This window comes from Atractosteus spatula, chromosome 13 (genome assembly GCF_055471065.1).
Source record: "Atractosteus spatula isolate fAtrSpa1 chromosome 13, fAtrSpa1.hap1, whole genome shotgun sequence".
Taxonomy (NCBI): domain Eukaryota; kingdom Metazoa; phylum Chordata; class Actinopteri; order Semionotiformes; family Lepisosteidae; genus Atractosteus; species Atractosteus spatula.
In genome coordinates this window covers 40,621,593-40,907,926 of record NC_142718.1, presented here as the reverse complement: position 1 = coordinate 40,907,926, position 286,334 = coordinate 40,621,593, and the positions used below count along the sequence as shown (strand labels likewise).

The 286,334-nt window shown below is 44.1% G+C and overlaps 11 protein-coding genes across 29 annotated transcripts in view; 3 read left to right on the top strand and 8 right to left on the bottom strand.

Moving 5' to 3' along the window:
- The window catches only part of rnd3b (Rho family GTPase 3b), a 12,553-nt gene extending 310 nt beyond the window's left edge, over positions 1–12,243 (bottom strand). Inside the window, exons 1-5 of the mRNA XM_088931101.1 lie at positions 11,944–12,243; positions 11,416–11,503; positions 4,019–4,128; positions 2,173–2,307; positions 1–1,694 (exon numbers count right to left, since the gene is read on the bottom strand). The exon at positions 1–1,694 is cut by the window's left edge and continues 310 nt beyond it. Coding sequence (XP_088787227.1) covers positions 1,446–1,694; positions 2,173–2,307; positions 4,019–4,128; positions 11,416–11,503; positions 11,944–12,093 — 732 coding nt within the window. The 5' untranslated portion in view covers positions 12,094–12,243 and the 3' untranslated portion in view covers positions 1–1,445. The remainder of the gene's footprint in view (positions 1,695–2,172; positions 2,308–4,018; positions 4,129–11,415; positions 11,504–11,943) is intronic.
- Positions 12,244–80,956: 68,713 nt separating this feature from the next.
- On the bottom strand, positions 80,957–85,207 carry LOC148822441 (RNA-binding protein 43-like). The gene is made up of 4 exons (XM_088930383.1): positions 84,984–85,207; positions 84,588–84,788; positions 83,901–83,992; positions 80,957–83,817 (listed from the first exon to the last, which is right to left on the bottom strand). The coding sequence occupies exons 2-4, from the start codon at positions 84,775–84,777 to the stop codon at positions 83,029–83,031; spliced, it is 1,071 nt and encodes a 356-aa protein (XP_088786509.1). The 5' UTR covers positions 84,778–84,788; positions 84,984–85,207; the 3' UTR covers positions 80,957–83,028.
- A 949-nt stretch (positions 85,208–86,156) lies between these two features.
- nmi (N-myc (and STAT) interactor) lies at positions 86,157–92,589 on the bottom strand. Its single transcript, XM_088929881.1, has 10 exons — positions 92,428–92,589; positions 92,039–92,094; positions 90,552–90,632; positions 89,878–90,036; positions 89,325–89,441; positions 88,877–89,030; positions 88,281–88,387; positions 87,915–88,101; positions 87,297–87,403; positions 86,157–86,983 (listed from the first exon to the last, which is right to left on the bottom strand). Exons 2-10 carry the CDS (start codon positions 92,081–92,083, stop codon positions 86,783–86,785), a joined length of 1,158 nt encoding a protein of 385 aa, XP_088786007.1. The 5' UTR covers positions 92,084–92,094; positions 92,428–92,589; the 3' UTR covers positions 86,157–86,782.
- A 550-nt stretch (positions 92,590–93,139) lies between these two features.
- On the top strand, positions 93,140–112,342 carry parp14rs3 (poly(ADP-ribose) polymerase family member 14-related sequence 3). Its single transcript, XM_088929877.1, has 26 exons — positions 93,140–93,462; positions 93,622–93,815; positions 94,363–94,402; positions 95,855–96,001; positions 97,006–97,248; positions 98,120–98,356; positions 98,664–100,750; positions 101,805–101,907; positions 102,324–102,440; positions 103,367–103,429; positions 103,963–104,139; positions 104,504–104,688; positions 105,179–105,242; positions 105,632–105,775; positions 106,074–106,136; positions 106,472–106,648; positions 106,735–106,907; positions 107,110–107,170; positions 107,262–107,396; positions 107,560–107,622; positions 107,757–107,933; positions 108,547–108,735; positions 109,188–109,805; positions 110,133–110,296; positions 110,516–110,690; positions 111,331–112,342. Exons 1-26 carry the CDS (start codon positions 93,285–93,287, stop codon positions 111,624–111,626), a joined length of 6,270 nt encoding a protein of 2,089 aa, XP_088786003.1. The 5' UTR covers positions 93,140–93,284; the 3' UTR covers positions 111,627–112,342.
- A 227-nt stretch (positions 112,343–112,569) lies between these two features.
- On the bottom strand, positions 112,570–121,195 carry ubxn4 (UBX domain protein 4). 2 transcript variants are annotated; one of them, XM_088929878.1, is made up of 13 exons: positions 121,013–121,195; positions 119,878–119,980; positions 119,528–119,556; positions 119,271–119,389; positions 118,353–118,515; positions 118,080–118,212; positions 117,483–117,537; positions 117,068–117,232; positions 115,568–115,695; positions 115,042–115,144; positions 114,327–114,458; positions 113,585–113,781; positions 112,570–113,253 (listed from the first exon to the last, which is right to left on the bottom strand). In XM_088929878.1, the coding sequence occupies exons 1-13, from the start codon at positions 121,092–121,094 to the stop codon at positions 113,115–113,117; spliced, it is 1,548 nt and encodes a 515-aa protein (XP_088786004.1). In that variant the 5' UTR covers positions 121,095–121,195; the 3' UTR covers positions 112,570–113,114. The 2 variants fall into 2 exon arrangements, with proteins under 2 accessions (XP_088786004.1, XP_088786006.1); XM_088929880.1 differs by having other exon boundaries at positions 113,585–113,778.
- A 3,902-nt stretch (positions 121,196–125,097) lies between these two features.
- Positions 125,098–175,028, bottom strand: r3hdm1 (R3H domain containing 1). 17 transcript variants are annotated; one of them, XM_088931388.1, is made up of 27 exons: positions 174,965–175,028; positions 155,959–156,138; positions 153,357–153,566; positions 151,429–151,470; positions 150,836–150,925; positions 149,272–149,404; positions 149,106–149,184; positions 148,257–148,316; positions 148,025–148,165; positions 147,543–147,651; positions 147,353–147,460; positions 146,929–146,966; positions 146,774–146,827; positions 146,359–146,585; positions 144,498–144,755; positions 142,600–142,760; positions 141,713–141,814; positions 139,629–139,871; positions 139,249–139,381; positions 136,908–137,065; positions 135,693–135,844; positions 134,526–134,614; positions 131,542–131,711; positions 130,947–131,091; positions 130,628–130,725; positions 128,482–128,566; positions 125,098–126,780 (listed from the first exon to the last, which is right to left on the bottom strand). In XM_088931388.1, the coding sequence occupies exons 3-27, from the start codon at positions 153,525–153,527 to the stop codon at positions 126,443–126,445; spliced, it is 3,384 nt and encodes a 1,127-aa protein (XP_088787514.1). In that variant the 5' UTR covers positions 153,528–153,566; positions 155,959–156,138; positions 174,965–175,028; the 3' UTR covers positions 125,098–126,442. The 17 variants fall into 17 exon arrangements, with proteins under 17 accessions (XP_088787514.1, XP_088787516.1, XP_088787515.1 ...); XM_088931390.1 differs by having other exon boundaries at positions 155,959–156,135; positions 174,965–175,024; XM_088931389.1 differs by lacking the exon at positions 174,965–175,028 and adding an exon at positions 173,509–173,640.
- Positions 175,029–175,083: 55 nt separating this feature from the next.
- On the top strand, positions 175,084–218,801 carry zranb3 (zinc finger, RAN-binding domain containing 3). Its single transcript, XM_088931114.1, has 21 exons — positions 175,084–175,173; positions 176,204–176,355; positions 186,323–186,341; positions 186,737–186,915; positions 188,423–188,654; positions 189,902–189,987; positions 190,963–191,134; positions 192,834–192,968; positions 196,371–196,490; positions 199,491–199,610; positions 200,151–200,330; positions 201,241–201,405; positions 203,440–203,815; positions 206,755–206,928; positions 208,260–208,357; positions 210,669–210,770; positions 211,364–211,506; positions 212,038–212,166; positions 213,504–213,873; positions 217,753–217,884; positions 217,977–218,801. The coding sequence occupies exons 2-21, from the start codon at positions 176,210–176,212 to the stop codon at positions 218,073–218,075; spliced, it is 3,177 nt and encodes a 1,058-aa protein (XP_088787240.1). The 5' UTR covers positions 175,084–175,173; positions 176,204–176,209; the 3' UTR covers positions 218,076–218,801.
- A 1,548-nt stretch (positions 218,802–220,349) lies between these two features.
- rab3gap1 (RAB3 GTPase activating protein subunit 1) lies at positions 220,350–246,650 on the bottom strand. The gene is made up of 24 exons (XM_088930128.1): positions 246,597–246,650; positions 246,393–246,448; positions 244,360–244,435; positions 243,399–243,531; positions 243,092–243,170; positions 242,301–242,420; positions 240,728–240,893; positions 240,402–240,501; positions 239,711–239,792; positions 239,340–239,408; positions 238,903–238,976; positions 238,298–238,390; positions 235,609–235,778; positions 235,359–235,460; positions 234,932–235,104; positions 233,741–233,795; positions 233,072–233,407; positions 231,327–231,464; positions 228,174–228,401; positions 225,742–225,838; positions 225,541–225,644; positions 225,330–225,445; positions 223,029–223,131; positions 220,350–221,718 (listed from the first exon to the last, which is right to left on the bottom strand). The coding sequence occupies exons 1-24, from the start codon at positions 246,648–246,650 to the stop codon at positions 221,488–221,490; spliced, it is 2,955 nt and encodes a 984-aa protein (XP_088786254.1). The 3' UTR covers positions 220,350–221,487.
- Positions 246,651–248,113: 1,463 nt separating this feature from the next.
- Positions 248,114–261,834, top strand: map3k19 (mitogen-activated protein kinase kinase kinase 19). The gene is made up of 13 exons (XM_088930003.1): positions 248,114–248,143; positions 249,193–249,372; positions 251,024–251,184; positions 251,975–252,078; positions 252,718–252,824; positions 253,491–253,548; positions 255,116–255,203; positions 255,718–255,926; positions 256,659–256,702; positions 256,823–258,988; positions 259,557–259,673; positions 260,098–260,795; positions 261,433–261,834. The coding sequence occupies exons 1-13, from the start codon at positions 248,114–248,116 to the stop codon at positions 261,506–261,508; spliced, it is 4,038 nt and encodes a 1,345-aa protein (XP_088786129.1). The 3' UTR covers positions 261,509–261,834.
- Positions 261,835–262,149: 315 nt separating this feature from the next.
- Positions 262,150–271,540, bottom strand: ccnt2a (cyclin T2a). Of its 2 annotated transcripts, XM_088930508.1 has the most exons (10): positions 271,283–271,540; positions 270,246–270,327; positions 269,324–269,452; positions 268,816–268,876; positions 268,300–268,362; positions 267,982–268,027; positions 265,591–265,754; positions 265,172–265,242; positions 263,682–264,858; positions 262,150–263,583 (listed from the first exon to the last, which is right to left on the bottom strand). In XM_088930508.1, the coding sequence occupies exons 1-10, from the start codon at positions 271,438–271,440 to the stop codon at positions 263,516–263,518; spliced, it is 2,019 nt and encodes a 672-aa protein (XP_088786634.1). In that variant the 5' UTR covers positions 271,441–271,540; the 3' UTR covers positions 262,150–263,515. The 2 variants fall into 2 exon arrangements, with proteins under 2 accessions (XP_088786634.1, XP_088786633.1); XM_088930507.1 differs by having other exon boundaries at positions 262,150–264,858.
- A 696-nt stretch (positions 271,541–272,236) lies between these two features.
- acmsd (aminocarboxymuconate semialdehyde decarboxylase) lies at positions 272,237–282,123 on the bottom strand. Its single transcript, XM_088930543.1, has 10 exons — positions 282,051–282,123; positions 280,124–280,168; positions 277,556–277,652; positions 277,163–277,212; positions 276,172–276,408; positions 275,409–275,502; positions 274,708–274,803; positions 274,290–274,462; positions 273,965–274,063; positions 272,237–272,584 (listed from the first exon to the last, which is right to left on the bottom strand). The coding sequence occupies exons 1-10, from the start codon at positions 282,105–282,107 to the stop codon at positions 272,522–272,524; spliced, it is 1,011 nt and encodes a 336-aa protein (XP_088786669.1). The 5' UTR covers positions 282,108–282,123; the 3' UTR covers positions 272,237–272,521.
- Between the last annotated feature and the right edge of the window lie 4,211 nt (positions 282,124–286,334).

Here is a 286,334-nt window from a genome sequence, read left to right as displayed (position 1 = left end):
AAAACAAAGTGCAACTTTACGCTTATGACTGCAGAATGTTTTTAGCACTTTCAATCCCCAAAACCTCCTCCCAGCCCAAAATGCTTCCAAAAATTGAAGCATTTACTGAAACAGTCTGATTTTTTTTGTTCAACAGATGTTGAAAACTAACCACAATACTGATGTGTCCTTCAACCAAAAACAAACAAAAAATCCTTTGTTTGATTTTCAGACCAGGGCCAAAGAAATGCATGTATTGCATAGCTGAGGACATCCTTGCAAAGAAACAAATATTCTGGTTCCAAAAGCCTTTCAAAGGCCTTTACACAGTTAGAGGGAAAAATGTTTTATAATAAACTGCATCAGACAGGATATACATTTATTGTCCTAAAAATAAAATATTTTTTCAGATTTCCAAAGGAAAACTCAACATTTCAAAATCATTTAGTCAGGCACTGGTGTCTAGGCTAGCGACAGCTCTTCTGCTTGATCCCAGCAATGGGAAATGGATATGTCTGCAACCAGACGTGCATAACCTACATTATACCCTGTATTTCATCATCGGAACAACAAGACTCTCACTGCTGCGAAGAATTACAAGTTAAAAAAAAATCATGTGCTCTATGGTTATGGGACAAGTACTGGGATTTCAACATACTGCCAAATTTCTTTGGTTAAAAACCTGTCAGAATGAAAGTTGACATTAGTACAGCACATAAATAGATGAAAATGCACGGAACACTAAAAAAAGCTTTGTTGTTATTGTGGAAATCCTTCCAGACTCGGGTGCTGCATTCCAGATTTATAACTGTGTGGAACACATGGCCTGCCATTTTCCTCTGACATTTCTTAAAACAGGCAGTCATAAAATGAGGGCACACAAAAAAAAACTGGGTTGAACCACAGTGATTGACTGTCATGCTTTACTTCTGCTGCCCCTTTGTCTTTTGACACAAGGCGCAGGGGCCAGTGCAAGAACAGCTTTCAGTCGAAGAGCACAGCAGCACTCGGACCTGAGGAGCGTGGTTTCCGACAGGAATCTCAGACAGCGGTTTTCACATTTGCTTCAGGAAGCGCTTCACAACGCAGTTCCTCTGCCGCCACCCCCCCCCCCCCCCCCAAAGAGGTGGGCAGCCTTGACGGTTTCCTGCCGAAGGCTGGAAAGGCTGCAATGTCACTTCCAGGGGCCAGAACCAAACGAAATCGTCTCCTCCAGCAGCAGGAAATGAATTCATGGGACACCGGATGTCAAGCGAAGGTCGGGCTCGAAACTTCCTCTCGGGTGTGGAAACGAAAAGAGTCAGATCTACGTCAGGCGTTTGCGCCCATCCGAACCGAGACCGGCGACGCTGCTCCTCCTTCACTGGCACCTCCTATTCCAGCTCTCTCGGGGCTGCGGAGCCTTTAAAGTGCACGCAGAGCCCTCAGCTCCCCTGCGGGAGGGGGGGCGCCCGCCCGGAGGGCCCTCACATCACCGTGCAGCTCTTGGCCTTGTCCTTCCGCAGGTCGGACGCCACGGCCGCCAGGTCCGGCCGGCCGGGCATGTGCGAGATCCTCTTCGGCGCCCGGGCCGACTTGTGGCGCTTGACGTTCTTGCTGCTCTTGTTGACGCAGGCCAGCGTGGCCACGTGGAAGATGTCCCTCACGCTGTTCTCCGACTGCACTGCCGAGCACTCGATGTACGGCGCCCCCATCTGCTTGGCCATGTTCGACCCCTGGGGGGAACGGAAAAGAGACATACAGACATTTTCTTTCGACCGTTTGAGAGAGGGTGAGAAATCCTAATTCCTGCCATAAAAAAAAGAGAGGCTCCAATATCCTTCAGTTCTGCACTGGAAAAGGAACCACACATTTAAATCATTACAGTCGAGGATCAATACTGAAAATCCCAAGAACGTCCTTTCACATCTAAAAACTCTTTGCCTTCAGAGAACACCGCTGTTATATCAATAACAGTACAGGTGCAATGTACTGTAAAATGTCAGGCCTAGACCAAAGTGGGTCACAGATTGTGTGTGTGAACTACATGCTCAGTTAACAATATTCCTGAACACTGAAGCCAATCAAATCTTGACATGGATTTCTGTCTGTTTCATATATTATCAATTCTTTAAAATCATGTCAATTTAAATGGGGGATAAATGCACCAGGTTTAATGCATCACAGAATAGTTCTGTCAGACTAGAACGTTACCTGATCATAGGACACAGGGGTCTGTCTGTGATTGGACAGCTCCACCAAGGTGCTGAGGTCCGTACGGAGATCAGACTTGCAGCCGACCAGCAACATTTTTGTATTGGGACAAAACTCCTGGATCTCACCTTTCCACTACAAAACATGTAAAAGATATTGATAATGAGTAATGCTTCAACATACACCAATACAAACAGCACACTTAAAAGAGATTTTGCACCAAGAATTTCTGCCTACATTTCAGTGAAACCATTGGACACTTGTTTGTTTACCACTATCCTGTTAGGTGGGCAGTCCCCCATCCCCCAAGATAAATTTAATTCAAAGTTCTCCAGATCATTAATGGACTGTAGCAGCAAATCAAGGTAAATTGACAATTTCAATGCAGAAGGAAAAAGTACAGATTTGGTGTCCTGTGCAATTTAATAACAGGGTGAGTAATGCTTATTTAATAATGAATAACAAATTCTGCACGTCTGTCAGCAGATTCTAACAGAACACCACATTTTTACAGCCCTGACAATAGATTCAATTTAGTACAATTACACCTTCAAAAACCTTAATCATTCATCTATCATGAATATCGGGATCTATGGAGATTTGTTTGCTCAAACAAAACAGGGTGCAAACTAGCATGCACATTTTTATTTTACGTTGAGGTTTTTTTTCCACACCAAAAATGGACCAGAAGTCTGAGCTCCTCCGCAAAATGGTCACATTAAGTCTCAGTTCACCTTTTCTACTAAACTGAACACTTGATCACTCTTGAGAAGCTATTGCTTAAATTTGTGTATTGCCGACTAAATAGACTAAAACATTTTTGTTTTGAAAACCATCTGCAATCATGGAAAGTGCTGGGCGATAATTCGATAACGATAATTATCGCGATATAATTTTCCGCGATATATTTTTAAAATATATATATAGTTATATAAATATATATATAGTTCAATAAATGTTCGATATATATGTTTATGCTTTGCGCAAAATACTGTACGAGTACGCGCGTGCGTGTTGCAGACCGGGCAGCTAACGTGGTGTTGTTTACCCACACGGTGGTGGCTGACAGGATTGTAGTTACAGTGGAGGAATGAGCGACACTGAAGCAAATGTAGTGCTGCCAACAACCAGCTCGAAGGACGATGACGTCGTCGACAGAAAAGGTCATTCAACTTTGGTAATTTGGAGATATGTTGGCTTTTTACGATCAGACATAAAACAGAGCACTTTAAACATTGCAGTCTGTCTGAGCCATCTTCTATGTGTGTTTTATCACACTGCAGTATTTAATTTTCCTATTAAGATATTTGTTTTGTAAATTTTACTCATGCATATTTTGACATAAAAAAAGACTTGAATACTCTCTACCTCAGATTTGTTTAATGTTTCTGCTGTTTGGCAAGTGTTTGTTGTGTTCTTAAAGAGTTGTTTAATTTACCAATTAACTGTCTGGTTTCTTCAACTTTCACTCAGGAGAAAAAAATCTGCCTTTAAACTTGAAAGAAATAATGATCTGACATTTATCGTGATAATTATCGATATCGACTGATATGAAAATTTTTATCGTGATAATGTTTTTGGCCATATCGCCCAGCCCTAATCATGGATACACAATTTGTTAGGCCCCTTTAATTACAATAAAGCATGGAATGATTTTTTCCCCAAAGTCACCTGACCCATCTCCAACACAAAGCAAAGCCTTTCAGGAGACGAGCCACGGGACTCTTCAAATACCACTTACAGAGCCAGACATGCAATTTCTTGTTACACAACACCTGAAAAAAAATGTTAACAGAAGCTCATGAGTACTCAGCGTGGTGTCTAACAAATTATCCTCAATACTCACTTTCTTTAATACACTGTCCAGGGTTTCTGGCCTGCTGATGTCAAAGCAGATGAGAACTGCATCCGAGTCGGGGTAGGAAAGGGGACGCACATTGTCATAATAAGGCGATCCTGAAACACAAATAATACCCAATTTACTTCCAAGAATTAAAACAGTTTTTAAAAAAAAAAAAAAGAGTCAGGAACATTACCCAGATCCTCTTACGAGGAGATCAAAAGACATTTCAAACACTGAACTCTTCGAAACCTGGTTGATAAACCCGAAGATGGCTTGGAGGTGTACAACACCCTTACAGGATAAACCCTGGCATTCTATTGTACCGAGAGCGGAGGATTATGGTTTTTTGCACACATGCCTGAATACGTGATAAGGTACTAAACCGGCATTTTGTTTCTCCGAAAGAAGATGTCTGAAAATGGCAAGTTAGAGTTAAAATACGTCATTTCTGGAAGTGCATAAAGATGTTTTGGGATAAGAGTGGTGCTGTAAAATTCCTAGAAAACACCTCGGCCACTCAAAATAGAACTCCTCTGGTACCGCTGGAATTGAAAACAAATGTTCCAAGAACTTCACTTTTTCTAGCAAGTTACATTTCTCTTTTCATGGTATAATCTTCAAATATAAAACAATGTATTATTCTTCAATATATGCAATCCCTTCAGGTCTCTTATAAATATTAATTTTACAGAAATCATTTAAGACATCCTTCCCTAGAGCTCTTTCACAGTGGAGGGAAAAATGAAGCAGTGTTGTATAATTAACTTTTAGACACTGGATGGCTTAAAAAGGCTTTATCTGAAGAAGCTAAGATTTCCATTTCTTTGAAGGTTGCACTTTTCGGAAATTATGAATATGCAATTATGTTTAATCTGCAACAGCTGCAATCTCAGTTTAGAAGGGACTGTGTAATCTGACATTTTAACCCAGCTCTAAAAAGTTTAAGATACCAATACAACCCAGTTCACTCTAGTCATCAGGTTCAAATTATATATATATCTCCTTTTCATTCTTTTTTGTGAGCTGTGACAATATTATGAATTTTTTAAAAAATGTGTTCCATTTAAATAGAAAATATAAAAAGAGGCTATTTGTTAAATTCTAAATCTCCCCAATAAACAGAATCCTTCAGACTTGGTGAGCATGTATTTTCAGTTCAGCCACGAGTTTCTCCCCTGCAGTGAAGCTAGATGTGTTATGCTGTAATCGAGACAAAAACAAGACAAAGCTTTGAAAGCAAGCTTTCATATTTACAAACTTAAAAAAAATATATAAGATTAAAATTTTGTTCAAAACTTTTTGCTGGTTCAAAAATTAATTCATTCAACCATACAAATGACTACAAAGTGGAGATTGTAAAAATTTAATGAATAAAAATGTTGTACATTAACTGATGAAATAATTAACAATTTAATATATTAATTTATGCTTTTGAACAGCCCGAGTCCACCAAAACTAAACGCATTGTTCAGGCCACTGAAGCGCCGCAATGCCACACAATGATAAATCCGTTTGAGACCTGAAGCCTTTTTGGCGAAACCCCAGCCTGCTGTAACAAGCATTATAACACTGCTTCAAGGTGAGGCGGAAACGGTCTCCGTGGATACGCAGCTTCTCACATTTACTGGCGTGGCCAGGAATGACAGGAATTCTGTGTTCCATGCATTAAGTAACCCCTGGGACTATAAATCAAAGAAACTGTGGAATTCTGAATTCCAGTGTGCAAGATTAATCCAAACTGTCTAGGATTAATGGGGGAGTGGTATTTAAGAACACTGCATTGTCTGGGCATGCCTCTCGCTTATGGAAACCGACAGTGTAAATACTTCAGTTATCTTTTAGAGCAAAAAAAAAAAAAGTCCCCTCTAAAACTGTTACAAGCCCCTTCTCTCTAGAACTGATATTTTATTGAGAAATCTGACCGGTCTCATCTTGACACTCCCCCCTCCCCCCCCCCCCCCCCCCAAAGAGCTTACATTGACCATAATAAACAAAAAGATACATCTTTAACTTGCTGAATTTGAGTGCTCTAAAACTACTTCACATTCAAATGGTCCTTACAAAAGGCTCATGTCCACAACACTGCAATTCTGACATCCTTTTACAACACAGTGGACACATCTATAAAACTGGAAGTCTAAATAGTTTTCTTGAAAATAAAATCAAGAAAATGGAGTGGCAGCGATGGGCAAGTCATCTTGACTTTCTCTGACCAGATCAAGAGCTACAGATTAATGGGAGAAAAGCAAATACTGTACTTGAAACCGCCTGCCTGAAAACCAGCAGCCGGTCTGAAGATCTAGTCTAACAGAAAAATACTGTACCAAAGTAACACATTCCTATCAACCTCTTATTCAAAGACATGAAGGAAATAGAGAGATGGAAATGAAAACTGGCAGCTATGCATCATTTAACTTGTAAGGGATGAGAGAGGTCTCCAATGGAAGCTGTTCTCCCAGTGCTATAGAGGGGGGAAAGGACTCATGACTGGTTAAGCACACTGCACCTGGCTTCTTCTTCACAGCCTAACATCCTGCCTGGAAAAGGAAAGGAGTTCTGGAAAAGGGACCACAGCTGAATAAAGTATTGCAACCGCCTGGTAAAATGCCATGTTGTTTTCAAACAGTTGAAGACGTTTGGGGAGCCATTCCAGAAGCTGAAATCCGACTACAGTGAACATGGCGTCTGCTAGGACAAGGGAGAAGTGGTGGGGGTGTCACTCGTGTTGAGAGACGAGAAAGAAGCCCACTACCGCTGAAGCCTCACTGGTGTAGCGGGGCAACTACAGCACAAAAAGGTGTGCTCTCATGTGGCAGGCAGCATGACTGTAGGAGGTTACAGACCATTATGGGGATTCCTCCAGGCACTCTCCACTGAATAGCCCAATAAAAGCCAATAAGGAAAGCGACGTGCTTCAATTTGTGTCTTTCTGGTAAAGGGGATGTCAGATTGTAAATTATCTTTAATTGGTCAAAACTGTATTAAGCGAAAAACCGCAAAGCGCCAAAAAGAAAATCATGATGTACTACAATCTTCAATACTTAATGTACAACGATGTCTTTAGGCACTTTACACCCCGTGTTGTAGGAGTCTGGAACAAGCTACGTAACCATTTAAGGCAATACCACCGATTTTCAAGAAGCAGCTGGATGAGATCCTGAAGTGTGTTAGTTGTGCGCGATTGAATGGGCTGGATAGGCCGAATGAACCCCTCTCGTTGGGGAAGGTAGCGTTATTAGGCAGCATAACCTCGGATTATAACAAGTGATAAACAAGTTTATCGCTGGTTTACAGTTCCCAGCTCATGAAAGGAAAAGCCGAGATACATTTCTAACCTACTTTAGTTCAGCTTTTGAACAGCCCCCCGATATGCCCCAACAATAGGCCCATTGTACCGAGAAGTTCTAACTTTTGGTCTCCGGAATGTTAGAAATGCAGCTCCAATTCACATAGCAAAGAAACACGATCACTGTAACAGCTAAAAAGTTTCAAAGAAGATTACAGTGCTTGTAACAAATGCATTTGTTTTTCCTGAGGTATGAGAAGTGTAGATCTCTACTCCATGAACTGCTCTGTATTCAGAGTAGCAAGGCAGAGGTCAAGCATTTTGCAAGAAAAAATACAGTTCAGAAAAACACAAAGGCTACAGATAAGAAGGGCATTTGGCTGAATCCAGCTTCCTTGGTTTTTAGTAGCAAATGGATCCAAGATCTCACCCAGCCATTTTTTTAAAAAGAAATCAGGATATCAACTTCAACAAAGCTGGGCAAGCTTCTTCCAGACTCCCCTAGAAACAGGAGGCACTCCGATACACTTAAAAGCCCTGCTCCTTAGCTCCTCTTTCGTGTTGCATCACTGCAAGAGAAAAGCAATCTTGTGCAAGAATCTGGTTCACAGAGTCCCTGTCGTGACTGTGGCATAAAAGAACAGTTTGACAAATGACTTCCAGAGAAATGCAATTGCAAGAGCCACACAGGAGATACCGTGAAGGGCAATACTTCAGCTGGATTGGTCTCAGGCAGAAACAGCTGTACCGGAATATCAGAGCAGCTACAGCACTTCTCTCAAAAAACATCAGTCATTAATTGCTCTCTATCTAAAAACAAACCTCAATCCAAGCAGGCTGAAACTAATTCAGATTCCCCCCCCCCCCCCCAATGCCTTTGCTAAGCAATGATCTCCCATGAACAGTGCAGATCCACGAGACACCCCCGATAAAAGACAAGAAAGCAGTGCTGTCTGCAGGGGGGTCAGCTGCCTCTCCAGATGAGCTGCAGTGCTTGTCCCTTTGTCTCATCCCTGGCTGCCTGGTGATAAGCAGCAGCCATTATTGATTGATTAGGCTGGGTGTGAGATGGAGAACCTTCAAAGAGGGCCAGTCTTCCAGCTGCTCTCCTGACAGCCCAGCCTTCCTGCGCCACGGAACCAGTCAGAACGAGGCGAAAACAGCCATATGCTTTACATTGACCCACATGGTAGGAGTACGTGCAAAAACACCACAACAACTTTTTCTAGTACTAGAAAATTACAATTAATTAGACAATTATCTGAAATAAACGGGAATGCCCAGAACCTGGGGAAGCAGCCGCCTCACCCTTCATACTAGCCTGGAAAGTCCAGTCACGCTGGGCTGGGCATCTCGTTTACTGTTGCATTATCCCAAGCAAACAGCTCCAGGACATGTAAGCAAAGGGAAAAAGGGACACCTGCCGAGTCCCGTAAAATGGTGAATCTTTGTACTCTTCTGCACAAGAATAAAAGAAGGATACATTTGTATTTAAAGTGAGAATGCCTCTGAGCAACAACTCGTGAATTACCATTAATAGTGTTAAGCGCAGTGAGCCAAGTCCAATCATAAGGCTAACAGTTTCACATCCACTCTTTATTTTTTGCATCCCGGCTTTCCAATGGTCCACGGAATACACGTTGAAGGACAAAGTCTTCAAAAATTGATTTAAAAAAAATGCCTTCAAGAAAGCCGAGCACTAACACTTTGAGCAAGACAAAAAAAAAAACACAGTTTTCCTACTGAAAACACTTCAACGACAACTGTGAAACATTGTACAGATTCCAATTCCACAAAAAGGTTCAGCAATCAAGGCTTTAAGCAGCTGGGTGATTGACGGAACCCTATAAATAAATCACCACTTCTACTGGATATTCAGGACCCTGTGAATGATTGATTAGCCAATAGATTTGGTGACACCCCTATCTGTTCCAGATCTAATGATTAACAGAAACCGAATACCAGCTGTTTCAAGGCGCAGCCAACTCAAAAGCACACTTAACAGACCCAGGATAATAAATGAAATTGCTGCTCCATGACGTACTGTATATGCATTGAATGTTTAGCAAAGTCACTTATCAGATTTCAGGTTTTTTTTTTAAGAAGGTTCCCTTTACAAGATCTAAACCGAGACACTTCTGCTGCACTTCGAATAATTTCACATTGCCAGTAAACCCTCAGGATTGTCTTAATTTATTAGATGCCCATCTTACCAATGGGTTAGAGGTTAGCTGGTAAATGGCTTCTGCTCTCCAGAAATCTTTCAGCATGCAAAGATATCTATATGTAAAAAACATTCTAAAGAATTCAGGATGGTTCCCAGTAATCTATATTGGGAAAAAAAAGTCTTCAAATAGGGCAAATAAGAAAAAACCTTACAAAGGCAGCTAAGAAGCAGAGGTGTCCAGGCTGCTGACGTACCTAATCCATATACCCCTGGACTCAAACAGATTAGCAGCCAGCACCAGAATTTTGACCAATTACAGTGAGCAGAAAGGAATTTGGCAATACCACGTAATTATTTCCAGACATAGTCTGAAAAACCTGGATGGGATTTTTGTTCTATAGATGGACAAAAAAAAGCATCGCTGTGTCTGCGATAGACTGGTAACCCATCCAGGGTGCAGCCCTGCCTTATCCCCTGCGCTTCTGGGCTAGAATCCAGGTTCCCGCGGGAACCGATAGAGGACAGAGGTCTATGCTTGTGCACATGATTAATACTAAACAAAAAAAGCACCGACATGATAACTTCGATGGCACACATCTCCCATCTGTCTCCTCTGGCTTAGTCAGAACAAAAAAAAAATTAAGTTCTAAATACAAGACTAAAAAGCAGAAATATTTCAAAGCTGTGCACTACTGTATAGCACAAATTTAAAATCAAGGTTGAATAGTCTTGGACCATGGAATAAGTGTACATTTGTACCTGGATGGAATTGTATGTATACAATTTTAAATTCCTTAGATCCCTACACCTGAAGACAAAACCTCGATCACATTTCAGGGTCTCTTTGGGAATGGGCAATATTATTCCAACTCAACGGCACGGATCTGCAGCCTCTTATTTCCATACAGGAAAAAAAAGACAGGAAAGGAGGAACACAATGAAAGATTTAAACTCTTGTCGGACTGTAGCTCATCATTCCGCGCATACCGATATCCCAGCGTCACATTCCGCCTTCATCTGGAACCGGGCAGATCACAGACGTCAAGGAAAGAGCTGCAACGCCTGAAGAATGTTGAGCTCACCTCCTCCGACAGATTTCATCTGCGCCAGACCCACCTCTGAGCTCCAGCCGCATTTTGCACTTCGCTCGCAAAATACAGAACTTCGCACAAGCAGGGCCGTAACCACAATACGCACACAGGCAAAAAATACGAGAAGCAGGGACACAGAACCACTTCACAGAAGCGATGGGAAAACGTTCTGGAGTCAGCCCAGAGGAGTTAAGAAACCCGAGGTAGTTACGAGCCAGTTTTCCGCGAACTAGCAAACCCTTAAAAGTACCAGGTCCGTGGCTAAGTCGCTGTACAAGCAACTTGCCGAGCTCAGTTCGACCGGAAAATTTTCCGTAGAATGTCCTATCAGTGTTCACTTTTCTTACATGCCTTAAAAAATGAAAAGACCTTCAAGGTTTTTGAAGAATGGCACGAACAAAAGACAATGCTTCACGGTGCAGCAAAACTATCTCCAGCAACGCGACTGGTGGTTGCGCCGCTCACACGTTCACACCAGAGATGAAAATAAGGTTTTAAAGTGTTCAAATAAAAAGTAATGCACCTCAACCATTTATTAAAGTCATTAAAATAGTCTTGCAGCGTGAATTAATGATGTTCTTTAACTGCTTTTGTTACAAAATACAGTAAAATAAAACTGGAAAATCGTGCAAGAACTAGCAAGACAAGGAATACTTTGGGGGTGAATCTGAAAGATAGTATCCGATGTAACTATTGCAAAATCTCACATTTATCAGGAGAAAGCAAAAAAGGGGATATTACATCTAGTCTTGGAAACGAATAGACGCTAAATCACTATTTTAAAAAAGCGCTCAAGAACATCATCTTCTCCACATGCAGGCGGTGCGATCCACGGTCGGGATATTAAAGCGCTTACCTGAAGTGTCCCAGAGACTGAGTTCAATCCTCTGCGTGTCGATTTCGAAACTGGCCGTGTAATTCTCAAACACTGTAGGGACGTAGTTCTAAACGGAAAGGAGAGCACATTTCAGCCTTTTCATCCTTGGGTATAAGGAGGACAGACGCAGGAGGTACACTCAACACTCAAAATGTGTAACGCATGGCTAAAAGAAAAAAAAAGACCCGAGTGCAATGTTCTAATAACATCGCAGGACAGGAGTTGTTTCCCCCAAATCCAATACAAAAGTAAGAAAATAACTCATAGACAATAAACCCGATTTCACCGAGATGAAATGAGCACGCCGCATCTCACTTCAGCGGAAAATGAATGCAGAGCCGAACCAGGGGCAACTGAAGTAAGTCCCAGAATATGGAATGAAACAAACGGCTGAGTGGCGTGAGAACACGCGTGGGAAGGGCACAGCACGGCTCCACAGACGGGCACGAGTTGAGTTTCAAGTTAGGATTCCGGGGGATTCAGCCCGAGAGCCCCCGCAACACGTACCTCGGGAAAGCAGTCCTTGGCGAACACATGGAGCAATGCCGTTTTCCCACACTGACTGTCCCCCACCACCACTATTTTACACTTCACACTCTGGTTGGGATCCATCCCGGATTTACTGGAGAGCTTCTGACCGGGTCTTCTCTCCCTCATTGATTTCGTTTCGTTTCTTCGTATCTTACGCCGTCCTCGCAAATCAAATCCCCCAGGAACAGAAAAGCTAGCCAGCGAGCATGCAAGAAATCCACCCCCCCCAGGTCGAGCGAGGAACTCCTCTACCGGTCGCACCCAGCCTGTCACAGTAACTGCTCTCTGCTACACACTTGCCGGTTTATATACGAGACTCGGAGCCAATCGGTTTCGCTCGCAGCGCCGAGCAGTGAGCCTCCCCTTTCCCCAGCGCACAGGAACAAAGAGACTCCGGACTCCGGGAGGACAGCTACACAAGCCGAGCTACAGGGGGAAAGCGCCCTCTAACATGCTGAGGAGCACAGTTCTCGGAGAAAAGGCCCTATATCCTGAAGTTAGTGACATCATCTGTTGTTTCAGCTACATCTTCCGTAACGTGCTTAGAGTTTTTTTTAATACTGTTGTTGAACTGCTGTTCAATAGTTATTAGTGTTGTTGTTGTTGTTGTTGTTGTTGTTGTTGTTGTTGTTGTCGTTGAAGACCATCCTTTTTAACCTGCAAATATTCATGATGCAGAAGTGGTACGACCATGTAATTAAAACCAAGACAACTGTAAGCAACAAACTTCAGATCATCTGATTAAGATAATAAGAAAATGCAGCAAAGTCTCTATGAACTTTTCATCTCGTATCCCGGAAGCTGGACTTCTGAAAATGCCATTTCTGTACCTATATTCTCTCAATTGCAGCTTATGTTCAGTCTTTAATATACAATGGGATTTTTGGAATACCTGTAAAATGTTAATTATTATCATTTTTCATGTTTCATTTTATCTTTAACTCTTAGACCATAAATACACTACGTCATGCACCGGTCATTAGAGGGTTCTACATCCAAGATGGCTTTACCTGTTACAATCGACAGTGACAGCGAGCCGTGGTTTGTGTATAACAGGGCTGGTATTACGGCTCATTATAACTTTGTATCCATTAATTATTATGCATATCAAGCTCTTTTCAAGTTCTTTTTGGATCCGGTTTCAAGTGTTATTGGTGCTGTGTTATTAAGCTACGAGTCTCGGCGGCCTCAGGACAGATGTGCAACAGCAGCAGGCCAGTTCGACAAGAACACGATCAAAGACATCCTGGGTAATTAGAGCGGAGATCTGTGCCTGTTCTCGTCGCTTGTGCTTAAAGTTTGTTGAAACAGCGGAGGAAAGACGAACAAATTCCGTCTGAGGTGAAAACACACGCTCACATGTGCCTTGTTGGGTGTTATTATCCTTAATAACGATACCTTACCGGTAAGGAAAAAAAAGGCTACTTTCATCCCGAGTGAAGCACATATTGTAAATGACGCTAGCTTACAGCCGGTGTCGGCTGTGAATTCAAGCTATCAGTGCGGGTGACAGTTGTTATCATGGAGATTTATATATGTATAAATGTGTGTGTGTGTGTAACTGTATGTAGAGCAGCTACACATAACATCTGTAAACTGACGCCGTACACCTGAGGCTACAGTACGCGGTAGACCTCATTTCCTGCGGCCCCCGGGGGACGAACAGAGCCCAGGTACGGCGCTGCATCAGAAACACCTCGTGAAGGTGGGTCTGCCTCAATCCTGCACAGACTCTCCACGCAAACACAGCCACAGCACCCCAGGCAGCAGATAATGATCTAAATAAAATTAAAATTATCTTTGGAAGCGTCTTGTGAAAAGGTTCTCCTTGCTCAGGGGCATACCAACAAAGTTTAAAAACGAACATAGCTTTTGCTAGTTTTGATATCAAGGTTGTAGGTCTTTTCTTTGTTGTTTTAAAGAAATAATATCTTTCAGTTATAGATGGGGGAAATGAGGATCTATTTGAATTGAATCTGAATGGTGTTGGGTTGCAGTCATGTTGCAATAAATATGTATATACTGTAACATCACCGTAGTGAGAGAAGTGTTATTCGGATGAGTGTTATTTAATAAAAAAGAAGTGTATATTTTGCTATGGCTCTTTTACTCTGCTTCACAGAAATGTCTGGTCTGCAACAAAGGAAATCAATACCTTTCTTCCCTCATGAGACAAGCATGTTATGATACTCCTGTGTGGTTGAAACATATGTGGGCCCAAATTAAAAAGAGTTACATTGTGACACTGAAAGACCATATATGAAATTGCCTGATTGCCTTTTGTTACATTCATATAAGAAAATCCTGCTCTGTGACTGAAATAAATTGGTGTCACTTTGAAAACACATTTTAAGCTTTGAGACGATACCTCTAAAGGTGCTATATAAAATATTTATATTTTTATTTTTTATCTGTGAGACAGATTTTAAAAAAGATCTACAAAGTATTGTGATATTAGGCGAGAGTAATATATTTAATGCACATATATTTTGTATGTATGCGCATTTTAAGAAATTGTATTAATTTGCTTCTGGCAATTCAGTATGTTTTTTGAGGTCATGTGCAAAAGAATTAATTAAATTATAAAACTAACATTAAATATAGGTACAAACGTAAGTTACTTGTACATATTGCCATATATTTGACTTGTAAGTAAGTTACTTATCTGTAGAATTGGCCATTTTAAACTGGGCCCCTGGGGATGAGTGAAGGATTTGAATTGAAATGAATAATACGAATTCGAGTAGGTAGTTGTGTCAGCATATACAGGCTCCAAAGGAACAAGTAAAGGTTTATTCTGTAGCCAAGAAGCTAACGAAGGCCTTGGACTGGTCAGCACTGGGACTGGAGTCTGCTGCTGCAAGAGGTGTTGGTGGACCAGTAGGGGGCGCTGTTCTAAGGCAGTGCCCCAGTGTGGCCCCAGTGTGGAGACCAGTAACTCTGTGCTGTATGAGGTGTTGACCTCTGGGTGACATGTTAAACTGAGGTCCTGTCTAAATGGTGATTAATGATCCCGTGACACTTGAGATTCCATGAAAGATTAGGGGTGTTAGCCCTGGTTTCCTGGCTAAATTCCACTCATGCTTTGTACAATCTGACCTCCCCCCCCCCTCCAAAGACTGATTGGTGTATAGTGTCCTGGTTCTGTTCTCCCCCTTTCATGAAATGGTGTTAGATCTGCAGTCTTCCTGGCCCCTGTATTATAAAATTAAGATTTTACAAACAGATATGGTAATATATCAATGCTGTCGTTTTAGAAACAAATCAACAAGATCAAAGCATGAGTGAAGAAACCCCTATAATGTTGACAGTCCTTTCTTGTTCTGTTGCTACAACAGATCTCTTCTTTCTGTATGACACTAATGATGTCTTTTTAAAGTCTGAAAAACAATCTTGTGATAAGATATAGAGATGAATAGGTATAATAAGCATTTAGGGAGCTACTTTGTTTTTATACACAATTGAAATGCTGACAAGTTTATTAGAAAATGCAGGAGAGAGTACCGACTAAGGAACCAAAGACATCATTTTAAAGTATTTGTACTGGTTTAATGACATACTGTATGTAGGAGAGAGAGGATAGTACATCATAGTTTCATCAAGTCAGGAGGGTGATTCACCCTGTAATCACACTCTGGAAAATCATGTCCTGATGGCAAGGTATTGAGATTTCTCCAGCTCTGCCCATCAGCAGTTTCTCACATGACATGCTTAATAACAGGGGGAATGAAAAAATATATCTTTTTGTACCTCACGAAGGAAAGCAATTCATTTGCAGCTATGCCAAAGGCCTCACATTTAAAGCCCTTTCACAAAATTCAAATGGGTTGATAATGGTAATTTGCCACATCTCCTGGAAATCCTGATTCTTTGTCATCTCCTGCATTCTTACTGTATATATGCTAAAGACACGGCTCTGACAAATCTGCAGAGAGCAATGAAAAACACTTTAAAATGAATGTCTTAAAAATTAGAAGGATGCGTTTACTATGTAAGCCATTAAGCATTGTATTTATATTGTTGGAAAAAAATATAATCCTGACAAAATCTTAGTAACCCACAGAACAATTGCACCACATTAGCGCCGATCACAATTACAGCTATTTTTCCAGTTAGCCTTATCCCTGCCAAATGTACTTGATTTTGTGCTGCACAAAGAATGAGAAAATCAACACTGAAATATGCTCTTCTTCGAATGTGCAGACGTGTGAGACGGATGCTGGTAGTCAGAGTGCTTCTCTTTAGTGGAATGGGGCAGGCAGCTGACTGTGACAATTACAATGTGCAAAACTATTTCATTTACATTTGCATTGCATTGCAGATCTATTCCTGTTTGTGTTTTCTTCCTTACTGAGCAAAATCTGCAAATTATCTCATTTAATCTGTATATAAACTACGAGCTTTTCACTCTGACGTCAGATTAATGTATACAGAACACACAAGAGCATAGAAGGAGGGCTTTGTTAGGGTTTCTACAGATGTGCTGATGACTGGTGGCTTTCACTTTCTGTCCATTTATTGTATGTCCTGCTGAACCTTAGTACTTCCTTTGATGCTGCTGATTATACCATCTTCCTGAAAATGTTTGAGAAGGGTTGGTATGACTGGAGACTGATTTGACTGACTGGCGTCCCACAAGGCTCTGTTCTTGGTGCAAATTCGTTTCAGTATCTGTATCTTACCACTGGATCCGATTCTTTGTACATATGGATTCAGTCTTAATTTCTGTGCTAGTGACTCCCACACGTGCTGTATGTCAGCATGGATACTGGTGTTAATCAAACACTCTCTTTTCAGTTTGCTTAGATTATTTTTAAAAGAGGGTGCAACAAAACTTTTTCCCTCTGAATTCTGACAAGATCGATTGACTGACTCTCCTTATCGGCTCAGCAGATGTGTCTGCCTTAGTTCGTTGGTACTGGAATTTGTGCAAGTCCTCACCTGGTGAATCCTGGAGATGTTTTTGAACTGAGCCTTGCGTTTAAATCTCGTGTTGACAGTGTTGTGTTTTGTTATTTCCATAACATCACACATATTCATTCACATCTCTCTCAGTCTGATGGAGAAGACCTAACGTCTGCTTGATTTAAACCACTGATGCTTCCAGGCTCGATTATTGTAATTCAGTGCTTTCTGGTGTATCTAAACATGTTCTTAACAAGTTGCTGCATGTTCACAGCCCAACCACTTAGACTTTAACCAGAACTAAAACAGATGGGCATATATAATCTGTTTAAGCTTCCTTCTACTGACTTCCTGTGAATTTCAGAGTAAAAACCCAAAATATTGCAGCTCATCTCTAAGGGCAAGAATAGTTTGGCTCATAAATTGCCCCCTCTTGGGGATAAATAAAGTATTTTGAATTGAATGACTGCATCAGTGAACTGTTAACCTTATACATGCCTAGAGGTATAATCGAGTTTGCACTCGATAGACTCTGGCCATCTTCTAGTTATACATGATTCCGAGCACAAGGAGACCATTGCTTTCTGCTCTGGAACTCCAGGACAATAGAGTAATTTTTCAAGCCAGAAACAGGTCTTGCAAGACAATCGACACTTTAAAAACCTGTCTAAGAATGCACATCTGTACTGTAGTTTTAATTCATTTTTAATTTAATTTAATTTTTTTGCCTTTGGTATATTGTCTTGATGTGATATAATGACATACAGTAATGATATGATTACTGTATAATAAAGGTTATTTAATAATTATAACAGCATCACAAAATAAACAGAAGTATCAACACCATTAGGGCATTTCACCTATATACTGAGCACTTTGACTCTGAAGCCTCTCACCCTTTGCTTTACTGATTTATGACAGCAATTAGGTTTTTTTTTCAAAATCATATTTTGGCAAAGGCACCATCATTTCTATCAGCAACACCACCTCACGTTAATAAATGCAAACAGAAGGACCCCAAATGTACAGGAAGGATTAATCTTGAAATGGTACATTGACTGTAGTCTTTCAGCTTCGCTTCGTTATAAGGGCTGTAAACCCTTATAACGGGGAGCCTCCGGTCCCAAGTCTGGCAGAAGGGGGAGGGTTGCTGGGACACTATTCACTACCCACAGTTCAACACAGGAGGAAGGCGTGGAGAAGAAAACCTGCGACAACAAGGACAGAGGCTGCAGCAGGAACTGCACGAGAGAGAAGGACGATTTGGAATCCCTCAAGAGATGGTGATCAAGGTAGTTCAAGCGGTGGTCCTGACAATCCCCCTAGAGGACGACAGAGGGTGATTGGTGGCCTGAGTGATTGTGGGGTTTTTTTTGGTTGTCACGCCTCATGCTAACAATTTGAATCACGCCTAATGCGTTATTACAGCTTAAGCGCCAAGTTTCCAGCCTTGTTACATTAAACATCTCGCCTTGTCAGCTCCGAGGCACGTCAGAGGCTCCCTGGGAGCTATGGGTTGGGGCCCGGCCTGGGTTGTCATGGCGATTCAGCATGACTCGTGCCGACGGGCCACGCACCCTGGGCCCGAGCAGAGGTGTGAACATCTGGGGATTAGTGTCCATCGGCCCTCCGAGGGGCCGTGCCTGCGTGTGGCTAATTAAGCGCAATCAGCAGGCCTCAGTGGGTTTCAATCCCCCGCCCCCTGCCTTTCGCATCCACATGGAGACTCTCATCAGGGCGTGCTAATTGACTGCCCCCTGAGCAAATGTTGGTGTCACAGTGAAGATGCCGCATTGAGCTAAAGGCACTTGGGCAGACAGGAGTGGGAGCGCCACAACGGTTGAAGTCATCACTTCAAAGACTCCGAAACCGCTGCAGTCTAAAGTGTAGCCCCAGGAGGTCTCTAAGACAGGCATTTGGGTAAAATCTGGCCTGTCTGTGGTCCCGGGTCCTTCCGAGTCACTGTGAAACAGATAGCAATGAGGGTAGTGTTGCATCACCGCTGATACTAAATCAGCATCTCTTCTGAAAACAAGGGCATTATAACCAAAATGGGGATCAATTATATTAAATCATTATCTCGGTACTTCACTTGATGACCAAAGATTCATGCGTGTGATGTGTCACATTTTCTTATGAACTATTTATTGTTGGAAAGGTAGTGTCTGCTACACCTTTAACTGCATCTTAAATATTCACGTTAATGATTACTGTTAGTGTGAAAAAACATTACTTGGATTAACATTACAGCTGCTGCCCCAGAATGTGACAGATTGTTGCCTTTCAAGTCCACAGGGTGTCTTCCTGTACTGTACAGTACGTGTTTCTGGTGTCATCGCCAGTACAGTTTATCTTTTGTGAATCAATTCTTACTTTTTCCAAAAGCAATAAAATACGACATGAAAATAAAAACAACAGTTCACCCCACGCAAAAGGAAACCTGCAGCTGCTTGTCAAACACATCGCTGCTCAGTAAGACTTAAGATTACAGAAAACTGGCATTTCCTGTCTTAGACCAGTAACCATGGTGACTGGTTTCTAATTCCTGTGTAAATGGTTTATGGGAAGGTGAGCCCAGACTGTTTTTTCTCAGTGTGATTTAAACATAGCTTCTCTCCCATGTAAAGAATGTATTTTTCCATTATAAAGCTACTTGCTCATATTTGTCATATTTATATTCTTTGAATAGACAATCTTGGGAGCTAAAAATGCCTTAGTCATAATTGTTTTTACTAGACTTTCACATTTCAGTGAAATACTGAGCCACTTTTGTTCCCAAAGGATAATGGATAAGTTAATTATCTAAGATACAATATTTACTCTAAATTCCCACTTTTAACATCACAAAATGACAGCTTTTGTGTTTTCAATGATTTCCACACAGGTGGACTTGTATTGTACAAATTGTAGCAGTGATGAGGGTAGGTTAGGCAAAGGATTACTTTCAGGTTAGTGTGATGTTAGGGTTGCTAAATTGGTTGTGAACAGAATATTTAACATTTTCCTTTAGTAGGTATATTTAATAGAAAATGTTACCCACACTGTATGTACAGTACTTCACAATGCAGTTCCTTTAAAATGTGAGTCTCAACACAGAGATGTTATACACAGAGATGTTATAATTTTGTGCAAACATATTAAAGGTTTAATGTAATATACTATAAGTAAATGTAATCATATAAAACACACATTTTTACAATCGATTATATGGTTTAATTAACAATTTAGTAACTGTTTAATGTTTTGTGGATTTGAATCTGAATAATGAAATTGAAACTTGACTAAAAAATATCTGTATTGCTTTTACTTGTAAGAACATTTAACACTTTTCAGTAGCAACAACAACTCATGTCCTATCAGTTCTATGGCGTTTTAAGGAGAGAATAAGAGAGAAGACTGCTTTGAGCATGTCTCTCTGCCTTCTGCTTCGGAGAAATCATGTCCTTCTGTAAGACTCTAAAGTCCTTGCTAAACCAAGAAACGGCTGCCATTAACAGACCAAACTATTGCTGAATAAGTCCTCTTTGTGGTCATTATTAACTGGTTAGACTGTGATACTTCAAAGCGAATTGCAGGAATCACATATCAATAATTTTACAATAAAGATCATGATTCCAGACACTGCTGGACATCACCATACAGGATATTGCTTTTCCCACCATGCAATAGAACACAGACGACTCTCATACGTGCTCATTCTAATTTGACCCGCTGCCGACCAGAGGAGGACAGGCTCCGCCTTTCGAACCTTGGCTCCTCTCAAGGTTTCTTCCTACTTCGGTCTTAGGGAGTTTTTCCTTGCCGCTGTCGCCTCAGGCTTGCTCACTGGGGGTTCAGGCCCGGACGTCTGTAAAGCTGCTTTGTGACAATGTCCATTGTAAAAAGCGCTATACAGATAAAACTGAATTGAATGGAATGGAATGATGCCCAGAGTCTGTAAAGTGCTGTGTATTGAAATTCTTTCAGATTGACTGCGGGGGGAGGCAAGGTGGCAGAGTGGTCAGTGTTGGTGCCTCCCAGTGCTGGGGCCCCGTGTCCAGTTCCTGGGGTGCTGTCTGTGTGGAGTGTGTATGCTCTCCCCGTGTTCATGTGTGTTTCCTCTGGGTGCTCCGGTTTCCTCCCACAGTCCAAAGACATACTGCTGGGTCATTTGGCTTCTGGGAAAACTAGCTCTGGTGTGTGTGTGTGTGTGTGCGTGTGTGTGTGTGTGTGTGTGTGATTGTGTCTGTCTGCCCTGTGATGGAGTGGCGTCCTATCCATCCCTGAGCTGGAACATGCTGTTAGAAAATGCGTGGATGGGTGTCACTATCCACTGCCCTCATGAAAATGTAACAAACCAGCAAAATCTAGCGGAATACAGTATATAACTTGACGAGGTTCCAGCTTATTGTGCCATGGCATTGTGTGAGCATGTCTGACTCACACGGTTCCTTGATTTTAAAATATTCAAGGATGTCAGAGAATTTATGAGAATCCCTTCTTTCCATAATTCAAACTTTTGAGCCAGTTTTAACAGCAGTACTGTAGTAGCTTGTACATGGCGCGCTCGACAGAATAGACTTGCTGCTTTTTCTCAAATGTAAACACAGTGTAGAAACCCACAGAGGCAGATGGATATTCCAGCCACAGGGGGAATCAGTTTCACAGTGAAATGTAACACCTGTGGTTCCGATAATATACAATGCATCAGAGGCCTTTGTTCCATCTGCTTCCTTCAGGAAATCAGAATGAGAGTGACTATTGTTTTAAACATCCTTACCTCTTTGGGTTCTGGATAACAGTGTTCATTGATCATATTTAACACACCTGTCAGACCGTATTCATGCCATCCTAAATATGGATATCCCCAATGTCAAATACAAATAGGCAGAAACAATAACTGCTAGGCATATTTCATGTAATTCATGCAATGATCTCCAAAAGATATTCATACTGCCTCCCGTGAAAACAAGTTCAAATACAACAGTGGCCCTGCAATTTCAAGAACGAATTACTGGTTACCGTATTCTAGTCAAACCCTAATTGTCATATATTGTTAGCAAATACTAGCTCCATTCTACTTCACTTCCATTATATCTGAAAATAGTTCTATAGGAAAATGAAACATAGAGTAGATTGATTAGGAAATCTCAGCTTCATATTTCTTAGTATCAAAATAGCCAAAAAGCATATGATTAAATGACATAATGTATCATTCTGTATTTTTTCTATCCTTTATATTTACACTTTTTACACCCTTTATGCTTTTAATAATGTCATGAAGAAGCACTACAACCAGTTCAAGCTTTTGTTAATTTGTAAGCATATCAGAGGTCAGACATGGTCAACCGTTTTAATAGTCTGAACTGAAACTATGAGCCCTATTATTAAAGAGTAAAATGAATTAAACTAACTTCATTGGCATTGCATGTTTTAGATCATAATGTTGTGTATTTATAAAGATGTGACTTGACAGCTACATTCCACCCCTTACTTTATCATAAAATGGCACTTTAGTCCTATTACTTGTTTAGAAACCACTGTCAAAGATGTGCACACTGTCAAACAGTGAGTCGAAGCTTTCTGTTATTGCAGCAGTCCTTATCTGTCTTTGTCTAAATACAAAGCATGAATTATAGTCGCATGGGCTTCTCAGAAACTGTGAAACTGCTTCAGAAGAAACTGTGATGCACCTGTTGTGTCTGTGGCGACTATACGTTGGTGTTGATTACAAGGTGACAATGCTGAGAATACCCACAGTATTGTAGAGCTATACTGTACCTCAATCTTCAACACCCCCCTTCCTGTCCTGTTGTGTTACATGCAAAGGAGGCCAAAATGTTTAACCTCTGAGGACAAACTGTGAGAGCAGAGATTAATAACCTCTTCAGGAAAGAATCTACGAATGAAAAAAGGGAAAAGCTGTATAGATACAGAAAAAAATGTTAAGTAAATACAGTTCTCAAATGGTACTTTAAACATTCTTATGGATCAATCTGCTCCACTTTGATACTGATTCGCCAGCAGCTATATCTCCCTGCAGCTCACACCTAGCAGTCTACTGAAGCCCAGCAGTGTGAGCCTGGTCAGTACCTGGATGGGAGACCTGGGAAAAACTAAGGCTGCTGCTGGAAGAGGTGTTAGTGGGGCCAGTAGGGGGCACTCACCCTGCTGTCTGTGTGGGTTCTAATGGGAACACTATACTGTCTAAAAGCGCCTGCCTTCAGATGAGATGTAAATCCAAGGTCTTGACTCTCTGTGGTCATTAACAATCCCCAGGCATTTCTCAAAAAGAGTAGGGGTGTTACCCTGGTGTCCTGGCCAAAGTTCCCCCTGGCCTTTACCAATCATGGCCTCCTAATAATCTCCATCTCTGAGCTGAGTGACTGAGTGACATCACTCTGTCCTCCTCCCCACTGAGAGCTGGTGTGTGGGGAGCGGACTGGCACATCATCCAGGTGGGGCTGCACACTGGTAGGGGTGGAGGGGATCCCCATTAACTGTAAAGTGCTTTGAGTGGAGTGTCCAGAAAAGAGTTATATTAGTATGATGAATTATTAAAGATCCTGAGGTTTTTTTTTTAGTTTTACTAATTCCAGTATAATTTGAATTTATGACTCAGATATTTGGAAGTAAGATGGATTTTTTTAAGTAATATGGAGACAACATCAATATCAAATCCATTTTTAAGTCTGTTAAGTATTAATGCCACTGTGATGTCAGTAGTCTGCTATAATTTTAATGAGAAGACGGTATCCAGAGTATTAAGTTATTTCTCCCTCTTTCTCCAAGTTATTAAGTCGCTGGCGGCTGCTTGAAAGTCGCACACATTTTAAATCCCTTTCAAGATGTTGCTTCAGTAATGGAAGCTAAACAACAATAAGCACTTCAATGAACTCCCAAAGGAAAGGCAGCAATTATACTTTCATTTCTTTCAAAGGTAAGAGGGCCTGAAAATGTAAATGCAAAAGGAAAATTGCTTAGAACACTTCTGATACCTCAAGTTTAAAACACCATTAGTACATTTAAATAATGTATAAGCCCTCTGCATGACAGTGATCTGTCAACCATGATATTGAAAGCTGGCACTTAATGCCCTGGTGTTTAGTTATTTCTGATCTTTGTTTTTTTTGTTCTGAAATAATTCTGATCAAACACACAAGATTAAAAAATATAAAAAACATTTTTACTGAAAAGTAACTCCTATGGCTTTGGTGTTATGCTTTCAAGCGGTTTTCCCAAGTGAATGAGTACACACACAGTCCCGCAATACTAATGAAAATTAAGTCAGATTAATTGTTCTGTGATGAAAAACAGAGTAAAAAAAACGATGTCTCGCATTAAATAATATATGTATCAAAGTTTATACATTGTTCCTTATTTCTGCCTTTCCTAGAGATTCTAAATTTAATTAGAATAAACTATTTCAAGGACATTTGAGATGTCAAGAATGGATGAAAACAGTTTAGATCAAGAAACCCGACCTTTTCAAGAAAAAACCCTTGAGGATCAATGTCTTTTTAAATATGTGTATAAACAAATGTCAGCTCATCCAATTGTATTAAACTATATCTTCTCTCATCTTCTGTACGATTGTAGAATTTTCATTCATCTGTAGCGAAAGTTCCCCTAAAACAGATTATGAGCACTAGGGAAGTGCACATCACATCAGCTCTGCAAACTTTCCTCCAAGATCCAAGGCCATACCTCTGAAATGAAGTATTGAGTAATCACTTTCCGCGTCTCCACAATTCCTCAGTTCCACGCTACGGTTCGTGCGACTCTCTTCTGTTTGATGTACTGTATTACGCTGCGGTTTAAGAAAAAGGAAACTAAGAAAATAGGAACATTTACAAATGAGAGAGTGGGTCACTTGACTCGTCCAGCTCGTTAGGTAAAGTTTGCCTCTTGCAGTCGGCCGGACCACCAGGCGAGGCAAAGCGCCGAGAGACTCGCGTCCCCTCTCCTTGACTCTTCTCCTGTGACACGCCGGGGCTCCGAAGAGACGTTTCTACAAATCACCGCAAAAACAACAAGAGAAAATGATGAGATGTTGTTTTAGTGGTACTGGCAAGGGAAAGTTAAATATTGTTGAGTGGTGAGATTTAAAAAGCAATTTTTTCTTTGATTTCGTTTTTTTTTACAGAATCTAAAGCTTCAGGCAGCTGGAACGTCAAAAAAATGAAGAACAATTCATCCTCTCAGATCTTACATCCCGATAGTGTCAAGGAAGCAATTTTATACTTCAAGAAAAATATCTTACATCTGTTAAATATGCAATTTGATTTATTATTCTTTAAATTATCTGAGTCCTCGAACAACTTTGTTTTACAAACACTGTCGAACCAGTACAGAATAAATCAAAGTTTTGTTAATTATTCTCACATAATCTCTGCTGTACAGTGAATATACTGTATTTGCATGAAGAAGAGTCTCTGGGCTGAGTACAGAGGAAAATCCTACGATTTTCCATAAAATAGTACAAGCCTGTAATATTAAATTTATATTTAAGTTGATCAACATCACAATAATGTGAGGAAGTCTCATGCAAGTGGGTAGTTAAAGGGGACCCCAGCGAAAATAATTAATGAACGCAATTCCATTAAAAAAATAATTGTGTATTGAACTTCAGCATACATCTAGCTGCACTCAAAAACACCGTATATAATATACCGCATTTGTTCATTTTATTCAAAAATAAGTAATAACAAGCTGATGGAAGTAGGTGTCAGAAAAAGAAGACTTTTGGTACCAGACTTTCAATGTCTCCTTTCTGCATTCTGGCTGCATTCCAGCTCGATCTGTAGAGGAAGAGTTACCACATTGTAAAACTCATCAAAAGGAACTCTGCTGGATACTTAAATACATACAGTATGCAACTAATCATACAGTTAAACCGTGTGCTGTGCTTTTGGTGCGTAGCAGTTTTTTTTATATTCAGATGTGAATATACCTACAGGTACTACTAATAATAAAAGCAATAACAATAATTATTGTAATATAAGAGCTACACACATATTGTACTGTACTGTACGCATATTTCTAATCTGTGAAAATTGTGCCCAGTTGTATGTTCTGAGGTTGATGACAAGTACGATGCAGAAATTTAGTAGACTTTCTGCAACCGATGTGACCGAAATAAACATGTCCAGGAAGAGAACTGATGGATGAACAAGGTTAAGGCTGATTCCAGCTAATTTCAATTTAAAAGCTTCTTCATTTTGTCCCTCATTACATGCCAGTTATAATCAAACTAGGCACAGTATGTTAATGACTTAGCTGAGAGCCTCAAAGAAAAACAGTGTGTGTATCACCAAAAATGCACCTATTAAAAAAAAGTCTTAGGCATTTATGTCGATACAATTTTCAAATCGATTAGATGTAAAGTTAAAATTATATAACACTCCAGTAAAGCCTCATATAGAATGTTGTGTATTTTAGTCACCATGTTATAGACAAGAAATCGCTGCTCTGGAATCTGTCCAAAGAAGAACAACTGGATATATTCCAGGACTTATTCCTGCTCTGACCAACCAAAGGAACTGAAGCATTTTAATCCTGAGCAGAGAAGACTACGAGGGGACCTGATAGTCCTATTCAAAATCCTTGAGGACACAGGCAGAGTCAACACAGCAGACTGGCTCAGAATGAACAGTAAATCACAAACCAGTGCCTACAAGTGGGAACTGCATGCAAGCAGTTGCTGAAATTCTGAAAAAGGAGCAGGACATAGCAGAACACAACTGTGATTGTACTGTTTGCTGATTAGTGATTAAACAGGGATTATTTCCAATATTTGCTTTAGTACAGGGGTATCCAATCCTGGTCTAGGATAGTCACAGTGTCTGCAGATCTCTTTAAACTAGCAGCTCCTGAAGAGCTGGGAGAAGCTGTTAATTTTGTCCACTTAAGCCAGTGAATAAATAATTTAGCTCATTAGGACCCAAGCTGGCCCTCTAGGAACAGGACTGGCCAGTTGCTTTAGAAGAAAGGACATTTCAGTTTAACCATTAAGCACAGTAGCCTAACCGTTGTGTTTCTGGACACTGTAGCTCTGCTCCCATTCCTGATGGGGTGGGTATGGGGGCTAGCACTGCTGGTTCACAGCTCTTAAGACCCATTGTTGATTCTGTGTGGAGTCTGTACTGCATGTTCTCCCCATGTTCACGTGGGATTTCACACTGGCACTCCAGTGTTCCCCTACTGTCCAAAGATACGATGTCTACATTTGATTGGTTGCTCTAAACCGTCTCCTTCTCTGTGCCCCTGCCAGGGACTTGAATTCTGTCCAGGGTGAGGTCAGGATTGTGCTCTCAGTCTCACCCTGTGCACTGTGCTTTGGGATACGTTCCAGATTGCCTTGAACCTTTCAGGAATAAGCAGCTTTGCCGTAATAAAATGATCATGTAATGGGTTTGCTGGACGGATGTTTCTTCTGGGGTATTTCTAGGGTGCACTGTATGAAACCATTGGAACCATTTGACGTTACGTATTGTACACTCAAATATTGTTATTTGAGTGTCTGTATTTTTGAGGGGAGATGAGGTGTGTGTCTGCAGTTTCTTTAATACACTACAATAAACTTCTTTCAGAAACCAAGGAAATATTCAATGGTGGTAATTTTGTTCAGTGTGATCTGTACTAACAGACTCCTGGTTGTAAAATGAAAGAAAGAACAAGTAAAAAGAAACTCTCCTGTTCGAAAATTCCTAGTCCTATGCCTTATGAGAAAAAAACCTAAATGATTTCAGTTTCATGAAAAACCCACTACACTTGCAGATTCTGCGCAGGCTCAAGCTTTGGGGAAAACACCCCTGGTAAGAAACAAATCTCTGCGCTACTTCAGTTCTGAAAATTAATGATGCAGAGCTGGAACACTAGACATAATCTTAGAACAAGCCAAAGGATTTTTATACCTCATATAAATATTATTCAACCGGTAAACTTTAATTAAGGGTCATTTTATATTACCAGCATTAAGAGTCAAATACAATACAAGTTAAAGAACAAACATGCATCGTGGTCTTTCTGGTTTTCTCTTTACCTGTGGGAGAAACTTGTCTCTACCAGCCAATTCTGTCGTTGTTGTTTAGTGCCATCCTCTGTGCAGAAGGCTGACAGTCTGCTGAAAGCCCTTCCAGTCACCTTTATATTGGGCTCTTCACACAGCTTTGTTGAAAACCTGATTTGCTGGTTTGTCTTCAATCCGTCTCTTGCGTTGCTTTTCTGTCAATCCGGATCCAGACCTATATCCATTTTTTAAAACTGTTTCCCTTCTTGAACAGTTTTGTTTCTGCACACATTAGCGTCTAGTGTCCTTAATGCATATAATATGTTGGTTCTTACGTTTCCTCCAGGTTATCTGTAACAGATGTCTATGGCACCGCATCTCAAAAGAGCTGGTATCAACTACTATAAAAGTTTTTACTACAAAGTAAATATCTTAAGAGTGCTTTAATAAAAAAGGAACCTTTTACTAATGAGGTTGCTGCTTTTGATAGTAAGTAGAAGGCAGTACATTAGTGTCTGCTCCATCTGTTAGGGTTAAGCCAAGATCATTACATTCACAATGTAAATGGATTCTATGCAAATTCTTTTATAGATTCTGCTGTAACACTTTTATGTGTGGGAAGGTGATAAAAAAGGCCAATAATCCTGCAGCAGGTTCAGTTTTGGACAGTTTCAGGGAAGCAGAGGCGAAGCTCATTGTAAGTTCAAAATAATGTTTTTATTAAAAATAAATAAATATATTGGAGAATAATTCCAGCATACGTTCTGTAAATTCAGCATAAGCATCAATTTCTCCACCATAGAATCTCTCTCTGTTTCCATGCTGAGTGGAGCTGACCTTGTGCAGGTTTTGTAGCTGGAGGTGGGTTCCCAGGAGTCTAGACTGTAAAAAGGAGCCGTCCTTCAGATGAACTGGCTTCATCGCTCTGCTCTCCTCCCCACTGAGAGCTGGTATGTGAGAGAGGACTGGTGCATCATCCAGGGGGGGCTGCACACTGGTGGTGGTGGAGTGTCCAGAAAAGCACTATGTAAGTGTAAGTAATTATTATTATTATGATGATGATGATGATGATGTACTCTCCAGCTCAGCTGTGCCCTGGCCTGCACAGATACCTCAGGGCTGCAGCAGGGAAGGCCCGAACTCAAGAGGTGGCACTTTAGAGGTACCACTACCGAGCAGCTGATGAACAAGAAGCAGTGTAGGGGGAGCAGAAAAGACTGTCCACTCAGAAGATGGCTGGGAAGGTTTCAGTCCCAGGCGGGTCACTGCTGTTGTACCCCTGAGAAGTGTCACGATCCGGTTCTTTCCGGGCCCTATGCGGACGACACGATCCAGAATTGTAAAGACACAAGGGGAAAAATGGTCATGCAGGAGAAGGGTCTGGAGACGGGGGGCATGGGGAGTGCCCGGGGAGTGCTGGTGACCCGGGGAGGTGTGGCCGAGGCAAACAATCCATGTAAAGTCCAAACGGGGAATCCAACACAAAAGCAAGAGTCCTTAACCAGGCGATCCATCCGGGGGTTAAAACCATGAACCGGGTCGAGACCGGCAAAGGGAGGGGAATCAGGAACTGAAGGTTAAAAACATAACGGAGCCAGACGCAGCAGGACCCGGGCTCTCACGATGCGGAAATCAATGAGAAGCCCCGGATGACGCCTGCATCTGGCTTATAAGGTGGAACAGAAGAGGGGCTGGAATAAAGAACAGGTGTGGGTAATGGGACAGAACGAGGAAGGGCTGGAGCGCCCTTAAGAGGAGGAGTAACGATCGTGACAAGAAGGTGCTTTGCTCAGATTGTTCCAGGAATGTGATCGATGGATTCACAGTGTACCTTGGCTAGAAGCATGAACCAGATTAATAATAAAACTAGGGTCTGAGCAGCAGCCTTTGCATAAACAGCTCTTTTCTTGTACAACACAATCAAATGTAAATGCTTGTAAAAAACCTAAGAGCAGGACCACATCAGTAGTTTTGTCAGAAATCCTGCCTTCATCATATGCCAAGGTGAGCAACTAGAAATTCTGATCTCTAAACAAAGAGACTAGTCTTGTTACTGACTTTAAAGGCTTAAAAATAACCTGGCGCCATCATACTGTAGATCTCTGACCTCCTCCATGCTTACACTCCTTCCCATAGGCTCTGGTCAGTTGAGGCTGGTCATTTCACAGGGGAAAAAGCACTATTGAATCAGCCATCCACAAACAGGGAGACAAAACCGAAGCTGGAGAATGATATTTATTATTATTATTTATTAACCATAGCTAGTAATTATATATAATTAAGATGTATTTATATTATATGTAATATTGTTGAATTACTAATTAATGCAGAATTAATAAATGTGCAGTGTAATTGTATTTTTGTTTTTGCAAAATGTATAATTAAATGCTACCATACTGAGAGGAGCTTTGAGAAAGGTGTCTTGGAAATATTACAGACTTCTACAACTGGACTGTGAAATTTCCACTGCCCGTGCACAATCCTTTCACGAAAAATATAGAACTGAAAAGAAATTAATTAACTTTGGATCCTTCCTAGCTCAATATCTGGCTCTGTTTGTGGCAACTGTTCAACATCTCTGAGCATCTTGTGGAAAAGATGCAAAGTAGCACCATTCCAAGCCTTAAGGCACTTGTGAACCGCCTCTTATAATATGCGGAAGGAAACAGATAATTACAGCATGTCACATTGTGAGAAGGGCACTGTATGACAGATGTCATCATCAGGCGTGTGTGGGCCAGCCTACAGCCCCATTATTTAAACTTCAGAAAGCATGAGCATCTTCCAATCGTTATTGTCTGGTGCCAAGCCTAGGACTCTTCTGTAGCAGCTCTCCTGTGCCCCTCTGTATGCCTACACCCTGCTCAGACCACACGTCACTAAAATCACAAGGTCGAGTTTAACTGGCAAATGTTTCCATATAGAGTATAATACTGGGTGCTTCTGAGCTGTCATCGCATCACTGTCGATACGTTAACTGATGCCTTTGAGTGCTACCAAAGTGGATTTTTATATCTGACAAAAACAATGGAGTGCTGATTGCTTACACCTGCTGTGAAATATGTTCAGAAAAAAAAAGTGCCTGTTGTTTTGTTCAACTGCTGGACAGAGCGGTTTCGCCAGCTTGAAAGAAGGTGGAGTTTATAAGTGACAGGTTGAAACCCAATCTGACATGGAGAATTTAATCTGTCCCTTTTTTAAAATTAAAAAAAGAGTTGAGAAGAACCGAGGAAGTTAAAGCCGTTGTCCTATTCATTAAAAATACTGTTCCATGCTCCACAGCTATTGATGGGTGACATTGAAACTCTGTTATATAAAATGTAATCCAGTAATACTTTAGAATGGGAATTATCTCTATGTAATCTGTCCTATTTTAATGACATTCCAGCACTAACACATGATGGACAATCAAGACATAAAGGCTGGCTAGGAACTTATTATCTTTCATCACTAATAAATACCTAATAAAGTACATAATTAATGATTACCATTTTTCAAGCTATTCTGACGTGTTTTGAAATTTTAAAACTCTTATGTAGTTTTGATGAATTGCATAGTTAAGACTATGCAAGGTGAAATCAATGTTTGTTATACAGTAGCCGTGTATATTGTAATTATCCGAGGTCAGATGCGATATATAAAATTCATGATGCTTCAAGATAGCTGATATTTTGCATCTTTTACTGTTCACATCGCCAATATAAACAGGTCTGCTGCTCAAAAATGCCAAAAACATTTCTTCTGCATAATTTGAGAAAGGAGATTGCAATTACACAGCTATTAAAACCAGACATACCTTAAAATAACCTGCTCAGAAATCCAGTTTCACATTCACGGTTGGTATTTGTTTATTTTGACAAATAACTCACTAAGACAATACAAGGTTTTTGCCTTGTCACATCATGTTCAGAATAAAGATTGCGGATTTACATACTGACATTGCTTTGTTCATGTTTGCTTTTCTTAGCTCATCAGTACGTAAAGCTGTGAACTTGTGTTTGAGAAAAACTGCTGTCAATGTTTCATGACAATTAGAAAGGTAATTAGAGTTTTTTGTCAAAAGTATGCTTCTAATGCCAGAAATACATAACACTTTTCAATTATTATTGTCAAATATACAAAGGTAAGGTATAGAAATATACCATAATATAGTACTAACTGGGTAAGAGCAAACTGCTTCTCCTGAACAGTTCCTTGAAATCTCATTCACATTTCAAACAATACGGTGTGTAATTCACCATATCTGTCTTAAATTTTCTGTGCTTGCATTTTGAGCTTGAATTTTTGTGTTTCTAATTTGTTGGGAGCTTTTGTAGGCTATGTTCACATTCCCTCCCTTCCTGAATTCCCACAGGGATTTCTGTGTGCAGTGGATTGAGCAACTCGAGGAGTGCTGGGGCTCTTTTCATTGGTTCAAAATGTCTCCTTAAGTTACCCTCCGGATGATTCATGAGGCAGAAGAGGTGGCTGAAACAGCACGCCCTGACCGGAGCAGTCACGGCAGAGAAACTTCTTTGAGCTGTACGTCCACCCTGTTACTCCTCTGGGCTTCACGTTCAGTTGTGATTGTTTGTCAAGGCAAGAGGCTTTTGACCAGACTTTATTTAATTGTCTGAACAGCGTAAAGGAGTTTTTAAAGAAAGTTCGAGAGGGAAGACAGCATCCTCCTTCACTGCTGCTACTCGAACTCGTAATTCTCCATGATGTCACTTCCTGAAAAGCTATAAAGACCATACTGAGCCCCCCTCTCTTGCTCACATTCGTCTCTGGTGAACATTGGTTCGAGTTTCTCGGCATGGGGGTCCTCAGTCCCTTGTCCTAAGGCCAGGTGATCGGCCCTCAGCCAATCAGGCTAAGCCAAAGATCTTATGATGGACTCCTCACTAAGCATTCCTAAATGCATTTTCTTACTGGGTGATGTTATTCCTCGTGAATTTAAACTTATGTTTGCTATATTATGTGTTAAAACTATGTACTATATGCTGAAATGTAATGTGAGAGTTTTTTCATTGTCTTTTAAGATCTCTGTGATATTGTATGCCTTCCTCTTTATTCTTTTGAGAAGAGTAGTAGAAAATCCTGTCCTTGTACTACGCAAATGTGACTGTATATTTCCAACAAAAGCAGTTTTGTTACAGTACCACGCATAGAGCAGCATTTCTTTCAATACACTTTCTCCCCATGTAACCTAACTCTTACTGTGAAAACCACTTAGGCTTATGCTCTTGAGTTGAGTGATGTTTGCCACTCTGAGAGCTTTGGTTAAGGGGTTAGAAATACTATCCAACAGCTTACACAAAAAATGAAGATGAATTAACTTTAACTTTCTCATGAATTTGTTTTCTAAGGAAATTACAAGCATTTACTCTGTGCTCAACAAGACCTATCCTATAGTTGGTAGTATGACTTGCAGATTAAATTATGTCTGTAGATGTCCTTTTTAGGAAAAATAAGAAAATAGCAACCAAGATAACTGGTTCCTTGCACTGTAACTGGCTGTTTCTATTAAAGTTCTTTGAACAAGTTAGCTGAACTGAAGTGTGTCCTTTCTCTTTCTGTGGTTACTAAGTATTCCTTGTGGTTTATGGTCTGGGAGCAGCCTTTACCCACAAAGTGAGCGTGGAGTCTTGACAAGCTACAGGTCAATAGACAGTTGTCCTTAGGGTGTAGAGGAGGAGCAGGCTGGTCCAGTGGGTGGATTCAACAGGCTCTTTCACTAATTGCTTCTTTGCCCACAGTGATCTCTGTCTGAATATATTTAGTCAGGAAATCAGTGACATTTATTGTCAGACAAAACACGCAGCAAAATTCATTTTTATTATTTCGACTGTCCGTTTCTAGTTTGAAGGAAAGGAAGATTTGCCCTCTGATAATCAAGATTCCCTTCAAGGAATGTGAGTAGCACAAAAGCTTGTTGCAAGATGAACAGTTTAATGGACCACAGTTATCGGTAAAGTAAAGTAAAGTAGTGATACTGAAAATATATGGGACACGCACTATAGAATGAGACAATTTTGAATTTAACAATACAGTTTGTTTTGGTGAGCAGATTTCTGAACAGTATTTGAATTTCAGCTACTAGACCTTTCTACCTGGTGTTCATGTTATATTGTGCTTTTCAAGCTGAGAAGGGAAAAACAACCTTCACAGCTGAAAACACAGAGGTGACTTCCAAGCTGAAAAGTATAAAGGAAAAAACCACACAGCTGAAAACACAGAGGTGACTTCCAAGCTGAAAAGTATAAAGGAAAAAACCACAAAGAGGCTGTGAAGCCTTCTTGTGTGGAGAGGATCCACAGACGAAATGTTTTTTCGATTTCTTTTTACTCTAACTTTCCTTCGTGGCTCACACATTGGCACAGCTCCTCACTCCACCTTATTCAGATGATGAAGCTCACAATGAGGAAGATGATGATATATTGCTTGAGGGTACTAACCCATGAATACAGAACACGGGGAGACAGGAAAAAACAGTAAAACAAATGTTCTGGACTGCTCATTTCCAGCATTTACACCGCCCGTAGAAATTAAAACAGGCAGGAGGCTGAGCATTTCCAAGCACGGTCTTCATAAGAGTGTTCTGGCCAAGAGGCCCGACAGAGGAATCATTAGAGATCATAAAGGGACAGCTGAGCGGAAACACTATATGGCAAGAATTGAAACACATGTACTTAGAAGGGGAGGCCAGTAGAGCAGTAGTGTCTTCAGTTCTGAGCTAAACAAGGAGGGAGTGAACGATATGTACACTCCAGTATACATTGCATAGGAGTTCACTCTTGGAATTTCCCATGAACCTCCCAGCGGACCATGAGCTCATTCAGCATGCATCCTCGACAGCTCTGTTAATCCCCAGATCTGAGGCCGGACAAAATTGGGACTTCTGCTTACTAGGCGTCAGGTTGCTGATGTTATTTCAAACCAGCTAGGGCACTGTGCCTTTCATCAGAGAAAAGGGCTAATAGGAGGGATAAAGGTATCAGCCAATCTAACAGTGGTGTTGCAGAATAGTGACTATTTTACAAGGAATTATTGCTTCTATTGCCTACTATTTTATTTTAAGTATGAACCGATGAAATATTAAGTAATTCCTAATTATGCATACTAAATGATTTCACACTGACATCAGATCATTCTATTTCTTGATGTATATTAAAAGAAGAACTACCATAAGCAATATAAAGTAGACCACAGCTGAGCCGGGTGTGCTGAGCCACGATGCATGCTAAACAAACATCCATCACGCTGACTAGTCGGGGGTCCTCGCTGTCGCTTTCATTTACATTCCAGTGCTTCAGAACGATGGTTGAATCAAGGCAGTATCTACCTAGAGTGCGGATTTTTGCAAGAGAGGCTGGATCATGGAAAATCTGTGGCCTTGTACTGGACCATCCTTGTGACGTTCTGCTTATAAACAGCAGCTGTCAGACGGCTCTGCTGCCATTTCATTCTGTTCTGGAAGCTCACCTTGGATCCATTTCCTCACAGGATTCTCTCCCCCTTGGTTTGAGCCCCCAGCTCTGCTGTTTAATTGACCCCTAATGGCAGGGACAGATGTCAGCAGAGGGACCTGAGAGACCAGGCAATGGTGGTGAGAATCCCTCAAAACCGAGGTCCCTCCATGCAGTATCATTAACCTTGGAGAGCCCTTAGGGAGCTCTGCCACTCTCCGCTTGCCTCCTCCTGTTAAGGAACTGCTTGTGTGTTTTCAGCGAGTCACCTCAGTGCAGCAGCCGCAGTGCTGGGGAAGGGGAATCGCCCCGCTGCAGCTCGTGGCTCTTGCACAGGGGCCGCGCCTGTCCAGCCGGCTGCTGGCTGCTCTTACAGCTCGGTTCGCTTCTTTTCGAAAATAGAGCTTTAGCAACGCAGGAGGCTGCGTGCTGGTTAGTAAACCACCTCTCAGCTGTGCACTCCAGAAATAAATACACTGAATCTGAAATCCTGGTTACTTCATTCTCTCAGAGAGGTCACGCGATCTGGGAAAATGACTTCAGGATTTTCTTTCAGGGCATGCGGCAGATTTCCAGCATCCTTTTCTCCATGCCTCCCCATCAGCCTTGCAGTGGGGTCTCGGCTCTGTCTGTCTGGGGAGGGGAGAGAGCCTGTTGTTCCCCTGACCAGACAGATTAGAGCTAAATCTGTACCTCAAATTGCCCAGGCACTAAACCACTAGGGTGAGGCCAAAGCTCTTGAAAAGATCTTTGAGAAAGAGAGGCTTTTAAACACAGCGGGTATCAGGGGAGACAGCCCTCTTATCAGCTCATTAAAACGATTTATAACAAAACAGGTCTGAACCACAGCACAATTAGTTTATCTTCTCTGTAGGACAATTGCTGCTAATGAATTTCCATTGTAACAGAGGCCAAGGCCTTTAGAACAACCCAGGCTGAGAGCCTAATCTGATATCTGAACTGAGCAGAGCCTGCTTTCCCCTCTGAAGGAATATGCCCAGGAGTGATACTCTCCTAGTGCAATCTGCTTTCAGATAACATCTGCTTTATTCAACTGTTTTCCTCAGCTGTCATGTTTCATTTTTAGCACTCTGTACTTATTTTGTTAAATATTTAAACTGGCAATCTTCACTTCTGGTCCCAAAGAGGGGATTCTGGTATTTTATTCCACCTGAATTGTGTATGACTGTCAAGTCAGAATTTTGTATTTTTTTTAACTTTACTGATCTTCATCACAACTGTTTCCAGGTTGTTAGCTGTTGAGCAGTTTTAAGTTCACTATAAAACCTGAATGTTTATGACACTCCAGGATCAGGGTTGGGGCTCACAGCTCTACACAAACTTTCTTTTGCATTTAGAATATTTTGTGTTTTTAAGTAACTTTTGTGTTTTTCCTCTGAATTCTGGATTGGGCTATAACCGTGTTTTGGTGTGTACACTCGTTGCATGGAATGATCAGTAAAAATTATTGAGTAAAAATTGGGATAGTTAATTCAAAGCTGTAGTTCTTTCACAGCTTATTAATAAAAGATTATGGAGGAAAGGGAGTTACGAAATATGCTAGCAAGGAGATGGGCATGTGGTGATATTTGTGGACATGTGAACATTAAGCTGCACTGCAGTGCTTAATACGACTGTAATGGAACCTGTTGTTCCACAGAGCTGTAAGTCCAACAGTGTAGAAGGACTAAGAACACAGATCTGAGAAGGCGTCCCAGGACAGAGACTGACCCTCATTCACTAAAGGTCCGCTGGGGGTCCGTGCACTCACCAAGCCATTAGGGCTGTCTGATCGCTGCACGCCCACACAAGCCCGCTGTTTCTGGTCAAGGCCTCCAGGACTCTGTGTGCATCACTGTATATCTGCAAAGTGCTTGGAGACACAGAACTCAATTAAGCGCACTTCAGTCATGCACATATACATTACACACAAATGCACATACACCTACACATATACACTTGATGGATAAATAGATAGCCAGGCAGATAGACGATAAACACATTAATTTTAATTATTTAAACCTTGTGAACAACATAAAAACCTCCTTTTCTCATTCACTTATTCATCTGTACAAAACAGTTCAACCTGCTCTGCACACATACTGAGTGTACGTAGCAGGGAAACAGGACACAGCCAGTAATCAGCCCACTGCTAACCTTGACAAAGAGAACCTGCAGCCTGGAAAGGCTCTGTGACTCGGACTGATGTCTCACCCTGTGCTGAGGTGACCTCTCATGCTATAAAATCAAAGAACGCCTCAGGCCAGGGACACCGTTGGTCAACTTGCTCCTTGCAACAATATTGTTTTGCAGCTAGTTCAGATCATTTGGAATGCACAAGTTGTAGGACAATAAATACACACGTTTACTGCCCCTTCCAAAATTGATGACACCCATCATGTGAAATGCCATTCAAGCCAGTCTGTTTTAGACTTTTTTTAGACTTGATTTCTAGTACTTAAACAAAAAATTAAAAGAAGAAGACCAATTGTAATAAAAAGAATATGTTCAAGACGTCACAGATTTAAATACGAGATAGACTATATTGAACTGTTGTCATGGAGAAATAAAACCTTTTGCCTTTTTCTGAAAAAAAAATCTAGCCTCCATAGTGAGAATATTCTGGATTTCTGAGAAATTATCTAATTCAAAACAAAATTAAAACGCTTTTAAAATTAATATTCTTTTTAACATTTCAGCATGGAATTATTTCTGTTTGCTCCTTTGCAGATTGCCCACAGATTGCAATTGGAATTCATGTCACCAACTGCACCAAGAAAAAAAAAGGAGTGTAGATTTAAGAGTGCATATAGAACGACTGTAATAATTTTACCTTGTGTATATAATATATATATATACTGTATGTTCCTGTTTATTCCAAAAGCCCCCAAAATATTTCATATAAAAGAGCAGCCCCACCTGGCTGACACCCAGCTGTCCCACTACACAGCGGGTTGGGGAGGAGTGGGAAATTCCTTCAGCTGGTGAATAAAGGGGGAAATTTAGGCAGGACAGATTGTGCCGGCCCAGACACCGAGGTTAATACCCCGACTCTTACGAGCAGTGCCATGGGATCTAGATTAACCAAATAATCAGGAATTCAGTTTAACAGAAGGGGGGCACCTTCTACAGCACGGTAGGACCTGAGCCCTGAGCCCATGGCTTTGGAATTCTGATATAGAGGGAGTAGCACCCCCTAGTGGTCCACCAACTCCACTTACTGCAGCAACCTGGATCTCCTGGGAGGTCTCCTATCCCAAAACTGAGCAGGTCCAGCCTTGCTTAGCTTCTGATATCTCAATATAGAGCAGCAACGAAGCCAGTTAGCTATGTTGTGAGGACTTTAAAAATCGGAGCATAATCAAAAATGGTCATTTCAAGTTTTCCCTTTAAATGCAGATTCATAAGTAATTTATAATTTATCGAAGTGCTCTGTTCAAAAGGATTTACATGCACTCCAATGTATTTAGCTTAGGGAATCTCCACATCTTTGCCAATTCAATCCACATGATAACATAACAGGCACAGAGATCAATATTTTGCTGGCAGCCTAGGTGAGATTATTGTGCATAATCATTATTTTAGTGAGTGGATTGATTTTCTTTAAGTGGTTGTTCTGTTAATTAAAAGCCAGTTAGAAGGAGGTGTCAATTAGCTTTCATTGTGTGACTCATTTAGTGAATCGTGATTCTCTATTAAATTATTCACTTTTGAAATAGCTGAAGATATATCAGTATTGTTTAAATTATGAATGCAATGATTCATGACTGTTAAAAAGGTTCTTATTCAGGGGGCACAGAGCTACTTAAAAAGAACCCCTTATTACAACAAACGGATGATGAACGAAGACCCAGGTCTGCACAAGTTCCGAAATTAACTGGCACTTTTCCATTTTCACTCTGGTAGGGTGTCATGTTTCAGGTTCAAGTGAACATTGGCTATTCTCCACAGGGGCATGCAGAAAGGCACAAGTGAATTCCTAAGAAGTACACCATTAAAAAATCCAGGAAGGCACATTTAAAGAGACTATGGCCCTGTGGCTTCATCTCAAGACTCATTTATAAGGTTAATTTGATCACTTATCAAAACCTGATATGAAAACATAAAAAAAAACTGCAGTCTATAAAGGGAGAAGTTGCATTTGAGAAGAGTAAAGGGAATTTTCCCATTTTACAAATCCAGTACTTAAAGATCTTTCTAGCACACGTCACATGAGTTCTTTTGAGAACAATTGGTTGACTGAAATGTATAGTTCTATGTGGGAAATGTAAATGCATGCATTTTTAAAACCATTTAGAAAATTGATTTCTTTTAGTGAAGCCACATTAGATGGATATGAATAATCTCCTTAAATGACTTGAGATATGAAGCAGATCTTCCTGTACATTCAAGGAAAGGCGTTGCGCCGTCTTCACACAGCCTCATAATGACAGCTTTAAAAACCTTTAACAGCCCTTAGGGTTACTGTTATTACCCAACAGGGTCCAATAGGATTAACCTAAGAGATCATTAAAGAACTCTCAATTCTTTTACACGGCTTCGAAATCCTATCAAGTTCCCAGCAAGGTGGCAAAAACTGCGCCTGGCTGACAGCAAAAGTGACTCCAAAGCACAAAGCAAAAATACTTTCTGTTTTTTCTTCAGTTTCACCTTAATAATAGTATTCTAAATACGCATTCAATCTCAGCCTGTGACAGATACGTACAGTACAAGATGTCGGGAATCTAACTCAGTAAAAGATAACATGTTAACTTCTGTTAACAACAACAGCAATAATAATAATAATAATTCCACAAATAGGCCCGTCAAACCACATCTGTGATTCTTTAAGGGTAAGATTATGAAACTCGATACATTTTACAAAACACAGGGAGTTATACAAACTTTCTGAGCCCGGTAATAAAACCTTCAAATTCCCTTAATGCAAGTAAAATAAACTCACAGCACACTAACAACAATGTATAGCCATATGTCCTGTGCTATTTAGTTATTATTTGGTTCAGTAAAAATTCTTTTTGGTCAAAGAAAGATTTATGTGCTAGAGATTGCCTGCTCTCTGTCTAGCTTTCATCCTGCTACACTAAATACACAGGGCACATGTCTATGAAATGAGAACAGTAAAATTTTACAAGAATTGCCTCGATATTGTTTATCAAGCTTATCTAGTTTATTTAGTTGATATTTATAGGCTGTATAACCAAAACGTACGTTTTCTTCAGTTTCTTAATATGAAAGCTACCATTCAATTTTACATCACTTAGCTCAGAATAATGTTAATTTATTTTTTTAGTCAAGTTTTTTACAAGATTTTTTTTAATTTAATTTTGCAGAATACTGAAGCAATGTTATCCTGCTTTTGCGGGCCTGTTTGGGTATCTGCTAGCAAGGCATATTTTAACATTTTAAAAAAAGCTTGTTTTCTTTCTTTCACAGAATTAAAAAATATATATGTTTCAAAAATACTGCCATCATGGCCAGACGCTTATGCTTATTCAGATACTGGATGCTTAATTAAAGAGATCTCATTTTCAGTTCCGGCAGTGCAAAAACTGCAATCAGGTCACATTACAGGCATCTGATCTTTGCAGGAGGGGCAGGAGATCAGTCGGGATTTCTGCCGCTCAGTTCAGTTCAGTCTGCAGCCAGCTTGGACTCCTTCCACAGTCCCACAGAGCTCAGAGCGGATGAGCAGCTTCTGCCAGGTCTCAGGCTGGGTGGTGGGGGAGCTCTGGCTCCATGGCCAGCCCCAGTGTATGACTCAACACTGATCTCAGCCCTAAATAGTCAGACTCGCAGTCAACAGCGTAAAGATCTTGGACCGTTGAGAATTCATTAAAATTTATGGGCTTAAGCGTAAAAAACAGTTTGAGGAAGAAAAAATAATTTAGTCTCCTTCTTGTGAAGAAGTGGGAGAAGTTTGCTCTGTTTTAAAAAAAACAAATTAAGAAAGATACCAGTTTCTTGGCACAGCATGGCTTTTATTTAGGAGCGATTCAAAGTTACTTGTATTGCATGTATCACATTCTCCCGAAAATGCTTGATACATGTGCAGTACCTCAAACCTGTTTTAAAAAAAACAGTATGGAATCAAGACACTTGGAAAAGAGATCTTTGTCATTGCACAGCCACAAACCCTAGAGAGCAGGACAGACACAATGGAGGAGTGTCTACAATGATATAAAAAATGATCTGCACTAACTGACGTAGATTAATTAATTAATGAACAGAAGTCTCTTCCTGATCATTTGATTCTCCATTCCTTTTCTAGGAAATTGTCGACCCTGCATCCATTTCCCTTTTCTGGAAGGTTTGATTCCCTGCAGGCCATTTGCAAGTCTTGTGAAATCTTGTGGTAAAAATAATCCTGATTCTAGAGGAAATGAAATTGATCAGTTCTACAGCTACAAAGCCACACGTTCAGTGGGTCTGCATGCTTAAATTGTCCAGAGGGCCCAATCCACTGTACCACAACGAAAGCCCTTGGAAATTCCAACACTAGCTGCAGATTTATAGGAATTTAAAACAACAAAAAGGGTACAAATTACTTAGCACGCACCTGAAACATCCTCAACAGCTGAGAGTGAGTGAGGAGGTGAACTGAGCAGTGACTGCAGACGGACTGCCCCTTGCAGTGATTAACTGCCTGTTCCCTCAGCTCACCCCAGAGGAATGTGGCCATTCAGATGCTGACACACACTGCAAGCCTGTGAGCTCTGTTTGTGCAGCAGTGTTGCAGGAATCTGTTTAACTAGGCACTTCTCGAGAAGTTAAGTCACTCTTAGCCTTTGCTAACAATCAGTGTAAACACACACAATGTTCATCTGACCAACCAGGGCCTATCTCCTGGCCATGCTGATCATGAAAGTCCCTGGACTAATTTCTAACCAGGGGTATCCCAGATTCTCCTGTTTCTCCGCTAGCCTTGTTCTTTAGTATGATATAAATCCCTATTAAAATAGCAAGCATTACAATGGAATTGGAAAAGAAGGTAATCATTTGTAGATATTTTATTGGTATCATGATGTAATTTATGGAGAACTGCAGGTTCCTGTGCTCTCTGAGAGAGGTGCTTTACAAAAACTGATGATTTCCTAGCATTTTTTATGTGTGTTCAAATCCTTATATTTAATTTGATGAGATTCCATCCCATGAAGGAGAAATCATAATAATGACGACCATTTAGAAAATTGATTTCTTTTAGTGAAGCCACATTAGAAGGATATGAATGATCTCCTTAAATGACTTGAGATACAGTATGAAGCAGATCTTCCTGTACATTCAAGGAAAGGCGTTGCGCCGTCTTCACACAGCCTCATAATGACAGCTTTAAAAACCTTTAACAGCCCTTAGGGTTGCTGTTATTACCCAACAGGGTCCAATAGGATTAACCTAAGAGATCATTAAAGAACTCTCAATTCTTTTACATGGCTTCGAAATCCTATCAAGTTCCCAGCAAGGTGACAAAAACTAAGTAGGGAGTAGGGAGTATACAGCAGGCTGCAAAAGAACAGGCAAAGCTTTAGTCCATGCTGAAAAGAAAAGAGTCACCATTTCGTCACACACCTGAAGAAGGCCACACAGCTGAACAGGTGTGTCTCTTTTCTTTTCAGCAGGGAATAAACCTTTAGCTGTTCTATTGGTGAGACTACGGTATGAACCTTTACAGTAAAAGGTATTAACGCAGTAATGGTTACTTGTTAATGTCATTGGTTTTCTAACTCCTCAGTGTGCTTGAACAGTGATTGATGGCAACTATTGAATTTTTAAAAATGCTTGGAAAAGCCATCAAACACATATTAGCTGTCACACATATATATAATGTTATATATATATATAACCTATAACCAAAGCCTATATCTCAACTCATATCGTAAATGACTCCAGGAGCTCATATGTTAAAATGAATCCCCTGAACATAACTAGTATTAACATTTTCAGGGTTTATTGTGTTTGGTCTTTTGATTACCTAGTGCCAAATGCATGACAGAACCTTTCTCACAGTAAAGTCTGTCTTGCGAAAGGAAAAATATTTTTTTAAGAGATTGAGAAATCCAATTCACAACCCTCAGGAGCAATCAATACATTAAGAATTAAAAGTAATTTTTTCAATGTAAGGAAAATGAAAAGACTATTTTCAGACAAAATAAATCTGCTGTGTCATACTGTCACCATACTATGAATGTGTAACACCTTCTTTTATGTTGAATTGAGGAAATTGTGCCTTCTAGGTAAAGAAAAGAGAGAGCAGAGGTGTGAGGTGGTAAAGAGGTTAGTAAAATTTGCCGTTGGGCACAGGAATGCGTTCTTGAGTTTTCTAACCTTCAACATCATGGAGTTTGTTTTCAGGACATCATAGATAACCATGGTAACAGACGTTTCACAGGAGTATCAGTATGGTGAACAAGTTCTCTCCGGCCTACCACACAAAACATGCTCACTGACCTCAGACTGCTTGGAGGCTTGACACAGAGCCCAGCCTCTAACATGAGTGCTTATTATGGCCCCTCTATAATGCACTAGAGCTGTTTAATGTGGTGGAGAAAAACTTCACTTCATAACCAACAGAACTTAAATTACACCGAGGAGGTGGGACAGTTTACATAAAAGAAATGTAATGTCCTGCAGACATTTCATGTAAAACTAGAAGGAGCTATGTGGTAGTTCCTTCACTGCTTAGGAGAAGCACAAAGACCTGCCATTCAGCAGAGCTCATGAAAAACGCAATTCTTTTGGCCCCCTTTAAAAAAAAAAGCTCCTGAAAGTCACTTCATCACATCCATCAAGTTACATTTGATAACCTTTTAAGAAAAGACAAAGACAATAGTAACATGAATAAAAATGATTTGCATTATTTTGTGGGATTATTATTTATTTTGTCTATCTTGCTTGATAGGCCATTGTAAAGCTTTTTAAAATTTAAAATTTAAAATGATTTTAACCAGAGTTCGACAGACACATACAATATTTGATTAAATTAGTAGGTCTGTGTGCCATTTAAGAAGAAACTTATTCTTAGGAATTCTTTTGTTGACTATGGGGTATAACCTTTACTAAGGCACTAAGTCATCCAACACTAAGGCATACTACACTAAGGTATCCAAATAAACAGGTCTCTGCTTCATTGTGAGGCAAATATAAAGCTATTTTAGTGTTCTTAACCATAGCATAATTGTTAGTCCACAATTCAAATCTTTCCAGGTTTTTGCTGTATCACTAATGTTTTTTTAGACTGGGCAGACTCCAAAAGCCTCTTGGCTACAAGTCAAGAGACGAACTGTGCTCATGTTCAGCATTTATAACAGGAGATTGTCAGACATACTGTATCTCTCGGATGCGGTTTTGGAAAGCGTACAACTGGATTTTTTCCCTAACTTTTGTTAAATCACACCTAATTTAATGTCAGCAATTTATCAATCAGAACTGAAAGAGCTGTCAAGCAAGAGATATACAGGACTATTGCAACTGTTTTTTTAAATGCCTGGTCGGAATTTTCTCTTTGTTTAAATCTATTTTCTTATCAGTTGGTAAAGATTTACAGTATTATTCTGTGTCTATCATTACTTTTTGATTTGCCAAAGAAAAATCATTGAAATAATTAATGACAAGTCAATAATCCCAGAGTATAAAGTCTGGGACCTGGGTGCCCTTAATTGCTTTTATTTGTATATGATCATTTCAGTGTCATGCAATGGCCAGGTCTCCCATCCAGGGTGTATCCTGCCTAGCGCCCATTTCTCAGAAAGTTAGAAAATGGATGGATGATTGTTTTAACTTAATAGCACAATGAGCAAATAGTAACCTACATATTTCAATAAAACACCTTCATTCCTATTCAGGCAATCTGCAATAATTTTAGGTCACACAGCTCTGTCAGTACAGACCTAGCTGGGTGGAATTTAGTGTGTTTTTTATCTGGAAACACTGTGCCATTTAATCAGCTTTGAAGAACAAGATACGAAGTAGCATGTTCTTTCGTATCTAAATCAGCGGCTTGTGTGTGATTGTCAAGGGCTCTAGAATGTCTGGTGATGCGGGAGCCAGTGTTTACAACCCCTCCAGCGTCGGTCACGTCACATTGATTTTTTTATTGGTATTGAAGAAAAGTACAGAGCATTCTTCTGACTAAATTCATTTTAATAGCATTCTTTGAATAAATCGGGAAGATAATGCATTACAGTTATTAAATATTTTTTCTCTTTATTGGATTACTGAGCTTGACATTGTACGTCTGGAACTATGAAGTAAATATGTCAGCATGCCAGAGAGATGCATAGATTCTGGTCCAAAGTAAATTGACAAAGAACAGAGGATGAATGCACTGTAAAGTCTTGTTCAGTGTTAAAATAGACAGAATTATATAAAGTCTCCGCATCGAGCCTTCAAACAAAGAAACTTTTATTAATTACCTACAGCAAATGCTCTGCCCTTAGGTATCCACATTTAGACATCGTGGGTATTGAAATGTTAACTTTGTATTCATTCTGAATGGAACAATCAGAAAGCGCTAAATATAAAATCCGTTCTACAGCCTGTTCATAATCTGCTTCGATTGTCCCGCTGAATATCAAGAAATTAAAAAATCATTATAGGACTCATAACATTTCATGTTAGAACTGTTTCGTCTTTATCAAGTATATTACCTGATTTACTGTCTGTGAATATATTTGTTGAATTTACAGTACTTACGGAGATTAAAAACATACAAGTGATTAGAAAGGAGAGGAGGTCATTCAGCCTATGTAGAACATAGGACATGTAGAACATGTATGCCAGGATATTAGCTTCATCAGCATGGCTGGGTAGCTTGTTCCATACTCCCCACAACCCTTTGTGTAAAGATGTCTGTCCTGTTCTCTTTATGTTTCATAGTTTCACTTGGCTCTTTCACATTCCTCCAGAAATGTTCCACTAAGAATCGTTCAGATTCGGAAAGCAGAGTGGGATATTGTTATTATTATGGGGTGAGTGAGAACGATCAAAGGAGACTAACTGGAGCCTTGTGTGTGAGCGTAAACTGCTTTGTGCTTTTGTGGTCAGAGTGATAAGGCCTCCTCTGTGGAGCCGGGGTGATTGCGCAGTGTACGAAGGACTGAAACAAGCAGATTGTGACATTGCAGCCAGCTGCTGCAGTTCAAACACATTCCAGCGTTATGTGTTCTTGTCACCTTGAATTACTTCTGAGGCAAATTCAGGACCTGCTGTCTCGGGATACTGACATTTTCTTTAATTACCCTCTGCATGAAAGAACTTTGTATTTCACACAACTTGTTCCTTATTGTTTTCATGGCGAGGGCTTGGAATTTGCTGCCCTGAGCGCGCTACTTCATGTCAGCATGCTGAGGATCCGCAGCTCTGCTTCCTGTCAACAACTGGCAGAAAGCTGTTTTTCCCCCAGCAAATTAAGCATTTTTATGAGAAACTTGGCCAACGAAAAGTCATTTGTCATGAGAAGCTGACTGGGAGAGCACACGCAGAGCACTTTTACTCCACAGCACATACCTGAGAGGCCAGATGCAAGGGGGTCCCACTTTGATTTGTTCCCTTATTGCTTTAATTGTTTGCACATTTCAATCTCCTGCGCTGTTCCTGATTCATCTGCTTCGCTTGGGAGGAATGCTTGAAAGTTCACTTGAAAGGCCTCTGGTCTGACCAGCTCTGGTCTAAATCCTAAGAAAAGGAGCACTTTTGGAAAAATAGCTCAGTGGGAAACTGTCCCAGCTCAAAATGGCTCCCCTTTCAGGTGAAGAAGTTGAAACAGAAAGAAACTGTTTGTCTTATACAGCTTCCAATTGATTATTTATTGAAACTGTATGATATACAAAGCCCCACGACTGAGGCACAATGTGAAAATAATAAACAAGCCCAGAAAATGTCTACATAAATTTTTAGCTATTCTGAGCCCCATAGCCTGTAATAATCCATGGTAAATATTGTTTAAATTGTCCTACAAGCATTACTTTCTTTTGTAAAAAAAACTTAGGATAAAAGTCTTCTTTGAATGCTGATAGTAATAGTTCAGACATGAACTGTGTTTGCACAGGCATTTCTCAATTTTTGTTTCTTGATTCTTCTTGCAACGAATTTTAGCGGGTTTAACGGCAGCTGTTTATTATTGAACGTGAGTGATTAACCTGTAGCCCATCGCTCATGGCAGCCAGTACATTAACCTCTGACCATCAGCAGTTCCCCGGGGCCACTGTGAAGATATCAAGCTGCCTTAACTGTGTTGAATATACTGATGCACTGTATACTTGTAAAATCTGTTGTAAACAGAGCCATAACAGCAATGCCCTTTTCTGTAAAATCCAGGAAATCTGTTACTGTAAATAGGAGCAGTAGAAAGTTTTATTCTGCCATCTTGTGCACACAAGATTTACCAAAAAGTTAAGATATTATAATAAGGTATCTACAATATGGGAACTGATGAGTTAAGTAACTTGACCCTTACCATGAGTGTTCATGTCAGACTGCGTCAGCATGCGCAGGCTGCAAAGGAACAAGTAAGAGGTTTATTCCTGCTGAAAAGAGAAGAAAAGAAACACAATGTTTCGGCTGTGGAGCCTTCTTCAGGAGTTTCCACACCCAAAGAAGGTTCCACAGCTGAAATGTTGCGTTTCTTTTCTTCTCTTTTCGGCAGGAATAAACCTGTACTTGTTCCCATGTATTATTAGAAGCAGGTCCATGTGTTCAAGACAGTCTAAAAATCTACTTGTTCATTCACATAAATGCAAATATATAAAATCTGTTTTTAAAATTCCAGTCAAAATGAGAAACAAAATGGAAATAAGAGCCATCTGGGATTGAAATTAATTACTTCAGCTCTGTGAGGGAACAAAGAGGGCATCATGTTTATTCAGCAGGTAGGTTTGAGAGGTAGCAGGCACAGCAAGAGAGGCTGATGACAATATAGTCATCTGAAATGCTAACCTAGAGCCTATGTTCCTCACAAGAGCCTAGGGAAACACCTGAGCATATCGATCTAGTGTCAGGCAGGGAACACTTGACACAAAATGAACCAACAGAGGTCTTGCAGAGTTCTCCAGGCAGGTAAGATTAATAGTATCAAAAGAAGCACAAAAATTAACAACACATAATCAGCATCCCACAGAAGATCACACTTGACCTAAGACACTACATGGGCCAGGAGGGGGCTATGCTCCTGATTTTAAAAGCATAGTTGTTTGCAGCAAAGTAAAAGTCATTATTTTAATTTTTGTTATATTATTATTTGACTATTCAGAAAGTCAGCCTGGTCTAGTATAAAATGTCAGATTGTCTTTGCTAACAATAACTTTGAGCCCAAGATCCACCTACGATCTCACAGCAGTAGTAGAAGCATGACAAGTCTCTCATGGACCTATAGTGTAATAGAATATTCAGAAAACAAGCCCCATTTCTGCGATGTGAAAAGCATAAAAATACACCTGAAACACAGCCGAAACTTTTTCTTTTCTTTATCTTTTCGTGTGGAATGAATCTTACCTGTTTCCTTGCTGCCCACGCGCACTGACACAGCTCCCTTCTTGAACCTTTTCAATAAAACTTGTCTGCAGCTCAGCCTGTACTACTCTGACACATTGAAAAACCTTGTTGGGATGCATCGGGCTTTGCACATCCTGTCAAAACAGACCAGAATTACTTGACTTTAAAGTTTAAACATGTTTCAATATATTCTCTGGTTTTCACAAAAGTTAAAAATGAAACAATGGATTCTGATTCTTTAAGACTTACTAAAAAAACTGTTTGATTAAGCTCATAGTTCTTAAATTTTTTAATATTAATGCAAACTTTCCACCTCTCTAAAATACTATGCAAATAAGATCACCTAAGTGTTGAAGCACAAAGTAATGAAAAAATGGACAGTAACCTTTCAGTGATTAAATAGGAAATTCTCTGCCACTAGTGACTAATGATCAATATCCTGCAGATTATATAAAATCCGAGAATTTTAAAAAGGATGTGTGTCTGGAAGCAGCCTTTTTCTTGAGGCAGCCAATTACTTGAAAATCTAGTTGCAATTATGAACATAAGAGAGAGTAATTAGCATGCGGAGAGTGTTGCACATTAAATGTGTAGGAGGGAAACACAAGATAACACAGAAGTTTTGAACAAAACCAAATTGCATTGAAAGCAACTTTATTTGGGCTTCTTCTACACATCATTTATATATTTAAAATAAATATTTAAAACTGACAACATGAGGCACATCTTTATACAAAGGGTTCTTGGAGTCTGGAACAAGGTGCACTGCCATGTTGTTGAAGCTTCTGAAGGCTACGTTCATGGAACAGCTGGAAGAGGACATTTGATGAATTACTTCCTAACTACTAAAATGTCTAGATGGCCCTATGGCCAACTCACATTTGTAACTGTTCTTATGTTCCTGTAAGTGCATTTTAAGCAGTGAACAGGAGGCACATATCTTTACCAAAATGTCGTATTAAAACTATTAGTAGGTGTGGAGTTGTTGTGAAAAACATTATGTTGACAATTGTGTTGTTCAAGCCAAATGCAGAAGAGGTGAAAACGTGCCGATGTCGGGGGTTCCTCCTTTAACACAGGAATGTCTTTGATGCAGATGGAAGGCAGCCCTACTACTTAGCAATACATGAACAAAGCTGATATTTCTGCAAGCCAATGCAGAAGTGTCTGTTTCCCAAACCTTCAGGAGAACACTGTCAAGGTCTCATTGTGACCAGCCTTTTCTCCAGACCTGAACCCAGACAAGAACTTGCTAGTCCTGTCAACAGGTGGAAAACCTTGGCCATCTGCCTGCAGCTGCACAGGAAGAGTGGCACAATGTCCCACAGCCGTCTGGCCAGAGGCAGATCAGGTCCATGCTTCAACACTGCAAGGCTTGTGTTAATCCTCAGGAAGGTCACTCCTGATCACTCTGATAGTGTGTAACATCACAGTGATCATGTATGTAGCAATGTGTAACATTTCATACTGAAAATGGATAATGAAAAGGGCACTTTTTTTTAACTTAATAGTGTCACGAAAGACCTTTCATCCCCATACACCAGTAGTGTAATTTTGAAGTTATTCATTGCTCATTGCTTCTTCTACAAATACCTCTGAAGGCAAAACTCTCTGTCTTTAGACCTCAGCCTCTGACAACCCTAACAGCACAGCAGAAATGTTGCAATTACAGGACTAGTGTCTCTGGCTAGCACACTTTACTTTCATCTACAGTAGAAACATTGCTGACACATGGGCTTCAATCCACACAGCCTACTATCTGGCTCCTGGTGTTATTGTCACTATTGTCACCAAATAATGGGTCTTTAAATTTTCTTAGCAATTGTGTTCAGTGGGGTGAAACAGATTTACACTGAGCTGGTGAGAATGATAGATGGTTTTTATTATTATTCTGAGCTCTGAAATCATATCTAAGTTCAAGTCCCAGGTGAGACACTGCTGTTGTGCCCGTGAGAAAGGTATTTCTCTCAGTCTGCTCCAGAAAAATTAAAGTTGTTTTGGAAAAAAAAAGTGATTTAAAACGTTTTAAAATGGAATTGCTTGATACATTTCTATATTGGCAGGTGGACACAAATCTCTCCATAGAGGATGGTTAATTTTAAGGGTTGTGGGAGTCTGGTACAAGCTGCTCAGCCATGCTGTTGAAGCCAGTACTCTGCTTTCTTTCAAGAAACAGCTGACCGCGAGCCTCGGATCAGGTAGGAGCTAACCACCCAACGGGCTGGATCAGCCACATGGCCTCTTGTTTGTAACCTTTCTTGAATTCTTCTATTTTCCTGTATTTACTTCGGAAAGTTTCATATCCGTTAAAACTGACTAAACCCGTTTCTGAATTTATCTGGGAGCAACCTCAATTCATTCACAGTCAAGAGGCAGGCAGCTGTTAGTCATAACGTTTAACCTATATGAAAAAGATTGTTGTAGGTTCTGAGATATAAGAAATATTCTGATTTACGGGACTGGTGGAATATTGCCCTAGATACAGTGTGCCCTAGATGTGGGACAAAACAGGTTACAGACAGGGGTTTTCTATTGCTTCATCACCTGCTGTGTCAGGAATCCCATTTTCCACTTCCAGTGAAAACCACATCCTTTGCTTTTCCATATGTCACTTCTTCAGTACTGATAGAATGGTCCTGGATGTGTGCTGTAGAACGGAACACAGCTTTACTGCAATCTATTTTTAATACACAGACAAGAGGCTCTCTCGTAAAAGGGCTTTGGTTTGAGCAGGCGGGTCTTTAGATAGCTGCTTCCTGTGGCGTGGTAAGTGAAGCCCTGCCAAAACCACGTTTTCCATTTCTTTCTCAAGACACTACAGTAAACACCCTGGAAGAAAAGGTGCTTAACATTTGACACGCAGATGGTCGTGGCCTATATTAATCAGAGGAAGTTATTTAAGATCAAACACATTTCATCAGAAATTGCTTTTAAGCTGTGAAAGCAGAAGTCAGCCTTCCTGTTATACCCTAAATAAGAGACACCTATAACACATATAATGCAATTGATCATCTGTGTTTAACAGGATTTAGGCTTTCATAATTAATGTGTACACAATGAAAAACAAGCTTTGGACTAGACAAGGAATAATGTTCCGAAAATGAAACAGACATAAGACCTGAACTGAAAAATATCCGTCGGTCCTAGTTTTGTGCAAAAACACAAAACATAAAGTAAAACTACAGTTTCAATTTTCGACATCTATTTATAGAAGATCAAGGACCAATGCATGGACATCTTTGTTTTTTCTACAGCTGCTCATTGCAAACTTTGAAACTACTGGAGGTTCATGGTGAAAATTGAGCCGACATTGAGGAAACACCCCACAGGCATGCAGCAGATGGACACATTTGTGTCCACCTTTCCTTTGTTCAGGTTCATATCTATCCATTTTAATCAATTCCCTGAGAAAATCCATGTTGACAAAACTAATTACTGTGAAAATATAATCGTGTCGGTCGAGGAACAGACTTATGATGTGTGAAAGTTACAGGAGGGTGAGAATGTTGTGTGCACATTTAAAATATTTTTTACAATTGTATTTCATCCTGCATTCCTCCCTCAAGGGCATCTGCCATCACACACCTCAGTGGGTATTACACTTCAGATACACAGGATTGTACACCAAACCGAGACTACTGAGAGGCTTCCTGGGGAAAACCGTGATGGAGTTTGCAAACATTTGTGTGCTGCTGATTTCCGTTTTGGACCAGATGATGTTTTTGGACTCCTAAACTCTGTAGAGCAATCCCGATGCACACAGCAGGCCGCTTGCCTTACACAAGCTTGGAGTGACCTCTGCCTGACCAGCACATCAGTGAGCTTTGGGAGCGTATACTCCAGTACATCGCTATAAGAGCAGAGCAGCTGTAAACATGACCCCACCAGCGCAGAAACAGCCAGAGCTGCCGGACGAGGGAGAGCGCAGGCCAAGCCTGTGTCGCAGGCCCAGGAGGAATCTCAAACCTCAAGTATTCAACAAGGCTCCCTTCCAAAGATGTCAGTTGTTGTTTACACAAACGGCATCCAGCAACATTCCAGTGGAGTCAGGAATCTCTGCTGTACTTTTATACCCATCAATTATTTTCTGCCTTGTCCTGCCAGCTGTCTTTTCTTGCTTAGGGAAGGAAAAAGCGGCCTGCAGTTAGAGAAGAGCAGAACTGTTTATAAATGTAAACGTGAAGCTATTTAAGACAAAGTTAAAATATCAGTAATGGGCATTTTTAACATGCATAAAACTGAACAAATTGAAAGATTATCTTTTATCTTATCCTTGACTGATACAAGTAATTAGTTTAAATCCTTATATCGGTCACAGATAAGAGCCCTTGCTTCTCACACGCAAATGAGAAAACTTTCCCAAGATATTATCTTTCTGGTATGGTCTTCAGGCTCTGGGCTAAGAGCCCTGAGAATAACAAAGTCTCTAAATTGTGCTCAGGGGTGTGCCCTGTCCCTTCTCATGTCCTGTGCTTCCAGGATGGGCTCCAGGCCACCAGGAAGAACTGGCTAAATGGCGCCGCCCCTGCAGGAATTCAGTCCTGGTCGCTGGTGGGTTCAGTGTGGACTCCTGCCAGCGGAGAACCCGGCACTGCCCAGGCGTCAAGGATAGAGAAGCCTCTTGTATAACACACTCACCACACCCAGCCCTGTGACAGAAGAAGCAAGGCAAACACGAGGATAACACCACACTTGTATTTTTTACTTTTTTTTGTACCCTTTCATCATTTTATTGTTTTATGTAAGTAACTGCCTACAAGAATAACTTTCAGGGTATAGATTAGGAAATTAGGGTTTAGAACTTCAGAAATTATTGGGACCTGTTTTAAAGCTAAATTACTTTTTTAAATATTCACGTGTATTCATACTGTATCACTCCACCCATTGAGGGGAAAGGATAATGATAAGCACAGCTGTTGAATAAGGGCATCAATACAGATCTGGTCCTGAATGTGGTGCTGGTGTTCCTTACTGGGGTAGTCTCCAAGCTGAGATATGTATTTAATTCTTGCTGTTTATTTTTTAAACGTTTATATCATGTGTATTACTGTCACAGCCTCAAAGAAGATCATAAGCAAAGTGGAATGTCTTCTTCATTTTTGGCACTTTCAGCTGTGTCAGTCCATACAACAGCGTTAGGTAAATAAAACACATACAAACTTTTTAAAATTGCAATCATCCATTATTTTTTAACTTATAGACCCACCCATATTGGAATTGCCAGTTGCTTTTCCAGGCTGGGATCTCCTGCAATGACTCCTGCCCCCTGGGCAAGAAAAGGACAGGTGGACGAGCCCCACTGACAACCCCAAATCAGGGATATACTCTACCTGATGCGACCACCAGACTATTGATGCCACTTCTCTCACAGCTTTTCAGTCTTTTATAATACGTCCTGTGTGCAGTTTAACCTGGGACCTCTTCCCTTTGTGTCCTTTTAACAATGTAAACAGGAGATGGATCCAAGATACCTGAACAAAAACATCATTTAAAGGAACATAATCCCCATGATAATGAATGACCTCATACAGATTATCCAAAGAACCCCAAAACAGAGTCTTGGGTATGACTGGGATTGTTTGCTTCTTCAAAAGTACTTCCTCCTAGGTCTGAGAGCTGTAAAAAGCTATATAATCCCTATTAATCTGACAACCTCTTCTTCAGCTTTGTCTTCAGGCTACTGTTTATGTGTCTGATTGGTACTAAGAGTTGCTGAAGAAACATAGTCATTAAGGTTTCAAAATCTCAAAGTTCAATCCCATTAACCTCAAGCAAACTAACATATGAGGTTTTTAGATCTGCACATCTACTAGCAGATAGTGCAGAATCTGACATTCTAAGGCTTTTTCATCCATCAGACAGACAAATATAAGACAGCAGCATTATTGAAACACTTTGAACTGAATATATACAACACTGACATGAGGAAAAGTGGAGTAATAGATTACAAATTACAGAATTGAAGCATAAATTTAAAAACGTCATTTCAAAATTCAAAAGGACTAATGAGATTTTTACATTTTGACATACAAAGGATCATTTTAATACATCACAGAGCTTCATAGGCTGTACTGTACTGCAATCACTTTAGGTCAAGGATACTATGTTTTGCTCAAAACAATTATATTTCTCTGAACCACATTTTGTCGTGTTTTTCTTAGGAGAAAAACTTTTTTTCAGCAATTATTACTATCCTGCTCGAAGAAGCCTCAACAGCGAAATGTTGTGTTTCTCTTTTCTATTTTTCAGCTTGGAATTAACGTTTACTTGTTGCTTATGAACTGACCAGTGTTGTCTTTTGTTGGGTGGGGCGTCGCTTGGTTTACAGAGCACTCGATTTGTAATTACCACTCTTTCTGCTATTACAACAATTCAGCTCCTAGCACAGAGAACGTTCACATGGTAAGTAACACGATAGCAAAACAAAATTATAAAACAACAATAAATTAATTTCTCTATTATACCTGACAATGTCAATAACTGTATGATCTAAAATTTGCATCAGTCTGTTGTACTGAACTAATATGTGGCTTTTATTCCAGTTGGCTTGTTTTCCAGCATGTGCTTTTGTAAGAGCAGGATATTAAAATACATATCATATTAGCACTTGCCTCGTATTGCCTTTTCTTCACGTTTCTCAATGAGGGAGGGTATTTTTACTCTGATGGAGCCATTACTGTGTGTTCTTTTAAAAAAGAGCTCAGGACATTATGTCCTGCCTCTGGCCACAGCTTTGTACTCTCCATTTTCCAGCAGTAATTTTAGTCATAATTACTTCTGATTTGTCCACTTAGACATCCTTTTTACGGAACTTTCCGGGGAAGCCGGTTACCAGGATTCCCTGTGCCAGAATGCCGTAAGTACAGAGTAATGATGGAAAAAAACAACTTTGACCACACGCCTTCATGTCAGCTGCAGGAGTGCCGTGGCTGTCTGACATGATGCTGGAGGAGGTTAGAAATACATCATTATTGATGATGTGTTTGGTTCGGATTGCGATCCCAGGGGATGATGCCAAACTTTAATCTTGAGCCTACTTTTCCGTCCTTCTTCAGTCTGCTGGTGACAGTTTCAGCTGATCTTATTTTTATTTGTTTAAAGATGTTCGGAAGCTTTATATACAGTATAGTTCAGGTGGGCAGCTGCGTCAGCATGCATAGGCTGCAAAGGAACAAGTAATAGGTTTATTCCATGCTGAAAAGAGAGAAAGAAAACACAATGTTTCGGCTGTGGAGCCACATTACTTGTTCCCTTTTATACAGTATGTCTGCAGCATGTGGAGTATCTGACCTGCACAGTCATACACTGTGTATTAGCAGGCACGTTAAAAACAACCAGCCAGCAAAACAATCACAGTACGGTTGTTCTGAGTGTCGGAGTTGGGATGGAAGAGAGCGGATGCCTCTAGCCCAGTGCTGATGAAGTGAAGGCTTGTTTGGCATTGTCTGGCCATACACCTGCTCTGTGTTCGGACCATGCTTTGGAAACGTCAGTCATGTCAATGAAGGGTTAAAAAGTGCAAACACTGAAGACCCTTGCCCCTCCAGGAAACCATTGAATGAAAGACAGGGTAAGAGTTTCTGAAAACAGTGATGTGTCCTCTTCCTACCCCGACACCCTGTGGACTGTGGTCCCTAGGATATAATCCACGTTTCACTAATGTTGCTTTAAATAATATCACTTCTTAAACCAGCATCAATGTCAGTACAATGGTCTTTTTCCATCTTTAAACTTCATTTTTTGTTACCTGGCCTTTTTGTTAAGCAACTAGTGATAGTCATATTAAAAAAAGCACTTGCTGAAGGCAAGAAATATTACCTGTTATTGCGCCCATTGTACAACGTGCGCAAATTGCCTCATTAGAAATAGGGATTTCTGTATCGGCTGAATCCTTAAATCACCCAGTACCACCCCATCTCACTTTGTTACCTTCAGAGGAGCGCTCTCGATACGATAGTCAGTGCTGACACAAATCCTCCTCCGTGTCTCCCAGGAGTCTGAAGGCGGGTATAGTGCTGTGATAAAGTATTCTGTCGAGGACTCCAGACTCACTCTCACTGTCCTCTCTGTCCCCATTGGCGTGACGCCTTCCTGACCCAGGAAACCCTTCTGTCACGCTCTCCTTCAACACATCTTGACTGCTCTCTGCTTTGTGATGCAAATGCGCAGCCTGAAACAGGAGCTGTCCCGTCTCGGGATCCATTCAGAAGCGCATTCCATCAAGGAATAAAGGGGCTCAGATCCACGAGGATGTGGTGAAAGCCAGCTGTCACAAAAGAGACAAGTAGGTCACCTTGTGACACTTCCCTGATGGAAGTCCTACAGGCATGTCTTGCAAGTCATATGTTATTAGTCTAATGAAATTAACACAACGGCTTTCCTTTTCTCATCTCTTTTGTTCAACAGGAGTCATTATTAAAAGCTAAGACTCTAAATAAAAGACACGTTTTCCTCTCTTTTTCTTTTATATTCTTCTTTCTTATGAAAGGAAAAAGGGTACAAACGATGACAATCTGTATATGAAATTAGCAGCTCTCAAGATACATCCTCTCAAAGCTCTTTACAATAAAACAATTAAACAAAAGAGACAGGCACACACAAATTAATATAGTAAATTTAATAGAATTACAAATTAATGTATAAAAGTGAGTTTTAAGGCAGGATCTAAAAGTCATGACTGACTGAAAGATCTGATGTGGGCTGAGAGATCATTCACAGTCCTGATAGTACTGTGTATATGATTAATCACAACTTTTATGAAGACTAGGATAAACAGTGAGCAAACTCACTACCTAAAATAGGTCAGACCTTGGTATTCTTGGCAGTTTGTTACTATGGACTCCTTATCAAGGATATTCACTGTCCCTATATCTGTACCAAAACTTATTCACAAAGTAATATGGTAGGGCAAAAAAATCGAATACCCTTGCTTAAGGGCATAAATACCCTTACCCTTGCTATACCACATCTTTTAATTCACTTAATTAATGGATGTGACTAAGCAGATTTAAAATAGTCTGGTATTCACTTACCTCAGAAGCAACAGAGGTTCTTTACTTACATATATTTACGGTCAAGAGTTTCGCAAAGTTTGAAAAGGAAGCAAAGCCTGTGTAGTTTATATGTGTCGTTTAACAGCACATTACAGGTTCAAAACCCCAAATTCTGTTTTCTATCATCAGTATAATGAAAATGCCGACCTATTGACTTTCAGAGTCACTTATTTTCAGCTGCAGGAGAGGAGCTGCATACTTTCACTCGGTGTTGCTCAGCAGTGTGAGTGTGCCATGCCATTCGTTCGCCATTATTTCAGAAGGAAATTCGAGGGGAAGGGGGTCATCTGTTAATAATCATCCAGGTCTTACCATAACAGCTTAAAAGCACAACCATTTTAAAAGAACCCTTTTAAATAAAGACCTGAAATTGTAACATACTGTATATTTCATGCATAGAAGAGATTTGTTACAAACTTACATAGTGCATAAAAGCCTCTTTTATCATAGTCAGACAGTAATACACAGAGGTGAAAAGGGTCTATGTCTTTCTCGCAAAGCACTATGGTTATAAATCACTGACTACCTTGATTGAAAGATCAATCCGTAATGCTGTGCTTTAAGGGCAGATGCAGTGTGCCGCCCGTGTCCCCGAATAAAACAATGTAGGAGCCTGGCGTGTGTCTTGAGTCGTGAAGCGGACGTGCTGCAGTGTACCTTCGCCCTCCACCAGCTGCGGGAGCGAGGCCAGCGGATCGGATTATCTGGAGCAGGGAAACCAATTTTCCTATAAATGATCAGGAAAATGAAGTTTAAAGCCTGCCCTTGGGCTACCTCTCAAATCACCTTGGACTGCGGATTCTTTTACATGGTCCAAGCCAGACTTTTATTTATACAGAGTCATATTTCCACTTTGAAACGATCAACAGTAAAACTGGAAACACTTTATATGTTATATCCGTGACGAGAGCTCGCAGAAATGTCCTCCATCCTCGATATCTCAAGCGTTCTGGCGGTCTGTCTGCTCGGAGCCTTTGTGATTGGTCTGTGGCCCTGGCTTGATGAAAACCTGTGCTCTCGTCCCTATTTGTTATCCCCCATCCCTGCCTGAACTGCACACCAGGCTGTGTACAGCACGTCTGGGCCAGGCCATTACTAAAACTCCCTTATACGTCACTCACCTCATTAAAGACATTCCCTCTTTTATCCACAAGCTGTGAAACCTCACATTTCCATACAGATTTTTTTTAGCGCAAGTCACCAAAGCCATCGCTGACAGATTAACAAGATGAAACTGAAGCCCTTTCCCCGACGTGCTGTTTGCACCTGTCAGCAGGGATGTTAAGAAGATCAGCACCTCATGGTGATGAAATCTTATCTCCCATAATGTGGACCCTGGTTAGAGATGTGGCAAAATGCCCCATTTGCATGTGAAGCACTGGGAACTGGAGACGTCAAAATGTTTGCATGATAAGTACACCTGAGAGAAAATCGGGGTCAAAGTTCAGTGTTTAATTGGAAGCTTACAATGCATTGGGACATTCCCCTGTTCTGGCAACTTTCGATGAAACCTTTCAGGGCAAACCCCCAGGGGAATTTGAGAGCTGTCTGCAATATCGTGCAAAGCAAATGAAAGCAATCAGCTCTTACAAAAAGAAAATTAAAGGGAACAAAAAGGCCAAGGACGGTTTCCCCTTCTGTGGGTTTTCACAACACTGATCACTGTAACAGACCATGAGAATGGGCTCTGAACACAATCATGAGCTGTGTTTTTCACCTGTGTTTCAGTTCTGAACCTCCAGGGGTCCCGTCAGGCAGCCGCGTTCCACTAATCGAAACAACAATCATCTAATCAATCCCCCATTACAAAATGCTCCTCAAATTACGAGTCCTGGCTATCAAATCAGTTGACGCACATAATGGAAATCTCAGAGAATCAGAATCTGATTCTATCTACAATAACTAATACAACGAGATTAAAACTGATATCGATATCTTTGGGCGACAACACACAGGAAATGTCTGCTGGGCTTGGATATAAACGGTGCTACATAATACAATTTTGGGAGGAGGTCAATTGTGATCCTGCAAGTCCACTCCCCTACATACGAGTCCTGGGCTGCCCACTTTTCAACACCCCTCTCTCCACCCAGCTGCACCCCTGTAGCTCCTCCCTGGCTCATTCCTCTAAGAGAGCGGGGCTGTGACAGCACTGATCTTCAGCCCGAGCTGGCATTTTCTCAGCCAGGTGAGTTGACACCAAAGCGTTAAGTACACCATCCCGTTATATCCATCCATTTGTGTGTTTTATTAGAGTTTGACTCAGTTACTGAACTTATTTTGCCCAAACCTCAATGGACCCTAAGAGAACACAATAATACACCAACCTTTAATGTACAAAAACACACAAGAAACAAAGGCACAGTTTTGAGACATCATCTTATGTCTAAAAGGCAGGGATATTCAGGAATATTGATATGATCATATATGCAGTCTGACAGAGGCATCTGTCTCTGCCCAGTTTCCTCAGGAAAATTAGACATGATTTCCTTGTTAAAGATAAGGAAATGGAGGGAGATCTTTGGTCAATGTCAACAATGTCGCCAACAGGACCTCAGAAAAAAGGATGTGCTTTCTGAACATTCTCATTAACCAACTAATTAACTAACTAATTAATAAACAAGTAGCTCTTTTCATCCCAATGGACTCACATACAGTATAAGAGAGGTATCCACAGGGACCCTTGGGAAGTGAACTGAGGATGTCAGGTCAGTGACAAAGAGTTCCAAGTCAGTCACAATTTATTCATAAAAAGTAGGAATAAAACTGTTCAGTCAACAGTTTGCCATGAGATTGTTCAGGAGAAAAACAAATATTACTTACAGTTTCATTATTGTTCAAAGGACCAATCCATTGCAATCACAAGGAGGAGAATGCTTCAGGGTGTTGCTTGTTGGTATTTTATTTTTCTGAGTAAAAAGGAATAATCGCCTGCAGCCATGTGGGAAGACATAGCAAAGAAACAACACATGAAGCACACTACAGGTACTGGACCACATGAAGCACACTACAGGTACTGGACCGCAGGGCATCATAACCAAGACGGAAGCTTGTCACATGGCTTTCAAGAGGAGCAAAATATCAGCGACATGTGACACTGTTCATATCCCCCTAACACATGGGTGGCCACCCAAGTCCCAGAGCAGAGAACAGGTACCTCTGGGGGTTTTTACTCCAGCCTAGCTCCTAGTGAGCCAAACCAGCTTGTTACTGGGGTTAACAGGACAGATTTACCAGCTGCCCCCAGCTCTGCAGGTACTGCTGTGTTAAACAGACCTGGAACACCAGCAGACACAGCCCCCCTCCCCCCCAGCTCCAGGACTGGACACCCCTGATGTACCATCATCTGCAGAAGTGGGTGATCCTGCCCGACCCAGCTCCAGCCTTATTCACTTTGACTCTGGCCTGTGTAGCACACATTCCGGAGTCTGCCTTTTGACCTCCTGTTTGCTTGGATCTGCAGTTTCCTCTCCCCTCTCAAAGACATACGGGTTGGGACCAAGTGGCTGCTCTGATCCGTCCTCTGCTCTGTGCCCCTGCTACACCCTGGTGTCCCATCCGGGGCAGAGCAGTTGTCTGATCTTAGGCCCGTCTTGCAACCTGTGCTTGTGACTTCTGGACCTCTGGACCAGGTTCTGGCCAGGGGCCCCATCAGGAAAAAAGGGCTTCCTGGCTAGGAATGGACAGATCACCTGCAAAAATAATCATTTGGTCCTCAAATGGTCATTATTCTTGGAACTACTCTCTAGTAAGCAATATCTTGGCAAGGGCAAACTAGTTACAGCTGTTAAAATCCTCAGAAAATACAATTACACAAGTATAAACAAATTTTAAAAAAGGCACCCAGCTGAAAGCAGCATTTTAAACATTACCCAAAGGGTCAAATTACACAACAGTCTCGTAACCTTTATTTTACGAAGAAGGATAACAGAAATATGGCAGATGCCTAAATTAAATACCAGCTGTTGCAGACAAGGACATAAACATAACTAACAGGGGCTCCTTAGGCAAATGTTTAGTTTGCTATTATGATCCTAATTTCATCAATCTAATTTTGAAAAGGCACACTTTTTGTAAAAGTCATTTATCAAATGTTCCAAATGCATCATATTGTCTGAACAGAGTAGTAAAGGAGTCATTGCCAGAAATGTAAATTATATTACCCCTACAACAGTACTGGTACCTATTAATTAAATAAATCTCCTCTTCTTTTGACATACCATGGGCTGAGATTCAACTATCAGGGAAATTAAATATGCCCTTTTAATTTTTGGAAATGGTTAGAGAAACAGGAGATTAATTAACAAACATAATTTTTATCTCAAAATTGAGCTGACACACAATTCAAAGGACAAACAATTCTGCACAAGATGGTGTATTTGCATTCCTGTTCTACTGTGGATGTCTGCAGCTATGCAGAGCGCAGTTAATTCATCTGCAAATGTCTTGCTTTGTGGTAATGGGAGAACCAATTGACATGACTGAAGGACACAATGGAATGATTGCTTAGTGATTATTCTTGGTGTGGCTTGACGCAAGGCTATATCGGCCACAACGTTGTGTTTTCTCTCTTCTCTCTTCAGCATGGAATAAACCTGTTACTTGTGCCTTTGCAGACTACGCATACTGACACAGCTGCCCAGCGGAACTATATCGGCCTGTGGAGACTGGGCAAAGCACAGCCATAAGCATAGTGAATGCAGGAATCTGTGCTTTCCCTTCACTGACAGCAGTTTTCCCTGGATGAGACGTGGCTCTTGACTCAATGGGAAGAGCAGAATTGTGGCATATTAATTGGTCAACAGGGATTTCTTTATGTAAAGCAGCCCCATGGACCTGTGTGATGACCAAACTGTAATTCTCCTTGACCTTTCCACCACGGCACACATTTCCAGGACAGAATTTATACTACTTAGCTTAGCAGTGGCACTGTGGCTAAGGATCTGTGCCTGTGGCTGGAAGGTTGCTGGTTCAAATCCAGTGGCTGGAAGAGGAATCCTTTTCCGTTGGGCCCTTAACCCCAGCTGCTCCAGGGGGCGCTCCTACTCTGTCCTGTCCCTAGTTTCCTGTGCTTTGCTGTCCTTCCGGTGTCTCTCTCTCTGGGGCTATATATTTCCAGGTCACTGATTCACCTTTGCTCAGCATTGACGTTCGAAAGTCCTGTAACCCACCTAGCACCAGGTTGCCCCATGTCCGCTACCTGAGGGCATAGGTTTCTATACCGCATTTCCTGAACAGCTGAGCCCGGGCTAACCCCCTTCTCGTCACTACGTATAGGGTCTTTTTCCGCTCTCCTGTCATTCCACGGTTCGTCCCTTCCGACATCCGTGACAGGGGTGCTGTATAAATGGCTGACCCTGTGCTCTGACCCCAAGCTTCTCTCCCTGCCTGTGTGTCTCATGGAGAGCAAGCTGGGGTATGAGAAAAGACAAAATCCTAATGCAAGAAATGGCTAATAAAGTGTGGTATAATGATAATGTTTCTTTATTAGCCCTATACAATTTCTAGCATTAGGAATTCATCTTTTCGCATACTCCAGCTTTTCTCCATGAGACACAGACAGGGAGAAAAGCTTGGGGTCAGAGCACAGGGTCAGCCATTGTACAGCACCCCTGGAGCAGCTGGGGTTAGGGGCCTTGCTCAGGGGCCCAACAGAGTAGGATTCCTCTGCCAGCCACAGGATTTGAACCAGCAACCTTCCAGCCACAGGTGCAGATCCTTAGCCACAGAGCCACCATATGGCTAATAAAGTGATTTTAAAACAAGTTACCTGCTGAAAGATGCACCTACAGAATGTTGCATTAACCTTGAACACCTATCAGCAGCGTTAAATGTGTTTTAAATTCCATTTTAATCTTATCCTTCCAAATTACCTAAATTCAATTCAACTTTATTGTCATTAAACTTACACAGGTGCATAGTATAATGAAAAGTGTTTCTCATTAGTCACTCAGGTGCATTATATAAATAGGACAGAAGATAAGACAATAGACAGTAACACAATAGCAATAACAGTAACATGTAATAACATAACATAAATAACATGTAAATTAACAAGAGGCAAGGAAAACAATTGCTGAATCTAACAGCACAGATTTTCCAAAACCGCTACCTATATTCTTTTAATGTTTGGTGTTCAATGTTCATAAGCATTTTATGGTTTAACTTTTAAGCACTTTACAGGTGCACACTAACTGTTTGTAAGTGGTCAGGGCGTAGGACAGGATACAGTTTCTTCCCATGTTATTCCAGCCGGGATCTCAATTACTCACAGCAATTACTCACCTAAATCAAACCAGCTCATCTGGTTTGTACCTTCATGAATATGTTCAGCACAGAGACTGAGTAGGTATTCCAGAGATGGCAAGTGTATGAAATGAATCTGGGAATTTACAGCAGGCTTAAACCCAGGAAATTGTGGTGATGGAAATAGTGATGGAGGAGTAAAACAGGGATCTGTGTTAGGTTCTTTCTAAGTAGAAAAGATTCCTGCAAAAGAGCAAATTAATGTTAATAAACTTCACACTGAACAGAAGAAAGGTGTCATGTGGAGAAGACATTGTCCTTTTTCTATCTACTTTCAGCATGGAATTAGCCTTTACTTGTTCCATTCCTCAGGCATGCTCTTTAAGATAACTCCTTGACTTTCAAAAAGTGGTTGAACGAGACTCCTGAATTAATAAAGACTACCAGAGAAATGGGCAAGATAGGTTTGAAGACTACCTTTCTGCATTGGTTTGCCTACAACTACCACAATAAGGCTCAGTGATAAGTAAGATTAAGTATTTATCATTTGAACTAAATGTATTTGCTACTGACAAACTCAATTAAATGAGCCCCATACAATTAATGCATCTTTGCTATGCAGAAATTATTAAACTGAGAGCAACACAAAGGCTCTAAATGGGCAATGGAATTGTTTCTCAGTTTATCTGTAGGCTGTATACATTTATTAGAATTTATTATGAAATCCAATACACTGCACAGAAAATCTGATGATGACTCATGATGTTCAGAAAAAAAGAACTGCCATGAACTCTTTGTATTCTCTGCCGTGCATTTAGGATTAACTAAGGGCAAGATTCATTAAGCAATATCATAACAGCAAATGAGTAAGACAGCTTATTTTCAAAACACTTTTCCTACAAAGTCCATGTTTTATGTATGAACTTCTGTTCTTTCCAAAGCTGTTTACAGTCACTCTAGAGCTGTGCATTTAGGAAGATGGCAGGGAGAGAAATTAGCCAACAGACATTCATTCTATTCCTTAAAAAATTATTCTAAGTGGAACTAGCACCCAGAGACATAGACAATAATAAAACACTTTGCACATTTGTCATTGAACATTATATCCAAAACCAGAAAATCTCTCCTGGATATAAAGTAAATTATAGACATACTCTGGATCTGCTAATCAGTACATAAAAGCAATATGTGTTTTGTTCATCATGTTATTCTTAGTACTAGTGCAAAACAAATATTTTTTTCTTGCAGTTCATGCTCTTTATTGTGCAAATAGAAAGGTTAAGAAAGAGCCACACCTACAGATGCCCCTTCCATTCACACGACCAAAGGGTTCATTTTAATGACAAGCAATGACCATTGGCTGGATAAGTGCTGCCCTTAAGAAAATAAATGTCCTGAGAAATGACTCCCAGCTAGAGTTATTAGTTTTAAGCAGGTTTCAGGAAGCCCGACCTCCTGTGCATTAACCATACGTTGGGCTGACAATCTGTTTAGTCTACAGTGAAAATGAGTAATGAGGGCTTTTAGCCTTGGACAAGTATCACATGGATATTAATCCGCATTATAATCTGATCCATAATTCATTGGAGGCAGATATGGTTTGTGTAATGTTTTTGCGAAAGGCATGGAGAAATTCAGAAAATCACAACCGAGCACTGAACAGGGAGATCAGAGAACACTCTAGACTTCAATCTGAAAGCAATTACATTGTAGCCAGCCTTGGGCACATGAGTCTCCATGCGTGGTTGGAGAAGAATCCGTCTGTTTATTTACATGTAGAAAGTGAGGTTCCCCTTGTGATTCTCATTTTAGCTGTCAATAACAATCTTTTTTTATAATAATGGCTAATGAGCAGTGGAGGGAAATTCCTGAGCTAACAGAGCCAGCTTTCTCTAGGACTTTTCACCCCAGGTGACTTTTTACACTTACATTTCCTTTTGTTTAAAATGAGCAACACAGGTCTATTGTGTGTTTGTGTGCTGGGGGGTGGGGTGGGGGGGGTGAATGCTGAATTCCACAGCCCAGAGCAATTCTGTCAATAATGTCACCTTAAGTGATCAAAATCCTGGATTTTCCACTCAGACATAGGTCAAACCCTACTGCCAAGCAACAGGCCTGACAGAGATGGATTATACAACAGAATTAAAGACAGAAGTTCAGAATGTCATTAGTGCTATTATTCTTTAAAAGAAAAATATTGCTTTTTAGTTCAGAAAATTTAAAAGTATAGATTTTTCTTTATTCACACTTATACATTAAATATTTATTTTCCTTTAAGATATAATTTATAGGTAATATCTACATATCCATTTGTTCATGTAAAATCTGTGCTGGTCTGGTTTTGATTATTATTGCCGTTTGTCATTGGTGGTTTTTACAAAGAGACAATGTTATTTGTAGTAGTTCCGGTGGGCAGCCGCGTCAGCATGCGTAGTCCGCAAAGGCACAAGTAACAGGTTTATTCCATGCTGAAGAGAGAAGAGAGAAAACGCAACGTTGTGGCCGATATAGCCTTGCGTCAAGCCACACCAAGCAAAATCACTGAGCAATCTATGTTATTTGTAATGCTACAGAATACCTATACAAAACAGTAACATATTTGGAATAAACTTGCATGTAAGAGGAGAGGAGAGAAGAGGAAACTTCTTTCACGGTTAGTGTAGGAAAGTCTAATTTTCCGCTTTCTCTGTGCCTAGTTTTAAAGTCTGATTATGTTTGAAATGTTTGGGTAGCTTAAATGAAAGATTACTCCTTTTTCGTTAATTCAGTGAAGTCACTGTTAGCCTAAATCCCCCCATGCTAAATGAAATAAGTGATGGCTAAATTAAACAGCACAAGATACTATCGTATATGAGATCACTAATAGCTACGCCCAAATTGCAAAATACTCTCCCTGGGCCATATATTTTTTGCAGCTCTAATGAGATACAGCCTGCAAGAATGAAAAGTGTTGATATACTTATAAAAGCTGCACGTCGGGAAGGACCCAGTATAAAATTGGATTTAATTAGATGATTATTTCAAAGTGCTTGATCAAGGCTGTGTTCCTATGAAAAGCCACTTCACAATGATAACAGTATTTTGGCCCAAATATGACAAAGCAGTTATTGTTTAAAAAAAATCCAAACTGCTTTATCGTTAACTTGGCTTTTAAAACTCCCATAAAATAAGTGTCTCTACTCTTCTCCATCATGCATGAGCTCAGTGCCTGAGCCATACGTACTGTATGTCTAGGGCTGTCCTGATGTTTTTAATAAATGTTTTTGCTCATTTTGTCCTGTAATGTATTTGGTGAATGATATTGAACTGGCCTGGAAGACGGCTGATCTATCTGTCTGCTCCCAGCTGCTTTGTAGAAAAAAAACCCTGCTCTAGTCTTACAAATTAGAGTGTTTTTCTGGGTTGAAATCCAAAATAAATTATTGAAAGTCAACAAAAATAACAACAACAACAACAACAACAATAATAATACATAATAATACATTATGATATATTAAAGAAAGTCTTTATTCATATAATAGCAGGATTGGCAAAGATTGATTAATTTTAATGAAACCCTCTATTTGATTTCTTGGTACAGCTTAATTGCCTGGATACAGCAATTGGCTTCAGCAAATTATTTTGTACTGCAGCCCCATGAAAGTAATATTGTAAAAATAATTGAGCTTTTCTGGGGCCAATTTGTTATTAAATAAAAACACTTACAGTTCTGGTGTATTGTGTCCATATATTCTTTTAGAACATTGTGTTTTCCAGCAAATTCCCTTACAGCTAGTTGCTCAGAAGACCTGCCAAAGACTTTAGCTCGTCCAATAAAAAGAGAGAAATGTTGTTCATTTTTAAATCTTGTGTGGTCTGGATATTGAAATTCACATAATTCGCGTGACACCCATGCCAACATCTTAGTGTTTCAGTTCCTAAAGTACAGTCATCTACATGTGTACTCTAATTAGAGTTCGAATAATTTGAATCTGCAGTGCAGACCTAAAAAATACATTAGACATAAAAAATTAAAACATTACCATGAACTTTCAGATGCCTACAATGACAGCACACATCTTTAAACAACAATCAGTCGCAAGAGAAGAATATCTGCCAAGCAAAATGAGCTTAAACTTACAAAAAGAGAGACCATTTTAAAAAGCCTCCAACAATTATATATTGCTCGCAGACGTCTGGGAGTGATGATTCTCTCTGTGCTGTTCTTTCAGTTCACAGTTTTTGTGCTTGACAGCAAGGCCGAGCGTGTGGGGAGCCCTCAGACTGCGTAGTCAGGCTCAAGGCCTCACTGTGTAGAAGACATTGTCTGGTTCACGGAGCAGAAGCCATAGCAACCGCAGCTGAGTAAAAGACTGTACAAGCTCCAAGGTCGTTTTTCTAAGTAGAGTTACAATGCATACAATAAATCTTTAAGAAGACCCTGATGTGTCCAAATTGAGACCAAAATTGTTTTCCACACATCTGAGGAATCATTCTTGTGCTGAAAGCACACAGCACTGTGCCACTCTGTGTCTGATTGTACGTTGTTTTTTTTTTGTACTTGCACTGTATAACAGAGGGCCCATAATCATAAGAGGTAAATTGCCCATTCCAGTTTTCTGTTTTTCTATATATTTTTTTATTGCATACACTATTACACGCCCTCCTCATGCGGAATCCTGGAATGCCAATAATGTCTTTCGGTCTCAGCTCAGGGCAACGCCACCCCTGTGCAGACATGGGGAGAATGAGGAACTGCAGACGGACTCCTCCTACGCCTTTTGATATGTCACAGGCTCCGTATCAGCGAATAGGAGATTCAGCACCAACTGGAGGAGAGCTGTGTCCCTCACTGACATCACTGTGAGCCCGCAGGCTCCTGGAGTCACTGTTTCACTAGGTAGCCGCTAGAGTCTGACAGACTCGTCCCAGCCCTGGGAGTCCTGAGCCAGTTGTACCCCTGGGGAATCCCACCACCCCAGCATTCTGGAAAGACAAGGACAGGAAACCCAATGGGAGTTGTATGTAGAGTGACAAGAAAGATTGAATGCTGTCGCTCCCTACTGAAGTACAAGGTACAAGAGATTTCAAGGGAACTCTCAGTCTATTCATTTGTATTTTTATGTAATAACCTACCTTCATAGCAAAACATCATGCTAATAACACCACTTAATGCAAATGTAGACTGTGAAGTGTGGAGATGCGCTCAGTACATATTTCAACCTTCTGGTCTAGACTCATGCTGACTCTTAAACCTACCCTTTATTATGAACAATAACCTCTCCTCAAGGCCTCCTTAAGATTAGCTCCAAAACAAGGCCTCTCCCAAACCAGTGCTAAACCCTCAATCCTAGCCCAATGCATAAATGCTAACACTATATAATGATGTCTGATTAACACTATAGAAAACAGGACGATCACTAGCCTGTGTGGCTCAGATATGGAAACTAACTTTGTCTGTAGCAAATAGGACATTTACTGCTCTCAGAGTGCACAGAACATCTCACTGAGTACCAGCGTTCAGATGGAAAGCTAATGTCGACTGCAACACAGTACCTGTCAGGAATCCAGCAGTTTAAGGAGAAATTAAATGACCATTTTGTCACAGTCTCCTTGAAGAGTTTAGAGGTGTAGATAGAATGTAACAATAACAATGGCACAGCCACAATTGCAAAGACGTGCAATGGTCTTTATTACGAGGAACTGTGTTCCCAAAGTCCACACCCCAAAAAACAAAGTGAAAAACACAAACTAACCAGGGAAAAAAAACCAACGCAAAGCTATTGTAACGCTTACGGCCGACAGGTACTGTGTAAGAGCTGGCTTACCAGAGCAGGTGACGTCACCGCCCTTCCCAGTAATAGTAGGACCACAGCCCCTGGGCTGTGGAGAGATCTCTCTTTAGCTCACCGGGCTGGGTCCCTGCTGAGTGATGCAGGAGTCCCGGGTTCGAGCCCCCGACGGTAGGGGGCTGACCTAATGCGGCAAGGGCGCCCACCATGAGCCCCCGTTGCGTTACACTATAGTATAATAATATATACATTAATTGCTGTAAAAAAAATAGATTGTTGGAGGCACCTCCTATTCCAACCCACACCCAACTTGCTCCTACTGTGTATCTCCCCTCCTATCTTGAAGAGCTCCTTTTCTAGGTTAAACTCCTCCCCCTAGAATATTCCACTATAAAGCAAAAAATAATTTTCCTAAATAATAACCAGAATTCTGATATACACAACTCTCCATTAAGTACACAACTAACCAATGAACATATTATTACCAAAAATAAAATATCATACTCATACTCCTTTCATGTACATAAATATTGTTTAAGAAAATACGACCCCCTCTTAATGGAATCTTCTTACAAATCAACCCACGCATGCGCAACCCTGAAACAGGCACTACTAAGCCAGCCCCTGTTGCCATGCCAAAGTTTGGGTCCTACAGGTTGTGGGAGAAACCATTTCATTTTGCCGGTGAGAAATCCAAACAACTTGTTTATTTGAAACACGTGAGTTGATCACCCATTTGGTTAATTTCACTTCTGAAACAAAGGAAAACAGGTGTTTGGTTTGAGTTCATGTTTAATTTTAATAATACGGGAACAACCTTACTTTACTCTGTGTGTGCACCCACAGAGCAAGCAAAGCTATCCGCGGAATTCAAGACTAGTTTGTTGACGTTGGAAACTAGTGTTATCGCCTTTGTTTAGATAGTGAAATGTTTGCATATGTGTGTGTATGTGTACATGTGGATACCCCACGAGTGCCAGGTGATCTGGAAACGGAGTCTCCAGTCATACATCTGTTCATACAGTTAGTTATGGTGTCTTTTTCTTGTACAGTTACCAGTGCTTTCTGAACTATAAGTACACCTTTAGTCCATCACAGCAATCAAAAGTCTAAGCTGAAGGGACAGGATATTATTTCAAACATATTAATGAGGTTAAATGTAAAATAGAACCTAATATAAGTTGTACTGTAGGTAGTAAATCTAGTGTTTAAATGCATTTTAATAAGAATCACTGCAATGGTTTGCTTTTTAAAACTTTGCTATAAGAAATTCAAAAAACTTTATAATTATTACGTTCTTTAATTTGAAGACAGACTAATAATTCAGGATTGATTTGGAAGCTGTGCTAAAGCTACCATATGATGAGTTTTATATTAACTGGAATAGATTACATACATGGTTGGATGAAGATTGCGTGATATATAAATTAAAGATTCATTAAATATAATTTGGGTTGCATAATTGTGTGAACTTAAATTGAGGATCTACACACTAAAAATAGAGCTGCCATTCTTTTCCTTTAACTATTAATACACTTGCAGCAATTGAGAAGCATCTGAAGGCACTGCGATAGACTAGCAATGCGATAGACTAGCTCCATTTCCTTTCAGAGCTGCTACTGAGCTCAATCAGTACTGTCAGGGATTATTCTTCTCTAAGAAAGCTGATGACATCTGACCACAGTAATTGCAGGATATCGGTTCCTAAATACATAAAGACAAGAATGATTATTTTTGCCAGTGTTCCTGGAGGTAAGATCTTTCCATTGAGAGTGCTCCATGCCTGTTAGCACAAAAACACTGAGCACCCATCCCCTCTGAGTGAAATATCGGGATGGCGTGCTGATGACTTTCATCTTCTTTCTCCCGATAAGGAGCATTCATCCTGCAGTTTTCACTCTTGCCATTCATGTCACATATTTTACTGCAATGAGCTTCTTACTTTACGATGGTTAGCCGGGAGGATAGGGTCATTAATTTACAATTTAAAAGAAAAGAAAAACACCCATGTATTTAAAAAGTCCATCAGACTTGTATTTAAAAAGCTCCAGACATTAAAGCTTCTGTTCTATTACTATGCTCACTGGATTTGGTTGAAAAGGTTGTGCTAACTCGTCAGTGCATATAAATGCTGTTTAAGGCAGGACATGCATGATTATAAATGGAAACATATTTTCAGAGCCTGTCTGTATTTCATTGGCAAAATATTGCACTGTACACATTGTAACTAATAACCTTAGAAAACCCAAGCAGGTAACTTGGAAGTTTAAAAGGCTGCTTTGGGCCAAACCTTCTCTTTGACAGCCTTTTGTGATGGGAATATCGGGTGCAAACTGCAAGGCTGAAGCAGCAGCAATGCTTGTGAACTTCCAAATTGCTACTATCCTCCTATTTCAGTTTTATGTAGGAACTTTAATGTATGACATTTAAATGTGAAAAATGACCTTTGTGCCAAGCCAGCCGCCATGTCACCCTGCAGCTCTTAACTGGCAGCCCATTGGAGCTCAGCAGGGTTGAACCTGGTCTGTACCTGGAGGAAAGATCTCCTGGGAAGCTATGGTTGCTTCTGGAAGTGGTGTTAGTGGGACCAGCTGGGGGGAGCCACCCTGTGGTCTGTGTGGGTCCTACTGTCCCAGTATAGTGGCGGGGACACTATACTGTAGTGGGCGCCATCTTTCGGATGAGACGTTAAAGCGAGGTCCTGACTCTCAGGCGTCACTAAAGATCCCTGGGCATTTCTCGATAAGAGTAGGGAGTTATCCCGGTGTCCGAGCCAAATTTCCCCCCTCGGCCTTTACTGTGGCCTCCAAATTGTCCCCCTGACTGACTTGCACTTGCCCTGCGATGGACTGGCGCCCTGTCCAGGGTGTACCCTGCCTTGCGCTCGTTGCTTGCCGGGTAGGCTCTGGCTTCCTGCGACACCGTATGGTATAAAGCGGTTTGGTAAATGACATGACCTTTGTGTCATACCAGTTATTCAAAATCCAGGAGCAGGAGGCACTTTTTTACATACAGCATAATGTGAGTGTGGATAAAGCTGCCCAGCCACGCTGTTGAAGCTGATACCCTGGTTTCTTTCAAGAAGATTCTCAAATCAATCGGCTACTAACTACCAAATGAGCTGGACAGCTCTGATGACCTCTTCTCATTTGTAACCTGAGGCTCCTTCAGACTTCCCCAGTATTGTCCCAGTGAGGGGATGCAGACAAAAGTAAGGAGAAAGAGCAGCAGAGACAGCAGGTCAAGGAAGTGGAGAACGGCCTGTGCAGTCTGACCTGAGTTTCCCAATAAAGGCTGAGTGTTTTTAGAGTAGACATATTGTATGAAAGTTATCATAGAAATGTTCTTTAAATGGTCTTTCAAGGTGCGTTAGAAAAATCTTTGATGTTTTATCACAAAGAGTCCATTATAATTAGCAAATGGAAAATGTGAATGATCTGAAATGGGTATCTATGTGTTTCTAATATCTGTAGGCATCTTAGATCTTTAAGGCTGAAATGAGGCAGGACAGGTCAAGATCCTTGGGTGAATAACTGCTGATTATCAAAGGGCTGGGTAGGCTGAATGGTCCATTCTTGTTTGTTCTAACACAAAAAACCCTGTTGCTTGTCTTAAACATGTCCATAAGACACAAAGTCAGGATTTAGGTTTGTAGCCAATAATGCAGTTTTTATTTCCTGCTAGAATAACAAGGATGGATACCGACTTGTTAGCAAACGATAAAGTGTTATCCATCAGACAGATCAAACCATCTGAAAGGAAGACACAAGGGCTACAACTTGCTTTCTTATCCCGGTGTGATACCTCAGTAAATATGGGGACTTAGAAAGCAAGGGAAAAAATGAACCTGCATAGCTTTGTGTTGATTGTACAGTGAATGACATCAGAGCCGGGTGTATACACTATAGATTTTTCAATCGGTTTAAGAACAGACGTATCATTCAAAAGTGAGCTCAAGTAGGTCATGTAATAAGATATGAGTGAGACCATCAAGAATGACAATTGAGTTTCCTGTCTTTTCTGTTTTGACCCTCATTGTGTGTTGCAGTTGATGCCAATTTGAGCGATTCCATGAAAGCTTTCTATAGGAAGTCCAATGCACAGATGATCTATTGTGTAGCTCAGCTATGTAAGAAGCATGTGTAGATCTGAGTCAATACATATCTTCATACGATTCTTAATTTTACAACTGCTGATGATGTATATTTGTATTTTCTTTTTGAATGCGGCTTACCGAGCAACTTCCCGAATGGCCTTCCACACAAGACCTGGGGGTGGGATTCAAAACAGTGGACTGGACCGGCGTGTCAAGTCCCAGTGATTCCGCAAAAATCATCGGTCAGCTTCGTCTTTTCAACTGGGACAAGTTTTCAACTGGGACAAGAAGCCCTGTTAACACTCAGAATGATCATTGTTAGGAAAATGCATGGCAGTCTTAAAACTCCTACTGCATTAGTATAGATAGAACCAGCATAGGCTCTTTAACAATAACAGGTAATAAACAGAAGACAGAACATAAGTGTCTTCACCTTGCTACAGATCTGCACACTGCTACTTGAATCCACATCCCTGGGAACTGTATGGCTGTGTCTGTTACCATAGCAACCTGGTTTCTAAGAAGCATTTGCAGGAGGGAGCTTTATGGGTAATGATATTTAATCTTTAGATGACCAAATATGTGCTGAGCGCTGTCACACATGCGCCTGCGGGTCTTTATGTTATCGATGTTTCATGCATCTGTGAGACTGTGTGATAGTAAATAAAATGTTATTTTCTTAATTTTTGATCTGTTTTCTATTTTTTGCCCTGTATATTTCTTTCTTGGCATCTTCATAGAAAACATACTGTGAAAACTGGGTCGTTGGTACTCTGCGCTGGTGGCGTGTGGAAGACTCCATTCTGATCAATTGTAATCTCCCTGAGCATTACTGTGAGTGTCTGGAACCCGAAACTGAAGCACCAAGCATCTGATCTGATCCTCCCTGCTGAGGCATAATGAGAAACTATAAAAGCACATCGCCAAACAATTGTCCGTCTCGTCATCTTGGATTTTATGTCTCAGTTCTCCCAGTAGACGGTAAAAATGCAAATGTATAAATTATTTTGATTTTATTCATTTAAAGCATAGTCATAATCTCTCAGTTCCTGTTGATAAATCACACAACCCAAAAGTAGTTTCCAATTTGAATTGGAAACAACTGGTTTTATGTGTATGGCTGGAAATCAAGGGTGAATTTTTAAGCCAGCCTTTATTTCAATAAATCATTCAGTAGGGAAGGCATAAGTCCTATCTTTCTGTGATTGAAAGAAGGCTAAATAATTCATATTTTAATATTTTAGTCTCTTTAGTAGGCTACATTTCTGTAAATATATTAGTACTAATACCTTGTAAGAGGGCTATTTGAAAAAAAAAAAACTGTCTTCATATATGTAATCCAGTCACATGCCACACTGCCAGAGCTGGATCATTATCATCAACAGAGATTCCTCATTTAACCTGTCTTTCTGATGGTCTCTTTGTCTTCTTTACCTCACTGTCATATTTACTGTAAATATATATGACAAATAAAATTAAGGCAGGCAAAACAGAAATCATTGAGCTTTTTGTCTTTTGGCAAAAGGACAGAACCAACACTGGCCAGACACTACAGATGAAAAATAGTTTTGGGAAAAATTCTAATACATCAGCAAAGTCTGCTGTTCTAGTATTGAAATATGTTCAATATAGTGGCTTGTGCATAGCTCCAAGACCTCAGATAACATTAAAACCAGAAAGGTACAATGTAGAATCTCTCCAGAGTGTTCCTGACTGGTGAGCTGCAGAGTTCCTGCTTCCCAGATGGAACTATGATCCTGATAAGAGACCAGTGAGCAGGCAACATGTATAATCCAAACTGCAAAATGCACAGACACCTTAGATATTAGTCACACTAATTAACTAGTGGCTACAGAGTAGCATTTGCATTTAATTCAGTAGCAGATCCCTAACTTACTTAAATGGCATTGAACACTGTACGTGTTTGTCAGAGTATTGAGCAATCATTGCTTTCTGTTCTATTTATTTATTTAAGTACTGTGCTTGCCTTATGACATTAAATGATCACACTGCATCGCTGATCTCTCCTGGCAATAGACTATGCTCTCGTGAGAAAGCCTGCAGTGTTGTACTGACTCCTATTGCACAGGGTTGCCGGACAGGAGCAGGCCTCTAACCTGCTCCCGACTGGTTCTGCACACCCCTCCGAATCGCACGTCTCGATGGAACCTTGTTTTATTCCCCATCTGCCACGTGTCGAGCCCACAGGGAGCCATGAGGAATAAGTTTCTGCCCGCATGCCAGCTGAACCCGCCCGTCGCCGACTGCCGTTGTGTGCTGAGAATGCCAGGAGACCAGAGCACCATCCCAGCTTGTAACACATTGGAATGCAATAGCGGCTACCTCTCCTCCGCCGACCCAGGCTCTCGGGATGAGTCGTGCCGTTTTCTTTCTCTCACTCTGGCCCCAGTGACCCGAGCTGGTTTTCAAAACTCAATTCCCCCCCCCCCAAAGAATCCAATGCCTTACACATCCACAAAGGCTCACTCCAAGGCCAGTTTGAGCAGCTGAAGCAGTTTTTTTTTTTGCAATCGATCCGGCTTCAGAGATAAAGCAATTTGGGAATTCACTTTTTTTTTAATTAAATGTTATCTTACATCCTGTCAAAAGCTAAAATAACAATATCTCTGCCATGTACCAGAATTCATCATTTTAAATGTATGCCAGTAAGTCCAGCTGAAAGAAATCCGGTACTTCAGAATGAAAGTGATATTTTTGCGTTAACTGTTCTTCCTTGTTCCTTTCTAATGATCCTAGATGCTTTCCTGGCTTGTGGGGGGTCTAGCATTCAGCCTAATGGCTGACAAGACGTTAAACTGCAGAATCCTGGAGATGTGCACTTTTTGTCAGCAGCAATCGCTAGTGATGACAGTAAATGGTGGAATCGCAAAGTAAAAGCCTAGTGTGCTGATACGGCGTATTAATCATCTGTCATTGCCAAACCCTTTGCAGTGAGTAAGTGTGGAATTCTTTTAATAACAGAGGCTTTAGCAGTAGAGCATCCATTACATTTCAAGACAGGACAATTGATGCTCCAGATCCCGAAAAAGCAAACCAGGAAAAGGGATTCATCTGGAGTCTTTTCACAAGACCCACTTTCCGTGTGATATCACAACGCAATTGCAGAATAATAAAAAAAAATAGAACTCTTTGTATCACGAGTTCCTGCAGGAGATGTACTCTTTCCCCAGAGCAAATCTCGTCACACATTCCTTATAATCTTCGGAATGCTGTGGTGTGACACCAGTGGATTTCGTCAGATCATGAGCTAATGGCCTCATGTGGTCAATCCTTGAGGGCTCTCTGAGGCCGTGGTCACACTTGCCAGCAAGTAATAAGTACATCCGCTGTAAATGATATACCGGTTGTAGCAGTATAATGGCTGACATTACAATGTTAACAAAAAAAAATCTCTGCCAAGCACTTACAAAAACAGATCCTCCAATCCCTTTCAGTAGAACAGAACTGTATTTCAACATTACTGTGCAAAGCAAATGAAACAGGATTGTCGTACTTGTTAAACAAATCTCAGACATCTCATACTGTATGAATACACTGCATCACAGCTGTGTGATCGTGTCAGCACAGTGCTGACTACAAACAGATCAAAATGCGCCTAACTTGTTTCTGCTGGATGTGTCGGTGCCTTGAGAGGAGTCTGCATCTCGGGAATGAAGGAAGACACTACTGGGTCCCTGTCTGAATGCAGTACTAGACTGAGAATCTGTCTGTCTCACGCTCACTTGCTGAGCCCTTTGGTCCAGTTTGTTTAAAACGAGAGACAAATTATCAGTTCCTTAGCAATAAAGAAAAACGGGGTGACGAGCCTTTCAGGTCTCCCACAGTCAGAGTGAAGACGAAGCATTTACTCGTTTTGCATTTGCCCCGTCGTCAAAATCCATTTGTCTGGCGGCACCTACAGCCCACTCCGCCGACAGAGGAAGGGCACGGAGACGTGACCCCTGGAGCAGCCGTGCAGCCGGAGAGCAGGGAGCCCCCCCCCAGGGCGAGCCGAGCTCCACGCGGGAGAAGCAGGGATTCAGGCTCCCGACGAGCCGCTCATTTGGATCATAATAGAGGGACATTGATCAGGTTCAAAAGGCTTGAAGCTGCTGATGGAGCTCTTTATCTACTCGCTGTGGGAGCACTCCCGATTAGCTGAGGCACCTCAGCGGGGACTCCCAGCCACTGACTGCAGTTTTGCAATCTTCCATCTGCCATCAATTTGTATAGGAAATCACCAGAGATGGGAAGGATCAAGCACTGTATATCGTAAACATACTGTTTTTACACTTTTGTTAACATCGCGAAAATAAAAAACCCATTGCACTTCTTTTTAACACGTTAGCATGCCCATGCGCTCGATCGTGTTAGCCTTCTGGCTCTGCTTGTAGTCGGCAGAGAAAAGCACTTCAAGCGGACCCTGAGGGTGTCCCTCCAGAGCTTCACCAGAGATCCTGAGTCACGGGGAGCCTCTCACAGGATCGTCCACACTAGTGCTGCTCAGTTCGGGAAGAGGGGGGTCGGAGAGGCTGGGAGGAAGAGTCCTGTGTCACAGCCTGAACCAGGCAGAGCCAGGCCTCACCGGCCGCTGGCACGCTCGCTGCCATCATCACCCCTGGGAAAGGCAACACCATTGTCATCTTCGCTTCCAACGGGAGAACAACTGAACACACATTAGCTTCAAGAAAAAAAGCCATTTGTGAACTTCAGGTTTGCTCGGAAAAAACAAAATTCTGACTTGGAGTCATGGTTAATTCATTTTGACAACAAAAAGTCTTTTTCTTTCATCTACTAATGACATATTCAGTGAAGCGCTAATTATGGAATCCTTTTTTTCTAATTAATTAATGCATTCATTCATTATGGACCTAATCTGAAAATTATTTTAGACTGCTATCATCACAGCGCAATTAATTACCACTGCAGGAAAAAATAATCAGCTGCAACAAAACATCAGCAGCCTGAAGCCTGTAGAAGCTCGAAGAAGGTGGACAACATTTACTCTGCTCTCTGGTATTGTTCATACCAACTGACAAAGCCTTGCTGGGCTCATCCAGTGAGCTGCAAGTGCCACTGACAGCAAGGCCATCGTGTGACATCATGAGGATTTCTGGTGGCATGTTTTGTTTATGAAGATTCTCGATTATCCTGAGGAAATGCTTGTTTGCCCAGTTGTTAAAAACCAGAGGATGTTAAGTTACTCATTCTCACAGGGCGATGCGTTTTTGCGGTGATGTACAGTGTCTACCACATGAGGCCGTCCAGTCACAGGGGCTGCACACATCACCTTCAGACACAAAGGCAATCACAGCCCCTCGCCTGGATACAGCAATCAGGCTGCAGCCCCTGCTTCTTCTATAGTAACTGTCTGGCCTCTAACAGCACATGAAAAGCCCCGCTGTGGCCCTCTCGGCCTTTTCACAAGCCACAGACACGACACGACACCAAGCGCGATGTTTTCGAACTGCAGGCGTTCCAGCGCTGCTCGTGTGCAATCATCCTCCATCACGGACCTTCAGCCTTAACACATGCTTATGCTTCGCAACATGAATACCAGCACCCTGAGCAGCACTATTTAGAGAAGTGTTAAGAACGGGATTGAGGGATGGATCAGTCACTTTCACTCCAGGGACCCAGTAAATGTTTTCCCTTCTGTGCACAGAAAAAAATGAGTTTATTACTGTTAATGGATAATTATAGAATAAAATATACAATATTGTACTGCTGTAATTTATCTATATATCACAAAATACTGTTTTACTAATTAGGTTTGGCTGTTCATAACTTATTTATGCCAGAGTGTTACATTATAGGAAGTATGGTACCAATTACAACCAACACCTGGCCCAAACGCCTACTGACAAACTGTGTGACCCATACCAACTCACACCATCCACAACCGCCCAGTCATTACAAAACACAGACTGGCTTTGCTATCCTTCTCATATTCTTTTAAGAAAACATGAGGAATGAATTTTACCTGAACACAGTGCAATATATTCCTCTTTTGATAGTTTTAATAAAGCTTATTTCAACTTTCTAATCCTTAAGATATATCTGGAACTGCTCTCTGTGTTTGATAAACAGTACAGCTCAAACGATAAATGTATTATGCAGTTTTTATACAAGTATATAACAATTCTCTGACCTTGAAGAATTAAAAGAAATGTATGCATGTTTGAGAGACGCTGTATTATTTTTATTTACCCCTCAGAAGTCACTGCACTTTTTCCTTTTTTTAACTGCTGCTATCATAACCAAATTCTGGTTGGTAAAGGTTTACTTCAGCTTAAAACAAAAACGGACCAAGGAAATCGCCGCTCTGCAACACCAACAAAGAAAACACAAAAGCTAAATGAAAAACACTGCCATCCAGTGGTTGAAACTCTTGAGTGAAACAGACAGGACAAAACCAAGATGTTCGTTTTTCACAGCTAATCTTCACTCACCCTGCTCGACAGGGCTCTGAATATGAGCAGGCCCTCTGGAGAGCTCCCCACTACGCAGCTCCACGTGCAGCTGGAGGAGAAACATCATCATCATCATGTCTTTACTTTGCTTTTTCAACCCATATTTACAGTGCAACAACAGGATTACTCCATGCTGAAAAGAGAAGAGAGAAAACCAACGTTTCGGCCGTGGAGCCTTCTTCAGGTGTGAGGCAGGCGGTGCAGTCATATTTACAGTGCTGCCTTTGTTGCAGCCTGCACCCCTTTGGTTCCCAAAATGTGCTCTCGCACCCTGGATCAAAAACTGCTGAAGCAGTTTCAAAAACAGATCTGGCCTACACACCTCGCACCCCCAGAAAGGGAACCCGGCACCCCCAAAGGTGTGTGCACCTCAAGTTTAGAACCACTGTATTCAGTTAATAACCTGCGAATCAGTACTCTAGTATGAAAGTGTGACTGTGAACCTTAAAAACATTCTCAGGGAAACTGATTATCCAACCACAAATAAAGAATAAATTTAACGTGAAACATAAACACAACTTCAGAGACAATATATTATTCTCGTGTTTATTTATGTCTACTGTCCATATGTGGTGTCAATTAAAATATTAAGACACGGGTGCTGATAATATATTTGTAAAGCTTTGCTGTTTCACAGACCACACAATTATTTTTTATGAAAATCTACATTTTATAAAGTGTGTTGATACGTGAAAATACCAGATTACCTGAAAGCAATGGATCCATCTGACTTTTGAGTGGTTTTATTTGAAAACAACCAAAGAACCAAGGATAGAAAGGATAGAAGGATAGTTTCTGAGCCACAGAAACAAACCTCACTTAAAAAAAACATTAATATTCAGAAACATTCTGGAAATTATGCAGTGGCAAAGCTACAAAACTAGAAAATAATCAGTAGAGATGGCTTTTTAAAAATATTTCCATGCAGTCAGTCAGGCATCTGGGTGAGATTAGGTCTAGAGGCAAAAGGCGACAGGGTTTCAAGGTTTAAATTTAAAATCTGGCATAAGTGATTGCACTCCAGTTTTTACAAAAATATGTGGTTTGCCTCCTAATCAATCCATCTATAGTCTGGCTGTCAGATCTAAATGTCTGGAGTCGCTTGGATAAGCATGACAGATTCCAGGCCTGCACTGATTGTGAAGGATCACTCAGCTCAACTGTTTTTTCTAGTCTAGAGCTCCCTCTGGTGTCACTTTCAATTACATCAACTACAGCTTGCGGTCCAGATAAACCGTATTCACTACGCACACATTCGACATTAACAGTTTTACCTCTACAGTTCATCTGTTTCATACAGGAAAGAAAAACAATTGAATTGAACAAAGTATTGGAATACTGATAACAGAACTATGACTCTTTTTTAAACCAACCACTAGTATAAGATGTATACATTTAAAATAAGCCAGAAGTCAAAGTTCGATAATGGTGCACGTTATTAATCATTATCATAAAAACAATAAATTAATTTTCAGTAAAGTGTTTTATTGCAAAACAGAATATTGGAATGATTTATTTTGTCTTATTAATAATAAGTAGTACTAAGACTCTGCAGGATTGTATAATTTATAGCTTTCAAAAACTCAGTAATAAAAATGCAAAGTCTCAAATTGATTCTTTTCATGCAAGAGCATTACGACAGCATTTAATTTAAGTACTTTAATGAATGCATTAATTACTATGTGTTGAACCAAGAGAGAAGTAAAAGAGAATAAATCCTACTGTGCATGCTGTAGCTTGAGAAACGTACACATCAGACTTCTGCACTTCTAACCAATCAAAAAAAAACTTGTGGTCTTAAAGCCTTTTTCATTGAAAAACTCATCAAAATAAAAACCACACAGGCTTTACATTTAAAAGCATACATTTATAAGAAACAGTAAATAGGTTATGTTGTAAGAAGCCCTTCATTTCATGCATGAACGCAAGAATGAGGCAAGCAATGTTAGGATAACCAGACAAATGCAGAACTTAAATCAGGTGCTGCTGCTTTAAAATTGTACAGTGCAATAGAAAGACCCTATTTAGAATACTTTGAACACTTTTTGGTTCACATTACAACATATACAGTATAACTGCAGTGGAATCAGTGCAGTACAGAGCAGCCAGTATCCTACACTGACAGACACCTGAGAGCTGTCGACAGGGCAAGCCGATGCTTTTTTTCTTCAGAATCAACGCTGAAACATGAACCACAGGACACAACTGGAGACTCAGGGGAAGGGAACGGAAAAACTCAGAGCAGGAGGTACACAAAGGGCCGTGGGTGTCTGGAACAAGCCACCCTGCCTGCTTATTGAACCTGATGTACAGGGGTCTTTCACAAGACTGCTACTCAAGATCCTCGGACCAATCAGCTACTAACAGCCAAACAAGCTGCAGTACATGGGCCCAATGCCTCTGCTCGTTTGCAAACATTCTTATTTTCACATATGCAGTATATTCTGCAGCTCTTCATGTTTAAACTATTTTGTAGTTATTGTGACAAGCACAGACCCCGTCCTACATTTGTTCAATACATCCTGTGAAATTTCAGACAACAGGTTAAGCAAGGTCTGAATGTCCCAGTCTTTGCCAAGTGTGCTGCTGCTGGGCTGTCACCTCTGTGGAGCAGCTCCCTGTCTCACCCCACTGTGGGGGAGATGTGGGTCCCCTGTTCCCCCTCTGCTGTAGCGGCTGGACCCGACTGTTGGGCCCACGTCCGAGTCGGTGGTCACGGGCAAACGTTTCCTCTTCTCTTCAACCAGCTGACAGAACAAGAGGCAGTCGGAAGGGGGGCCCGTGACCTCGATATGGGGGACGAGAGGAGCCACAAGAACTCTGCCGCAGAGGAGCTTTGCTTCCTCACAGACCTCCGCTAGCTCCTCCCTTTCAGCCTCGTCCCCTCTCCCGTACTGGATGATCTGAGTGCGTAACGGACGCTGCAGGTCCGCTAGCAGCTCCTGGAGCTCCAGGTGGGCCCTTCTGAGCTGAGAAGGCCCTCTGGCGCTCTTGGTCAGGATTATGCTGGTAAGCTCTCCTTGCACCTCTGTTGTGCGCTCCACGGAATACTTACGCGAAATGCGCTCAAGGTCCTCTTTGTGATAATGCTGAACGTACCGGAACACGTTCGAGTCCAGCCACACCGAGCACTCCCCGGCGCCCGCTCCGGGAGCCTGCTTCATGGGGGACTTCACGGGCCCCTCTCCACCCAGCCTCACGAGCTGCTTGGAAAGCTCCTCTCTCAGCTCCCTGACAGCCGTGAAGGGCCCTTCCACCAGAGCCCACCGGTGTGGCGGCGCCACCGTGACCCTGACCGACCTGCGTGTGGACTGCAGGCCCCGGAGCACGTTTCCACCATCACTGAAGAGCGACAGGTCCACCTCCGCACGGGCATAGCAAAACACCTAGAAACAGCACACCCCTTTCACACACGGGTACGCAGAAACACGCAGAAACACGGACAGCGGGCTACCACTGACACACTTACGTCCTGAGAGAATGGGTAAACGGTCAGAGGATATTCTTCAAGCAGTTCTGGGTCTTGCAGGGTCTGTTTCATCTGAAGCACCCGGTCTGCATCTGTAAAAGCCCGTCGGAATCACGTTACACAGACGTCACGGGGAATGGCGACGCCCAATCATAACACGTGTTGGAAATGTTCGTGTGAAAATGCCTGGCCGTACGATGGGGACCCCCCCTGCAGAGGACCCCATAACCAAGGGGTTATTATCACCTGTTGGGTTCGTTTCAGTCGAGCTACACAGCTGAACCCTTAAGGGACTCAATAGCAGGACTAATCTGTGCTCATTCACTTCTTTTAATACCCTACACAAGAGGGAGGTTGCATTTAAACTATTGCATTTCGTCACTGGCCTCATTAAAATCCCCAACCTTTGGGTAGGAAAAAAAAAATCTGCAAATATCCCAGCCAAGCAGCCTGTTAGCCCGGTTCAGGCATTAATGAGAATGTCCAACTAGGCTGCAGTGCAAACCCAGGAGCTGCTTAGGTGACAGAGAAACAAACTCCATCAATTAACAACCCGGACTGCCGGGTGCCGAGCGGGAGACGGGTACTCGCAGGTGAGACCAGATGTAATATCACTGACGGCGCAGCCAGGAGATCGACCCCTACGCAGAGAAAAGAAGAGCTGCCGTATTCTGGGAACCAGCCTACCCCTCTGCTCCTCAAACGTAATGAAGGCAACGCCCTTGAAAGCTGTCGGGTAGCGGATCGTCGCCACATCGCCTCCGCCGCTCCTCGCCCTCTGAAAGTGAATGACCAGCTTGTCCGCCATCCTGCCGCGGTCCAGCGCATCGTCCGGGACACCCGCCACCACAATCGTCCGCGCTTCCTCCGCGTCCATCCTGCGCCAGCCTGTGAGCAAGAATGACTGTCCATCACCATCATCATCATCATCATCACCATCATCATCATCATCATCTCCATCAGCGGGCCGGCAACGGAGCGCAAGTACCCCTGCTACGCAGCGTTTATTATTAATCATTTATTTTACCAGTTAAAGCAACGGAGACGAAAATTTGACTTTGCTACGACGACCTGTGGGTTTACCTGTTACCGCTCCAGACACCGCTCCCAGACTTGCCCAGACTTTGGAGACGCCGTTTACGGAATAACGCTCTGTCCCGACAAACCTGAGGACGAGAGGGAGCCGATCTCGGCTATTAAATTGACGGATTAAAACGCATCCATCAAGTGCAAAAGAATATTGTCTGAAACAACTGTTTCGTGGCACTAACTTTTCTCCAGTTAATGCTAAAACAAAACCTAGGTAACCGATTTCTATCGTCTATGGGTATTGTAGTTTATTTAAGTACCATATTTATGCGCAGAGCGCTGTATAGAACTACAAATCCCAAAATGCAATGCACAATTCGTTAACGACGGTCCGTACCCGTCGTGTTAGGGACTGTCAGTGTGTTGGACGCTTGAAGAAAAGCGTTCAATAACGGCTTTAAAATGTAAACTAGACATTTATTACAACGGAGGTTAAGGTTGGCCGTGTTTTTCAGACGAGCATTAACAGCGTGGAAAAGGCGATAACGCAGTTAAAGAAACGGTTCACATTACTCAGATTGCTCCAGCCCATTCCCAGCTGTACATATACTGTAAATGCGTCTCCGGGTTTGGTGAATGCGAATTTGTTCTCAAAATCGACCTACCCGGTCAAAAGAAGGATTACATTGAAAATAAAAAGCGTGAGCTCACCACTACAAGGCGCTTGTGCCCAGATACGAGGAGCGAACACTCGAGACGGAAAATGTGCTCAGTGGGGCTACACGTCTGTGGGGGTGAACTGGTTTTGTTCCCAGGTCATCTGTCAATAATATGTCAGAGCACCTGCCACAAAAATGACGAACTTTGTGTCTTATAACTTCCCGATTTTGTTGCGGTTATAAGATATGCTTTTTATGGTCAGTATATAGTACATTTACTAGCATTTGTGCAGATTTATGAGGTGTAAATTTCAGCCGGTTTTCTTCTTAGAAGTGCATTTACAACCGAGGACTGGAGGCGCTCCTCCGTGCAAGGGATTTGTGGGAATGTGGGACAAGCTACTGAGCCATGTGACTTTCAAGTAACAGCTGGATGAGATCCAGGATCAATTAACTACTGTATTCTAAGGTTTATTTTGTTTATGCTTATGTTCTGTATGCAGTGACTGAGAGTGGATCTCCGTTCTGTATGAAATTGATTTTTCGTCACAGAAAAGACGAGGACACGTTAAAGAAATAAAGGCACAGTTTGAGCTTTATTAATAATACGGATTTCAGAACATCAAGGAACATAATGAACATTAAAGTTGAAAGATTTTTAAGGAGACATGTTTCAGTTCCAAGTCTATTTATGGGTATAAAGAATTTTTATGTATCCAAAATCAATAAGGTTTCTATCCCAAAAATTATCCAACCTTTAAAATACAGAAAAATATCCCAAAGAGGCATGAAACATAAACAACAACTTCAAAAATGTGAATGTCTTCGTATTTGTTTAAGGCTTCAGTTTTTAATGTTGGCTTAGCGGGAACCTCACGCGTGAAGGACAAGAGTGTCAGCAGTTCACCGCAATTGCTCGTCACTTCGATGGACCATAAATGGACTAAAGAAAACAATAGCTACATTCCCAGGTTTAGCTTTTATCATCCAAACTTAAACACACATCTTCATTTTAAAAGAGTCTCCTGCTGCCTCTGTAAACCAAATTTCCTTTTAAGTGACGTTAGAAGGCCATGATGTACAAGTCCGTTGAGAAGTTACTTATAAAGCCATACAGGTAAGGAATACGCGAACGATATACTTCATGATAACAGGACAAAGACGATGAAGGATTTCCTCTCGAGTCCTACAGCGCTATTCGGCCTCGGCGGTGTCCTCGACGAAATACGCCTCCAGGCTGCGGCCCTGGCGGACGTACTTGATGCTCTCCACCTCGCCGCCGTAGTTGCTGGGCTTCTGGAAGTGGATCTCCAGGTTGTCCTGCAGGTCCTCCTCCTCCAGCTCGTCCCGCAGGCCGCTCAGCAGCACCGTGCGCCTCGAGACGCCGCAGAACGTCTGGGCAGAAGGCACGCGGAGCCGTCAGGGACACACGCACACGCACACGCACACGCACACCGTCCTGAGCGGAATATAGCTTCGCTGCTGACGAAATGGGTACATTTATATATATATAAAATATTACTGCCTTTTCAGAACTGTATCAAGGTCTGACGATCTGACCATCCCGCAACACCTCTCTGAATAGTTTAAAAATATTGCAACAATGACGCATGTGAACCAATGATCCATTCTCATTCAGATTCGTGGGGAAAATGCATACAGTACGTCACAGCTACAGCCCATGGCTCTAACGGAGGTTCTGACTTACCTGAAATTTCATTAACTCGTACTCGAAGCACGGCTGGACACGGCTCTCAAGCACCTTGACACCTGTGTCTACGGTGTGTTTTTTCTTCAGGGCCAAATGTTCAGCGACTGCCGGAGTTGGGGGGAAAAATGAAACGGTGGCATTAGATCTTTCGTGTTTTCTCAGACGAAAGCAGTGACTCGCCTGACCGATACTGGAAAATAAAACCTCCTGTACATTAACAGTACTCCAGCTACCAGTGTTGTGCAGTCCCGTTCGAGGGTGTAATGACAAGAGCTCGCCACCAGAGGCCGCCCTTGCAACGGCCTGAAGGCCTTGGTCACTTTCAATCCTTGTTGGACTGACGGCCCACCCGTCTACGTCTCCAATTGATCGACTCGAATGCGGACGTTTCTGCATGTTTGTCGCTGCACACGCAGAGATGGTGTGCCTTAGAGACCACATCCTGTCACAGAGCAGGCGTGTCTCCTCACCACAGAGCTCAAATCTGCTTCCCACAATGACTGATTTCTATCTTCCTCACAGGCAAGGAATGCCTCACGCTTGGTCTGAATCAATTTCAGATTTTCACCGTGCGCAACAAAGGCTGCTCGCTTCCAGAGGCGTCTAAATACAAACCTCCGCTGTTGAGGAACGTCAGGAGCCCAGTTCCTGATCTGCCATTGTAATCCACACTCTCCACCTCCCCTCCTCCCTTGCTCGGCTTGGAGAAGCTTATCTCCAGCTTGTCTCTCATCGTCTCTTCTGGCACGACGGGTGGAATATTGGAAACTCTGACCTTCCTCTTCGAAACTCGGATGTGCAGCTGCCGCACAACAAGGGGCAGAGTTGAGCATTGTTCCCAAATTAAAGCAGAAGAAGTCGTGTATCAAAATACTAATGGAGTCAAATCATTTCATAACTTCACTGGACGTAAGCAGATGCACACTGGCACGACCACTTGTTTCGAACAACCTTAGTTGAGAATGGAGAATGGCTATGTACCTCAAATTTTACTGAAGGGTCCATCGTCACACACAGGGGCTTCACATCCATCTTCGTGTTGTCAAACTCCACGTGGCATTTGGCTAGTTTTAAGATTCTGCTTGCAACTTGAAAACAGAAAGAAAAGGTTATGGAAATTAACATTTTAATATTCTATTTCTCTTGCATCTTAGGCTTCCCTTTAGTGGCAGTAACAGCTCCACCCATTTTCTAAGTGCTTTATCCAGTACAGAGTCACGGGGGAGCCGGAGCCTATCCCAGCAAGCTGTGGGCGTGAGGCAGGGTACACCCTGGACGGGACACCAGTCCATCGCAGGTCACACACACAGGGCCAGTTTTCCCAGGATCTCATTAACCCACCAGCATGTCTTTGGGCTGTGGGAGAAAACCAGAGCACCTGGAGGAAACCCACAGGAACACGGGGAGAACATACAGACTCCACACAGAAGGCTCCCCAGGAACTGAACCCAGCAATCTAACCACTGCGCCACCATGCCACCCAACTGACAGTAACCAGTAACAACAGAACTGAACCCGGGACCCAAGCGCTGTGAGGGACAAGTGCTAACCCACAGGAGAAGATTGTTCTACTGTACCTTTTTCTTCCTCAAAGGTGATGAGAGCCTGGCCTCCACTCAGAAGGAAGAGGGGTCTCTGTATGATGGTGAACTTGCCATCAATGTAGAGGTTGTCTCCCTCCTCTGCTTGTCCAGTGAATTTAAAACTCTTTTCAGGAATACTCGCTTTTATCTTTGCATGAAAAAAAACAATCAACATAAGAACTTACACCAGACGCTATATTTCTGAAGGTCACCCTCGCAAGTCAGAACTCATTCGTCTCGGAGCAGAATCCACTTCTCTTACTTCCACAAGATGCCTTTTCCATTTAATATTGGGCACCATTGAAATGATGTGGTGAAAGTGAGAGGCACACAGGATTAAAAACAGATGCTGTTCAGCAAATGGGGACAATGCACATGTGCCTAGCAAAGTTCTTTTAATTACATACCATTGTAATTCTTAAGCATTGACTAAATTTGGTACCTTAAACTGTTGCTTGAGACGTGCGTGTTCTGATCTCTTGATTTTCAGCATTTCTTCTTGCTCCTGTAGTTTTTTCTTGAGTGCACAGTTGCCTTTCTCCAACTTTTGAAGCTCTTGCTGTGAAACATTGACAAAAACTTTATTTAACATCACTATAAATTTGCTACACAACATAATATACATCACAGCTGTGTTCATAATGGCTAACTGTCAAGTAATGTCAACTGCAAAGCCCACACATTAGTCAAAGCAATATATTATCTTAATTTAAAAGGGCTGCTATAACCAGCCACACTGATCAATGAGTTTTGTGCGACAGAAGATATGAAGACTAGTTTTATTTTTCAATCTATGAGATTCTGTCTTGAATATTAATTACAATAAGAATTCCTAAGTACACAATTAATGCAATATTACATACATATAGCATATTTCTTTCCTCCATAGAAAAAAAAACAACGGCATAAGTCAGCTCATGAACCCGCACGACCGATATTTCTTTCAGGATGGTTAACAGTTTTGCCCTGTGGGAAAAAGACGGCCTTCACTGTACCTCCATTGCTCGCCTTTTGTTTTGAAATGCATCAGATCCCTGCTTGAGCTGAGCAAGAAGTTCCATTGTCTTGCTCTGGGCTGCCTTCTTCTGCTCCTCAGTGTCCAGTTTTTCCAGCAGCAGCCTGGACTTTTCCGTGTCTGCCCTCTCATGCTTTTGCTAGAGCGTGGAATCAAATGAGAAACAGCAGAAGGGGGGCTTCAGTTCTACAGAGGAAAACACCACAAACACAGGCGCTGCAAAATAACTGATGTATCGGAAAGCACAGGATTTCAGTTTTGTGGCATTCAACGTGTGCAGTACTGAGACCTGCCATGCAGAGTTAACTAAAGAGAGTGAAATTGCATAGATAGATAGATACTTTATTGATCCCATGAGGGAAATTGCAGAATTTAGAATTGCATAATATTCCATTGTGATTGGCTCTAATGGATTTAGAAAAAATGAAATATAAGATTTAAATAAAAAACTAAACAAAACCATTAAAAATAACCAAGTAAGGAGTACAAGCATGCGCTGTATGTTTAACATTCTGAGAAAACCAAAACATGGCACATGAAAGGGTTTGGGAGTTGGTGACTTGATTGCAAGTGTCCATTCCTCATGTAAACATTGCAAAACGTGTCTTTACACATCAGCACGTTGCTTGGAAAGACGTCAAGGAATGTCTTTACCTTCCACTTGTCTAGTTCCTCCAGCAACGCTTCAAGCTGCTCTTGATCCTCTGGGCTCAGGGTTTCATCTCGAAAGTTATTCTTTACGAAACACAAGCAATAAAACATACTTCACCAGCTTTACCCAGACAAATTCCATAATTCACCCTAATTCATTCATTTGAATTCTTTCACCCATTTTCAGTCTGAAAACATGTTGGAGGTCCCCATTTATTAGCTACTGCGTTTCAGCAGTAACATAAGATCTCCGGGTTTTGTGTACATAAAACAAAATGTGCAAAGGTTGCAATCAGGCACCTTGTTCGTTTCATTATGGAGTCAGTTAAGTCAAGTCAGATAAGAGAAGATTTTATTGTCCCCTGAGGGAAATGTATTATGGACACACAGCACTCCTGTACATTTAAATAGAATGCAAAAAAAAAAAAGAGAAGAAAAACATTGCACATCACTCTACTGCACATGTACAGTTTAACACATAACAACATGTAACATTTATAACACATCACAAAACATATCGCACTCAAGAGAGTTGTAAGAGTCCACAGCTGGAACAACAGCCAGCTGTTGTGTGTGTCCACAGGACCATGGTTGGGTCTGGAACCCAGCAGCTTTTCTATGGCTCCTACAATTTTAAACGCCTCACCCGGGCGAAAGGTGATCCAACGGATCCAATTAATATTTAACTGAAACATTTTTCCCTTCTCCACGGCCTCAGGCCACTGACAAATTAATGAGACACAGAAAGCCGGCTGGAATCCCGAATTTTCTGGTGTGAACCCTGTGCTAATTAGCAGGAGTGAGCACCACTGCTCTAGAGATTCAGGACGTTTTCTGTCTATTTACTCATGTAAGACATGTGGTCCCGGCCCTGGACCTGTAGGGACACACACCTTAACTGAACCCTAAACTGACTAATTGACTCATTGATAACATGACTAATTCGAGCTCTTTAACTTATTACAGCCCTTAAACCTGTCGCAGGTCGCATTTTAACTACTCTACTTTCTAAGTAAAATAAAATCCCAGAGATCTGAGTTGAAGTGAAAAACATCGCAAGGCTCCTCAGTCAGGCAGCATGGTACAGTAGTTCAGTTAATACTTCACTGAAGTAATTACGCTGGGCTGGAAGGGAAACCAGCAGGGGACCAGGCCTCCAGCACCACAACCAGAGAGCCCGGATGGTAAGAGATTCACAATTACAATGTATAAACATGTCCTAAAACCATATAAAAAAGTTTTTTAAAAAAGTAAAAGGTACAAACGCTCACCTTACAACACACGTTTCACAACTGGAGTCGGAAAGTTTTTACAAGTTATTGACACTAAGGATTTACCTAATTTTTCATAATGTCGCACATAACATGAACAACAATAAATGTAATTGTGATACTCTATTATTACTTTTCTGCTTAAGGAAAGAAATAGGATTACTACCTTAATTAAAAGAAAATACTCGTTCTTCAATCTAAGTAATGTACTGTACTTACTCTTCCATTTGGAAGTGAAGTGTCCATACCTTCCTTAGAGCCCATCGCTGCAGTACCTACAGGAATTATACAGACATGAACAGTTCTGGCTGTGGTGCCCGAAACCAAGTCACTCCTTCCGCTTTTACATACTGGCCGAGCTAACGTCCTTATAAAACTGTTACAAATGAGCATCTTTCACGCTGCCGTGGAACAAATCAAATTATAATTAAGTTATAAGGTTACTACATGTGAATTAGGAAGCTTGTACAGCGATTCGATTACTTTATATTACGTCTGCCTATGTACTGTATACAGCCTGTATATGTATATAGTGTATGTAGCGAACGGATGTCTAGTCTGTGCTTGTTCCTCGACACAATTTAAAGTATAAATTTTTCATTACTTACAGTGCAGAATAGTAAGAATAGTCCTTTTTCTTTACTTTTGCAGAGCGGGATACTGTTCGTGCTTCCTGGTTCTGCTTATCTTAGGGATTTTCACCGAAATGGTTTCTCTTTCTTCTGACGAGTTTTAAAACAAAACCGAAAGTTAAAGAGTGGAGCTTGTGTAGCAAAGAGCAAGTCATGCTCGGAAATAAATCAGTAACTTGGCACGGTGAGCTTGGCGCCGCACCGGAGATTTCAACAGCTTTCTTAGAACCTCAGCTCCTCCACAGCTGGGGCTTTCCGGGCTGTGAGCTACCTACAGATAAAACAGGAACGTAATGTATGAAGTATTTAACATAAGAAATAAAATAAACAACCACAGCACTTAAGTTAAAATACATCCAATGCATGGGTCTCACCCCGTCTGGCTATACCGTATCTGTGTTTTTATTATTCATATACAACAATATAGAACAGTTATGATATTTTAGACGACTGTTACATTTTTTGGCAAAACATTTCGTCGCAGAGTATTGATTGACACATTAAGAAAGTTGTAGGAACATTCTGCTTTTAATTAGTGTGAAGTTTTATTATCCAGACGTTTGTACTGGAACTTACAATAATAAAGTAAAAAATAATAAATATTCCAACAAATACACTATCAGTTTCACAGTCTGATATATATAAATATCTATATCAACTGGAGAGAGGTTGTCCATTTTGTCTAGTACTTCATTTACAAGGAAGTTAGGAAGGTCGCTTTTTATCTTTCACTTTTGGTTTACTGCCGGAGTTGAGAGTTACAAGACAACTTGTAACGCAGAATGTCCGGTATTTTATTTTTGTTGATTTTGCGTTTTTAATATTAAAACGTAATGGCGATGAAAACGTACTCGCTGCTTTTAGAAGGTCTACCCGATGACTTCGGTTGTGTCAGATCGAAACTTGATTTGTACTTCAAAAATAAAAGAAAATCGGGAGGAGAAGTGTTGGAAATCAGACATCACCCCGAAGACAGACGAGCAGCTGTGCTGGTCTATCTGGAGGAAGAAGGTAAATATTTTCAAATGTGTTTTTTTAATTGGACGTTATTGCCTAAGATGTTGGAAACTAAATCAAGTACGTAATGAAAAACAATGGCATTTTCCTATTAGGGAGAACAGGAATGCGTCTTTCCTCTATCCTTCCCACTACTAACTTTGCTCTTCTTAGTGAAAAACAAGGTGCTGGAGAGAGGAACCCATCGCGTGGATCTGAAGACATGGGGTACCGTAGAGCTACGGGTCAAGCCCCTACCGGAGACAGGTGGGGACCCCGGAGCGCAGCGCCTCGCACCTGCGGCGCGTCTCCCCCGTCTGGAACCGGAGCGCCTGCAGGGTAGAAGTGCGGGAGTGTCCCGCACCGAGGTGAGTCTCACCCCAAGCAAGGACAGGTCAGAGGTCAGAGCGTTTCTCATCCGGCACTTCTGTCTTCTGTACTTTCAAGAGTGAACTGTGGGAACTGGCCAGTTCTCCGAACCAAGTCGTCACAGTAGTGATGAACTAACGATCAACAGAGGGGAACTTTCATGACCCACATAAACCGTATTAAAGCACATGGGGGGGGGTCAGCTCACATAACAGTGCACAAGCTCCGTGAGTGTGAAGACACCAAAGTCTTGACTGGGGATTTTAACAGGTTAAATGTTTGCGGGGGTTTTTTTTTAGATAAATGGTTTATTCTGTTTCTGTTCTAGTTGATTGAAGTTGACATTAGCCAATAAAATAATCAGGAGAAAATAACGCAAGCTCAAGATGGTGTGGAGGTAATTTCTTAGCTAGCTTCAAACTCTAGTGCACAATGTTGACTTCGTTACTGTACTGGGTGGAATATTCTGTGTTTCCTTACTTGAGGAAACAACAAACCAGCCCTTGATAATGTGTTTGTAGTGACTTTTCTTTTTCATTGTTTTAGAGTCCCGGTGATGAGGAAGAACATTCAGTTTGTCAAGCAGGTATGAAGACCAGTACAGTTCGTGGGTTGGAGGTGGTGATTAGACAGATACTGTAGATACTTTGTTAATCCCATGAGGGAAATTGCACTGCAACAGCAGCCAGGCACAATCAACACAGCACAGTGTAATGCAATAATACAATATAAGTACAAAGAATTGCACACAACACAAAATATACAAAATAAACCAGGATGTACAGTGCACAAAGACAATGTATTGCACAGTACAGGTATATTGCACAATCCACAAGCATATTACACAAGTGTAAATATATATTACAGAATCATAGATAAATAGCCCAATCCACTTCCACATATTGCACACCAGTTGTAAACAGAGGATTACTCTACTACCAGTATAATTCCAGAATAACTGTATTTTGCATAAGTATTGCAAGAGGTATCCTGCAAACCTCTTTATTGACCCCAAATGAAATAGGCATGCAGATGAATATCAGCCACCCGTGAAATATGCAAGACAAAGCTGATGACCCCTAAAACGCATTGATTATCACGCTGTTTCTTAAAGCACAGTGAAGACGAGGGCCCGGGGGCTCACAGTCTGCTGGCCGTTGTACCAGCCCGGCTCTCAGTTAACACACTCGAACCCTTGATCAGTTAATAATGTCAAAAGTTCATTTGGAGTCATTTGAACTGTTTGATTGTTTTCAGCTCTTAAACATCAGAGGTTGCCTTTAAACTACAGTAAATCTTTGGTTTAATGGATGTCCCTTTAACAGTGTTCAGACAAAATCTGTGAAGGGGGACTTCTGTCTGTAAAGTCAGAAATATCAGACGTTCGGTGCTATTAGGGGAAATACAGACATAATAAAATAAAAATAAGTAGTACCTAGGTTAAAAATTCAGAAATGTCAATGGTGCCCTATAGGGATAGGTCAGTCGCATATGAAGGGTGTTGTTCATGTTTCATATACTTTAGAGAATTATATACTTTATATTTATGACTCATGAGTTGTGTATGTATGATAAAAACGGCACAGGAACACATTTCATTGACTGTGTTGATTGTAATCATTAAAAAATAAGTGAAAATGATTCCAGAAGAATAGTGTATATTTAGTATACATAGTGTATGTTTCTCATATAATGGTGTATTTTGGGACTGAAAAATGTCATTCTTGATTTAATAACAGACACCCCTTCCCCCCATTTGCTCCATGAAACCGAGGGTTTACAGTATTGTATTCCATAGTTGTAATAAAATACCACACTTTTGAGTCAATCCAAAAATATGCGAATACTACAATGGAGCAACTTGTTAGTTCAGTTCAGGCTTTCATTAAAACATTCGGCTGAGCAGCGTGTAGGTCTCTAGGACAGGATTAGGAACCCCTGGAACAGATGTTGGACAAAAATACCTTGAGGTCTGTTTTGGTTGTTTCTGTTTAGGACAAAGGTGTCTGCTGACTTACAGGCCTTTTGTTTCCTCCAGTAACAGAGCTGAATTCCCTGTTGCTGAGCAGTGATTCCCCGATCGACGAGGAGATCCTCCGGCTGTACTTCGAGCAGTTCTCCGAAGACATTCAAATCGACAGGCTTGAAACAAACAGGTGGATACTGAGGTGTGTTCACAAGGAAGGTGCGTATAACACCGAGCTGCATGAAGCACCCTGGTTCTCACAGTAAACACAGTAAATAGTGGCACCTATTGGATTCAGAGGAGGAATGTCTTAACTAACTTCGTATGAAATATTTGGATTTAAAGCAAGGCTTTGATAAGTTTCATCATTAAAGGTTAATTTTCTTATTAAAAGCTTTAGGCGGGTAGTGTGTGTGAAAGGATATAATACTGGTGAATGAATAGGAAAGAGTGTGTCATCTTTAGGGGGGCACCATTTGACCGGGCTCATTGAGCCAGAGTGCTGCAGGGAACAGTTCAGGCCCAGTCTTCATCAGGTCCTTACATTCTGGTTTATACAGGGGATCACACAAACACCTGTGGCTGTGCTAAATGAACACGAGATGTCTGAGACTCAATGTTGAGAAGTGCAATGCGATCAGCCCAGGAAGCATGATCATACTCGTCAAACATGGCTGCATGATTCCAAGCACAAAGCATTTTACCCATGAAAGATATCTGGCTGTTTGTGTAGATTCCTCTAGAATTTCTGGTAAATGTAAAGAGAATTCATGGGTATATGTTGTGATTTTTGCTGTATTGTAGGTAGACTGTCTCGATGGCTTTGAATAGAGAATTCTCTGAAACATCTGAAATAAGTGATCAGATACTACACCTTGTTTAATTCATTGTAACATTCAGGTGACCCACACAATAGTTGCTGTCATTGTAATGTGTTTATTTAAATCCCTGTCACCTTGCAGTATAGTCCACTATATCTGCTGTGACATTCCTTTATTAACTAAAAAGCGCCATCCTCTTAGTAACTGCTCACGTTGACACATCTCGACAGGTCATGATTATATTGTGGGCCTGTGTGCACATCTTACCGCCTTTAATAGGAAATACTTTTCCCAGTGTCTGCACTGCAACACTGTAGAAAAGCCCACCTTACGTCAGCACAGAGCATCGCCGTGAGAGCGGTTATTTGACACACACACACCACGACAATTCAAATGTTGCAGATCTGGAGGAAGTCCTCGCTCAGAAGAGCCACGTGGTGAATCACACCGCCGTGCGGGCGGAGCTGTATGATGAGGAGGCCGAGGAGAGGCGGCTCGACCCCCGGAGGTTCATCCTGAGGGGGTTCGGGGAGACCTGCACGGCGGGGCTCGTTTCCGTCTATCTCAACAGCTGCAGCAAAGGCGCAGTGCACTCCTGGGAGCTGCTGCCTGACGGCATAGCCGTGACTTTCCATGGGGGTTTAGGTGAGTCACCTGCCGCCCCGCGACCCGAGGCCAGCAGCATGCCCCTTCTGTACAAAACCACTGGAGTTTCATTCACGCTCAGATCGATGTCCCGATTCTTTCACCTAGTGTTCCTAGCAAACAGGGAACACCTTTTAAGCTGTGTCTGAAAAGTTGTTCGTGTCTACGAGTTACGGGAATGAATATCAATTCTCTCTGGCCTTTTCTCAGCATTGAGGGAGCTGGAGGTCAGATTCCCCTTTCTTCATCTGCTGTATGTAGTCACGGCTAGCAGCCACGCACTGTTGCTTTACTCTTAGTGGGGCTCATCAGCATGGCACTGACAGCTCTGACCAGTGAACACACATGTGTGTATCTATCTTACTGCAGCATCTTTCCACATGCTGGTGTGTTTTAAGAGCTTTCAGTCACTGAATTATGTACATTCATATTATTGAACTCCTTCCCTCACTTTTCTAACCTATCTATTCATTCATCCTTTACAAACAAAGATTTAAAGTTTTTGGAAGGGGTTCTCTCTGTCGTCTTACAAAAGCAGTCCAGGCTCATTGCAAACTCTAGACACAAGACGTAAAGCGAAGGCAAATTAACAAAGTGCAGAAAATGAAAAGTGATATGAAGGAGGAATTCATGAGTGTAGAACTTTCTGAACTTTCAAGATAAATTCATCTATCTACTGTATATACTATTTCCTATGCATGTTTTAGCATTTTTTTCATCAATACTGTAATTGAAAATCATCAATCGTCTTTAACTGAAAATGTCGACTGCACTGCTGTTTAAATATAGCCCCTTTTAAAGAAACTGGTGATTTTTTAATAATCTTTCTAAGATCCTTCTAAGTTCTAAGTTCCGTGTTTTATCACTTCAGATGTTAAATCTTTTCTGAAGAAGTGCTTCACAAAACACCTGCAGAGCAATGCGATCACAGTCACGCGGCTGGAGCGCACGGACTCGGTCCTGGTCCGAGGACAGATGAGTGCAGTCACAGAAGACACCCTGCAGTTGTATTTTTCCAACCCTAAAAGAAGTAAAGGAGGGAAAATAAAATCACTGAGATGGTGTACAAAAGGAGAAAGCATCATTATTGCTTTTGAGGTTGCTCAGGGTAAGTTATTAAATAACAATGTCCTTGCCTCTTAATACAAAACCGTTTACATCCGCTATTAAGTGGGAAATAACAGACTAATCAAATATGTATAAAGGTGCTCATGAGCTGTGGTGGACAGGTGTCCTGTCCAGAGTGCAGACCTGTCTTGGGCTTCAGGGTCAGGGAACTGCCTCGTCTTTGTCCAGGAATAAGTGGCATTCAGATAATGGATGGATGAGATCTATCCATCGTCTGCGTATTTAGTGACATTCAACCATTTCAGTATTGCAGATTTAATCATCAGTTCCTTGTTTTTATTTAACAGATGCACAGCGAGTCTCTGAGCAGCCACACGTGTTATGTGGGGTCAAGATGACTGCCCACCTCTACTACAGCATTTTAGGACAGGCTTTAACTGGACAAACCCCCCCACTGCCTAATCTTCCTAGTAAAATAACCATCCCCATGGATCGACAGCTACTGGACTACATTACAAGCAGGGCCAAGTGCACAGAAGAGTTTGAAAAAGCTTTAGGGGAGGTTTATGCTAAGGTTCATTTCGAGGGGTCCCCACAGCCTGATCAGGTTGTGGTAGAAATCACTGCTGAAAGCAACTCCCTCTTGCTACACCGCCTTGCTCCCAGCTGGGAAAGGAATGCCAGACAGACAGTACATTCCCTTCTTGATAAATATCGTATAATTCAGTTGAAGACAGAGACAGCGGTGTGGGAGAAAATTAAGACCAAGTGCCTGAGCTGCATTTCCCCTGACCTGAATGTCCACTTTGAAAGCACCACGAGCTCAATTGTGGTCCTCGGACTGCAGGAGGAGGTTCAAAGCCTTCAAAGAAAAGTAGAACTCCTGATGAAGGAGGCAGGCGCAGAGCTGGAGGTAGAAAGGAACACTGTGGAAAGCAGGGTCATGGTGGATAGCGAAGAGGAGCTGGATTTCTTGTGCAATCTGGTTTTCCCTAAACTCGCGGATATCGAGCTTTCGAAAGACCAGTCTGCCTTGGCCTTGTGCTTGAAGGGCCACCGGGACAAAGTGAAACAGGCAGAGTCACTCGTCAGCAAGACTCGGCAGGAGCTTGTCGCTCAGACTCTGAACCTCTCCGCCTGCCAAACCGACTTTCTGAAGTCTCTGGACGTGAAGGAGTTTGTGCGGGATCATTTTGCCCGGAATGGCATCTCGGCCACAGTTCTGAGCCACAGGTCCGTCCAGGTCCTCGCTGAGAAGAAGGACATCAAGAGAGCTGTGGAGAAAGTGCAGGAGTCTGTGAGAGAGGAGATCATCAGGCTCTCTTCGGACCAAGCTCAAGTCGCCAAGACTGAAAAGTGGGAGCAGTTTCTCGGCGAACTTAAAGCAGAGGTGGGAGGCAGTGTGAGGATCGCACAAGCAGATATGCAGATCTCAATATGTGGATATGCAAACCTAGTGGATGATGTTGCAAAGAAGCTGAAGGGATACTTGGACAACAAAATGCCTGCTACGGAAGTCATCCCACTCAACTCTGCGCACGAGGTGGAATTCGCCGATGCTTACATGAAGTTACCTGACAATCCTGAAATCAAGGCCCTGGCTGTCACCATCCTGCCGCTGCGCACGCCTGCTGCCCCCTGCTTGAAGGTCACCGCAGCGGCCGAGCACATGCGAGGCGCAGTGGCCGCCGTGAGGAAGCAGATCGCCGCGGTCGTGTCAGAGAAGTACGTCTACGGGGGAGCAGGGGAGTCCCGAGTGCTCGCGAAGCACGAGGACTCGCTGAGGGCCCGGGCCAAGGAGCTGGGGTGCGCGCTGTGGCTCTCAGTGCAGCCCGCCAGCAAGCCCAGCTCCGGCCCGCCTTGCGGTGTCAGGATAGGCGGTGTGGTTGACCTGTCCGTGCGGCAGGGCGCCGTGGCGGGGCAGCAGGCAGACGCGCTGGTGTGCCCTGTGAACGGCAGCCTGGCCTTCGACAACCCCGTCGCCCGGGAGCTGCTCGCCGCTGGGGGGCCTCGGGTCAAGGACCCCTGCGACGACCTCCTGAAGGCCAGGCTGGCTCTGCGTGCTGGAGAGGTGGTGCTCTCCAGCCCTGGCAATCTGCCCTCCAAAGTCCTCCTGTTGGCTGTGCTGCCCATATGGGGCAAGTGCAACTGCACGGGAGCGGGGGGCCAGCCCCTGGAGAGCGCGTTCCTGCACACGGCGGTCCTGCGGTGCCTCCAGCTGGCCGAAGAGAAGCGGTGCAGCTCCATCGCCCTGCCAGCGCTGGGATGCGGCGGCTTCGGCTTCCCCGTGGCCGAGAGCGCCAGGGTGGTCGTGGGGGCCGTGCTGGCGTTCTGCGACCGCGAGCGGGAGACCGCGCGCCACCTGAGGAACGTCATCGTGGTGGAGTCAGACATCCAGAACGTCGAAGAATTTCAGAGTGTCACCAAAGCAATGGTAGGTACAGTTGTGTATATGTGTGCAGAGTGCATTCGTTAGTGTAGTATTCGAGTGCTAGATTGGTATAGGACAGAAAGGGAGGAGGAATGAGAGAAATCAAGAGCCTTATGAACAGAAGACTTGTTAAAGACAGTATTTGATTTTATAGAGTACCCCTTTATCTGATGCAAACAGAACAGCATAAAGTACAGGACTATACACAGAGTAATAGCTCTTACTATTTTATCTCTGGTGTATTTCGTGCTGAGATAAGGAAACAAAAGCATTTAGCTGGGATTAGAGCCTCACCCAAGTTGTTCTGTGGCTGCCACAGAAGCAGGTAAACAGGTTGTGAATTCCTGTGTGACCTTAAGGTTTTCCCCCTGAACATCTGGGTTTTCCAGTCTCTCCCAGCACCCCAGACACTTCAGCGTCTGACGATAACAAATCCTAACACAAAGGTGTTTTAAAACGAGGTCCAATGAGTCAAGTCTCTTTTTTTGTGCTGGGCAGAGAGCACAGCTGGCCTTCAGGGTGAAACAGAGTTGCTGATGACAAAAGCTAAGGCAGAGCAGAACAGTTGAAGGGACTCTTGTGATGAAGGTCTCACCGATGAGGAAAGGGTGTCCTGTGGATGATTGTGTGAGTGAAAGGGAGCTATAAAAATCATCATCTCCATTGCTCTTGAAGAAATACCACCACATAGACATTAGCAGCTGTATTCAAGACTGAGACTTCTTAGCACTTTGCTGTGACAGAAAGGGGTTAAATGCTGAATGTAAAAATACCAACTAACTGGGCTAAAAACTACTTTAGAGACAGAGGATTTGATAAAAATCTGCCAGACACACTGAATAATCATCCCTCTTTACAAACACTTTAAAATACAGTCACGAAAATTCCTGAAAGCCCCGCTGTTCAACAAGGAATTAAACCACTGCATGAGCTTATCTGAAACATGTAGATCATTGTGAAATAAAATGTACCTGCTTGAAATAAAATCGCTGATGATATTAGAGAACGAAGCACATCAGATTAACTCCTGCATGTCACATTTATGTCTCTGAAACAGGGGCAGACTGGTAGAGTATTTATGGGCAAAAGAGCACCTTCCCTTCCTGCGATTTCAGCAGCTCTGTACAGGAAGTCAACCCTTCATCCCCACCTGCTGAGCGGTAAGACTCCGATTGTACTCAACCCCGCGCCTGCCACTCTCGGCCTCTCAATCGTTAGCTCCGCACTTCAGAGCCACCACTGATTCTCTTGAAATTCACCACAGTCCCACCACTGCAGTGAGGAGATTTAAATGAGGCTTTTCACTCTTTTCACTGATGTACTGTGCTTGGCCTGTTTGCTCACTGAGATCACGCAGGCAAGGAGAATTTGATTATTCAATCAGTGTAATGTCTCGGCTGAAGGCTGGGACCTCAGACCACCAAGCAAAGAAAACTGTAAAGTTTTTTTTTTATTTTGTTATTCTGAGATTGTATGCAATGACAGGAGTACACCAGGGAGATAAATGTGCCTAGCAGTCTCCTAGAAAAATGTTTCTGCTTTGTGTGCACGTGTGTCCTGTCTGTCTCTCCTACAGCTGCCCCGAGTGTCAGTGTCGGAGGTGTAACAGTTACTCTCCAGAAGGGAGACATCACCAGAGAGACCGTGGATGTGATAGTGAACTCGACTAACAGCTCTCTGGACCTGAACACTGGTAAGTAACTCTTTAAACAATGGAGACTAGCTCAAAGGACCCCCCAGTTTGTTTCAGTAATGTGATTGCATTGCCCACAAAGGAAACGCTACCGGGATTAATAAGGATCTTATGGAAGTGGTCTTTTCACATGGTGGAGCGAGAATGTTATTTTGGTTATATCACAAGCCTCGTGTTTTGGTCCTAGCTTTGCTTTCTGTTTCTGTCTAATCCCCGTGCTACACAATGAGTCTCATAAGTCATTTGCCCATTAGTCACACTAGTCATGTCAGAAACCGTTAAACGCTTCTTGCTTCCAGTCTCATTTCTAATTTCTAAGCACACATCCACTAATGGTAGTTTGTTACCAAAATGGACTAATAACAAATTCGTCTTTCCATGTTCTGTATATTTAACAGTTCCATTTAATAAGTACTTAGTGAAAATGATAGTGATAAGCCGGCACGGACTGCGATGGATTGGCATACCATCCAGGGTGTACCCTGCCTTGTGCCCGTTGCCTGCTGAGATAGGCTCTGGAATCCCTGAGATGGATAAAGTGGTTCGAAAATGGATGGATCGTTTCATATTTAAACTACTGTAGAGTGAAGCACTTCATTAAGTAAAACAGCATTTGATTGATTATGGATGTAATATTAGTAGTTTAATAGTTTTCTGAGTATTGTTAAAGTGAAAATGTGTGTTGTTAAACTTTCTCACTCTGCTGTGTTTGATCAGGCATGATCATTCGCTATCCTGCCACAGGAAGCTGGGAAAGATTGCATCCCAAACATTAAAATAAAAATGACCAAGTTTTTAAACTGATATAGTATTTTCAGATTAATCATTTTCAAACTCGGTGGCATTTAATTATATTCCATTTACTCGCTTGTGAGTGTGTAAATTATTAGCTATTGACATACTGACATTATTGTTTTTAATTACAGGTGTCTCTGGGGCCATTCTGAAAGCTGCCGGGAAGTCTGTAGTCGAAGAATGTGCTAAACTAGGTACTTGAACACGCACAGGTTTGACTGGCAGTCAAGCTATGGAGTTTCTGATGAAACTGACACGTTGATAAAGAAGCTAGGCTGATATTGTGACTAACAAACTGGAATAGAGAGATGCCAGACCCAGGGTCCAGGTTGAGAAGACTAGCACTGCCCACCCCTCGCTCTGCTCTTTGTGCGTGTATGTGCAGTACTGCACGGGCGCCTGCATCGCTGCAGCTGTGTGCATCGATGTTGACACATTTTTGCAAAGTGAGAGTAAGGAGCACAAATATTTTGCAGATTTACCGAACGCTATTCCGCGCTATTAACTGTAGCTAACCGGAGAGTTGACGTTTGTTTTAGCAGCTGTATAATGACAAAGACCTCCCGGGTCCGACGGTGGGAAGGAATACGTAGAGAGTGTGGCTCGTCTTCCATGAGTACTCGATGTGTCATCCCGGGATGGGGGGGTGTTGGGTGCTTCAGCTCGCACGTGTTAAGCGCGGGTCCTGCGGACCTGTGAAGGAAGACGAACCTCCCTGTCGCCCTAGGCGCCCAGCCGGCGGACGGGGTGGTGAGCACGGCGGCGGGGCAGCTCCGGTGCCGGCACATCGTGCACATGGTGGGCCCCACCAGCGCCGCGGGCATCGCCGCGTCGGTGGAGAGCGCCGCACGGGAGTGCGAGCGCAGGAGCGCCGCCAGCGTCTCGTTCCCGGCCGTCGGGACAGGTGAGGCCTCGCCGGGGGGTGCAAGGGGGTGCCCGCCTGCGTGGAGCCGACCTGAAGGAGATCGGGGCTCCTTGGGCAGCTAGATTCTCTCTGCATGGCGCGGCCTTCCCGTAGTGTATGCGTCGCGTATTCCACCACAAGCTCTGTGTTTGAGAGGGATAGCTGTGGGCAGATGACCCCTGTGTGTAGTGTGTTACAGGAAGGCTGTAAATCTAATGAACACCAACACGCCAACCTGACTGCAAGGCAAACCAATAATGACGAGCAGCACAGGTGAACTGAAAGTGATGAAGTTCTGGGCGTTTCTGTTTTCCCCCCCCGCTCCGCGTTGACTATCGTGGCGATGTGTTACACCGTATTGCAGGTCGAGGAGGCATCGGGCACAAAGAGTCCATCGAAGCGATGCTGAAGGGGCTGGAGCAGCACTTCTCCACGACAGGCTCAACCAGCATAAAGTCTGTGCGCGTCATCGCCTTTGAGCAGCCGGTTTACGACTCGTTCCGAGATTACTTTGCCCAAAGAGGCCAGAAGCTCCCAGGGAATGCGAAGGTAAATGTCTGAAGGCTCTCACCTCCCTCAACACGCCTGGGGATTCTGGGCTCTTTCCTGCTGGTGGACTCTGGTGGAGACCCCTGTGAATCAGGGGTCTCAGGAATGGGAACTGTGTCTGTCTGTCCTCCATCCAGTTTGAGCACTGCTGCCTGTGAACCCTAGGCAGGTGCTGTGAAGGAAAGAATTAGCACATTCCACAAGGCAGGAGCCACTTGTATCTGGTCTTCAGCTGCTATGGGCCTGCACAGAGCCTGCAGCTTCCCACAGCAGCTGAACAGACAGGAGTCTGTTGAATACAAACTGGCATTTCCACGTAACTTGGTTACATAAAGCAGGTAATATGGGTAAAACAATGAAAAAAGTCAATAATGCTAATTTGGGAAGCGCTTACATTTGAAGTAGTGACATACAGTAATTGTAACGGCTGTGTTTCGACATTCTGTTTTCATGGTGCTGACGGGATCTTTCTGACATGTCTTTCATCCAGGTCGGCCCCCAGTCTCCCAGTGCTGGAGCACAGAGTCTTTCCACACACCTCTCCGCAAGCCAAGGTACGCCTCTCCTTCGGCCTTCAGACTCTTTCAGAAACGCCATCTCAGTCTTTTACTCAACAATGAAGCCTGTGGCCGATTTGTCAAATCTACAGTAATCTTAAATTAATATTCTTTGAACGAAAGGTGCATACTGTATTTCTCGCGAGGTTACTTTACAACAGAATAATACTGGAGCTGTTAGAAGCATTGTGGCTTTTAATTTGAAAGGGTACAAGTAATTTAGACCAGGCTTACCTGCGATTGCTATTTATTATATGAATAATGAAAGACACATTAGTAAAATGTCATTAAATGTTCTATATCAGTATTAACACATACAGAAGCGTCTTCAGAGTTGTAAGTACGTTTCTTTTTGTTGCTAAACCTAAATGCACTTTTGTTTTTAGGACACCTGAATGTAACCTCTACACAATTCCCTTCTCAAGTAAAAGTCTGCAACGTTACAGTGGAAGTCAAGAAAGGAGATATCACCTGTGAATCTGTAAGAGGGATTGTCAATTCTACAAACAAAGAACTGAACTTAATGGGAGGTATGCCGGGTAACTGTGTTAATTCATCATTTAAACTTAGCCTCTGAAACAAAACCTATACAAACAACAACACACATGGAAGTTTAGCTCACCCTTTTTCCTTTTTGCAAACTACACTGCACTACAAGTTTTTTTAAAAAAAGATTGAATAGCATAGTAGTAATAAACTCCAGGTAATAATTAAAACATCACTCTCCAAGAAGTCTTGAAAAAATAAACTTGGGTCTGAAATGGTTTTTCTGGTCAAATTCACACTTTTTTCTGCTTTGTGCGATTAACTCGAATGTGTTTATTTCAGGAGTTTCAGGTGCTATATTCAAAGCTGCTGGAAGTTCAGTCATAGAGGAATGTAAGGCATTTGGTGAGTTCCGAAAAAAATACATACAATGATCCCATTAATGACCATCACTACAATTAAACTTATAAGCTTTCAGAAAATTTTCATTTGAAACATAATCTTCTGTTTTAACTTCTGCATAAATAAGAGCTTGCTGTCTAATAGAACAAATACTGCAGCGTAACAGTGCAATCAAAATGCTTGGGATCGGGACTAAAATTAAATCAGATCGTCAAATGCTGGGGATGCAATTATAACGAGCTGTAGCGCTGCGGCGTGTCAGAGTAAGTACGCTCCAGTATACGCCGTGCTAAAGCCAGGGGATTGCCTGAGCTCCGGGTCCCTCTCCCCTGGCGCAGGGCCGCAGTCCGAAGACGGGGTGCTGGTGACCGGCGGCGGGGCGCTGCACTGTGACCTCGTCCTTCACATGGTGGGGCCCAAGTCCCCGGCGGCTGTCCAGGCGCAGGTGGAGAGGGTCCTCCGGGAGTGCGAGAGGAGGGGCCTCAGCACTGTCTCCTTCCCTGCTGTTGGCACTGGTGAGGACGGCTCCCGTGGCGCCTGGCGCTCCTGGGCGTGCCTGTGCCGTGGCTGGACTTACAGGGCGGCGCCGCTCTCTTCTCAGGCGGAGGCGGGCTGCAGGCGGGGGATGTCATTGCCGCCATGCTGCAGGGGTTTGAGGACCACTTGTCCCGGCACAGCCCCTCCGTCCTGAAGCTGATCTACATCGTTGTGGCACAAGACAGCATTCTGAACGACTTCTTGAAAGGGCTGAAGCAGTGGGTCCTGAAGACACTGGTATGTAAAAACCAAGGCGATAATTCAGCCGAGCTGAACTGACAGTCGAAGAGACCTCTGGTCAGATGTCGCTTCAGATTCGGATGATTATTGTGATTATAGGAAGTGTGCTTGTTGTCTTAATCACGTGTTAAATTGAACAGATGCCTGTGCTTCTGAATGATCATGCGCTGTATAACTCCTTCCCTGTGCCTTGTGCCAGGTTGTTTCTGGTGCTTTAGACAGTGACAGCTCTGAGTCGGTGACTGAAGATGAAGATGATGGTGAGGATCATTTTTTTCCTTTTTCAGATGCCATACTGTATGTACAGATACAAACACGCAAGATTCCTTTCCTGTGCTTTCGACTCCACAGGCTCCTCCCCAGCAGCGAGCAGTATTGAAATACTGATTGGGCGGATAAAGGTGAGGGCAGTGTGTGGTGACATTACCAAGGAGCAGACTGATGCCATTGTGAGCAGCACCAACACCACCCTCAATTTAAACACAGGTAGGCCAGCGGGCTACTTCATCGACCTGCGTCACAGAGCAGTGCGAAACGGCGGAGTCCTTACAGCTCTGGCACCTGGGATGGAAGCCCTGACTGAGCAGACCTTGCAAGCTTGCATGCAAGACGAGGTGAATGTGACGGTGTGTTTGCTTGCTCCCTGCAGGGGTGTCTGCGGCCATCCTCAAAGCCGCAGGACAGTCGGTGGTGGACGAGTGCACTGCTCTCGGTAGGTAACCAATCAAGCGCTTTACCGTCTAACCTTGGGAGCTCAGACACATCCCAACAGGGGTCTTTATAATGCACTGCGAATTCTGCGAAGGTTCTTGTGGCGTATCTGAAACCTCCTTTCCCGCCTGCCAGGAACTCTGCCAAGTGACGGCTTCGCATTTACCAGAGCTGGAAAACTGGGAGTTAAGCACATCGTGCACATGGTGGGGCAAACAACAGAGAGTGCCATCACTGTGTCCATGTGCAAAGTGCTGAAAGCCTGCGAAGCCAAGAAGATTCAGTCAGTATCTTTTCCGGCACTTGGAACAGGTAACGAACAACACCTTCAGATGAATTCTCCTCACATCTCCATGTCACTTCAGATATCGGGAGTATCTTTCTGTCTTCATTGCAGTGAGATGGGTTTAAGACAGTTTTTGTATAGAAGTTATTAACCAAAGTTCAGGAGGGATAACGACACATCAATCTCACACAGCTCATTACCACCATCATCACGGGAGTTGACTCTATATATCGAGCACAAATACCTCCCTTCACATTCGCCACAGCATCCATCCTCCACCCTACCTCCACCTCACACCTGCCCCTCTGCCCCCCTGCCCCCCTGCCCCCCAGTTCCCTCCTCTCTGAATGTCCTGTGGCCAGGAGGCTTCAGACAAACTTTTCTCACCAAGCATTCGTTCATGGATGATGTTCTCCCTAATGAAATCATAATGAAAGATGAGCGGTTCTTGACTTTCAAAAAATGCAAATTATTGTAGGACTAGTTTGCACCAAAGCAATGTGGATATCGGTTTGTGCGCTCAAAACGTCACCAGCACGAAAGAGTTCAGGCCCAAATCCTGAAATCCTGTTTACAATCCCGGGCCTCAGGTCGACCTTGAGAGCTTGTGTGAGTGATTGGCTGTTTTTTTTTTCCCAGGAGCGGGAAATTTAGGGGCAGCTCAAGTGGCCGCTGCCATGATAGATGCCGTGGGCCTCTTCGCTCTTGAGCACTATAAGCCTTCGCTGAACGTGATCCGTCTGGTGATATTCCAGCCCAGGATGATGCCGGAGTTTGAACAGGTCATGAAACGTTTTAAGAAAGTCACTCCTCAGCCCAAGCAGCGCGGTGAGTGTCCAGAGTAGTGCGCCGCACTGAAATGGAAAGACTTGACAAATTACAAGTGCTGAACACCGATTAGGATTGATCAGTATCTGAATTTCCTGAAGACAGCATGTAAGGATCTGCTTCATGGATATTCCTATTCAGGAAACAAAATCATTTGTTTCTGTTCATTGTAGCAATGTATTCCGAGCTGTCTTCTGATGCTGGTTGCTGATTCTGGGCTCTCAGCTTCTGATAACACACCACAAATTGATTTTGTGAACAGGTGAACACTAATAATGACAACTAGCCCAACATTTCCAGTACAGTGCAAATATTTCTACTGTACGATAAAGAAAGGCTGATCTCCGATCACATTACAGTTAGCAATGTTCGAGCAGTTTACACCGAGAAATAAAACAGGTCTTATTTGATTCATTTATCATCACTGTTTTCCCCTTTGTCCGGTTTTTCAGCGCATGTTAACCCTTCGCTGAGAAAAGCCCCTGCCATCGTGCCCCACACCAGCCTGGGCAGCCTGGCCGAGCTGGTCACTCACCCTGGCGCCACGGTCGAGGTGTGTGGAGCTTCCAGACAGGCTCTCGCCCAGGTGAAGAGGTGCTTGGACGAGCTGCTCGCAGGAGAGTGCAGCAGCCAGGAAGTGGATGCCACGCACCTGGACTCCCTGCTGGAGCAGGAGAAGCAGGAGATAGCCTCCCTGAGTAGGAGGCACGAGGTCAGACTTGAGGTAGGGGCCGGCAAGCTGACCGTGACCGGGAAGACGGACGATGTCCTGACAGCGGTGCTGGAGATCAGCGGGTTCCTCCAGAAGGCCAAGGAGCGAGAAAACATGGCGCAGGACCGAGAGAGGATGAAGAACATCGTCCGCTGGGAGGTGGTGAAATCTGGCACGACGACCGCCCTCGACGCGCACATCAATTACGAGCTGGAACTGGCCTACCATAAGGAGAAAACGCACGTGTACAGGAGCAACACCGAGACGTTCACGGTGGATTTCGTCAACATGCAGCGAACGGACAGCAAGGGAAACGTCCTCAAAATCAAAAGGACCACTCTGACCGATTCGGAGACAGGTGGGTCAGTCAAATTCGCTGTAGGGACAGATCACAATCCGCTCCTAAACTCCATGTAATCTTGGCTCTGGAAACAGTTTCTTTTGAAGTTGGTTGGCCATGTTCTTCTTTATCAAGGTCGTCAGAAGGGTTACAAAGCAGAGGAGGAAATCTGGCACATTTGAATTGGTTTGTAGCTGGTAGCTAATTGGCCTCAGTGTCTCATCCAGCCATTTCTCAAACAAAGCAAGGTAACTCCTTCAACAACACAGCTGGGCAGCTTGTTCCCCACTCCCACCGTGCTATGGGCTGTATTGCTGTTAATTCTTGTTTTTTGCCTTTTTTAAGCCATCATCGAGCTTCCCGTGACATGGACTGATATGAAGGGAAAAGACATGGAAATAATTATGCTTTCGTCGAAATCTGAGGAATTCTGCAAAATATCAAAGGAGTTTGTGATATCCAGCAAAGTAGCTGTACAAAAGTCAAAGAAGACTGTCGAGGTAGTAAAGGTAAATATGTATTTACAGTAAATACTTACAGATGGCCAAGGGTATTATTAACGTGCATTTCAAAATCAGCCTGAGGCTCATTCTCATTAGGTCTCACAGATTCAGAAACTGGAATCTGTAAAGAGAAAGAAAATGAAGGCTTTAAGATTTCTTGGCAGCCTGGGGAATAATGATACAGATATAATTTGGATGCTCGGCTGCGTCTATTTCTTAATTTAGATTGAGAGAATTCAGAACCGGGAGCAGTGGCAGAGGTACGCCGTCAGGAAGCAGGCGGTCGACAGGAAATACCCCACCCAGGCGAACGAGAGGATACTTTACCACGGGACCACGCAGGATATCTGCCAGAAAATCAACAGAACTGGCTTCAACAGAAGCTTCTGTGGGAGAAATGGTAAGACCGCCACCTGCTGGCCGATCCGTGACAAGTCATCTGCAGAAGACTGGGAAAACTAAATAATAATAATAATAACCACATCACTTTATTAACCCTTTACAATTTCTTGCATTAGGAATTGTCTTTTCGCATACCCCAGCTTGCTCTCCATGAGACACACAAACAGGGGGAGAGACTGGGGTCGGAGCGCAGGGTCAGCCATTGTAAGGCGCCCCTGGAGCAGTTGGGGTGAAGGGCCTTGCTCAGGGGCCCAATGGAGTAGGATTCCTCTGCTGGCTGTGGGATTTGAACCAGCAACCTTCCAGCCACAGGCGCAGATCCGTAGCCACAGAGCCACCGCTCTGCTGAAGGTTGCTAAACAAATCTTCTCAAAAACTTTAAAAAGTTCGAAAAGATCTTTAAAACTGCTAGAACGACATTTAAACTAAAAACTGCTTTATAGTTATATCTGTTGGTTGGTGGCACAGGAAAGGGGAGTTTTTAAAAATGGTACTTGAGAGTTAAATATTCAACAAATTAAAATAAATTCTAGCCGTCCACATACTGGAACTGGAGGTGGTGTGTGTGTTGAGCCTCTCGTACGCTCTGACGGAGGAGTCTGGAAGCTGAGACGGAAATGCTTGGTTTTATTTTCCAGCTACAAAGTTCGGACAAGGAACGTACTTTGCCAAAGAGGCCTATTACTCCTGTGATGACACCTACTCCAACCCGGACGAGCAGGGCTACAAATACATTTACAGGGCCAGAGTGCTGACAGGAAAACTCTGCCAAGGTCACGAACACATGAAGGAGCCGGCGCCCGTCAACGCCGGCGATCCCCGCTCCGACCTGTGCGACTGCGCTGTGGACAAAATGGCATCCCCATTCATATTTGTCATATTTTGCGACTTTGGCGCTTACCCAGAGTACCTCATAACTTTTAAAGTCGTTTGAAAGCCTATGCCTATCCGCACAGCACAAAAGTCCAGTTTTTCTTTTTACACGCTTACCGAAGTGCTTCTCTGTTAAAGTTGTCATCTTGTTACTTTATTTCTCACTCTTAACTGTTAACAAGCCTAGCTTTCACTGTACAAGTCTACACTTTGCTTGCCTTAGGAGTTACAGGGTAGTCGCAATTTCTCAGGGGCAACAATTTTCTTCAGCACCCAGTTTTACATCATAAAATGTTAGCCTGTTTTAAAAGAAACTGCATTTTTTGCACTTTTCACGTATAGATTAGCCTCCTGCTTTGAGGCTCAGTTTTAAAAAAAATGTCCCGAACTAACAAACTCAGGGCAGCAGTAACAAGCTGATATAGCCCATCCATAGGATTTCTGATCTTATACTGGGTATTTTAACTGGCAATCATTTTTCTAATTTTCTAAGTGGTCTGTAAATCAAGCACTAAAGCCTGTACAACATTTGGTACTGTAGTTTTTGACACAAATTTTATTAACTGCATGAACCATTTTTATCAATTTATGTTGATTCAGGAAGAACTTAATTTGTGCCTCTGTGCAAAATTCAAGTGCACAACATTCAGCATTGACTCTCGAGTCAGTTCCGATAACAGAAATCTCAGCTGCTGTTGGCCACTCATGGCTCTGTGCTACTGTTAAGACTGAAATATCAGGTATGCAAGATTATGACAATAAAAAGAGAAAAAAAAATGTTTGCCAATTCATTTTTCAAGAGCCTATTTGCAGTGAAATGCAGAGCAACACCTGCCACTGACAAAAGCAAGAACCAATACGTTATGACCAGTAGTTACAATCACGACAAACAAGTGCATTTCAAACCCTCACATTAGCCGGGCAGGAGAGCTCCAAGACTCAGTAGGCTGCTGATCGCCCTGTTCAAAGAACTAGAGCAGAACAAGTAAAAACAAATGCAGAGATTTGCTGAAAAACCTTTTATTTCTATAACTGAATGGAGCTGTAAAGGATACCAATTGTTTACAGGAAGACTATACAAGCATAAGGGGACATAATCAAAGAAACGTGTTAAATGATATCCCTTCACATCGGTTTCGGAATCAATCTGGTCTTCTTCAGCGGGAGGTTGAAACGTGCTGTGTCACTTACAGGCATTTCACAGATCCCATAGCCATTGTAACCCTGTGCCGTGTGTTGTAATGACAACCCAATTCACAAGATACCCACACAGACAAGGCTCCTCGCCACCAGTTTGCAGGCATTTCAATGAAGCGCGGTGGCTTTCTCTATATTCTAATGAGGAAGAGTTAGATAATCAGCGTCAAATTAAAACTAAAGAAACCGGTGCTCAAGCCAGCCAAGAGTCACTTGATTATTTTAACCCATGCAAAGGAGGTGGAAACATATTTCCAGGTCTGTACAGAAAAGTCACCCCTTACTGATCAGTATTACAAATTACTCAAAACAGATTAAGAAAAATTATTGCACATTAGTAGGTGTCAACAAGCTACATCTGCTGCGTAGAGTTTCCATTCCAAGTGTTGTTATCATCCTCATTGTCCTCCTGAGTCCTTAGTCTGTAGATCTTTCCATCTTTTTTAAAGTCCTCTGTACGTTTTTCCAGAACTCTTTTCCGGACTGTCTCTCTAGTGAAGACAATTAAAAAAAAAAAGACATTTAGGAAGGAAAAAAACAGCAATATCAGACAATAACTATTTAATATGAAGTATTTAAATAAAAGCACATATCCACAATTCCTTCGAAGTTCCTAAAAGTTTTTTTTTTTTACTGTACAACGTTTTCCTGGGAGCCCTGTAACATCAATTCCCATTGGAAAGCAAACTCCTGTAGCAGATATTCCTTTAATTCCTCACGAAATGCGGGGGGCATCAGCACCACACTCTCGCTAGAGGTCTGGTTCCCCAGTTCCTCGACGGTGGGCAAGGGGGGTTCGTGGTCACCCCGAGACACACCCACCTCTTTGGCTCCCCTGCCGCCGGCGTGGAGGGCTGGGGCGCCTGTCTCGTGGAAGACCCTGCAGGCGGGGGGCTGGAGAGCAGGAAGCTGCTGAGGAACCTCCAGACGGCCAGCAGGGGGTAGAAGAGTGTCCCCAGGACAGCCCACAGCCCTCCGCCCGAGGCCTGGACCACTGTGTTCGCGGGTCTCCCCGTCTGCTGCAAGAGCACAGAAAGGATTCTCAGAACCCCCTTCCTCTGCCACGTCCAGCACACTTCACCCCGGGCCGCTTCAGAAGAGCCCCTGACACAACCTTGGAGAACGTTTTGAAAACAGACGCTTTCAAATAAAACTTACTCAGAATTGGGTAATTCCCAACCTGTTCTTGTGTAGATGTTATGATGTTGTAACTAAGGGATAGATGGTAAATCTATTCCTGGAGGGTACACAACAGCTGAATTTTTCTTAAACCTTTTTAATGTGCTTATGGTTAATTACAAATGACATGGCCTGATGTGAAAACATTAAACAAACGGATCAATACATGATTATTCACCGATATCAAACCCTCTCAGTCTTACACACCATCTCTCTGCTGCTTCTTCCTGACAGTTTCAAATGAAACCTTGGACGTTCAGTGCAACACAAGTCCTGAACACAGAGTTATAAGGGACTTGTCCTGCAAAGTGAATTTAATAAACGCACTTTGACCAAACTGGGAAACAAATAGCGTCATCCAGCACCCCCAGACTTCCACACCCACCGGCAACAGCACGACTGAGGCACTCGGGGCGAGCTCCAGCTCAAGCAGGGTTCTGTCGAAGTCGTCCCCAGTGAACTCCCTTCTGGGGAACATGGTTGCTAGCGAGAAATTGCCGTATTTATTGCCAACCTCCTGAAAAGACAACCAAAGCGCACATTTAAAGAAAGCCCATCCATCCGTTCTCTAACCTTTATCCAGTGCAGTGTCGCAGCCAGGGGAGCTGAAGCCTATCCCAGCAAGCAACGGGCACGAGGCGGGGCACACCCTGGAAGGGACACCAGTCCGCTGCGGGACAGACATCAACGCACACTCTCACACCAGGGCCAGTTTTACAGGGACCAATTAACCTACCAGTCTGTCACCATGGGAGGAAACCCATGCCAACACAGGGCAGGGAAACCACAAACTCCACACAGACAGCGTGGGCCCTGAATTAAACCAGGGCATCAGGCAGCAAAGCCTACTACTACTGTGCTGCTCTTCTGCCCTTAACAAAAGTCGAAGCTTTGAAAATGTAGCAGAACAACCCCATCGCATAATATTTGCCTCCTCTTAAATGAGAATTTGACTGCATTTCTCAGGATCGCCCAGAAGTCCAGCTACTTTGCCAAGGTTCTGTAGCATTTATTTTCTGAAGCTGGTTTTTCCATTATCCACTTCAGTCTGGCACCTCAATGTCGTGGGCTTACAGCAAATCTCGAACAAAGACACAGACCTGAGCTGCAAACTGCCTGGCTTCCTCCAGTCGGCTCTCCGAAGGAAACTGGTTGGTGAAGAAAGAGCCGTCAGGCAGCCGGAACTGTATCCTCGCTATCGCACTGCGAGAGGAAAGCAAGGACTTACTACTGGGGGTAACGTGGGCTCAATGCACTCTCAACTTCCCACAACAGCTTGTATCACTGTATCATTGCACTGGTCAGTTTTAAACAGTGACCTGCGACAGTCTTCCTGTTTGAGTTATTTAATTTAATAAAAAACACTTCTTGCAGGAACACAGTGATGGGAAATCACAAGCCATGGGGAAATATCAATGATCAGACAATGCCATGCATGTGTCCTGCTCCCTAAGCTCTTCGCCAACAGCTAACAGTATTACACATATTCACCAGGCATAACCAACTGATCACCCGTTTCCCAACCTGATCACGCGACAGCAGCATTATTCTTTTACAAGCCGATCTGACCAATACTCATTGGTCAGGCGGGCTGTGTGTGGTATGCGAGGAGCAGCTGTCCTGCACCTTCTCTCTCTCAGAGAGGACTCCTTCCTGGCGTCCAGCTCAGCCTGCCTGGCCTGCAGTGCAGCTGCCTTCGCGGCGTCCATCTCCTCCTTGGTCTTCGTGTAGCGAGCCGCCCGCTCCGCGCGGTCCTGGGGGGACAAAGGGAAAAGAGGAGTGAACTCCAACCAACACAGGTCACGTGCTCAGCTGCCATGGCTGGGCAGCTTTTCATTTATCCAAAGGGCAAGGGAGTGTGGGACAAGATGGCCAGACAGCGGTGAATGACATCCCTGACGCAGTTAGCTACTTACTACGACCCTAGCAGAAGGCCCCACCCCCAGAGCTCTCCTCCTCAATTCCACCCCCAACCCGACGACAGCCATTACCAACTCTGCCCCCTGTGGTTAGACCCAGCCCCCAGCCCAACATGTCCTCCCTGGTTCCACCCACAGTAGTTAGACCCAGCCCCCAGCTCAACATGTCCTCCCTGGAGGCTCCAGCCCCAGTGGTTAGACTCGGCCCCCAGCCCAACATGTCCTCACCTGCTCCACCCCCAGTGGTTAGACCCCACCCCCAGCCCAACGCATCCTCCCCGGCTCCAACCCCCAGTGGTTAGACCCCACCTCCAACCCAATGCGCCCTGCCAGTCTCCACCCCCTAGTGGTTAGACCCCACCCCCAGCCCAATGCATCCTCCCCAGCTCCACCCACATTGGTTAGACTCTGCCCACAGCCCAACGCGTCCTCTCGGCTCTGCCCCCCAGTTGTTAGGCCCCACCCCCAGCCCAACGTGTCCTCTTGGCTCCGCCCCCCCAGTGGTTAGGCCTCCCCACCCCCCACCCAATGCATCCTCTCAGCTCCGCCCCCCAGTGGTTAAGCCTCCCCGCCCCCAGCCCAACGTGTCCTCTCGGTTTTGCCCCCCAGTGGATAGGCCGCAGTCCAACACGTCCTGCCCGTCTCTGCCCCCTAGTGGTTAGACCCTGCCCCCAGCCCAACGCATCCTCTCGGTTCCTCCCCCAGTGGTTAGACCCCGCCCCCAGCCCAATGCGTCCTCTCGGCTCCTCCCCCAGTGGTTAGACCCCACCCCCAGCCCAACATGTCCTCTCGGCTCCGCCCCCAGTGGTTAGACCCCGCCCCCAGCCCAACGCGTCCTCTCGGCTCCGCCCCACTGGTTAGACCCTGCCCCCAGCCCAACGCGTCCTCTCGGCTCCGCCCCAGTGGTTAGACCCCACCCCAACGCGTCCTCTCAGCTCCGCCCCAGTGGTTAGACCCCACCCCAACGCGTCCTCTCAGCTCCGCCCCAGTGGTTAGACCCCGCCCCCAGCCCAACGCGTCCTCTCGGCTCCGCCCCAGTGGTTAGACCCCACCCCAACGCGTCCTCTCAGCTCCGCCCCAGTGGTTAGACCCCACCCCAACGCGTCCTCTCAGCTCCGCCCCAGTGGTTAGACCCCGCCCCCAGCCCAACGCGTCCTCTCGGCTCCGCCCCAGTGGTTAGGCCTCCCCGGCCGCAGCGGTCCCGTACCAGGGCGATCTGCTGCTTGACGCGCTCCCTTGCTGCTCGCTCCTCCGCTTTCTCTCGATTCCTCTCCTCCAGCATGCGCTTGGTGTTCTCCCCCTCGCGCTTCCTCTTGAAGTCCAGCATCTCCTTCCCCAGCCTCCTGCGCTCAAACTCCTTCTTAATTTCGTTCTGTTCAAAGGCAAAGAAAAGCTCAATGAAAGATCGACAAGTCTCTTTGTCCGATCGCCAGAATCCGAAGTAGGAAATCGCTCTGACAAGGTCTCGTCAGGTGGACTCTGACGCGGGTACATTTCGGGGACTGTAAGCAACACAGAACAACAACAAGAAAGCATCAAGAGCTGTAAGGTGACTGTTAGGGATATATGAAATGCTGCGCTTCCTAGGTTCTTAAAGACAAGATTTCTCTGAAGACAAATACCTCCTCTTCTCCTTTTCTTCTCTGCTCCCGCCTCTCTTCAAGTTTCTTTGTCAGCCTGTAACAAAAAAAAAAAGCACCACCTTTAAAACTGCAGTTCTTCGGTCCACTACAAGGGCCGCACGCTTACAGACAGCCCTGGCTTACACCGAGAGAGACAGCAGCGAGAGAGACAGCAACTGTCCGACTGCAGCGTTAACAGAAGCAAACTGCCAATTGTCGAAATGCTTCAACGGATGTTTCAAAAACAACGTACAAGCGTAAGCCCTCTAACCTGAATGCTGTGCAGCCATCCTCTCCCGCGAGGCCAATTGTGAAAATGACTTCACACAATTCACATTAACCTTTTATCTTTTTAATAATCACATTTCAAAGCCAAACAGGTTAAATATGCAAGCAAAGTATTTTTTTTTTAAATACTACTTACTATACTAGTTCCACTTGAACACGATCTGTCAAAAGGCACCCCAGCAACACTGTTAGGATGCTGGAACACTACTGCGAATCCAGAGATGTACAGGACCAGGGGCTATTCTGCACAAGGGTTTTAGGCACATGCCACAGGAACAGAACAGACTTCCCCATTCATTTTAAACTGACCTTTCAACCTTTACACCAAGATCATCTTCAAGTTGGGAACCAGCGGATGCATCATCAAGTGAGGCGCTTGACTCCTCTGCTGGACTTATCTGACCAGAGCTTGTGCTGTCCTCCACAGGCCTGGACAGGGACTCTGCCAAAAGAGCAGGAAGAACAGTCAGAAGCAGATGCACAGCGAGATTTCTAACTGCACCTGAGAACACTGACAATCCTAAAACACAGAGTTTCAGGAAGAGACATGCTTTACCTTCCCGAAGGCCTGTGCCAGCTCACCTTTCGAAGCTGACGGCCCTGCGGCTGCAGCGAGTGGGCGGGGCTCGACTAGCTCAGCGGCTCCTGAAGAGCCACCGATTGGCTCCCGCGTGGCTGTTTCCGGGGCGACGGAAGGGGGGGGCGTGGGTCCTGCTCCATGTCCTCCCTGCCTCTGCGTGTGCATCTGTGACTCACAGGGATGCGATTCTCATCAATCTCCCAGGAGACACTCGGTCTCAATGGCAGCAACAACGTTAAAAGACACCAAAGCAGCTAAATGACCCAGACTGGCTGAATGGCTACCTCTTGTTTGTAACCTTCCTTCAGGTTTTACAAATCAAAATGTATTCTCCAAAAATATTACTACTACGTTTATTTAAGACATTCATAAGCATTCACTTAAGAGGCTACTCAAAAGCTTTCGGTGAGAAATGTCATACAAGGAACGGTTAAAGCAATCAATACAGAGGCTGACACAGGCACTTGAAATCATTAAAGTTACCAATCAATTCACCCCCAACAGATTACTTTATGTTTAGCAGGAAACAAGAACAGCTGGGCGTAACTGGAGGTCATGAGGAAGTCAGACAGGACTGATAACAGAACATGTCTCTTTAAGCAAAGGGTGGTGGGTGTCTGTAACAAGGGGACCCAGCTTGGATTTGCAAGCAGGTTCTTTGGGATCCCCCAAGAAACAAAAGGATGAGATCCACGAATGAAAAATAAACCAGCAGAGCTTTTATCACGTTTTACTTTTGCCACGTGCTGCTCGTACAGGCACCTTGCAAAAGTGTTCACCCCTTCCAGTGACGTCCCCTTCTGGGCCGAAGCCCGAACGAGGCGTGCACATTGGGAACGCCCAAGGCTCAAGCTGGAAACATCTGCGGGCGAAAGGAGCTGGCCGCACCTGTTGCACGAGAAACAGGGGCTCGGAAGTACCTGCTTGACCTTCTCGATTCTCTTCACCAGCTCCGCCGCGGGAACGCTGCCAGCTATGACCTCCAGAGGAATGCCGTTGTCGCCTATGAAGAAGCTGGACGGGACGCACACCACGGGGTCTTGAGCAAGAGCGTTAAGGAGAACGGTTCTTCCAGGGGCAGCAGCTCAAAGCCTCGACTGGGCCGCAAAGAGCTGCAGGAGGAGGGGCCTTCCTGAGCGACCCCAAGATGAAAACGCAAGTTAAAGCAAAAGGATACAGATCTCGGAAAACTGCACACAGGTCTCGCTGAAAAATAAGAAGGTTTAATTAATACTCGATCCACAAAAAACACAACAAAACCTTGATTGTAACAGACCTGGGTTTCCCCCCCCCCAACTGCTTCCACTTGAGACAAGATTCACATAAAATTCCCAGACCAGCGCTTCTCATCGGGGTCACCGGGACCGGCCACGACGCACAAGTCCTTATCCCGAGAGGACATTCGCCCCCTGGCACAACCGGGCCCAGCCTGAGTGAATGTCACATCAGGCAGGAGATGCTTCTCCTGTGATGAACTGAATCCCAGACTGCGCCAGGCCTGCATCTGCATTTGGCACCATACTGTACCTCTTGGCATCAATTTTAATCGCAACAAAGGACTGGCCCGTTGCCTCCGTGACTCGGCCATCTTCCCAGCTGGAGATCACTTGCGTGGACTGCTCGTCATCCCCTGAAGGACACAAGCCACGGTTAGAAAAGTGCCGAGTCAAAGCTGTGCCACCCTGGTGATGACACACACGCACTGCAGCGCCCGTCCAAGCCCGGGACAGGCAGGCTGTGCCCGCGTCTACCCCCCCTTAACGAGCTTTTGTGGTCGTTTTTGTTTTATTTCTGTACATCACAAAACCACGGTCCCGCACCTCTGCAGTCCTCTGGACTGCGGCTGCTCATTAACACTCTCCAGCTGCAAAATACACCACGCAGAGCCCCTTAGTAATCGATATTATTATTATTATTATTATTTAGAAAGGTGCGTGTTTTGTGACGGTGACGACCTCCGACAGATGCCCACGGCCGTGTTAAAACCACAAGGTCGGCTACGCTGCACACTCAACCCCCGACCACAAACCAGCAGATGCGTCGTCTCTTTACTTTTAACCCCCTTCCCAGGGCTAGCAGAATCGCCCTTGTTCAAAACAACAACGACAAAAAACAAAACAAAACAAAACAACAACGTCAATATCCACCTAGGACGGCTCTGTTCTCCAGACTACAGGAAAAACAGCCCCTCGCTGTTCTGACGTGATGCAACGCATTTGTAAAACAAAAAAAAGTTTCTGCGAGCTGTTAGAAAAACGCCGAATGGCTAAATCCCACGTAGCACAAGGAAGTCACCGGCCCGGGGTTTCTGGCTACAGAGCGATACCGTCCTGTCGCTCAGTGTCGCGGTTACACGACCCCCCCTTTCGCCAGCTGATCTGTAATGTTCACGATACTCCCCCTCTCTCTCGGCTCGCCAGCCACCTGTTAGGGTCGCCCCCCGCCTGGAAACGCGGTGTCGGGGGCTCGACATCCCCTGGGCTGTACCTATTTGCCCCCTGCCCGGGCTGTCGCCCCCAAAGGGGGGGGGGGGGGGGGTTACCTCCGCGGCTCGCCTGCGCCCGGGGTGAAAACCACAGCGATCCCCGACACAGGGCCTGCTTCTCCGCCTGCCCCTGAGCCCCGTTCTCCTCGGCTACTCGCCCGTCATCGGCGAAATTACCTGTAATGACGACGACAAAAACGGAGTTTTGCAGTTTGGCCGAGGCGATGGCAGCAGGGATCGAGCCCTCAAACCAGAGCATTTTATACCAAACGATTTCAGTCCCCCGCCTCGCTGCCGCAGCTCTTTGATCGCATCGGTGATTACCAGAACCTTCAATCCCACCACGGAACAGGGCTACGTTACACCGGCGGAGGGCACGCAGGGAATTGTAGTCCACGAACGCGGCGGCTACCTTCTGGGATTTGTAGTTGATTGTAAAGTTCCCCGGCGCTGGGTGCATCATATCGCAGCAGCTGTGAGTAGTGAGAGAAAGTAACAACGACATAGACCGTAGTTGTATTGCACTCTGTATAAATACGACTCTCTATCAAGGCTGTTCCTCTAAAATGTGGATTTGTCTGTGTGCGTGGGGCAGGCAGTAGGGTTTCTTAACAACGTGACATTGTTACATCATGGGGACAAGTAATAGGTTTATTCCATGCTGAAAAAAAGTGAGAAAGAAAACATAACGTTTCGGCCGTGAAGCCTTCTTCAGGTGTCAAGATTGTTACATCATGTTTAGTTTACCTGTGTGCAGTTATCACTGAGAGAGGGCATCGCCGCATACGTGTGAAAATACCCCTAAAATTGTTGTCTGGGGCTTTTAATGTGTTTTGTGTTTGGAGTTGCAAAGTTAGGAGCCGCTGTCTTTTGCCACCCGAGTGCCGCTCCAAGCGTCGATGCAATCACGAGGGGTTGAATTAAAGAGCTGCGCCTCTTGGTCGGTCGGAAATACCAAACTCATTCAGACATTTAGCAAAGGTGAGTGTTGATTGAATTGGCAGCCCAAGGACTGACAGACCAGTGAGCAGTACGTCTTACTTCTGCTGTTTACTTTTTAATGCAGGAAAAGCAGGCAGTATTATTAAGTAATTGGGATTTAATTGTTGCACACATTACACAAATGGCTTATTATTGTTTTAGAAGGCACACGGGAAGCTTGCAGCCTGATCTCTTGCTCAGCAGTTGATGCCCTTGTCCGTGTCCGTGTTGTGTGTTTCTGCCCCCTGGGGATAATAAAGACAGCTGGGCAGATCTCTAGGGGCAGCAGGTGAAGAGGCAGGCGGCGCTCCGCCGGACTGACGGGGCGCACTGAGCTGTAGGAGGCGACACCCTTCGGATGAGACGCTCAACTGAGCTCCCGGCTGCTTGGTTGTAACACATCGCGGGGCGCCGTGCGTACGAATAGAGGTTTTAGCCGCGTGTGTTTTTTTACCACGTATCTACAGACAGGCTTCTCTTAAAGCCCCCCTTGGGTGCGGTTGGTGCAGCAGCCTCTCTCTCCTCCGCCGGTCCCGCTGTGCCGCGGGGAAAGGACTGAGCCCCCAACTCGGAGTACAGTGCTTTGTGGGGACCCTGTGGGACGGAAAGACGCTACATGGCAGTAATGAACAGCACTCGCAGCTGCCAGACCGAAACAACTGAAAGTATTTGGACAATGTTCTCGATTCCGTTAACATCCCATGTCGTTTTTAATTTTAGGAACAAGTAAATAGGTTTATTCCATGCTGAAAAGACAAGAAAGTGACTCGCACCCGAAGAAGGCTCCACAGCCGAAACGTTGTGTTTATTTTCTTCTCTTTTCAGCAGGAATAAACCTGTTACTTGTTCCTTTGCAGCCTGCGCATGCTGACGCAGCCGCCCACCTGAGCGTTTTTAATTTTATTCTGTTTTACTTTTTCACATTCGGGACAAGTACTATATGCAAACTGTCTCCTCCCACACGACCCTCTCGTCAGTTAACCTCTACACGCAGACGCTGAACTTTTTTTGGGGGGAAAAAAAGGGGGTCTACTGTGCAATGATGACGTTATGGGCATTTACACGCCGAGACCGTTGTTAAGCTCATCTTTCTTAGAAAACTGGATTTCCCGTGATTATGCCTGATGTTTCGCGCCGCTGTATGAATTCTCCTAATCCAGATGTTCAATTAAACTTCAGCTTCAATTCCCAGCCTCAAGCGAGAGATGGGTAACAGACTCGTAGCAATACTGCAGGAATGGAAACCTTTTCCGCCAGGAATGGTATTTTTCAGCTCAATCCGTACAAGTGTGACTTTTATTTAGAGCTGGCCTGTTGAACGGGAATGGGACTTACTGCTTCCGGGGTCCCGGTCAGGCTCCAGCCGTGCCGAAACAAACTCGCTAACTGCCCCCCCCCCGTCTGAGACGGGTAGGTTGGGCTCAGCCAGAGGGTCAGAGATACGTTTATGAGCACGCCGGCGCACCCGTGTTTGGAAAAACTAGATCCATTTATGTCGAAAGAAAAATGGGAAAAAAAAGAATAGGATGAAAAATGCGTCGAGGTCTTACATAGACAAAATAGAAATACCCACTGCAGTTATATACAATGTTATATTAAAATAATGTACAGCTTCGCCTTTTTACATTAAGAATAAGGTCGCTGCATCGAGTGCACTTCAGCACTTGGAGTCGCCACAGTTTAACGCACCTACTCGCCGCAGTGATGACGGTCGTGATTTAAGATGGATATTATTCTCACGCTTTTCTTCTAATGACGATCACCGAGAAAGCGAAGGGTAGGCGGAGTCTCTGAACTCAGCCCACTCCACTCCACCCCGCGCTTGCACACTGTGACCGGCAGGGGGCGGGCTTCTACTCCACACCGGAAAGGCGTGTCAGGCAAACTTGTGTACCCTGCAGTATCTTAGCATTACAACATTCACCTCGTTGACTCGGCTCTGTACACTTAGCTACCCTACCCTCGTAGTACGTATCTTTATACAGATGTAATAAATTGAGTTCGTGTAGAGAAGGATATGAGCAATGCCTTGCATGGCAAATTATGCCCCGAAACGTAAAAAGATTTAAATTCTCAGTCACAGGGAGCAATTCCATGACTCACACAGATCAGATCAGGTTGTATGGAGCAGAAGCAATCAAAAAAACTATCTGCTGCGACGAGGAGCAGCGATATGAGCCCTCATTCATTTTCTTTTTCTGCCGTTCAGTCCAATTTGCGCAGTATTTGCCGAGTTGCAGGGGGCGGAGGGGCGTCACTCCAGAGACGATGAACAGCTCAACTCCGCTCAGGCGCTGCCACACCTACCGTCCAGATCCGCCACTGGAGTTTTCTAGCGGCCAGTTCGAAGACAAAGTCAAGATTCAACCTCTTGTTGACTGTTTCCGCGGATCGTGTTTTTTTTTCTCCTCCGAAGAAAACCGGTCTCTTTACCCCGAGTAAGTCCTACCAGAGCCGTACCTGTCGCGCACCACTCCTGCCCCTCGGACCCGGGGCCCGAGAGCGCTCTCCCTGCACCTCCTCGGTTCGCAAATCGCAGAAGTCGCACAGTACGTGCACGCGAATGGGCGTGTACTGAATGGCGTGGAGCCTGTATACGCGGACATTGTAAGCTGGTGAAACACCTACGTGGAGAGAAAAAGCATGAACGCAAATCACTGATGAGGTTTTGCTGTCGTTCGACAACAGACGACAGTCCGAGACTCTGGGACAGTCCCGTCGACCTAGTGAATTACAGATGCTGCAATTCTCTTCTTAACTCTCGGACGAAAAAACAAACAAACTCAGCGCTGTTGTATTTTTATTTTAAAAGGATAGTGTAACGACTACGGCCCTGCGCATAACAGGGATGTTGGCTGGCCGGGCTGAGGAAGGTCTTCTTTAGCTCAGCCGGCAAGACCCCTGTCGAGCGACGCCGGAGACCCGGGTTCGAGTCCATGCGGTGGACGGACGACTGTACAAGCCCGAGAACCCGAATCCGTTACAATATTATAAATATTATATACATTCAACACAATGTATTGGTATTATGGCTCTTGAGATGGAATATATAAGACAGAAACGTAGCTGTGGGCTCTGAAGGTCACGAAGGGCACACATAAATGGAATAAATCTTCGGACTCCAACACCGTAAAAACCCCCGTGACAAACACAGACGGCAAAACCAAAGTGCAAACATCCTTAAAACGGCAGAGCTCAGTATTCTTCACTTCATGCCACCCTCGAAGCTCAGAGCAGCCTGTTTCCCAGACCTTTCCAGAACATACATATCGGAACTTTATGCGGCTTGAAAGGTGGTGAAAAATTAGGTTTTAATGGAATCAGTATAACAACGAAATATCCTTTTAAAAAAAGGAATAAATAGAATTATACCTACCACAGTGAAACAAATTTACAATTTAAAGAGAAAAAACAAACATAAATATATAAAAATTCATTTAAAGTAATTGTTTTGCAATATTTTCATTTTTTCGCCTCCGACATGTGGAACACGGGCACAGCTTTAAGACATATAATCACGCGAAGAGACAACAGGTTCGGATAACTGATCATCTTTGAACAGTCGCATCTATTAAAATTACCAGGAGTTTGAAAGAGCACGTTATTTGGTATTTGTAAACATTTATTGGTTTCAAACTGAAATAAAAACGACTTGCACCAGCAAACATTGTACAGCCTTTCAGAATCCACACATTTTGGAGAAAGTGAAACAGAAGAGTATTCGGGTCTGTGACTGTGCAAACGGATTCCCACTGACCCTTCCTAATGGGATGCAATTAAAAAGGCTCTTGAATGAAATCGTTAAGACAGCTGGGCGTTGTTATATACCAGGAGAAAACGTAACGGACAGTTTACGTAGTGAGGATTAGGGAAGGGAGATGCGATGTTTTTCCAATTTATAAATTAAGCTTCAACCAGCTACAGTATTGCGAATTAAGGAGTTTGTTCTCATTTGTGCCTGTTGCCAGCGTAACATTCCCACTCAAGAAGTGACTCAATTTTTTTAGCTACTGTATAAATTATTCACAAGGTACTGGACTTACAGTATGTTTGTACGTTACACCAAGGTGTCCTTTGTTGTGTAGAACATGTTAACAGTTTTATTCTGCTAGAAGGCACTAAAGCAAGATTCTCAAGCTCTAAGACACCTCTGAGAAACAGGATCACGAGTGGCTTGCCAGTGGGCCCCTCTCCGGAGTGCGCTTCTCCCACGGCGGAGAGGGGCGATGGGCGATGCTTCCGAAAAGTCCGAAATAAAGCAGCTGTACATCAGAGCTTTGGATCTGACACAAGACCTCACAAATATAAAACGAAAACTAAAATAACAAACAAACGTGCTGCACTTTGATACGCTCCAGTCAATTCTCAACCGGGGCTGGGCTGGGGTGGGGTGAGGTGGGTGGCGGGTTATTGGGAACTTGCGTCTCTACGTCATTGTCTGCCGATCGCTCGTTTTCTCAGCGTGCTAGAACACCACAAGGACAACGTATTCCCAGAGTCACTACAGCTCGAGTGAAAACCCGTTACAACAAGCCGACTGAGTGAGAAACAGGACACGGGGAACGGGAAGAAGTGTGGCAGCAGCTGGCAGCCGCCGTGGCTACGGGTCCGACGCCGCAGCGCCCGCTACTGAGAGCTAGCCCTCTCCAGGTTGGGGAACTCGCAGTGCCTCTTGCTAGTTCGCAGCCTGAACTTGTTCAGGGAGCTGTTGTGTTTGACCAGCGCGCTCTGGGCTGCGTGCTTCGAGGGAAACATGGCCAGGACCGTGTACGCGGAGGCCAGGTCGCCGGAGGGCTTGGAGTGCTCGGCCGGCGCGCCGGCGTCCCCGCTCCCGCAGTGCCGCTGGTGATCCGGGATCCACCTGATCACAGCCCCCACTTTGCACAGTTCACCGAACATCTTCTCCGCCTCCGCGCGGCTGATCCCTTCCGGCAGATCGGTGACCTCCAGGACTCTGCCGATGACTGCCAGCGGGACAGGAGAGAAACGGGGAGGGTGCTGTTAACGCGTTAAACCCATTCCTGGCCGCGGACAACGAGGCCGACCCTGTTTCCTCACTGCTAAACACGAAAAACCCGCAGGACAAGCACTATCGCTTAAAGTGTTCAGCACTGCTTCACTCTCATTTGAATTGTCTGCTATTCAATTCAACAAAAGGGACTCGCAAATCTTTCAACTGTAACAGGAGCTTCTCTTACTAAATGAGCCATTTCGGATCTACATTTTCAGAGGCACCAGTTCTTTTCAGATTCACACATCTCACAAATGGCCTTTTCCAACCCCCAAGAGCACCGCACACTTACACACTGCACTGCGCTGTACTTCAGAAACCATCCTGTATATTTTTTTCCAGTCAGCAAATCTATCAACCTCTGATTGTTATCTTAACAATAGTCTTTTACATCGCAAAGTTTAATAGCTTTTCTGCAGAACCTGCAATTTTCAGGCAGACATTTTATGAACACTGCAGTTTTTCCTCCATAATTATGCTTACACAAACTGTACAAATAAGAACAGCAAGAACGTTTTTCTCACCATACCGTGTAAGCCTCCTACTCAGTCACTGCACCGAGGAAATAAAACCACCTCGTTTTATACCTTCAACATATCTGATCACTTCTATAATTTAATTCTTCAAAGGGACTGACTCCCGCCCTAAATTTTCCTTTTCAGCAGTGACTGTATACGTCCCCAGTTTTTTTAATTAAACAATTTTTCAGAATGGCTAAATATAGGAAAATCTGAACCACAGGTGCTCACCGACAACCTCACACATTTTACCATCGTGTGCAGGTTTAGAGAACAACTGCTACTCCCTTTACACGCAAAGGACTCAACTTGAGCACCAGGGAAAAACTGCACATAAAAAGCACAACTTTAAATTAAGATGGACAAAAATCTAGATGTGGAGCCGAAAAAGCATCATTTCAGCAATTAAAAAAAACATTCAGCAAGGGTCATGCTTCCAGAATTGAATAAAGCGTATCTTTACATCTTTCAGCCATCATGGCTCCAAAACAATGACCAAACTGATCATCTTGCTTTTCACAGACACCTGTTGAATGACGGCATCGCCTCTCCTTCGCGTCGTTTCAGTAAAGGATGTTGGCATGACACTTCTAGCTCTTGGGCTGTGTTCCATAACGTCCCACTGTGCTGCAGTTCTGACTAACCGAGGCCGACTTGAGCATGCTTAACCCATCCGATGCCCATCGTTCACTCCGTGCGAGTAGTTTCAGTGTGCTAACTGCCTGCCCTGGTGAACAATGCTAATCTGAAGTGCTTACACTCTGGGAAGGGCCAACATCAGCGGTGTCCTTCGGGGGAGCTCGAGTGAAGAATGGGCGTACTGCTACAGCGCGTCAGGACTGCGGCCATGACCGACAGAGACGCATGCTCCGCCTCTCTTGGGACAGATCAAAGAGGAGCTCTGGAAACGGCCGTGAGGTGGACCACAGCAGCTGTCAAATGTCATGTCGGCAAAACGTGTTTAGACGGGGCAGGGAGGCTTGAGGTGGCGTTTGCTAGCACAGTGTCAGTGTCTCCCTCTCCTGCGGGCGGACTCTGGAAAGACCTGGGGCGCGACCTGACTGCGGGGGGTCAGCGGGGCTCACAGCTCACCCCGCAGCCCGAGCGGCGAGCTCCTACAGCACCGCGCCGATTACCTGGCTCCCCTACGCCGAGGTCCGTGGACAGGGCCTTCCGCGTCGGCCGCTTGCCTCTGCCGCCGTGCCGGACTCCCGGAGGCCCCTGGAAGAGAGCAGTGGAGCAGGGAGAGGCTTACACACGGATCCGGACCACGGCTCTAGGACGGGAGCCACATCTTCCCGGCTACGGGTTCAAAGCCTCAGTCCCTCTCAACACCAAGTGGGAATCACTGAGCCAACAGTGCAAGTGTGGAATAAAGGACGCAGACAACATGAATCACACCTGGAAGTTTATTTAAAATCCCCGAACCTCCTGCCCACTCTCAGTCAAATCCAATAAGACCCTCCGTCACTGAAGTAAACCCAACTCCGAAGGCTGCTGGCTCTGAGACACTATTTCACTATTACGCTTTTCAAAGATTTTGACAGAGACAAAAGGAGCATCTGGTGCAAGACTTTTTTTTTTCCCCGACAAAGATTGACAAATCTTTTCCCTTACTTCTGCAATGCTGTGTCCAGAAGTGAAATGAATTACCCAGACAAATTTCAGGTTTAACCACAAGCAAGTGCTGTGTTTCTTGGGATTTATTAACTGGATGTGCAGTAACAAAATACCTTTTTAGGTCTTTTTTGACCTGTATACATAGACAAATGCACACAAAAGAATGTACAAAAACAATCAACTAAATACAGAGAAACAGTAGATCCTTAGGTAGGTGTTTCAATTGGAACTTGGAAACAAGATGTGAAAATCAAAGACAAATGGAGGATGTGGGGGCTCCGGGACTGGGCGAGACCCCTCGCTCCGCTGCCCCCTGCTCTACAGCGCGCGCGCGCACAGCACGGGGCCTGGGTCTGCAGGGCCAGCCTGACCGCCGCCGAGCTGCCGGTCGCGGTGCAGGGGCAGCTCCTGCCTCCCCTCCCCGGCGGCTCCAGCAGTGTGGGTCCGTGATGCCGCAGCTCTCCGGAAGATGTTAAACAGGGACGAGACCAGTCAATCCCAGAGCCAATCTATCCTGCTAATTCCTTCTGTTCCAAGGAAGTCATGCACCAGGCTGGAATGGCTGAGAGCGAGGCCTGCCATCCATTAAAACTACATCTGAGCTGGGAAACCGAGACGACTGCTGTAGGCGGTGGGTGCACCTACGTACAGGTAGTCGATGCCCACATGCATCACAAATTGTATTCTGGATGGACTGATCCAAATATCACACGCTTCAAACAGCACGAGGCGCGAGCTGTTCTTGATGTAAAACAACGTTTCCCTTTTTACAGGGCAGAAAACTTTTCTTTTGCACTGAAATAGAACCTCATGGGGCTGTTTCAAAAATCCCATTGAATCTCTGAAGATTCTGCTCAATGACTTTCGATCAGGACCACGAGAAGGTCACAAGTGGCTTCTACTGACTGTGAAAGACCCTGACGTGATCTCTCCGGTCCGCTGGACACAATATCCAGGTCACAGGGTCACATCTTGGCTGCCTCCAAGAATCCAGCCACCGCGCTCCAGATCTCTGCCCCACAGAAACAGCAATCACGCACACCGCCTGATATTCCAGATGCCACCTTATTAGAAGACGTCACATGTCTGGAGTTTACTCAAAATGGCTCTTTCAAACAGGGTGCACAGTGGTTAGACCTGCTGCCTCGCAGCACTGCAGCCTGGGGTGCTCTCTATGTGGAGTCTGTATGTTTTTCCCCGGTCTTTGTGTGGGTTTCCTCTGGATGCTCCAATTTCCTCCCACAGTCCAAAGACATACTGGTAAGTTAACTGTTTTCAGGGAAGACTGGACCTGGTGTGAGTGTGTGTATGTATCTGTGTTTGTGTCTGTATGTGCCCTGTGATAGACTGGTGTCCCATCCAGGGTATACCCTGCCTTGCACCTACTGCTTGCTGGGATACGCTCCAGCTCCCCTGCAACCCTCAAGTGGAAGAATATGGATGGATAGACTCTTTTAAACCCAGGCTTTGCAAGCTTGATGTGTGACTAGGCAATTTAATCACAACCGAGGCAACATCTCTGAATCCTGCTTCTGTTTTCTGCATCATTGACTGATTACACCCACTTAGAGGATCAAACAGCACTGCTGTGGCATCTAACCCCGCAGGCCAAAGCGATCGGAGCTGGCGGGGACACACGAGGGGCTGTCCCAGGGCACTCACCTGGTGGTTGGGCACTATGTGTGGCCCCTGCAGCAGTGGGGGACGGATTGGGGGGTTATACTGTAAAGGCTGGCCCAGCAACGGATACCGCCCATCACCTGAGGGGGGCGACACAACACGAGTTTAAACGCAAACGTGAATAACACTGACATTTCATTTTCCAACTTTCAGTCTGTAAAAATACCCCAAAAAACAACTGCCTTCATGAGACTGAACCGTCTTTGCAATGGCTTCGGGAGCTCAGGTGATGTCAATCTGCAGAATGACACCCCATTATAAAGTACGAGTACCATCGTCCCCCCCACGGTCCTGGACTCACCTTGCCCAGGAATGAACGGTCGTGAGAACTGAGGCATGACGGAGAGAGGAGTGAGCCCAGAGCGGAGGTTTTTCATGTTGGTGAGCTGGGTGGGGGCGGGAGACTGTGCAGGAGAGGTGGCTGGGCTGCCCAGCTGGGGACTGCTCTGGAAGGAGAGGAGGACAGCGGGCAGAGATCCAGGAACAGGCAGAGGAGAAGGAGGAAGGCCGCAGAAACCCTAGCTGCTCTTACAGAGCAGTATTACCTGGCTTTTAGTCTGAATTGCCAAGAAATAAAGATGAGTTTCTGCCATTGTCTTCGTGTTACTGACACGAGGACATTTAAACAGATACCGTGAAGATGCAGAAGAGGAGAACACGAAAGCATGACGGTGAGGTGAGATGTGAAACGAATGCAGGAAACCGTCCCCTAGATTTTTTCAGGTTGCAAAATCGAGTTCAAGTTCCTCAGCCCTGAGACAAGGATTTGTGTCACAGGGGAAGAAGGCAGAGGTAATGAGGGATTAGGGGGTGACAGGATTACAAACCACATGCTTGCCTAAGTGGTTCTGACACCAGATGCAAACTGAATGAACAGCTCTTTGAACTGCGCATACCTGGGAGGTGTCTAAAGTGGGGAGCTCAGTGGGCTTGTGGCCCCTCTGGTGGTCAAGGCTGTAGTATTTGTTGTGCTTCCACTGCGGTGGCGAATGTGCCCTGGGCTGGTGGTTTGTGGGTAACGTCAGCTGCATCATGACCATCCCGCTGCCGATGGGAGGTGGCACAGCTGAAAGCACAGCAGACGCACAAGGTGAGAGACTCCTGCCAGCCACAGCGTCGCCCGAGTCAGTAAATGAAGACAAACGCACTGCAAATATACCCATTAGCTCGAAATGCCTCTTTAAGGGGTTCTACACAGCAAGCTCCCTGCATACTCAAGCTACCCATAAACTCCCACCCCCCTCTTCATTCATTCTGGCCTCAGCACCTTGTTCCTGCTTACATAATAAAAAACAAAACACGTTCACATGAAAAGGGCATATGCAATACTTACACCAAGAAGAACAAAGAATGCAACTATATCCAATTTGACTGCTCTCATATATTTTATCTTTAAGGACAACAAACACTACTGCAGGATTCACAACTCATCACCACTGGTGACTTAAAACAGAAGTGCTGATTGGTAGCCCAATGTCTAAATTGTTGGTCTTGTAGTTTGTGTTAAATACGCTGAAACGCACGCAAGAGTTTCCTGCAAGGGCAGGCGAAACAGACGCAAAGAGATGCATCACTGATAAGTGTACAACTCGGATCCAAAATATATTTGAAAAGCATCCACATTTTTTCAGTGTTTACATAAAATACAAATTCCTTTAAAACTAATTTAAATATGCTATGCACCTAGAGATTTAATTAAGTAAAGTTCCAATCCATGGCTTTATTAAAAATGTAGTTGTTTAAAAATAATTTCATGATCTGGAGACCCAACCATGGGCTGCTGATGCATAATTAATAGCTTATTGGACACTATGTTCAAGTTCCAAGGACACTTGGGCATAAATACTTAATCATGTTATAATTTTTGATGGCCTAGCACCCAATTAATACTGCCAACAAAAATGCTAAAGTTCATGTGTGTGGACCTTCTCATAATCTCATTATTGCCAAACTTCAAAAAGCCTTCCACTCTTCATTTGCATTCTGATGGATAACAAAGCAATCTAATGGTTTCAGTTTGTTCTGTGGATAAGTGATGCATAGCGTGCATTAAAGAAAAGAATTACAGGATGCAAGTGTAATATACTGCATACCAAATACAGCAAGTTTCCTGCATAGCTTGACTTTGCATGTTCTGAAGCCTCTTTTACTTCACTGTTTCTGGATCTGTTGCACTCAGGTGTGTGAGGGGTTATGTTTTGTCATGTGACATTCCTTTCACGCTGCCTCTGGCCGATTGCTTTGCTGTTCAAAAGACTATAATGCTGGGAAAACAAGACTGGAGCAGCTTTTCACTTCGCATCATAGCTGCTCGTGTTTTGAGCTGTCTCCTTGGGAAGAAGAGATTCAGGAGACTTGTGATTCAGTCCTGCAGTTCCCCACCTGATATACAATCTGGTTGTGTGTTGATTTCCCCAATAGTTGAGACATGTAAACAGTATTATTTTCAACAGAACAGAGATGTGTTTATTGTAGAACAGTCACAAGTATGATGTTTAAATTAAGCATGATGAATAGTGATAGACATTTTGCACATTAATCAATGAAAACGGGAGTCACTTATTTACTCAAAGAGTTGTGGGAGTCTGGAACATGTTGTTGAAGCCAATATCCTGACTTCTTTCACAAAATGACTGGATGAGACCTGGGTCACCTGACAAACCAGCTACATGGGCCAAAAGGCTCCTCTCATTTGAAACCTCTCATTTTCTTACAGCTCCTGAAATGAACAAAATCCAGGTATTTTTCTGAACTTAGTTCCCTAACGGAAATTTTCCTCCTGGTGAAAATAATCATTTTTTTAGCAAGACTGAGTATTTGAACACAAGTGCTCTGACTCCAGTGTTCATCTGAACAACAGCCCACTGAAAGCCATTGTACAATATTTAAGCACCTTTCCAGTGTACTGGGGTAAAGTAAAGAGCAGGACATGGAAAGGAATCAAGAGTGATGACTTGCATATCCTTCTCAGCAGCCGAAATGCTGAAGCCTCTTCTCAGGTAGATAGCTAAACAAAATGTTTTCACTCAAAAGGGACAGTACAGCTTGAATTTACACTGCAAACTGATCAGGAAGTTTCATTTCATTGGGTAGGCCTTGTATGAACTCATGAATTTCACTCACATTGCTGCTCTGAAGGGAAATTAATTTGAGTTTTTGAAAGGCTTAATTATGATCACTTATAAAAAGAAAAAGAAATTCCATAATCCTTCCACAGGCTCAAAATACAATTGACACTTAACGAAAAAAAAATGAAAAATTAAAATTCTATTTAAGAGGGGCTAATAGATTTTGACTAATAATAAAAGTCGATTGTTAAAACCAGAAGGTGTCTGTCAGCTTTTTTAATCAACAATCAAGGGCTCAGACTGTTACTCTAACTATTACTCTAACTGTTACAAAATACTGCTCTTAAACATGGAAATCTCCAGGAAACACTTCTTTAAGGCAATGGGCTCGATCCCGATTTTTTCAGACACCCTGCCAAACAGAACAGGAGCTCGTGTCTGTAGCTGCCATCATTTACTGAACTGAATCACTTGTAGGTTTTCAGCAGAGATCCTGACTGCTACACCGACCAGGGCTCGAACTGTAGGGCAGAACTGCAGGGAGAGGAGTAAACGCACGGGCTGAGAGTAAACATCTGGAGAGCAGATACAAACAGAAGCTTCTTCTAGAGATCAGGGGGTTTTAACAAACAGCGCTGTCGAGGTAGAAGTGACAGCTGCCATGAAGGGAGAAAACCGATTGGTGGAAATGTGCTGCGTATGAGTGCAGAAAACCTGCCAGGATTTCTGAAGGGAAATGAACCTGCCAATGATCTTTCGCGGCACCACGGACAGAGCCCACCAGGGGGCGCCGGTCAGCGGGACGGCGGTACCTGTGCACTGCTGGGAGCTGCAGGGAGAGGAGGACCGTGGGAACTGCATCTGCTCGCTGCCTGGAGGGGGCAGGAACCCAACTGAGGAGCTGAAGACAGGCAGGAATGAGAGACGGCAGAGACACATCCTGGCACAGCAGCAACCCTGAGTAACATTCAGAAGAGTAGCTAACACAGCTCCTACTTGGCTTTTTTATGTGTTAATTACAGAGTGAAATTGACAAAATCTTTTGAGGTGCGGTCGCTAAAGAACACTAAATGCAGAAATGCTGAAATTATTATTATTATGCTGGAATGCTGAAGAAGTGAGCACTATGCCCATGTTAACAGCCTATTAAAGAAAATAAAGAAGTATAAATTACATTGGGTATTTTAATAAAAACAACTTCAACAAAAACCCTCAGCTATTATTGACACCACACTCAAAAATAAATAGCAGAGATGCCGTGCAGTTTTTCAGTCCAGTTTGCCACAAGCTTAATGCTGGTAAAAAAAAATCCCAGCCAGCTGATGTTCCAGCTATACAGACTGAGGCAGCTGCTGCAGCAGGCAGAGCTCCAAGGAGATCCACATGTCTGTAAGGCAGACATGAAGAATTGCACTGAGCACTTGGGACCTATGGCGCTATATTAAGACTCACTATATCTCGCTGGTTATAAATCACCGGCAGAATGACCTACGACAAGCCCCGTTGATTAAAAATAAAAATGTCAACTTGACCCCTCCTGCGTGCAGTTATAATGGTTGCTGTAGCAACAGATGATGGCTTACTTTAGAATAAAAAATTCTGCTGTGCTGGAAGAATTAATTAAATATGGTTCTCCTTACCTTAGCCTACAAATTACAGTAGAGCTGTGGACATTTAATAACTGAGGTTAATCTCAAATAATTCCGTTCTCATTTGGGAACCACCGTTACACCAGAATGAACTCTTCTTGAACCTGTCTGCCTGTGCTAATTCTTTTAAAAGAGGTTTGTAATATAGACATCACAGAATCCCAGCCTCCCAGGTGATACCCAGGCGAATGATTTAAACACAAAGAAAAAAAAACATTTCTTGGGATTCTGAAAATGGAAAACATTTTCTTTAATTCAATGTGACCTAACTACCAATATTCTTCATGTGCAGAACGTATGAAATGATTTGCAAAGAAGTACGTAACTGACCTCAAATTATTCTGCTGACTGGGTGGAATAACACTGTAATAGACTTGCACTCCTGAAGCAGGGATTGGGCCTTGGCTCGTCTGAGTGGGGATAATGACTGGCTGCTGATATGTCTGCTGGGGCATGCCCTGGGACCCTTGGGGCATTGATACCTGCACAAATACACAACCATGGGGGGTCAGAAGGGATTGATCACCTCCCACACACCCCCATTTCAGACAGACTCCAAAACAGCTACATCGAAACGAGCAGCGAACAGAGCGTGGCCTTCTGTGCTGTTGTAGCTAGAAAAGGCCAACTCTGCAAGCCTGAGCTTTGATATGCAAAGAGTCTTTTCTCATTTCCATTGAGTTTTCGTCAGATTCCTTTGTAAGTCCTGACCTGAGTGCTGCGCTCCAACTCCAATGGAACACAGCAGCTCTGACTAAATGAACTCCCAACTCAATCCGCGCATCGATCCGCCCCGTATGGGTAAATAATACAGATTTATCTTTGCGAATCACAAATGCAAACGTGTCGGGGTCAGGCTAGCAAAACTCTAAGCGACCAACAGCCTTCTTCAAGCCAAGGAGAAGAATAAAAAGCAACCGACAAATGTGAAATGTTAAACAGCTACTCAACATCAGAGTAACTTGAGCCTGAAGAATGAGCATGTACACCCCCTCCCCACACACACCAGTGCCGACTTCCCAGGAAATACAATTTTCAAGTTACGGCAAGTTTACTACAGATATGTAAAGAGCAAGTTCTGCGGTACTTTCATTCTGAGGATGAATGACACACAGCAGGTGTAATGCAGTGCCCACCAGCATCACCCTGAGCTCCGTTTCACACTTTTTTCATATTTCATTTGTCTAATGAATGAACAGTACGGGATACTCTAATGAAACGCACAGTTCAGTATTTATACATTTTTAAAAAGGTAATTCGCTCTCCTTTATTAGCTCCTGTATGCTATATGTGGTGGTGCTTAATTTGAATGATGAGGTTTTAAAATGTTTTTTTCTTTACTAAGCAATGCCTTATGCCTGTTCACGCCACCAAGAAGAAGTGGTCGCGTCCCACTTCCACAAAGACCAGGTCCTGTGAAGACGTGTGGAAGCCGGGGAGGGGATGTACACGCTGAGAACAACCACCCGCAGATGCCCAAGGGCAGAAGGAACTACCCCGACCGGCAGCTATGGCCAGAAAGAATGGTTTCGGACTGGCAGGTACCTGATACGAGGGCACGGAAGGGTACTGAACCATCATGCCTTGAATGGGACTTCCCACAGTGCTGTGCTGGCTGCTCACCAGAGGCTGATTCTGCGGAGAGGCAACGCCCACCATGTTCTGATAGGGCTGCTGCTGGCTTGGGAGCATGGTATGGTAACCTGCAAGGACAAACAGCGCCTGCATGAGGACACAAGGACAGCGAGGCGCCGCAGCGTGGACACAAACCCCAGTCCCAACTGCAGCGCAGAGAACGAACAGGTTCAGAGACAGAAATCCAGTGCAGTTTTTTTAGATGCATGCCTTTACCAATGCGGTTACTCTAAATATAAGGACAGAAACCTTTTGGGTTAAACATCCATTTCTTTTCTCTTCAATTTGACTTACATTTATATTGTTTCATAAAATGTATAAACCAAAAGTATTTCAAATTGACACTTTCAACATAAAATTGCAAATTAATTGCAAAAAAGCATCTTCATAAAGCAGTAGGTATTTCTGAAGTAAGGAAGAAAAGCCAAGTACTACAACCAAACTGATGGAAGAGGCACACATGGGTTCCTGCAAGCTAGTAAATGAACACAATTTTAACACTTTAAACAACAGGCGAGAAATCACGAACCACCCCGTGATAATCATCTCTTTAGGAAATCAAGACTGGGGCCAGAGCTGTAAACACGAAGGGCCAAAAACAGAGAATTGAGAATTTCGATCGACATGGCTAAAAGCAGGAATCAGGACAGTAACTTCACCCTTAAAGCGCCCACAAAATTTTACTTCTCATTAAGAAGACACCCCCTTCAACAGGATCATTTCCAGGCTTGAAACAAATCTTATGTAAAAGCATATACAGACGGAAAGTAACAGGAAAACGCCCCCTTCGTAACACGATTGGAAATATCGTCCTTTCATGAGGAATGGCATCAGTGTCAAGGTTACAAGAGATATTATCACTGGTGATGCTATCTAAAATTCTCACAGAAGAACAGAGCCCAGGGACTGCACCATGGATCGGAAGATTTTTCCATTTTTTTTCCGGCTTTCAAGGAGGTAACTGCAATCAATTTCGCAAGATGAGAAGAGAACTGGGACAAAAGAAATTGATGGCTTAGATTGTTCCCTGCAGCGCTACATGAAGCGGTCTATTTTTAGCTCAATTCTCTCACCTCCACTTACAACCAGGCATGAAGTGAATATGATATTAAGCACACAATATTCTAGCTGACTGAGCAGAAGGAAAATAAAAGATGCCTTTTGCAGAACTGTGACAGTATTTTCACAAGCACTTGCGGGCTTCTGTCTCCCTCACTTTACGCCAACAAAACCAAGCTGGAGATGTGTTTCCACTTGATACAAGACGGTTGTAAAGCTCGTTTTGGGACACAGCTGGTCAGGAAATTATTGTCGGTAAGAATAAAAAACTGCTTCACGTCTGGGGTCCGTCCTGGGCCCAGCAGCCATGCGGCACAGCCAGCGCTCTACTGACAGATGGAGGGGCTCACGTTCAGACTGCACTGCCTCACGAGAGGGATCGGGACGCTGGCCGGAGAGGATGGAGCGGCTGAAAAAGAGACCGGTTCACTGTGAGAATTGTAGTCCTCTCAGACAGTGCTCCGGCCCCGGATCCGGGCGCTCAGTTCGCGGCACAAGGCAGCAGGTCACCCGGCACGCACACCCTCTCAATATCACCAGGTTTCTCTCATGATGCAATACCTAACAATTACTTTGTGCAATTACCTAGAAAACACATTTTCTCTCACTTCAGGTGGCTTTTTAAGGGGATACGTCTCTAAAAACAACCTGTCCGCTGCTGCCAAACTTCAGGATTCCTCTGGCGCAGTTGGCTTCAAAAATGGTTTAATGAAAACCTTTCAAGTCTCATAATGAATTTGTATAAGATTCTTGAAAAGACAAAGAAAAAAGATCCCCTTAAAATGGTAACACAACCAGAAACACTGAAAATTGCAGTGCAGAAACAACTGGCAATTACTTATATGATCAGAAAACATAACTGCATCAGCTAAAATCAAATATCGCAATACAGACGCTTGAAAGGAAAATCAATGCACTATGTAATTAGTCTCCACTTCTCTTCATTCTTCGCTTGTTAATTGTTTCACAGCGGTTAATACATCTTATTGTGTTGCCACAGATGAGCTCGTGAGTGTCGCAGGAAAACAACAAAGCAATGAACCATTCTCCCCCTTCAGTGCAACGCATGGAAAAATAAAAAATGCAAATTTCCCATCCAGAACCGTTCCTGGGAACAGAGGAATGAAAGCCATGAGCTCAAGAGGAAGGCGCAGAGGGCGCCCCCTGCAGGCCGGCTCGACGCAGACGCTACCTGCTGGCTGGGCGGGCTGGGCGGCCAGTGGCAGGGGCTGGCCCTGAGCGGGGCTGTAGTGCACGGAGTTGGCTGGCCGGTACTGCTGGCTGGAGTGTGGGTACTGGCCAGGCGCGCAGTAACACGTGGGCATCTTGGGGAGGGGGGGAACAACAACAAAAAAAGATTCCTTCACTGTATATCCTTGGTGGGTTTTCACAAGTACCTGAATTAGACCCATAAAAGCAAGGCCAGCGCACCCACACCAGCCACACACAAGGCTTAAACACGACTAAAACTTAAAAGTGAGCAATATGATGCCTAAGCATGTAGCAAAGACCTAGCGAGCGCAAGGGCGCTCTCTGACAAGGGCTGAAGGGCTTGGCTCCGCCACACTGTACCTGCTGCATGGGCGGCTGCACGTAGCCCTGCTGCTGAAGGACTGGCTGGTTGAGCTGGGGGGCCGCGGTGGAGTAGGAGGGGGCAGCAACTTGCCCCTGGGGGGCTACGATGTAGCTGGGCTGCTGAGGAGGGGGCTGGAGGACTACCGATGCAGGGTACATGGCAGTGTGGGCATCGGGACCGTCGCTGGAAGGCTGTCTGGCGAGGCTCATGTGGCTGAACTGGACCCCCAGGTTCTCTTGCTGCATTTTACACACACACACAGAAGAAAAAAAAAAGAGATGAGCGCAATGTCACACACAGCAGGGGGTCGCTCGCTCCGGCTAGCTCATTCTTGTGGCTACTGGCTAGTGGACCTCGCTCAACTGCGGCGTGAAAGAAGCCAGCAGATGGGCTTCAGCAACATGGCCGGGTCACCCATTCCAGACTCCCGCTCCTACAACCCTTTGTGTAAAGAAGTACCTTCTGTTCTCGGTTTTGAAAGCACTCCTCCATTGTTTCCACTGGTGTCCTGCAGTTCATGAATGACAAAACAGCGGACTCAAAGTGACTCAACCTCTCCAACCGGTTACACTGGAAGGAGAGCTAGTCTGTGGGTGGAACACGCTGCATATCTTAACATTAAATTTCCTTATTGTACTGCTCCCACCCATCTCGTGGCCTGGTGTACTGAAAAAAGGAGGCTGACAGCATGTCAACCCCAACCCTATTCACTCAGGTCCTTAAATATAATCTTTGTAACAGAAAGCCCTGTTAGTCTGACTAATTGATTCAGCAGTGTGAATAATTTAATTAATAATAATTCCTAACATATATAGTGGTTTTCTGGACAATTTATTCAAAGTGTTTTACAGGTAATGGGTAATCCCACTACCACCACCAATGGTGCCCCACTGGATGATGCACCATTACTCTCCCCACACACCAGCTCTCACTGGGGAGGAGAGCAGAGTGATGAAGCCAGTTCAGAGATGGGGATTATTAGGAGGCCATGATTGGTAAGGGCCAATGGCAAATTTGGCCAGGACACCAGGGTAACACCCCTACTCTTTTAGAGAAACGACCTGGGATTTTTAATGACCACAGAGAGTCAGGACCTCGGTTTTATATCTTATTTGAAGGACGCCACCTTTTTACAGTGTAGTGTCCCTGTCACTATACTGGGGCACTTGGACCCACAGAGACCACAGGGTGAACGCCCCCTGCTGGCCCCATTAACACCTCCCATCCAGGTACTGACCAGGCTCACAGCTGCTGAGCTTCAGTGGGCTGGCAGTTCTGAGCTCCAGGGTGATATAGCTTGGCTATTTCTTCTGGCTTTTTTCTTTAATTTCTTTGCATTTTTTTCCAATCGAAAACTAGATGTTTCGGCAAGCTAACTAACTCCAAGAAAGACAATGTTTCATCCAATTGCTTCTCTGCACTTCATACTGGCATCACGGGTGGCTTATTCCAAACTGAGGTTTTAAAACACACAAGTCTATAAAAGACACCTGCAGGAGGATCTGAAAAGGTGTGATCACGGCCGAGATCCGTCACTGAGCGGCAGAGGCTTCTGTCTTCTTGTTATTTTAGAAGACAGAAGTTTATTCTCAAAGGCCACTTACAGCTTCCTCTAGTGCCTGCTGCAGAATCAGCGAGCTGCTGCCAGAATCATTAAAGGAAGCCACTCTGTGATGGGTTCTGTCTGCGTCATAAATAACACTGAAGAGACTGTGATGAACACAACAAAACTACATTTCTGTGAGCAAAACTGGGACCTCTACTCATTGCCCACAGACTGCAAAACCTCCCATAACTGCTTTAACCAAAATGCCTTAATAGTCTGTGCTTCCAGAGAACACTGAGCTACAGGTTTTCTTAAGAGACAAGTCTCAGGCACCTCTCCCAGTGCTTCCATGTCTACACACACGAGATGCAGGAAGTGGACTTTTGCTAATTTATAAGAGGCTCAGACGTCTAAATACAGTTATGAGATTGAGGACAGGCTGGCGTGAAGCCATAGACATGCACAGTCATCCACATCAGCACCACCACACCCACACTGACTGACACACAGCAGAAAGAAGAGAAGATGGGGTACCACAGTGTACTGTTGGTTAGGGGAGACTGTCAGGAGCTGAGGTGGGTAAGAGATCGCAGAGTACTGGACAGGCGGCACAGAGGGCTGCAGCGGCCGAGGTGGCTGGAGAAGCAGCAGGGGTAGACACAGTTAATGGTTTAGTAGAGATGTTAAGACGCATGATCTGAAAGACAGTCTGAAAAAAGCTCAATAATACATTATCCAACAGCAACAAGGGCAGAAATTAGACTGGACACAGAGACGATGCCTTGAGCGCGAGACAAAAGTCACAGTGCGTTCGGTACCCAAGCTAAAAACGGATTCTTGTAACACTGCTTTATCTTAAAGATCTGTCCAACATCAACACTGAAACACTGCTCAGTGAATCACTATCTTTTAAATATTAAACAGTAAGATAAATGAAAGCATAGAAGCATAACCTGTGAAAGAAGAATTCATGCAAGTCTTCATCATCGATATTTACTTTCTGGATGCTCTCCTGCTTCTGTTCTGACAGATAGCTCTTACGGGGTGTATGGTTCATCTTTGCACACTGAGCTATGAATCACAGCCCCGTCTTAATTATCCTGCAAGACATCACATTCCGCCCCGAGAACAGCGAGACTAAATCGATTTACTAATCTGGCATTTAATTAATGCTCTTTAATACCCCCTCTCCCTTCTTCGCCACTCTTGACATCGCAGGGTATTGAGTCGTAATGAGAATTTGTAACGCCTTGTGCCCGACGTGAAGCTGCCACTTCTGTGGGGTCTTTAAGAGCTAAAGAAGATTCTATCGTCTCCTGTTCTCCTGTTCCCCTTGCCTCGTGCACCGGGGGGGCAGTGTCTCCTGAACCACGAAGGGAATCTCTCCCCGGGGCCACCGCGCTGCCCGCTGAGACACTGACCTGCGAGAGGACGTGGTTGACGGGCTGGCTCGGCGGGGGCATCGGCGGGGGCGGAGGGGGCGGCGGTGGCGGCGCGTGCTGAGCTGGGGTCCTTACGGGCTGCTGGGAAATGGCGGGGTTGTACACAACCGTACTGCCATCGGGGTTCAAGAAGGGCTGACCTGCAAAGGCAAGAGGGTGGAGACGGGAGGGTCTTTAGCTTTGCCCCCCACCACGGAGGAAGACCACCATGCTGGTCCATTACTGCTCACAGCTGAGTGCCTGCACCCCCCCCCCCAGCCTCTCTCTTCCCCTTCGCTGAGCTCGGGCACAGCCAGAGCACCGCGTCACAGCCCACTCCCGCGGAACAAGAGCCCCTGCTCCGGCGCCCTTCAAGAAAGAGCTGGATGGGACCCCGGGATCAACCAGCGGCAGCTACCGGCGCGGCCGGATGGGGCTCTCGTCTGCCACCGGTCTTGGGGTCTCACGGCCACGCCCCCGGCCGCTCCTCCTCACGACGCTGCCGGCCTCATGGGCAGAGAAGACAGGGCCCAGCGATCGCCAGCTGTCTTGTCCACAGGGACAGCCCCACGCCTAGCCAGCCCCAGCTCTCTCTGTGACTGCCGGACGCCTTGCTGGTCTGAGGGACCGCCCCGTCTGCCTGCGCCCAAAATCACACGGCCTGCTTCTGCAGCCCTTTTAAAACATGAATCCCCAAAACCTCACTACCACAGAAACATTCCCCAGAAGCCAGCTTCTTAAAAAGGTCAATAAGCAATTATCCATGCGGGCTGATACTCAGAATACATTAATGTCAGCCATGGACCCCTATTATCAGCCTCATGCATAATTTAAAATAAGTAAAACAACGCAGAATATATTAAACAGAGGCTGCAGTTTTGTTTACTTGAATTACTAGCAATTGCGCAATCTGCTCCGCACACACATTCTGGTTTGTTTTTGAATCTCAGCTGCAACAAAATAACAAAATTTATTACAAAATAAAATGTAAAAAGTGTTACAAAATAACAGCTGTGGGATAATGTGCATCATCTACTAAAGTGTGTAACACAATTTAAATTCTTAAGTGCAAGATGAAGCATTTCACTTTCTAGCAGTCACCCTGAGCTGAAGTACGCAACATTATTAGATACACAATCCAACTAAAAAGCAGGAAATGGCCACCTGAATGAAATTCTCCATCTACAACACAAAATTCCTGGATGATGTCAAACAATGAGATGTGCCAACTGTGCAACGGCAGGGCCTGGATCACCAATCGCCCAAATCCTGGATACTCTGAGCGGGGGAAAGCAGGACACTATTTGCCTGTTCTAAGTATGGCACACGCGTAAATTAAAAACACGGCAGGAGTCGACAGTTCAGTCGTTAATGGGCCACAGGTTTCGTCAAGGTGTCGCTAATCTAATACCAGTGCCGCCTGTGTCTGTAAAGGGACAAGTCTAGACTCGCCGCCACCCTCCGGCGACACGAGCTCCAGCTCTGCAGATGGATTCCACGTTCCAGATCAGGGGTCCCAGCCCAGAGCACCTTGCTAACGCGGTGGCGCGGAGCTTGAAGAGGACAGAACCCACAGCCTGCCAGTGCCAGCGCACATTTCAATACACCTCCAGTGCCTGGCTACTGTAAGATCGTGCCACCCTTTGTTTAGTTACTGTTACACCCCACCCCCTTTACAAGGACAGAAGAAAGAAAGAGAGCAAGAACAAGCAGTTGTTTCCAATTAGGTTTTGAGAGAACGAAAAAAAAAATTAAAAGGGTGAGCTAAACATACCACCCCCACCCCCATTTAACCACAAAAGAAAAGACACACGCACCACTGACGAACACAAAGAACAAACAGCTTAAATCAATATATACATATAAAGAGATGAGTGTCGCACCACTCGGATACCAACCTGTGTGAGGGTTGATCAGAATACTGCCCGGCGGTATCCCTGTGGCTTCCAGGGGAAGCACATAGTAGCTAGCACTAGCTGTCGATGCCACCTGCCCACTCACGCCACCGTCAAAGGACAGAGAATGACTAGTGCTGGCAGCTGGATAGGAGGAAGGTGCAGCATGGGTAGGCTGGCTTAAAGCTGTAACAGGAAGTGGTTGCTGGGTGCGAGAAAGCGAACCCGTGGAGGACCCTACACTACTAGAAGACTCAGAACCTGGGAAAGGAGTAACGAGAAGCTCTTTACCCACAGATAGAAACAACATGCGCATTTCTGCATCGGCGCATCAGTTGGCGCACTCCTTGAGAAGCAACCACGTTACAATCCCGAGAGCAGCCAAAGCGACTTCATTCCCTTCTTGAACAGATCAAAGCCCGAATTCATTGGGTACACATGCAGCAGGAGTCATCAACCCAGCACACTCAGGAGCAAAGCTAACAGTGCATGACTGGACCCTCTTTCTAATGATCTCTTTACATGGGCAAACTGTGAGGTTATAAGTCTCTCTTTCCTTATAACAGCTACTCTGGTAGCTATTTAGCAGGGCGATTGAGTTTTGGTCTTCTTATGCCCAGTTGCAACAGAAAATATTGTTCCACTATTGTGAGGATCTTATAACTTGCTAACTTGTTAAATACGCTTCTTATGAGCTCTATGCTAATCGTGCCTGGTGTCAGTGGTGATACTTATCTCAAACTCAGGTATACAAAATGAGTTGAAAAGGGTCTCCATCTGTACTTAAGGTGCCGGAAACCTTCATTTAATTCTTTCAATAGTAAAAGACCACTGTAAAATATGTAAAACCGGGACAGCTTAACAGCTGTTAACTGAAGTCTTCTCATTAGCACAAAAACAGGCAGACGTATTGGAACTCAAGTTAATTACTACAACTAATACTACTACTCACTGCTAGGATCTGTGAATACATCTGCCTGAGGCTATATGATGTGAACAGATTCCCAAACTACAAAGAGGCGTGTCACTAACATTAAATGGTGATTAAGAAGAAAACTAATATATTGCTGTGGAAAAGTTTATAAAGCATTGCTTTTGTTAGTTTACAATTAATCTATAAAAGAGCAGCGCATTTTTTTTCTACAGAGAAAAACGCCCACTTACGCCCACTTTGGACCATTATAACAGCCAATGAATTCAGACTTTTAACGTCCAGGAAAATGACAGCAGCAACGCCAAAAGAAAAAAAACTAAGCAAAGACATGCAGCGGAGATTTTCTGTTAGCATCAGCAGCAGAGCAAAGATGAGGTTTAGTGTGCTGAAAGAAGAGGCGCCACGGGCACACAACACGGAACACACACCCCGCCAAGGACAGCGCGTACCAGGAGCCACTCTCCGACGCGGGAAGCGAAGGCAAACCGTTTCGTTACCAACTGGAAACGAAACGCACGGGATGCGGTCCCTTGGCGTGAGGACAACAATGGCAAAAAAAACAAAAACAAAAGCAACAAAAAAGCCTCTTCCTGAAATAATGTAGGCAGATAAAAAGAGCGCTTGATGGGGCACTCTCCCTCCCTGCTGAGCCCGAGGAGAGCTTGTTCTTCCTGACTTGTCTGCCTCCATTAAGATCAGGAACAAATGCCGCACAGTGAAGCGCCACAAAACTTCACAAACATTCACCGCAAAGCCTCTTTAACTTTTCTAGACAGCTGAGGCTACGGGTACTCTTTAAAACACTTAACTGCTGACAAGACTTTACTTACACGACAGTTACTTATACTCCTTAACGATCAATAAGAGCCATGCGTGCGGGCGGTTACACCTCACCGCGTCACGTGCAAGCCTGCTCTCTCGCCCACTTGCCTGTCTTAGACAGCCTGCCCGTGCTCTTGCTGCTCCCTGAGCTGTCCCCCCTGATCAGGACAGAGATGCCACTGAAGCTGCTGGCCTTGGTCATGGCCGGCTTGTGGTTCCGGTTGGAGCTGTCCGAGTCCGTGCTGCTCCATGGCCGGGGCTCCGAGCACCTGGGCTCGTTCTCCGAACTGCTCTGCCGGCTGCTGGCGGATCGTCCGGATGCATCTTTATTCACCCTGCGGCGGTTTTTATTTTAGAGAAACAAAACACGATTAACTCAGGTTTAACAGTCATCCAGCGTGCGCTCACATCAAGCCCCAGGAAGCATCAGGCCTGTCGGCAGGACAAAGAGATCTCCTGCAACAGCTGTGGCATGCAAAGCCATGCAACTCGCACGGGTCCAGTGAAACAAGAGACGAGGTACCTAAAGATCTGTCGTCTTTGCTGTGTACTATTTGAAGATTCATCTTCCTGTATTCTGTAGGCGGTTTGGGAAAAAAAACAGGACACAGTTTTTAACAAGCAACATTCATGTGAACTGCATATACACCTACATGCAAATTCCACATCTGCACTGACCTTTTATCTGGGGGAAAGCTCTCTTGGGTGCACAAACCCTGTAAAAAAAAGAAACACATTTTACTGCAATGACATCCTGAACATGTTCAGAATTCAAACAAGGCACCTTAAGTGAGTTATTCACATCAAAAATGAATCGCTCAACTGTGTTTATAGCATTATGGACAAATTTACAGTTTCTTTAACAAGGCTTTCCCTTGATTGAACACTTGTCTTTAGAAAATTGGGGATTTTCAATTTATTAACCAACAGAATACACTGGTCCCAGCTTTGTTTTGCAGTAGTGCTTATGCATTCTTGGTTCCAGTGTGACATGGTCTTATTTCTCACTCTGAAGCAAGTTACAGACAACTGCAACAGCCACAGTTGTGCTTTAAATCTCAGTCTGCTCATTTGAAGGTGAACTCGTGAACACAAATCTCACATCTTTAAATATCCTCTCTCGCGCTCTCAGGTACTCCTCTTCTCGTTCTTCGATGGACTTGCTTCTTCTGTCTTCCTTCAGCCTGATTCGCATCTGAAAAAATAAAACCTTCATCAACATTAACTTAGTAAAACCATATGCCTCAGAACGAAACTGCAGGCCTTGACAAAACCGCTTGATCAGAACCTACCGAGCTGTCGTCTTTGTCCATGCTGGAGTTGTCTCTTTTGAGAATGTACCGTTTTTGGAAATCATCACCTTTGTCATCTTTAATGTGCTCAGAAAATTTTTGATCGGGTCTAAGAAGGAAAGGAGGTAGAAAAAAAATTAGTGAACGGCAAACAAAAAGGCAATAATAAATAATAACTGAACAATAAATAAACATTCCTCTGCTGGCCAAGTGTACCATCTTTTCAATGCATGGCTTTTATAACTAAAATATGAGGTGAGAATTTAAATAAATGCACATCTTGCTGCTCTTTTATTTTATGCTTTCAAAAGCTGCTCACATAAAACAATTTTATTGTATTAAGGCACGTGTTTTTGCTTCTACTGCAGGTTAGCTAATACTAATGATGGAAATTGGCAGCTTTTCATCAGCATAACTTGTATGAATTTTGCATGACTACAGTGAAGCAGGACACTCATGCTCCACAGTGAAAAGATACTTACATTCTTGTATTGCTAGTTTTGTTAATAATTACAGATTTGCCGGTTTGATCAACGTTGTGATCTAATCCGAAGTACGCAGCTACTCTGTGCAACAGCATTCTATGGTACGATGTCATGGGAGGGAATTTTCTTCGCTGAGATCTGAAAAATAACAGGAAACTAATTAATGGACTTGGGAAGCAGAATTACAGAAATAAATATGGAGATAGGCAGCACAAATGAATGAACTTACTCATTGTTACTAATAAAATCCAGGATATCCTGCTCCAGCTTCAGTAGCATCATCCTGTCTCTGGAAAAACACATGTAACACCTTAAGACCATCCGTGTCAAAAATTAGCCACTAGCTAACATGCTTCGATGACTGGACTGACACTTCCTGTGCATTTCTCTTCGATCAGTTATCAATTCAGGTCATTTTTTGGCAACATCCTTTTGGATTAAGGCTTGAGCTCGTGCAATATTTTTAGTGAAAGCCTAAGAAACAGCTGTTAATTGCTGCCATGTTCAATTTGCGGCAGTCTCTCTAGTTGTTCGGTGACAGTGGCGCTCCAGCTGAAGTGTTACTTGAAGTAACAGTTACTTACGCCTGGTTTCAACACAGCCATTCACACTATTGTCAAAGCAGCAACAGACGAGTCACTTTTTGCATCCGTCGTGTTAATTTGCTTTTATTGACTATCACAAGGGATCTGCACATGTTTTCTCTGACGTTTTCTCAGGCATACGCTGCACACTTGTTTTTAAAGCTCGGATGCAAAACAACTTTTACTCCTTTCAAGTGTTACCAGACATCCCCACCGTGGGGAATACAGAGGGATTAATGATGGCTGATTACGGTTTCAAAGGCAGGCACAAAAGCAAGAAACAAACACTGGAAACAAAGAGGCCTAATTTTCATTTAAACCCAGCCGGGACACAATAGCTGTGGGCACACTTCAGAAGAAAATCAAAAGACACGAAGCAGTGACATGCATCTGACATGCCTAAGATGTTTAAAACATGATCACACAGAGGACTTCCTTGTTACAAATTAACTGAGGGGGCAAATAACCAGGGAATATAGAGCAGAGGCACAAACCTGGGGTTGTTTTTTAAAGTGTTTACTAAAAATTCGTGAAGATCAATGCCGGTAGAGTCTGTGTATTCCTGACTGGAATCTGAAAATAGCAGGAGAGCAAAAAATAAATCTTCCTCACTGGTTTCACACTGAGGAAATGAAATACTGTCAAATGGCGTCTACAAACCTCTAGACAACATTTTTCTTGGAATTTTATCCGATTTGTCCAGCTTGTCCACACTTTTCTCTTTGTCCTCTTCATCTTTAAAGGGCAGCTCATCTTTATCAAAGGACTGGGTGAACTGTATCTGAATGTGTTCCTAAGGAAGAAACATCAACATCCCTGAGGTATCCGTTTAAAATCACACCTGGCAAATTCATGTAATAATGCAAACTAAATCTGGGCCAAACTGAAAAAAAGGTAGCACTTAAAAAAATCACCGGTACAGACCCAACCAGCGAATTTAGTGAAGCTACGCACTTTCACCACCTTCACTTAGACATTGACTCATAGTTATGGATATGAAAGGGGTTGTCATGGTTAATTACACAAACAAGATCTCCAGTCTTCCCATGGTCTAACCTTTACTTACCATTCTTAACAAAGATTTATAAAAAATGCCAACCTACCTAATAACACTGCTAAGACTAAAGTATCGTGCAATTAATCTTGATGCAGCACGATCTTCCCCTCTTCAATAAAACCCGATAAAAAACAACAAGTCAGAAACAACAAGGCCAGCAATTCTACAACGGTGAGGCTCTTTAAACTCCCTCAGTCGAGATCTCCTTTCCTGTTCCATGTTACAAAACCAACTGAATAGTGTTCAAGACTGAAACACAGGGAAGGAAGATTTATAACCACAGAACACCAATATAAATCAATGGATAGACTATGAAAAATTAAAATGGAATAAAAAACTACCAAAACCATGGTGTGGAACAGTGCTGAAGGAAACATTTGAGTAAAAAATGAGACAAAATCAACGTTAGAGTGGCACTTGCGGGAATGGGAAACTGGCTCCGAGAAAACACTGAAAATGGGACATTTTAAATGCAATCTCTAATTTGTACATCATTAAGGCAGACTCCATGTTTGTCTGCCTGAAAAGGGGTTGAGAGAAATGCTGACTGCTGAATCTGCCTCGGAGCAGTTTTGGATAAGAAACGTGTTCCCCAGAGAATACAGCAAGCTTAACTCCTAGTTCAAGGACACAAACAGAACGAAATTAGGCCAGTCTCTCGCTGTATGCACAGGCAGGGACACACACTTATTCTTTCAAATCAGGTTTTGACTGAAAACTAACTGTTTTTCTGTCTGTTAACAACCCTTTCCTTAGTACCTACAGTACAAACAATATTTTCTTCCCTCTAACTGCTATATCGATGAATGATCTACTCCAGAATTAATAATGTTTTGTACTTAAATATCACAAAACTCAAAAACAATGACAGAACAAAAAAATGGGAATGTTTCAGGGAAATCTGTCATCCACATGCTGATTTCCCTCAACATGAAAGAGAGATGCGTGGGATTCATATATTTTCACGAATGTACCAACATGACAGAAATCTATAATGGTAAAAAAACAAAAACACAATTTTGACCAGCTCACATCACAACATTCCCAGCAGGAAAAACGACTGTATGCAGCGCTGAAGGGGCTTCAGGTTATTTCTGGGGAAAATGCTGCTCCACAATGGATGAGACATGCCGAGAGGAAGGCATGTTCCAGGACGGGTGTCTTTACCTGGAGTTCTCGTGGCAGTTCAGTTACTGGGGGAGGAGAAGGCTCTTCGCAAACAGCCAGGCTCCGCACTAACTTTAACTTCACGTTCGACTGGTGGAGAGCAGTGATCGTTAAAGAGAAATCAGATTCAGAGACTGCAGGTACAGGGCACGGCACTACGGACAAAACCCATCGCAGCACATCACTCTCACACAGACGCTCCGAACATCAAGACCCACATGTGCGTGTTCTAAAGGGTCAAACAGTTTGATGTGCCTTCCTGCAGCACCTAGAGGCCTTCACTGGGCTCAAGTTTTCTTTTTTTCCTTGAACTTCTAAAAATCCCGACTGCAGGGACCAAGGCACATAAAACAAACACAACAGGGACTACAAAAAGAGGCCACGACGGCCAAAATAAAAAGTTAAATTTAAACTACAAACTCAGAAACTCAATACGAAAGCATCAAGCAAGCACTAGGGGTTAAATTCTAAAACAGAACAAGTGATGCTAAAAAATGACCTTTTCACTACAGAAATTGTACGTTAATGGCAAGAAAAATCACAAACTAATGCCAAGCAAAAATGTTTCTCAACATGCCACAACTGTACAATACCTTTGACCTTTTTCCTGCCTGTCCAGACGTTTGCAAGTGTCGCTGTATAGTAGGCAACAAGATAAAATAACACAATAAGACATCTTGTGTCAGTTAAGCACTGCTCAAATGGTTTGAGATACTAAAAATGTTTTTCATACAGTACCACATAAACAGAGCTCAGTCAGTGAAACAGTATCTTAAGTTTTTCCAAAGCCCAGATAAAGATATGTAAAGGCATTCTCAGCCATCTGTAATACTTCTGTAATTTGCTGAGTTACAGAGTTACTGTTTTTTTTAACAGTTAAAGGTTGTTTATAACAAACAACAAAGACTTCAGTGTTAGCATAATCTTGACCCACAATTATGGTAATAGTGCTTTTGTTATTTTAACTGGAGGTCTAGGGCTCTAAAAACCGCTTTCAAAAATGAGCGTTGGGTAATTTCAGCTGGGTAGCCTTCCTTGAAATTGAAGAGCCACTGGTCTTATTTGATGGCCATGCTTCACACACCACAAAATTGCCTTTGACTGGAATTGCTGTATCTGATCTGAGGAGTTTAGAAACAAGTTCAGTTCTGTTGCAAGAGACAGTGCAGAACAGTGAAATATTTGGCGAAACATTAACAGTCAGTCCCAGTGTCCCAGTACTGCAGTATCAAAGCCACTGCCATCAGGTGCCTCTTTATAGTGCTGAGCACAACAGAGGAGAAGAACAGAAAAAGGTGGCAAATGAGAGGAGGCTCTTTGGAGGATTTGAGCCCGTTTGGTAGATGGTAGTTAACTGACCCCAGGATCTCCATCCACTCAGCTGCTTCTTGAAAGAAGCCATAGTATTGCCTTCAACCACAAGGCTGGGTATAGCTTGTTCCCTAACCCCACAACCCTTTGGGTAAAGAAGTGGGCCACCTCTCGATTAATCTCAAGGCACTGCCACATTGTTTCCGCTCATGGTGTTTATCGAGCATGAAACAGGGGCCGGACTGCCTGCCTCCTGGCGGAGATCCAGTCTTGGGGCAGGCTGAAGGGCCCCACAGGGGCTCCACACTTCACACACCTCCGTTCCCAGCTGAAGAGCACGAGGAGAGCGTGGGGGAGCGCGTGTGCGAGTTCTCTGCCTCAGTGGTCACGGTCTTTTAAAAAAAAACGAGCTCACTGAAATAATCATATGCATTTTGCCCAGGGCTGTGAAAATCGAGCGATTCAACCGATGGTCGTTTAGGCTGGCTAACTGCTCGCTGGTGCGCCGCAGCCCTGCTACGTTCGGCAATCACAGCCACAGAGCGCCGCCACTCCTCCGGTGGCGCAGGAGAGCACACGCAGCGGAGTCAAGTAAACAAGGGGACGAGCCCCGAGTCCCCCGGCCCCCCCTGCCCGCAGCGCCAGTGGCAGAGGGTCAGGCAGATGGCAGCAAAGTCACAGACCCACCCCCGGGTCACAGAGGAAGCGCTAGGATTATCCGGGCTTCAGCTCCTCAGGCTGCTTCTGCGCCGCGCCCTAGTTTCTCCAAACCCCCCTCTGGGCCTCACACATCACGGTTCCCTGCTCTCACCTTCTTCACCGGGAACCAGGCGGAAGGTGGGCGGTAAGGGGCTCCAGCAGGCAGGGAGATCACACCGGCGGTGCTGAAGGCTGTGTGGGCGACTGGGCGTCAAGCTGGCCATGCCCCATTCCCACTACCACTGATCGTAGAGATTTCCAAGCGTTCTGCATCAAGCCAGTGCTGAACGCCTATTAACCTAGAGGGCAGCATCTACATTTTTTTTTTACCTCTGTTCCCTATTATTTTTGTCTGAAGGGAAATGAGGATCCCCCCCCCCCCCCCAACACCCTGCTAATGGATTTCAACAGATTGTGTATCAAGTGGTACTCAAGAGGAGGCTGGGATTGTTTACCGAGTTTCTCCCACATAATGTCACTGTTAACACAAAGAGGATTTGTCACAATTTACCTGTGATTCGTTTTTGTTGTCACAACAGCTTTCATCTCTCTCCGGCTCGATTTGTTCCTGGCTTTCTGATTTTGTCAGGCTGTCTCCTAGTGTTGAGTCATTTTCTTCTACCTCTGAGCCTCTGATTGTTTCAGTCGTCTCCTTTACAGTAACAGTATCAGACATCCTCATTAGAGAAGGTTACTTGGAGCTTCTACCAAAACGTGGAACCTACAAGAGAGACAAATGTCTGTTTTTTATCAAACTTACTTTTTCTCCCAGAAACAGATCTATATTTGGGGTTGGGGCGGATAATGATCTCAAAACAAAAGACGACCATGTGAGGCTGATCATACAAATAGCACACTCTTATTTTTAAATCCATATTAAAAAATCAAATGCAATCTAGGACATCTTCCTATATTCTGTTAACGTATCTCTGGAAACAATTCACCAAATAGGAGTGAAATTCAAAGGTTATTTGCATCAGTCACATACAATTCATTTAATGTAGACAGAGATGCCAAGTATCTGCATAAATAACTAACAAAATAACTGCAGAAACAAACACCAGGAAAGAAAACTATTCTTGGGGAAAAAAAAAAACTCTTAAAATGCCAATTACTGAGACACTGCACTTCTAAAATGTCTACCGAAACCATCTGCCCAAAATGATAATCTGCACACGCAGCACAACAACGGTTTCTGGACAATTGAATTTCATCTCCTTGACAGTGCACTGGGTCTACATTTAATTCCACCCATCCTTCAGAGTAAATTTTGCCTTCCATTTATTCCAGCAGCTCACTGACAACAGGCAGCCTGACGGTGGTGATGCATTATTAAAGCTAGATTTCCTCCCAGGTGGTTTAAGCCTTAAAACAACCCATCTCTCTTCAAGATCAGTGAAGAAACATTTATATCTCCTATTAGAACCACTTGCTGTATTTTCGCAGTTTAATATTGGTTTATATTTGAGGACAAAATCCAAATCTTTGGAATCTAATTTGTTCTACTGCTCTAGAGGTCCAGTACAGCTCCAGCTCTTGGATGGAATTTGTGCTCCTCACCGGATGCACCATCACCAGAGTTTTTTGCTAAGCCAACAAGGAAGGAAATGGGTTCGCGACTGTAACACTTGTTCTTCACTAAGACGGAGGAGGGCTAAGAAACTATCGCATTAACACTTTATATAACAGCACAAATGTTTCACAATTCTTATCACTATGCTCCACATACAACTGCTAGGTCACAAACAGAGAACCACAGAACTGCAACAAAAGCTCACAGTTGATCAATATCAGTCTTGACCAGGGCACGCCAGTTACTAATCTTCACTGGAGCAAGTGGGGCTGTGCAGGTGACAGCTGCCCTCACCTTAGACTAAGACAGCACCTCAGCTTTGTTCTTTTGGCAGAAGAATGTCTGGAGGTTGGCACAGGTCCAGCCTGTCCACTCGAAAAAGGTCCATATTACTAACAATGTCCTAATCAGATTTCGCTGATGATGGTTCCATGAGGGTTCCATCCAAAAAAAGACTGGGTGGTGTTGTTGGCCAATCATGGAGTGCTGCCTGCCCTAAATGCTGTACACACACATGTGCGAAGTTTCTAGATTGATAGCATCAAGAGTGAATGAGACAAGAGGCTGGGAAAAGCAAATGAAAGCATAAGAATAAGCCAGCACTGACAGATACTGCATCAGACATTACAAACTGGGACCCGGAGTCGTGTTCTGCAGATTTAGGAGCATTATCAACAGTTGCGCTGTGCGAGTGATGATCATGATTCACTTAACTGCAAAACTAACCTCACTTTTTTATTACTGCTCTCACTATCAAGATCACAGCAGTGGTAATAAGAACTAAATAATTTCAGCATTTTCCTCTCAAGTTTCTTGTATACCACCTGTTAAAGTGAGCAAAGGTTTTTCTATTTTGGTAACAATGGCATGTAACAGGAAAATGGTGGTGAAAAGCAGTTAAAACATGTCGGTATACTCTACTGGAATATTATAAGCAATAAGAGGATGACCTCTTCTTTAAAAATACATTGTGCTCTTTACAACACTTGTACAGGAAATCAAGCTTTTATTCGCACATTAAGCGCATTAGCCAGCTAATTTACGGCAGTTTAGAGGACCTGTTATTCTTGACAGTCTCAAGCCTTTCAAGCATGAGCAATTCCAGACTGTTGACCGAACTCTCGGGCGCTTTCTCTGAGCAAACAGCATCAACGTAGAAAAGAAATAGTGTAAATAAGAATGTCTGACTCTAGCAGGAAACAGAAGAACTTCTGCATTGGTTTAGTTTCAACTGCTGATGGGGACTGAGGTTTTCTGGAAAAAGATCCTCTGAAAAAAAACACAGTTCTTTTTAAGTCAGCCTGCCCTAGAATGTGAAGTTGGACATGCAATCCATCTTACATGTAAAGCACGTACTGTACGTGACGGATCAGCACACTGAATTTCAGCCTCTCAATGTTTTGTTAGCGCCTATATTTGCAGCAGCCCAAAACTTTTCACAGTTAAAAGCCTTAAAATGTTTGTTTCCGGCAGCGCCTCGTGCGTGACGTTAAAGAGGCCCCTGGTCCCAGCCGGCCCCCGAGCGGCGCGAGCTCTTTACCCGACACGCCTGCCCGTGCGCGCCCGGCGCTGTCCCCCTCGAGGCTGCCGACCAGGTAGTCCGTTGCGCTGAGCCTGCTGGAAGCCCTGAGGGAGAGTCCCATGTCCCTGTCACCAGCGCGGGGTCCGGGTCTGCGCAGAGCCGCCCTCCGAGAAGCCGACCATTCCCCTCAGAAGCCTGCTGGAGGAGGAGGAGAGAGAACTGCGCTCAGCTCAGGCAGCCGCCACCCCACAGCGCCACGCGCAGGGAGATCCGTTGCCACGAAAAAAACACCACATGCGCCATTAAGCAACTTGCCGTTAATTAGAGAGGCACTGGATCTCAGACGGTAAGGGATTCGCAGCTCGTGAGGAACGAAGTCATAGCAAGGGTACAGACAGTAGCTCTTGGAAAAGAAAGACCGAGATCTGCACATACACATCCAACAGAAGCACCTTCTAAGGCAGAACATAATGAAGTGACCTGATGTTGTATTTACTGTAGATCAGGCAAGAACAACCCCTGTACTCTGCACAGGCAGGTGAAGAGCCTGCTCAAGTTCCTCACAAAACCCTGAAAAGGCACGCTGTCTGGAATTCAGCGCAGTGTTTCATCACAGGGAGCGATCTGCATGTAAACCACAGAAAGAGGATTCATGATGCCGCTGGCCAAAGCCTCTCTTCACACGCACCTCAACGGTAATAACATACGCACCTACAGTAGGAGGAAGGAGAGACATGCACTGAAAATTACTCCTCTTTCGTAGTACGCCCGATTAAAGCAAACAGAAAGGGGATGTAGCAGAATTCGGGTAAAAACGTTAAATGTGTCTGGTGCTCTCCGTCTGATGTCAAGCGGAGTTCGGTTGACTTGGCCAGACCATTGCGAGAGGCAACACTGCTTCTCTGGTCAAGGCTGGCCTGGCAGAGGCTGGACCCTGCTCTCACCCTGCTCTTACCCCTCCAGGCTGGACCACTGCACATGACACTGAACACGTATGGGTAAGACAATAACACAAATCTAGCTTCTTCAACAGCAGCTGTATAGTCAGCACTGAAATACTTTGCATTATAGCATTTGTAAAACAATTACAACAAATACATATCTATTTCCCATATAGCATTTTTTGACTTACAGGATAATGAAAGATTTGCAGAAAAAAAATCAGAATTTTACAATTTTAAGAAAAATCCCAATGTAACCTAACTGCGAAAGTACTCAAAACATTGAGGCTTAATGCTCTCTTTTGTAGATACCGCGGTCTTCAAGAATCATAAAACAAACCGTAGTGTGGAGACGGAAGAAGAAAATATACACATCAGCATACAGAACACATCTTATTACCTTAGGAGGATCATAACGGCCGTGAAGTGATTAACGATTCTCACTTTACCGGAATGTGGCTAATTCCAGTCCTCGGGGTCCAGAGGTCTTCATTCCGACGCCGAACTTAATTGCAAAGCTGAACTAATTACGTGGAAAAGAAAACTCGCATCACCTGTTTTTTAAGAGGGAGCTATAAGCGCTAATGAAAGGTACCTGTGAAGCCTACAGGACCCCCAGGACCGAAACAGAAAACCATGGCTGCAGGAAAGAGAGTGGGAAGGTGGCCGTGCGGTCCTCCGAGGGGGAGACCTGCTCCTGGTGGCTCTGCGCGGCGCCAGCTGGAGACAGTGGCGGAGGAGCGCCAACCAGGGGCACCCAGACACTGCTGTGTCACGACCGCCGCTCCCGGGTACACACAAGCATTAGACCTGTACACATGGGCAGCAGCAGGATGTTCAAACCCAGGTGTGGCGCCGTCGTCGTGCGCTTGAACAAGGGCGTCACTCTCACCGCCCCAGGTTAGAGGGTACAAACGTAAGAAGCTCTGGAAGAAAGTGCCAGTCCAATAAATTGATAACGAGGTCCGTCCGTGTGAGATTAAGATATTTTTAGGAGTGTATTCTCCATAAAGATTTTCCTTTTACCAAGTTACACCAAATCTTATATTTAATTAACCACAGCAAAAACCTTTAATACAAAGAATAAATAAGCTTCCTTGTGACATACTCTTATTTAATCAAAAACCACCGAGGACACCCCGGAGAGCAGAGAGCTAGCCAGAGCTAAGGCAGTTCTGCCGATTATTCTCCTGAAAACTCTATCTATCACGTTTGGAGAATTGATCAAAACTGCGTTTCAGGAATTCGAAGGGCAGATCGTCCCCCCCCCCTCCTGCTGCAAGATACGATAACGCAGAGCAACGCAATCCACGCGCAGCAGCACCCCCATTTCGAAACGCGACCTCTCCTCCAAACACCCCCTCACTCAACAGAACAAAGCTGGCGCACACGGCAAAGGTTTGGCCACCCCAACAACGAGGGATCGCCGACGCCGAGGCCGAGGAGAGCGAGCGAGCTCCTGCAGTCACAGCCGAACTCCACGCCAACGCCAACAGCAGCTGTGCGATGCGATCCCGCTAACCCCACTGTGGGGTCCAAAGGCTCTGTCGCGGATATGCAAATTAAACCTGGTTTATTTTAGATTGCTGCAGCCACCCGTTCTGGATTAAAGACGATTCAGTTTTGCTTTACAGAGTTTTTAGTGTGCTGGGGGCTTCATACCCTGATGCTAATGATACCTAATTCATAGGAAATGAAGGATAAAGGCTTAACACTCCCTGCTAAGATGGATTTGTTTTCTCCCTCCCATGCCCTGCAGTACACCAGGTATTCGTATGCCTCTACGAAGCTCCAATGCATTTCTGGAGTGATTGTGCCCTCAGCCTAACAAGGTAAATAAGCAATCCAGGGGGGACATCATTATTGAACAAAAGAAACAAATGTAATTGGTGTCTTGCGTTTTCCTGGGGAATTTTAGGAAGCAAGGCACTGGAAATAAAAAAAGAAAAAGGTTTAACTACAGCAGGAACAGCTGTTAGCGTAGCCGAGTGCTTTAAAATTGATGTTTAAAGTTAATTGGGAAGCTAAATGCAGAATTCTCCGAGATGACCACTTTAAAATAAATAAATTGAGAGGAATTTCTGTAATGTAGGCAGCCCTTCAGTACTGTTTCAGCAGTGAATGCAGGAGCAGGATGATAAAAGAAATTCTTCCCGTGGAAAGGCATGCAGGCTGATGGTGTAAACTGACTGCGAAGCCAAGGCAAAGCCACCCAGCCATGGGGACCAACGAGCCTGTGCTCCCCGACGCCCAGACATTCAAAAGCACCTTTCTGTGAACCACAGTCTTCCTGACCGCCGGCCCTGGGGGTAGAAGAGCACACTCTCTAAAGTGTTAAAATCGCGTATCAAAACCACAAGAGAACACAAAAAACAAAACTCATTGGCATGGGCAAAGACCTATAGCACGCAAGTCCAAAATCCATTCAGCCTTTTATATTCGCGCAATAACAGTCAACCAAAGTGTGATATTTTAGGACTGTATAGTGTTCCACCCTACGGCTAATATTCCTCGTTTGGATAGTGTAAATCCAAAGGACGGAACGGCAAAAGTGGTCCTGACTGTCGATGGGCTTTGCTAAATTAAAATCTCCGCAAACAGAACGTAATCTTGCGGATTTGTGCTTCTGCAAAACCCACATCTGAATTAATAAGAGCCCCCCCACAACCTTCAATCGCAATTACCTGTCTGGAAGAGCAGCCTGTTTTCTTCACCAAAAGAAAGCATACGTTAGGGATTATCTTAAAGACAATCAAGGGGTTTGATAGGAATCTGAACATCACGATACTTCAGGCAGTCAAATCAGTCACATGGATTAAAGCAGGACAACTCTAAGCAGGTTAAGCACATCTTCTTGGTTGGTTGTGCACGATCTTTAAAAATGAAAAAAACAAGGCTAGCACTTCCAGTGTGCTGGTATTCAACAGCTCTGTGACCGATTGCGTCAATACTTACAAATGTGTTGTTTTCACAACACAGCGCCTGAAAATATAATAAAAATATCTGCTTTCACCAGGAAAAGAAAAGTAACTTTGCCCTGCCAATCCGACAGCTTCCTACTGTCTTTGTAGAGGTAGCACATGAGAACAAAGAGCAAAAGAAAATCTCAGTCGTGCAATGCAGGGTTCTAAAGATTCTTCCACCTCAGTGTGCCGGAAATTAAAAAATTAAATTAAAAAAGGACATAAAAAACTGAATTTGAATAGGTTTTCTGCTACAAGGAACACACTGTATTTTTATTCTACTGTAGCATGCAGGTTGTGGATGAACTGGAGCACTGATGAATGTGCTATGCATCAGAACACCAGAGAAGCCTTTACTGAAGGAATGAAACTTCTCAGTGTACCTGAAATGTGAAAGAAAAAAGGAATAAAAATAGCACCCAATGAACAAACCACCTACGTGGTCAGACCATCTGTTTTATTGGAAAACAAAGGAGTGACAACATCCTAATTAATATCAACCCTATCGGCATCGTCTGGGACATTATTTTAGAGCTCATTCTGCAGACACAGTGCAGACACCCTGCTGTAAGAAGACTGAATGCCCATTAAAAACTGCAAGATGGACCAACGTGTCTCATGTAGTGTTTGTTCACAAGAGGGCATTTCAATTATAAAAAAACACTGTAAACTGCTTCTTCAACTCTCCTTACAAAAGAAATGAAAATATAAAGTCCAGAATAATTAGTCTAAACATCCTGTAAGGGATTATTCTAGTTTACAGTCTAGCTTGATTTGGTAAAATAATACTGTGTACTGTCTTTTTTGTCTTTTAAAACCTGCGTTATGCCATTTCCATCGCCCTTGGAGACACTGAGAACCGCACGGTCTCAGAAAAAGTCATGGTCAGACCACATCAGCACAGCCTCCTTAGAGAAACGGTTTTGCTTTTATTTAATCTGATCAGAGGGTGTGTTGGCTAACAGAATAATAGAAAAGAAAAAGGTTTGGTTGCTCCCGACATCGTCAGGTTGATGTATCTTAGACATCACATTTAGAATACTCAGGAAAAAAAGATAACACAAATGTAATGCTAACAGATTTTGTGAATATAATCTAATTATAATCTAAATGAATTACACAAAGAAAATAAAAAAGACGGACGTGTTCTTTTACTTCATGCATAATAATTTAATTTGTCTTGAGGTTTTAGGAAAAGGAATTTAGCATTCATCAGGCAGTCTTAGTCAATCTGACAGATAACATGTTAAATACTCTTTTACCTCCATTATACAGACCAAAAAAGGAAACACTGAAAATTCCATCTCCAGTCTAAATTAATTTATAAATCACTGATTTAAAAGAAAAATTTGAACCTGCAAAAATGGTTGACACTTCTCTCAATTCAGTTTATTGGTTTTAACACGGCTTGGCGTTCTTTCTGTACTACATCAATTTTAGACTTTGGGGAAAAAAAATAATTTCCATCCTTGACATACAACCAAATAAGAAAGCTTAAATGTCCAGAAAAATCTGGATTCCACAAATCAGGCACACTCAGGATTTCAAGTGACTGTGCCTAGCTGGTTTTGAATTTGCTTATCCTTGTCTTATCACAATATTGACCATCGCTGAACATCGACAACTTTTAAATGGTCCTTGGTCTGCGTGCAATACTGCTTTCACACGTTCACCAAGGTCATCCTAGAGTTCATTAGCCCCCACCACAGGCCAAGGAGAGCTGGGACAGCCCATCACCGTGCTGGATGAAACCAAGCAAATTTCCAGTCTGACAAAGACCCCATATCGGATACAGATTAGCCTTGACAGTTTTTTGGGTTCAATGCTACGAACGTCAAAAAAACCCCAACATGCATTTCTGCACTTCCCTTGGCAACAGAAGACTGCTGAAGGACACCACCCCATAAGCCCCAATATAACCTTGTCCCACTTTTCTGTACTTCGCTGCCCTATATGGCTGAATTACTTTAACACAGCCCAGAAAAAATGGAAGTGATCCAATGGGCTCGTTTTCTGAGAATACGCTGGCATTTAGTGCTTCCATCCTGCATCTTCATATATCCGACCGCACAATAAATTCCTAATAAATAATACTGCTATGTTGAGAAACAGAAATATGTCCTGTACAGTGTACAGTCTAAGATGTGCAGTACGTAAAACAAATCAGTCAGTCCAGATCATAAAACAATACCTTGAAGAACTTAAAATAGAAGTCCAAGTGCAGGCTGCAGCAGTGAGAATAAAGATTAGAACCGATGCCAGAAATGGAGCAGTTTCTCAGCAATAATTAACATAAGCGAGGACAGCTGTGTTGTTCACATAAAAAAAGATTATACTCATTACTGTGGGCAATATACCTGTTTCCAACACACTACCTGGCAAGTTCTGGTGTTTCAAAGGGACTTTGTGTAAAGCCAATTTGACGTAATTAGTCTGTTCTCTGACTTGCGTTCAGCAGTTGTTGTTTTAGAGAGCGAAACAGAATGTAAAATGTAATTTTGCTACAGAACTACCTTGCATCGGAGTAGTCTCAAGCTGTGAATCTACAAAATTGGAACAAAAGGTAAATCCTTTTTTTTTTGTCAGTGAAAAGCCTGTCTTTTCACTGGACATGTCTTGCCTTCTGGGCTGGGAACTTACAAGCATGTCGATGCAGGAAGGGAAATCATCTCAGTCAAATGACTGGACCTGAACACAAACAGCTCCGGTGCTCCGGTGCTTAAATCCGGGCACAGATAACGCACATACAAGCCAAGACATTTGTTTTTGTAGAAAACTACACTATGCAAAAACAGAAGACTTTTAAAATCTGTTCTAAATTACAAAACAATCCAGCTCAATAATACCATTTTCTGTTCTGTTCTGCTTGGATTGCCCAGGATTACACTGAATTCCTACCAAACTTACTAAATATAAAGAAAAATCCCTTTCACAGAGCTGACATACCTGCAACATAGTAGCTTGCCGATTCATTATCTCCATTGATTAAAGGTTTAGTTTCCATAGTATCTAAGGCAGCATTTGCTCTTCCAGTTGCTCCTCTTGCAGGCTTCTTGCCTGAGCACAGCGCTCAGTGTTTCACTTGTCTGAATCTACCTGCTAAAGCTGATCATTAAGGCACTTGCCGTAGCCTCGGAGACAACGCAAATCAACAGCTGTATGGTGTGATGTCAGCGGCTGCTCAGCCACTCATAGCTCCCAGGAATTACAACGCATCATGGGCTAAATTGAGCTCTTCATTAGCAATTCAGCAGCCAGTGATGCAAAGGGCCTCAGGATCTGGGAATGTTTTAGGAAGTGTCAGTGTCTGCCAGAGCTGCACAGTTCTCTTTCCACAACTCCTGAGACGTGACAGCCAACAGGAAAAACAGTAACGACCCCTCTCGACCCCCCCAGAACGAACAGGGAAGGTTCTGGGAACGCATCAGGGGAGATGGCCCGCAGAGGGGAGGGTTCGAACAGTGGTGGGGAGCACAAGGCAAAAGCCAGCCGCTCACAGTACAGCCGTCACCCTGACACAAGCGTACCGCTGCTCTTGGGCTTTGTTGCCACAAATAAGGCAGGCATTTTCACAAAGACAGGAAGACGACAGATGAGTCACCTGTTCGGTTTTCACAGAAAAGGGAGGAAAAACAAAAGAAGTTCAGCTGTTTTTCAAAGTGGCACCCCCAATGCTTTCAAGTGTTGTCAGGCCCAGATGAGAGCAGGTGAGCTGCAAAACTGTAAGCTCTGTCTGTGCTAAGGCAGCGACGCCGTTACACTGATGAGAGAGAAGGCAGGTTTAGCTTTGTCTTTCTGGGCTTCTTTTCACCCTGAATGCCATGGCAGTGCAGATGTACCATGGCAGTGCTGTAAATGAGAAGAAATCCACCCCAAGGCATTTCTTCAAGCAGTATTTTATGATTAGCACTTAGGTCCTTGAACCTGCACAGCATTCACCTTCCTCTGGAAATAATAACCTGAATATTTCCTCCAGTTCCCTTAGGAGAACATCGACACTGACAAAATAGAACGATGGCTTCTTTCTGGCCCTTTTTATTAATGGAACTCACATTTTAAATTAAATCCTACTAAGATCACTCTCGTCATTTTTCTTAAATTCTAAAAATAGCTCTGGTAGGAAATGAAATGGCCATTGAAAATAAACCTGGACTGGGCAGGAGCGACGAGGCTCTTCTCCACAGAGGAGACACCGGGCCCGATTCCCGCCCCTGTGCACGCGGCGGCCCGGGCAGGACTCTCCGCTAACTGGCGACAGCCCGAGCCCCGCCGACACACGGGGTGCTTTCAGCGCGGCCGGCCAGGGCGTCGATGCCACACGGGGAGCGGTGACAGCAAGCGCTCACAGAGCACCAGCTGACCCCCGCATGACCGCATCTCCCTCGTTAGCGCCCTCCGAGGACAAGGGGGTCTGGCGCTCAACGACCCTGCCACTAACGCCACAGCTCTCGCCACACGAGCACGCCCGTCAGGGACTGCGGCACAGCAACCAATACATAAACACCCACAGGAAAAACACATCCTCTAATGAAAAGCTCAATTATTTGGGACAGAAATTTCAGGCTGACTTTCTGGTAGCCCCGCACTCCAGGGGTGCACAACAGCCTCCTAGCGGTAATGGCTTTGGAGACAGAAGTGCAGAAACCGCTCCAGACGTGAATAATGATGTTCTGGTGAGAAAGGTCACAACAGGAGCCGGGATGAAATATAGTACAAAGACGCTTAATGCTGCCGTGCTTCTCTGAAACTTCCCCTGTTCTCTTCTCTGCTTCTGAATAGAGTACGTCTACTGTGGCTAAACAAAGAAACGTTATCGTTAAACATTCACAACGGCTTAAAAGAATCTAGAAAGCCCTCAGCACCCTAACAAAGTCATCTCTTCTCATTTATGCAGCTGTCCCCTTTTACAGCCGATTTTGTGTGCATCAACATTTTCCTTTGAGTATCGCCAATTAAAACCTGGCGTTCGGCACGCTACGTTCAGAGCGCGGCAACAATCAGCCCAAAATCAAATCAAAAGAATGGCACTCTGCTGCACAGCTTAAAGACGCCAGCCGCTAAATATGACTTTACAGGCCGGCCCCGAGCAAGTGCGGGAGCTCAGGGTGGGTGTAATTAGGCTGAACCCGTGCAGTAATTTCGACATCCTCTTAAGCTATTGACACCAACGCTGATATTTCCACAACAATTCCATAAAACATTCCCTTTCGATGGAAGAGCTTAATTAAAAACCAGGGGAAATGATGCTTCCAAAATTTCCCTTGCTACCTCTAAACACCTCCAATATACAACAGACAGCAAACAGCTTTATTGCACCAAAGGGTCCGTGGGATTGTTCTAATATAGAGCTTCTTTAACAGGAAAGCAACCATGTGTGGGGTTTTCATATATTACCATTATTATTATTTGGGGGGTAATATATACACCTGGGCTCCCTGTGCGCTGCCCACGGTACCCTTGTCTGCCTCATGATAGCGCCGGCTGGATGTGCGCAATAAATCTCACTGAACAGAGAGAGCGGAGACGCTGTGGCTCTTCTGGCAGGCCGGGGTCGCAGCCCGCGATGACGCCTCATCAGCTATTCACTGCCTTCTCCCACGTGGCCCTGCTGCTCCTGGCTTGATCAGATGATAAATCCCACCTCCGGAGGAGTCGGGGCGCAGCGCTATCAGGTGAATAGAGCTGAGTGATCTCGCTCATAAAAACCCTGAACTGCTGATCTGCCACGTTCAGGCTGGGGGCTTACTGTATTTCAATATTAATCGACTCTAACACCACGCTCCACCTCACAGGACTTTGTGGTCCACTTAAGGATTTAGCAGGAGTTATCATCTTCCCCGACGACGAGGCTCAACATAAAGATGCCAGAATGACTAACGGTAGAACACAAAATCCTGCAGACTCTAAGTGCTGCACTGTTGACAGCACAGCTCACACAATAAAGAATAATTTCATGCGGAGACCAGCTCCGACTCAGCTGTCGGAATCCTCTGGAAGGGGGCAGGGGGAACGGTTCTTATTTTTTGCGCACTCTGGTGGGCATGAACTCTCGATAAGCCTGCGAGGTGCAGAGAGAGTCCGTCGCTCCATATGAAACAGCAGGTCGAAAATGCCAGCAGCACACTTTGCCTTACACAACGCTGTGAGAGAAGTGGGCTAATCGTTTCCCACTCCTACAAGACCCAGTTAATTCGTATATTAAAGTATTATCTTTGCTTCTGGGATTCATTATGTTATAAGAAGAGCCTCTTCCCCCTAACGCACAGCCCTCTCTCTCCATCCACATGCTGGAAGAAAAAAAACTCAGGAAGATCAGCATTTTTATTTTTGGTCTTTCCGAGATTTTAAAGAGACCTGAATGTTAACAGTCACCCTCGATAATAATGCCACAGCACCGAGGCAAGGTAGTTAAGCTGACTGTGGGCAGATTTCTCTCCCCTCTTCCGCAAAAATTCCAACTAAATCCTGGTCAGTAACAAACGGCAGAACATTTATAAAAAACCCCAGAACAAACTCATTCCTAAGCGATCCGCCCATTCATTTGCATCACAAAGAAGCCATGAGAGCAAGGCATCCTAATTAAGCCTCACAATGCAATTTGCTCTCTGAAAGTGACAAATACGTTTATGTACATTTTCCCAGAAGAATTCCAAGTGCTGCATAGCCCAGAAAAAAACCACACACATACAAAAATAATGAGGTCCCTTGGCGGAACGGAACGTACTACTGTCTGTCCGTTTTTAAAGGACCCACCTCGGAGTCCCTGTGCCTGCAGGAGTACTCCCGTCTCATTACAAGGTTCTGGGTTACACAGAGGTTGCAGGTCTGTGTCACTCTCACAGCAGCACGACCTGAGGAGCGTCACCCCAGAGTGCAAGGACAGCGGCACAGACCTCACCCCACCGACACCCAACCCTCTAACCACCGGTTACGACAGGCCAGCGTTATCGGACTCATTCCCACGAAGGTGAGCCGCTGCCACCCAACGGGTCCACACCGCCCGCGCGGGGAGGGGGAACGTCGTGGCTTCTGGCTCGGGGTTTTGACACGCCCTGCAGAGAGGCAGAGCAGTAAAGGGGGGGGGCACCCTTGTGAAGTCAGGTCGGGAGGGGCACCCTTGTGAAGCCAGGCCAGGGCTGCCGCGCGGAGGTCCAGGACTGCAGGAGCAGCACCGACCACGGTGTCGGCTCAGCTCAGCTCGACTCTCCTCCAGCGACTCGCCGCGCCGGCGACAGTCCGTGCCCGCCTTAGGCTCGTTACAGGAAAACAGCCTGGTTTCTTAGCAACTGCATTTTCCAACAAAGTATGGATAACTCTAAACACAGGCTAGCACTGCGCATAAAACTGTGAAATTACTTGGGCAGAAGAAAAAAAAATTGGAAAAGAACGGGTCCCAAACTTTTCTCCCAAGAAGCATTCTTATTTAGCAGTCGGATTAATGTTATGTTACACACACAGAACGTATGGACGAGCTTGCCACTGTTCCAGCTCCTTCGAAAGAAAAAGGAAAAGGAAGGTCTCACAGATAAAGGATAAATTCTATTTCTTTACGGAATTTTGTTAGTTGGATGTACTTGTTTTACTAGGAATTTCGCAGACATGCAAACTGCAGTGACAACCTACTTGTACGTCTGCATGCTTATCGAAGAAAACTACATTCCCTCTGATTCGCAGAAAGAAGAAACGCTGACACCCCGTCAGTGTGCGTCACACTGGGAGCCTCCTGCGGTCTCTGCCACATGAGCTATAGGGAGACCAGAGTGTGAGACCAGAGCGCCATGGGATCTTTCAGCCATTGGCCACCCAGCTGTCAACACCCAGGCTTCTAACTCTCCCGTCTCACCTGAGGACCATCACCCTGCAGGCTGGGGTCTGGGAGATTCCGGCCCAGAGGCGCGAGCACTACCGGCAGGTACACTGGCACCACTTACAGCAGCGACCCGGTTTCTCCGCACAGCGGCCTTCCCAGTACTGAGCGGGCCCAGCTTTGCTCCGCCTCTGCGGCATCGCTGCTGTAGCCCAAGTTAACACTGCCCACGCACAAGGCACAGCTTGACACCTCGTCCACCAGGTACTGCACACTGCGTCTGGGAGATTCGCATCAGATTACAGATTTGAATATTTTTACATATTCAGAAAAATTCAACACATGGGCATGATATTTACAGGGGAAATTGCTGTCCCGATTTCTCAAACCTGTTATTATTATTATGTCATTAAATTATTAAATCTCAGTGATAAAATAAATTCATTGATGGTATTGTAAAATGGCACAGATTCCCAATTAAGCACAAAATTGTGAAGTTTGTGAGAGTGCTATATGGTTGCAGTATAGTCACAAACCCCTGGTCTCGCCACAGGCGAGAGCGAGAGTTTGTGCGAACTGCGATGTGAAGTGGCCCTTCCTGCTCACTAGTCACTGTAATGACTCATGTGACGTGATGTAGGAGTGAATAAAGTACTGCATGCAGAGTCAACACATAGTATTTGTTGGCAAAACGGTCTCAAACTCAAGAGCACTATTTCTATTGGATGTAAAGAGGTGTATCCACAAGCCTGCTTGTTTACAATGTAATAGGGACGCTTCACCTCACTGGAAGTTAATGAACTGCAGACAATGGCAGCAACATGGTGCTGCGCAGACCTGGACGTTTCATCTATTTTATGATGTAAATTGGAGGTTCTACACGTTACTGTGTACATTTTCTTGCTCTTATTGTGGTTTGAAATGCACTCATCCATGCTGATTCTTTCTAACCCCGAAATATAAAAATAACGTTGCAGCTCTCTGATGTCAACCAACCTGAAAATACAGAGGGAGAGGAACTCTTCATGTAATGCATCAGCTACAGCACCATAAAAAGCAACTTAAATGGTTCATATGTACCCATCCTTGTCATATTACAGTACACATGAGTTAACATAATTTGATGCTTTTCCAGAAACTGGCATTTTGGAGCAAGTTTTCAAACGATTTAGGAATGGAAACCTGAGCCTGTCTCTCGTCACTCAGTGGCCCCTGACAGGACCAAGCCTCAGGACATTCCTGATGCAATGGCCCAATCAGCTGTCGAGTGAACGTTAATAAAGCAAAAAAACGTAGTCGACCTTTATTACAGTCCAGCCCACCGTGTGTGTCGATCAGCACCTCGTTGTTGGTGCTAATGTCCTTGATTGAGAATGCACATTTTGCTAAATGGCTGTATAATAAGATCGCTTACATCTACTCTTGAGGTCACAAGATGACATTCTCTGATGCAGTTTGGCCCTTCCAAGAAGAAAGCACCTTATAGCAAGAAATTCTGGGCAAAGTTTCACAGCTTGATTATAGCCACCCATTGACACTCTAAGCTTTTTAAGAAATCAAACCTGCTACTGTAGACTAGCAATGGTTTTTACAGAATTCTACAAATACACTAAACTATGAAATAGGCAACACGTGCCTTCAGCAGCGTTACACACCAATGTGTCATGTCATGGAATCGCGGATCCAGTAGACACTGGTATCAACCACAATGATTCGTTTGCTGCTGGTCTGTGGAAAGAGCACATAAAGTAAAACAAGTCTCTGCATACAGCATCAGATCACGCATCAGTTGTGTACTGTATTTGTGCAAAATACCAACAGTACAATTCACTCAAAGGCAAGGCAGCATAGAGCTACATTATCTTTTCAATTTCTACTTGCATGTGTATATATCATCCTTCTACAGTAATTTGGGACTCTATATGTATCGTTTTGAACCACTAGGACACCGGGCTTCACAGAATTTATAGGCTTGGTCCCCAACACCTCAATAATCTGCTATAAAAAAAGCCATATATGAAGATACTTTTGTAATGTCTTTCGTAAATACTTTGTGTGGACCCAAAAACTTGGTCAGACAGGTTAGACACGTAGGTTAGACAACAAAGAGGACTCTGATAGTAGGAAAGTATAATACAAACATGGCGGAGTTATTCTATTGTCTTTCAGAGACAGAAATTCACTGCTAGATGCTAAGAAACAGCCCGTGTACTGCAGAACATAGAACTGAAAATATGTCCACCTACCTGTATATGAATAACTTTTGGGGGCTAATGCAAGACCATAGACTTGTATGAAAGGCAAAAATGTAGGCTGCTGAAAAACTAAAAAAAAACAAAACAATTTTTGAAACCTTTTTGGGGACATTCCATGCGAGCCAGTGAATTCTGAGAATGAAAATGTTCACAGGTTGTGCTCTGAATCAGCTGGGGCTCATGAATCATTCCTTCTGTACCACCTTGTAGATGCTATTATTATTCGCCCTGACAGATCCAAGCAGGGAGAAGAGACGATTGCCAGGCAGCCCTGCAGTAAGATTAGCCTTAATAAGATTAGGCAGCCTGAGGAATCTGCACTAAAAACATCACAGAATGGCCAAAGACTCTAAAAAGGACCACGACTTTTCTTAAAGAAGTGGATAGGTTTTCAAGGCCTGGTATCGCATCAACATCCAATTTAAGAGGGTGTGTTTGGAAGAGATTTCCATCCGAGAGGGCAATTACCTATCTGAACACCTTGTCTTAGCTGAGCCCTTACAAATTGGTTTAACACCCGTGAGCAAATGGGTGTCGTGACGCATTAATGCCTCCGTCTCTCCCCGAGAGGCAAGAAGAGTAATCCAGCCCACAGGTTTTCACTGTACGACAGAAACCTCATGTTAACAAAGGCTCTTCAAAGAGAATGATATTACGGAAATAAAAAAAAGCTTCCAGAGAATAATAGGTGTACTGTCCGCACTGCTGCTGCTGACATTCGAAATTTCTAATTTTATGGCACAAAATAAATTAAATCCCATAATCACCACAACTGAAGCGCTACTATGCGCCGAAAGCAAATGGACAAGACTTAACTTACACACTAAAGGATCAACAAAAATACGCCTGAAAACCAGGAAAGGCCAATTATTAGGGTCGTGGTGGGTCTCTGGTACTGACTTAGATAGCCAGACTAATCAAGTAGAGCTCTTCAATAATAAAAAGGTAGATGAAGAACAGCGAGTTAATCAGAAAGTAACTGTGACTTGTTTAACAAGCTATAGCATTTTATGTGTTGACTTCATAAACAACGTCAAAGCAATAAACTTAAAACACACAACTTCTAAAAACGGAATTAAAACCAGACTTATTTATACTTTGAAGAGTACCTAAACACATTTTGCAAGCAATGGATTCTCTTTTGTATTTCTTTAAAAGGAACAACTTTCATCAATGTCAATGAGTTTTTATACAAATTTGCACTACTCTATCTTCTAAAACAAAAGCACATCTATATCAGTACAGGACACAATTCTGAATCAGAACACAGAAGAAGAAGAGTACATTTTCTTGGTATCAGTACACGTAAATGATTACAGCAGAAGACGAGTATTGTTACAAGCCAGAGTGAAACCCAGTAAAGCTAAAAACTGACTGATTATTGAGATCTGCCAGTCTAGAGACGTGTAACACCCAAGCATTTTGATCAGTCATTCACGTTGATTTCTGAAACTGCTCCTTCTAAAGGGTATCTTGGTAAATCAGCACCATAAACACCTTAAAGAATGAAAAGGAACAACAAGAACCCCCTCTATCTTCAGTACCTCCCACTGCACAGCGTATTTAAACCGGGTGGCTTTCACTGCCCTCTGCAAGAGGATAAGGGTGAAGTACACATAACACCACCGGGGACCGGAAAGGTACAAACTACATGAAATTACATGACTGTACGCATCTGATTTTACGAGAGTTGCACAACCTTTTGAGAATTCTTTGGCACCGAACGACGAAGCGAAGCTCCCACTAAGACACAATGATCAGCTGTACAAGCAGAGAGCACAGGTCTGGTACCACGCAGGGCAAGACTACTGAAAGGATTAAAAAGGTTAGGTGTTTTTTTTTTTGCACACAGCTTTCATATTTAAGGGGTAAAGTTTGAAAAACTAGGACCTGGCAGTTTAACTTGCAGTTCCTGGCCGAGCACCAGGCATGATGTTGGCTGAACCGCAGTCTTGAAGGACATGCTATTTTTTCCACCCCGGAAACTGATTTGCTCCGGCATTTCCACTAACACAGAAAGGCAACAGCAAAAGGAAATTCTGAGATGGGGGAACACGGTTTCTATAACAACTTGCAAAGAAGAACAACTGTACGAAAACACAAACTGGTCTCCCTAATCGAATTTGTAACAGACACTCTGGAAATTCGGAATCTGGTCAATGAACACATATCGCTGCTGGTTTCCCAGCTGCTGCTCAGAATGTGGCAACCGGTCTCCAGATGACCACTAAGTTGTCAATTCTGCTGCAAAACAGCCGCATTATGGTGGAATGATGTGAATATTTTGAAGCCTTCCTGAAATGATCTATTAGTGTACTGCAGAAGCAGAACGACAATTTTGGTTTTGTCCAGAAAGCAAAGATCTACGGCAAATGATAAATCTGCAACAGAAGCATACTGCTTAAAAGGTTACAGAAAGTCACCGAAGCCTTTGTCTTTCTTATTCCCCAATAGAAATTCCCAATGCCAAGGGTGCCGAAACACTACACAGAAACCGAAAACGTGGCTTCTGCTTGGAAAAGCACCACCTGTGCACACTGTACCACTGACTCTTAACAACTATTACTTTTGTAATAGTGTTCAAAATCCAATAGAAATCACAGCTGTCAGGGAGACTAAAGTTAAAAAATGAGTCTTAAGGGCTTATGGCTCCGACACTCTCCAGAAGCAAACCATGCTGAATCCTAGGGCGAGTGAAGCTTGTTTTGGCATCTGCACATCTGCAGTTAGAAGCTGCTTCACATTCAAGGAGTCAGTCAGCAGTGAGCCCCGATCAGAGGACGGATCGCCTGGTTCTGTTTCACTTGCGGACAGTAAGAAAGGGCACTCAGGCGCCTAGGGTCGACAGCATCTTTGGTTATAACCTAACCGTTTGTGGGACAATTATTAGACAGAAAGGGAACTAAACTCCCCTGTAGGTTTTGCCAGAGAGGCTGGACTTCCACCAGTTCAGTGTGACAGCAAGGAGCTGTTCCGAAAACGGCACATATAGCCTTCACGGCAGGCGGGCAGCGCCTTTGCGGGCTACCCTCGGCGATCACAGCCCACCCGGCCTAACAGGCACCTCCTATCAGCCGGATCTCCAGTGCCTGGGATCGTCACCTGTGCAGCCGTACGAAACAAATCACTCCCCCCGTGTCAGGCGACATATCGACCCCGGCGGTAATTAAAACAAACAAACTAACTAACAAACAGACAGAAAAACAACACCACACAAACGTCGAGGGGTTTCAAAACAAACCGACAGGGACTGCACCGCGCACGCCAAACCCAAAATCACACAGCGCCAGGCGAGATGACCGCAGGGCCTTCACATGTCTCCCAACACCATGTCCCTCAACATGCCCCTCTCGCACCCGGGCCCATCGGGGGCTCCGTTTCGTTACAAACAGGCTTAAACTGTCCAAACGCAGGCAACCAGGAACACAAAATACCTCCCTACCGCCTGGATCGCATATGCACAGGCAGTATGTTGGTATAATTAGGCCTTCGTCAGCACTGGACCTACATGGTTTACAGTAGTGAGACAAAATAATGACTTGTAAATCGCTTTCAAACACAACCCCGTGAACAACAGGAATAAAACGTAAACGTCTCCTTACCGGGCGCGTAAGGGTTTCTGTATTCTGTGTTTGTTTTGGTAAGATATATATACATAAAAATTCTTATATTCTTATATTTCAGTCTGTATCAGCAACACTGAGTGTTTGGCGAGGGGAGGCAGTGGATACGGCGAGGGAGAGCGAGAGAGCCCCCGCCCCCCGCGGCCGCCAGCACGGCGTGACGGACAGCGCCCTCGGCCAATGGCGGCGGCGGCTGGCGACAGACGCGCCAATCACGGCCCCCGCCAGCGTGTGTGTGACAGGCGGGCCGCCCACTGCCGTCCGGGCTGCCGGGAAGGAGGCGGGACTCGGGCGAGAAGTTTAAAATTAAAATTAAAAAGCCTTTTATCAATTAGGGGGACAGCAGCTGGGGGACACGCGGAGCCGGGCTATATGAGCCCCGTGTCGTGTCATCCCTTGTACTGTTTTAGGCGAATAACTTGTTTCCATTGTCGAGTGTTAAATAATGGACGATCCCCCCTATGATTTATTATTATTATTATTATTATTTGCTGAGCAGACGCCCTGATCCAGGGAGACCCGCAGTCCAGTAGTCTGTACCCACACACAGCTTAGGTGATGTGCAAGTACCAGGCCCCACCGTGCAGATGCAAGAAGATGAATGTCCCAAGGGGATACGGCCATCACGGGGCGGACAGGAGACGAGTTTAGACTGGGGGCTATATTCAAGCGCACGCATGGAGCCGCACATGTAACTGCGGGTCTCGGGCTGCCTGCACGCCAGAAGGACAAACTTCACCACAGAAGCACAACCCCCGTGCTGTGCCTCGGCTTTTGAAGCGACAAGGCCGGGGTTTCACGAACTGCGTTTTCTGAAACGCCCTCCCCCCTCGGGTGTTTTCGCGTATAGCTCTCCGGTCCCAGCGCCCCCTGCCCTTGCCGGCCCGGGACTGGGCGCAGACCCACGCGTGTCGCGCCCGACACCTGCTCCGGCCTGAGGCTGCTGGTCACCGGCGTACCGAAATGCCGGAAGATGAGAGAGGAACACAGCCGTCGGACACGGCTATCGAAACAGCCCTAGGAGGCAGCTATGGCACATCTGGTTGGTCGCCTACAGTTCTGCAAACCCAGAAAACTACCGAGCGTGTATTTAAACTCTTAACTGTGATTTTTTTATTGTAAAGCCCGGAACATCACTTGACGCCTCAATATAGTTGTCCAACACTTAGTTTACAGCTCAGTTACAAGCGGCACGAATGTCATTCACACTACAGGTATTATAGCAATTCATTAACTGGCTGTTTCACAGTGCGGGGAATCAGACTTGCCCGCTGTGCCTATGCGCACCCACACAACATTAACAAGTGCAACCACGGCAATACCGTATAAGCATGGCATGTTCAAATTCAGGGGCCTTTCACTGTGTGCCAGCGTTAAGTTCCCGAGCGTGAGTGGTGATTTAAAGTGTAGTAGTGGCTTGGCTCAGCTACAGTACCTCGACGACTCCAGGTGACTGCCGGGTGAAGCACACGGACCATCTTCCCGAAGCTCCTTTCCCGCGAACGGCCGGCTGCGTCAGGCTTGCGTGATGACGTAGGCACGTCGGACGCGGCGACAGATTGCGGGAAGTGTCAAGGGCTGGCCGGCGTGACTGAGCTCGGAGCCGCAGGGCAGGCACCGGGCAAGCGGGTGAAGAAGTCGCCGGTACGTTTTGGTGATGGTTAGTTTTGTCTAGCTTTCACAACAGTCGCTAAAAAAAAAAGCACAACCCCAGCCCACTCGCTTGCTGGACCTGAACTTGCCTTCAGGTGGAAAACTTCCACCTGGTCAGACAGCGGCTGTCATGAGTTCAACCGCTTGCTGTGTTGTCTCTCCACTACAATACGACTGATTTTAGGGTGTAAGGTGGTGCTTTTTTTAAAAAGAAATGCATGTGCCTTTCTTATAAGGCGGCAAAAGCGTAAGCATGTAGTCGTCAGCCCGTTGGGATATATTAGTTCCGACTTCGTGTGCACGTCTTTCCCCTGAAATGCTGTGAAAATGACGTCCCTGACAGCTGTAGTGCGAGTGATGCACACTTGTACCCAAGTGCGAGGATGTTTCAGACGTCCGGATGTCTATATGCGCACAGAAAATACATACTACAGCAGTCTATAGGCAGCGGGAGTTTTTTTTTAAGTTTTTTTTTAAGAAGCAGCTTTTAATACCAGCAAGGCTCGTTTCTGAGCTTAGAGGAACTCAGAAGAAATCTAACCTGCTGGCTGCCGAATGAATGCCATTGTAATCAAAAGCTCCAGGATGAAGGGGTTTCTGCAGGGAGCGGGGCGACAGCGGCGACGCTTTCATTCACGGGCCGCTGTCCAGAGCTGGGGCATGTCTGCAGGGCAGAGGGCTGAAGGGAGGTCTCCCGTGCACCAGTCCCGTCTGCTCGGGTTCCCGATGAGAGCACTGTTATTACATAACCACTATGAGAACTCAAATAACTCAACAATAAATTGTCAGGGGAAAAAAAAAAGTTTGCATATCGTGCCTCAGGCGTTCGTACAGGAGAGTGTGGGCTTCTGCACCGGTTCCCGGTGTCTTCCGCGGCCATGTGGCGATCATGTTTTCCTGCGGAGAGAGGCTAGTCCACTCGCCCGCGCTGGGGTTTCGTGTCATGGCCAGGTGCTGCAGCAGGCCCGGGGCCCCGCCTGTCTGCGCTGCTAACGATGGCCCGCCGCTGTTTGCGTTGCAGCGCGCCATGGCGGAGGCCGGGCTGGAGCAGCTGGAGCAGCTGGACTCGGGCGAGCTGGACAGCCGGCTGGCGACCCTTCCGGACAGGCTGCGCCGCAGGCTGCTGCCCTTTCAGAGAGAGGGCGTGACGTTCGCCCTCTCCAGGCGCGGCAGGTAAGACGTCGCTCGGAAGCAGACCCCCCCCCCTGCACCCTCACCTGGCGACCTCTACATCGCGTCTGCCGAACTAGTCTGTTTCTCATGTTCCATTGCTTCGTGTCACTATTTCCAGGTTGGTTCTATTCCGGTTGTTCTCAAGTTGAGGGTGACCGGGGGGGGAAAAGTTTCTGGACCGCTTTTGAAAAGGGAGCGTCCCCGGAGCCGCGGACTGAGCGATGTGCTGCCTCAGACACGGTCCTGATGCATTGTCTGATCGGTACCAGGATACAGGGTGGGCAGGTCTGGGGATGTTGGGCCAGCTGATTATTTCCAGGCATCCTGAAGCCTGGATAGAGCCTGTCTTGTGATCCCCAGGAAAGCGCGTCGGTGTCAGTGTCGTGTCTGTGTTAGAAGCTCTGTGCTCCCGTCCCAGGTGTATCCTGCCTTGACCCCACTGTCCGCTGGGATGGGCTCCAGCTCACCATCAGCCCGTGTCGGACTCGGCGGGCGCTGAATGTGGATAGAAGGTAGAAGTGCGTTGCAGCCACCAGAGGGCGCCCTCCCCAGCACGGGGCCTGTCTTTCGTGGCTCAGCAGCTTGTCCCCTGCCGGCTGGCCCTTCCAGAAACACTTCTCTTGAGTTCTGGGGCCTGCCTGCAGAGAACGGGCTCCAGCCAATCCCTGACACTGCTCCGCACCTTCCAAAGTCCGCGGGTCGCTTCTCATAAGAACTATGAGGGTGGTGCACACACCGATTCTGGCCAAACAGCACGCTGAAGTGTTGTTTAACTTCAGTTTTCTCTGCAGGATTGCCACTGACCTGTTAACCTAGAAAGCCTGTAAGAGATCATCTTTATAAGGAAAGAGAAATGCGTTCTGCGGTCATTTGTGCCCTGGTGGCCATGACAACACGTTACTTTGATTGACACGCGGGTCATGACCACCACTGACGAGAGAGGATGCTTTGAAGCAGGGAACTCACAAATCAAACACAAGGAACTTTTGCCCGATGAAAATCTAGTTATCCTTGCAGCAGATGCTGTGCAGCCTGGGTCAGAATGGAGCTCAGTTCTATTGTCGAATGCCTTTGGGAAAACAGCGGTATTGACGCACACTTGTGTGAAGAGATGTTTGAGCTGACGCCTTATGTTATTTTTATGTAACTGCTGTGTGGGAAGTCTGTGACAGTCATGAGGACCTTTGAGCAGATATAGCAAAGGAGCTATGTTTGGTACCGTTAGAATGTGTAGGCAGAGGTTTATAAAGAAAGGCAATAGACTGTTTCTGAATGTAGAAGATTGTCTTGGCTTGAAACTGTCTAAATGTTTCATAGTGGCAGTGAATGGCTATTTTAGTAATGCAAATTTATTAATTTAATGTACATTTCTGGTGGCAGTTATTTGCCACAGATGGGGAATTTCTAAAATGCCAGTTATAGGAAAAGCGTTTGCCAGTGAAAGTGATCTATTCTGTTTTGATGTACTGAAGCTTTAAAAATGCCTTGCTTCAGAACATTCTCAAGCTGCAACGGCTGTATTCATTAAAACATTCCTAGGACAGGAGGAAAAGTAGGGCACTTGAATGTGACATTGTGAAATGTAAATTGTTTCAGTTTGTAAAAAAAGATTGGAAAGCCTTGTGTATTGATAGGAGTTAAAAGCAAAGGCAACTTTTTTTGTTTTTGTATTTCAAAAGGCTCCTGAAACATGTGAATCCAAGAAGTGATCTTCAATGTAGGCTGTTTTGAATGCAGTGATTAGAACAATAATTGCTCAGCTGTGACATCCTGTCTGTGCTGTGTAATTATTTACAAGGCATAATAGTTTTGTCATACTGCTTTTTTAAACCCTTATTGCACTTGGTTGATTGTTGATTGTTTATCTGATCAAGGACTTTTCCATGGACGAGCCATGATGAAGATGTGTCAAAGTACCGAAAGAGATGGTTTTGGCAAAATGTTATCTCGTTATTGGAACTTCTTTTCATCAAAACACACACTACACACCATAACTAGATTTGTGAATTTACATAATCTTGAAATAGTTCCCTTCGTGTGCATATATATCGGCTATAGTACTCCTTTTTCAGCACTCGCATTATGTCTTGACTGATAGCAAGATGTTCTTCACACTGCAATTGAAGATAAAAATGTAGAAGCTGTATTTTATAACAGGCTTTCTTCAGAATGTGTTACAAAGTTTTGCGTTAAAGAAGTATTTTAAAAACTTTTACTTTTTTCTTTTGAAAACACACCAATAAAGCTCTGAAGTTTTTTCCTTATTTCTTTGATTTTAATTTAATAATTTAAGCGGTTATGACTCATTACAGTTCTGTGCACCAAACCAGAACAGCGGAAGACGTATATTTTTAGCTCGGTGGTGGAAATGGTAATAAAGACATTTGTAAATATCACAAAATAACTTTTTCTTCGGATAAACTTTGGATATCTCCTCATAAACATTAATTGTAAAATGACATTTGCCAGCAGCACCTGGTAGACATGGGTAGAGATTCACGTCATGCATGTTTTAGAACTACAGTATATGGGTGCCTGAACAAGCAGAGGTTAATTCTGTTCTGAAAAAAAAGAAGAAAAAGTGTTTTGGCTGAGGAGCCTTCTTTAAGGGACCGCAGCTGAAAGGCTGTTTCTCTTTATTTCTACTTTTTAGCGTGGAATTAACTTCTGCCTGTTCCTCTGCAGCCCTGGCACACTGACACAGCTGCCCTTTAAGAGCTGAATACTCAAACTGCAGTGATGGAAGCAGTGGAGTAACAGTCTGATCTGTACTGGGATCACTGGTCTTCTCAGTTTCTACCAGTCATCTAGATCTGGTCAGACAAAGATAAAACTGTAAAAAATTCAAAACGATTCTCCATCTTCACGAGTGGGCAGGAACTAATTGCAAGACATTTAATGTAGAACAGTCTGGAGCATTACATGAAGGTAGCAGACAAGCTATATATATAACATCAATAACACTGTGACTGAAGATGCTTCAGTCATGAAGTCCGTGTCGTGATTTAAGTGACTTACATTGATATGTCATGTTCATGTTGTAGACAATGTGGAGAAGCATAAAAGCAAAGGAAATAAAAGGCTAATAAAGCTAAAAGTGAAGAATTTAAAAGGGATGTTTGTACCTTACACTAGTACGATGTCATTTAGAACAGTGTGTACAATGTTGGTTTACACATTACAAAATATGTTGTTGGTCTGGAAAATCCTAAGAAGAGCAACTGGCTATGTTTCCTGGCTTAAAGGAATGTCTTACTCTGACAAAATGAAAGAAGAGTATGTTTTTTTTAGTTTCAGTGAGAGAAGACTGCAAGGGGAAAAGTTCGATCTATTCAGAGCCATCAGAAAGATGATGATAAAGTAAGCCCAGTGTACGTTTTCAGTCTTTTTATCTTTGAAACATGAATCTGAGGGCACACAAGGAAACTACGGGAGAGTGAATTTGAAACTGAGGGCAGGAGGGTTTCTTTACACAAAGGTGTGTGGGGGTGTGGAACAAGTCATGTTGAAGGCGGTAGCCCGGCCTCCTCGGCTCAGTAAGCAACTAGCAGGCAAATGTTCTAGACCAGGGTTCAAGCGTAACCCCCCTCTGCGCGCTGATTGCCAGATAAGAGCCTGTCTGTCTAGGCGAGAGGAGAAGGGCAGATTAATCACAGGCTTAAGTCCTCCCCATGTCCCGAACTTCAGTCTAGCAGGAAAGGTGCTGGGAGGGTTTCCAGCCGTCGGAATCTGTAAAATGCATTATTATTTTGCCCAATTAAACCCCCAATTCTTCATGCTGGTGCTAATTTCGGTGAGTCTTTCTCTCGTTAGGCAGTTGTAGCCGACATCCTGATATTAAAATCTTGAGAGCCGTCCATCACAGGAGCTGGTAATGTGTCGGCTGTGCCGAAGCTACTGTACAGGCCCTCACCTCCGCCTGCTCTTCCCAGCCTCCGCGATTTATTTGCAAATTGATTCTGAAACCTCCCGGGATGATGTCTGCCTTTACACATCGTGTTGTGAAATTGGGGAGCTGGGAAAGTCTGCTTTCATTCGGCGTGGCTTCATCCAGCTTAATGGAACAGTCTGCCTCCCAGTGAACGTGCTTTGAAGTTAAACCCCTTCTGGTGGGTTTTACAGCATTATTTGCTGGACAGAGGCCCTGAAAATTCATATTTATTGAGCTGTTGATGGCTTTTTTAGTGCCATCTATCACCACGGGCAGCTCTATACATTTTTAATTTTGACCCAAAGTGTGCAGAGTAAGTGAAAAAATCTGGAATAATTAGGAATCTGTAAAACCAAAAGAAAGACAGTAGCTGCACTCTCATCCACCTGATTTGGGTATCTCACCTGAACTGTGTAAAATTTTATGTTGTTTTTTTGGCAAGTACTGTATGTCATGAAACTGGAGTCCTGGAAACAAGTCTCAATAGTTTATTAAGTAAGAAAAACTCAATATTCAGGGATAAAACTCTGGCTCCTAGATGAAATGTGGAGGTTTTGGCAAGTATGAATTTTGATTTTTTTTTTTTAGAAGAGGATTTTTGGTAATTCCTCAAATAGGAAACATGTGAAAATGACATTTGTGTGGGCGGTTTGGGCTTTATGTGGGTGTTTTTGCTGATATGCACAGTTCTGCATATGTTGTTATATTATTTATATTTCATCGTAATTCGAAATGCATAGCAGGAATAATGACAATAATTCATGTCGGCTTTCTACATTCCTGATTTTTAGTGGCATGACAACACTTTTAGCATAAAGAACTATTTAAGGGGCTTAACTTAGAAATATAAAAACCCATTATAAAACAGCTCCATTTCCATATTTGCTTGCAAGACTGATTGGGGAAAATATATAGTTGTGAGCTTACCCTCCCCCCCCCTCCCCCTCCATTAATAAGAAGGAGTGAAAAATGCTAATCTTGCAGTCGGGCGGATGATGTGTTTCTGAGTGGGTGGAGAGGAGCACATTGTACAACAGCACACTGACTCACGCCAGTGGGTAAGCACGCACAGAACACTGGGACACCTACACTGGCGGTGGGCTTACACAATATTCTCCTTCACCCTGCTGTAGGCGGAAAATTCCTGCCCTCGTGGTCTGCATTCGCTGGAGAACGGGATGGGATATCAGCGGTGCTACTCATCATGTTCCCGAATCACCTTGGTTAATGCTGGGAGAATATTTAGGCGTGCGCTTGTTATCCAGGCTCAGATATGTGCCCGTTTTTGTAATGGCAGTGCTTCTTCTTAATGACCCGGATGTTTCCTTGTGCGCGTACAATTTTAGAGGCCATGCTGTGAAATTGAGTTCGTTTCTTTTGTCCCCTGAGCCGCTTTGGTCGCACGTCAGGAATAAAGCTGGTGTGAAACCTCGCTGGTGGACAGGCCAGCTCCTCCACTGGCTGCTTCTGAGCTTGCAGGCTTTTTATTTCGCCAGATAAAACTCACAGCATGATTTCATCTGATTCTTTGTGTGTCTCAGCTTCCGTTGATAAAGTCTGGACTGGGCTTGGATATGACATTTGCTGTAGTGTTCCTCCCGTGATTCACCTACATACTGTAGGAACACAAGTGCTTTTAGATATTTTGAGGCATCGATTTTTGAGAGATCCAATAATCTTCCCCTGGGTCTGTCTGAAAAGGCCATTATAGAAAAGAAAAGGCCTGTGTCTCTTTTAGCTACCTTTGTGCTGGTACCAGAATTTAACCCATCGCCCTCCTCCACCGGTAATCTCATCTTGAGGTTTCATTTGGTTAAGGTCTTCAGTTGGTTTGCATGATTATTAGGACTGTATCTGTATTATTCTCAAACATATTTAGAAGACTCGTGCTATTTAATAGATAGATAGATAGTAGGAACATAATGGACAAAACTTGTAAACTGTTGCTTGTTTCAAAAATAATTATGAAAATAATGCGAACATATTTTGGGGACCATGCGACAGAAGAAAAGACATTGCTGCTCTGGAATGAGTGAAGAGAGGAGCAGCTAGATATATTCTAGATCTTAAGGGAATGTCCTACACTGACAGACTGAAAAAACTAATCCTTCTTAGTCTTGAATAAGGATATTTTGGAGGGGACCTGATACAAGTCTTTAAAATCCTCAAAGGTCCTGGCAAAGTTGACCCAGCAGATTTCTTCAGAGTATATAGTGAAATACGATGACATAAGTGAAACTATGTGGAAGGGCATTTAAACCCATGGACAGAAGGAACCCTTTACAAAAAGGGTTGTAGGGGTGTGGAACAAGCTACCCGGCCATGTTGTTGAAGCCGATACCCTGGCTTCTTTCAAGAAACGGCTCGGAGAGATCCTTTGGATCAGTTAGCTGTTAACTAACAAACAGACTGAATAACCTCTTCTCTCCCTTGTGTTCTTAAAAAATGTGGACTTGAGGATGCTACGTTTTAAAAGATTCCAGCTGGAGTGAACATAAAGGAAATGTGAAATGGGGTGGAAAAGTGGTATGCGATAGTGGGAAATAAACCTATAAAATACTAAATTCATTTTAAAATAGCCGAAGAATAATAGAAGTATTCACAGTGAATCTTCCTAAATGAATTCTGTTATGTTTGTGCAAATATTTGATCACCATCCGATTCTTAGAAAATGAGTCTTGTTCTGAACAATTCTACAATGTAAACAGTAATGTGGATTAAATTCACCAGCTGACCTATGGCAAATTCCAAACCTCATATTTAAGGTCAGTTTTTCCCTGTGTAGATGCAAGTAGCCTGTTAAACAGAGAGCTGCGACCAAATTGGGCAAATCAGGAACCAGTGCCTGAAATGTGGGTCGATGTTTTGATCTTGCCTTGGTCATCAGTATTTGTCTTTATTTTTTTGTGTCTTTCTTTGAGACAGTTTAGGCTTTCCTCTAATGCCAGGTGTGGTCTTTCCTCCCAGACTGACAGAGGTCAGTTGAGAACATTTCCATTTCCTGCAGTCCTGTAAGGAGCAGCAGCAGAAGAAGCTGCGTGGGGAAGCATGAGCATGAGTCAACCTGGAGGTTTTTATCATCGGTCTCTGAAGGAAGCCGGAAGTATGTGCACAATACGGGAGAGGATCAAGAGAACAAAGCAGAAGCAATTGAGCGGGGTTGTACTGCTGGGCCAGCTCAGTCAGGAGCATGTGGAAAATGGCAGCTTTAAGCATCACATTGCCCCTCGTTGTCAGGAGATAGCGCTGCACATACGTTTCCAGTCATCTCTTCTGGGTCTCTCAATGGTTTTTAAAGATAGCATGCTGTTGTTTAGCAACACAGATAGAGCAGCTGGGAAGGCACTAGTCTGCTGGCGCACCTAGTTATATAAAAAGGAATGATTAATGCACAGGAGAATCGCAGTGCTAAAATGAGGTTTTGCTTGCTTGTGTCTAGAGTACTTTAGATGAATGGGTGTACAACCAATTAAAAAAAAAAGAAAGTGGCAGAGAGGACATTAATCAAGGCCTTCAAACTGGGCGGAGAGGTAGAGCTGTAAGCTCTCCAAAGCTTTCTTCCTGGGCCATTGAAACAGCGCAGCTCCTTATTGGGTGGGATAAATAAGGCAGCTTTTTTTTTTGTTTCAGCTGAATGAAAATTCTCTGAAAAATGGATCAAGGTTATGACCCAGGGCACAGAAAAAATAAACCTGTCAGCTGTGATTTGGGAGTTGCAACTAGACGAATTTTGAAAGTGCCAAAATAGAGAGAAAAAATCTTCCATCAGTGTTTATTATTTCTGCATTGAGGTGTTGTGGAATTTACAACAAGAGACGGCTAAATCCAGTATGCGGAGGGTAATCTTATATGTTTAAGATGAAAGTGATATGTAACTGTCATCAGCTGCTTTCTATATTTACCAGTTAAATGTCCCAATTTTCCCTTGCAGCTTCAGTAAATAAAAAGATCTGTAAGCTTACTGAAAAAGTAATGAGAACAGTTTCTCTGAAGAGCACTTTAGCGTACTTTGAAGACTCCTATTTGCTGACGCAAAACAATTTTTTAATTGCCTGCATTACCAGAATCATTATGGTAGACAGTTTCTCTTATAATTTGCAATTCTAAATGAAAAGCTGAAATGTGACTGGAAAAGTAAGAGTGAGTTAGCTTTTCAGAAACTGAATCTGTTGCGTTTTGGCATACAGTTGGAGCTGTGAAATGTTATCTTTGCTCTTCGCAGGAAGCCTCATTTGGTTAGGTGAAGAAATCCAGCGCTTATCTGGAAAATAAGGGCTGAATGGCTGAAGTGTTGGTGTCTCTGAGGGGCGTTTGGTCTAAAATGTCATTAATGCTCTTGTGATGCAGCCTAAATGAAACAGTTTTCTCACTCACCATCAGCTTAATGAGAAGATGTTTTAACAATTTCATTCAGGTTTTTTTCTCTTTTTTAAAATCCATGCGCATACTGTACACACATGCATGCAACACCAATTAATCGCCTGCAACGGGGCACATCGACAGGCCGTTTATTTTTATTCGCGGTCATCCTGTAAGGGCAGAGATAAACATCCCTTTAAAAACTTTTTTTTTCAATCTGATACTCCTCCACCAGCTTATATTGATTTTATTGGGTGAGGGCTGGAACATGCTGAAAAAGTTGCAAAGCGTTTATCGGCAGACAAATTACGGAGCAGAAATGCACCAGATCAAACAGGAGCCGCGATTCCTTGCAGCAGGCAACCGCAGTCGTTAATAAAGCAGAATCCGTAGGTAAGAGACTGCTGGTGCTCATGTTTAATTAACTATAGAGCTGAGAAGGATGATGGCTTCCCTTCTTGATGTGCTGAAGGTTTTCTTTGCGGATACATGGAGTACCACGCAAGGAAGCCTGTTGCAGAGTATCAAAGAATGAGTCATACAGCATTTTACAGGGTACAGGAAATAAGGTTTATGAAACTGGAGGGGACGCTGTATCAACTTTCTTCCACGCTGTTCCCTGTACCTGATTCCCAGTGATTGAACTCGCTAGTTATGTAAAGAGCATCTGTTCCGGGCTGTTTTCGGTAATGAAGTACAGTGTGGCGCCTGAAACGCTGCTGCATGTGTGACACATGTGACAATCCAGTTCTTCTGCGACTCGCAGCCCTCACTTAGCTGATAATACAAGAGTCGCCCTTTATTCGGGAGAGAGCTGTGCTGCTCGCGCTTCCTGAAATCAGTATTTCGGGTGCTGGGCTCATTTACTTTGGGGGGTATTGTCTTTTTTTTATCTTAAAACATCCTTTGCTGAGTAACAAAACCTTCCAATATGTGAGAACTCCGTCCCTATTTCCTTAGCTTCTAATTGATCACGATCATGGAATAGATTTACTAATCTGTTAGTGATGCACCCTCCCTGTATGGAAATAGCCGTTGGGGTACTTTAGGGAAAATGACCCCAGTTTGCTTTTCACTGTGCCTTTCCCAAAGCCTGCTGCTTAAACAAAGAGTAATGCAGGTGGCTGATGACGAACGGCTTGAAATGCCTTAGATGAAGTCCGAAGGCAAGGTGACATTTTTATTCTGTGTTTCCTGGCAGTCCTGCAAGACAGTAATGGAGTGTCTCTTGACAGTGCTCCCTGCCCTCTGACAAACACGGACAGCTATTACACGATGCCCATTGCTCACGGATAGGAGAAATCCCGCATGTCCGAAGCCCCCATTTGTTCATTAGGAATATTTTGCTGTGAAACTGCAGGACAGTGAAAGAGGGTGTGAGAAAGGGGGCTCTTCTGCTACCTGCTGTGCTCAGCAGCTAAGGGTAACACTGTCCTGAAAGACTCCTAGATAAATAAGGTAATATTGCTTTGACATCCCGATGAAGCTCCTATGATTAATGGTGGCTGTTTCTGTTCTCATTGTATGAAGAAAGGAAACTCACGTGGATGTTTTTTTTCCATCTTGACATTGAATTGAAAAATTGCAGCAAACGTGAGGCCAGCGCTCTCCTGCTTTCCTTTGACACAGCCCCAGTTCCAAGAATCATGATTTTTCTTCTTTCTCCATCTCTTTCAGGTGTATGATAGCTGATGAGGTAAGAATTCTCCATAATAATTTGTGACTGTTCTGAGTATGTCATATTATTCATCCTTCCTAATCTGTTGTTTCTCTAATGTAAAGAGTTCAGGTGTGGGACAGGTGTCTACAGCTGTATGGCGAATAATCTGTTCCAACTCAATTAATCCTAACATGAAATAGTGAAACATCATGGCGTAGAAATGGAAATCCTTTCTTTAGACATTTTCTAACTAATGAAGTCTGCTATTTACTGCAGCTACAGTAGGTGAACTACTGATTTGTCCTTGTTTCCAGAATGTAAGTGCGATTGAAAAGAATTGTACTGGACTGTTTTCGTTTTAAACGTCCAGTGCTCTTCGCCTCTGGGCGATGCCTTTTCATGCCCCGCATGTCTTTGAACCTGCGTGCTAGATGGGTCTGGGGAAGACAATCCAGGCGATCTCCGTGGCGCTGCTGTACAAGCAGGAGTGGCCCCTGCTCGTCGTGGTCCCCTCGTCAATGAGGTACCCCTGGGTGGAGGAGATGGAGAAGTGGATCCCCGAGTTGAACCCCGATGACATCAATCTCGTGGAGAGCAAAACAGACACGGGGTGAGAGCGCTGCATCGTGAGCGTCCCCTTGCACCCACGTTGCTGTGATGACTCGCATCGCAGAGTGCTTGACTCCGATTGCCAGTTTTGTTTTGAGTCTGTGCTTGAGAGTACGGTGCTAAAACTAAGTGTCGTCGTATATAAAAAAAACAACGCCCTTTAACGGAGGGCTCATCGAAGGAGAGCAGGCCCTGGTCCTGCGCCTTTCACGTCCCCGCTCCACAGCCCTTCACCAGGCCGCACGTGTGAAGGAACCGAAGGGTTTGGGATTGTCTGGCTATGTCCCTGCTCTTTACCGAGCGCCTGGTTTTGCGTGAGTAGGTGGAAAGGTGATTGCAGTGCTAACTTTCCACGAGTTAGCTGCAGGTTCAAACCGTGCCACAGGAGTTGAATTATAATGATGTGCGCAGGCACACACACACACACACACACACACACACACACACACATGCATATATGGCATATATTCAGTTCCTCTTGGCTCTTTGGATAAATAAGATCCCCGAATGAAAAATATCTCTGGATGGAGAAGATGTGCAGAGATAATATAAATTGTATCAGAAAGAAATGTTTACACTGCCTTTAGGGACTCTTGAATTAACATCCTGAAAGATTTTTATGAAACTTTACAGCATTATTGCATTTTTTGTCTCATTAGTTAAAAACAGGTGTGAAGGTAGAGTGGCAGTAAATGAATTACGAACGTTTTCCCCTGAGCACTTTGTTGGAGTGTTTGCCCTGCTGCGGGAGAAATTGGTTTTTTTTGATGTTTTGTGAAAAATGTGCTCCCGTAATTAATGCACAAGCAAAGCAAATAGAAATAAAAAAGTGCCAGGGCAGGTATTCCTGTTGTCAACCCTTCAGCGGCTTGAAGGATTGCCGAACTGCCTTGCTGGACGAAAAACGGATTTCAGAGCTGGGAATTCAATATACAGTAGTGCTTGAAAAAACACAGATACTCAAAGGTTTGTCAGGTACAGTATGCTACAGAAAATCAAGGAAGCTGTTTCAAGATCAGGTCGTGCTCCCTCTGATGTGTTACAATTAGTGCCATGCTGTTGAGTTAATTATTTTTCTAAAGTTAGATTAAACTAAATTGATAAGCTGTTGTTGCTGCAGGAACACTGCGCCCTGAGGATTCTCAGCATTACTGTACATCCACCATTCTGGGTGCTGCTATGGTAACACTCGCTCTGTTTTTCCCGCTGTGTGATGTAAAGGGAAATTATTACATATAGCATCAAACCCCGAGAAGAGATTGTTCGGTAATTAATGCAAGCGTTGTTTTTTAATTCCTCCCGCAAAACAATTTTATTGTGATCTATGAACACTTTCGCAAAGTAATTAGTAACTTAAATCCAAAAATGCAGAGGAGCCTAAAGCACTGAGAAAGGTGCTGGGCTTCGCTTCAGTTAAGGGGCGTTCATGGGGAAAGAACACTGAGCCCAAGCCCACAGCTCAGTGGGCAGTGACGTTCCCCCTGCCTTTCTGTGTGCTGCCTGTGTAGGCGGATTCCCACCAGCCGGGTCACGGTCCTGGGCTACGGCCTCCTCACCTCCGACGCGAAGCTGCTGCTCGGAGCCCTTGAGGCCCAGAGCTTCAGGGTCGTTATTGTGGACGAGTCCCACTACCTGAAGTCCAGGACCGCGGCACGCACCAAGATCCTGGTACCGCTGATCCAGAAGGCCTCCCGCGCGGTTCTGCTCACGGGCACCCCGGCGCTGGGCCGACCAGAGGAGGTACGGTCCTCGTCTCCGTCGAGAAGCGCTCTGGAAGGTCGCTGTGTTCTACACGGAACCACACAGGTGTTCGCCCTGGATGAAGACAAGAGGAGTCACTCTGTAAAGGGGCTCTGGTGATATTAGAGTTAATCAAATATTGATGTGTGACGTACTGTCGGTGCTCGAATGTGCAAAATTGAGTTATTCTCTTATCTCGTATTTATGCAATACTTTAAATCCAGGGCTTCACCCAGGGTGAAATCTATCTGAAACAGGGAAGTGCTTTTGCCGAGCATATTGGCAAAATTATAATAAAAGTGACAATCTCATCTGGGGTTTTTGACTCACAAAGTGCATTTTATGCATTTGCCAGTGCCTTGCGTCCTCTGTTTTAAACCATTTTATAGATAAAAAAAATATGCTTCCTTTGTTCCAGTTACACTGTGTTCTGCGCGAATCCTGGCGATACAGAGATTTGGGTTAAACAGGGGTACCTCTTCACATAATCTCTCTACATAGCTGTTGTCAGATCTGTTGAAAGTTCAGCACCAAGAGCAATATATTTTTTTTCTCTCACAGATTCAGTGCAATTTCAGAGTAGCATAAATTAATATTCCCATGCCTCTAGGAGTTCACAAGCTCATTCCAGCATGTATTTGATATTGCCATTACGTTATAGCTACAAGATTAGTTTTTCACAGTTTTTTTTGTTCTGCATGAATTAAGAGTGGAATAAACGCTAAAACATTGCTTGCAGCCTTAGACTATAGAATGTCAGTGTAGAGTGTATTTTATAACACTCTCCGTGTATGTGCCTCGTCTAGTGAAGATATAGTTAATGAAATGACTATGGAAAGAGAGAAAATCTTACAAAGAACATTTTCTAGAAGTGAAATAAGTTGGAACAGGTGTAAAATAAAGCAAAATGACATTCTGTATTTGCTGTAATCATTGAATACATTTTTAATTTAAAAAGTCAATATTTTTCCTTGAAACACAGATCAGATCCTCAGAAGCTGCTTAACTCAATGAACGATCTACCACGTCTCGCCACTTTTTGTGTGTTTGTGGGATATTTGCAGATATTGTCAAGCTGTCAAATATGATTGCATTTTGAAAACCCTGTCTTCTTTTACTGCTACCAATTACAGTTATATTATTCAATTGTAGTTGTTCTTTGGAAACCCGTACTATGTCTAATGCAGAATATCAGATCTGTTGTATTACAAAGGGATGATTCTTTAATTGCCTGAATGTCTTCACAGCTTTTTATGCAGATTGATGCCTTGTATCCTAGGAGATTCGGAACATGGTCTGATTATGCTGCAAAATATTGCAATGCTCATTTCAGGTAAATCCCCTTTTAATGGTTTGCTTTTTAAAGTGTTGTTCCTTAGAATCACATCAATATAGGAACATTCTTAATGCAACTTTAATGCATGGAGGTTTCTGGGACTAATTTTTGGGGGTTTGAGTTCAAGTTTATTGTCATTATACTGATACACAGGTATACGGTATAATGAAATTCTATTTAGCTCAGACGGTAAGTAGCACAAAAAAACAACATAGAATTGTGTAAGAAAGAAAGTCAGACAACAGGCAATGTGCAAAAACTGTCTGTTTTCAAGGTGCATAGAAATCCCTTCCTAAAGAATGGGATCATTGATTACTGAGTGTAATGTTTGCCTTCTCTTCTTCCCATATTGCAGCTGTAAAACGGAAACCTCCAATCAGACATAAAAGTAATTGGATTTCAGAAAGCTCATTTTGCGATACCTCTGGATTTGAACTGTCCTTAATGTATGTGTGAGTCACGTACTGTGGTGGACAGAGACGAATGCACATAATTTCAGTGGTATTATTGGACCTCTATGCGGTGTTATATACAATATGTGTATTTTGGAAAGGATGGGAGGTTGATTGCTAGGGAAATATAGATTCTAGCATTATTACGTATTATGTGATAAATACAGAGATATTTGCTAATTTTTATCAGTTTTCGCCCTTAATAAGTCTTTTTTTAATGTTTGTCCCGAGAGGCATTAATAATGCAACAAATAGCCAGTACTTGTGTTTTTAGTGCATCCTCATAGCATAAATAAAAAAAAAGGTTTTGAAAAGTAGAACGGACAGATTTTCTGCAGCGAGCGAAGCTGCTTTCGAAGGCGGAGGTGTGCGGGTTATAAAGCTGAGTGCCAGCGCCCCTGAGGCCTGAAGTCCCGACCCTGCAGTGTGTGGACCGAGGACGCGGGACGGCTGTGCGTTGTGGGGAGAGGCATGAGGGGTAACCCCGTGCACTGCGTGACCGCCGGTCTGTGCCCCGCAGGTTTTTCGGAAACAGGCGTCAGTGGGACTGCAGGGGGGCCTCCAACCTGGGGGAGCTGCACCAGCGCCTGAGCGAAATGATGATACGCCGCCTGAAGGACGAGGTGTTGACGCAGCTCCCTCCCAAAATCCGCCAGCGCATCCCCTTTGACCTCCCGAAAGAAGGCTCCAAGGTGGGTCTGTCCGAGAGCCGTGAGGCTCTCCTCTGCCCTAGAAGTGAGGAGCTGCGTTGTTGAATACAGGCCTCGTGTTTCACTCCGAACTCCGAGCGTTCCTCCCTGTGGCCAAGCAGGCGTATCGGAGTTACACTCGTTTTTGTATCATTTGTATCATTTCAGCACAATTTAAGAATTTCGTTTTTCGCCACATAAAGTCAGCAGTGTCCTTGGAAACTGTTCTACTTGCTTGAATCTCATTCACTTGTATTACAGTATATACCAAGGTCATTGAGTGAATAACATATATGCAATATATGCACGCCCTGAAATAAGACAATTTCCTCCCTGTCATTTAAGGCTTTTTGAGATATTGAATGAAGGCGGTAGTCATTCATGTAATATGACTAGAGAAGGAAGTATCTGAATCCAGTTTAACGTCAATGAGACAAGAAGATGCCTATTTCCTGATTGTTGTGGTGGCATTTCTCATACATGACAGCATTCTTCCACAGATTAGGAGAGTTAACTTTTTTTTTGCCTTTTGTTTTCATCCTCCACATCTTCTCTGTTTACTTAGAATTGCAGATAAGCTTACTAATTTCATATGCAGAATTAAAAAAAAACAACATTTAGCTTTGGGAGCGTACTGCTCCTAATTGATTTTGCGCTCTCTTGTACCAAGGGTTCTCCGAAAATCATCCTTGGAACTAAAATAAAAGGGCATGTTAAATAGATGTGCTGTTAAATATAGAATTTATTCCAATCAAATGGAAGCAGAAGTTTAGGCTGAGGCTGTCACACAGGAGCCAAGTTGTCACTGGGCTATTGTTCTGTGTGCTGAGAGTAATTAGAACCTACAGAAGTGTCGTATCCTTTGACAGTATGAAAAATGCAGGCACTGCACACCTTCCAAATCTGCGCTTGATTTGCCAGCACCTGAAAGACAATGCTCAGCCCTTCTGGCTTGATAAATTACACTTTAGCTCAACTGTCATCTGGTGGGGTCCTAATGATATTATTCCCCCCTGTGCTTCTCCTCACCGTGCCCCCTTGCACACTCGGAGGCACCAGCGGCCGGAAATCTCACGTTCGGATTTCAGCAGTTCCTCAAGCCAGACATCTCCGGCATCCACTTCACCGAAACGCGAGCCGTTCAGATTCGGGATGTAAAGCGTGGTTCGAACGCGCCAACTCTGCTCTGCGCCGAATGCTGGAATAGAATAGGCTGCATTCGGGGCTGATCTTGTTTTAATGTCTGAATGCGAAGGTCTGTCTTAGTTTTTTTTTTGGTTTGTGGCTTCAGACTGTTACTCTTTTAGCTTTTCTTCGTAGGGCGTTTTTGTCCTCCGTCGGTATTCCATGCTCTAAATCCTTCTCTGTAATTCCTGACTTTCTAACTTCCTGAATAGTACTTACGTTTCACCTTGAGAGCAAACTATCTGTCTTTGATTTATTATGTTGGTGCAGAGAGTTTCCATCTTCGCCCCCAGGTTGTCACAAGCTTTCTATAATTGGGAGAGCCACGTGACTGACCTACCCTGCATTGACGTTTTATGGTAGGAACAGACTGGTATCTTTGGGAATTTTCTCCATTTTTTTTCCAGATTTTCTCTATGAGAAAAGGAAAGTAGGCCACGATTCACAGTTCCATTAATTGTTCTGCCCTTTATAGCTCAAAAGAAAAAAAAAAACTTTTTTTTTCCCTCCCTCGTAGGAAGCATGTGCCAGCTTCGAGGAATGGGAGAAATTAATGAGGACGCTGGATGCGGGGACTGCAGGGACTGATAACCCCTTTGTGGAAGTCATGGGGCTCGTTACGCGCATGTACAAACAGACTGCCATCGCCAAGGTACAGTGCACCTGTCCCACCGTGTCACTTTCAGCCTGAACTCCAGGTGCCCTCAGCGCTGCCAGGCAGCTGTGAGCGGCCGGAGCAGCGGGAATCGGCAGCCATGAAGCCCTTCCTTCAGTTCGTCAGCGGAGAGAGGAGAGCAAGCCACAGGCCCTCAGCGCGCACAGCCCTGTGGGAGAGAGAGGGGAGGTGAAGTCGCACTCTGGTGTGCGAAGGACAGCGCTGTCCTCACTCACTCCCCTCTGACTCAGCCTGGAGGATGTTCGCTGAATTAACACCGGTGGTGTGGAGAAGTGGAGGAGGGTCCAGGGTTCAAACCCTGTTGCTCTCGTACCTGTGAGCGAGGCACTTCCTTCAGATCGCACCAGTAAAAACCTGCTGGGAGAAAGGGGTCTGCGGGTAGTTACAGCAGATGTAAATGAGTCAATTAAGAACCAATTCCTGCATGACTGAATCACGGATTAAAAAGGATCGGCACGCTGTTGCTAGGCAGAGAAAGCAACTACCTCAATTTATGTCCTTTTCAGATGCTTCTTGTTAATTTTGGTAAAAATACGAACACAGCCGAGTCTCTAAGAATCCCGGTCCTTGAGGGTTCTTTTCAGACGCCATGGAAAAAAAATCCTTATGAGCTCGGAGACGTGAGACTGGAATTCTTTGTTTGGTAACATTTGTAGCGCACTGTGGCTGTAGCAGTCGAGTGCACAGTTGGCTGATGAACACTATAACCGAAAGGTACAGCCTCATAGGTGTTTTTTTCTAATTTCTCAAGGTTTTCAGAGTTATCTTTTGTCCTCGCTGTTGTCCTCTCTTGCTCCTAATACCTAACGGAGTGACCGACACTCTGTTTCTGTTGCGGGGCAAGAATACTTCAGGGTCTTCTGCTGCGTGGTCCTCTCTGATAACCTCCGCGCCCGTGCCGACCGGGATAAAGAGAGACCGGTGACCTTTCCTCTGCTTTAAGGATAAACAAATAGGAAATTCAACAGAAGGAAAGTGGAAATGACACTGGAATGGATGTAGCCAATTCTGTACACGGCCAAATCTGTTCACAGCTAAACTGAGTTTTCTGAAGTTTTTTAGTCATTTAAATCATGTTGTGTCTCACGTGTTATTGTCACTTGAAGGGCACATCATGGTGTTAATTATTTAGAAAAGTAAATTGTTTCCGTAGTAACCATATGCACTCAGACGATTTTCCCACTTTAAGACAACAGCACACAGGAAAACGAACTTGACAGCTGGCATGACATTTTTAAAAAAGTAAAGTGCTTTTCCTCCCCCGTGCAGTATCAAACTCACACAAGCAAAAATTCCTGCTCTCTGTGTGCCGGATTCAGAAACGTTTGTGTTTATTGGATTTTTTTTAGACTTGCATCTTTCTCTGCAGCAGAGGGTGGTTGTGAAGCTTTTAGCTGTTTTTAAATGGATTGAAAACAAAGACAAGCAATAAACCAGAACGTTGTTATTAGGCAGGCCTTGCTCAACACCAAGAGGGATGTCATGCTGAAAGTGTGTTTTAACGCCGAACCAGAAGGCTGATTTTTTTCCCAGGGTTGACAGGGCTTCTCTGTGGTTTGCCTTTCCCCGTTAATCCCTTTATTTATTTTTTTATTTTAGCTTTCCACTGTGAATATCACCCGTGACAGTACGTGCAAACATTTTCCTTTCCTGGTTTCTTAACTCAAGAATCAGGAAGACGAAAAATCGACTTGGGACGGGTACACATCAAAAACTCGGCAGGCTTTCTTGTCTTGTGTCACTTCTAATGTGAGAAAGCCAAGTTACAGGACTGAAACAAGCCTGAATTTATTTTTACCCGCAAACATCTGTCTGAAATTATCTAGACTTCAATGCTTTTTTTAAGGTGGTTATTGTGGTGGGAGAACAGATTGTGAGCTATAAGAACTAATTAAACAAGCACAGGCCGATCACATTAATAAGAACTCTGGGCTCCAAGTTTTAAAGAGCAAGATTAGGCGATACTTTTTTTCATTGTCCTTTTAGTGATGCCTTTTAATTAAAAGTATAAAACTTTTGCACATGCCAGCAGTGGAAACTGTAAAGTACAAATTGTTAAGCTGACTGAGTGTTTGTAGCTATCCCAGGAGTAGCAATTGATAGACAGGCACTAGGATGGTGTTCTCAGCAGGTACCTTTACAAATGACAGAATGTGAAGTGTTCACCAGGTGATTCAGGAGAATTACTAATGGAAAGTGTAAGAGCCTTACTGACAAAAATAGACTGAGAAGCATTGAATCATGCCATTATTCTCTCCTGGCTTTTCTTAAAACGTGTGCAAGTTTTCTCTGACTTTACTCCCAGATGGAGAGATTTTTAATGACTTGAGAACTCAATAGGCAAAAAGCCTAATTGTTCCATATCGGATAAAAAAACTCTTATTGTTTAAAAAAATCCCTTGCTTTTATTTCCTCCTATCCTTCAGTGCATCAGAACTCTGGATACATCTGTAATAAACCTCATTAGGGTTTCAGCTATTTTTTTTAGTTGCAGGGTCTTTTCACTTTGTGGTATGGTCTCAGTGTTTTTCAGGCGAGTGAACAAACCGACTTGTGAAACATAGCTGTGGAGATGCAGTGGTGGATGTCTTTGGTTTCTGGGTCGTGTGGCCACTGTGCAGTTGTGGACACCCGGCTCTTCCAGTGCCTTTACTGGAGAGTGACGGGCTCTGGCAGGCAGGCGGGGGCAGTTCTGCTCAACAGCCAGCAAACCCATCTGGTGTGTGTGTGTGTGTGTGTGTGACAGGTGAAGGACAGCGCAAAACCAGAGCTCAGAACGTCCAGTACAAATTACGATTCTGTGCCTTGTCATTGAATCTGATGTTTCAAGATCAGACATCTCCGTATTTGTAGGAGTGTTAGGATCTATTTTAAGTGAAACCAGACAAATTAGGTTATTAGGCTCCCAGCACAACCAAGGTGAAATATACTACACCATGGAACTAAGTGAATCCAAGCCAATTTTTTTTTCTGTGCATCCTGTCATATTGGATGTATGTTGAGTTAATCGGACACTTTTTCATAAGCATGGGTTAGAGACTGAAAATTTGAAGTGTCAGGAAAAGGTTAGTTTAAGCATGCATTTCCAGGGGAGCTAAAAAAAAGCGGTATTGAAAAGCAGAGCAGGAAGGAAGTTTCACGCAAGGCGATTCCTGCATGTTTACATGTCCTGGGGTCAGGACTCAGGAGAGAAGGGGTTCACTGTGACAGATTCCCAGCAGTAAACTTTCTGCATGGCAGTATTCTACCATCGGTTCCCAGTTGTGCGTTCAGTCACCTGGCAAAGTCCAGCTGTGCCCTAGAGAAAAAACATTTAATGCGTGTTTCAATCAACGAGGACTGGTTTTCCTCACCATGTGGTTTCTGCTTCTCTTTCAGGCGGGTGCAGTGAAAGACTACATCAAAATGATGCTGGAGAACGAGAAGCTGAAGTTTCTAGTGTTTGCTCATCATCTCGCCATGCTTCAGGCGTGTACAGAGGCTGTCATTGAAGCCAAGGTACCCCCTTGCTGAAGCACCACCTGCAATTACTGCCACTGCGCTGGTAATGCGCGCTGCTCGCTGCTGATTAGGGAATGGGATTTTTCTGTGCGAAAATGTCTGTTTTTTTTCTGTATGTCGTGAAATGTCCGTTGACAACATCCTAAATGTAGCACGTTTATTTTTAGTGGTCTTTGTTAGCCGTGCCTGAAAATGCTGTGACAAGTAAGTGTTTCATACAGTCTTGTAGAAAGTATATCCCCCCAAGTGTTCCTGCAGCAGAAACTAGCCTTATTAGTCTTTGGTTATATATAGGAAGGAATATGTGCTGAAACATCTGTTTTTGTAGTTAAGCACCTGTAGTATGCACAGCCCTCTCTGCTAGCTGTTGCCCTTAAGTCATCTGACATGATCATGTCAAAATAAGGGTTTCTCCCTGAATTGCAGCAGGAGAGATGAAGATTTAAAAAAAGGCATTGTGGCGTCGTTCTTTTTTGTGTCCGTACTTGACGCCCTTCCAGTTCTTTCCTTCTTGGCTCGGAGCAGAACGTCTGGGGGGGGACCAGCTCGAACAGATTTGAGGTGCTGCAGGGCACCCCGCTTCCGTGCTGGCTGGAGCCCCTGGGGTCCCCACAGCACGAGAGGGCGCGTGGCTAAACAGCCCCGGCGCCCCCACGGCTGGGCGCTCCTCAGGCCCTGGGCTCCTCCACTCTGTCCGCAGATACGCAGAGTGCTCTGCCGGTGCCTGCTCGGACTGCGCTTCCTTCTCCATGCTCCCCGCCATCCGTTCACCCAGCCTGGAAAGTGGCAGGTGGGATGCTTGAGAGAAATGAATCTCGGGGGACGTTAGGACGAGAAGAGAGCTGCACCTGCAAACGAAGAGGGGGCAGCAGAGGCCTTTGTGAGCTAAGGGTCACCTAGGTTTCAAAAGAAGTAATAGTTGTTGCGTAATCATGCTGGCTTTAAAGCGATCAGTACGAGTGACAGCTCAAAGGCGGCATTGTTCTAACTTTTTCTGTTGCAAAACTGGGTAGAAGGAAATGAGCTGCAGTACCTGTCCTTCCTGCTGCCATGTGCCGCACACGTACCTGGAGGAGTCCTGGAGCCATCTCGCTGTGACTAATGTAGCTGGTGACTCTCCAGAAGGACCCAGAGGATTTTGGCTGGGTCACATAAAATCTCCAACAGCGCTGTATTTAAAAGAAAGTTTTCTTTCAGAACAATCACGAGCGCGCACTGACTTTGCTCTAGAGTTTTTTTTTTTTTAGCCGGTTTCACAACCAAGGAAAAGCCATCCTCTCAACACACTGTTAATAGAATGCCAAGGATGTGTGAAAAAAAAACCCACTGCTGAAATCTACGTGATCTCACCTCCCCGTGTGAACATTGTCAGACTCTCAGATTTATAATTTCCAATTAACAGAAGAGGGCTAAAAATAGAGTTCCTGTACACTCCAGACAGTCAGATATGTCTTAATTGCATTAGGATTGAAAAAGCAAATAACTTTAATATCACAGTAAAATTCCTATCAGAGAATCAAGGTTATATGTCTCATCTAGCGCTCCTGAAAGCAATCCTCGTTATCCAGTAACTTAATTAATTTGAATATGTGATTGTTGTAATAATTATAAATGTTGATACACCGTGCAGCATTCTAAATAAACCCTGTAATTGGGTGTTCCTATTTGAATTTTATCTTTGTGTGGATGTGTAGGAGGCTGAGCCAAAGAACATGAGAGGAAAGTTCCAAATGAGAGAGCAGCATTCAGTCTCTCTTGCCTCTTGCAAATTTGAATATTATTTCTATTATGTACCATGTCTTTTAGGACCCTAATTAATCTGCCTTGGTAGCATAGTTAGGTAGTTTATCATTGAATCTGTGGCAGTTTATGTGAAACTGTACCTCCTAATTTAAGTCCTTATACCATTTGTGCTGTCTGCTCATTGTATAGCATGAAGCAGTCCACTGGGATGTCCTGTTCAGCCCCTCTGAGTCAGCTCCTTAAGTTTTCTGTGCCTTTTGTTTTGCTTTTCAAACTTTTCTTTTACTTTTTCCTGAACAGCAATGTCCTTTTATATGATTTATGTGGACAAATACGACTGACTCAAAATGGGTAAAATAAAAGAAAGCAGTGTTCCTAATAGAGATCCTTGTAAGACTCCATCAATTAAGTCAGCCCAGTTAGATGGTTCTCCCCTTGTCATACAGTTTGTAATTACTGGAGTACCACAGGGATCTGTACTAGGACCACTGCTGTTCTCAATTTATATTGGTGATCTTGATTCTGGCATAGATAGTGGATCTGTCAGCTGTGCAGATCATAACAGTCTCTGTACAAAGAGAAAATGAAGCTCAAAAAGATTTAGATAAAATTCCGGACTAGCAAATACCTGGCAGGTGACATTTAATATAGAAAAACGGAAAATGCTGAGCTAGAAGAGGCTACTTATGGAAAAACTCTTGGATGTTGATGTTGACACATCATTTACATCTTCCAGACACTGTGAGGAAGCAATGAAAAGACCAACATGATGTTGGGCTATATGCTGTAGTTAAAATATAGCAGAGTCAAACCATGATGTGTTGACCATGTTACAGATACTATCGCTCATTTCTTTTCCAAGCCTGTAAAATCTGCTCCCATCCCATTTTGGAATATGGATGTAAATACGAGCACAAATTACTTTCTATTTCTGCAACCGTATCAAAACCATTTTAGGGAACTGGAATAGATCGTGTCATCATTTCTCTTTATGATGACACGATCATGTCATTGTGAATTTTCCTGCTGACTATCCTCCAGCAATCCAGCCAAAATTCTTTACGTTAAGATCTTTGTGCCTGAGGCCAATCGTTGTCTTGGCATTGGTTTGAAGATCGCAGGAGTAGGAGTGGCCTGGTGGATGGGCAGAAGGGCTGGAAAGTGTAAAAGAAGCTGCTCGCGTTCCCGGTTTTGTCGGTGCTGACCCTTCGCAGTTTGCAGCGTTTTTCCAGCTGACACTCTGCTCCCCCCCAGGCCCGCTACATTCGCATTGACGGAAGCGTGCCATCTTCGGAAAGGATCCACCTCGTACACCAGTTCCAGAGCGACCCCGACACCCGAGTCGCCGTCTTGAGCATCCAAGCTGCCGGGCAGGTGTGGTGTTTCAGGGTCTTCCCTTCCAGCTACACGCACCCGAGTCCGACTGGCGTTAGCCTTTAGGTTGTTTGCGTAGGAAGAATGCCTTGGGAGGAGGAACGGCTGTATCACAGGCACGCTTTCCATCAGAAGGAGTATTCCGGGATGTTGGCTTTATGCTGTGATGGAATACTTCACCACCCAGTTCAACGCAAAGTTGCGTCCTTGAAGTCAGACGTTTGAAACGACTTCAGTCGTTCGGAGAACTGCATATTCATTTGTAATAAGTCGTACTGTATGTTGGTAGTCTTTGGCCCTCATTTATTTTGTGTACAGAGGACAAAACACCAATCTTTTCTGTTTGTCCATGTTTCCGCCAGCGATGCATTGTTTTCACGGAAAATGATTATGCACCCGGTGAAACTGTTTGGCGTTCTCGTCAGGGTCACTACAGGAGGCTCTGATGGATAAATCCCAGGGGAACTTCTCAGTTGATTCTGGATATTTAAAATAAATCAGTAGCGCTGGGTTTTGTTGATGTTCATTATTTCTTGGCAGGGTTTGACATTCACTGCTGCCACCCACGTGGTGTTCGCCGAGCTGTACTGGGACCCCGGCCACATCAAGCAAGCAGAGGACCGGGCTCACCGCATCGGCCAGAGCTGCTGTGTGCACGTGCACTACCTGATCGCCAAGGGCACGTTTGACACAGTCATGTGGGGCATGCTCAACCGGAAGGCAGGTGGAGCCAGGGGAGACCTGCAGTGAAAGCAGATCTCTCTCTCTTACTGTATCTTACTTCCTTGGGTAAACATAAGACGGGCCTGTTTGTCTGCCAGTTTCATGCACATTGTATTGTTCCTGTGTATTTACTCTGGCAGGGACTCGTGCTTGTACATTGATCTGTCAGGGCCTTTGACTGCAGTAGTGTGGGCGAAGGATCTGTGCCACCAGCACGGCCCCACCTGGGCCTTGAACTCGCAGTCTTCCAGCACCCACAGCTCCAGGCTGCTCCCACATGGCATGTATAGATAGGAAGATTTTCTTTTTGTTCCTGAGGCCATTAGCTATATCCACACACAAGACTGAGCTGCTCTCCAGGGAGAAAGTAAGCTCATGTTCTGTCTTCTTGTGAGAACTCCTGTGTGTCAGCACAGGCAACCACAGCGTATTGATACAGAAAGAGGATTCTTGCCTTGCTTTACACATCAGCTCCCTTGTCAGAGGTACGCTGAAGACCGACGCATGCCTCTTTATTCTCGATTTCGCTTCCCGAGTCTCATTGTTTAATATTCCGGTTTGGCGTCTGACACGTCTGCATGTTTTGCTTGCCTGACGTTGCTCACACCCGTGTTAATTCTTAAAACATTATGCAGTAAGAAGGTGTGGAAATGACACAGTGCGGTCCTGTTAAATTTCTGTCTTTGTGTCGGTGGTATTTCTCAAGGAATAAGACCGTGCACTTATATACTGTACCACAGCCGTGTCACAGTGTGGGCACAAACAGGTGACGGGCCCCTTTAATGCAGATTTGAAATCGGCGATTAGATTGTGAGTTATAGAAAATAATAGACCAGCCCTAGACTCAGGTGGTTTAAAAATGTTCCTGTTTGAAGCTAAGCAACCTTTTGCCCAATTTGTTGTTCAGGAGGGGGTGACAGGCAGCACCTTAAATGGGAAAAAGGAGTATCTGAAGGCAGAGCTTGGAGACCGAGAGAAGTGGGAGTTCTTGAGTTTTGCCAGTGCCTGGACACCAGGTGATAGTTTTCAAGGAGATGCACCAGACAGCCAGGATGAAGTATTCTTCTCTCACGTGAGTTTTAACACCGCACATGAAATTCATGAAATTCATGAAATTCTTTGAAACCCGGCTACAGTTTGGTCCTGTTTCTGCGCTGTGAAGTTGTGTTTTTAATAATCCTACAGATGGATTTTATTTTTAAATGAGCTGCAAAAAATCACAGAGAATTACATGAGAAAAAAGGTAGAGACGTCATCACAAGAGAGAGGCATTTCTGTGATTTGTTTATTTCCCAGTGCACTGTCAGTAATGTAATGAAAATGCAGATTCTGACATTCTCTGTCATTTCCAACATAAGAATTAAATAAACATTCACCGGTGTGCCGCCGAATTGCTTAAAAAAATGTAGTTTAATCTTTAAAAAATTGCAATAAACTATTCTTCAAAATGTTACCAACTTTCCCAATTTAAATCTAAACATACAGGTAGTGGACAAAAAAACTGGAAGTGCCGTTGTAACATGACTGGGTGGGGATTCGGGCTGCCTCGTGTGCAGCGGTACAAGCTGTGGCATCAGAGTCTGCCACCGTCTGCAGATCTGCAGCAGGGCCGCGGCACCGCTCCTCCATGAGGAAGTCAATCAGCTGGCTGGTGCAGGGGGAACATGCTGTCTCAGGTGGTCCAGAATATCTCTTAAATGATTGATCAGTGTCAGGCTCTTCACACCACCGAGTGACCACACGTGCTCTGTGGACGGGGCACTCTGGCATCCTGGAAGACACCCCTCCAGGCAGGAGAGAAATGCTGCAACATGGGGTGAAGAAGATCACTCAGTTCTATGACGCTGCCCTCTTAGGGAACGAGGGCACACAAGCCATGTCAGGAAAATAGGGGTGTAGGGGTGTAACCGCGGCGTCCTGGCCAAATTTCCCATGGGCCCTTACCAATCATGGCCTCCTAATAATCCCCATCTCTGAACTGGCTTCATCACTCTGCTCTCCTCCCCGCTGATAGCTGTGGTGAGCATTCTGGTGCACTATGGCTGCCATCGCATCATCCAGGTGGGGCTGCACATTGGTGGTGGTGGAGGGGGGTCCCCATTACCTGTAAAGCGCTTTGAGTGGAGTGTTCAGAAAAGTGCTATATAAGTGTAAGCAATTATTATTAATTATTATTATTAAAATGAGCCCCGCAGTGTCGCAGACCCTCCAGAACCCTTCACTGTTCAGGGCTGCAGAGCTCTTCAGGTTGGTGCTACATGAGCTCTAGTTCACTTGTCAATAATGTGATGAAGGATGATTCATGTCATAAAAATCACACTTCTCCACTGCTCGGCGGTGCCTTGTCTGTGCTCTTTGCACCACTGGACTCGCAGCACTGCCTGGTATGAATGAGAGGTTTGGGTGAAATTACTCCAGGCTCAAATGTGCAGGAGCTGATCTGCACTTGCTGCCCACTGTCATCATGATTCTAGTCACCCAGGCCCGTCCAGCAGTTTTATATGACCCTACACAGGCTGGGGTGTTCTTTGCGTAATTAACGCAGGAGCCACACCGGTGTTAAAGCTCAGTCTTTCACTTATGTGGTGTCCCTCCTTTACCTGTTCCCACTTTTTGTCCACTCCCTGCAGATCTTCTTTTTATCCCTCTTGATGTAGCCGGTCCAGAGGAGTAGCTGCCTGTCTTGCCAACAGTTAACTGCAGTAGCTCCCAGCTGTGAGCCTACCCCGACTGCACACAGACTCGGACACGAACAGTGGAGCTGAAGGGATTCTACTGCAGAGAGGGGAGAGGATTTAAATTAATTCTTAAATGAACTCCTAAAGAGTGGTAGATATGGTAGAGAGACAGAGAATGGCAGAACTCTATTTTCAAGTTTGCACACAGGAAATGCTTGAAATACTGTGTGTTTGACACGTTGAATAGAATGTTTTCTGCGGGTGAGCTGCATTTCCTCCCTGACGCCTTCTTCGGCTTGTTGTTTTGGTCGAGCGTGGGTGTTACGGTGTCTGACCGCGCCAGTGTTTGTAACGTCAGTAAAACACAAAGCTGCCTTAAAGCTCACGCCCGGCTCAGCCCAGCTCAGCAGGCCCGTCTCTCCCTTCAGTTTGAGAAGGAGAAGCAGCGAGACATCCGCACGTTCTTCCTGGAGAAGAAGAGGCGGCGCTCAGCCGAGGAGTCCCTGTCGGAGGCAGCCGCCAAGGGGCCGGCGGAGGAAGAGGAGGAGCCCCCGGCAGCCGTGGCGCGGGAGGAAGCCGCCGTGCTCCCAGAGCCCAACGGCCAGCCTCACGCCAAGCGGCCGCGGGGCTCCAGCCGGGCCAGGGGCCCGAGACCCCCGAGACTCTCCGAAGGGGACCGCCCGGCCTCTGGGGAGGCGCCCTCTAGCGGCGAGGAGTGGCGCTGCAGCTGCTGCACGTTCGCCAACAGCCCCCTCCTGCCCTACTGCGAGATGTGCGAGGCGCCGCGCCCCCGCCACGCCCACGGTGAGTAGAGCTTCGGGGATCCTCGGCCGGCTCTCCCTTTCGTTCAAACTCTTTTACTCGCGGGTACGTTTACAAGGCTCCTGGAGACGTGTCCCTAGGAGGCGAGATTAATTGGATTTTATTAGCAAAGCGCTAGAAAACAAAACGGGTTGAATTGCAATTAGCAGCCACGCGGAACACATGGTACACACCTTCGAGTGTAAAGTGCCAGAGTGGGAGATTCATTTCCATCCCTACAGGATCACCTCCACCGCAATTTATCAGTGCCGTATTTTTGCTCAGGATGAATTCTGATGTGCAGCATTTTCTCATCTCTCCAAATAACCCTGTACACACAGTTATTTCACACGCTGTTGACTGTTTGATGTGTGTCTGCCTGAAGGGTTATTTAATGCGCAGAGCTGGGTACCTCCAAGTGTACAATTGTGCGGTGTGCACCGATGTCTTCAAGCAGGACTGGTGGGGATGTTTTCACTTTGGTAAATGTGAATCGGTTGACTAAAGGACCTTCATCCTTTCCTGTGTTTTTTTTTCGGGGGGAGGGGGTAGGATGAAGGGGCATGCAGGGACAGCACAACCTAACACTGAAACACATTTAAAGCTCAGTAGCAGAATAAAACAGCAAGCGAAAGAAATAGTGAGCGTGGGGAATCGAGCGTCAGCTGCAGTACTGTGGTCCCTCACTACAGAAACCTTTTCCAGCCTGTCGCGGCTCAGCTGGAAAGAAAGCTGCTGCCGCCGTGAAAGCAGTTGTAGGATATAACAGTGAAAGCAGCCTGAGGTCTCTGGATCTGATGCTCAGGCTGGACTGTTGTGATACACGCTGTACTTTATCAAGCTCAAGTTTATCGTCATTATACTCGTATACGGGTATATGGTATAACGAAATGCCATTTAGCTAGCTCTCAGACGATAAGTAGTACAAAAAAACAACAATACAATTGTATAATTAAAAAAAAGACAGAGACAACAAGGAGTGTGCAAAACAACAACAGGCAATGTGCAAAACAACATCAGATGCGCAAAAAACATACATCAACAGAATGAAATAAAGGATAGAAAATGATGGGGAGTGAGCTTTTTGACATGTGAGGTAGAGGTAGATTTCAATGTGTGTTTGAGTTTTTGGTAAGAGAGAAGGCACTGTGAGGTTCAGATCGCAGGTGAGAGAGGCTGGGAGTTTAATAGTTTGATAGTGCGGGGGTAAAAACTGTCTCTGAGTCTGGTAGTCCGGGCCCAAATGCTCTGGTACCGTTTTCCAGATTGTAGAGGATCATAGAGTCTGTAGCTGGGGTGTGTGGGGTCTTTGATGATGCTTAGAGCTTTCCTTAAGCACCGTCTGTCATAAATGTCCTGTATGGATGGGAGGGCAACCCCAGTGATGGACTGGGCAGTTTTCACCACCCGCTGTGGGGCTTTGCGGTCAGCAATACTGCAGTTGCCATACCACACTGTGATGCAGCCTGTCAGTGTGCTTTCTGTAGTGCCTCTGTAAAAGTTAGTGAGGATCTGGGGACATATCTCAGCCTTCTTCAACCATCTTAGGAAGTACAGGGGCTGTTGCGCTTTCTTGATCAGACAGGTGGCGTTGAGAGACCATGTGAGGTCCTCGGTGATATGGATGCCAAGGAATTTAAAGTTACTGTCCCTTTCCACTTCGGTCCCGTTGATGTGGATAGGGGCGTGTCTGTTTTGCAGTTTCCTGAAATCAACGATCAGCTCCTCGGTTTTGCTTTATGGATGTTTTGTTACACTGTTAAAGTTCTCTTCCATTTTCTGCGTTTTTTTCTGGTCAGTGCCAGAGTGTACTGATTTAGGAAGCTTGTCGTGGTTAATTGCAACTTGTCTGCTGAAGACTGAAATCATGACGTCCTGTTTCTCACCCTTCGGAGTTGTTAATGAACATGGGCCTCTAGTTTACTGGATCTTACTGGAGATTGAGGAGGTATCTGGTAAAAAGTCTATTTGTGTATCTGGTCACATTTCATGTTTGTGTCTGCAGTATTTCAAAGGATATGATGATACAAAAGGCCCGCCGTGGCAGTGTAATACAAATTTGAAATGCAACTTCAGAACATCTTAAAAAAACCTGACCAGAAAAAATAGCGAACAGAGTGGAAAAGACAATTAGTGAAGTCCCTGAAGTGTGTCAAAGAGCATTTCTTTTATCTTTTGTTTGTTTGTTTGTTTGTTTTTTTGTGATATCTGAAGAAAATTTCTTGAGGTTTAGGTAAGATTGGAAACTGTTAAAGCATGTAAGTCATTATTCAGGTCAATGATACTCTAAACGGCTTCTGAAGATAGAGGAGTCTTCAGCATACAAATGTGTGAACAAGCATTGAACAGCATCCAGATAATTAGGCACACCTGTGTTAATGTGAACCTGCAGGGCCTTTGTCAGTATTTTGTCAGTAGACTTCATCAAATGCATAGTAGCTAATTCATGATTGTCCTAGCCTTTTCCTAACACGTATAATGTGAAATGAAGTCACTAATTTCACACTACCTAAAATCCTTGGCTACTAACGTTTTGGATTACAAACAAGTTATTTTTCCCCTTTAACTGCTCAAATAATACAGCCCCCCCCCCCCCCCACACAACTCTCAGCTCTAACTGGTGGTGAGCCTTGTGTCTTTGAGGTAAGGGATCACAACAGTGGCGGACCCATCGCACGAGCATAAGGAATACAAATGTGAGACATCGTATCGCCAGACCTGTTGTCTTTTTCCCCCACATGAAAGAACAGCAAGTTTTATTTAGATGGCTCTGGTCGTGAGTTGCATTTCATTTCGGCTTCTCTTCTGAAGGAAACATCCTTTTTTTTTTCGGAAAAAAGGGAAAGCCGTTTTCCTTGCACTCTTCAGGTGTTTTTTAAATTTGAATTTTTTCAAATGGAAAGGTATGTGTCGAGTGTGTGTGTGTGTGTCTCCACTGCCAGGCCCCAGCCAGGAGCCCCTCTCGGAGCCGCAGGGGGCAGAGGAGAGACGCTCGGACACCGAGGGCAGGGATGACCCGCCGCCTCATCGCCAGCACGCCTGCCGGACGGAGAGCGGGAGGCGGGAGGGGGAGCAAGGCGCAGGCTCTTCAGGGAAGACGGCATTATCCCACAATGGTGGGAATCAGAATCCATGGGGAATCCATGGGGAATCGCGTGTGTCCTTACCTCTCCACAGGCTTGAGAAGATGCCCTTTGCTCCCCTGTCTCTGATTTGATTATTTCTAGACTTCATTTTGTTTTCTAATGAGAGTGAATTGCAGCCCTGCCGTACACTTTATCAGTGAAGGAAGCGCACTGTCGTTCCTGCATTCAGGTATTGCCGTTACTGAGGATATCGCCGCTGTTCACAGGCGGCTGGAGGGAGATCCCTAGATCATCTGACTCCTCTTGAAGCCTACCCAATGGGTAGAGTGGGCCGGAGGGCCTCCTGTCATGTGTAGCTCTTCGGATTTTCTTACGTTCATAAGAGGAATTACGCCCTTTTTAGCCCAGCAAGGCTTCGCTCCGTTTCAGAATCATAAAAAAAAACATCTTCATGCCAGGGAAGCCACAAACACAAATAGAGACGGAGAAGAAGAGAACATGTGGAGGTGTTCCGAACCTGCGATCTCCCAGCGTGACACCCGACAGGACATCAGGCATTATCCTGATCGACTGGGGCTTTCGTATTTCCTCCGATTAAAATGAGAAGGTGACAGTAGGAGATAGCACATTAAAAACAGAAAAATATCACCATGAGCATATTGAACAAGCAAAAAAAAAAGTAGTCTGAACATTGAGTGTTTTCAATTAAAGATCTTCTGACCTCCCATGTAATTTGCTCACTTAGAGTTTTGTAACTTCAGAATCTTTCCAAACTGGTGCAAATGGCATTTAGTAGCAGTCATGCGGTTTTTATGATGTGCGAATTACCTGTTTTAAGGCCTGGGTTTGTCTCCTTCTCCAGGGGCTGGTGGTTTAATGTAAAACATAGCAGTTAGCTGATAGAAGTGGCCTCAGGGGAGTGTTTTGTGATGTAATGACTCTACATCTAGATGAGCCTGACAGCAGAGTGACACTTTGGGAACATGTCTCCAGTTTTGCTGCTCATTTGATGAAGATTAATGACCTATTGGACAAAATCTTCTAAATTACTGCAAGTGCTATATTCAGTATCACATTGGATGTGTTCTACATTTACATTTGTATAATGTGCGTACACGAAATAACCTTTAAAAACTTAAAAACTATTTCTTTTTTTTCCCCTGCATTAAGCTAACTTACTGCAGCCATCATAATGGATGGGCCTTAAGCACTGCTACATTATTAAGCTGTAAAAGTGTGATACCTCTGATATTATTTTCTACCATCATCATTTTCTTAAAGCACTTTACAGTATATAAGAAACTTCACCGGCACAGGTAGTAATTATCTTATTGTGAGTTTTTTCATTTCTGGTTTGACAGAGACAGAGTGCGGTTCTGCTGACTCCACCATTCCTGTTCAGGAAGGCCTGAAGTTTTGTGCGAGCAGAAACACTGACAGGATTTACCTCTACAGCAAGGTACAAATGAAAAGTTCCACTTTCCAGAGCTGTACATTACTCTCAAATTGAACTGACATGGGTTTGCAGGGTTTTATATATAACGTGAGATGACTGACTTGCCCTGTTCTGGTTTCATTCTGTAGTGATTTATATGTGAGCCCGCTGGCAAACTTCAGTTTGTGTTGTTTGGATTTAACTGTTTGGAGTCCAGGGCTAATGTGTGTTCTTGTGTTTCTGTGTGGATATTGAGAGACCCAGGTTGCATGTTACAGAAAGCCACTTCACTCAAGTAACATCAACCAAAAACAAACATGACGGATATTTAGACACTGATGGATGAATCCAAATCAGTTTCCCCTGTCATCGTCGTGCCTGCCTGCTTGGGACTGTCCTTTTTTAAAACACCTGAACTTGTGCAGCCAGAACGGATGAAGCATTTGTGTCTCGTAAGAGGTCTTTTAGGGGACTAACGCTGATGATGAGGAGCTGTGAAATAAGGAACAATTGTACGCTCATACCTTATAGAGAGCTTTGGTGGACTGTCATTTGCATACCTGAGTCTGCCCATGGAAGGCAATGAAGACCAGATCCAATCAAGCAGCTTTTTTTAGGTTTTTTAAACATGAATCTTTTCCAAACTGCAGAAATTGTAGTGACAAAACCCTCACCTTTCCAAGCTGGCTGTTTTTAGAGAACCTCTTCTCCATTCCTGTCAGCTGTACCCTCAGTTTGCCACGGGGATGAGAGCTCTTCTATTTAAAGTGATAATTTGCAATCATCAGCTGTTTTTTCCGTTTTAAGTGGGTTTATTCTAAAACTACCACAGGCTCGCATTATTTATTCAAATTGAGAGAGAGATGTCTCTCCACTTATTTTCTAAAATGCCCTGTTACAGTAGAACAAAAGGAAGATTATTCAATCTAATGCATTTTCTGAATATATTTATTTTGCCAGGTTTAATCATAGGTATGTTAGTACATTTAGCAGGTGGAAACTGATTGGGAATTTTTAAGTGCTCGGAGAGGAGGTTGAAACTACCACATGAAGAGAAACAGCTCAAGCTGAAAGGCTGGTATTTTATAGTGATCAATTCTCTGTGCCTGAAGTCCAAGCCTCAAAAAGGGACAAACCTAGTATTATTCCGCACTGCAAGGCAAAAAAGGAGGCAGCTAAGGATATTTATAAATACAGCTGGATTGTACCAGCTCGGCTCCCAGGAGATAAGGAAGGGTCATTTTAGCAACGATATGTACTGTATATGAACATTTTCTGGTTAGCCTGGTATCCAAGTTTTATTCTAAACGTTACTCACCTTTTGGTTTGAGTAATACTTTTTTTAACAGCATCAGCAGAGTGGAGTTATAAAATAGAGCAAACAAAAGCACAGTATATTTTAACTGAGAAACTCAGAGTCATTTTTTCAAAAGGCATGCCTACCGATTGTTTAATAAGAGCCATCCAAGCTGTATAAGCAACCTTTATTAATAGACTCAAATTGAAGCTCACATTAAATTAAGGACTCTGAGCTCGATAGATCGGGATTTAGTTTGTACATGTAGGAAGCCCATGGAAACAGAAAACCTGCAATGACTGACACTTTTGAAAAGTGCAATGGACTGAAGAAATTAAAGTTTGAATTAAATAATTCAATAATTCAAATAATAATCTTTAAGAATCTTTGTTAATGTCCTGTTCTTTAAGCAGGAAAATGTGTTCCATAAAGGATTTTCTGAATTACAATTGTGAATGTACAAGATTGTTATAAAAGATAATTGTGATCCAATTGAATTCAAATGTGAGCATTCAGAAAGGTAATATTTTGTCTTTTATAATCAATAAAATATATTTACTGGCTCTAAGTGCTTGAATACTGTATACTGTCTATGAATTTGCATATTTCTTTTGCTGTGCCACAAAGATGAGATTACAGTATCAGCAGCTCATTCGACTCCATTACGCTTGCTAGAAGCTGAAACAATGAATAAATGTATGTGTTGGTCTCAGTCAATTCCTGGGACTGTTTGGTCGAAGTCTCACATGGGTGAGATGATAATTTAGTCTTATTAAAGAATGTGTGTAAATTTCAAAATGCATTTACCGGTAGTGATTGTGCTACAAGGTTGAGGAAATGTCCTGCAAGCCAAGGGCTATCTGAATGAGAACTGATGTACATTTATTTTTAATTTTTCTCGGAACACAGACCTTGCATCTTTTTAAAAGACATCTACCATATGTGCGTTTTCAGTCACATTTCGGACATTTTTCAAAGTCTAAGTAGACAAAGACAAAGTCTACAGTATCTTACATTCATGTCTGCTTTGCATTTTAGGATGGCGTTCCTTTGAACTGCAATTTCATCCCGCTGGACATAAAATTAGAGAACTGGGAAGACTTGCCAGAGATGTTCCAGCATCCCGAGAACCGTCAGCAAGTAAGACGATCTTTGCAGTTTCAATGGGTCCGATGCTGTTAGAGGACACGTGTCCCGCCTGTGTTTTATAAAATGAAGGACAAACCCAAGGACTTTGTACAATATGAATAAACAAAAAGACAAAAAAGTAGAATATAAAGTAAATGAAAAAAACAAGAGCGTACAGGTTTTTACAGATGCAGGCAATCAGACGTAGACCTTGGTAAAAAGGTAACTTTTGAGTTTAGATTTGAAGAGAGTCGACCAGTTGTCTGTTGTGAAGTCTGAGGAAGGTCATTCCACAGCACTGGAGCAGAGACAGAGAAGGCACGGTCACCACAAGTCCGTGATTTAGTCCTGCGTGCAGTGAGCAGAGGACCAGCCTCAACTGACCGGAGCCCATAAGCGGGAGTGTTGACATGGAGGAGATCAGAGATGTATGATGGAGCCAGAGTGTTTAGAGCCTTGAAAGTCAGTAACAAGATCTTGTAGTTACGAGTTACAGAGCCCATAGTGGAGAGCGTTGCAGACCTCAAGCCTTGCTGTGAAGGGAATGCAGGAGAGGGGGTGTGCTCTGGGGGCGCTCACAGCCGGTCGCTCGCTCGCTCTGCCAGGTGCTGCGGTTTGTGCGGGCCTGGAGCGCCCTGACGGCCATGAAGCAGAGGGTGATCCGGAGGAGCGGCCGCGTGTTTCTCGACCCGCGCGCGGCCCTGGAGGACATCGGGGGCTGCCAGCGGAGGCACAGCAGCACCAAAAGGCAAGGAGCTCTGCTCGGGGAAGGAGCCCCCCCAGCTCCAGGAGTCCTTGTGCTCAAGCGAGGAGTTAAAGAGAGCAGCGATCGGGGTTTTGAACAGGAGTCGGCTCGCGGGCCTCCTCCAGCTGTAACCACTCCTGTTCCACGACACGGGGGGGGAGCGGACAGGTACGGTGAGGAAAGGAAAGGGGGAGGAGGGACACAACTAAATTAACAGGTGAAAATCCAATATTAGACCGTCGTCTTTTGTTCCGTCTCTGGGGGGATCGCACAAAGCTCCATGCAGGCAACTTTTGGAGAGTTTTCCAGAATCAATTTGCACTTCTCCAGTGCCGCCCGCAGACTCGCGCTTCGCAGCGTTATCAGTGTGTGACACACCTTTCATGTCCCTCCTCTCGTGCTCTCATGCTGCGCGCTCCTCGAAGAGTTGTTCTTTTTCTGTGTGCGTGTAACAGGGTGAAAATGATGTACTGCAGGTCTTTATCGTTTTTCCCTTCGATGCATCGTTTCTTGCTGTCGTGTTTTTTCATGCAGATATCTTACCAAGGAGGATGTGGCGCAGGCTTCCCTCAGGAAGGTGCAGAAGGATGGAGGCTTTGTCCGAGTTATTGCCAGAGAAAACCCCTTCCTCCCCAAGAGTAAAACAAACCAGGTTCACCAGACGTAAGCTGTTTCCTTAAGAAGAAGTCATGTGTAGATTGATGAGCGCTGTTGGCGGCGCGCGGGCTGGACTGTGGGTTCCCGCAGGTGCCTTGCCGTGATGGAGGAGTTGAAAGCTGGGTTTCACGACTCCCTGCCAGGCCCTGAGACAGGCTGCTGTCATGTTGTCCGGGGGGGTGCTGTGATTACCGGCGACTGTCCCTTATCCAGTACCGTGATCCTCTGACAGATCCTGGGATCGGGCCTGGACAGCTTGTTACACCCCCACCCCCACGCCCCCACCTTACAGTTTCATTATTACCCGTCCTGTCTCCCTCCTTACTTAATTCACCACACTGAGGGCAGGAGAGGTCTTTCAGTGTGAGCTCAACTTAAATGCTCTTGTTCTCAGAGACTTAATGTTTCAGCTCGTTCCTGCTCGTTCTGCTGGCAGGTCTAGCTTGCGACGTCTCTTCAACCTGGCATTACCATCGTCATTAAATAATATCTCCCTTAATTTGGGAGGGAAAGGTCTGAGGCACCTGGTGTGCCTCTCGCTGAGAAGCTCCTGTGTTTGAAGGCAGGAGCCGAGCAGGGAAAGAAAGATTGCCTCAGACCATTTGCGCTGTAAGCCAGCCAGGACTGAAAGGGGGTTTTGGAAGCCCAGGAGCCTGTCAGTACCCGGCCCAGATGGATTAAGTTTAATCCACTGTCTGGAAGGCAGGTGAAGCTGCCCTGCCTGGCAGAAGTTGCCATGGGAACCCCAGCTTGCCTGCCGGACTGGGAGGCCCCCCCCCCCCGAGGGGCAGGGTGGGGGCTTCTGGGAGCATGTGAGCCCGAATCCGGCTCCTTCCCTTCGCCACGCCCAGGGAGGATACGGCTTGCAGGTCTCCTTGTGGGTATTTTCATGAGTGAACTGCTGGAAGAAAACGGTTTAAAATGGGAAATAAAAATGCTTCTGAACAAGCAAGCTGAAAGTCGTGGAAGTACAGTCCCCTGCTAGCTCTGAACGCATCCCGGTTGCTGTATATAGGTATAGTGTAGGGAGCTGTGTCAGCATGCATAGGCTGGAAAGGAACAAGTAAGAGGTTTATTCCCTGCTGAAAAGAGAAGAAAAGAAACGCAGCATTTCGGCTGTGGAGCCTTCTTCACATGTGTTAAATTTCAGACGAAATCCTTTGGGAATGATGTTATAACAACGACATCTATAGGGGAATAGGAGATGGTCAGAGAGCCTGGCCTTGGCCCTGACGCGCCCGAAGAAACGTGCTGTGGAATAAACCTCGACCTTTCCAGTGTGATGTTCCTCTGCGCTGGGCTCGTGCCAGAGGCCGTCGCTCACGCTGGCTTTGTCTCGTCAGGGACGAAGGGCGCTCCGGAGACGGCGCAGCTGAGGACCGCGCCTCCAGCTCGGCCGGGCCACCCGAGGGCACGGGCTACCTGCAGGCCCTGGGCCGGGACGGCGCCCCCCTGTGCCTCTGCTGCCTGCAGCCCTGCCCTCAGCCCGCCCCTGGGGACTCGCGCTTCTGCTCCCAGGACTGCCAGGAGGACTTCCTGGTGCGCTCCAGCCAGGCCCACATGAGGGCCCGCGTCCTGGCCACGGAGCGCGGCGTGTGCCAGCAGTGCGGCCTCGGTGCCCAGGAGCTGTACCAGCGTGTCCGGGACGCCCCCCCCGCCCGCCGGAAGGAGATCCTGGAGAGCAGCAGCTTGGCACAGCTGCCCCTCCGCCAGGTAGCGGCCAGGACGGGGGGGAAGAGTCCCGAGCCTGTCTCAGGCTGCTGTCAGGACACGCGGCGTGTGATTTAGAGGTTGTCACGAGTTGCAATCGCACGTTTTTATTTAGCAGTTACCGATCTGTGGGATAACGGAGACAGAAATACATTTGGTAAAGTGTTGAAGAGCTATTTTTATTCTGTTAGTTAATCAGAAAGTAAAATGTTAATAGTGCTAATTATTGCATTTGCTACTCAGAATGTAAGTGTCACAACACCACCACTAGAGACCCCAAACTTTCTGCGAAGCCTGATGGGCTCTCTGCATATTCAGATCCCTTCCCAGTTTTCACACTCTATTTGAAGCCCCAAGCTTTAGGACCTGCAGTCATGACACTTTGATGTATAGAATCATGTCTTTTATCTACACAACCTGCTCCACACATTCAAAGCAAAAATTAAAAGATACAAACGGTAATTAATATGATGAAAAATGGAGAAGTCATAACTGCTTAAGTTCAAACCCTTTGATGTGGCAAACCTTAATTAATTCAGGTACTTTAATGAGCCACAATTAGTTCTGTGGCCTCTGTCTGTGTGCAATAATAGTGGTGCATATGATTTCAGAATAAATAACACCTGTTTCTGTAATGTTGTTCAGTCAGGTAGTGAGCGAATTTCAAGTGAAGATTCATTGATGAAGACAAAGGAGTTTTCAGAACAACTCAGGGATTAAGTTGTATAAAGGCACAGATGAGGGATATAAAAACATTTCAAAGATTTCTTTAATATCTCTTTGAACATGGTGAAGTCAGTCTGCCAGGAGGAATGGGCAGGAACCGCACTGGTACAGACTGACCCAACTGCGGCTGTAATCGCTGCCCGATGTGCTTCGCCATGTGGATCTGAATACTTACACTATCAACTTATTTCTTTCTTCTCTTTAGTTATGGCTGACATTTACTGGAACTTATATTATCTTAAGAAGTCTTCAGTTTGAGCATTCACATTTTGAGCGTTCCTTCTGTAATTTCACAGAACAGCATATGAAGGCTCTGAGAACACGTTCAAGGTGCTGTTTGTGTATATTATGTAGAAATGCTCATGGGAGCATTTTCTCCTCTGAAATACATTTCCACTGTGTAGAGATAACACATGGGACACAACAGGTGTACAGTTCTGGAAATTATTTCTATTATTATTTCAGAAGGGGATAACAAAAGAACAGGATTTTATTTAAGGGTAACCAGCCTCATATGTGTATGACTAGGTATCCGCATATTTGAAGATCTTTTGCTTTGTGCTTCTGAAAGATGAGTTCTTTGTGTGCGAGTGGGATTAATTCCCCTCTGCTGCAAGAACAGTGCGGTCTTATTGTGGCCACAGGCTTTGCCATGATGTGCTCGGGCTCTACTGCAGCTCAGCTGCACAGAGGAGAGAGATTCTAGGCCTATAAGATCCTGCATTGATTTTTCTGTACAGGGGTGGAACAGCAGGGTATGCGATACTGTTTGCCATTTCTATAAAGTAGAAACACCTTCTCACAAATCAATGCACTGTGCCTGCTGGATTTGGGATAACAACCCTCGCACTAAAGGAAATGGCCAATGCAGTAGATCATAAATACTCCTGGCATACAGAATTAGAGACGTGAGGTTAGTTGAGTGTATCAGAAGGCCACGCTCCCTCAGGGCTGGCTGGGAGGACTTAGTGATATTGATCAGGTCACCATCCAATTTACCATCTGTACAAGTTACTCACTGTGGTGCTTCACAGGTCCTCCCAGAACCAGGCTAATTATGGTAAAGGACTTTACAGTCTGAATAGGGATTGATTTCTGCAGCTGGCCTGTCCCTGGGGCATCTCAGCCTGAAAAGGCAAGGAGTCCCAGATGGCTTGAGTACAAATTGAAAATGCCAACATTAAATCTAGAGTGGCTTTAGACTTCTTTTAGCCCGCTTTTTTTTAATGTATTATATCTGTCTCAATTGCAGTCTGATACCTTTTGTTGCAAAGAGACATGACAATTGTGCAAGGAAAGAAGTGTGGTTCTGCTGTATAAACAGTGATTTTACAGTGACGCGCCTCCCTTCAAAAGGCAATTAGTAAGCGCTGCCTTTTTGCTTGATCCCAGTTTAGCAAAATGTATTCATTGCCCTCCGGGCACAGCTCTTTTATATCATTATTAACCATAATCATTTTAGATAATGTAGTCGAGATCATTATACACCGCTATCATATCTGCGGGACCGCTCAGTGGGCACCTGGTGGAAACACTCAGGCAGCCACACACTCAGCCCAGACGGGGTGAACAGGCTCGCCACTAAACTGGGCTTGAGGGACTGATGAGTGACAAGCTACTCAAACCGGGTCTCCTAATGAGCAGATCTTCAGTGGTTTCAATAGGGAATCTGAATCGGCCCACAGGACGTCCCATGACAAGAGATATGTGTATGATGAGTGAATTCTTGTTGGGTGATAGACAAGAGCTCTCCCAGCCTTCTCCTGCAAGAGTCAGAACAGTTCATTACCAAAAAAAAAAATTATGTTTTTAATAATTCCTTCAGTCCTTTCTATATTGCCTGTTGTAAACGAAGCACGAAGTACTAGTTTAAGCATTAAACAAGTGGTGGTGATGGCAGTTTGTTAATATGCTTCAGCATACCCACATGGCCCGGTACGGAAGAAAAATACTCTTGAAATATGTCTAGCTTAATACTATTATTTTATATTATATACATTTTATATATATACACATTTCTCCTTAAATGTAAAAGCACAGCACATAGGTAGAGATACCCAGGTAGCTCCCCTGGGGATGTCCTGATGGACACAGTTAAAATGTGTTTGGGAACAGTAATGTAGTTAGAAATGTAGTGGCAATGAATTAAAATATTCCAGAGGTAGTATCGGCTATGTACTACTTGGGGACTACCTGGCCGAGCTGACGCACAGACCTGATCAGCCTCTGGACAGAGGGCTGTGGGATGTGCTGCCACTCGTCCTGTGCAGCTGGAGGCAGCTGGCGAAGCTGGGCTGGTCATGGTTGTCTCCTGCCATTGGCGCTGGCCAGTTGATCCCACGCCTGTCCTGACGGGCTCGGCTCGGGTGAAAAGCAAGGTGTCTGCGTTTTGCTGTTGTTTTCCCTCCAGCTGAAGTCAGCGCTTGTAGATCCGCTGGAACAGGAGAATTGTTGGCTGAAAGGCCTTGCCGGCGTACCGCCGAGCAATATGTTTGTCCTCCATCTGCAGTGAATGCGCTGCTGTGAGACGGGAGATTCTTCTCACGACGTCACACAGGCACCACAAAACATCTCCACACACGTTGTTTTCTGTCAGGGGCGAAATGGCACTCATCTGTGAAGAAAACACTTCAGCACTCCCTTCTGCCACCTCGATAGATTCTCTTGTTCACAGAAGACATTCGTGGCTTCCAGGACCTTTCTGTGGACTAGGCTACCGATCTCTGAAGCAGCACATCATTCATTGTTGGTTCAGATTCTTCAGGTTTATTTGGTTTATCCATAAGCTGGCAATTGTATCTCAACACTGATCTCCTGACATTTTTTTAATGAAATTGTACAGGGTGGTATTTTATAATCTCAAGGAAAAGTACCACTCAGAAATTAACGCCCTTTCTGCTCACTGTTTAAAACAACTTAACATTTTGTGAGCGCACAGAGCTATTGCTGTAAAACTGAAGTTGTGTTTTCTTTATGTAGTCAGATTTTTTTCCCCCCAATTAATACCGGCATTTGACATTCAACCTAGTAAGCGGTACTCAAAATGTTGTAGCAAATAAAGAGCTTCCGGGATACCAATACGTGTCTGCAACTGTAAACTGAAAAGGAGAGATTGTACTGTTTATGCTCTTTCTCTTTTTAAAAATCCGCTGCCAGCTGAACGAGATCATCCGTGACCCAGCGGAAGGGCAGTTTTGGCAGGTCGATCACATCAGGCCTGTGTACGGCGGAGGAGGACAGTGCTCCCTGGACAACCTGCAGACACTGTGCACACTCTGTCACAGGAAGGTCAGTCTCTCCCAGGCCTTCCCCCTGCTGCGCATTGCCCGTTTCCTTGTGGGAGTGAATCCCGGGCCTGAAACCCCGTGCTTGTTTTACAGAGAACTGCACAGCAAGCCAAAGAGAGGAGCCAGATGAAGAGAAGCGTGGCAGCATCAAAACTTGCTTCAGATATAACCCGATTTTTCATTAAGAAATAACAGGCCGTCTGGGGAAAGCGGGGACTCTCGTCCGTCAGAGCAGAAGGACGCAGCGCAGCCTGGTGCAGAGTGCTGAGAAACGGGACCCGGTTTACCTCTCGAGCAGGTTAAGCAATGCGGTCCTTAAAGCAGGGACACCGCGCTCCCTTTCAAACCTTTCCGATCGGCTTGTTTTCTGACTGGAATGAAAGATGTGGTGTGTGCGCCCATGCTGTACCTTGGGAGGGACTAAAACAGCCTAAAGCTTAGATGTTCAGAAGATGCTCTGATCCTTTTGTTGGCCACTTGCTTGATTGCACTCCTGTCTCATCATCTCCTTCTTGCAGTTTTCTCCACTTGATGTGTTCAGAATGTTTGATAGGTAAACGTACATCCCTCTGGAATAATGTGCCGAATTCCGTAAGCGGCTGTTGTCTGTGGAGTAAAACACTAACACTGGTGAGCCTCCCAGCTTGTAAATGAAAGAGTTATCCCTTCTTCCGTTCTTACGCCTTGTACTGGAGTGGAACTAGAAGGTTCAAGATTTAGTTATTTTCAACATGAAAATGCAAAAAAAAAAACACTCTGGCAGCACCTAGCAAATTTTAGTTCAACTTTAGTTTTGCAAAGTTATTCTGAAATAAGAATTCCTTTTAACTGGTAGATGATGTTTACAAATGTCTTCTCAATGTCTTGTTTGCTTGTCAAGAAGACATTTCTGTAGTCAAATAAAAGTCTGAATCACTCAATACCTTTTTGTGTTTTGCATTTGATTTCTTAGCTCTAATGATCTAAAGGTATACTTTCAGTTAAAAAAAACTGTAAGATGACGTTTTTGTAATTATTAAAAAAAAAGCTCTTAAACCAATGTGTTGAATGTTTAAGCCTAACGTGTTTCAATGTAATTTGGATTATTTCACTCCACTTGGGTGAACAAAAGGGAATAAACTAATTTCTCACAGCAATCAAACTTAAAATGAATATCAATAAACTCACGCATACATAATGTATGTATCCTTTCTGTTTGCTTTTCACAAGCAATTTCAAGATTGAGGAAAAAAATGGCTGAACGTTACTATGGAAACAGACCTGGATGATAAGCAGTGTTCAGAATATTAAACTAATTCACAGCTCGCGTTCTGTTTATAGAGCTGCTGTGGGAGAAGTTAGCAGGTCTAAAATAAGCTGTGAATTGCTTCTGCAATTTAAATTTAATTGCAGTTTTCGAATAGGAAGTATCTGTCTTTTTCTTGCAAAACAGGAATGAGGAAAGAAAAACAAAGTTATCCACCATTTTAATTGGCATTTAGTTTTAAATGGCCTGGTGTGTTGCTCCTGTTAATAAAGATTATATATTGATGTAAAACTGAAAATGCACCACTTTGGCTGTAATATCGAAGGGCCAGTGGAGTACAGAATCTGCTGCACATGAGCTCCATGGTTGTTTTGCTGTTTTTGTCATACGATTTGGGTAACATAACTCCTTAAGCTATATGTTTTATAATGAGGAAAACTCCAGAAGTCCCGAATTCCAGCATGTTTTTTTTTCTAAATAGTGAAACTGTTGTCCGCTGCCTCCTGGCATCATCTTTGCCTCTGCACTCCACAGCTTCCTACCTCAACCTGTACTACTACAGCATTGTTCTCTTTTCCTTTTCAGATTTGTCCCTGGTTTTTTTGTGATCACTCCTTCCCCACACTCAGTTATACTTGGCATTAAACAGTATGATGTTTTCATGACATTTTCGTAATTACAATTACATCTACTTTTTTTGTACACACAACTGTTTGTTTTTTTTAAGTGTATGGATACAACCAATGACTAATTCCTGCCTGACTGTGTGTGAGTTTGCTTCAGTCAAGAGAGTTGATTGGGCACAGGTGATATAACCTGTTCAATGGCAAGCCTGGTGAAAAACCGAGAAGGGAACCAATATGTCCCACCTGTCAAGAGCATCTTCATGTCCTCCCTCTGCTGGAGGCTGGATTGAGGGATGAGCTGGGACAGCGTCTGGTATCTAGAGCTCAGACAGCAGTGAGCAAGCACATGCTGGGGACAGAATCCCACCCTTGCACAGCAGGAGCTCTGCATGTCTTCAGTGAGTGCATCTGCTGCAGAAACAATCATATGCTCCTCTGTGAATTTGCTGAAGTTCTTCCTTTTAAATACAGTGTTAGACTATTTGTTATAGTTTTTTATTTAATGACTTTAAACTCCTGAAAGAAACCCGTTACAAGGGAGTCCTGATGTTATCAAACAATGCTTGCAGTCAATAAATAGAAGGAATGCTTTGATTCCCTTATTTAAAAGTTTAATACCCATTTAACAGTACTCAACAATGAATTATCCAGCTAATGATCAATACATTGCCTTTTTGACATGTACAAACTTTGGCTAATTCAACCTTTATTAATCATCTTGTCGGCACTTCCTGACAAGACGGATAAAAATGTCTGTAATGATTTTCCACAAGGGTATTAAAAAGGAAAATTCGGTCCAAAACAAAACAGCTTTTCCAGACCGCGTATTAGGTGACTGTATAATAATTGTACACTCCATGTGTCTCTAATGCCATGCTGTCAATGCTAAAAATCGGTCGACTCCGTGCATCCTCCTGGCAGGAGGCCTTCTGCCAGAACAAGAGGTACTTCTTCAGAACACATCAGGCCCACTGTAGTGTATGTGGGAGCACAGAAACATCCGCAGGGAGACGATCAGAACTCTGGGCTGTGAGCAACACAGGGCAAAAACACTCTCATGCAACACAGTGCGCAGCAATATCCCCCCCATCAGCAAGCTCAGCTCCAGACACACCAATGTTCGATCTTGTGACAGGTTAGACTGCAGACATGTTGGCTGAAGTCTTCAGATATTTTGGAGCCTACACTTATTATACAATGTACTGATACTTTCAGAGCAGAGTGCTGACATTCATGTTTGTTTTGGATTAATTTCCCCTTTACACAGTTAAATTACAGAATAATTCTATTGGTAATGGTTTACATTATTTATCGTATAAACTATGCTAACAACATTAATCATGCCATTTTCTAAATAACTGGAATTAGAGAATTAGTGCTACTTTTTACATTGTAATCTTTATAATTGCACTTTCCACCAGAGGGGTTTTGTATTAAAAACACTTGCCATAGTCTCAGCACACAAGCAGAGGTGAACAACGGTAAAAGTTAAATCGATATCTTTATGCACATGAGGAAAAATAGAACCACATATGGCATTTTATAAATACCTGAACCCCCTCCCCCCCAAAAAAATACTGGAATGCCACAAACTTCGCGCAGGAGTTTCAGGTGGCACATAAGCTGTTGAGATGTTAGGATAGATACGTTCTGGATGTGACGATGTCAGCCGCGCTGCGCTTAGGGCAGACTGATCTTTGCTCCGGCTGCTCTGGAACCCGAAGCGAGGGCATCAGAAGAAGGACGTGTCCGAGGAGAAGGCCCCAGCCAGCCGGAAGTCCTCCCTGGTCAGCACGCAGAACAGGCGCTGCGGCAGGGCCCGGGAGTAGGGCGCCGGGCGGGGGGCCAGCGCCCGCAGGATGAGCTCCCGGCCGGCCGGCGGGGGGAAGTCCGGACAGGGCTTCCTGTCCCCCGGCGAGCCCGGCCGCTCCAGGTCCTCCTCCACCGGCGCCAGCAGGGAAGCCTTGGAGACAGAGGCACGCGGTCAGCACCCCATCTCAGAGGGCCACAGAAGGCTTCCTCCCCTCCTCGGTGGGCTGATGGTTACTCATATGGAAGATGGTTAGATGGCATAAACACAGAGGCACCCGTATGAAGACTACCACAGGCAAATAAAGGCCACTGGCTTCTAGGGATCCTTATCAAGCTGACACCCATAATGTCTCCCCCAAAACTCTACGCTAAAAATTAATTTACCAAGCCCGAAGGCGAAGAAATGACCGATACTGAAAAGCGTGGGTAAGAAGAAGTGACCGATACTGAAAAGAAACCCACTATTAGGAGACGAGGAAAGCAATCTGGGTCAAAGCAAAACACAAAGTCCCCAGTGCCAGCCTCACTCCAACAGCCTGTTAGGTCTGAGCTGCAGTTTGTAAAAAAGTGGCCTTGTTCAGCCAGGCCATGCTCCTCCACTGCGCACATGAGGCACACTGGGATGGGAGGTGGGGTGGAGAAGGGCTGGTTGTTACCTCATCAGTAGATTCAGCCAGCTTGAAAGGGGTGAGAGAGAAGCAGCATTAAGAGAAACAGAGGATGGAAGAGAACCAACAGAAAAGTCAGGTGACCAGAAAGAGTTAGAAATACTAAGAAAATGATTTACCATTACACAATACATGACTTCATGTGTTCATTTGTGGGGAAAATACACACACAAACAAGTAAAAGATACCAACCTTTAACCTTTTAAAGTTTTTCAGAGAAATTTGTTAAAGCCTTCCTTAAAGAACAGTTTTATAGGATCTGTTTTACCCTTTTCTAGCCAATTACACACTCTTCAGTTAAAGGTGAGCACAGCGGTACAGAGTTCAACCAGTTTGAGTTTTTCAAATCATCTCGTTATTGAGAACAATTTTTTTTTATTTCACCACTACTGACATTTTAGATGTCTCTTTGCATGTGACAGCTGTTCTGAATCAGATGGGCTACCTCTACTTACTCCAAAGCCGCTGCCAAAAACGAAGCTGGATTGAAATGATGTGTTTTTATTTCTGAGTTTAGAACGTTTCTAAGAGTTTGGGGAGTTCTAACATTACAAATCAAGTCTCAAAACTACAGTTCATGAAAGTGATTAATGATGCAGTTCCCCGGATGTCTACAGCGGCCCTGCCCTGTGATCACCTTTAGAGACTGGTGCGAACGTCGATGACACAATCAGCCGAGCAGCTCTCTGCACTGAAACACTGAAGCCCCTCGCCACTAACCACCTTGAGAGCCGGAACCTGTCGCCTCAACAGGAAGAAGACATGTCCGAGTCTAGGAGAAGGCTGTCCTTACCCTCTGAGCGCTCACAAACAGTTTGTGAATGATGCTGCCAGCCGGCCCCCTCCCTGCTCCAATCACAGGCACCTCCGGCTCCTCCAGCAGACAGCCCACAAACCTGGCGAGAGACAGGAGGGGTCACTGCTTGATCACACCCCTCGCATGACTGACAAGCCCTTCGGCTCTGGGACATCAAGCCCTGCGACTGCGGGACTGCGGGAGGCTGGCTGGTCCCCACAGCCGCACACAAACACAAGAGTGACAGCATTATTAGCTGGAGTGACATTTAGAATAAACTCCCCTTCCTGGCTTCCACTGGGATAAGCTTCCACTTATTGCCCTAAAGCAATATTGAGGCTTGATTTTATGAAGCTGAAACTAGGAAAGACTTTGTACTCTAAAAGTGCTTAGAAGCAAACGTTTTAAATAGGGTTAAATCCACCATCATTAAATCTACTGTATTAAACTTGAGTTAAGGCTGAATGTTACACATCTTATACATGAAAGCTGGATATTATATATGTATTATATAATGTGCATTAATGATTTAGTACAAAAAAAGAGAAAACGTATTTCTGTTTTACGCGCTCAATCAGCTATACACAAGCAAAGTATTGGACATTAATAACAGATTAGCTGGTGTCATGTTTTTAATCAGCAGGCAAACACCAGATAAATGAGATCTCAATTGCTCAGGAAGGAATAGCATGATCATACATGATTAACAATTAACCAAGCCACATTTCATTACTAATGGATTATTGATGAGTAATTTGTCACACACAGTTTAATAATAAACTGCGTACAACTTTTCTACTAAAGACACCCGCTATGTGGTATATATCAAAGGTATTCAGGTAAAACACAGTTCAGAGGAGCCTTCAGCAACAACACAAACCTGTTTATAGCTCTTTATTCTTTCGCTGTATCTAATTATCCTGATCATGTCATTTAGCAGACAATGTACTCTAATGCAATCCTAACAGATTCAGTGTGTGTTTTAATTATGCTTTTTGTGTTTCTCCTGGAATCCGGTGCTGCTGTTGGAACGTATGATAATGATGTTTCAGCATGAATAAAAACTGAAAAAAGGAAGGGTGCCACATCCAGAGCGACAGGATTCTGCTGTAACAGAAACAGCTGATGCATGAAGTAAAAGGGTTAAATCTTTCCGCTTTCACAGCTGAAGGGCTCTTTTAATAAGACGATTGTGTCTTATTCTTGTCTGAACTAAGAGAACCTTTAAATAATGAACATCTTACAGGAAAACTTCCTGACATGCCCCCTGTGTTCCTGTCAGATTCTACCAGCTCCCAAGCCAGCAGACTCTCTCCCCACACCTGTGACTCCTGCCTCTGCAGCCTTTCAGCAGTCGCGTCTACACTTGGTTTTACAGAAAGGGGGGAAATCTTTAAATAACATGAGGGCTGATCGCGGTAGCGCACAACTCCTTCCCTGTGGGGACCAAATGAAGAAACAGCATCAAAGAAAACCTGCAGCATTGTTTGGCAAACATGTTCTTATCTGGTAAGAACACCAGTTGCATTATCAATAAAGGTAAAAGGTCTGTGTTAATACAGGAAGATGCAACTGGTTCAGAGTAAGGGATACGGCAATTATACCAGCACACCAATTAATTCAGACTGCTGCACACATCACTTACTTTCAGGGGGAAAGAGTTGGCAGGCAATCTCAGCTTCCGTGAAAGCGCCGGTACAATACTAATATTTCAGTGCCACCGTGATGGAAAGGCACACACGAATCCGCTGAAAAGTTTACAGTTGTTCTGGGAATGCGCTTCTCAAAATTTAATTTCGGTCGTGAACAATAACTATGGGAGATGCCGTGCCACTCGCTGACGCATCTCAGTTAATGCTCGACAGCGAGACGTCCAACAGGAAAGACCATTCTGAGGAAATGCTCTTTGTTTTTCTCGCACCTGGTTGGGAAACTCACATGAAGTGTAACGTGGCCCGGCGGCACGTTTCTTGTCTAGCCGGGTATGTCTCCCCCCCGCCTCCCCTTCTGTTTTTTAATTAAAACACTGCAATATGCATCGTGTATCTCTGGAAGAAGTATACGCGGAATGTAACAGCTTCTGTTTCTCCCCACTCGTGGGACTGGGGTTAACAATAAAAGGAAGTGCTGAAAAAGATTAATTGATAAATAAAGAACAGTAATGATCTGGGACTCCTCTGAAAGCCTGAAGCTGCGTATTATTACTCTTTCTGGAACGTCTGCACTTCAAAACGCAAAATGAAATTAAAAGGCCGACGAGCGAGGATCACCTTCCCCGCATGACCACGATCTTCTCACCTTTCCAGCTCCTCCCTGTCATCCACCTTCTCGCACTTGCCAATCCCAAACTTCGCTTTCAGGGACCGAGCCCTGGCAATGATGGCTTCCCCCAGCATGATCTGGTTAATTAGGTCCTGCCAGAAACACAAAGATAAGGAGGCTTCAGCTCCCTGCTTTCTGCCCAGGTCCTCCTCACCACAGAACAAGCCCCCCGGGCATTTTCACCTACCTCCAATTTCTTGTAGTCTGGGTTTGGGTGATGCAAGAGCTTACTGCCAAGAGATATGATCTGCTGGATGGTCTTTCTAACAGATGGGATATCTTCTACCGCCTCTGTCAAATACATTCAAGGTATTTTGTACAGTTTAGTCCATTAGAAGTAACTCAAATCAGCTCTTATCTTCAAGTGGGGGGAAAAAAAGGGACTGACCTTCCTCTTTCTCTTTCAGAATTGCAGCATGGATAATGCAGGGCAGCAGGTGTCTAGTAAGGTCAGCCGGCTTCTGCTGAGCTAGGTAATGCAAAACCTGAGAAATGATAAAGAGCAGCTGGTCTGATACTTTCATCATGTGAAATATGTGTGGCTGGGTAATTGCATTATTGAATTGTGCATTAGAAACGGTTTGCTTCATATCTATAAGAGAGACTAAACTAACGCTGACTTGATTCTTCTTTTTATAAACACAGTGAAACATGTAGGGAGGGCAAGGAAATAAATCACTGACGGCTCTGGTTTCTCCCTTTATCAGTTTGGCAAAATGCTGACGGTCTCAAAGGCTTTTACCAGCTTGCTACAAAATCTGAACCTACTGAGCTCCCGTCTGCTTGGCAGCTGTCTTTTTTTCCAGTGTGATAAAGCTGTGGGAAAAGATGCACAGTGCTGACATCTCAAGACAAGCCCAGTCACGGCATCGCACTGACCAGGGCACCATCCCCTCGCAGACCGGCGGCATCATCCGTCCAACCAACATTCTTCTAGATCCACTACTGCATCCACGGGCCGGAAGTAATTGGGAAACTTCCCTCAGGTTTCAAACACGAAACAAACTGATTTTGTGACTTGCTCCACGTATGGTAGTGGCTGTGAGGTTGCATTACAGTTCTGAGACAGGGTTTCTAGCAGATTAAATAGACTGAAGTTTACTTCAACAAAAACATATACAGAACCTGCACTGGAGTAGAAACATGCTTGAATACCAAACAGTATAAAATAAGTAGGATAAATATTGTGTAGTCCCTAATTAAAGAACTTGTCATAGCAAGTCAGTTTAAATGGGTCTTTGAGCCTGAAACTTTACAGGGTTGCCAGTTTTCAGCAATTATTGGTCTCATTCCTAACTTGACTTTTAAGCCACAAATGCTTCTTACTAAAGTCTGACGAGCATGATTTACATTATTCAAAACTTAAATTATTTTTGCTACATTAATATGTATTGTGCCACTGAGGTTTCCCAACATGTTATAGCAAGCAATTAGAGCAGTACTCATTTATAGCAAAGACAAGCTCAGTTTATTTCCCCCTGTATGGACACTATTAGCAAAGACAACACACATGTGAAAGGGCTCAATTACCTCTGTACTGCAGCAGAGAACAAGCTCACATTTTCATGCACGTTCCTCACAACCAGCTGCTTTTTAATGCAATTGTAAGGCATGACAGACTAGCATTTGTAGGCCTTTAAAAATGACCTGTCCTCTGTCATAAATAGCCTCCTTCTGTTTGTAGCTGTGATTCAAGAAAGTTCTTTCTGTCCCCTTACAGGCGAGCTAACATTTTCTAATAATTATCCCTAAATTAGCAACCGAATTTATAGCTGACACCTACATCACACGTTTTTTTCCCTAAAGGACGAAAGAGGAGTGTCACAGTGCATAATGACTTTCAAAATCGTCAGGCTTTTCCACCAGGATGCCTTGTTTCGCACACTGCCCTGCATGCTTCACTGAAAGCATTCGGGGCAAGGACAAGGACACTCCTAGCAGCACCTATGGGGAAGCAGGCAGCCCAGTGTGATGGCCTACTTTCGCTCCTGCTCGTGACTGGTTAAGGGAATGCCTGGAAAGACCTAGCGGGCCCTGCTGAATCTTGAGAAATAAAGGATCGGATTAGTAGTAAAGGCACATCAACCATAAGACCTGTTAAACACCCACTGTGGGCAACGCTGCAGTCCACACCTGCGATGAGAGATTTCACTCTTTCGTTGTACCAACCCAACATCGTGTCCAAATGGCCTGAAAAAAACCCACTGGGTGCTGGCAGGGGTGCCGGCAAGCCCAGATGCCACAAGCTTCCCCGTGCGGTCATTCGAAACCCTGTGTGCGACCGGGTAATGAGGTCAGGGGTCAAGCGAGCAAGTGGCGGACCATGTCTTGGAACCCGTTTGCTTCCAGAGAAGAGTTCAGAAGCACCGCGAGCTCTACAACCTCAAGAACATCTTCATACAAGAACATCTTGCAACAGACATGCTCTGGAACACCGTTTCATCTGCCATCGGTGCACAGAACAAGTGGTGTATTTAATAAATCGTGTTACGTAACGGAGCTAGAACGTAGTTTCCGCTATCCTCTGTTGTGTAGTTACTGAATACGCCGTTTGGTTATACTGTTTCGGCAGCGTTCGCCCTAAATCGTTGGCAACAAGAAAAGAAACGAGGGGCTCGTGTTACTGGGCAGAAGGCAGCGGAACAGAAAAAGCTCTGGAGACGGAGCTCGTGTGCACAGCCATCTGCGTAGACTTGGCTTCAGGAACGAAGCGCTCCTTCTTGGGGTGTTAACGAAGTTCTGCAGCGCGGAGTGGAAAAACCGGCACTGGAGCTGGCATTTCCTCTCTCACGAGCTCTGCGCTCAGTCCTGCCAGGCTACCTTCTCGGCTTCCTTGGTGTCGTCAAACAGCCTCCTCTGCCGGCGCACCGGGGTTGGCTTGGCTGTCTCCCAGGCCTCCACCCACATGTTCCCTGGGATCCTCATCCTGGCGCTCAGCTGTCCCTGGATAACCGTCTCTCCCCTCTCGTCAACCACCTCCTCCTCAACATAGTCCCGAGGGGAATACCACCTGACAAAATCTTCCAGGGAGCAGCCCGGGTTCGCTGCCTAACGGGAGAGAAAAAAGAGCAGCTTACTGCCATTTTTAATTTCACTTGACTTGACTTGCAAATTCCGATAGGCTGCAAAATTACAGTGACATTCACTAGATTTTTCAATATATGTTTTATGTGTTCTACTTGTAAAACAAGTAATACCGTCATCCAGGAAACTGCAAATAATGTTGGCGTATATATCAGTCCATGCTGAAATTCCCAGATCATTAAAAAAGACAAGGGTAATGAAACAGGGAAAAGTAGTTTTTTTGGAATTTTCACTGGCAACAAACAAAAGGACCAAAAGCTCACTATTGCTTCTTGAATCCGACCTTTAATAAAAAAAAAATCTCCTTAGATTTTCCTCTACCCAGAGACGAAAAAATAGCTGAATAAAAAAAGTGATATTTTAATTTAAAAAAATAGAAATATTGGACATCTTATTTGGCGCTGCAGGTTATTTTTCTAGCGGCACGATGCTGGAGCTGCTGGGCTGTACATATCCAGAGCCAATTTCTGCTCCATCAAATGTTTTGCACGCTGGAGAGGAACAAGCGACTGACCCCCTGCTGTCAACTGCAGCGAAGCGAGTCTGCTTTCTCCACCCGAGTTTATGGAAGTAGTACTGGGGGAAGGGGATCTGTCATGTTCTTAAGTCTCACAATTTATCATATTAAGACTCCTCTATCAGCCCCATGGGAGCTGATAATTAAAAACCAAATGCCAGATTAGGCTTCGGTAAGCACAATTATGTGCCTCTAGCTAAATTTAGAGATGGTATTAAGCTAGGGGGTTATTTACTGTATACCTGATTGCAGAATATCCAGTAAGACTGGCAGTTATTGAAATGCCACAAAGTGTAATTGTGTATCTCTACAGACTAGTCTTCCAAAAAAAGTGAGGCATTTCATAACAGTAGAACTATACGGCTCAACAGAAAAATACTTAATAGACCCTCACACAAACGACAAGCACCATTACTATTCATATTGCTCAGCTGGGATCATCAAAGTGAAATATAAAAGCTTGCTCAGTGCAGAACTAACGGCGGGCTCATTTACATCCTGTCTCACATCTGAAGTGCACTACAGTACGTTTTACAGCACACCTTGTTATGTGGGTAATGATCATTATACAATGAATTACCATGGAAGGATGAAGAAAAAAAAGTCAAGATGCTTATGATAATTCAAAAGATTCACAATCTGCTCTGAAGGATTCTTTCTTCTATGAAATATGTTTTTTCTTTGTCTCTCCACGTGGAACAATTACTTCCATCATCCCAGCACAAATTATAAGCAGACTGATGTACTGTTTTTCTTTTTAAAAATGAAAGATTCAGGTAGTGGACAAAAACTGGACACACCTGGGTAAGGGAGAGACGACAAGGGCTTTTGCAGTTTGTCTCTTGTATTAATGAATACATGCTTAGGGTCATGTATAAAAGTGCTGGACAAGCCTGGTAAGCTTGTAATATGGGCTAACATTGCTGCAAGAGAAGACCTCAGTGAGTCTGATTGCTGGGATGCTTTTTGCCGGAGCTTCAGTAACCAAGACATCTCAGCATGCTGATGTAGTTCAGGTGGGGAGCTGCGTCAGCATGCGTAGGCTGCAAAGGAACAAGTAATAGGTTTATTCCATGCTGAAAAAAAGAAGAGAGAAAACACAACGTTTCGGCCGTGGAGCCTTCTTCAGGTGTGTGAGGTTCGCTCTCACACCTGAAGAAGGCTCAAAGGCCGAAACGTTGTGTTTTCTCTCTTCTTTTTTTCAGCATGGAATAAACCTATTACTTGTTCGTCAGCATGCTGATGTTTCTCAAGCAGCTGTGTCTAAGGTGATGTCAGCATGGACCTCAGAGGAAAACACACCAGCAAAGAACAACAGTCTATGGATGAACGTACTCCGGGACAGTGAAAACTGTGCATTAATTTGAACTGCACAGCAAAACCGGCAAGCAGGCGCACATCAAATGATTGCAAGTTTCAACCTGGGGTGCAAACAGTTAAATTAATCAGAACCAGTCTACCAAGACTTCCACAGAGAGGGGCACCTTAGTCGCGTTCCGGTGCTCAAACCTCATTCATACCAGGCAGTGCTGCGAGTCCAGTGGTGCAAAGAGCACAGACAAGGCACCACCGAGCAGTGGAGAAGTGTGATTTTTATGACACGAATCGTCCTTCATCACATTATTGACAAGGGAACTAGAGCTCATGTAGCACCAACCTGAAGAGCTCTGCAGCCCTGACAGTGGATCAACATTATGGTCCAACACTCTGTTAAGAGGCTTTACATTGGTGTCCATTTTCTTGTCCACTACCTGTAGGTTTCTCATTATTGAAGGAGATTTCAAGTTAGAACAGCTTCCATGATTAGTTTTTTCCAGCTGACAGAGAGACGGGGATAAATAGTAAAAGTTTGAGACTGAGCAGCTGAGATGTTCAGTAAAGAAAAGCTACAATGAAATTAATTTTCATACTGATTATGTTCTTTGCTAAAACAAACCCCATTAATAACATCTTACACTGCATACTGACAACGCTCAATGTTAAATATAAGCATGCAGTCAAAACTCTGTTAGCACTTCAATCATATCTATAAAAAGAAAATCACATTAAACAGTGCGCTCTTGAAAACCTTTACTACCAACTCAACCTTAATGAGTTCTGAACTAAGAATACTTTGGGCCTCTTTCAACACCCAGCTTTCACAACCTCTCATGGAAGAAAGCCTACGCTCTGTAAGCGTGCAATCCTGTATTTTGCACACCTGTCTCCAGATGTTCTTTGTTATTTCCATATGTACATGTTGTTGAGCACGAGCCAGAGGGAACAAGCGGTGACAGACAGAGCTTCAAAAGCATCAAAAGGCAGAGTGGGGATGGGATGGATTCTAGCGAAGGGGCTGGTGTTCGTTAGCGCGATGATTAGCGGCTTCGTACCTTGAAGGACTCCATGTCGGAGAGCAGGCAGGCGCTCTGCATTCGAGCCCGCAGATGCGCTCCCTCGGCTGATGTCCCTAATTTGGCCAACACCTCTGACTGCTCTTCTAGCAAATCCTCTGTCATCGGCGCCGGCTCCTGCGGAGACGAAAAGGTCAGACCTTGTAATTAAGCTGCTGCAGTGGGATTTGACGACTTCTATTTTTTTTTCCCAGGAAGAAGATGTCAAACAGAATGAAAAGGGCTGACACTTAAAACTGGGCCCTTCGATCTCCAAGTTCATCATTTTTAATGAAATCCAGAAGAAACACCACCTGCCCGCCATATATGAGATGGGCTCTACTCGCAAAGCTGACAGCTCCTGAGCTTTATTGCTCTGCACCAGAACTGCCACAACACTTCAGCCACGCTCCAGGCCCTAATGAACACACTGCTTCTTTTGTTCAAGCACGCAGCCTGCTGGTCTGCAAAGCACGGCTGTCTCTGTACAGCCTCACGGGACATGGAAATCGTGCAAAAAAGGGTTCACAGACCCAGCCATCCATTAATAGAAAGCCGAACTTTCCCGAGAAATGTTGTAGCAACCTGAAACTACAAAACGCCATCCTGGACAAGGTGCCAGCCCTCTACAGGTCACACACACCCCCATGACCTGGAGACGCTGAATAACTGAGCCGGCAAGTCACTGGAAGGTGGGAGAAAGACCCCAGAGGGTTTCCCAAACATGTGGAGATCATGCAAGTGAAGCAGCGCCAAGTCAGATTCGAACCCGGGACAACAGTGATGTAAGGCACAAGCACTGCTACCTCAGCTAAGATACTCAATAAGAAATAATTGGAATCCCCTGCAGGAGCCTTAGGGTTTCACAAAGCGCTCAGCTACATTAGCCGATAAAGCAGAAAAATTCAATTCTGAGCTGAGAAAGTTCTAGACCGTGATTCACATTTAACGGCGAAGCATTTCCTGAACAGCTGTGGATCCAGTTTTGCACCTTCACATCCTCAAGGTTTAGTGGTGCAAAGATTTTGACATAAAATTTCAGAATCACTTACAGTAAGTATGTTGTAAATCCAAATGTAACATGACAACGAAGAATACCACTTTTGATTTGGAATATACTGTATAAAATGAAATTTGCAAACCTAAGTAAGTTATAATTTTAATTAAAAAAACGTAACCCAGAAGAAGCATTAACAATGCTCTTGAGAATATAAATAGGACAGGCCTTTACAGTGAGTATCATGCTACCAGTAGACTAATTAATGTGAGAGACCAAATCTAGGGCTATCCAGTTCATTATTGATGAACACTGAATACTCTGAATTTATAACAACTCACTTGCATAAGTTTGATATAAAACCAATTAACTATAATAAAGATAATTCTACTAACAAACAGCCACCAAGCCAAAATCAAGCCACCGTTGATTTTTAAAACAATTTTTAGTGCATCATATTTATATAGATCTTATATTTAACACAGATCTTTATTCGGTAGAACAGCCGGTATGCAAGTTCTCACTGGAGGTGAAGAGGCTTTGCAATATTCAGAACAGCAGGGAGACGAAACTCCTGCTTTTCAGCGGGAACGTAACCTCACCTCGCTCCTTTACAGCCCATCCCTGCAGTATCTCGCCTCGCGTCCACTGACACATCATATCGATCACCACGCCTCAGCCGTCGCAGGTGCTCCCCTCGTCCAAACCCCAGCGCGCCCGTGTCTGAAGCCGCCCCCGCTCCTCTCACCTGCGTGACTGGGATATACAGCGGCTCCCGCGTGCGCAGCAGGGTCAGCTTGCCGTGAGGGTGCAGGCGGCCCTCGGGCCGGGCCCTGGGGGCCTCCTCGCCGCCCTGGGAGCCGTCCCGCAGCTCGTCCGCGTCGCTCACGCACTCGAAGAACTCCTCCTCACTGTCGCTCCACGAGTCCCAGGACTTCCCCTGGGCCGCCTCTGGCGCCGGGCCCTCCTGGCCCGGCCTGCCGTTCTCGCAGCCCGACACCTTCCTCTCCCTGGCTCCGTCCGGGGGGCCGGCTCTCCGCCCCTCATCCCTGGCCTTCTTCCGCTCGATGCAGCAGTTCAGCATCTGGCGAACGGGCACGGAGGGCGCTGATGCAGCTCGCGGCTGGGCACGGCGCCCCCAGCAGCGAGCCGCGCACACCGCCCGCATTCACGAACAGCCCAACATCAGCCCCGACTGCGCCCTACCATGAGCAACACAACCGCCTGCACATAAATTAAGACTCAAATCAAAGGATTCGGCAGCCGTTTAATTCCCTTCACACTGTAATTACCGTCTAAAGAAGAAGCAGTAATGCATCTGTGGAAACGTGCGCGAAACCTTTTCCAATAAAGAGGATTACACGATAAACATGAGCAATGCTCAAGAAGCATCTGGACTAACGTATAGAATAGTCACCTGAAGCTTCTGGTGCAGTAGGCAGCATCTCAGGTCAGGAGGTCCACTGCCTAAACTAAGGAAAAAGGATATTTCTGCGTTAAGAAGCGGTTACCAGTTAATGTGAAAGAAGACGGATCTGGATTAATGATTCCTGTGTGACAGCCCCAGCAGCTGGATTACAGTAACAGGGGAAAAGATTACACAATAAATCACAAGCAGTGCAACAGCTGCAGCGAGTTTTATCAAGCTCATTCATCATTCTTAATTGCCAGAAGAGAGATACAGGACTTGATTGAACCAGAACTGTCTGATCTTCAGCAACATTTTGTCCGTTATTTGCGTGAGGGAAACATCTTGGGAGTAGGTCCTGAAGATGTTTTGAAATTAATTTATTGTACTTGCATGATTATTTTCCTTGTACCTACACATAACAGAAACTGTATATATGTATATAGTTTAAGTCACACTGGATAAGGGCATCCATCTCCTTATGTAAATAAAACCTGAAACCATCATGGAAAACAGATTTCTTGCTCTCCGGACATTTACTTTCCTAAATGTTGGAATCACAACCTCACCTCACATGTAGAGGTGCCGAGAACTAATCCCTAATCTAGTTGAGAGAGATCATGATGGATGTTATGAGGAAAGTCTAACTTTGGAAAGATAAATCTCATTTGTCAATATAAATAATGTCTGTCTTTCTGGACAAGACAATGTAAGAGTTTCTAATAACATAACCTTGCTGCAATATAGCACTTTCCATCCCAAAACGCTTTACACATACGAGTGGAATCTATTCAGCCACTGCCGAAGTGCAGGCCCACCTGGGTGACACACGGTAGCCCCCCTGCACAGCAGGTGAAGGGAGAGGTGAGAAATTACTTCACCAGGTCAATTAAGGGAGCTCAGATAGAATAAAGCTGGAGAGGAGTTGAACCCGAGTACCGGGGCTAGCAGCTCTTTTTGAAAAGTGTCATGCAATCTTCAAATCCTCAGAAGCATTACACCTCCTACAGCAGAGTACGCAACGTGCCACGGGAACTGCTGGTCCAGAGGAAAGAGCGCCCCCTACAGGTCTACCTGTCTTCCATCGCAGTACCGAACCTGCAAGATCAGACCAGCTCAAGCTACAGGGGCGGCAATGCTGTCGCCCAGGAAGGGCTGTAATAAATCGGGCTTCACCTCTAGTGCCCAGAGGGTGCTTACCCAGGTATGAGGTAGTTATTTTCCCATCTGTAACGCATTTCCAGCACAAACTCCTGCCACAGGTGAGCCACGGCCTTCACTCCTCCGTGGTAGAAGTTCACCATGCCAAGACACAGCGCCAATCTGTACGTCAGGGTGTCAGCAGGGGAAGATTTAAACTGGTTGTACAGGTTCTAGGAAAACAAAAAAGGAATCATGAATCATGCAGTACAGGCAATGAAATGTCCAATTTTGTGTTCTTTCTATATTCCACCTGAGCATCTGATTTTTACGTTCAGATGTAAGCCATGTTAAAATGAAAAACACTTCACAACTGATTGAACTGATTCTTTCTTTAACACATTAAAAATTTTATTGATTGGATATTAAGATACATATTTCTCTCTATTCCACATCAAGAACAGTAACCAAAGTGTTGTGAACCTACATAATCCTCCGCATCCTTCTCAGGCTTGCTGTTTGCATTAGGTGTGACAGGCTTTGCATCGTTTGCGTCAGATGGTTTCTCAGCAGCGTCAGGGAAGAGGTACTGCATTAAAAGTGAAGACAGATACATTCTCACTGTACTTCTGTGGTATTGCTCTCTTTAACATTATATTCAACAAAATGACTTGTTTATAAAATGCTTGCAAAGCAGAAAGGCTTGATAGTTCTGCTTCAGATAAAAGCACACTAACCAATAAGATCGAATTGAGGACGTCAGTGCTCAGGGGTGACTCCTCCACTCGGCGATGCCTGCGGATCCTTTTCCTTGCACTGTGCACCATGTTGGACACTGAGAGCTTATGAATGGGGACAGTGCTGGGCTCCGTCAGCTTCGACAACGCATGAGTGATGTCGCTGTTCTCTGCAACGACAAGTCAGCGCTGGCTTTGCCTGGTACAGTAAGTCTTCTCTGAGAGAAACAGCAGGTGGGAGTCTGCGCATCACCAAAAACAGCTGCTCAGCTGCAGGTGTGCGAGCTTATCCAAAATGAACCATATGTTAGAAACGATTTCAGATCGACCATTTCAGGGTTCACTTGCAGGTCTTTACTTTTACATAGCTTCAGCCGAGAGAAAAGCTCACCAATATCTTTTATAACTCACATCAGAGCAGTCAGTCAACACAAAGGGAGCACTTCATAAAAGCAGGTAGCAGGTCCACATCACCTTACTGAAACACCATGATGGCTTTTGTACTTCGTCCATGAGAACACTGTGAGGATAAATAACGATGGTCTTGGCAAAGTGGCATGTACCCATCCATTTTCTAACTGCTTCTCCCAGTTCAGGGTTCTGGGGGAGCTAGAGCCCATCCCTGCAATCAGTGGGCGCAAGGCAGGGTACACACTGGACAGGATGCCAGTTCACTGCAGGGCACACACAGACACACTCTCACACCAGGGCAAATTTCCCCAGATGCCAATTAAACCACCAGTAGCACCCATAAGAAACCTCCTCAAAAACAGGGAGAACATACAAACTCCACAGAGATAGCAGCCCATGTTCAGAATTGAACCCAGGGCCCCAGCGCTGCGAGGCAGCAATGCTGACTACTCTACCAGCGTGCTGCCCGTGGCATGTATGTGTGATGGAAAATCATCGTCAAGTGTTACAGAAGCCTGTCGATGTCAGGAGAGTCTCACTGCAGAGCAGACAGGAAAGCAAGCAGTGGTAGCAACTTGAGGAGGTTGATGATCTCAAACCAATCTGCCAAAAAGTGAAAACGATTCACTCCCTAATTCACTTTTCTAAGAGAAGAGCTTGTGGAAAAACAGATACAGTACTCTCTCTTAAAAAATCATAACACACATTTTCCCTGAAAGTGCCAAGATCCATCACAGCTGACGACCTTCGCCCGATTTGAAAATTGTTAAAGAAAAGAGAATTTATTCAAGGATCAATTATTTTTGTTTGCTGTAGGGATATATAAGAAAGCACAACTTTTCTGAAATTAAAATATATTCAATATTTCGGTGAGTGCATAAGAACACATAGAGACTGCAATCAGAAGAGGCCAGTAACCCATCTAGTGCATTTGGCTGCTAGTAGCTAATTGCTCCAAGGATCTATTCTAGCCTCCTGATCGTGGGATCTGTTGAAGGTATCAGGATGTCAGATTCAGCAGTGTTGTGCTCCTGACTCCCTTTGTGTACAATAACGTCAACAAAATTGTCAAAACAGAATGATATCGAATAATATGTTGAAGGGGCAAATGTAAAACAAAAACAGACAGACGGACGCAATGGCAAACGCCAGCGCTGAAAGTGACTTAAAGTCGGACATAAACACTAACAACAGGCTTAACCCAAATCATAATCCAAAAGGGGGGCAAATGTGCAAGCCTGTGGATTTTGCAGTTGTGCAAGGACGTGTTTTTCTATCCATCTTCTGAAAAAGATCATTCTCCTATTGTGCTTTGGTCCCGCATCGTGATCATAAACCGAGAAGCAAATGTTTTCTAGTTTACACTGAAGTGTAAAATCTGATCATCCCCCTTTCTCCTGACAAAAGTCTTAATTATTTCAGTCAAATCGACTTCAAACCAACATTACAGTCAGAATGGCATCCTAATGCATATAAATTAAAATAACAAAATTCTCATGTCGGGCACCAACTCATCAACCATATCATAATGGAATAAAACAAACATTTGCCATTGATAAGTCAGTATAGTTACTGCCTGCAGTTGAGTACATGGCTATTTTCCACGCTTGTAAAAGCAATTAACTTTAATCATTTTTTATGAGTCACCTACAGAGTATGTAAATAGGGGAAGGAGGAATTCTGACTGCATGGACTTCTGTCTTAATAATGCAATTTCCACACCATGCCAGGACACCCTGTTAATGTCCTGAAAAAAACCATGAGACAGTAACAGCCTTTACCGCCCTAGTACAACAGATGGTAGTTCTCATCAATAACCCCCAATGTTCCCAAGAGCCATTCCACATATATCTATTCATCTATACAGAATCGACAAGGAGCTTGTGCATGTGCTCTGAGCAGAGTGAAACGTTATGTGAAGCCTGACAGGTCAACATCAAGGAGAAGATAAGCGTTCAGCTCACTGGATTCATCAGCACCTCCCACCACACTTATAGCTCTACCGTTTGTTTTTGTTTTTAAAAAAAAAAGCTAACTCAAGTCCATATGTCGCAAAATGAAAAAATAAACATTTTAGCTGCCTAAAGTGAGTCTCACGCTGGTATTTCTGATAAGAAAAACCTGGGTTTAAATTTACTGCAGATTAACCTCCTGGATCCATCAATTCCTGTCATTAACATACAATCAACAGCCTTTAGTCCTGCTAATAAAGGTAATGTAAATATTCAAAAAAGCACGGCCCCATGATTGCGAAACGGAATGGTTATTCTCGGAGTACCTTTGCCCTCGTCCTCGATGGGAGATCTCCCAAGGATTTCGTCAGTAGACTCTTTTCGGCAGCACAACTTGAAGAACTCGGTAAGGAAGTCTCCTGAAGGACAAAAACACCCACAAGGGTAACAAAATCAATCAATACGTACTCACGGCATGTGTAAAATCATTAGAATGAATTAAAAAACACCCTTTGCTGCTTCACATTTAACATGAACAAATGTACCATCGTGTTCAAGAGGTGATGTATTTTTCTACAAAAAGAATAACCTTTTTAAAATAAAATAAGTAGTACTAAAAGATACATTCTCAGAAACCTTTTGCCTTAAGCACCACCCACACTTTTCTCAGACTGTTCTGCCTAGTACTGCCGTACAAGTCAGATCAGCTGAGGTGAAAAGTCCCCAAGAGGCAGCACTTACTTATCTGATACTGTTTTACAACCACCAAACTAAACATCAAGCTTCAGGATTGGAAGTTCATATTAAAAACAAAAACATATATTAATACAACAAGGTTAATCCTTTAAAACACATTTACAAATAATTTAACAACCTATTAAATATTACATCTAAGAACAGTTATTAGTGTTTATCTCACAAAAGGTCTCACCCAAAAGGCACTGAGGGTTGTCAGCTTTTCTCACTCTTACAGACCACTGAGGAGCCTGAAGTGGATCTAAATCACTAGACAAAAGCACGTTATCGGGGAAAAAAGCAAGTATTAACACTAAAGTCAATTCAAAATCTGAGAATTAAATAGACTCCTTCTGAACTGGCAAAGAAGATATCATAAATGATCCACATACAGTACGTGATTACAATACTAATTAAATTCCAAGTTTTTCAGAGAGTGACATCATACTGAATGGGAGACTGAACATCATTATTTTCCCACCTTGTGTTTAGTGAACGTTAAGCATCCACATCTGGGCTAGAGCAATCATGGTCTCTTACACTTTCTTTGCACTTTGACAATTCAAAGGGTGAAAACTTGCACGACTGGTAGGAATTAAAATTTTAAGCAAGAAGGAAGTGAAAAATACTCACGAATAAACATCATTGTCAACAACGATGCCTTCAGACAGCTGAGGCCACGCAGTAGCAAGGTGAAGCTCACTAACAAAATATGCATAATCACCATCCATTCAGAATCTTTTCATTCTTCATAATTTCACTCATTTGTAAAATGCCCAAATATTAAATTATACAGAATAAAAATGCCTTTTCTGCTTATAGTGGCTTAAAGAAGCAAGCTTAAAGTGAATGGGCAGCCTCTCTCAACACGGAGTGAAGCTATGTATTCATTTCCTCATACTGGACATGAAATGGAAGATCACAGCTCCGCACTGCAGCTTTAATGGCTGTCAGTCCAAGCCAAGTGAACCACGTCAGGAACGTGTCGTGAATGGCTCATCTACCTGATCGGATCCTCGCAAGCCCCGAATGGCAACTTCCCAAATTCCACACCTCCCACCTCTCCACCTAGCGGGGCGTCGAAGTCTACAAAGAGGACACATGAAACAATTACCTGGCACCTAAATTACCTAAAGACCAGAAAAAAACAGCACGTTCAAGACCAATAAAATTATGTGAACCTCACTGTCCAAGATTACAAACTGACATTGCTTCTAAAAACAAATGTGTTTCTTTTTTCCCCCCCAAATCAGCCTTTCAAAGGCTGGGACCTACCAGGCTTTTCCAATGTGAAGGTTTCTCGGCTTTGCAAACTCTGCTTTCTTTTCCATATTAATACCAAAACAGGAAACAGGAGATGAGGCCTGGCATTTCAGTGTCATTCCTTGCCATTAGGTGCTCACATTATAAAACACCTTCATTTCTCATCATTAAACCGGTGTTGACACAGACATTTTTTTGTTTTCTGGAAGAACACTGACTCACCCGGTCTTTCGCACAAAGCACAGCATTCCCTAGGGTCACCTGCAAACAGTGTGCATTACGTGCGAAAGAAGAAAAGGGCTAGAAGTGACAAGAGGAAGATGGACTACTATCAGGAAAGAGCAGATTCCGGAGTCAAGACAATGCATCTTCCAAGCTGCCACAGGGGGGGAAAAAAAGCCCCACTTACAAGCCAATAAACACTGTACCAACCTGGAGGCTGCTGGGGCCAAGAGTACTGCTGCCAGTCCTGCAGGATATACGTAAACCTGATTGCTATGCTGATGGGCGGCATGGGTGTTAATGGGCATCCCTTTCAAACAAATGAGAAAAAGCGATTGAAGTGCAGGTTAGTGACCTGGATTTCTGCCGAAGTCCACATCAAGAATAGGAGAACGCTCTTCCGCAACAGAAAATAAGTTTATTTGGGCTGCTGACAGCCACATCCAGCTGTAATATGCAAGCCACCCACCACACACGCCACGGCATCTGAACACTCACAATCGTGTGGTAAGAACCTTGCCAGAAGAAACACTTACAATCTTTGATTTGAAAACATCCAGCAACCCAGACAGGTGGTTGTACTGACTGGGCACTTTGCGGAGGTGGACCATCTCAAAGTCTGTGCGCACACCGGGACCTTGACATTCGCCCACATACATCCGCCTCCATTTCTGCTGGATCTGTACAAACACTGGCACCTGGCTGATTGAGACACAAAGGACAGAACAACAGCAAGGAACGTTATGTTCACCTTGAGAAGGATATTTAGCTGCTGCTCTCTTCTGGAACAGGTGCATACAAATGCATTACCTACTTGAGCTGCTATAAATATCTATCACCCTTCGCCCTAAAATACAGCTGAACAACACCATCTAGTGGAAATAATGTCAAAATCAGACAGCACAATAATTGTATGAACATTTCAAGCAGATTGAGGTAATAATAATTATAACAATTCTTTACACTTTTTTATTTCACTTTTCTGGACACTTAACTCAAAGTACTTTACAGCTAATGGGGATCTCCTCCACCACCACCAGTGTGTAGCCCCACCTGGATGATGCGCCAGTACGCTCACCACACATAACATAACACCCCTACTCTTTTCTGGAACTGCCCTGGGATTTTTAATGACCACAGAGAGCCAGGACCTTGGTTTTACTTCTCATCCAAACGACAGAGCCTTTGGATCCTCTAGAATAGAGGTTTCTGGTCCAAGTTCTTAACCACAGGCTAATTGATTCAACTGTAATAGTTGGAATGTATTTCTAAATTTGCCTTCAGTCCTTAAGACGTTAAACAGGATTTGAAATTGGTGTCATCCCTGTACCTGTCCTCATTCAGGTGTGCTGCCTGAAAAGTGACCAAGGACCTCTGCAGAAGGAAAAAATGCTTGCTGTGGATGTGTTTGATAGTGTCATTCCCACCCATGTCTGTTCGTCAACTTCTAAACTAGCCAGAGCTGTTTAAGACATAAATAATGGCCAGCAGGTTGTGGAAAGGCTGCACAATGTTCTGTGTGCTGATGTAGTTGGCAACGGTACCCCCTGAGGCACTGAGCAAAGAAACACATTAAATAGAAGCAAGCAAGTCATCAATTACTATAGGAGATTACTACAGCAGACACTAGGCGTTTTTTTCTTGGCCACAGCTGGGAACCCTTGAACTAGAAACAACTCTTCATGCTCCACCGGCAGCACATGAATCTTGCAGGATGGTAAACTGTAAAACTGGAAAATTTTAGAATGAAAAGGTAACAGCAGGGATCTGGTTTATTTGGCAATGGAGCAAGTAGGGCTTAATTCTGTGGTGCAAAAAGTGTTTTGAGTTATGGAACTCTGCTTGTCCCAGTGTGCAGAATAACTCATGCCAGCACAACATCTTTTGGACACTAAAATTAAAGATATACAAGTTTTTTTTCCTCTGACTAAGCTTTGAATATTCTGGGTGTTTTGTAACCTGACTAAGCTTTGAATATTCTTGAGTATTAAAAACACATATAAGGCAATTAAACTGAAAAAAACAGAGAGTCCATTAGAAACGTGAGGTACTGTCTCAGAGCTAGATGCCATAAAATGTCTATTTCAGTTGCACACTGCTGCCACCTACCAGCCAGTGTTTCCCAGTGAAATAGCGATGGAACTGAGCAGCAGGCTGCACTTGGATTCACTGATGACTGCATCAGAGTTGGCTCCCGGGGAAATTACAACAAATTCTCGCAAACCATACCTGCACAGGAAATGAAAGGAAGGCAATTTACTTCATTACATGGGATGTTCAGAAGAAAGGGGGAAAAAAAGACAAACACACTGACACCCACTGGAAAAAACTGCATCAGAATACTATAAAGCAGTAGTTAATTTTTTTTCAGAAAATTCCTTTACTGTTTGTTTCAACGCTTGTCGAAAGAACACAAAATAGGGGCTCCTAAGTGGCTCAAGGGGTAAAGATTGAGAGTGCAAACTGAGCCCTACGGCCCTGCAGGCACTGGCTTAAGCCTGAGCAGTGAAATCGGGCGACTCAGAGTCCCAGTAAATTACTGTGCACCACTGCCTGTCCGAGCACTGCCAAGGGCAGGAGAGCTTCAATCAGTCACATTTCCCCCCACCTGCCTCATAATAACCACTCCTGTGAACTGCCAGCTGACTGGGAGGTTGCAGGAACACCAGTGAGAGACATCTTGCTTCCCCAATTAGAGCGAACGCTCCAGTAAGGCACAGCACAACTTGCAGTGTTTTATGATGAAAGCCGCTGACATGAGGGCAGGTGTTCATTCTTCCCTTACACCACAGGGGTCCTACCAGTATCACAGACCACCACAAAACAGAAAACACTCTGGACACTTTTTTTTTCCCCCATGAAATGGAAATGAAACACGAAATCGTTTTTTGTTCACGTACCATCTGACTAAACAGTGAGCGATGGGCGGGAAATCATTGTTCATGCACAGCAAATCTTGCATAGCCACAGGGAATGCATCTGTCAAGAAATCAAAGAACGTGGTCACTGAAGACACCCCGCCTTCCAGCTACTCAAACATGAAGCAGCTGTAATCATGCATTCAAAACACCAAAAGGTTTTTTAAAACAATGTGAAATTTACAGATTCATGATTAATGGTAACCACAGCGTCATAAAGCATATATCATCAATGATGTAAATTCTTTGAACATCCAGTCTGTTTTCTCTGTATGCAGAAGGTCCATACCTTCTTCAGGTTCCTCTTTGCCCTCTCTGTCAGATGACTCCTGTTTTAGACAGTGATGGGTTATTGCGAATCTGAAATCCGCAAAGCAAATTTCCTGCTGTCTTTCTTCCCAGGTGCCACTTGTATATATTCCCTGGACAGAAAAGACAGAACATGGTTTAAAAAAAATGTTTCAGTTGAGGCAATTTTCGAAGCAATTTCACAACCGAGGTGACTGTTCTTTGACTGAATACATTTTCCTCCCGATTATCATATCCTAATTCATCTCTTTGCAAAACTGTTATTCTCTTTAAATGCTAAAATATCTACATATCTATTTAGTAAAATGCTAAAATCTCTTACTTCCCCTCTTTGAGGCACCCACACAAAAAAGAAAGATTCAGCTCTGAGGAATGTGTGTAATCAATGACCGACTATAGTCAAAGTGCCTTTAACATCGATTTGACAGCCCCTGACCTTCAACATGCTCAAATGGCAGCTGAAGTGCGGAAGATGAAAAAAGCACTAACTCTTCCAGACATACCACGCTCAGGCAAGCTAGAGCCGAATGATCGATCCTTTCCTGAAGACCTTGTACAGTAAGGCTGTAGCTCGCAAACCTCAAACTGCACTGGAATGGGAACTTTATTTCTGTAACTAACGCACATTTTAAAAACTTCTTAAATGGGCAAAATCATTTCTGACAATTTTGTTTTTAAAATAGAACTACTTTTTACAAGCATCACTATCAATAACATTACATTGAATCTAAAGTACAATCACACTTGTGCTTACCTTAAACTTTTAAAACATTGTGTCAAAAGTCTAATGTTCACTAGCTAGACTTCTAAAAAACAGCGCAAAGGGTATTTTGACAAATGTGTGCTTCGCCAATTGTAAAACGTAACCTTAAAAATAATGCAGTATGTTACAAACAGACATTGTATAGCTAGACAGTGCAAGCAAACATCTGAGCTGCTACCTTCTCCAAAGGCTTCCCCACACTGCTGCCAATCAGCTTCCAGTCATTCAGCACCTCCTCCACCCGAGACACGAACCTAAAGACAAAAGTATACAACAAAAATTCCAAAACACATACTGCATTCTACTTCAGTACTTCATAGTAGTGATGAATTTTACAGTCCAAGCCCACAATGAACAATTTCCAGTGCTATGCATTAAGTGCACTTATTTCCGGACAAATATCAGGAAATCCCACATCATGCAGTAGGAGAGGAGGTTCCTCCATCAAAGTTAGATATGTGTCAGAAACCCTCTGCATGTTCTTGTGCAAATGGCATGACAGCGGACAGTTAAATTATTTTTATCATTCTGTAAGTAATCCTAGAATTTTGAGTTACACAGTCCTGTCAGACTGGCATGTATGGTTTGCGAACAAATGATTAGCTGAAAAAAGAGCAGATTACATATGAAATTGAGACAAAAGACAAAGCAGAGTTAATTACCCCACAAGTAAAGTGGACAGCTTAATCAGCATAAACAAGTGTAAAAACGTGAGAAGCCACAACACAGCAAATTTTCTACTTTAGTCCTTAAGGTGCTATAAAACATAAAATACACTCAAACACAATTTTTAAAGATTGAGCACAGACATTGAGATTACAATTTGTAATCTACTAGAAATTCTGCTATAGGCTCAGTAAAGATCGACACAATTTCCACGAATATTTGGAAGTGAAAGCAGCTTTAAAACCGCACACTTCATCGGGGGGTTCTGGGGCTTGGATTTGTTCCTGCATTGTCAAGGCATCTCCTGAAAGTCTAGCTGTGAATGAGAGACACCTCGCGCAAAAATTATGTGTGAAACTTTAAAAGATGAACTGAAGGACTAAAGGGAAATTGAACAGGGCTGCCCGGTGGCTAGCACTGCTGCCTCGAACTCTATCTGGGAAAACTGGCCCTGGTGTGAGTGTGTGTGTGTCCGTGTCTGCCCCACAGTGGGCTGGTGTATCCGGCCCTGCACCTGTTGCTTGCCTGGATAGGCTCTGGCTGTCCCTGCAACCCTAAACTGGAGAAAGTGGTTCGACTATGGATGGATGGCTGGATGGATGAAATTAAACAGCACTTCAGACAATTTTCATGTAGGGAAAATTGTGCAGCACACAGATAATGACCAGCTCAACCGATAAGCTCAATAAAATAATGAAACATTCACAGAGCGCTGGTAAAGGTCAGCTCGCACCGTGGGAGGTTTTTAATCTGCGTTTCCACTTGACTTGTGGTAGGACATGTTCCATCTCTCCTGCCAAGATAAGGCTGTTTCCTCCTCCTGCGTGTTGTGTTGCTTTGGTCATTCAGCAACACACAATCGTCTGCTTATTTGCACAGGTAAATGAATTGTGCTGCAGCCTGTAAACAGCCAGGTCAGCTCTGGCTAAGAACATATGGCAGACATGTTTACTCCAGAAGCAAAAGCTACAGTCACAAGGAGACTAACAGGACTAAAACCTCCTCGGTAATCGCTGTTAATGTGCTGAAAACGCTTTCGATCTGGTACCTGGCCTCTGTCTGGTACGTAATGATCTTAATTTTTTTTTAAATCAAACTCAAAGAGTATTTTTCAAGCACTGACTGTGCCTGCGAAGAGCAAAACAAAAAAATAAATAAAACGGCTTCCTCGATTAGAGCTCAATTCAAGGTCAGCGTCATTCTGCAGAAACAAGACACGCCGGAGCCGCCGCTTTCGGGAACACCTCGCTAAGCAAGCCCTGCTCCTGCCCTCATCCCCTTCTGGCACTGGGCAAGTGCTCGTCTGTGTACACAAAGTTACAAACTTGTGTCTGATCGTATTCTTCTAACCACCTCAACCGGCAGAAAGAGAGAGGGGGAAAAAACCGACTCGAAACCGATGACAGCACGTCTATACACTCGCAGTGCATGCTCTTCGCCATCAGTGAACTAGGCAGGGTCACACGCCGGCTGCTGTTGCCGTGGCTGCCCTGTGAGCCCGCAGCTGTCCGGGCTGATGTGCTGCAGGCGTCACCACCACCTTACCTCTCCCACTCCGAGGCGGTAGTGAAGTCCGTGATCTCGAAAACCTCAGACTCGGGCTGTAACAACAACAACAACGGGCAAGCGAACTGCGTTTAGAAATCGCACATCCAAAACGCGCCCGGTTGTCAGCGCTCTGTTAAATTTAAAACTGTAGTTTATTTATTTTTTCCTGCTGGGTCTGAGTACAGTTAGCGAGATACTCACGTCACTGTCCGCCGCCATCATGGACGTCACTTTGTTTTCCTGCAGCTGCATCATGGGAACTCCAGCGCCGTCCGCCAGCCCCGACTGTTAGGGAGCGTCAAGAAACTGCGAACCTTTTTAACGGGCTCGGTTAATGACGACTGTGGGGATAAGACTCCCTGAATTTTAGATTGATGAAGGGCACAAAGCATATTTTCTGCGTTTTGGACTGTTTATTTTTTTACTTCTCATTTTGGGGTGGCACCCGATGTGTGGGTGTTGGCGCTGCTGCCTCACAGCTCTGTGGTCCTGAGTTCAATTTGTAGGCTGGCATTGCTTCTGCTGTTGGGAGTTTGCATCTCTCCGTGGATGTGTGTTCTCTTGTTCAACCCACAGTCCACAAACACGCTTCCACACAATTACAAGAATCCAATCTCTGAAAGGTCCCGGGTTTGAGTAACCTGCAATAGAGTAATTATTCCTTACAATAATTCCATTACTCCCATTGCCTGCCAGGCTAGACTTCACCATTGTTTTGCATTATCTTCCTTATGGCTATATTTTCTCTAGTTCTAGTGATGTTTTACCCATTATCGCCACTAGATGGCAGTAAATAGAAAGCGTTGTAAAATTATACAGCAATGTTACCAAACACGGTTGCAGGCGTCCTGTGAAGTGAGTGTTGTAACTTTTTGTATACAAATCAGAAATACACTGCATTGTCCAGTAGGCTGAGAAAATGTATGTGTGTAGTATAAAGCCAGACAATTTTCCACTTCAATGCGCGGTGATATTTCCCTGTGATCTTGACGTAAGGTAGCTAATGACAAAATGTCAACAAAACCTAAAAATGTTGAGGCTGATGAGCTTCACAACTCAGCTCACCTTTGACCGCACTGCCGAAGAACTTTCGTCTAACAGCGATTACAGTTAAATAATTTTTACTATGTCTTTATAGTAAAACGTTTTCTGCCATCATTTTCAGGGTGATGTTTGATAAAGGTCTCAGTACTAAGGAAACACGAGACAATCGCTGTGATTGAAGCATATAACCTTTATATAACAGGTTCCCACTAAACTCGTAATAAAGTCTACTTCCTCTTAGTTTTTGATTTTTATGTTTTTAAGTCGTTTCCACAATAAAAGTAACAGGAGTTAATGTATGCATATGCTTTCAAAATGAATTGAAAATATGAAAATATTGAAAAATGCCCGTGCATTTTCTCCTTAAACACGTTAAAAACAGAGTACTGTAATGAGCTCACACCAAGAGTCATTGTGTACTAACAGCCACTAACTGCTCGACTCCTTGTCGGTATGCCAGGCTCGCTGGCGCCTTGGCAACAGTATGTAAACTCAGAGCTCTGTTTTCAGGGGGAAGGCACGCATAGCGGACGAGGAAATAGGGGACAGCGTGAAATGACAGGGAGAGGAGGCGAATTACAAGCAGGAACGCGAGAAAACTCAAACCTGTACGTTTACTCAACACAACAAATGCATGAGAATACGAAGCCAGTGGGGATTTGCCGCTTGCTGATATGAAAGTAGAAGTCTCCAGCGTACAAGAGGTAAGTGAACCTTCATGTATCACATTTGCAAAGCCAACAAGTGTTTAGTCACCTATAGTATTTTAAAGAACATTGTTCCTCTAACTTAATTACAGGAATTGTCCAACGCGTAACGTTTCAGCTTTATATATATTAAATGATAAGCTGACTTGTGTTTAATTAAGGATGGCTGTCCAGACATTGCTGTAGGGGGTGGAACTCTATGCAGATAGCTGTTCTGAGTTTAGGGTAGTTCATCCTGGGGATAAGGTTGCTCATTAGCGCAGGGGTCTCCATACCCAGTCCTGCTGGATTGTGTTTCAGCCGAGAACTCCGTTAAATAATCAGACTCTTAAAAGATCTAATCATAGTTTTAATTTGAACTCTTTAATTGGTCTTCAGCTGTTAGACATGTTAGAGACTGTAACTGAGATGTAACTTACAATCTCAAGCATTTGAATAGATAAAACACTTGCAATGGTAATGATCAAGCAGCTTCTGGGGGTTGAGGTGAGGATTCAGTTAAGTAAGATCTCAGCTGGTGTGGGGATCCACAAGACAAGGTTTGGGAATCGTGAAAGTCTCTGTGATCATCATTTCTCAATTCACGTTCTGGAAACACTTCCCTGCTCTGAAGGAAGTGAGCATTTGTATCTGGTCATGGGCTGTCAGTTCCCAGTCCTTGTAAACTCCCAGTTACTGGGAACAATTGTTTGAAAAAGACAATTCTACAATCAATGCAGTACTTGACTTTTATTATTGAATTAAAATATCAATTATTAAAATCTACTAAAATATTAGATAAAATATCATTAGTTTATGTCCCTATTTGATCGTGATTTCTCTGGCTTGGTCCTACTGCAGTTTATCCGTGCTTGATGAAATTTGCACAAACTATTCTTCCATCAAGCTCATGGGATGTCTACCCTCCATGGCTGAGCAGTTATCTGAAAACAGTCGTATGACGGTGTCCGTGCTCTTGTCTCTGACGATGCCCAATCAGAGTGCTGCCAGCGTGCACAAGGGGCTGGCCGTGTTCAGTGTGCGCCCGTGTCTCTCTTCTTCCCGAGCGGGCTGGACGCGGACCCGCCGTGGATCAGGCGCAAGTGGCACAGCGGGTCCTGCAGGCCGTCCTGGGAGGTGACGTGGGCGAGGACCCCCGCAGGCCGGCTGGCGCTGACCCGGCTGACGCCGGCACCGGCACCGGCTGCGCTGCACTCGCCGCGGCCAGCCGGAGGGGCCTGGCAGAGGTGAGGGCCTTCAGCTCACGACGAGCCCTCACGGCTGCAGCTGAACCACCGGTTTCCATTTCCCTCGACGTTACTACCGGTCAAGCACAGCCACCGCTTCACGCGTTCCAGCTGGACACGTTTTTCTGCCCCTCCAGGTTTATTCTGGGCTAGGCAGTCCGTGAATTCAAGTGTGTGACGCCAGTTTGTAGAGTGGGGACGACAGGGAGTGAGAGTTAACCTGCACTACCTCTATAAAGCCTGTTATTCACTACAGAGTGGTGGTCTAGGGAATACTTTCTTCAAAACAACTCCATGACAACCTGAAGCTGACGTGGAAGAAGGGCAAATGCCTTTTGTAAATTTTTCCCAGCCACATTACTGTCAATATATGACCTTCTGTCTGCATATCGGTTTATCCTAGAGTCTGGATTTTGAAAAAAAAAACACAGACATGTGCGTATATGCTCTTTCATTAGAGAAGAGGATGAATACAATCTTTAAAAGCAGTGTAAGACGCCCTTAAACTCTATGAAAGGAATTTTGCGCTGACAATCTACCACGTGCTGTTATGGAACTGCTCAGGCAGTAATAATATCAGATAGCGATGCACTTTGCAGGCGGTGCTCTCTCTGCTGGAGAGAGGCGCCAAGGTGTAGCCACAACCAGCAGACAGTGGTGCACGTGGGGATGCTGCTGAGGGTTCTGCCCTGGGGCAGTTCCTACAGGAGCGTGGCAGGGGGACCTGGACTGTCTCCCACACCTCCAACACAGTCGCCTGCTTCAAGGAGAGGAGCCCGACACTCAGGTGTTTTTCCAGCTGCCAGGCTACACTCTTGGACTTACCAGTGTTTCCATGTGAAACAACAGGTGTCTTTTTCGGTGTTGTGCAACAGCGCGTGACACCGTTAGTGACATCTATTGGGTGCAGGTGTGTCTTTTCTTCGCTTTGGATTCTTGTAATTGTGTGGACACCTTAGGTCCCGGGTTCGATTCTGGGCTGGAGGGCTGTCTGTGTGGAGTTTGCATTGTCTCCTTACACTTATATAGCACTTTTCTGGACACTCCACTTAAAGCGCTTTATAGGTAATGGGGATCCCCTCCACCACCACCAGTGTGCAGTCCCACCTGGATGATGTGCCAGTCTGCTCCCCACACACCAGCTCTCAGTGGGGAGGAGACCAGAGAGATGAAGCCAATTCATAGATGGGATTATTAGGAGGCCATGACTGATAAGGGCCAATGGGAAATTTGGCCAGGACGCCAGGGTTACACCCCTACTCTTTTTCGAGAAACACCCGGGGATTTTAAATGACCACAGAGAGTCAGGACCTCTGTTTTACGTCTCATCCAAAGGACAGTGCCTTTTTACAACATAGTGTCTCCGTCACTATACTGGTGCATTAGAACCCACACAGACTGTAGGGTGAGCACCCCCTACTGGTGCCACAAACACCTCTTCCAGAAGAAAGCTTAGTTTTTCCCAGGAGTCTCCCATCCAGCTCACAGCTGTTGAGCTTCAGTGGACTGCCAGCTGTGAATCAGGGTGATATGCTGCATATAACTCATTATATGGCAATATACTCAGTATATAACTCATTTCAAGTTCTGTTCTATGTATGTAGAGTGCTTTTTGTCTTTCTGCCTCAGAGTATTATTGTGACTGTTCCAGTCCCGACAGCACTCAGTGGACGTGAATGTGCCGAACCGGGAGGCTCTGGCGGCCTTGATGCTGGCGGTGAGGGATGTCGATCTGTTCGGAAGCCTGGGGCCCCTGACGCCTTCGGTCTACAGGCCAGCGGAGATGGTGAAGGAGCTGCTCCAGCACTCAGCGTAAGGAGATGCTGCTCTTCGCCCTCTGGTCACACCGAACGATAGCTTGGTCTGCTCTGAAAACAAAATATATTTCTGCTAAAAGGACACCACCAGAGGACAAATACTTTACTGCATTTATGTTTGCTTCTCATGCCTAACAAATGCAAAGGAACTCTTAAACATCTTTCCGAAGACAGCCGAGGTTATCTCACATGTGCTTGTCCACACCTGCAGTCTCCCCTGGCTTTTCCCACAGGACTTTCATTTAATCCGCAGGGACCGGTCCCGTACCTGCCAAGGTTACTGAGCCTAAGAGGAGAGTAATACAGTACCTTTTAAATCTCCCTCAGACCTTTAGCGTGTGCTGACTCAAAGCAGAGCTTTCCAAAACATCTCCAAAAAAATGAATAAGACCAAAACTATTGTTTTATATTTTTATATTGTCGTATATTACTCGTCAACTGCTGAGCTTCATGGCTTTTCCAAAGATTAGTCTCACTCACAATGTCAAACTTGACTCTTTAACATACACCTCATACACTCTGCTGCATGGGGACATACTGGAAATAGTGCTTTTGCCGATGTTATTAAGTAACACACAAAGAAACAGCTATCATTCTAGTGCCAACCTCATATAATAATCTCATACAAGCGCTCTATAGTTCCAAAGAATAGTTATTAAAATTAATATTTTTTATTTTAATGTATGAATCTGTTGTCTTTAATATACATCAGGTGGTGTGGATAGGTGCAGCTTTATAACAGCGCCCTGCTCTTAGTTCAACCAGTCTGACCTCTGCCCCTGCAGTGACCCCAGCCTGTGTGACCGCAGAGGTCAGTCAGGCCTGCACTGTGTGTCTCAGCTGAGGAATGGACTGAAGGAGGAACTGCTCGAGCTGCTGGTGGACACAGGTGTGTGGGTGTGTTCACGCCATTGCCAAACGTCTCTTGAGAAAATGGGAGGGTTGTTCGCATCTGTTTGTCCGACTATGTGATGTCCATCTTTTGTCTTACTAGTGAAGTAAAGGGTGCTTTGTGAAGAAGAGCACATGAATTCTGGTGCTGTGATGTTTTTCAAGTGATGTTTTAGGGAGAGTTATGTTTTTAATTTGAGCTATCACTTGTGCGTGGTATTTTCAGACTAAAGGAAACTGAAAAACAGAGGTATCTCTAAACAAAACTACCCAGTGACACTAAGCTGATGGTGGAACTCAATCTTTAATGTGCTACTTCCACAAAAGATCTTGCCTTTTTGGATTATTGTATTTTATTTTTTTCTTCAGACTCCTGTATCCACCAGTTATTAATGGCTTGTTGTCGTCAATGAGCTTTAATTAAATAAAGACTCTCCTCTCAGTAATGTGAGAGAACTGTAAAGGCCCAACAGTAATAACATCCAATGCAACTGTGCATTGAAAAGCGGTATATAATCCCACCAATCACAAATTCACGGTTCTCTTGTTGATGGATTACAATGTGTCCTTCCGTGAGGCATTAATCATGGAGCCCCAGGTGTTTTGGTAGCTCCAAAAGATCTTCCCTCTTTCGCAGCCGACAATTCCCTCCAGGACAGCGAGAGCGCCGGTGTGGAAGACAGGAACTCCGCCCTCCTCGCCTCACAGCACAGCCCCGCAGTGCAGAGCATCTCCTGCCCAGAAGTGAGCCAGCAGGCCGTGTGGGAGGAGTGCTTTGTGCTTGATGTGTAACAATGCTGCACCTCTGATGTCAGTTGCAATATTACAGCAATGTGCCCGTTCAGTTAGTGAACAATGAAGCAGGGAAGAGAGCAGTCGAATGAGTTAAAAAGAGGAACTAGTGGGTCTGTTCATTGTTTTCAGGGGAGGTAGTGAATATGCCGAGTATCAGGTGTTTAGCTCCATCTGAATCCCGTGTTTGTCCTCTGAACTCCGAAGGGCAGGACGGTGTTCAGGAGAGCAGCTGGTCTGTGGTTAATGACCACCGTGCAGTCTGAATTAAAACAGATGGCTGGCACAAGATGCATTAGCTAATGCTAGGCCAGCCACAATGAGAGATGGAAGGCAAGTGTGGCAGGACACCTGAGGGAACAGTTTAAATATTTTAACACCCCCTGGGACTGACGGCTTAATTATGAGTGTGATCCAAGCAAAGACCACTGGCCCTTGACTGAACAGTTCTGAAATGGTGCGCTGCTAAAATGGCCCATAATCAATTAATTTATTCTTTTAATTCAAGTGCTTATTGAAGCCGTTTTCATAAAGTGCAAATCTGGAGGAAAAAACACTGCAAGATCACTTAAAATAAAGATGTAAAGTTTATTTTGAAACTCCTTTTCTTCCTTTCAGGACCTGGGCGAACCCTCCGAGTCTACTTTTTGCCCTAAAAGGAGTACGTCCAGAAGAGGTTAGTATGGGAACTTCAGTATCTGTTTTCCAGACCTGTTAATTGTTTATGAATATGTAACTCCTTACGCTTATACAGCATCTTTCTGGACCCTCCACTCAAAGCGCTTTACAGGTAATAGGGATCCCCTCCACCACCACCAGTGTGCAGCCCCACCTGGATGATGCGCCAGTCCGCTCCCCACACACCAGCTATCAGTGTGGAGTACAGCAGAGTGATGAAGCCAGTTCAGAGATGGGGATTATTAGGAGGCCATGACTGGAAAAGGCCAGGGGGGAAATTTGGCCAGGGCACCAGGGTAACACCCCTACTCTTTTCGAGAAACTGTATATCTATGATCTGTGTCTGCTAAAATGCTAAGGCCATTATTTGTGTAGATAAAAGATAGCGGTGAAGGCTTAAACTGTGGAAAGCATAAGCGAGTGTGCGTGCCAGTGTAATTGCACAGCAAACAATGCCAAAGTCTCTTTAATACTGTTGAAGTGGCCAGACAGCATTCTCTCATGTTCGTGTTCTAAAGAGAAACACAAAGTTGCAGTAGTAACAGCCCTCACGTTCTCCCACATGCATACAAAACAGTCAGTCAGTTCGCCCTGAGAGCTGCTGCGCGGGGGGTGGGGTCATGTTTCTGCGCCCCGGAGAATGAAAGGCAAACCTGGCACTGACCCCCTGAGAGCTCCTCCGCTCTGCCTGTAAGCAGACACTCCTCCTGCCTAGTCACCACACCAGGCACCCTGACACAAAGCCAGCACTGTAATTATTGAACTGATCGAAGCTTCAGCTGGGCCACTGTACACTCCCGTAGCAAAAGGACAAAAGCTTTCAGCTGGGATGTTGCCGGACTTGTTTACGACTGCCTATTGTTACACAGAGACCAGGGAGGTAGGGGGCTTTTTTCTGCTTTATCACAACTGACATATGTACTGAGCTAAAACTCCTTTTATGGATTTAGGTAGAACATGTATCTATTGTTACCCTTTCTATACAATCATTCTTTTTGCATCTTGTTTTGTATCAATTACTGATTCTGCGCCGCTGATTAACTAGTACTCTGTTTCACTGGTTGGGGCTGCGATTTTTAATCTCTTGAAACCTGTTTTAGGAGTTCATAGAGCTACAGTAGGTGAGAGTCAGTGATTGGAAACCAAGTGCTGTAATCCAATCTTTCTCAGTTTATAATAATACCTTTTTATACAAACTTAAATGCTTAAATCCATTGTCCTGCTCTCTTTAATATTGTGCCAATGAAACAGTGAAAAAATATTAGTTATCTGCTCTGTAAAATTAAAAATGACCACATGAAGAAAACAGCCATTGTAAATCTCAATAGTATTATTTAACATCTATGCATAACCATGTATACAGCAAGGCACACCACGGTTATGCTAACTTTAACATGTTATCTTTATCTTGTTATCGCGTAACTTTATCAAGTTATCAGGTTATCACGTTTTGTCGCTGTTTTCATTCTGTGGAAAGGTTCCTGAACTGAGGGAGAAGCACAGACAGGATGTAAATCACAGTCATTTAGTTCCAGTGAATTCTGATCCTTGTTCTTTTCTTGCAGATCAAGGGATCCTGCTTCAGTTTCGAGCTGCTGCTAAAACGCTGCAGGACATGAGACAATCGTACCGAGAGATGGAGGAGAGCAGCAGGTGAGGGCCGCTCTCCTTCTCCTGGCCTCTCCGCTGGGCTGCTCTGCTCGAGCCGCAGCGAAGAGCCAGGCCCGTGCCTGGCCCGCGGGCCCACGAGACGCTGCTGAAAGAGCGCTGTCATCCCCAGTGAAATGGACTTTTGTCTATTCTGTTCTCACAGAAACCGTGAGAGAGCCCTTCGGCTCCTGCTCCCAGTCTCTAAGCGTTACTCCCTGTGCTGTGTTTGCAACGAAAGGACGGGGCAAAAAGAAAAATCCCCAAATTCCCTTTCGTGGACCCTGTGATGTCGACAAAATGTTAGGGTTATTGAACTCAGTTCAGTTGTTTGGCATGTCTGAACCACAAAATCTAAAACAAATCTGTGTTTTTAGTCTCTTACTCTTTGCCACTGATACGGAGTGAATCTTTCTACTGACATATGCCATTTAATTTGCATTTCCCAAATGTGACATTATTGTACTGAATTAAAACCCAGTTAACGTTATAATTTAGGTTTCTCTCCTTTTCTTGCTAGCCAAAGCCCGTCTCTGCCAAGCCTGTGGGACCGGTACAGCAGGCACGAGCTGTTTGCTTCTGATCCAGACAGGAGCCAGCTGACGGGCAGGCAGTGCCCGCGGGTTCCTGTCAGAGACGCTGGTGGGCAGAAGCAGCGAGGACAGCTCAGCCAGTCTGCACCCAGCCTCCTGGAGCCCCTGCTGAAGATCAGAGCCCATATCCACAACAGTGAGGGCTGTCTCCCTCTTTTTAAATACACACAATACATACTATAGAAGAGGCAGAGGTGTTACAGGTATTAGAGACACGATAAACAAATCTCCACGGCTTGAACTCTCTGAGAAAGTAACAGCAGTTACTTGGACACAAACGGAGCATACGGCATGAGATAAGGGTATAAAGAGGTCGTTTGCTAAAGTTACTTGTAAAAGTTTAATTCTCACACCACACGTAACAGGCATTCAAGGAAATGTGTGAATCTAAATGGATAGAAATGAATGAAGAGTGCAGATAAGAGGTGAATGCTCAGATTGGAGTAATGCCCTTAGCAGAGTACCATGTGGATTTTTATTAGGACTTGCTCTTCCTCATTTTTATCAATGATCAAGCTTCTGATATACTATAGATGAGAAACTATCTGGGAATCTGAACTGTACCAAGCTAGAAACATTAGCAAATTCTATAGAAGCTGCAAATGATTTTTTTAAGAATGCGGGGAAGCAATTAAACACTATAGAAGCAGTGAATGTAATTTAAAAGGATTTGGATAAAATCTGATAGATGACATTTAATGTTGCCAAGTACAATGCATCATATGCAGGTAGGAAAATGTAACCTATAAATACAACATGGAAAGTGTTGAATCTGAAGAGGCTAAGTGTTGAATCTTTCAGTCTTTTAAAATGTGGGGAACTGATTCCCATTTATTTATTTTACTTTATTTTCTCCTCTTCTCTGCAGGGCTGGGAGGAAGTGAACCAGAAGAGGGTCTGGGTGGAAAAACTGTAAGTGAGACACAGTCTGCTGGGCTTCTTAACGTTTAAGGATCTGTATTGGGAACTACAGCTCAATCTGCAGACCGAATGCAGGAAGGCCCTTCAAATTCTCCATCTTATCTTTCTCAGGGCACATTACCCAGACAGCCCATAAGGACTCCAAAGCTCCTTACCCCTCTGGATAGAGCAAGGGAGAAGGGATGCGCAGGACCCAAGAGCTCTGTGCCATTCCGGCCTAGAGTCTTAGTGCCTCTGTCCCCGAGGGTGTCCGAGAGCGGAAGGGAGAGGCTCCGCAGAAGAGGCTCCGATGGCTCGTCAACGACCAGGACCGGCAGCGAAGACAGCAGCTCCAGCTGTGCCAGCCCTCGGGGGTCTCTGGACGTGGAAGAGGATGAGCCCGCGGTCCCTGCAGGAAAGCTCCTCACCGCATATTTCAGGGAAAGTACCGAGTCGGAAATCCGGTGCTTTGAGCCGGGATATGGGGACAATGAGACCAAGCCTCCAGATGTAACTCGCAGCCGAGAGAGCAGTGAAGGAATAACAGGAAACGAGAACCTTGTCAGATCACATGACGCTATGGAAGGAGGCGAGTGTGAAGAAGGATTAAAGGCAGTTCAGACAGAATTAAGACAATTAATGTCTTCTGAGCCTTTGCAAAGCTTTACATCACAAGAAGATCTGGGGAAAACAAGCACGGCTGACATGAGACAAGTGAACCCTGGAGAGCAGGTGTGTCTGGAAAGGCTCTCAAGCGAGGCCGGCAGACCTGATTTAGATGAGGAGAATGTCATGGCTCCAGTAATGAACCAAGCACATGCCAATGACAGCGAAGATGGTGACAGGCTACCGCAACCCTTAATTCCCGTTGTGAACATCACACTGTCAGAAATCGATGTGCAGACAAGAGAAGAGACAAAAGCCCTCAAAGCTCACAAGAACAAAGTGAAAATCAACAACTTAGCTTTCAATGTGAATCAGACTTTTAACGTTTTGGCTCAGAATGGTAAAAAGCCCAAAAGTAGTTTTAGAAGCAAGTCTTGTCCATCACAAGTCAAGGTAAACATGAGAAAACGTCAAAATCCTATCATCGGTGGCGAGGGGACCATAAAACCATTCTCACCGAGGGCAAACCCCATTGATGTCCTCGAAAAACCGCTTCCTCTGCTGCGGAGTGGCCACGTCGAGCCGTTGAAATTAAACGCGGAGAATCCCTCTGCAGAAAGGAAGAATCGCGCGAACAGTGAGCCTCTGGGCATGAAGCAGCCACTGCCGCGCGTCCACAGGAGCGCCCGGCAGCCCAAGACATCAGGAAGCCGTGCAAGTCCAAGAGCCAAGTCCGCCGCGGAGTTTCTGCAGATCGACTACAGCGACATGTTCAAGGAAATAGACTCGCAGAGCGAAGGGCCGGCGATCTACGAGATGTTTGCGACTCCGGTGTACTCCCACGTCAGGGTGTCGGCAGCGCGAGAGAAGGGGGCCCCCAGGGAGGTGCAGACCCTCGGAAAAAGCGCAGGGCGCAGAAGCACAAGAGTCGCTGAGGCACCCGAGAAGGGCGGGTCAAAGAAACCCTCCAAGGGCAAGCCCAGCTCCGCAGGCGCCAAGCAGAAGAAGAGGAGAGACGTTCTGCGTAAAGGGAAACACCCCAAGCCACTGGCCAGTGAAGAGGAAGAAAACACGGTGTTTATATCTGGACGAAACTGGCACATCAAGACATCCAAATCCGAGACGGTCCTTACTGAGGAGCACGGAGGAGGAGTGTTTCAGGAACGAACTGAAGACTGCGTGGCACCGGCAGACGACGAGGACGGTAACACTTTGGCAGTAATTGAGGAGATCCAAACACAGGACCTTTCACATCTAACTACCCAGCCCAGACCACTCGAAAGCAAAACCCCCGTTTTTCACCATGAAGCACCAAGCACAACTGACCACCCCTTTAACAACCTAGAAAGCCCAAGAGAACAAGACGCTGCTGGGGACTCTCAAGAGGGCTTGCGTGACTGTGATGCCAGTCACAGTAGAGGAACAAACCGCCTCCCAGGCGAAATAAATCCCTATTCATTGCCAGGTCAGCCAAAAATCAACACCTGGACATCAGAAAGTGACAGAACAGTGTCTCCAGTGTACAAGACGTTTCTGGATGTTGCTGGGGATGGGGACCTGACCGATGAGTTACTGCAGTGTTTGGCTGAGCAGCTCATTTCACTGGAGGAAAAGGACACACAGCCTGATGAAAGTATCCACATTCCTGACTCTGACCTCTCCGACAGAAAATGGGATCAATTCTCAGAGCAGGTAAGGTGCTATTTCTCCTGGCTGCTGCTTTCAGTAAATCTTAGGGCTTCATATGTGATTTAGAAACTGGGATCATTTTTGAACTGAGAATCGTATTGCACAACAGTTCAATTCATTGTAAGATGCTATTAGTAATATTCTCCTTTATTGGAATTTGTCAAACAGTTCTGCTGCAGTTTGAAAAGAGATAAGCTACTGTAGCGACTGCTATATGTCCCTCAGAACATGGTTTACAAAGTGAAGTTCAGGAATCACAAAATAATTATTTGAAGTTCCTAGGGGAAAAGGTTTCTTTTGTCATTTATTCTCAAATATTTTAAGTATAAGTTGCATATCTAGTACTTAAACTGCATTTTAACCTCAATCTTCCAAGATTTGCAGTGTCTGAAGATAGCAGCACAGGAAACAAAACTAGAATTCTGTCTCTTTCCCGGTGGTGCTGAAGTTCTCAGATTCGTGCTGTTCTGTAAAGCACTTTGAGAAGCCACTTTTAAAGGTGTTATATAAAATAAAGTGTATTATTATTATTATTATTATTATCATCATGCTGTTCCCACATTTTTGACAGGACCTTGCGTGCAATGGGTGGGAACCCAGCGTTGCTGCCATCCCCTCTGAACCTTGTACCGAGGACGCCATCATGTGGACAAAAGGTGAAATTCTCGGTAGAGGTTCCTACGGAACAGTAAGTAATCCAGCTTTTAAAAAGGTTGTTTTAAAAGCGACGAGGGGGTCCCAGAAAGGACAGCAAAACAGCAGTAGATGACTATGATAAAAATGTCATGCAAATTTCAGCCACCACATTGCCCCCTACTCCATGTCTTGAATATTTTAGATACTTTCTTGATTGTGGCACAAAGCTACCTTTTTGTAAAAAAAAATAAAATGTCAGGGAATGATTTCAGCAACATGTTGGTAATTGTAGATGGTTACTTTTGTTTTCATTTTGATTTTGACTTTCAAGTTACTATAATCTTACTCTGAGAAAAAGTGACAATTTAAATTACATGGGATTTCCTGTAAAAAAGACACAAAGCCATCAATCATGGGGAGATGATTGGGCCCCTTTTTCACCGGGACTGTGCTGCTGCTGCTCCCTCTTCTTCCAGGTGTACTGTGGCCTGACAAGCCAAGGGCAGCTTATAGCTGTGAAGCAGGTAACTTTGGATCACCAGGATCAAGACAGTGCAGAGAGGGAATACCAGAAACTCCAAGATGAAGTGGATTTGCTAAAAACGCTGGACCACATCAACATCGTGGGCTTCCTGGGAACCTCCCTCGAACAAAACATCGTGAGCATCTTCATGGAGTATGTCCCAGGAGGATCCATAGCCAGCATCATCAGCCGCTTCGGGCCTCTGCCAGAGAAGGTGTTTGCCATTTACACGAAGCAGATCCTGGAGGGTGTGCAGTACCTGCACGGAAACCGGGTGATTCACCGAGACCTCAAGGGCAACAACGTCATGCTCATGCCGAACGGGGTGATAAAGCTCATTGACTTCGGCTGCGCCAAGCGCCTGACCTGTTTGACCACCAGCGGCGCCAACAGCGAGCTGCTGAAGTCGGCGCACGGCACTCCGTACTGGATGGCTCCCGAGGTGATCACCGAGACGGGGCACGGCCGGAAGTCGGACATCTGGAGCATCGGCTGCACCGTGTTCGAGATGGCGACCGGGAAGCCCCCCCTCGCGCACATGGACAAGATGGCGGCGCTGTTTTACATCGGGGCGAGAAGGGGCCTCATGCCCGCACTGCCGCACGAGTTCTCGGGCAACGCGAGGGATTTCGTCCAAGCGTGTCTGACGAGGTGAGCGGTGTTTTACAGCAAAAGATTGGAATTTTGTAGCGTTGTCATTGCCCAATTCCCATTTCCATTAAAAGTTAAATTTAGATGGAGAATCCGATCTTTAAAACCGTATTCAGCACTTCCGAATGTTTAACCTGTAGAAACTGACTCTCTTCAGCGCATGAAAACAAAAACCTGAGCAGCTGTCCCAAGTCCTTCTTTAGACCACAAAGGAACAGGTCATGGGTTTACTCCATGCCAAAAAGAGGAGAAAGAAAACACTTTTTGGCCATGGAACCTTCTTCAGGTATCAGGCTCACACCTGAAGGCTCCACAGCCAAAACGTTGCGTTTTCTTTCTTCTTTTCAGCATGGAGTAAACCTATGACTTGTTCCTTTGCAGCCTACGAATGCCGACGCAGCTACCCACCTGAACTACTTCTATAGACCATGCACCTCACTGCTGTGGCGATAGGAAGTGTGTGGATGAAGAGAACAGAACCTTACTGCAGACTAATGCAGTTTGCTTTAGTTCAAGTTGCCAAAGTAGAAAATTTACCTAGGGTCGTACTCAAGATCAATAACGACAATAACAGGTCCTGGAGAACATGAGCATTCATGATTGCCTATGGCGTCTAAAATAATTTTAATCGTTGCAGCGATCAACGAGAAAGACCTTCAGCAGAAGAACTACTGGTCCATCCATTCATTCCCAGGCGAGAGAGCATCCAGTGAGCAGGAAAGGGCATCAATCTGTGCACCTCTAAAATACTGCTTCTCTGTTGTATCCCTCACCGAGCACGTTCTTTTCAAACATTTCACAGGAAAGCACTGAAATTCAGCCAGTAAACCCACTGAAACATTCAGAACTGAAATGAAGCAGACAGCCTGGTTACCATTCCAGTCCAGTTTACATTTCTTAGTCAGATCAACAGCTGACATGCAGCAGCCTCAATCCCAACATGCCAATATGTATTTTACAGACATTTAATCAGATTTACTGTAAATACTTTATGTACAAAATTTATAAAGTAATCAACTGTAATAAAATATTTTTAATCCTTCACTCTTGACCAATGTGCTGTTTAAAATGAAAATATTTTCCTCAATGAGCTACAGGTGAAGAAGTTAAGACATAGGCTCTCAGTATATTTGTTTGCCAGAATATCTGAAATATGACTTGAGAGATATAGATTAAGATCAGTGCACACACTCATAGTCTAGGCAATTTCTCCCATTCACCATTCTAAGGAAATTTAATAGGGTATTTGAAACATCTCATCTCCCAGAATCTCAAAACACTTTTCTGTTTTTTTCCCCACCCAGTTCCTGCATCAGTTACCCACAACCTCAAACATATGACAACAGACTGCAAGTTAAGGTGGTGGTAACCTTAAAATTTATTTAGAGAACTTAAATGAAAAACTGGATGTCAAGATTTGCACTTGTTTCTTAACCACTGTAGTCCTGCATTGGAGTAAAATCACTGTATTGATACTGGAAACATACATTCTTGGCTTAATTCTGGAACTCTGCACACCAAAATTAGGAAGGACTAATCAAATGAGAACAATTATCTGCATTAGGAATTAAAAACAATGCATTATATAGGAAAACTGACCTGAAAAATAATACAACACAAAACTGTCATCTTTACTTGACTTACAAGTTGCCCAATTATTTTTTTTTAATTTTAATAAACATTAATATTCCTATATTACCATAATCAATTAACAGCTCTGCATCTAGGCTACTGCATCAAGCCAAGAAACATTTTAAATGCACTTCACAGCAAAGATTATGTAAACTTTGTATAGTTCTATAATTGTCCTTTTATGTTTGAGGCACAACCTTTGGCATCCAACTCAAGCCCAGGAGGTCAGAACAGCGTACAAATTCCACGACCTCCGACCTCTTTCTAGGTTACGCGATATTGGAATCTGGATGGCCAGAACAAGGATAATGTGCCCCACCTGGCAGGCATGCAGCTTACAAGTTCAAAGTAGCTGGAATGCTGCCGTCTGAATCACTGATGGACTCTGACACAAGTTACAAGTAAGTCTTTTATATATATTTATAGTTATACTTACAAGCAGCTCCAAACCTGAGTATTTATGGTATAGCTTAACATACAAAAATGTATGTACATTTATCTCCACTTTCTGTAAACAGTTGTCATCATTGTTTTATCCCTTTATGACTGAAACATGCAACTCATACATACCATATAAAGATATAAAAAAAGGAAACGACACTCACTCAAAAGCTAAGCGACTACAAACCCATTTTTCTCGGCTGCAGTGTTAAATCATGCCTTCATTGCACAAGGCACCTTATTTCGGAAGCAGCCATACTCCTGTGTGAAGTTTACAGTCGTGGAAATACTGTTAAATTATTTAAGAAATTGCACCTTTCATGCTTATACAGTATTTATAATAGTATTCACGTGTGGAGATAAAACTCATTTACACTATTTTTTCCAGAGTGTGGAGGACGAAGCAGCAATTATGTTAAATTGAAACGGACAGGATCGAGTCACACTGCCTAAAAAAAAAAATCAGGAAGCATTTTTTTCCTTTCTTTTTTTTTTGAACACAAGACCTAAGCTGTTTTTTTTTGCCACTCCTCTTCCTCCTCCTAGATTACATGTTCATTCCTTGGGCACTTAACAGCGAATCAAGCATGTCGAACGTGTCTTTGTAGTCCATGTGCTGGCTGTTTGCATTGAATTCATGGTTGGCATCAGGGCCGTTGGTCTCCACTGGTTTCTTGTCCAGTTTCACTAGGGTGCTGAGATGTCCGTAGCCCACCTGGTATGTGACAGGGGGAGGAGGGGGGAAGGGCAGGTTAAGAACAGAGCTGTGAGACGATACATACTGCTTTACAGAGGAAGAATGAGAGGAACTACCTGAACTTTTGGAACTTTTGCTCATTTTGGAGTGGTGGTTGTGACTGACGTCGGGGTGCGGCCTCTTCCGGGAAGAGCTGGAACCGGGGATGCCCGCTTCGCCGCTAAGACCTACCGGGCTCCGCAGCGCCAGGGCCGCGGCCGCAGCGCCATCGGCCCCCGCCTTGACGCCGCCGCCGTGCAAGTGGGAATGCGAGTGGGAATGCTTGTGGCCGCCGCCGCCGTGGTGGCGGTGGGAGGAATGGTCCCTGTGCTTCTCCTTGTGCTCCTTGCCGACGTGCGGGCTGGAATGTTTGCTCTTCCCGCTGCCCTCGTCGGAGGAGCTGTGCCTCTCCGAGGAGACCTTGATTTTCATTTTCAGCTCCTCCTTGCTGGCCGGCTTCTCCGTGGGCAGGATAGGGATCCGCAGCTTCAGGGAGCAGCCCTTGTCCTTCTTCTCCGCCGCGTGCTTGTCGGGCTTTTCGGAGTTCGCGAGGGGGATCTTCATTTTGATGGGGGACGCCACGGAGCTGCAGCCCGGGTTCTGCGGCAGCTGGGCATGCTTCTTGTGGTGCTGCTGGTCCGCCAGCGCCTGGGCTGCCGGCACGTAGGAGTCCCTGGCTTCCGTTTCGAGGCCCTCCAGCTTCCGCTTCTGTATCGCGAACTCCGCAGCTTGCTTCTCCCGGTACTTGTCCAAAGACATTTTCTGGGGGGTAGCGACAGGCGGGGTGTAGATCTGAGGGGGGTGCTTGCCGCCGCCCGACTTGTGTTCGTGTTTGTTCGTGGGGAAGTCGGTGCTCTTGTCCGGCCGGTGATGGAGGGCAGGATGCAGCTGCGCGGAGGCCCCAGGCTGCATATTCAGCACCTCCTGTTTGAGAGTGTACACCTCGGGCCTACTCTGATCCTGGTGCTGCGGCCAGTCGTTGGGGGCGGTGAAGTTGTACGAGGCACTCTGCACGCTTGACGTCACTGCCGCCATGGTGTCAAGGGAGTGGCCGGCATGCATGGGAGCGCCCCCGGAGTTCGAAGGCAGGGGAACCGGGAAGGCCGCCGAGGTCGATGCTTTGGGGAACGTCGCGTTTGCGGACACTCCAGCAATACTGTCCACCAAAGACGGATTCTGAACCAAGGAAGGACTCGGGAAGGAGCTGTCGGCCGCCTGGCCTTCGCTCCTGGGTTTCTTAGCAGCCTGATTGGCCTGTAGGAGAAGGAGAAGGCAAATGAGAGATTTTCAATGCACTGAGAGGTCTGCATTTAAAGTAACCCACTTGCAACGGGACGGGGCTCTAATGAATTTGGGACAATTTACAGTCCTGCGAGAGGAATTCAATGTGGAAAGAAAGTGCAAAGAAAGTGTTTTATTTGAAATACTCACTGACAAAAAGATGAAGTGCCTAGCTGGCACACTGTATCTGTGGTACAACTATCGCGTGAGTAATAGTGTATGAGCTGGTTCCCGAGAGTCACTTGCTTTCCCAGAAACAGAAAATCTCCACCTGCCACTGACTTACCCTCCAGTTTCTAATCCTCTTCAGTCTGCTGGGCGTCTTCTCCAGTATCTGCAGAAACTCATGTGTCAGCTCTGCAGAAGAAAAGCACAAGGGGGACAACTCTAACAAGTGAGACAGCACTTTCCAGAACTAAAATCGGGCCATTTCAGCCATTTCCAAAACCGCTGCCAAGAGCTGCCACTTTTCGTTCACTCAGTCAGTAACTTTCCCACGAACCCGAGAAAACGCCAATTCTTTCCTGTCCAGTACAAGGAAAAAATCATGCAAGTTATTGGAATTTACAACTTGATTGTGTGTAGGGGGGCAAAATCCTCTAAACTGATAAAAAAAGACATTTTTACTTTAAAGCATCACAGTATAAAACCTAAACTAACACCAGTGTGCAAATCTAACTCCCAAAAGTACTGCAAAGCACATACCGTCAAGCAATTCTAGCGTGACGGTTTTGTCCACATATTCCCACCAATGTTTTCCATCTGTGGATACAGGGATCTCCCAGTTGGACCATTTACAAGCCAAATGAATGCACACACACGCTATCACAGTCGGCTTGTACTGAAGACAGAAAGTAGTTAGGTGCAGGCTGTTGTGGAAAATTCAGGTTCCACATCCACACATGCAAGAGAAGGAAAGAGAGAAAAAAAGAAAGGGGAACATTAATGCAGCAGCAACAAAAAAAACTAATCTAAAGAAACAAAACAGTCTGACCGATACACAGCCAGAAACACTGACAACATACAGAAAAAAATCCATTTTTTTTTACTCTGGCAGAGACATTAGATAAATGCTAATATGCCCTGCTGAAAAAATATAACTGTTTTTTGTATAAACTTCAGATAATTGTGCTGGCTGGAGGAAGTAGAGCGAAACGGGTTACTTTGAAATTCCGACTGAGTGCAAAAAGAAAAACACTGAACATATCAGAACACTGGGTTACCATCCACATGTTGTCACGAGAAATGGCGGAAGGAAATGTCGAGTTTTTTTGACAATATGTTGGGCTAGTTCTGTGCAGTGGTGCAATACGCACACACGTTTTTCCATGTTGTCTTTACAGACTTCCCTCACAGCCAGGGGTTCTTCTGTAATTAAAATGACTTCAATTCAACCAGCTCCATGTCTTTTTAAACTGTAAGCCAGTCGTGTTTGTACACCGCATACAGCAGTAACATCCTAAGTGAGATTCTCACACACGAAGGCTCCACAGACACAACACGGCCTTTTCGCACAACTGGAGGTAATTAAATAAGGGCGGCTTTGAAGGAGGATCACATCAAGAATCAGCCCAAATAAACATCTGACTGGAATGTACTGTACCCCGCCTACACAAACCACTGTTTCAATTAAGAAACTGCATCCTTTAGAAAAGACACGTGTGCAACCTTAGATACTTAACAAATCTGCCTTCCATGCGTATTTTGGACTTTTTTTTTTACCAAAACGTCATCCTGTGTCAAATGAAAGTGTTTCTCGTGATAACAGATGGATGGTAACCTTAATTCCCATTCAGAATGTAACAATGCCTGGAGATGAGACTTGTGGGGGAAAAAAACAACTGAAGACCAACATGGTTAGAGTGACAGCACTATCGTTTTAATCTACAGGTTAACAGAGTAACCCACTGCTGTATTCCGAATCTGTGCCAAGACTGTTTATTGTGGCTTTCTAGTGAAGAAGCACTGCTTCTTCAGTGCCTTTTCATTGGCACACCAACAAAAGCAAAATCCGGTGCGTCATAAGCCAGTTCTCCACCATCACCTGTCCACGAAAGCAGCATGAGTGCCCAACCCAAGACAGAACTCGGCTCTCTGAAGCTGCACATCTGGAAGTGCAGAGCGCTCACGGTAGCAGAACTGCAGTTCTTCCAGGACCCCGAATGGGTCCAGATCGAATCTGAATCAACTCTCCACTGGTGAATGCAAGTGCTTTTTTTAGATCGCTTTGTGTAAACCTGTCCTTGCGTCAATTGTAAGACTTATTTGGACGAAATGTAGCATACACTTAAAAATCCTGTAACTGTTAAATGCATATTTTATGTAATGAATTTGTAATTTTCTGCAAGCCCATTCAGATGAGAACATCCCCTTATTCCCAATTCTTTAAAAGGGGTCAAATAACGTTATAATGTTACAAAACAATGCAAAAAAGAGCCCGAGTCACTGTCCAGACATTGTGCATTGCTGACAAAGGAAAAAGGGAAAAACTCTGGGAAAAAAACATTTAAGGAACACTTATACTGTACATCAGCACCCAAATAAAAAGGGGAAATTATTAACATAAGAAAGCATCCATTACATAAATTCAATTATGGTGCATTACAATGAATTTAGATTTACAACTATGATTTTATAATTATAGATTTTAAAATTATAGATATATTACATTAACATTACAAATTTAAAACGATCATTTAAAAGATTTTTTTTTAGTTTAAAAATCATTTAAAAAAATGCAACAAAAACTTAAAAGGTCTTTGTACTTACCAGGATGACTGAGCTTTCTAGGTTAAGTTTACATCTTTGTAATCTTTAGCTGCTATTCAGGCTACCAATTTTGTCTTTAGACATATGCACTCTGTACCGAGCAAACGTGAGTAAAAAGCACCACTACACTTCTCATCGTGCATTTAACCCCTCAGTGCCGACACTGACCCTTGTACAATACACCGCACTGCGACCAGGGAGGGGCCGCCACAGGAGGCGCCCCAGTGCCCCAGCGCAAGAAGGGCAACAGGCACAGACAGGGGGCCCTGCAGTATAGGAAGCTATAGTGTGCTATTACAGTGCAACAAAGAGGGTCAGGATAACAACCTGTTGGTAGCCATGAAATAGGAAGTCTGTGCCAAATCCTTGCTTGCTGCAAAAGAGGGAAAAAAAAAAAGATTTGATTACTCCACTCACAGCGGAACAAATATCTGACCGGCAGTTGCACGGCTATTCAGCAGCTCAGACTGCGCCTGCACAGCTACGCGATGGCTTCACACGATAACATCACAAGTCCGACAACCTGCCTACTCCGAAACTTTCAAACCACGTGGAGCGAGCGGTCAACATGCTAACACGTTCGACTCATTTTCAGTTTTTTAAAGTGTGTGTGTGGGTGGGTGGGGGGGAACAGAAAGCGTATACCTCTCACTAGCTGGGAACATTTCACAACATCAGTATGAGGATGTTCAATTGTTATTTCAAAACCTGCAAAAAAAAAAGAAATCTGATTAATAACAGATAATCAAGACTCGCACTATATGCTGTGTAAAATGTACACACTGAAGACCTTGCAAATCCCAGAAATACACGTCAGAAACAATTTCTAAAGAAATGCGTAACTGATATCAAAAGAAGTGGTTCACTGTGCAAATTTATTGTAGTGTCTCAGTAAAACAGTCACAGAATGTTTTCACACCATGTGTCTTTGCCAGAAGAAAAGAATTCAAAGAAAAGAGGAGAGTTAATACTGTCAAGTAAGTAATCACATTACATTTAAAAATTGTAAACAATGCTGCTGGACATGGAGAGGCCAATATTTGTTTACAGCTGTAAGCAGGTACAAATGAAACTAACTGTACCATTAACATGAGCGCATAAGCGAAGGAAAACACATTATGCTCCACTACTGAACAGTCTCAGTGTTCAGTCTTCACTTACCTAAAGTCTGCAGCACTATGGTTTCAAGTATCACCAGCTCTTGAGCTTGCTGGAGGTATGCCTGAAGTTCAATAGACAGTCATTACATCAGTCCTGTAATGCGTGTCAACAAGCCTTCTTAAAACTGTCATAATATGAAGTCTCATTAACCAGGTTTGCACTCGTTGCTTTAAAATTGGAAAAAATAATGCTGGGGCCAATTAAAATTAACTAAATCAAAGAAACATCAAGGCATCCTTATATTTTGGGGTTTTGAGAGACACTTTATGCTGCAACAGTTTTTAGCAGTTTGAAAGGAAAAGTAAAAGAATCCGACAATGCCCAGGAAAACAATGTAAACCAAATGAGACTTCCTAAAAGCAGTTTTCACTGAAGTAGCCTGAAACCAGGGAGAAACCAAGGACAGACCCTTCAGCACCTAACAACATTGAAACATTCTGTGATGTGATCAGTCTGTTAAAAGTGCCTTAGGGGTGCATAAAAAAGGCAGAGGCGTGGTCATACTTACATCACTCTTTATATCGAGCTGTGCCTCTTGAGGATTTAAGCAGGCATGTGCTACTTTGATGACATGTTCAAGTTTACGCGGCTGCTCCTCAACTTTGGCAGCCAAGAATAACGTAGTAGGAGAAGTGATCTGCAACACACAACACCAGCCACACTGATGAGAGGCCAGCCAATAAACATACTCCGGGGGGGATCCTTTGAATCGTTACTGTTATCACAGCTTTTAACTAAATCAGCCTAATTACTCCCGGGACAGAAGAATCTCTGCCGGTCTCGTACAAAAGAACATGACCGATAAGAGCCAGCTGGGCTGGAGAAGAAGACCTTCCTATTGTGGAGACCATCTGCCTCCCCTCCTCAGCTCCAGTGAGGGAGGACTGGATACCAGTTATGTTGAGTAGCACTTTCCCCCATCCTGAACGAAGGCTTGTCTTTACTATGGAACAAGTAATGGAATAAACATCTGCTGAAAAGAGAAGAGAGAAACCACAACATTTTAGCTGTGAAGCCTTCTTCAGGTGTGAAGAAGGCTGAAGACGACTTCACAGCCGAAACGTTGTGTTTTCTCTCTTCTCTTTTCAGCATGGAATAAACCTGTTACTTGTTCCTTTGCAGACTACGCATGCTGACGCAGCTACCCACCTGAACTACTTGTCTTTACCATTATTTATCAGGCCCGTTAGTCTTACTGTTCACTCAAGGTTCCAGAATAAAAACAAAGGCAGGTTATGCCTCTGCTGAAGATTCCCATATCAAAGACTCTTAAGGTTACACGGGGAACGCTACATCAACCACTGAACTACATCTGACATGTTTCTGCCACACGATATCGTACTTCTACGTCGTACAAGAGAAGGACGATTTGAACAATTCATAGATTTAATTAAATGCAGAAGACAGTAGAGAAACTCGAAAATACTTACATTTCTGTGGAACTTCGTGAAAGAATGGTACATATAAAACCTATGCATGTAAACGATTGCAGTGTTTATAGTCAGCTGGGAGCTGGACACTGCGGTTAAGGAGAACGGTCAGTCAAGGTAAGGCTCTTCATCGTTAAAGACACAAAACACAGTATCGCCTCCTTCGTCTCCTTCTCCAGGAGGACGCGATCTTGCTTTGGTTATCGATTGACCCTAGTCACTTGCTCTTGATCCCTTCGAATCACTAACAAAGCCATAAAAAAACACCAACCAAAAGAGCCCCCTTCCCCCAGAATAACACGACAGGAAAGAGGTAAGAGCAAATCGCACCGTCGCAGCCTCTGATACTCCATCATTGGCGTGGGGGGACACGGCCTGGGAGCCCGGTAAACCTCACCAGCACGGCCCTGCCCTCCTCCCCCCAAAACAAAACGCCATCCAACACGAATTGGGAAGGTTATCGCGCGTCAGGGATTACTAATAACGTTCCTGCTCGACGCTGCTAACGTTAACTCGTTTCGTTTCCCTCTCGGTGCCCCCGAAACAAGGCTGCAACGCAAACAAGGGCCGGCCTGCAGCTGCGACTCGGGGCTGGACGAACGCGACAGAGATCAAGCTCATTCAGCCCGGCCCGCAGGGCGATAAGCCCCCCCGCCGCGCAGAAACGCGACTCCAGACTCGTCCACGGCGGACAACCGAGGCTGACGTGCGTGGGCCCCGGCGCGGGGTTACCAGCCAGCCCCAGGCCGGGCAGCAGTGGAGCCGAGACCGGACCGGTTTCAGCACAGCGGCTCGGAAACCCCGCACGCTGGGCCACAGGGCGAACAGCAAACCCGCGAACACGCACATCGCCATCCTCCAGACGCGTAACGGCGATGTTTGAGCCCTTAAAAAGCCGGGCCGCAGCCCCCACCCAGCCACCCAGCCACCCACCACAGAGGGAAAAAGGGGCCTACAAGAGCGCCATCTCTGCCGAAGCCTACAGGCCCCTCGTCGGCGGGTCTGATGCAGCTCAGACGTGCACAAGAAAAGGATACACGTTGAGTCTCTGGCCCATATCTTGAATAAGGTTAGCCGCTTGTTGTCGGTAGGACAGCTCCTTGTCCGGCTCGACTCCACAGCGGCGGGACGGCGTGGCTTCCAGCTGCTCCCGGGTGAAAAACCATCTCGAAGTGGAGCCCCGGCACGCCGCCATCGCTCCAGCATCACACAGGAACAGAGGAGCGGCACGCAGCCCAGCGCGGAACTTACTGCGTCACCCGCGCCGGAAACGCTCCCCCGCGACCGTGGGCTCATGGGAAATGTAGTCAAGTACCTCACACGTCTGTTGTGTTTTTCGCTAGATTGTCTAAAAAGAAGCACGGAGTCTCCTTTCAACAAATCGGTTTATTTAATATCGAATGCGAAGCGATATTTAACGTAAAATAAAAATAGTAGCCTAATATAAGGAAGAACTGCACTTCCACTAGTATAAGTCTGTACATTTGTATTGTTTTTTTTTCTCTAGAGAACTAGTGTAACTAGAGAAACGCAATCGTTTCAGTACCGAATATATAACGGACGTGTATCCTTTTCTTGTGCACGTCTGCAACGTTTTAATTGGAAATATGTTTAACTTCACACCCGTTTGTAAGTCAAAACTGGAGCAATAACTTCTTACCTTTGCAGTGCTGTAACAGTTCCAGTACAGATACGATTAATACTGCTTTTGTAGAAGAGTCTATGCTTACAATTTCGGATTAATAATTCGTAAATGACAAAACAAATCCCTTCTGTTCTCAAATATCGAGGATTCAAGTACATACCACACCAGCGCACGCACATGAGGCTGCAACAAGGAAAGTGTTGTCGTTTTTAAAGTACAGTGCATTATTCGTCACCTCCCTCAAGTGGATGAAAGGAGAACTACACAAAACACACTGTGCAAGAACGGGTAAAATAATAAAAAAAAACTTTGAAGAAAAGCAGGCAAATGTTACAACAGTGTATGTGGAAGATTTATTTTTGTATGAAAAACCTACAGTGTTTTTTTTTCTCACATGAATTGCTTACTCGTGTGGTACAAATACATCAGTTGGAAGAGAAGAGATGTCTTCTAGTAGAACCGAAATGTTATTTTTCTATTATGTACCGTTTAACAGCTATCAGATAGAGAAATACAGTTAATTAATTAAATTAATTTCCGTACAGTTCTGTAGATCTTCACTATGAAGAAACTCTGGTGATTAGGAGTTTAGGTTGTAATCTCATCATGTAATAATCAGGTGTCTTTGGGATCACTCAAACTGGCTTCTATGAAGGCCCAAAAACTCCAGAGCGTTCCCTGCTAGAAGTTTATCCTGAAATACAGAAAGCACACGGACGCAAAGTAAGCAAATTGTTAAAAAAATAGACTAGGGGTCCGGTTCTGGTCCTGTGGGGCTGGTGTGTCTGCAGGCTTGCTAGGTCTCGTTAAAGCAGCACCACCTGCAGAGCTGGGAGACGCTGTGGAATAGTTCCCATTAAGCCCAGAACCAGCTGGTCTCGCTAAGAGCTGGCCTGGACCAAAAACCCGCCGACTCACCAGCCTCCCAGGACCAGGACTGGACACCCCTGCTGTAGACCCCTTCACTGTGTTCTGTACATTTAAACGCCTTTCATCCTGAAGACCCCACACAGCTAGACTAATCCGAGAGGGGATAAGCTACTTCAGTTGCAGAAACATTATTGAAGTAACCTGACAGAAACACATTCTAAAAAAATTACACATCATTAAGCAGCATCTATCAATTAAAATATGCAGACATCTAGCATTAATTAATTTTTAAAACAAATGATACATTGTATAAAAGACATAAAACAAGCCTAATTTATTATTGAAAGACTAAAAATTAATTAACAGTTAATTATATTTTAAAACAAATTGTCCCAGTAAAGAAAACATGAAAAGAATGAATATTGCAGATATGTAAGCTTCATTTATTAAAGTAAGAGAATTAATTAAGTTAATTATATTTTAAAACAAATGATTACTTTATAAAGAAAACATGAAAAGACTAAACATTACAGATCATTAAGCATTGTTGTATAATGAATAGATGCAAGAGATAATCAAACAATCATTGGAAACGTATCTTTATGTCTGCCCTGTGCCTTTTGGACCTGTGTGCTTTTGAAGTAGTTCAAGCAGGGAGCTGTGTCAGCATGCATAGGCTGCAAAGGAACAAGGAACTTGCAAAGGAACTTTTCTTTTCTGCATGGAATAATCCTTTACTTGTTCCTGTGTGCTTTTGTCAGGGAGTCCATTTTTGATTTACTTTGTTTAGTTGCTTGTGGGATTCAGTGGGGAACCAGATGAGATTTTTAAAGCTTTGGGTGAGTTTAGAACGCAGGTAAGGTGTGTAGATCATATTAAGGCAGGTTTTCAGATTAGGATGTGATGAAAGTTAAGTTTAGGATTGGTTCTGGGTGGAAGGTTTGATGGATGGTAAGAGTTTGTTTTAGGATTGAGCTAGGGTTACAGTCTATACAGGGTAAGAGTTATGGCTGTGGTGGGCTTCAGCTAGAATTTCTGCATGGTTTAAGGATTTGTGTAGCTTTTACAGGAAAGAAAACCCCTTTTTCAGGCAAGAAGACAGATCATGGCGAGCTGTGGTTTACTCTGGGGAAAGTCATGACATTAAAGATAATATTCCAAGAAGCTGAGGAACAAAATCAGTTACATTTTAAACTGAAGTCACCTTTAACTCGCAGTCAAATTCACTCATTGATTCTATCAGAGATCCTGGCTCAAGTTCTCCCAGTGGAAATGGGTAGTCTGTACCAAGCATGACCTTATCCTTCAACAAAGAAGAAGAATTTTTATAAAACCGTTTCCTAGCTACAGTGCTGACATTTATCATTGCTAACAAACAGGCCAGAAAAACAGATCACCTGTAATGTGTGCAATACTTAAACTTGGTTATCTTTTAGGTTGCATTTGTGTACTGTTAAATATATGTATATATTACAGTTTATACTTTTCAAAGTGCTGTGCTCTGTGTCTGGAAAGTAAAACTCTCCTACCTTTCCAACCACTTCAAGAAGAAGCTTCAGTGCCTGAGGGTCATGGACAAGGGAATCCGTATAAAACGAGCCAAGATATTTCCTGGGATTGATGTTGTTATCTACGGCACACAAATCTGGGCGAACTCTAAATCCGTGCTCAATTCGTCCAATCGTGTAGGGGAAGGATCCTCCTAAATTTTCAAATATCCTGTTTATACTTAATCTCTTCGGTACGAAATTATGTCAGACAGCATTTTCTACAGACATGTTGTATTTGTATGCTTTTTAAAGATATAGTATCTGCTAAATCACAGATAGTATCTTTATATTACACAGACTGCTTTGTGTGTCACAATGGCTCTGCTTCTTTCTCACAGTATATTTGTTCTCACAGTATATTTGTTCTCACAGTATATTTGCGTAAGGGTAACATTACCTCCATGAGCAAAACAGACTTTAAGCTTGGGAAATTTCTCAAATACGCCCCCAAAGATCATGGAGCAGATTGCTGTTGTGGTCTCTGCTGGCATTCCTGAAGTTAAAAAACATCTGGAATCAATCCAGAGGTAAGTAACCAAAACAATACTAAGTTTAAAGGCATGTCTTACTCTAAAAGGCCAAAGACACTGGGTATTTTCAGTCTCGAACAGAGAAGTGTGTGAGGAGACCAGTACATAGAGTCCTCAAAGTCAGCTGTGTAGACTTCTCCAGATTGAACACGTGAGACACAAACCAGAGGACACAAGTGGAAACTATGAGAAAGTCAATCTAAAACTGAGAACAGGAGGCTCTTCTTTACCCAAAGGGTTGTGGGAGTATGGAGCGAGTTGCCCAGCCATTATGTTGAAGCCAATAGCCCCGACTCTTTCAGGAAACAGCTGCATGAGATCCTTAGATCAATTCACTACAATAAACCAGCTTGGCCTCCTCTGGTTCACAACCATTCTGTCATCTTCTAGCAGTGTCAGCTGAAATGGCTTCTGGTGCAGATACCCACTGCAGAGATATACTTCCAACGCAGAATAGCGGAAGGTGTTTAAACACTCTATAGCCTAAGTGCTAATAGACACTGATGGTGCAATATCAGTGCTGTTTCGCACCAGCAAGCTGAATATACATTAAACACATCATACTAACCCACCAGCCAGGGGAGCCAGTATTTAGACATCCTTCCATCAGTTTGCATGTCCCAGGGATGAACGAATAAGGAACAGTTCAGCTCTTCAGCAGCCTGCACAAAGAATAGTGAAACCACAGATGCCGAGGTCAGGGACCAGCAGGAGGGCTGCAGCCAAACCTCTCCATTCATGTCTGGGCAATGGGATAGGAAGACCAGCCCTTTTCCTCATGAGCATTTCCTCATGATCTCGGGGTAGCCAGTCAAACACATGCAAACTCCACACAGACAGGCACTCCAGTTCAGAACCGAGCCCAGGTCCCAGGAGCCAACTGCCAAGCAGCTGTTCTAACCAGTATACTGCCACGCTTCCCAGACAGAAGGCTACTGACATGCATGTTTGTTTTGCTCACGAAGATGTGCTCAGACGTACAGTATGCAACATATATCGGTACCATAATGAAAGTGTAATAAAAGTAAGTGTAGGGCTGTTAACGTTGGTGTCCTGGCTGGTTTCCACCCTGGGCATGCACTAGCCTCTCTCTAGCTCCCCTAGTTCTCTTGGTGCAGAGGTTTCTCTCCTCCCCTGACTGCTGTGCGTCTCACAGGTGGGGCCTGCGCTACAGGCAAAGTGCTTTGGGATACTTTGGGCTGGAAGGCGCTGTGTAGAAGGACTTGATTATCATTGTACAAGGCATTACTTTTCAGTTTCAGGGCATTTCAGTTGTGAAGGTTGGAGACGCTGGTCCGATGTTCAGTCTCGGGCGGCGGTGCGGCCCTTACTGCGTAGACTGAGCCGAGCTCGGGTGCGCTCAGGTCCCAGCGGTTGACGTGGGAGCCCAGCTGCACGCCGGGGAACCCCAGCTCCAGCACACAGCGCCGCAGCTCCTGCGCGGCCAGGTCTGGGGCCTGCATGGGCAGGGTCCCCAGGCCCACGAACCGCCGCGGGCGCTGGCGCACCGTGGCCGCCAGGTCGTCGTTCAGAATGTGGCAGAGATCCAGGGCGTCGTGAGGCTTGGCCTGATGACACATCACGAGAAACGAGAAGAGCTCAGGCGATCAACGAGCAGAATTCCTCAGCTAGAATACCGAACTGGTGTACTAGTGTGTAAATGTGATCTGGTTTGTATTCGGAATGTATTACTCATTGTGCTTTGATAGAGATTGACCAGGTGAGTTTTCTATGCTATTATTTGGACTCATGTGTGCACTCAATGCCTTTGAAAGTTTCTGACGTTTTCTCAGACGATCAGTAGGGTATTCTGACCATTCAGCAATGAACACAGCTAATACAGATTTTCAAAGGTAACATCTGTTTTAAAAAAATATGATTCTGCCCCCTCGCGCACGCGTGGGTGTGGTGACAGTGCTTTATGAACGTAGTCACATCAACTCTACCTGCACTCTTGTGATTCTGTGAGGCAGTGGTGTAATTTTGTTTAATGGTGGGGTTTTTTATTCCCTACATTATAGCAAATCTCAAAGCTGTGGAAGAAGCTACACAGCCATGTGGTCAAAGTCGATACCCTGGCCTCCTTCAAGAAAAAGCACAAGGAGGTCTTTGGATGAATTGGCTGCTTCCTATCAAAGGGATAAACGGGCCCAGTGGCATAGAAAATTATTATTATTCTCTAAATTGCAAGCCTCTGGTTCTCATCAATCTGAAAATGGCCAGATTGCGTCGTATAAGTTGAAGGAGCCAGATTTCCCTAACAGGGCCTGGTTGATAAGCGAGGATTGTTAACGCTGTGCCGTATTTGAAGAAGCGTCTTACCCAGTAACTGAACATGACGGGGACGGTGGAGAGGACCTGCACAGTTACTCCTGAAACACAGCAACAACGCGCTCGTAACTTACATTTCTTCTTGTTTTTTTTATAGATTTTCTTTATATTCATATCATTAGGCTTACATTTCAAGTTGTGCAGGAGCTGAAAGCGATCTCCAGTGAGCAGACATGACATTTCATTTACATCATTTTCATTCATTTATTTCATTTTATTTCATTCATTTCATTTTCATTTACATAATTTACATCAATTTCCCTTTGTGATCAATAAAGTTTTATCTATTTCCAAGTAAATACGGTATGCGCATTTGTTGTATTGGTATAGAGACCGCACAGTATTGTTTCTGAACACCACGGTAGGAGTTTGAAGGGAAAGTACCATACTTATCCATATCTCGGATGCGTACTGCTGGATCCCAGCAGTTCTCCTGCACCACGCGGAACACTTTCCCATCTTTCATCATTTTAGCTTCTCCCTGAGGTCAAACCAGAGAGAGCAGCGCAGATGAAGTGTATCGACATCCTGTTTTACGACTCTATAAAAATAAATGGAATATTCTCATCTGAAAATAGCTGTTTCGCTCTGAGGTTAATGGCAGGGAAAACAGGGCACCGCCATGAAATGAAATAACAATGAGCGTGAACGCAGTCATATAATAACCTACATTTAACCAGACGCGTACTTTCACTCTGCAGTAATTTCATCATGCCACCTGGTGGCAGGCTGTAGAGCTCTTCTGACAAGTTTGCCAGAAGACCTGAAATTAAGAACCAATCCGTTAAAAATGTCTAGACAAACTAGAAACTAGTTACATAAAGATCATCTCAGACGTTTACATGCTATTTCGTGAAGACAGAGATTTTGTTTGCTTTGACAGGTACATAAAACATAGTGTAACGCAGACGGCCGACATTAGAGGTTGTGCGAGCCGGCTTACCAGCGCGGTGACGTCACCGCGCTTCCCTGTGAACAGCAGGGACCTGAGGGGGGACTCTCCCTTTAGCTCAACTGGCTGGTTCCCTGTTGAATAATGTTGAAGGCCCGGGTTCGAGTCCAAAGCGGTGGGGGGCCAACATAAGGTGAGGGCGCATACCCACGTTAACCAGAGAGTGCTACAGTATGTATTTATGGCGTGCTGTTCACAGCCGCAATAATCATGTATACCTTATTCAAACTGGAATACAGTAAAAGAAGACTCATCAGAACACTTAGCAGTGCCAAGAATAATTTTAATAGCGATTCACCCTCTGCGTTGTTTTTGCTACATTATATATTTTCAAAATGCATTCTAAGTGTTTTGCTAACTCCGACGAAGAGCAAATGGATTTGAAGCCCACACTGCGTTTGGACAGGGTACAGTTGGCCGACACCGGTACTGTATTTCGCGAAGTCTCCCACGCTGTAAACACGCGAGCTCGGGCGGGCTCCTGAGAGGGGTCTTCTGCGCACTGAACCGCAGCTTCGCCCGGTGTCCGGGCCCGACGTGAGATTAATTGTGCCAGCAGCGCTCTTTCGTGCTGACGCGAAAGGCAAGGCGCAGGTACCGGGGCCCAGGTACCGCCTGTCCCGCCGCCCTCCCCTGACGCACGCAGAACCGAACCCGGCCCCCGCCCTCAAGCCGGAGAGCAGGAAAGTCTCGGAGGCTCGCTTCGTGTGTTTGCACGCTTTCGCTCATCGCTGCAGTGCTGTCCCGCACTCGCACTAATGCAATAACGCATTTTTAATAAGTCTAAAAATAGCGTTGTCGGAACCTGAAGTCCGTGCTGCGGTCCGATGGGAGCGGTGTGCTCTTGCCCTAGGGAGCGTGTTTCTCGCCGCCCCTGCAGCCCTAGGCTGTGCGCTTGAAGGTATCGTGGTCATTAGACTGAGCTGTTCTTCTCATCCACCGCCCACAGCGCGCAGGGAGGGCTGCAGCCGGCGAGCCGGGTGCGGGAGCCTGCGATGGAGTACTGCGGTGCACGGCAGGAAAGGGATTTTTCACTTCATACAATTGCATCCTCAGGGAAACATAAATGACGGAATAAAGAAAAACAACTTTGAAATGGATGTTGTCCGAGTGTGTGTTTTTAGAAAAAAAAGTGCAGTCTAGTGGAATCTCCCACTTTAGTGCGAACATGACAGGTGTGATTGTTCGTCACATCCTCCTCATCCTATGTGACATTTGAGATTTACTTAGGGTTTTGAATATAAAATGAGTATAGAAGGTCTTAGGTATTATTATGAAATGATTTAAACTACAACGTACCGCGGAGTTGTACACATGAATCTGCTGTAGTTTTAAACCTTTTTTTTTAGAAGAGGTGGTCAGTCTGTATCAGCTGACCAGTCCTCTTGACCTGGTCCCTCATACCCTGTTAGAGATCTCGTGGGTCAGCTTTTTCAAAGGGTCATATATCCGAGGAATGGATCAGGGACATACTGTACAGTATTGGTGTCGTTCTATTTCACCGGCATTATTGTTACAGTCCCAGCATCCCGCCACCGGAGGGCACCCAACTACGAGTGCCTACCTCACCTGCGCAGCAGAGGCGCAGATCAAGCAGACGGCAGTAGCCAATCCCTGCCTGCCCAGTGTCCCTGCCTCACCACGCCTCCCCTCCCAGACCTATTTAAACCCTGCTCTGCGTTCAAGCTGTGTGTAGGTTTGTTTTCAACACTTTGAGTTTGTGGTCTAGCCTTTGCTGAATTCTCCCTGGACTCTTTGCCTGACTCTTGGATTTCGGTCTGGTCTGTGGTCCTTGATACTGATTTTGCCTTCTGGCTTTGGATTTTTGCTTGCCTCTTGACCACGGCCTTGGACTTCCCTGATCTATTGTTTTAGGAATTTTGTGATGCATGTGGCATGTGGTCCATTCCTTGTTTTCTGAGCTGTGACCATCTTAACAATATTTTCCCCAAAAAACTCCTAGGTGGTCAGAGCCCTCCCCCCCCCAAAAAAAAACTTACTTTGCAGTGGTGGTGCAGTTGAACCCATCCATCATAGCCATACCGCTGTGGAATAAAGAGAGCCTTGAACTCATTGTTCATTGAAACAAATGTACAGCCTCATTAAAGCCCCACCCATTATTTGTCTTACGGACAGTACTTCCAAACCTGGGTCAAGGTCAACTTTAAAAGCATTTTAATACAAAGAGGCAGTACAGAAACAAACGGTAAACAGCTTTGTACATCAGGAGCAGGAACCACAGTCATTATCAACCCAGAATGCTAAACCCGGAATGTGACGCTCTCGAAAAGTGCCGTTTAAGAAAGAAAGTGCCCTCTACCGGCTCGACCAGACCTGCCTTTGACGCCTGCTTAGCTTGAAAGCGGTGTCGAACAGTGGTTCTGAGCCTGGAGGTACACACACACGCCTCAGGCCCGGCTGGTTTAGAAGGTAAATCAATGAAAACGCCAATTAAGCACAGGCACGTAAGTACAACTACTAGATATCCCAAGGCAAACTTTAAAAAAGTGCGTAATTACTCATTTATTCTTGATCTCACTGCGGACTTTAAATTCTAAAAAAGTGTGGAATGTTTCATGGATTTTTTTAATCTGACTGCGACATTAAACTCATTATCCCTCTTTCATGCTACAGCTACTGTATGATTTATCTTGGGTGTAACGAAGTGACTTTATTCTTGATAAGGGGTGCCGAAGAAGTGCAGCAGCAGCACTGATCTAAGTGAAGGTCGCAAGCGATTAAAAACGTCACGGTGTAGGCGATCTCATAGCGTCGAGGAGTGCAATAAAATATACCAGGCTTGTTAATAAAATACAGTAAAAGTCTTTTAAGAGAAGGCTTGATTACGAATGTGGTTCCCTTAAAGATGAAAGGAACTCTCGTTATTATATATGATCTTTAAAATCCCTTTTCACAAGAAACTGGAGGAATGAGAACTTGGAGAATTCTTACACAACTGCAGAACAGATAGAAAAATGTTTAGAATTACTGTGGCAGTGCTGTGGGTGTCTTGCTAAGCGGAATTCGCCATGCGCTTGCATTACAGCATGATCTGAAACATGTGGTATTAATGTCGCCTCCACACCCCTTTCAGTCTCCCGCTGCCTGTTGACTGCTGAATAATCATTACCTAGTCCTGCGAGGGCAGCCGCGGAATACGATGACTCCGCGTTTTTACTCAAGGTCGCAATCGTGCCACCATTAATATTTAAACATAAAAGCAATTTCACGTTTTAAACTGTAGCAATAAGTTTCTACTCAAAATCTATTTCGCCTTGTAGATCAATAACAGGCATTCCTGAAATGCATCATATCGCTTCACCAAAGAAATAATGTCCTTAATCAAACGTTTTCCTTTATAGCCATTGCAGAGAGAGGTTTTGTCCCATTTTTTTTGTGTTACTATCTGAACCGCGAATAGGCTCAATACTGCTGGCAAACAGAAGACTTGCACTCATAATGCGCTATAATCGTAAATCAGCAATAGCATTGATTTGTGATTGTACGTGACGGAGCCTGTCAATTCATGGTATTCTGATTTTAAGTGTGGTTTTATTTGTGATTAAATATTTGTGAGAGAGACAAATCGCACTCAAATGTTAAAATGTATATCGACTATATTACTACTTATCGGAAAATACTAGCAGTCGAGCCAGGAGTAGTTATACTGTATGTACAGGTGCACTGAGCGAAGCCCCTTCTTCATTGCGGAACACCTCGTGTTGCCCTTCATTTGATTTTTACAATAGTATTTGAAAGAGTTTATAAATAGGATTTTCAGCTTTGATTTAAAAAATCAGGACCCATTTAAACGCAAATCAATGTCACGCATGCAAATAATAACTCTTTTAAATTCTCAATGAAATATACACTACAAAGATCAAAGCACGTTTTCTTAAGTTTTGAAAAGCTGTTGTTTTACCATACCTCCTTCAGATTGGGCCATTCCTTAGGTAATATGTGATTATGAATATCGATTTTCATCTTCGATTACTTTGAGCGCCGCGTTTAAACCGTTTGCACTGTTCTCAGCCCTTTCCCGGTTTGTCATCTGCATTGCTCTCTCAGACCTGTTTCTCTTCTCCGCCCTCCAGGGCAGCCCAATGAGTGTCGGGCAGCGAGGTAAACGGGACTTAGTCATTTCCACGAAAACGTGCTCTGGGCAGTTCTGACAGTGGAGCATGTTTGCTAGCCAGGCTGAACATCCCAAATAGATGTTTACTTCTAACAGCAACAAATTACGTTCTTTTGTAGCAGGTGCACTGCAGTTGTATTAAACAAGCAGGACACAGATCAATTCATATTTAGTTTTTGTCATCAACAGGGGCTGCACTGGGAACGTTATAGACTAGTAGTGTGCATGGGTGTATTTCTGTAGCAGCTAGATATTGTCATCGTGTCTTGTGTCCCCCCTGGTCTTGGTTTATCAGGGACAGGCTGTGTTTGGCTCTGATGTGTAATAGAGACTTTATATATGGTACACCACCCCAGAGCTGCCCTGACATAGTCCAGCACCCATCATGTTGATGGCACAAAGCTCCTGTTTCCTTGTTAAGCAAATCACACTGGGGCCTTTCTGTGTTTTCACTAATGTTACTAATGTTTGAGCTCTTTTACTAATGAGGTAATTTAGTGCACATGCAACAGGTAAAATGCACTCAAGTATGTCACAGTCTGTCAAAAATGATCAATTTATCAAAATGATGCCAAAACATTATAATCAATAATTGTTAATCAATACCCCTGATCTGTATGCTTTAATTTCTAAAAACACAAATACGGTGATGTGTTTTATGTATGTGTTTCTATGCAATGAAAGGTCTTTTCAGTTTTGTCAAGCTTGTACAGCTGACCAGTTTCTAGGCAACGTGCACACTGTGCGTGTTCCCGGTTTTCCTCTGGGATTCTGCCGTTGTTCCCCCAGGATTCCGAAGCTGACATCAGGAGCGGCTGAGGGAGTGGTCCCACCACCTCATCTGTTGTAAAGCAGGTTATGACTCTCAAGGTCTGCAGCAGTTAACAGCTACAGTAGGCACCTCTTTTCCTTTGAAGGTATGGTTCTAAAACTGTGTGTGCTCTTATTTGCCTGTCCTGTGTGGGGAGTACCAGTGACTGCGCAGCCTGGCGATTCAGTGGCCCTGATCCACAGTTTTCTCCCTGCAGGGTCTGAAGGCTAGTTTCTTACCAATGGTGAGTCTATTGACCGTGTTAAACAGTCCACTGAGGCAGACAGGCCTTCAGCTCTGTTCCTCTTAGCATACGACAGGCGATTCCCAGAGTTGCATTAGGTGCTTTTGTGGTTAGATTAGAATCAGGTTAGAACAGAAGGGGTATAAATGAGAGGAGTTCAAGTTCAACACTTAATTGCCACAACAACCAGTTGTGTGGAATGTGGTTGGGTGAGCTCACACAGTTAAAAGACCATACGAATAAATAATACAAAGCCAATAACAGACAGTATCCACCCAACACATTCACATACCCTCCTCAACACACACAAGTAATAAAATAAATAACAGTGAGATCTGGTAGAATAACAATGAGCCATGCAAATATTTCAGGATTAAAGTGCAGAATTTGTGCATCTCTCAGCCTCCAGGTAGCTACTGGTACAGAACTCAGTAGTCCTTGTCTTGATGGGCCTGAGCTGCCACTTGGTGAGTGGGTCCAGTCCTCCACAGGGTCAGCCGAGTCCCACGGGTTTGAGTCAGTGGTTCGATTGAAGCTTTCCAGGTCAAAGCTGGACTGAGAATCATGGTCCCTGCTGCAGAAGAACACCTTTCAGCAAAACAAGAGGGTGTGGGTGTGCTCTTTGGCGGAGGAGCTTTACGATTGGTGGGGCTGATTGCAGTGGGTAAAGGGCAAAGACATTTATCACACCTGTTGTAAGGGCTGTGGGCAACTAACAACGTCGTCTGTCTGTTATGGAAATGCTGCCCAGGCCTGTCTCTGCAGGAATCCAGGAGCCTAGCGCAGAAGTACAGGGCACTCTGCCGGACTGCAGCTTGGACACAGTTTCACACACACAGGGACAGATAGGCCAGTTCTCCCAGCCAGCGCAGGTTTGGAAGGTGACAGGAAGGCAGAGTACCAGGCGAACACTCATAGGGGCACTGGGAGAACATGCAAACTCCACACTAAAAGTTCCCTCCAGAGCTGACCTTGGGCAATCGATCCCACCTTCTGAAAGATCATTCCACCATGTGCAAAATCCCCAAATGCAGTATTTATTTGATGGCTATTGATCAATAAATGCAAAAGACCCAGAGATCTATTTGAATGTGCTCTGAATTGCTGACTGTTGGGCATCAGTGCTCCTATTGACTACTTTGTGGGCTTCATGATTGTGGTTAACATGTTTTTTGGGTATCATAAAGGATTTGTCCCACGTCACACCCTGTAATAGCTCCTAAATTGCAATTATTTCAACAGCAACAAAAACAAAAAAAATTAGCAAAATGCTTTGTTCTCTGAAGTACAATATACGGAATCATGAGAAAAATATTGTAGCAATCATTCAGTTTTTCTTATTCATTTTCTATAACAATTGTATTTTAGTAGAAAAGGTTTATTGCTTATGTTAAACAGATTCCTTAATTTTGATGAACCACTGACAAGTTATACAATCTCTGTAAGGGGATACATTAGGGTTTAAATCACTAATCGTATTTGGTTTTGATAAATACTTTTCATATTCTTTTTACACATGTTTTTAAACAACTCTCTCCATAATCATCTGAGGTTGGTATTGCCTAACGTTTAGGGAATGCTTGTTGAAAGTAAACGGTAAGTAGGAAAGGCCACAGTAAAGACTGTGACTGACCGGGGTCTGTGACCTGCGCGTCTCCCGCTCTGTTACCGGCCTTCTAGTTACAAGACAGTATCAGTGACACTATGAAGCCCTAACATTTTCAGGTGACGGGTAGAGAGCGCCCCCCAACCTCCAAACTTTAAACGATAGGCAACAAAATCAATCAACCAATCAACTAATCAAAGATTATTTATCAAGCGTACAACAATACAGCATGCAGCAGTAGTTGCTGGCAGTGAAATGTCTTTGTTACAAGAACTAGAGCTGTTTTCCCCAGTTCGTACTGTTTTGTGATTTGTTTTTAGAAATAGATATGTTTTCTGCAGCTACAGCAGGCGCACCGTTTGTCCTCCCTTTTCACTGCTTGTTCTCGGAGAACCCTGCCTGCCAAACCTCGGCTGCTCCCTGCGGTTCCGGAAAGCAATGCAGCACTTCGTGCAGCAGTTGCTCTCAGGCCCTAACGGAACTCTGGGGTTTCTAACACCGACTCGGACTTTTATTCTAAGCTACTGTATATTGAAGATTAAGTTTTTTTTTCAGAAGCGACTGCATGATTTCATACTTGCGATGTTAAAATTCGATCAAACTGGCCTCGCCTTCGCTGATGGTGTAGAAGCGCACATAGACCCTTCAGTGTCAAGTCACACACGGGTAATTTCCTCCTCGAGTTTCTGAATTGTTACCTTACGCCATAGAACACCTACTCTGATATAAACACTATGCGTTTTAATATGTTGAACACTGGTTTCTTTTTAATATTGGACTGCTTCTGAATGTGAACCAGTCCAGAAAAGCGTGACTGTATAGTGTACATTCCAGAGCTTAACGGGATGCCCTCACTGACAGACTAAATGACCCGGACCTACAGTACTTATTCTTGGAAAAAGGAAACTTAAAGGGAGCCGGGTACAAGCATTCCTCCTCAAAGGCATGAATGAAGTCAGCACAGTAGGCTTCTTCACAACCGACAGGGGAACTCAGAGGACACAGGACGAAACTACACGGAAGTGCGGCTCTTTAAAACTGCGAACGGGGGGCATTTCTTTACTCCAAGGGCTGTGGGAGTGTGGGGCAAGCCACCCAGCCTTGCTGCTCAAACTGATCTCTTTGCTTCTTTCAAAGAGAATGTGGACGAGATCCTGGGATCAAATTAGCTAACAATTGATAGGTCGAAAAACCTCTCTTTTGTAACCTGTCTTAAGTTCTTATTAAACGCTTTAATACTGTAGCTAACCTATAGAATTGCTGGTTTGGGTTTCAGGTTTACTGCGTCCAAACTCGAGGAAAAAAAGTAATTTAACTTATTAATTAATTGGGTCTTGAAAAATCATTCTGAAAGTGCTAGAAGTTAAAAATCTTGTTTCCTTCAGGTGGGGTTAAAGCTGTTATGGATGTGTGCT

Excerpts from the sequence above, each read along its gene's own strand:
- LOC148822441 (XM_088930383.1), bottom strand. The coding sequence starts at position 84,777 with ATGGACGCGGAGGAAGCGCGGACGATTGTGGTGGCGGGTGTCCCGGAC. Across the intron at positions 83,993-84,587 it reads TACGTTTGAGGAGCAGAGGG|ATGCAGACCGGGTGCTTCAG; the intron begins GTAGGCTGGTTC and ends GGGCTTTTACAG. Across the intron at positions 83,818-83,900 it reads TTTACCCATTCTCTCAGGAC|GTGTTTTGCTATGCCCGTGC; the intron begins GTAAGTGTGTCA and ends TGCTGTTTCTAG.
- nmi (XM_088929881.1), bottom strand. The coding sequence starts at position 92,083 with ATGGGCTCTAAGGAAGGTATGGACACTTCACTTCCAAATGGAAGA. Across the intron at positions 89,031-89,324 it reads GTCTCAAGCAACAGTTTAAG|ATAAAAGCGAGTATTCCTGA; the intron begins GTACCAAATTTA and ends TTTCATGCAAAG. Across the intron at positions 88,102-88,280 it reads ACCCTTCAGTAAAATTTGAG|CTGCACATCCGAGTTTCGAA; the intron begins GTACATAGCCAT and ends GTTGTGCGGCAG.
- parp14rs3 (XM_088929877.1), top strand. The coding sequence starts at position 93,285 with ATGGCGATGAAAACGTACTCGCTGCTTTTAGAAGGTCTACCCGATGAC. Across the intron at positions 102,441-103,366 it reads CTCTCTGGACCTGAACACTG|GTGTCTCTGGGGCCATTCTG; the intron begins GTAAGTAACTCT and ends TTTTAATTACAG. Across the intron at positions 105,776-106,073 it reads AGAACTGAACTTAATGGGAG|GAGTTTCAGGTGCTATATTC; the intron begins GTATGCCGGGTA and ends TGTTTATTTCAG.
- ubxn4 (XM_088929878.1), bottom strand. The coding sequence starts at position 121,094 with ATGCTCTGGTTTGAGGGCTCGATCCCTGCTGCCATCGCCTCGGCCAAA. Across the intron at positions 119,390-119,527 it reads TGTGCAGTTTTCCGAGATCT|ACCCCGTGGTGTGCGTCCCG; the intron begins GTATCCTTTTGC and ends CTCTTGCTCAAG. Across the intron at positions 115,696-117,067 it reads TCAAGCAGCAGATCGCCCTG|GACCGCGCGGAGCGGGCGGC; the intron begins GTACGGGACCGC and ends TTGTCCCCCCAG.
- r3hdm1 (XM_088931388.1), bottom strand. The coding sequence starts at position 153,527 with ATGAGGATGTCTGATACTGTTACTGTAAAGGAGACGACTGAAACAATC. Across the intron at positions 146,967-147,352 it reads GAGAGAGGATATTTAAAGAT|GGTTTGTGCACCCAAGAGAG; the intron begins GTGAGATTTGTG and ends TTTTTTTTACAG. Across the intron at positions 134,615-135,692 it reads AGTCAGCAGAATAATTTGAG|CTCCTCAGTTGGGTTCCTGC; the intron begins GTCAGTTACGTA and ends GCCTGTCTTCAG.
- zranb3 (XM_088931114.1), top strand. The coding sequence starts at position 176,210 with ATGGCGGAGGCCGGGCTGGAGCAGCTGGAGCAGCTGGACTCGGGCGAG. Across the intron at positions 186,916-188,422 it reads GAGAGCAAAACAGACACGGG|GCGGATTCCCACCAGCCGGG; the intron begins GTGAGAGCGCTG and ends CTGCCTGTGTAG. Across the intron at positions 199,611-200,150 it reads GCATCCAAGCTGCCGGGCAG|GGTTTGACATTCACTGCTGC; the intron begins GTGTGGTGTTTC and ends ATTTCTTGGCAG.
- rab3gap1 (XM_088930128.1), bottom strand. The coding sequence starts at position 246,650 with ATGATGCAGCTGCAGGAAAACAAAGTGACGTCCATGATGGCGGCGGAC. Across the intron at positions 243,532-244,359 it reads TGGGGAAGCCTTTGGAGAAG|GGAATATATACAAGTGGCAC; the intron begins GTAGCAGCTCAG and ends TTTTCTGTCCAG. Across the intron at positions 235,779-238,297 it reads CATCGAGGACGAGGGCAAAG|AGAACAGCGACATCACTCAT; the intron begins GTACTCCGAGAA and ends TTGTCGTTGCAG.
- map3k19 (XM_088930003.1), top strand. The coding sequence starts at position 248,114 with ATGAAAGTAGAAGTCTCCAGCGTACAAGAG. Across the intron at positions 255,927-256,658 it reads CAGAGCCCATATCCACAACA|GGCTGGGAGGAAGTGAACCA; the intron begins GTGAGGGCTGTC and ends TCTTCTCTGCAG. Across the intron at positions 256,703-256,822 it reads AGGGTCTGGGTGGAAAAACT|GGCACATTACCCAGACAGCC; the intron begins GTAAGTGAGACA and ends TATCTTTCTCAG.
- ccnt2a (XM_088930507.1), bottom strand. The coding sequence starts at position 271,440 with ATGGCGGCGTGCCGGGGCTCCACTTCGAGATGGTTTTTCACCCGGGAG. Across the intron at positions 270,328-271,282 it reads ATGGGCCAGAGACTCAACGT|CTCCCAGCTGACTATAAACA; the intron begins GTATCCTTTTCT and ends CGCAGTGTCCAG. Across the intron at positions 268,877-269,323 it reads AGCTCGATATAAAGAGTGAT|GCATACCTCCAGCAAGCTCA; the intron begins GTAAGTATGACC and ends ATTGAACTTCAG.
- acmsd (XM_088930543.1), bottom strand. The coding sequence starts at position 282,107 with ATGAAAATCGATATTCATAATCACATATTACCTAAGGAATGGCCCAAT. Across the intron at positions 280,169-282,050 it reads AATGGCCCAATCTGAAGGAG|CGGTATGGCTATGATGGATG; the intron begins GTATGGTAAAAC and ends TTTATTCCACAG. Across the intron at positions 274,804-275,408 it reads CTGGCTCCCCTGGCTGGTGG|GAATGCCAGCAGAGACCACA; the intron begins GTTAGTATGATG and ends TTTTAACTTCAG.